This window comes from Hoplias malabaricus, chromosome 15, assembly GCF_029633855.1.
Source record: "Hoplias malabaricus isolate fHopMal1 chromosome 15, fHopMal1.hap1, whole genome shotgun sequence".
NCBI classification, from domain to species: domain Eukaryota; kingdom Metazoa; phylum Chordata; class Actinopteri; order Characiformes; family Erythrinidae; genus Hoplias; species Hoplias malabaricus.
In genome coordinates, this window is record NC_089814.1 from 36,805,148 (window position 1) to 37,088,624 (window position 283,477).

The 283,477-nt window shown below is 44.6% G+C and overlaps 1 protein-coding gene across 1 annotated transcript; it reads right to left on the minus strand.

Annotated features, from left to right (window-relative positions):
* Positions 1-89,405: 89,405 nt before the first annotated feature.
* On the minus strand, positions 89,406-241,997 carry LOC136668221 (gamma-aminobutyric acid receptor subunit alpha-3-like). The gene is made up of 10 exons (XM_066645592.1): positions 241,849-241,997; positions 211,826-211,932; positions 190,646-190,767; positions 185,670-185,737; positions 167,904-168,124; positions 135,686-135,768; positions 125,009-125,152; positions 117,636-117,788; positions 108,773-108,978; positions 89,406-90,771 (listed from the first exon to the last, which is right to left on the minus strand). Exons 2-10 carry the CDS (start codon positions 211,909-211,911, stop codon positions 90,421-90,423), a joined length of 1,434 nt encoding a protein of 477 aa, XP_066501689.1. The 5' UTR covers positions 211,912-211,932; positions 241,849-241,997; the 3' UTR covers positions 89,406-90,420.
* Between the last annotated feature and the right edge of the window lie 41,480 nt (positions 241,998-283,477).

Below are 283,477 nucleotides of genomic sequence, written 5' to 3' on the forward strand. Positions count from 1 at the left end.
AAATGCAGGGTCTTCCCTGAAAGAGATGACGTCTAGATGGGAGCATATGTTGTTCTAGAACCTGAACATAGTTCTCTGCATTAATGGTGTCTTATCAGACATGCAAGCTGCCCATGCCACAAGCACTCATGCAACCCCATACCATCAGTGATGCAGGCTTCTGAATGGAGCGTTGCTAACAACTCGGGTTATCCTTGTCCTCTCTGGTCCTCTCATGGATGACATGGCATCCCAGTGTTCCATAATGAACTTCAAATCGTGACTCATCTGACTACAGAACAGTCTTCCATTTTGCCACACTCCATTTTAAAAGACCCCTGGTCCAGTGCAAACGTTACAACATTTTTGGGATTTGTTGATTTGTGAATCAATGTATTTCTCCTTTAAAATGTTCCATTTACTCAGATTAAACTTTTGATCTGTCATCTATGTTCTATTACGAATAAAATATTGACATTTGCCATCTCCACATCATTGCATTCAGTTTTTATTTACAATTAGTTTAGTGTTCCAACTTTTTTGGAATCCGGTTTGTATTTGGAATTAAAACACTCAAGGATATCGTTCACATGGAATAACAAAATTAGATGATTCAAAGCACAGCTAAAATGAATCATTATGCATTTTTACCATTTCAGTTTTACCACTTCCTTGTTCTTATGGCCCCTCAGCCAGACAAGATCTCAATTGCTGCTGCCAGTAGGTTCTGAATCTTACTTGTCCTCTTTTAGAAAGCTGAACACTTTTTTTTTGTATTAGTTGAATGCAATCAAGGCAAATTTTAGCCCTCCTTGCTCTCTACAGAGACAGAGCACATTTGGTTTACCAAGCTAAGAAGGATCTTGATGAGTCTCCAAGCCATCACAACACCATAGCACCAAGCAAATGAAAAAAGGAGAGCAATATCTTTTGTGGCTGGTTTTACTAGACCATTTCATCAATTCATTTTTCTGGAGGATGCAGCCATGGAGGCTCTGAATCTTTCTGGACATTGACCTCCTTTCTTGGAGATTCCATGGAGAAAAGCCATGCTGTCTGGCTTTAGGGGTCTTGCATTCTCTACGGACCTTGTTTTTTGTTCGTGATGTGTTGGATAGCTCCATCTGAAACCACTGAACTGGACTAATCACATTATTAATGACTGCTTTATTCCTGTTTCCCCCCTCCTCTCTCCTGTGTCATTTTCACTGTCACGCTTAAGCTCTCGTTCATGAACGCAAGCATATTTACAGTTGTGGAACAAAGCTGTAGCTTGGGAAGCCAAAGGGAAAGAAAACGAAAGATATTATCCTTTTTATTTTTGTTCCTTTTTGCTATGAGTGCTTTTGCAAGGAATGGGTGTCCTGGGGAATTTAACAGAACTGGAAGTGACAAGGGAGAAGGATGGAGCATGTAGGTCACTGGGACGGGAACTTAGCAGTCTGGTTCTCTGTGTCGTTAGGACAAAACTCTTCCACTCCAAGTTCACAAGCATCTGTAGGACAGAGGGAGGAGGAGGAAGAGTAAAAATAGAAAACCTACACTTTGGCCTACATGTCTAAAAATCTTCGGGACTTCACTATGGACCTTGGTGTCTTTTGGTATTGTAAAAAAATTGCCATTTATTACGAGGTGGTCCACTTATTTCAGGCCCTGAATTATTATTACTAAAAGATGCAGCTATTTTGGAAGCAAAGCTTGTCTTATTTACAAAGCAAAGCATGGAATGAAGTGGGATCTTCTGGATTTGCTCCACAAGATCTTAATATCTACACAGACCTGAGATCGCCATGCACAATGGCAAACATCATCTAAAGAGACAAAGTCCCCAGGCTATGGGATGTGAAGCAGTGGAGCTGCATTCTTTGATGTTGTATATTCTAAACTCTAAAAAAAAGACATGTGCATGCTTAAAGTATTTATATCCGATTGATATAAAATTTGTTGCATATGGTTCCACATAAAACCTTCTCAGAACCAACCAAATTCTGTCATTTTTACAATGTCAAGCTTTTAAATGTAGAAGCATCCTTTTTGGTTCAACACAGAGCCAATACATCCTTGATGTATTAAATGTGTATCGTGGTAAACGTGACAGAAACTGATGAACATTCAAAACACATTCCATTTATTACTATTTGTTGTCTCTTTGTTTCTGTGTTTGGTGCCTTCGAGGGCAGCGAAAGTGGCCTCATAAAATTGAATATTAGAGCGTGCAGGCGGGAGGATTGTGTGGCAGGCTATTCTCAGGTTCAGTGGTTCATTTGATGGAGGTTTTACCAAGCAAATAAATAAAAGATGTTTTGCTGTATCAGGTGCTTGTGGACAAATTAAACGCAATACAGTGGAACGGACTTTTCCTCAGCAGCCCGTCTGCTCCTGTGGTGATGGGAAAGTGGATAAGCTGTGGCTTAGCGTTTAGAAGAAGGAATAAACCTGGCCAATGTGGTAATTTGTCCTAATAAAGTGTTAACCCAAGTTACAAGTGGCCTGCTAGCATTATGCTAATTGGCCCTGATTATATTTTGTGCTAATGTTAGCAGTTATAGGTGCACTGTGGCTTTAAGGAGGTCTCGGTCATTTATGCCTTGTTGTATTTTTGATGGGTGCATTTGCCCGGCTGTATAATTGGAGCACATTCTCAGCAATAGCTGTAATATATCAATAGTGGTGTCTGTAATATATCAGCTGCTGTAGCATGTTTATCGTACCTTCCATAGACCCCTGCATAAACTTGCTATTAACTCTGCCGCAGCCTCCGTTCTTACACGCTATTCTTTGTTAACCTCTTTGTACTCATTCGTTTGAGAAATTGCAGTGAGAAATGGTTTCATTTTTCAAGGTCGCTAGAACCTTTCAGGTTCATTAGGAGAGGAAGAAACATACCACTCTTCTTTTACATTTACTTGTATTACATTTTGTTTATTTCTGTCCTTTCTTTCAGTTTTCTTTCATTTATCACACATACAGGACACATCCTTTGCATTGGGTGAAACTTTCATGAAGAATGGAGCAATACATTAATTAATTCATTCATTCATTCGTTTATTCATTAATCTTCAAAGGTACCTAGGATAGAACAAAAATATCTATCTATCCCAATTTTCTCCCCAAATTTAGTCAGCTACAACCCCCCAATCACACAGTACCACCAACCTCTGGCTGAACACGCTTGGAGAAGTATGCTAATTATACACCTGCCATGCCTGCTAACAGACACTCGAGTTGGCTCACATGATGCTGAGTGATGGGGGAGAGATAGCCCTTTTCTATCATGAGCCAAAAGACATTATTAGCCTTTAACAAATTATTTCCAGCCATTCACATATGGAAACTTGTACAACAATGTATGTGACTTCATTTCACATAACCAGTGGACTTAAGTGAGGCTTCAACATCATCTTGTGGCCCATTAATTAAGCAAAAAAATCAGTTCTCTGTTATCTCAGGCCTGTACATTGCATTAATTTATGTGGAGTACATGAATATGAGGTGGTTTAATATTTTGGCTGATCAGGGTTTATTCACTGAAGCATGAACTCCTGAAAAAAGTTTAAGCTTACTATGAACAAAAAGTTGTTAGCGACTCACAGTAGCTCTTCTGAGGGATCAGACCAGATGGACTGGCCTTAGCCTTCCTCATACATCAGTGAGCCTTGGGTGCCCATGACACTGTCGCTGGTTCACCGATATTCCATTCATTGGACCATGTGCAGTTTGTTTTTTAGCGTGATGGGGCGTTTGTGCCAACTCTGAGTATCTCAGTCCAATCAGTGATAGGTTTTATTTTGTAGAGTCCCACCTTTTTTTTTGGGTGATTTCAACATGATGGAAAAATCACCTCAGACTCTTCTTATAGACACACGTTAAGACGTCTATAAAAAAAACAATTAGTTAAAAAATTACTAAATTGTATATGATTAATGATAAACTTTGCCTTTCTCTCTTCAAGATATTAGTTAGGGCAGGATTTATTATAATTTATTTGTTACTCATATGACCTTAGGTGATTGTTTAGTCACTGCAGAGGCAAAATAACTTTATTAAAGAAGACATTTATAAGGAAATACTGGATATATCTATCTGCAAATACTATACAGTATGTAGATGAAGAGAAAGCTTTATGTTGCCATCTAATGGTTACTAGTTGCTACATGAAGTTAAAAAAAAAAAACACTCTTCAGTGTCACATGACAGTGTCAGATTAGTTTCCCCAATGTGCCAATTGTCTAGTTAGCTATCTCTTAATTTACCCACTGAACAAGTGACCTTATGTAAATTATTGCAATGATTGTCTGCACTGAGAGGTTTGGCAGGAGTGCCCACCGCATTGGACCACTTTTGGCAGATGCTAACCATCTTTGTAGATGTTCTGATCTCACCAAAATATTGGGTCGCAGTTTTGTGTTTCCTCAAAATTTCCAGCCTTCTTCTGCTGGCAGAGGCAAAAGTTGAAAGGATTCACCAGGGACCCAGATCAGATGTTACCTTCTCACCCTCCCCCACTCCCCCACTCTCTCCCTGGGGTCCTGTGGCTGTCTGCTGAGCCCTTTTTTGTGTTTTTCTACACTTTTCCTCTCCCCCCACACCTCTCTCTCTCTCCACTCGTCTGCCAGCTGTTATCTATGTGCCCCAGTTTTAGGGGATCCTGTCCTTTGCACCAAAACACACACACTACTCCTCCATATCCCTCCATTCACCCACATCACCTCCATACAGTGATGGCAAACAACAGAGAGGTTTTTGCAATAGGTTGTAACTAGTTACATTTACCCAAGAATAGATATTCAGTATTGAATTGCTACATTCCGGAGTACATGTCACATTTGTGGATTATATGGGCTGCTTCCTGCTACCTTCAGCCTGCCCTTTCAGCATCTACGGGACCTTAGGCCATCAAATGAACTCAAGGCACACTTCCCAGTAGAAAGTGTCCCCACTCAATGGCCTTCTCTGACCCGTCTCAAAAACGCACCAAGGCTTTAGTGCAATGGTCAGGGACAGTAATCATTAATCTTCTCCACATTGGACGCTTCCTGTCCCCCCCATCCCATTCCATCAGGAGACTACAGTTGCGACATATTCAGACAGCAACAGAGAACATGTTGACTACAGCTCCTGAAAATACACAAACAGAGCAAATTCCTGTTTCTATTTCCTTGTCATTTTTTTATGGTTTCAAATCTGAAAGCAGAGACTGTGTCGTAACTCCTTAGCTCTTTCCTGAACCTTTCAGGCTTGACACACCTACGGACATCATCCCTGCTTGTACTGAAATACATATAGTTCTTGTGTTCCAGGTGGGAATGAATCATTTGGGTTCGGAAACCTATTTATGTTGGTGGAAATGTGCTGAACCATTTGAAAAAAGGTGTGAGAATGGGAATCAAACCAGTTCTATGTTGGTGGTAAAGAGCTAAGCACCCCCCACTGTTTTGTAAGTGCATTGTTGCTAGGTTGCATGCATGTCGCAGAGTAATATATCTTTGGTCAGAGTGCCATTTTTGTGCAATTTTAGCGTTCCTTAAACGGCTCTCAGCCAATCACGCTACCCAGTTAGAACTAACTGTGGTATAATATAGATGTGAATGCAAATTAAATATTATAAGGTGTGTCTGCAAATTTTGGATACAGAGTCACAGTACAGGAGCTTAAGCTTGTTCAGCACTAATACTAATATAAAAACATAATCTGATATAATCAAGAAGACTTTCCACTCACAAAACAATGCAGAGGCCATGACCAGCATCCTAAAACACAAACCCAAAATACAGAAGTTAAAGCAGTATGTATTTGAATTCAATAGGATGATATATTTACATGAGGTGTCATCAGATAGATTCTGACTTGGGGCAAATTTCTTGCAAAGCAAACTCCCTTCAGGCGAAGCCTCCAGCTGCTGTGCTGTGGAAAAAAACACGGTATGTTTATATGTTTCCATAATTCTATAACTCCGTATTCCACTGCCATACCCAATTGTTACATAAAAATAACTATAATAAATAATGTTCAGCTCCAGTGAGCACATTGGCACATATTGTAGTTCTATACTTTTAGACTGTAGCCCATTTGTTACTTTGCATACATTGATGGCCACATTTCCCCCTGTTCTTCAGCACACAGGACCCACACAGAGCAGGTGTGATGTGGTGTTGGATCATTTTCAGCGCTGCAGTGACACTGACGTGGTGGTGGTGTGTTAGTGTGTGTTGTGCTGGTGTAGAGTGGATCAGACACAGCAGTGCTGCTGGAGTTTTTAAACCCCTCAGTGTCTGGACTGGGAACAGTCCGCCGACCGAAAACATCCAGCCGACAGCGTCCTGTGTCACTGATGAAGGACTAGAGGACGGGCGACACACACTGTGCAGCGACAGATGAGCTACTGTCTCTGACTCCACATCTACAAGGTGGACCAATGAGGGAGGAGTGTCTCACAGAGTGGACAGAGAGCGGACACAGGGTTTAAAATTGTAGAATAATTGTAGAACTAGGATGTGCACCTATGTGGTAAGGGGAGCTAGTTAAATGGCCAGCCTGCCATGTGACAAGTAAGAGTATTTGTATTTGGATTCTAGTCTTTGTATTGGATTGGTACTGGATTGAAAAGTAAATCAACGGAATTGTCTAAACCCTGTTGTGCTGGGAAGACTGATCAGAGTCTGTTTCTCTCTACACTAGATCCTAGTGCTATTTGTTATCAGGGTGCTCATCCATGAGGAACCAAATATGTGTGTGTATTTGTGTGTGCGTGTGTGTGTGTGTGTTTGGGGATGGTGGCTCAGACTCACACCATTGCCTCCTTCATCTAGTGATTTAAGCAGCTCTAGTAACAGAGAGCAGCAAGTCAGAAGGGGTCATGCGGAGAGCTACATATATCTTACATCCACACACACACACACACAGACGTTTTCATGCATTGTATGTCCATTACATAGATTTTTCCATTTATTTTCTGGATCCACTCATACCAGCACAACCCACACTAACACACCACCACCTCAGTGTCACTGCAGGGAGAGAGAAAGAGAGAGAGAGAAAATATATATATATATATATTTACAGAAATACACAGAAATTATTTAGCTATGTCCATGGGCAAAACTGAAAGTTTCTCCCGAATGATAAATGAGTCTGGATTTTTTGTTCTGCTGGAAAATGCTGTTTTCAAAGAAGTGTATCCTTCAGTACTGAGGGATCAAGGTTAGACTGACCACTGCAGAAAAAAACTACTCTGATTGGACATTGCTGATATAGTAAATAAATACAGCAAACTTTCAGACTTTCCAAACCTCATCATGTTTGTACACTCTGCACTGTTAAACCAGTCACCGCGAGTCTTATGCACGTTGGACAGTTCTAATCACATCTAACTCTTTTTTTTTAAGAATAAAGGGAATTTGTCTCCCATTGTTGTCTGTTTTACTCCACTTAACCTTGTCTTTGCGCTCACACACAGGTCCAGCACTGTGATTGGACAGACTCAGATGAGGGGGCGGGGCAGTTCTAAAGTCTCTGCACTCACTGTAAGGTGCAGCATGGCTAACTTTACTGACTTAGGTAGCCCACTGTAAACTGACTGGGTGGTCTTATTTCACAGTTTGAGGAGTGTTCTATTTACCCTCCATGATTTTGCCTTGTGAGGTGTAAGTACACACTTAGAGCTGGAAAAATATTCCAATATTTGTAGGTCTTCAAACAACAGAGCATTGAGTCTCCAGGATATGGGACAACCACCAGAACATTGCTGTATTCTCAGCGGTATATTTTCACCATCTATGCCAAGTTTGCAGTGTCAAGCAGAATTCCCTGTTCCTCACAGTTGCCGGGGGCGATTGGGAAAAGAGCTGAGCAGTGAAAGAGATGGCAGCCTCTCCTGACATCTCACTGCTTAAACACTCACAGAGCTAACATTCTTCTCAATAATGGATAGTACCAGAAAGTATAAAGCTTGGCATGTTTATACAAATTTAAATTGCCTGCTTTCAGAAATGATGCTTAGTATTCATGGGTGGACATGTGACAAAGGGCTAGAAGGTCACATTAGCTGGGGTTTTCACTGATAACAACTAACCACTCAAGTAAGGCCAGTGGCAGTGGGATCTATATGTCACAGAGAAATTTAAATAAATAAATAAACAAATAAATATGACTTCCGTGGATGGACATATCTCTTCAGCTTTTTGTTGCCCTAGCCATAAGTAATGCTCTGCTTTGAGCCAGGCCCTAGGGGGAATGACAACTAGTGCAGTGACCCTTCCCCAGGAGGTCTAGACCCTTATGTCCAGTCAGTGCTAGCTCAGCAGGAGAGCAAAGTTTGACACATGCTAAGGCCATAGTTGACCTAGCCCTCAGGGTGCTAGAAATACAGCTGACTAGCATGAATTTTATCAAGGGAGGGAAACATAACCACAGCCATCTCTTTAGAAAAGCATGAAATCAAATGGGAAGTAGTGTCTAAGGTCAGCTAGAGGGTAAACAATGTGTTGTGGAGCAGGGGGTGGAGTTCTTTATCCATGGGTGGTAGGTGATGTTACTGTGTATAGTAGCTGCAATACAGGGGACCTACTCATCAACTATAAGCCTAATCAGAGGAATAATTTAGGCAGACAACTGCGATAAAACCATATCCTCCAAGAATCTGCTCCACTATCAGAGCGCAGGGACACGGGGATCAGATTATTTACCTGTAATCGGGAAAAAATATGAGACAAAAGAAGTGGCTTGTGTGTGTAGTTTCTTACACACTATGTGTATGAATAACTCACGTATAATTTAACCACAAGAGCAGATATTCCAAAAGTTTTGTAACAGTTTTCCATTAGTTCCTTTGACAAATATGCCAATATGGCTAACAGTGGATAACGGTCTGTTTCTCCTCATTTTGTAACACTGTAGCATCCTTTACCTCCAGATACAAAGGGGCAGTGGTCTTCTCTGCTTCTGAGTGCTGTGAGATTCTCTCCAGCTCAGGGAGAGGAGCTATGTATTAGATAATTTTATCCATCTTTCCCATTTGTGTACATTAGTGCCGTGCTTTCAAACCAGGCACTCAGTGTCCAATATGGCACCCACGCCAAAATGTATGTGACTGCAACCACATGTGACATGCCAGGAAGGCATTTGTGATCCAGAACTAATCCTCCAACTTTACCTGAAGACAGAGTTACTGCAGTAAAGGCAGGAACGATTTGTTAAGACCATTGGTTTCAAAAGAAATGTTGGCCGAGAAGACCACAGTAAGATCAGAGTAGAGTAAACAGAGTAAAACCGTACTCTAGGGATGACTTGGATAAGAACGGTAGGTATTTTGCTCTCAGAAGTGAACTACAGTAATGTAATTGCATATTGATTGGTAAACACCACAGATGTTTGCAAAAGGCCAGCGGATAATTTAACTGTCGACATTCTACGGTCTGCTAAGAGCGGACCTCCCTGAGAGATGAGGTCATCCTAGTGGATTCAAGGCATTCCAAAGCTTTATGTTGCAGACAGGGCTCGACTCATGGAACATGTTTATGCTCCTGGACAGAAAGTGGCACCCTTTCACATTACAAGGCTGAAGTAACACAAATCAGATTTTTTTCATGGCTGTGTGTAGATGCCAAAACCCATCTTTTCAAATCAGTTTTGAGTCATTTTGGCTGCATTCAAATTCCAATCTTCATTCATTAATTCCAGTTATTTGCTCAGAGTGTATTTGGCTACGTTTACAGTTCACAGTTATAAATGTAAGTGTCTTGCCTCTGTCTGTAATGTGAATGAATCTGTCTCTGAAATGTCCCCGAATGCTCTCACAATTTTTTTACACATCGCCTCCTTCCTCAACAACTAAATCATCATCTGTGAGATGATGTTTGTGGTAAAACTAAAAAAAGGATGTGTTAGTAGCTGTGTGTGCATTGCATTTTGCTCAGAAGGACAGCAAGCAGTACATTGCCTATACGTAATTAGGGCAAGAATGCTAAAATGCCAGCTGGCTTTTACTGCTGCACCAAAGATTAGACATATCCCAAATATCACTCTTAGTGCTATGTAGTGGTAAAGATTAGGGTATACAATAACAGATTCTGCACTCACATAGTGCATTGTATGTAGAAATATAAAACCATTTATATTCGGCTATAAACGTTACATCTTGCTGTCGAACTAGTGCCGAAATTTTAGTTTTATAATCTGTGATGTGCACTATGTAGCAAGTATGTCTCTATTTGGGACTCACACAAGCTTCTCCTTTATTGTTATTTTGCTGTGCTGTAGGTGTCATGCACACAGGCAAAAAGATGAAGTCCAGTCAGACCGTTCACATTCATGTTGCATGCCCATGAATCAGAAACATATTTGATCTAGGATCGCATACGAAAATGACTCAAATTTATCCATCCATTAATTATATGTAACCCTCATCCAGTTCAGGGCGGCGGTGGGTCCAGATCCTACCCAAAATCACTGGGTGATGCCGGGAACACACCCTGGAGGAGGCGCCAGTCCTTCACATGATGACACACACTTACACATACACCTACACACTCACACCTATGGGCACTTTTTGAGTAACCAATGCCAATGTGCATTTTTTGGAGCATGGGACGAAACCAGAGCACCCGGAGGAAACCCACGCAGACACAGGGAGAACACACCACACTCCTCACAGACAGTCACCCGGAGGAAACCCACGCAGACACAGGGAGAACACACCACACTCCTCACAGACAGTCACCCGGAGGAAACCCACGCAGACACAGGGAGAACACACCACACTCCTCACAGACAGTCACCCGGAGGAAACCCACGCAGACACAGAGAGAACACACCACACTCCTCACAGACAGTCACCCGGAGGAAACACACACAGACACTGGGAGAACACACCACACTCCTCACAGACAGTCACCCGGAGGAAACCCACGCAGACACAGAGAGAACACCCCACACTCCTCACAGACAGTCACCCGGCGGAAACACACACAGACACAGGGAGAACACACCACACTCCTCACAGACAGTCACCCGGCGGAAACACACACAGACACTGGGAGAACACACCACACTCCTCACAGACAGTCACCCGGAGGAAACCCACGCAGACACAGAGAGAACACACCACACTCCTCACAGACAGTCACCCGGAGGAAACCCACGCAGACACAGGCAGAACACACCACACTCCTCACAGTAACCTGGAGGAAACCCACACAGACAAGGGCAGAACACACCACACTCCTCACAGGCAGCCACCCGGAGTGGGACTCGAACCCACAACCTCCATGTCCCTGGAGCTGTGTGACAAAGACAGTACCCGCAGCAACACAGTGCCACCTAATCTGGTTTCAAAATTGGATTTGACATGTCCACACAGCCCTGAAAATATCTGATTTGTGTTACGTTAGGGCTGTGGTCATCAACCAGGACTGGCAGCAACATGCAGGCTGTGTCTCAAATGGCTCTGTGTTTCCTACAGTGTGCACTGTGTGGTTGATGAAACTATGGCTTCTGCACTAAAACTGAATGTTAGAAAAAGAGATGTGACGGCTAAATATAAACAGATTTGTGTTAGACATGTGTGCAGGAGCCAATATTTAAGGACGTTTGTTGTACACTACATAGGGCTTAGAGACCCATTTGGGACAGAGCAGCATACATGTATCAGTGTGCGCACATGTGGGCTGTTTCAGGAACAGATTTCTTCACATTGTGAACCGTGCTCTGAGGAAAAAAAAAATTATAAATGAGGTTTGTAATGTGAACATAGCCTTTAAACATGTTTTGTTTTTCTTTAGTTGTAGTTGATGTAGCATACTGGCTAACCCTGCTATCTTCTACACAGAAGACTAGGGCTCCAGTCCCAGCTCAGGCAATGCTACAGAAAAAAGGTCTTAAGGCAAAAGTCCTACATTTGTAACATGATTAAACATTGTAAATCAATGTGGACAGTTTTTGCCACATACCATAATGCTAATGCTAATGTTAGGACCCCGTCATCCATGCTTACACAACATCACATACACCCCAGGATACTGAACTGGATTTACTATGCTGTAAAATACAACCTAAGCAGCAGGAGTCACGTGCTTGTTGTCCAGGGATGTGCTAGGAATGCTAATGCTTAGTTATTAGCCTATATCGTCATATACACAGCAACATGTTCCAACAGCCAGCAGAGTACTACTACACCAAAGGCTCAGCAGCTAGCATGATTTGATTTATGATTGGCAGGAGCAAATTAGGATTTTTGGAATTTGCATAGGCCTTTAGGCCCTCGTTTCATGGCCGTGATTTGTGGCCTGTGGGTGCTTCACGATTGGCCAGAAGATGTTGCTATTGCTCTATGTGGCTTTTCTTTGCTCTGTGGAGGCCTTTCTCTCTTTTTCTCTTTATTTTCTTCTCCCCCCCATGATGAAATGAGGAAGAAAATGAAAGTAAGAGGCTGCGGTGCATCGAGAGTTTTTTCCCCCATTACTTTTCCCGGACGTTTGCTGACTGTTTGTTTTATTTGCCTGAATGGCAGGAATCGGAGATTGGAGAAATGCGAGAATCGGTGCTCGTAAGCTTCCCGGGAGATTCTACATCAAATCAGGTGGAGCAGATGTAATCTAGACAGAAGAGCTGACTACTTTTTCTCTAATATGGAGTAAAGAGAGCCATATCTTCCTTCACTGGGGGAATTCAGAGAGCTACGCCTTGAGCCTAGCATGTTAGCGTGGCTAGCATAAAGACACTGACAGGACAAATTGATTTACACCAGAGAAGGATGGGAGAGCACAGTATGATCAAGGCATGACTCTTTGCTGCAGAAGAAGGTATCAATTTCATCAAATGTTTGTGGACTTTTAGTGAATTTAGATATATTAAAGCAACTCTAGGCAGTAACATTACAATTTCAAAATAACTGTGTTGCTTTATTTGTCTGTAATAGGGGGAACAGAGCCTCTGTTTTCAATACTCAGCACTGCAGGAAACCACTTTTTGTAACTTTTGGAGGAGGGTAGGAAACCACCATCTACCCATATTTTACCTAGTGTTCCTTTAAGGTGCACTCATTATTGACACCAAAGGGATGCTCTGAAGCACCTGCACATGAGTCTACAGTCAAGTGTTGGCTGGATGGGGTATAAATTATAGAGCATTGGGCTGTGGAACAGTGGAACTGAATGGAAGGGAGTGATGGAGATAGGTCTAAAGAACATTGTGTTTATGTTAATAGCATTTTAAAGGAACACTAGTTTAGCTATTTTTTTTTGCTCCTGGGGCTCCCCCTAGTGTCATTCATATTTACAGCACTGTATATAATATTTTACAGCACCGTATATAATTACAGCCCGGAATATAAACGACATATTTTCTATTCTCCCTATTACAGCTCAGTCAGTATCAAGGTAAAAATATTACGTAGTGTTCTTTAAACATTCAAATAGTTTAAAAGTTATTTATCAAATTTAAGGTTGTTCCTAGAACCTCTGTGTTATGTGGAGGTCCTTTCTTCTTTAAAAATAGTCCATGCTCACACACCTACCAAGTTAGAATGGTAGAATCAACCGACATGTTCTTTAAAGAATACTTTAAATACTACATAAGATTAGATATTTTTGCTCCTGGGCTTCCTCTACAGTTGCAGAGTGTAATAGATTTTTACAGCACTGTCCTGAAATCAAGGGGAGTGGCTGCGGTGGTTACCTACCCTCCTCAAGAAGTTACATAGTGCAGTTTCTGCAGTGCTGAGCCCAGAGAAGCAACGATGGAGGCTCTAATCTCCGTTACAGCTCAGTGGATTAGCACAATGATTTTTAAGCTGTAATATTAAGGTAAAAACACTGCCTAGGGTTGCTTTAATAAACCAAACTGTTTCCTCTAAAAAAGGAAAAGAATAAAAGAAAGAAAAAAAACCCTTACATTTAAAAGGAACTATTATCACATACTGTGGTGCTTTAACTATGCGCATGTCCCTAAGGGAACAAACACTGATTTGTCTATGGCATGACATTTTTTGGCTGCTTTATTATTAAAAGTGTAGAGGACATGGACATAAAGGCTGTTCTTGTGCTTGAGGTCAAAACAAAGCAAGGTCAGGGTCCCTCTATTTAAGAAATCTTTTCCAGTGGTAAAGTGTACTACTCGTAAACAAGGGAAAGAATCTGTAATCATGTCTTGTAGTTATTTCAGGTAGCAATCTTTAGAAAATATCAAAAGGGCTTTAATGACATGGAGAGTGATGCATTAATTAAAGAGAGAAAATAGATCCGTGAATCTGTCCTGCTGAGTCTCTCTCTCTCTCTCTCTCTCTCTCTCTCTCTCTCTCTCTCTCTCTCACACGTCATCTTCAAAACCCGAGTCAAAAAAAGCTGTGAAGTACAAAAAGAGAACATTGCAGCCTATTCTTTTTAACACACGGATAAAGGGAAATGTCATCTGCTTACTTTTTTAAGGTCAAAATATTCCAGCAAATTAAACTAACTTCGCAGACACACGGGTGCTAAGCAGCAGCACTGATTTCAAAAGATTGGTGCACATTCGCTGGAGTCATTATATTTCCCCCCTCTCCAAAAAGTGCTTAGGCGTCATGTTCAGTGCCTCATGGGAGCCTTAACACATAAGTCATGTCACGTACGTCATGGTTCCTGACATCTTACTCGCTCCTTCAAGCTTCCTCTTTGTACATAGTGAGGTTACAGGAGTTGGGATTGGCTCAGTAGGGCGGTTGATGACAGGTATCGGGCTAACACACACACACAAACACACACAGTAGAAGAGAGCTTTCAACAGGAATACTGAGGGTCCGAAGGCGCTTGGCGGGTGTTTTTCAGAGCGGGAAGGGGGCTTGGAATCCTCAGCTGAGCATCAGTCATGCATGCGAAGCAGTCAGCGAGGAGAATGCGGCCCACTCATGCATGCAGCTCCTGAGGGAGTTGAGGAGCTGTGTGTGTGTGTGTATGTGTGGTGGGGGTCTGATGGGGAAGGGGTGCCACAAACAGAGATAAGCTGGAGGGACTCAGACTATTCCGACAATGCAATCTCTACCCAGGAGAGCGGTGTCATTAGGATCGTTCCTTTCCCTTGTGAGCCTCTCCGCCCAAGTGTAATCTGCATTTACCCAAAGCTCTGACAACGGCCTAATGATCCGATAAGAAATTAGTAATGAGTCCCGGCAGTTGTGACTTCTCTCTGTTTTGACGGCTGTGAGCCAGTCCACAGGAGCGCTCTGCCAGAATTCTGCTGAGAACTGCACTCGGTGCAAAGTTGTTTAAAAGTTAGTTGAACGGATCATACTTTTCTACATCAAATATGGGGCTCTCCTTATAAAGAGCTGTCCAGACGGAGTAAATTGCCAGTTATATTCGCTACACCTATAGTATGAGCTCAGGAGTGAGGAGCAGAAGCTCTGTTTTTTATCTGTTTTGACTTGGTTCTCTTCTTTCTCTTTACTTATTTTCTACATATTTAATAAGTATTGTTATTTGTCAATGCTCAATGTCCTTATTTTGCTCTGTTTAACCTCTTCTTTGTGCTCTCACATGAACGCCAGTCCAGTGCTGTGATTGGAGAGACTCAGACATAGGGGTGGGACAGTTCTAAAGAGGTTGCACTTTGTATAAGACGCATCACAGAATCAGAATGACTCGATCTTCCCCATGTTTTCAGTCTTAGACAGATTACAGGAAACTGACTGGGTGGTCTTGTTTCACAGTGTGTGAGTGGGTGGGGTCCAGATCCACAAATTATTGGGCATATGCACTGGACAAGTGATTTATTAGTAATATGTCCCCTTTAACAGAAAGTTACATAGAAGCATTAAGAACGAATTATTACAGACAAAATGGATTGGAAAAACCTGGGCTGTTTTTGGAGACTATTTTGTGACATGGAAGATTTAAACAAGACTATACTGGTAATATTTACATTGTGGCATGTCCCTGTGTAACTCTCTATAGTATTTAAGCAGGTCACTGATCACAGTATGAACACATTGGAACATATATATTGCATTACGGTACACAACTGTTGGTATCAAAAAGCCATTGCTGTGTTTCAGCTGTAGACTCCTCCCTCTTGTTCCATTTCCCCTCCTTGTCAAGGACATTGCACAGCTGTAGTAATTTGCTCCATGAGGGACTTGTGTCTTGTCCATGGGACATCAGAGGTTTCCGCTCCACAAATAATCCAAGGTTTACTGTCTCCTGACAGCCGTGCCATGGGAAAGACAAACGGCATGATCTTCCTGTTTTTTCCCTCTCTACCTCACCTGTAATGGTTCAGAACGTCAGCTTCCTCCATCGATCAAAGACGGGGAACGTCAAACCGTGCCAGAAATGGGGCGTCTCGACAGAGCACATCTTCACGCCAGCGCAGAGTGGACTTGCGGCACGTTCAGCACGGCCTTGTTCCATTTTAGAACCAATCTCCTTCCTCCTCGCGTCAAGCCCTGAAGATCGCATGAATATTAGGATGTGATAATTGCCCCAGAAAAGTTAGCACTTAAGATAAATGAAGAATGCTGCAGGAAAAGGAAAGTATGGCCATCCCTCCCAGATAACGACCTTCCAGAGATTACGCTTTAAGTCCCAGACTTCAAAATAATTGGGCAGAATGACCGCAAGAATGGCTGAGCAAATAAACAGCCACTTTGAGCTATTTGTCCACCACTTTGGCCAGTGGCCTTGGAAGACGTTCTCCAGGCCCTGGGGGACCAATCAGACATGTGGAAAGATACTATGCCAAAGCATAGGAAGTTAGAAACGGCACTTTTTAAAACTCCCCCACCCCCCATCCCCACTTTCCTGAAAGTGGAGAGAGAGAGAGAGAGAGAGAGAGAGAGAGAGAGAGAGAGAGCCCATCAGATTTGAATAAGGACCTTTTCTCATGCCTGTTAGCCACAGGCCACAGATAACATGTCCCTGGCTTGGCGTGGACGGGAGTCCACTTTTCATTTCGAATCAGGACTTCTACCCACTCCCCTCCACCCCGATTCTCCGAACACCGATCCACAGCGCTGTCTCTTAAAGCAGTCGTCACATTCCAAGGTCTGGGATCTCAAGCCCGCTTGACGACGGCACGATGGCTTTAATGCGATTCCCGGCGATAAATGTGAGCCGACAAATCCGGGTCACTGAGACTCTGCCTCTCGTGAGGGGACGGAGTCGACTGTTTCTCCTTTTTGGAGTTGGACGAAAGAGGGTGCTGCAGGGAAGTGAACGGAGCACAGGGAAATTCAGCGCAGCACAGAGCTTTAGGGAACGGAGCTCAGCTGCACTGCATTGCACACTGAGCAATGGTAGACTTGCGTGGCACTGCTTTAGAAGAACCACTTCCAGTTCCCTAAAGACCCTCTCAATGGATGATTTATTATAGGTAATGACCTGTGGGGGGTTAAGAATTTAAGAAACCTCCATGTAATATAAATGTCGTATTGCAGTTAAAGTCTATACTGTAGCATATGCCACTAAAATTTCAGCGTATTATTCTGAATTAAACTGAAATAGAACTCATTTTAAAGGTAGGTTTATCACAAAAAGGAATGAGATGTGATCAATGAGTGATTATCAATCACATACTTTAAGACTGGGATGGAATATGGCATGTTGAGTTTGTAGATGGTATTATCGTGAGTATATTTTATCGGCCTAGCAATGATATTAGGAAATGATAAGCTAGAAGTCTCTGGTGCTGGAGAAGCAGAATCCACAGTAATAGTGTGTGAGTGGAAATTAAATCTTTGAAATAAATGAGCATAATAAAAGTGCAGTTGACTAAGGATTCGGCTCGTCATATATTGTCATCTTTCATTTGGCCACCAGGCTGTGATTAATCTAGTAATGAATGGAGTGGCAAATGGCTCATAAGACACACTTAGCTTCGTCTGGGGCCTTCTTCTCTGATGCCGTTAGGAAAGAAACTGGAAGACTTTGATGTCTGAAACGTGACGCTGTAATGAAATGTGCAGCATGCAATAAACATGGCTTTTGGTGCAGGTGTGATTTCAGATTTTACGATAAAATACAGCCTAGAGTTGCTTTAATGTATCTAAATTCACAGTCCACAAACACCCTTGCTATAAGAGAAAAGCTGTCCCCATACCTTTATGCCATAGTTGCCTCCTTAGATTTAGGCTGAGGCTTTGCCCCTGGATCTAAGACAAGGCTAACTTCTTACTATTAGACCACAGCTGCCATCTGCCTTTATGCCATGGTTACCCCATATCTTTAGGCCGTGGTTACCCCTATACCTTTAAGCCAATTTCATGAAATGCAAACAATAATCTTTTGCCCTGGTGATTGACTATGGAATTGAGTGATCACCAATCACAAGCTTTAGTATGGTATTACAGAGCAGTGATTAATAAAAGCAATTGTTCCTATGATAAATACAACAGTAGATCATAATACCTGAGATAGCTGGTCAAAAATACCACACAAATCAAACACCACAGCACTGTCTAAAGAGCCCTGTTCCAATCCATCAGTTATTGTGCAATTAGTTTGCTTTAGTGACCCCTCATTGAATGATAGTGTTCTAAAATCCTTAGAAAGGTTCCTTAGGGAACCAAATGTGCTCTAGGACCACCTATGTTCTCATTAGTATCTGTATGACAATTCTCAACTCAAATATCTTCCCCATCTTATTTATTTCTGACACTTTTTTCCCATGTTACCCCACATTAGGAAAATGAAATTTGGCCTGTGTCACCTCCATCCAATTATTGACACATCGCTCTCATCCCCACACACACATGTGACAATGTAATTTCCTCAGAGAAACACTTCAATAATGTTGGTCGGAGCATTCCTCATGCAGAACAGCAATCAGTTAAAAGAGTTCCTCGCTGAGTATTTGACATATTTCCCATAACCGGGCCTTGGGAAACATCTGAGGTTGTCTTCAGAGTTTGGAGCGGGCAGTCAATCGGGATTTGAAGTTATCTACACTGTTGTATCTGCGGCCATCTTATTACTCTGAATGGATGGCTTGGTGGCTCATTAGCATAATTGATTTGCTTTAATGCTTTGGGTGAGCTTGCCGCAGATTGACAGGCTAATCAATTCAGGCTAGCTAGGGCGGGCTAAACGGAAGCTCGTGTCACACATCATCCCTAAAGAGGCGATATGATGTTAAATCGAAGCAAACCTGCGAAGCGCCACAACTACTCCTCCTTAATTGAATAGTAATGCAATAGTGCTGAAGTGACAAGTGTATTCTTGTTAACTTCAATGAGGAAAACATCTGCCACAAAACAGCTGGATCACAGAGGGTATCTAAATATATGTAATTAGTGAACTCAGATTCCTTAAAGGAACACTAGGTAAGATTTGGTGTTTTTAGCTCTTGGGCTCCCCCTATGGTTCAAGAGTGTAATATATTTCTTACAACACTGGCCTGAAATCAAGTAGGGAGAGATGGGGATAGGGGTGGTTGATTCCAATCCTCATCCAAAAGTTACATAGTGCCGTTTCTGCAGTGCTGGGTTGGGTTTAACGACAACAGAGACTATACGGGAGGTCCTCGGGTTACGTCAGTCCCGAGTTACGATGTTTCGTGGTTACGACACATCTCTCATTTACTGTATAAAGCCTTGTTTCGACTTAAGTGTCGTGTTTGGTGTGTGCGGCGGAAGAATACACAGTTACGCGGCTCGGGACCGAGGAGGATAGGTGTTAGGATAGAATAAGTGCTTACAGTATTTTATTTACATACAGTATGTACGTATGTTCCGACTTACACCGAAAAACGGTTTACGACGGTTTAAAACGGTAAGGACGGATCAACGTCGTAAGTCGAGGACCCCCTGAATTTTCACGATTACAAGTCAGTGAAGAATCACAATGACACTGAAACTGTAATTTTAAGCTGTGTTGCTTTAAGGCGGACTCACCTTGTATTTCATCTTGTTTAATCTCCATAGAAAAGCATGACATATGATGGGACTCTGTGGAGCAGCTGCACATGAGCCTGATCCACATGCTCAGTGGTAAGTGTTTGGTATAAAGCCCCCAACACAGAGTAGTGTTTTATTAATGTGGACATGATGCACATCTGTATCAACTAAACTGAGTGCATCACCTTTTTTGTCAAACAGACCACGGCATATTGTTCATACTCTCCTTTAAAAGCTGCCTGCTTCTTTTGGGTGGAGAGGATTTGAGTGTTTGTCATATATAATGCACTGGGTGCTCTCTAAAGGAAGCCTGCATGGTGCAGTTAAGTGTAAGGGAATTTTCTCATATATCACTTTGTTCACTGGAGCACATCCTGTGCAATTCCCATAAAGATAGAAGCAGAAGCAAGGGACAGTCCACAGGACCGGAAATATCTGGACCCTGTACACACTAACGCAGATAACACTAAGCATTTTGGAAGAAAATCATTGGAGAATACTTTTTTTGGCTTTGCTTCTGTGTGATAGGACGATGCTCCGACCTGCTGCTGGAGTAGAGCAGGAAAGATACAGCCCTTCCTCTACTTCACATTTGCACCTTGGTTATTGCAATCCAACTCAGCATCACTCACAGCCACATTGGCCTTCCCACTTCCCCCTGGCCTTTCCAGTCCAAATTCAGCCCAGAGATGGAGAGAGAGACAGAGAGAGAGCAGGGGTTAAATATGGGGCACTACTTAATTTGAGAGTCCCCCGTTTTCCCCAGTTTTTAGGCTTTCTTTTTTTTCCTTTGGAGGTATTAAAATAAGTGAACGCATCTGTTAAAAAATGTTTTATTAAGCAATTCCCATTTATCTGCTCAGTTTAACTTACAGGAAAACTAACCATTACTTTAGCACAGCTCATATTTTAAGATTTTTCCCTATAGTGCTCCCTAAAGCACAGTACACATAAGTTATAGCCAGACACTTTAATGATCAATGAACTGAACTGATTGTCAATATTAAGGCTAAGTTTAGGATCTGGGTGTTGGGTGTTGGGGGGGGGGGGGGGGGGGGGTTCCACAAAACAGGATTTCATAGATTAGCCTGACACTTATGCCTCAAGTCAAATTTGCCCAATAGGCAAAAACGCTAAAGGACATTCTTACAGAACTATCCTTTACTCAGGGCTTAAATTATCCGGCTGCTTAAGTTTTAATCCTGAAATGTGGAAAAAGCCCCTAGATTTTGGGGCTGAATTATGAGTTAGGTTTAGGGTTAGATTTGAAAGAATCTATTGAATTCAGCCTCGATGTAAGTAATGTTCATTTATTGATGTTTACTTAGGCCCCTTGTTTATTGATCATTTATTTATCGATGCCTTTTAGAGGGCGACAGTAAGAGATGTATGCTTTTTTTGATGTGTGTTAACAACAAATGTAGAGGTCAGTAGTGCATTAAGTTAATTTGGTCTTTATGGGGGCAGTGAGGAGTAATGTTTGTTTATTTGATGTTTGTTAACAATAATTTAGAGGGCAGTGGTGTGTACTGCTTGTTTATTTGGTCTTTAAGGGCAGTAGTGAGTCATTTTTGATGTTAGTTAATAATACCCTTAGAGGACAGTGATGAATAATGTGTGTTTATTGATAGCACCTTTAGAGGAAACAGTAAATCATACCAAATTATTTATTGAAGTTTTACATTTTGTTGTTTTACATATTCAACTAAAATATCATGGTCATAGCAGGTCTACTTACAGATACTGATTTCTATGCAGTGGTGGTGATAAGAACCTGGAATAAATTATTAACAACATAGGTATAGACATTTTTCTGGTTAGTCTGGTTCGAGAGGAGTGCTGTGGACTGAAAAGTTGTTGGTTCGATTCCCACGAGCGGCAGGAAAATTGGGGGCAGTGGGAGTGAAGGAACAGCACTGTCCTCCTCTTTTAGTCCATAGCTGAACCCACAACTGATGGCTGTTTATGTTTTACAGTGACAAATAATTTCATTTGTATTCTTTTAGCTCCCCTCCACCAAGAATGGATTTCAAGACTGTATCTGATAGTGTGACTGAAGGGAAAGCCCTTACACTTAAAGTGTATACAGAAAAGCACTTATGCTTGGCCTTTCTTGTCCAACGTTAGGCCAGAGATTTCCTGATAGAGAAGGATTTCAGACGTACACAAATGTTAAGCTTGAATATTTCAGTGAACTAGAAAACATTGTCAATTATGAAGGAGGCTTTCACCTGGGGACAAAAAAAGAAGTCCTAACATCACGTCCAGCATACTGTGTCTGGGCTGTATTCTCAAGGTTTTTATGTTTTAAATTGAGGTTAGGTTTAAGTTTTAGGTTTAGATTTAGTAGAATGTATAATATTTGCTATAAAATATAGCTACATTTCACAGATAATCCTCAGATGTGCACTGAATACCTGAACACACCACATCATCTTCACTTGGTGTTGTTCAGGATTAGGGTTAGGGTTAATAGGATGTTCACCCGTCTTTTGCTGCAGCACTTGTATCTGTTGAGGTTAAGCAAGTAAATATAATGTGTGCTGATATCTAGTCTTTCACAGACAAGCCTTCAGTGAGTCTGTGACCTGTTCTAAATGCTCATGCAGGGGCACATGGCACCACCCTGTAGCTTCCAGCACAACAAGTTAATGAGACTTAGAAAGCCTTCTGTCCAGCTCCTGAAGTCCTAACAAATAGGAGGGTGTTTTCAGCTGTGATGCCACAGTGGGGAAAATCCCTGATTGGATAATTTGATGTTGCTCATTTTAACATCTTAATCCTTATGTTTCCAAAAGACATTTCACTGAAGAAAATAACAGACATTTATTGTGAATTCCCAGAGCATATTTGGTCAAGGGTTAAATTGATCAATTCTCGTCCAGTTTTCTGAATAATTAGAGCTCTCCAACATATTCCAGCGTAAATATTTGAGCGAAGTAAACATTTTCAATCACGAAGACACCATTCACTGGATAGAAAACAAGATCTAGTGGGATGTCAGCCATCCTGACACGAGCCCTGTACGAGCGTTTAGAACAGGTGCCAGACTTCATTGGAGGCTTGTTAGCGAAGGCGTTTGCTGAACCTGGTGGCATTCCCCATCCCGTCATTTTGGAAGAGTGAATGGCAGCTCTATTTATAGCGTCTCCTGGCTTGCCGGCGAAGCTAGGTCCAGATGGCACCGCTGTCTTCATTTCCCAATCAAATTAGCAGATTTCATCAGCACACTGCTGAGACCCACACATTGTCTCCCAAGTCCATAAACAAAATCAATTATTCACATCGAGAAAAGCTCCATGAGTCTGACATTCAGCCCCGGGGCTATTTACAGCTTTTACAGGCCTCAACCTGCAGCACTACCAGTCAGGGCTGTGTCTGATTACGTGTACTATTTACATTTGGGCCTTAAATATACTGTATGTCCAAAACTTATGTACAGAATGCAGCCATTTTAAGTGTGGACACATGTGTTCATCTTCTATTAGCTCTATACAAATCCACATGGGATGCTCTGGAATAACTGCACATATGCCTAAGGTCACCATGCCCCATGCCAAGTGTTGGCGTTAAGATAATATTATTCATAACACTGAGCTGTGGAACTGTGGAGCAGTGGCACAGCATCCAACCCCTTAGGACGAGTGACCTTTGATCATCCAGGATGATCCACCCAGCTGCGGTGAGCTCTTACATCTCAAAGGATGAAGTTGTTCATAATGATTTACCTGACTTTATCTTAAATATTCAGTTATGGGCAGCACAGTGGAGCAGCAGGTAGTGTCTCTGTCACAGGTCCAGGGTCCTGGACGTTGTGGGTTCGAGTCCCGCTCCGGGTGACTGTCTGTGAGGAGTGTGGTGTGTTCTCCCTGTGTCTGCGTGGGTTTCCTTCGGGTGACTGTCTGTGAGGAGTGTGGTGTGTTCTCCCTGTGTCTGCGTGGGTTTCCTCCGGGTGACTGTCTGTGAGGAGTGTGGTGTGTTCTCCCTGTGTCTGCGTGGGTTTCCTCCGGGTGACTGTCTGTGAGGAGTGTGGTGTGTTCTCCCTGTGTCTGCGTGGGTTTCCTCCGGGTGACTGTCTGTGAGCAGTGTGGTGTGTTCTCCCTGTGTCTGCGTGGGTTTCCGCCGGGTGACTGTCTGTAAGGAGTGTGTTGTGTTCTCCCTGTGTCTGTGTGGGTTTCCTCCGGGTGACTGTCTGTGAGGAGTGTGGTGTGTTCTCCCCGTGTCTGTGTGGGTTTCCTCCGGGTGACTGTCTGTGAGGAGTGTGGTGTGTTCTCCCAGTGTCTGTGTGGGTTTCCTCCGGGTAACTGTCTGTGAGGAGTGTGCTGTGTTCTCCCCGTGTCTGTGTGGGTTTCCTCCGGGTGACTGTCTGTGAGGAGTGTAGTGTGTTCTCCCCGTGTCTGTGTGGGTTTCCTCCGGGTGACTGTCTGTGAGGAGTGTGGTGTGTTCTCCCTGTGTCTGCGTGGGTTTCCTCCGGGTGACTGTCTGTGAAGAGTGTGGTGTGTTCTCCCTTTGTCTGCGTGGGTTTCCTCCGGGTGACTGTCTGTGAAGAGTGTGGTGTGTTCTCCCTGTGTCTGCGTGGGTTTCCTCCGGGTGACTGTCTGTGAGGAGTGTAGTGTGTTCTCCCCGTGTCTGTGTGGGTTTCCTCCGGGTGACTGTCTGTGAGGAGTGTATGTGTGATTAAGGGTGTCCTACACAGGTAAAAAAGAGGGTTCCTTAGTGAAGTCTGTTCTTCAAGTTGATGGAGAATGATGGGGGTTCATGATCTCCCACTGTTATGATCATAGTTCCCTTCGGACAGACTACCAACATTTGTGAGAAACAGAAAGTAGCCCAGTATTGCTTAAAATACATGAACCTGCAGCTCTCAGGATGGTAGAGGAGGCAGTGGGGCAAATCACTGTGAAGCATACAAAGGGGTGAAAGCAATTCTTCAAAACATAAAAAGTATATAAAACTTGTATATAGTTATGTTTACAGTGATTATTAGGGGGACAAATCTCAGCTTTTCCCAGGAATGGGTGATTTCTACTGATTTCAGGATACAAATGGTTTTATTTAGGGTTAGGACTCATGGTCCTAAATAGGACCACTGCCTTTAGTAAAGAACCCTTCAAGAACCCGTTTTTAAGTGTGACCTTCGGTAAACATGATTTTTAACTTTTTTACTTACTGTTGTTTACTTGAACTTGTAGCCCATTGTTTGTCCAGACTGTTCTTCTAGTGACCCTTTAATAAGAATCATGACGAGCAGTGGAAGCAGTCCCGTTTTTTTTTGCGCCATGAATACATGCCCCTGCCTGATAAAGCAGTTGGGTGATAAAACAGTTGTTATCTGGGCTGAGGGGAATGGCGTGTGATTGTGGTGTTTGAGACACAGGGAAGTGGGACGCCTCTGTACTTTGGTAAACAGCAGCACTGGAGCTGTTATTTTTTATCTGTGGTCCAGATGGCCTTGCATTTGACAAAGTGTTTCAGTGCCTCTGCTGATAGTTGTCAGCTCGCCTGATGCTATCACTTAAGAAATAATCACAGCTGGAGAAAGAAGAGGGGCCGTCGCCATTCGGGACACCTCTCTGGCCCCCTAGAGTGGACAAGGCAACAGATACAGGCTCCTTATCCAGTGAGGCTCACACACAGTAGCCAATAACTGGCCAAGTACAAGCATCGGAGATCCAACTGAGACAAGTGGGGAAACCCTAACACTGCTGAGGGGGAAAGCAAAGCAATTAAAGAATACAAATCCAATCTTCTTCTAAAGGCAATGGTGGTATGGAGGGTCAGTTGAGGTCATCTTGAAGAAATGACTCCACTTCCAGAGCTGTGCTTCATCTATAGCCCTCAACTTATTCACTTGTTTAGATGGGAAAAAAACACGGTTACAGCATGGATGGAGTGATAGACTACAGTGATAACTGCTGGAATGAAACCACAGAGGCGTGATATGAAGATGTCTAAAGCCAAACCATACTCTCATTTTCTTGTGGACACCTGCGCACCCAACATTCCCTCTAAAATGAAGGATATTAAGGATATTAATAGCCTGTCTGTCCCCCTTTGCTGCAGTAACAGTCGCTTCTCTCCTGAGAGGAGTGTCCTTGGGTTGCAGGTGACTTCACTGTGTAGAGTAGCCGTCATATTGAGTGCTTACTCATTACTCAAACACACAACTCAAACAAATACTGTGATGTTTAAATAGATGTATTGTTCTTTCAACACTTTTACAAACCGGATTCCAAAAAAGTTGGGACACTAAACAAATTGTGAATAAAAACTGAATGCAATGATGTGGAGACGGCAAATTTCAATATTTTATTCGTAATAGAACATAGATGACAGATCAAAAGTTTAATCTGAGTAAATGTAACATTTTAAAGGAAAAATATGTTGATTCAAAATTTCACAGTGTCAACAAATCCCAAAAAAGTTGGGACAAGTAGCAATAAGTGGCTGGAAAAAGGAAATTGAGCATATAACGAACAGCTGGAAGACCAATTAATATTAATTAGGTCAATTGACAATATGATTGGGTATAAAAAGAGCTTCTCAGAGTGTCAGTGTCTCTCTGAAGCCAAGATGGTAAGAGGATCACCAATTCCACCATTGTTGTGCAGAAAGATAGTGCAGCGATACCAGAATGGTGTTACCCAGCGTAAAATAGCAAAGACTTTTAAGTTATCATCATCAACCGTGCATAACATCATCAAAAGATTCAGAGAATCTGGAACAATTGCTGTGCGTAAGGGTCAAGGTCGTAAAACTCTACTGGATGCTCGTGATCTCCGGGCCCTTAAACATCACTGCACCTCAAACAGGAACGCCACTGTCAAGGAAATAACAGAATGGACTCAGGAATACTTCCAGAAAGCATTGTCAGTGAACACAATCCACCATGCCATCCGCCGTCGCCAGCTGAAACTCTACAGTGCAAAGAGGAAGCTGTTTCTAAGCAAGCTCAACAAGCTCAGACGTTTGCACTGGGTCAGGGGTCTTTTAAAATGGAGTGTGGCAAAATGGAAGACTGTTCCGTGGTCAGATGAGTCACGATTTGAAGTTCTTTATGGAACACTGGGACGCCATGTCATCCGGACCAGAGAGGACAAGTATAACCCAAGTTGTTATCGACGCTCCGTTCAGAAGCCTGCATCACTGATGGTATGGGGTTGCATGAGTGCTTGTGGCATGGGCTGCTTGCATGTCTGGAAAGGCACCATTAATGCAGAGAACTATGTTCAGGTTCTAGAACAACATATGCTCCCATCTAGACGTCATCTCTTTCAGGGAAGACCCTGCATTTTTCAACAAGATAATGCCAGACCACATTCTGCAGCAATCACAACATCATGGCTACGTAGGAGAAGGATCCGGGGACTGAAATGGCAGCCTGCAGTCCAGATCTTTCACCTATAGAGAACATTTGGTGCATCATTAAGAGGAAGGCGCTACAAAGAAGGCCCAAGACGATTGAACAGTTAGAGGCCTGTATTAGACATGAATGGGAGAGCATTCCTATTTCTAAACTTGAGAAACTGGTCTCCTCTGTCCCCAGACGTCTGTTGAGTGTTGTAAGAAGAAGGGGGGTGCCACACAATGGTAAAAAATGACCTTGTCCCAACTTTTTGGGGATTTGTTGACGCCATGAAATTTTGAAACAATATATTTTTCCCTTAAAATGATACATTCTCTCAGTTTAAACTTTTGATCTGTGATTTGTTTCTATTCTGAATATAATATTAGATGTTGACACCTCCTCCACATCATTGCATTCAGTTTTTATTCACAATTTGTTCAGTGTCCCAACTTTTTTGGAATCCGGTTTGTAGTTCTCATTTAGACATTAAAATTAAACAAATATATGGTTCGATCCCAGACGATCTGTGTACCTTTCGTTATCTGGTTTTCCATATCTATTCCTGCAATAGGAAAAAATAGAGAATGATCTTTTTCCCAGTTTGTACCTTTTGTTATTTGGTTTTCTGGTTGTTTTCCTGAGATATAGAAACAAAGAATAAAGCGGACACAAAACCAGGCACAAAAAAAGACACAGATCTATCTGCCGCTATGTTGCATGATTACAGGAAAAAAAAGTGTGTTTTCCTTTTCATCAGTGTGAAGAGATTTGAGTCTGAAATGTTTTTTTATCTTAAAACAAAAAAAAACCTCTTTCTTCCTCACAGTCCTGTGACATGGAGCACAGATTACTGTGAAATATCCCAAATGATTTTCAGAGTATGGTTCCAAATCCATTGTGCTGTCCAACTTCTCTCTGCAGGCAAAATAAAGTCTAAAAGCATTCACTGATTAGAATCGATTCTTTGAGCGTGTAGGAGTCAGGAACTCTTGGCCAATGACTCAGTGAGTCAAAACTCTTGGAGTCAACTCAGTTTCAGTTTGTGCATCGCATTACAAACTTAAAACAAACAAAGCTCTGTATAATTTCTGAGTGAATCATACATCACTATGATCTGACCCTGCTGTAAACAGTGGATTAACTATGACTCTTCCTGACTTTACCCGTTTAACTCTGGCTCTGTCCTCTTCAAAGCACAGTAGCTCTGTGAACATAGGAAGCAAAGTGAATGTGATTTGAGCACAGACACAGAAAAGTCTGTGAACCTTTCCTTATATCTTCGTTATATTATTCTAAATAGGAAAATGGGTCATTCACCAGAAACAAGTCTTTCTCTTCAAGTTTTTCTACTGCAGGATTAGAAATGGAAAACCAAATAACAAAAAGTACACCGACCCCTGACCTATTTATTCGTGTCACATTTGCCATGTGTGTAATAAATAGCTCCATAATCCCTACATAGTGAACATCACAGCACCTAGACAGTCGTTAAACATTAATTTGGCAGGGAAACGCAAACCTTATAGCGGACTAAAGTTATTTTCCACATAAAACATAACAATAGTTATATTATGACGAAGACTGTGCCCTACAGAGGGTTTACAGATACATTTGGGATTCAGTATTAACTTCCCTGCAGTGTTGAAACATCTCTCACTGATCATCTCACACTTTCAGACAAGATGAACTACTTAATTAATCTTTAAAACAAATCAGAGGAATAATTTAGACAGTTATAATCTGTTCCACACTCAGAGTGAAGGGACAGCAGGATCGGATTGTTCGCTCTGTAAATGGGTATACACGGTGCTTGTGCATGTAGTCTCTTACACAATAAAACAAAACACAAGTGGAATAACATGATTACTAATACTTGTGTATGATCTGTGTATGAATAACACTGATTTAGTCCCAAGAGCAGAGAAATGCATTTCTATTAGATCCTATGATAAAAATGCTAATATGGCTAACAGCAGATAAGGGCTTTTTTATCCTCATTAAACAACATGGGTCTATTATCCCCTAACACAAAGTGGTGATGGGCTTCTGTGTTTCTGATTGTTGTAAGACTCTTAATTGTAAAATCCTGGCCTGGAACCTGGATCAAAAATCTTGATTTGGAGATGTGTTTCCTAAAAAATAGAAGAGATATAAGTTGACTATTCCTAGGTACAATGAGGGGAAAAAAATCCTTGTTTGATTGTTTTCCACTGAGCATTTTATGTCCTTAACTATTATGTTATCAGTGACTCAAAATAAGGATCACAAGACCACTGTGCCACCCCACTCAATGTCTTGTTCCCCATAATTTGAACATGTTTTATGTGTAAATGCTACATGCTTTAAAGGAAAGAGCCCACATTTGCTCCATTCATCAAAAATATATGAACTAGAAATGTATGCGGATTATTTTCACACATCCTGACTGGCTAATTCAAAAAATGAATAATTCCTAAGAACCACTAAACGATTCCAGATGGCCAATGTCCAAGAAAAAATGTGACCATGGCTATAGTGAGCTGAATTAATGGTGCACAGCCATCGGTATTATTCACCCTCTTCTCATTCTCCTCTTGGTTTCTAAGTGAGGCCACGCTTGTACACCATTGTTCTCTTTAGGCTGCCATTGGGGCATATTTTATAAGGGCTCGTTTGCTGTTTCAATCTTAAGAATATGTTCTCTTAAAATTTGATAGCCACTGGGTACACGGGAGCAGCAGGGACCCGGACTACTGCCAAGGCTTTTTTCTTTTAATACCAGAATGCTGGCTTCCAGCGTAAAGTTTATTAATGTCAATGTCTCAATAACATCCACTTCCTTGCCTCTGTTTGCTCTTCTCTAAGGGCAGTGGAGTGTATTTGGCTCTGACGTGCATCTGTCCACGCGATCCAGAATCCAAAAGACGTGCAGGTTTATGACCTGAGTGAATGTTTTATGAGAACACCTATATGCTCCGCTTTACATCTTTCACCTTCACCTGTGAAAGACATCCAGTTCTGAGAGATTTTTTTACGACTGAGAAGGCACTGTGCCAGCAGTATTTCAAGTAACTCTGGAAGGTGGGCAGCATGTAAACAAGCTTTGGGAACTGTAGGAGCATAAAAAAGCAAGTAGATATTCCATACATTCTTAGACTGTTGATCAATCTTCAAAACATCATAATCTGATGTATATTTCATGTTAAATGACTTCATGCAGTCAGAGATGTTAGAAATTAGTATGGACGGCTTGGAGGAGGAATGAAATGCATGTCTTACACCATAGTAAACTTATTCTATGTAAACTTAATCTCAGGGGATGCCAACAGACTAATACAGAGTAAAATGTGAAAACCTATGCTGTGTGACTCATCATCTGAAGAAGATTTTCAGCATTTTTACATACAAATTAAAGCAGGAGTAGTTTATATTAAACATTAAACATCATTGTTTGTTATATATTTTGAAATACTCTTTAAATCCCGATAGCAATTTTTAGAATCAAATTCTCAGGAAAAATAAAAATTCCCTTTCTGTATAGGACACAGGGCTGTATAAATGTTGACCAATCATTTCATCTGAAACGAATGCAACGATTGGATGGCTGTTTTATTTTTATTTTTGCCATTTTCAGGTGGTTCTCTTTCTTCTCCTTTTTTGTTTTCTACATTTTAACTTGTATTAGTCTGTGCTAATTTAACATTTTCTTGGCAATCTCACAAACGCAGGTCAAACCCTGTGATTGGAGAGACTCAGATGTGGAGGCGGGGCAATCCTATAGTTTCTGCACTCATTAATACGTTAATTTTATCCTGTATTCTGACTTAGCCTTAAAGAAATTGACTGCAAGGTCTTGTTTCACAGTATGTGGGTTGGTAGGCTCCAGATCCTGAAATAAATGTGCATATGCACAGAACAAGTGACTTTTTTCCTAGTATGTCCCTTTAAAACATTCCCTTGACTGTTCCCGTAAAGAATCTCAAGCTGTATAATGTAATGAATGTATTCTAGCACTGGGAGTATCTTAACCGCAAAAAGCCAAGAACCATTCCAAAAGCTGTTGTTATGAGTTCAGACTAACAACTGCACTCTCAATTTGATCTTTAGCATTCACGTCCTCTTCCACTGAGTCATGGTTCAATCTCATAGCCTAGCCTCTAGAGATGACCACTTAAGTTCAATTTCACTGTTTTTTTCACTCCCACCATGATTGGCTCTCATGATTCAGTTTTCCTGATTGGGAATGAACGTGCACTAATTCCATTTGGCCTCAGATGAGCCAGAAAGCAGAGTTGAGGCGCTGCAGCCAGACAATGGAGCGGCTACCTTATGAGCTTCTAATTAGCCCAGTTAGTCTCAGGCCCCTGGCAGATGTGACGTTCCTTCCACCAGCCAATGTTCTGTTTCTTTTTTTCTCCCTCCAGCTTCCTTCCTAGTAAATTGCAGCATAAATGTACATTCCAGATTGGCCCAGAATTCTTGTTAATATGCAAATGGTCGGCTGGTTAATACGTTGATGCGATCTCTTAGATACGGGTGCGGAAAAGGGGCCGGTGTGTAATCGGAATTCTGGCCTTTAATTAAAAATCCACTGCTGGAGTGCCTCTTAGAATAATCACCACGTCCGAAAACATGCTGACACTCTCCAGATCGTAGGAAATTGAGCGAATCAGGCAAGAAACACTCACCCTTTCTCCAAAAGATGTCCGGAGATGATTCTGAGAAATAACTCGCCAATCACCAAGAGTATGTTCCAAAAAATGTTCAACAATAGTCAGGTGAAGAGACTAATGAGGAGATGGATTCGGAGTGGAGGTCGGATTGGACACAATGTTTCAGTGCTTTTCCAGGTGCAGAGGCTTTTGTTTCGCTGCCTGTTGCGGCAATTTTTACAAAGCGTTCCAGACAGAGAAAAATAGATGCCGTGATTTATTTAGCATTAAGAGGCATCGGGGAAATATTTCAAAGTGGATGCTCCATTTCTCTGCACCTCTGAGGGCAAGGCAGCAATTAATAAGGCTTTTCCATGGCTCAGAATTGGTCTTGCCTGCCTCTGGGAGGGCACAAGTGGCAGAGTGTAGAAGGGGAGGCGGAGGGCATTGTCAGGGTCACTCACTCACCTGCCCTTGAATGGGTCTTGCGAAATAGGCCATCCTGAAAGTTTTGTCATGTATTAAAGTATGGGTCTGGCCTGAATAGGACAGTGTCTAAACAGCGATTCCAGGACAGCTAAATGGGTCCACTCCAGAGAGTACGGCTACGCTATGATGAACAGGGCAATGCCGAACTGTCAAATACCAGAGCCTGGAGACTACTGCAACAAGTGGGGCTTAGAAGGCTTCAAGAAATAGGCCTTTGCCCAACATCATTGCTTGCTGTGAATAGCTCTGTCCATTAGTCGATTCAAGTTACATACTGATGTACTAGACAGAAAGGCTGGTAAGTTACCTTGTGGAAAACAGATAATCCAGGATTCTAAGGCCAAAAATAGCAGCTGATTCTGATTTTCTTGAATTCTTTTCACATTTTCATCACGTTTTGATATAATACATTTGGGAAATTGTTTTCTAGAAATTTCCAGAACAAATTCTAGGACAATTGCAACGACTTATATCTTTAACACCTAAATCCCTATTCGGACAGGACTAGTTTTACCTGTGGATGTGGGGTAAAGTAATTATTACTGGAGTATCTCAGTAGTTTAGTCCTGTCTGAAAAGACCACTTCTTTTTCCAGTTTCAGGGAAGATTCCCGAGCCTTTTACCCACTGTAAAACTAGCAGTAAAAATAACCCCATGTTATTAATCTTATCCAAATTGACATGCAGTGGAATAGGTCAAAAGAGATTTTGTCAGGTTTTCTCAAGAGTGCAGGAGGAGCTGGAGGAGGTGTTTAGTGATGAAATATACAGTTTAAGTGAAAGCTCAGGGGCTGAATAAAGCACCACGATCAAATCCACAAAACGACCCGAAGAACCACCGAGTGAAGAGACGTCTCTGGCGGTTGTAGGGAGGTTTCCTGCGCATTAGTGTCCTCCGTACGTATTATTACCAACATATCCTACTCTTAAACTTACCATTAAACTGTGTATAATATCAGTTCTAATAACTGCGTGAAGGATCAGTGAAGGTTTGGCCGTCTTCTCGCCCGTTATCTGTTATTAACGACTAGAAGATAAGGTCTGGATATGTTTAGGCTGTTCTCAGAACAGTTGTGACAGTTTAAAATCTCAAGTAGCTCTGATGTGTCTGATTCACTGTGTGCTGGCAGTCTGTGAATTGAGTAGCCACTCCCATCTTTTTTTTTCACTGAGATTTCTTATCCACTGCAAATCCACCATAAACATTCCTGATATCTTGAGGAAACTTTACATTACCCCAGCGCCCCACAGAAAACTAATCTCGTCCGAACAGGTCTAAAGTCAGCAATAAAACCCCTGTCCTGCAGAGCCCTGGGTTTCATCCTCGGATCACTGTCTGTGAGGGGTTTGGTGTGTCCCTGTGTCTGCGTGGGTTTCCTCTCACAGTCCAAACACATGTTGGCTGTGTGAAATTGTCCACAGCTAAGAGTGTGTGAGTGACTGGGTGAGTGTGTGATGCCCTGGGATGGACTGTTGCAGTGTCCAGGGTGTGTTCCTGCCTTGCGCCCAGTGATTTCAGGTGCAGCCTGTCTGAGGTAATTGGACTTGCATTGCACCCATTTTACAGAGTTAGCTTTTGAATGCTTTTCTGATCTTAAGCCATTTCTTTTCTTCCAGACACCCACTGTCACCCCTGGAGCACTTCGCTGACAATTTATGACCCCCATTCCCCGAGTGGACTCCCTTTTCCCCCCTTGTTCAGTCTTTAATGCATTCCAACTGATCTCAGAGCTGGATGCCCCCGTATTCCCTAATGCATTTTTAAAGCTAGCAAGACAGTGTCAGTGGTCATTCCGAGCTGTTTCGAATTCAGACGAGGGCTCCTACCGAAGCCGAAGTGCCAGCCAGATGTGGTGATGCATCTGTCAGACCACTCATCTATTTCAGCACTGTCAGCAGTGAACAAATGCTAGACACACAAAGCCTTGCTGGAGAATTCTTTACAAAGGTTGTGTTCCTTTATTTGTCACTGTGTGTTTCAGATTTTTTGGTTTCTTGTAATGCTCTCAGTGTTAATATGCAAGAATACACTTGTTTATGTTTTAACGCTAATTAATCATTTTACCATATATGGCTATTACATCCTCCTAGAAGTCTCTCTTTACAGGGCCTAGTGATGTATTAGTGGCTTTACATGCTACTTATTACATTTTATAAAAGTTGTAATATGCATTAAATAGCGCTAAGCTCTGCGTCTTTTAAGGTGGAATTTGTGTCTGCAGTGTAAATTGTCTGTAAGTGTTTATTCACCGTTTGAATTCCCAAAGAAACTCATGTGTAACTCGAGCTGTTTAGTTTTGTAGCACTGTCGCTAATGCAGTTAGCTGTCTCCTGAGTTTGGAGACATTTCCACCTTAACAAATGTATTTTTTTTAATGCCTTTACAGACACTGGGGCTTCGTCAACAGATTAGAGCGGTTTCCAGCGCAAACCAACGGCAGAGCAGCACATGGGCAAATGGGGAGGATTTTCTGTATTTTATAAAAATCTTCGGTATTTTATAAAGTGTTTTTCAGTTACAATCATGAATTTTGCCAGTAAAGCTTCTGAGTCTGATGCTAAAGTGCTCCCTGAAATGTTTACTGAGCAACTTAAGAGATTCTAATAAAATCATCAAATCTACACCGAGAAAGAAGAAAAGAAAGTAAAAAGAATGGTTTTCTCCTTGTGATTATCTTTTGTAATTGATAGACACTGCTATATTGATGCTTTTATTTTACATTTAAATATCCTTTAGTAAAAGCTATAGTCTTAAGAAGGGTCAATTGTGTGATTAATTTTTTGTTTTTAATCGATCAACAGCCTTGTATTTTTTATTTTTTTTTTGCCAAGTGAAAACTTTGAAATGAATCTGTCTTTGGTCATTATTTTGAAGCACACACTAATTCATGCCATGCTTTTAGACATATCTTAGGGTTGACTTAAACTGATTGGCTGTTTTAACTGAAGTGAAATTAGAGCTGAGAGGTGGCTGTCATTGACAGTGTAGTCTGTAGCCCTCCGACACCACATTTAAAAACACACAGATCCCGTATTACACTGTCCCAGTAAAACAAATACAGAGAAGAAAGAAGTGTCGTCTCCAGCCAAATGAACCCTGTCAGCAGCTGTCACGTGGTGGTATGTAAGGGAGGTCAAGGAGCAATGAACAGGGAGGAGGTATTCGCAGGAGACTTAATACAAAAAGGGAACTAGACAAAGACTACTAAACAAAGCAAAGGGACTAATACTAAACAAGGCTAAAACAGAGAAACTAAACAAGAACAAAACATAATAGGCTAATCACTAAACAGAGATGAACACAAAACAGAGGCTAAACACAAAGGCTAGGACGTTAAACACAAGCTAAAGGCTAGGACGTTAAACATGAGCTAAACACTAAACATTGGGCTAAACACTAAATAAGAACAGATCTAAAGGGGCAAGACACTTAACCATAGGATAAACATTAAACAAGGCTAAACAAGAAGGCTAATCATGATGGCTAAACAGCAGAACACAGAAACTAAACAGAACACCAAAACTTTGCATCTGAGAATCTTAAGCACAGACCTGGACCACAAACATACATACAATCACAATGTCCAACAACCAGGAAACACTGACATGGACTATAAAAGGACTACACAAACAAGAAACACCTGGGACAGATAACGAGGGGCAGGAACACAAAGGAGGCACAAGAGGGAGGAGCAAAGGCGGAGACAAATGAGACAGACAGCAGTAACACACTAGACCGGGCTATACATGACAGCAGCAGGCAGCCAGAGAGCTCAGGTGATGCTACTGAAGGCCAGAATGGGGATGAGGTAAGGTCAGGGGGGCTGCAGGGGTCCTGTAGTCATTTAAATGAGCCCAGCTGAATGAGTTTCATCACTGAAAAGGTGTGTGAAATGATTTGCTACAAAAGCCAACAAAGGCTTAGCACATGGCCTTGAATGTCAAAGTTTACCTGTATTTATTTAACAGAGCACTGGATTTAAAATTGAAAAGATATTTTTATCTCCTGGGGAGTGAAGAGTTAAAATTGATCAGTGTGTAAAAAAAAAACAATTTTATCTTTTCACACACTGTGCTTTCATCAGCTTTCAACTCCTCCCTGAAATTGCCTCTGCAAGATATGTGCAATCATTAATATATTTGGTCTAAACATTAGAGGGAGCCTTGAAGACTGCGTTTTTAATGATGGGGGAGACATAAAACCAATGCGCTTCACACCATTCTTCAACTCCAGAGTTGCAGCTCAGCCGTAATTTACCAGTCCACCAGCCAGATCCCATTCCACGTCCAAGGCCTCAGCTTTTCATAAGCTCGGAGGGTTCTCGCTAACCCACGAGGGTGGTCTTTACCCATATTTTCCTCCTGGTTGATGGCAGGAGTTCTAAATTGGCCTCTGCAAGAAGCGGATGGAAAAGTCAGTCATCCAGCCCAAAGATGCAGCAGCACACATCACTAATGGCCAGATCAAAGACTCAGATCCAGAGCGAAAGTATTGACAACCACTTCGGATAATGAGCTGTAAGCATAGAACTCCCTTTTAGTACTCGCCTATCAAAATGTCAAGAAAAATGGAGCCCATTCTGTCTGCTTTAGTGAACATTTTTATTTCTTAAATTGGATTTATTTCACGCTATTGCTTTCACATTTATGTTGAGAACATACGAGCGAATGGGAAAGGGGACGGGTTCTACTTTGTTTCCTCAAGGGAACGCAGTCCTGGGCTCTTGTGTTGCTCAAAATACCACAAGGATCAAACACCACAGCAGTGGTCTTCCCTTGTTCAGAACGGCTCCACCTCTGCTCATGAATCCTCTCCACACTGGCTCATTTCTCCTCATGTTTTCTGACTGAGGCGGCCGACACTACTCTGACTGGGCGGGTTGGGGGTCTGCAATGAATAAGTGATTTTTTTTTATAATATGTTACCTTTAAAACTTGGAGCACAAGTACTGTTTATAGCTTGTTTTTAAAGGAACAGTAAGTCAGAGTTTACCTCCTAAACGCAGCTACCAATCATTATTAACGCCATTATTTATTATTGTTATTTTATTACTTTATTTATTGTTTTTATATTTGTTTTCTGCACCCTGAGTCAGTGTATGCTCTGGGGGAGGCCTTATGTTTCAAAAAGGTTTAGTGCAGAGTGTATCCAGGCCACTAGGTGTCAGTGTGAATGCTGTTTCACACACACTATAAGAATCACTGGAGAAAGTGACTGATCGTGTAGAAAATAAATTAATTATTGATTAGCATCACGCTCCTCCGCTGAGCTGATTTCCCTTTAATTTGAACTTCACAGGGTTTGCGTATGAAATAAATAAGTAAATTAAAAAACAAAACATAACAAACAAACAAAAATAACTGAGTTAATGTGTTGGGATTAGAACAAAGGGGAGTCACCGCTCTCTGAAACGTTCAAGGGGCTTTTTGTTTTGTAATTTACAGTAATTTACAGCCAATTGACTGGAATTTCAATGTCTGACAGTTCAAACGACAGGACACTTCCATTTTTTCAGAATTATAGGATTTGCACTGTTTGCACATCACTGTGTTCTGTTTTTATTTACATTTTGCACAGTTTCATCCCTGTTCTCGAGATGCAGTGGAATGTATTGTAGCCCGGGGGCATTTCTAAAACACCTGGGGCCTTGTAGAGTGTAGGCTCCATGAAGATTATTCTTTCTGGTTCTGACACCTGCAGGCACAGGTCTTGAGGATTCTGAGATCACCTTTAGGACCTGGTTCACTCCGGACCGAGTGTCTTTATTAATAGTTTACGTAATATTGATTAACCGTGTGGGGCTGAGGAAAAACGTATGGTAATTAGTATCTTCATCTGTGTTTTCAAATCTGCCTCTGACTCTCTTCTGTCCTTTACCTTCTTACTGGATTCTTTTGGGAAATAACAATAATAGATCCAACTTCTAAGTATGTCAAGGTGTGTGTGTGTGTGTGTGAGTGTGAGTGAGTGAGAGAGAGAGAGAGAAAGGCAAGCAACAAGGTGTCCTTCTTCCAGAATAAGTAAAGATAACCAACATTTCATTGCTGTCACATATCTCCTGGGTCTCTGGGTCCTGGTTTAGATTCTTGTCTCAGGTCACTGTCTGTGAGGAGCGTGGTGTGTTCTCCCTGTGTCTGTGTTGGTTTCTTCTGGAGGCTCCAGGTTCCTGCTACAGTCAAAATAAAAACATGTTGGTAAGTAAAGTGGCTGTTTGAAACTGTCAGCAGGTGTGTGAGTGACCGGGTGAGTGTGTGAAACTGTCAGCAGGTGTGTGAGTGACTGGGTGAGTGTGTGAAACTGTCAGCAGGTGTGTGAGTGACTGGGTGAGTGTGTGAAACTCTCAGCAGGTGTGTGAGTGACCGGGTGAGTGATTGAAACTGTCAGCAGGTGTGTGAGGGACTGGGTGAATGTGTGAAACTCTCAGCAGGTGTGTGAGTGACCGGGTGAGTGATTGAAACTCTCAGCAGGTGTGTGAGTGACCGAGTGAGTGTGTGAAACTCTTAGCAGGTGTGTGAGTGACCGTGTGAGTGTGTGAAACTCTCAGCAGGTGTGTGAGTGACCGTGTGAGTGTGTGAAACTGTCAGCAGGTGTGTGAGTGACCGGGTGAGTGTGTGAAACTGTAAGCAGGTGTGTGAGTGACCTGGTGAGTGTGTGAAACTCTCAGCGGGTGTGTCAGTGACCGGGTGAGTGTGTAAAACTCTCAGCAGGTGTGTGAGTGACCGGGTGAATGTGTGAAACTCTCAGCAGGTGTGTGAGTGACCGGGTGAGTGTGTGAAACTGTCAGCAGGTGTGTGAGTGACCGGGTGAGTGATTGAAACTCTCAGCGGGTGTGTGAGTGACCGGGTGAGTGTGTGAAACTGTCACCAGGTTTGTGAGTGACCGTGTGAATGTGTGAAACTCTCAGCGGGTGTGTGAGTGACCGGGTGAGTGATTGAAACTGTAAGCAGGTGTGTGAGTGACCTGGTGAGTGTGTGAAACTCTCAGCGGGTGTGTCAGTGACCGGGTGAGTGTGTAAAACTCTTAGCCGGTGTGTGAGTGACCGGGTGAGTGTGTGAAACTGTCAGCAGGTGTGTGAGTGACCGGGTGAGTGTGTGAAACTGTCAGCAGGTGTGTGAGTGACCTGGTGAGTGTGTGAAACTCTCAGCAGGTGTGTGAGTGACCGGGTGAGTGTGTGAAACTCTCAGCAGGTGTGTGAGTGACCGGGTGAGTGTGTGAAACTGTCAGCAGGTGTGTGAGTGACCGTGTGAGTGTGTGAAACTCTCAGCAGGTGTGTGAGTAACCGGGTGAATGTGTGAAACTCTCAGCGGGTGTGTGAGTGACCGAGTGAGTGTGTGAAACTCTCAGCAGGTGTGTGAGTGACCGGATGAGTGTGTGAAACTGTAAGCAGGTGTGTGAGTGACCTGGTGAGTGTGTGAAACTGTCAGCAGGTGTGTGAGTGACCGGGTGAGTGATTGAAACTCTCAGCGGGTGTATGAGTGACCGGGTGAGTGTGTGAAACTGTCAGCAGGTGTGTGAGTGACCGGGTGAATGATTGAAACTCTCAGCAGGTGTGTGAGTGACCGGGTGAATGTGTGAAACTCTCAGCGGGTGTGTGAGTGACCGGGTGAGTGATTGAAACTCTCAGCGGGTGTGTGAGTGACCGGGTGAGTGTGTGAAACTGTCACCAGGTGTGTGAGTGACCGGGTGAATGTGTGAAACTGTCAGCGGGTGTGTGAGTGACCAGGTGAATGTGTGAAACTGTCAGCAGGTGTGTGAGTGACTGGGTGAGTGTGTGAAACTGTCAGCAGGTGTGTGAGTGACCGGGTGAGTGTGTGAAACTGTCAGCAGGTGTGTGAGTGACCGGGTGAGTGTGTGAAATTGTCAGCAGATGTGTGAGTGACCGGGTGAGTGTGTGAAACTGTCAGCAGGTGTGTGAGTGACCGGGTGAGTGTGTGAAACTGTAAGCAGGTGTGCGAGTGACCGGGTGAGTGTGTGAAACTGTCAGCAGGTGTGTGAGTGACCGGGTGAGTGTGTGAAACTGTCAGCAGGTGTGTGATTGACCGGGTGAGTGTGTGAAACTGTCAGCAGGTGTGTGAGTGACCGGGTGAGTGTGTGAAACTGTCAGCAGATGTGTGAGTGACCGGGTGAGTGTGTGAAACTGTCAGCAGGTGTGTGAGGGACCGGGTGAGTGTGTGAAACTCTCAGCAGGTGTGTGAGTGACCGGGTGAATGATTGAAACTCTCAGCAGGTGTGTGAGTGACCGGGTGAATGTGTGAAACTCTCAGCGGGTGTGTGAGTGACCGGGTGAGTGATTGAAACTCTCAGCGGGTGTGTGAGTGACCGGGTGAGTGTGTGAAACTGTCACCAGGTGTGTGAGTGACCGGGTGAGTGTGTGAAACTGTCACCAGGTGTGTGAGGGACCGGGTGAGTGTGTGAAACTGTAAGCAGGTGTGCGAGTGACCGGGTGAGTGTGTGAAACTGTCAGCAGGTGTGTGAGTGACCGGGTGAGTGTGTGAAACTGTCAGCAGGTGTGTGATTGACCGGGTGAGTGTGTGAAACTGTCAGCAGGTGTGTGAGTGACCGGGTGAGTGTGTGAAACTGTCAGCAGATGTGTGAGTGACCGGGTGAGTGTGTGAAACTGTCAGCAGGTGTGTGAGGGACCGGGTGAGTGTGTGAAACTGTAAGCAGGTGTGCGAGTGACCGGGTGAGTGTGTGAAACTGTCAGCAGGTGTGTGAGTGACCGGGTGAGTGTGTGAAACTCTCAGCAGGTGTGATGGTCATTGTGATGCTTCACTGAACTATAATATGGAGCCTTTGTCCTTACTATTCCAGGCTCAGCACTAGAGAAACTGCACTATGTGACATTTGAAGGGGGGAACCCATTTGGAACTCAGCCTTGGCACCTAGGGAGCAGCTGGAGGTTAGGTGCCTTGCACATTTGAGGGAAGAGGAAGCACTGTTCCTTTACACCTCTGACCCAACTCTTCCTGCCTGTGCTGGGGATCAAACTGCCAACCCGTGGGTGCCGAGCCCACTTCTAGTAATGTCACTTCTTTGTTGTGTGTGAACTAATGCCTTAGAAACAACGGAGCAGCCCACTGCCCCATTACTGCAACACTCCCTTTAATCAAAAGAGCTGTGATTACCAAGTGGCTCCGCCAATATAAATGTAAATACCCTTGAAATTGAAGTGGACATTCTGCATATTAACCTCACAGCCACAGAGCTGGAGAAAAAGAACCGTCCAGTTCCTTTCTGAGCTCTCTGTAAACTTCCAGGCCACATTTAGAGAGTTTAAAACCGAGCGCGTTTGTCCTTAGCTTGGGCTCAGGAATGAATGCTTTTTAATAGCATATTTCCCAGCGTATTCATTAAATAAGCCCAGAATAGTGCTTGAAGGGTCAATAAATCTATGACTTGAGGCAGTTGGAAGCTGATATACTACAGCTATCGAGCGAAAGGGAGTGCACTTCTCCGTCACTGGGTCAATACCACGCTGTGTGTTGCTCGTGTAAAAGAGCATATGCATGTTTGCCTAACGAATCTCTATCGACCACACAGACGGTAAACACACCATTTATCACGTTAGCACGTCTTAATGAGGTCATTTTTATTGGGTGCTATGCACCGTAAGCATTTTCCACCTCATAAACAGGCGTAGAGTCCGGAATATTCCCCAAACTTTCCCCAAAACAAATCTGACGCAATGCAGCAAAACAAAGGCCGCAGTCCTGATGTTTCATATGTGTGTGTGTGTGTGTGTGTGTGTGTGTGTGGAGAGAGAGAGAGAGAGAGAGAAAAGCAAGGGAAAGGTGTGGGGAATGCATCCAAATACCCAGCCGCCTGTTCTGACTTTGATTAACAATGTGTGGACACACATGTCCATGCTCTGACCACTGCGATCCAGCTCTGAGACCTCTCTGATGGATGTTTCTTCTTTCCCAGCATAAAATTCAGGCTCCTTAGACCACCGTAGGCTACTCCAAACCCCCTCCACATGCTCATACAGCATCATTAGCTTGTATATGTTTGTCTACAGTGTTGGGACGGTGACTTTTAAAATGTATATAAAAAAGAATAAAAAAAAATACTTGCTTGAAAATGTCATTTCTAAACATTTTTGTTCTGAATGCTTCAACATTCTCTTACATTTTAAAATGGTGTGAATGCAGCAGTCTTCTTTCATTCATTCATTATCTGTAATCGCTTATCCAGTTTAGGGTCGCGGTGGGTCCAGAGCCTACCTGGAATCATTGGGCGCAAGGCGGGAATACACCCTGGAGGGGGCGCCAGTCCTTCACAGGGACACACAGACACACACACATTCACTCACACACTCACACCTACGGAAACTTTTGAGTCGCCAATCCACCTACCAACGTGTGTTTTTGGACTGTGGGAGGAAACCGGCGCACCTGGAGGAAACCCACGCAGACACAGAGAGAACACACCACACTCCTCACAGACAGTCACCCGGAGGAAACCCACGCGGACACGGAGAGAACACACCACACTCCTCACAGACAGTCACCCGGAGGAAACCCACGCAGACACAGGGGGAACACACCACACTCCTCACAGACAGTCACCCGGAGGAAACCCACGCGGACACGGAGAGAACACACCACACTCCTCACAGACAGTCACCCGGAGGAAACCTACGTGGACACGGAGAGAACACACCACACTCCTCACAGACAGTCACCCGGAGGAAACCCACGCAGACACAGGGAGAACACACCACACTCCTCACAGACAGTCACCCGGAGGAAACCCACGCGGACACGGAGAGAACACACCACACTCCTCACAGACAGTCACCCGGAGGAAACCTACGTGGACACGGAGAGAACACACCACACTCCTCACAGACAGTCACCCGGAGGAAACCCACGCAGACACAGGGAGAACACACCACACTCCTCACAGACTGTCACCCGGAGGAAACCCACGCAGACACAGGGAGAACACACCACACTCCTCACAGACTGTCACCCGGAGCGGGAATCGAACCCACAACCTCCAGGCCCCTGGAGCTGTGTAGCAGTCTTCTTACTTAAGAATATTCTGTTGTGTTCTAATACTGTAGCAACTAGCTGAATGTTCCCGAGTTTATTACAAGTTACAAGAAAAGTATAGGAAAAGTATATTACAAGTTACAAGAAAAGTTTAGTATTTGTTTAGTTTTTTTCAAAAATAAAGATTCTATAGAATTGACTGTTTCTACTCAAATATTGTTAGCACTTTTAGCATTTTACTTAAGTGCATTTTGTATTGCACCTAATCCTCTTAAAATACAAGCAGCACCAGGGAAATAAGTTCAGCATTTTCCTATATCCTTTCTTTACATTATTTCAACTAGCTTCAAGAGCGCCAACAACTGCGTTTGTATGTAAACAAGTTGGAAATTTAGAAAGTTCCGAGCACAGTTTAAGGAGAAAGGATCAGAAATTCGACAACATTTAAAGGAAAGAACACTCAAATACGCATTCTTTCCTGTATGAGGCGTCTTGTGTTGTGTGTTTACAAGAACTTACTTTCCACTTCTTCACTTTAACCAGACCAAAGAAACAACTTATTGCTGTTAGAATTTCCAAGACAATGAATGTTTGAATTTCAGACAAACTGATTTATCTCCTGACTGTGTCACACCAGCTCCATGACCTCGAGTGAGCAGGCAACTAGCGGAAATGCGAACATGATATATATATATATATATATGGATGGTGTGAATGGGACGAGCATCTGTTGGTGCATCATTAAGTAACTAGACATAACTGGGACAGACCTGAAAAAATGACTGAGTTTCATATGCTTCTAATGGGGTGCCCTCCCTGGGCTCTTCGAGGGTCTTCAGTGTCCACAAAGCATAAGGAATCCAGTTATTGATGGTGTTTCCAAATAGAGAGGTAAAGTGAAATGGATTAAAAAATACATTCTCTTCATTTTGGTGTTTGTCTTGATGTGTGTGTGTGTGTGTGTGTGTGTGTGTGGGAAACAGAAGGAAGCGGCAAATGACATTATGCCTTGTTCCCATTATAAGTAAAGTGCTCTCTAATTAAAAAATTCAGAGGCAATAAATTAAAGTGTATTAAACAAGCTGGATAGTTAGCCATTTACATCAACATACAGTGGCCTTTCTGGCTGCAAAACAACAACGAACAACACCAGACCCATGATGGAAGTGAGGCAGGCGGTGAGGAGAAATGGTGTGGGCCACTTTAAGGGTGTCTAATGCCCTCCAGACACAAATATGGAGAACAAATAATTAAAATAATTAATTAATTAATTAAATTATATATACACAGAGAGAGAGAGAGAGAGAGAGAGAGAGAGAGAGAGAGAGAGAGAGATTATTGGAAACTGTCCACAGGCGTCCAAATATGTCTGTGTGTGAAACCCTCTACAGGTGTGTGTGAGTCACTGGGTGAGTGTGTGAAAGCGTCCTGATGCAGAAGATGATGCAGATGCCGTACATATGTTTCTGAATTAATGCATAACATAATGAGTCATTTATGTAAATGATGCTGGACTATTCTTGGTGTTACTGAGAGACCCCTGTCCACAGCTCTGAGATCATGACTAAAACGTTGAGGAAAGCAGACCTTAGCTGTTGTTGCAGAGGTATTGCACCTGCACTTCCCAGAGGCATGCGGAGAAATAAATGAATATGCTGACGATATCGTTCGAGTAATTACACCGCCGTCATTAGCGATCGGGGCTAAACAGGGCGCGTGCAGAGGTGGACGCTGGGACTCTTTCTGGACAAGGCTGTTTGTCATCGGTGGCCGAACGGAGGAGGCTGATATTAAGGCAGTTGTCTTCCTGTCAAGACTGGAAGTACGGTAGGCAGAAGGCTGGATGTCAGGGCTTTGGATGATTCACGCAGGAAGCTGATGTAAGACTTTGAAGTCTTTGTTCACCACTTGTAAAAAAAGATGTTTCTGGTGTTGTTCTATAAATGTCAGCATTGCAAGCCCTAAGATGCACAATGACTATTTTAGGCAAGCCATCAGAGAAGAGGAATCAAGAAGCCATTCGCTCTTTGAGCCTAATTATGTGCACTAGGTAAACAGCTTTGAGTTTGCATTTAAATGACACTCATTTTCCTTGCTTTCCTTGACCAATTTTTGGTTTGTTGATCACTTTGTTGACAGTTCCACACACAGTACAACCGCACACCTCAGCTTGACCCTTTAATTTGCAGGCTTTTTATTCAGCAATTAATCTTAAGACTTATTATTCTGCCTATACCAAATTATTCAGTAATTGAACTTAGTTTGAATGCCACTCACATGCATAAATAGCTCCTCGCTGGTTAAATGACCCTTTTCTATGATATAGAGCCCAAGTAGCCTAGTAACAGTGGGCATGCCACCATGTCCAGTGCCAAGCATTGGTCAGAAAAGGGTAAAAAGCCCTCCAGCAGTGGGATGTTGAGCAGTGGAACTGCATTCTTTGGAGGGTTGTAGCTCAGGGTTAGAGTCAGAAATGTTGTTAGAGGTTTATGAATGGGGGTCTAAGGCGAGCTAAGCTTGCAGCAGCAATGGCAAGGGGAGTTGGCTGGTGATATTAGCCTGTTGAGCTAAATTTGAATTTATATGACATAATTTATCCTTTATGGACGTTTGCCTTGGTCTTTGGCAGTTCCGTATTTTAGGGGACAGCTTATTTGGGGGGTTGACTTTAGGGATCGGTTGATGTTTGTAGTACAGCCCCTCTAAAACATGTCTGATGATGGCAGTAGTTGTGCAGATCCAGAACTAAACCAACCAATTCCAACATCAGTTCCTTTCCTCATTAATACTCATGGGTAATTACCATCAGATCCTCACAGCAGTGTTCCACAACATCTAATCCCAAGCTTTCTTTAAAGAGTAGAGGCAGTTACTGCAGCAAAGGGAGGATTACCTCCCCTATTGATACCGAGGATTTCAGAAGAAAGCTGGGTGAATGTAATGTGTGCACAGTGTGGATCCAGGGCTTTGTACGAGAGACTAGTGATCTGGACCACACTTAAAAAAAATATCCCCCTCTTCCACGGTCCACTACTCATCTATACTCTCCTCTCCTCTTCTCTCGTTCCCTTTATCCTCCAGGAGCCTGCGTACAACCATCAACTTAATACGACAAAGGATGCCCTGTCACTTCTTTTCTTCATCCTTCCATCATCTACTCTGGCCCCGCGGATGGGATTTGGCTTCTGATCCTGATGTGTTCCATTTTTAATCACGCCTTGACAGATACCTGCCCATAGAAACAGACATCCCTCCATTTCCTGCTCTTCTTCTTCCTCAAACACAGTCTGGGAGTGATTTATGCTCAGCCTTGCAGTTCTTGCGAAATGTAGGAGCAGTTTTTCACTCCAATGCGACGAGCATCTTGATGTTTTTACACAGTGGCAGGTGTTCAGCTCAAGCCAAGCTCTCCACATCCCCCTGCGTAATGCTAAAGATATGCGTTTGTTATAGCTCATCAAAAAATAATAAAAAAAAGGGCTGCTAGCATATGTTTACCTGGATGCATTTATAAAAGCCATTCAGGAAGTCTTTAAAAGCAAAGTGCTTGTAAAATGCCCAGTATATTCCGTGCATTGTTTCACTGAAGTGACGTTTAGGCTGTAAAAGATGGACTCCTTTGAAGCCAGTGAATGATAGAGTGACATAAAATGGACCACTAGCTTTCTCTTCACTTTGCAAGGTTGTAATAACTCTGTGTTTCTGCACAAAGAACACCCCGAGATAGATCCACATTCTCTAGAACCAAACAAATTCTCTGTTTGTGAGGAGTGTTATTCGCAAGAGGATAGCACTGAAGACTTGTGCTGTGTTAATCTCACACTAATCTCACGTGTCAGGATTTCTGAGAGCCTCACACTTCGTGACTCCAACTTGATTTGGGAAGCACATTTCCAAGCAGCTCTGCAGATTTCACACCTCATCTTCTTTCTGAAACTATTTTTCTAAAAGCACGAATATGCACAGATGGGTTTGGTTTATGCTGGTGCTTGGGCCCCTACATTGCTACTGGATGCTATTGGCAATTTGGGCATCTGTTGGCTTGCATAACACAATTAGCTGTTAATGTTCTCCTCCAAGCGTGGTGAGCTGTGCAATCACGTGTTGACAGCAGGGTGTGATCCGGCCTTGCACTCTATGATTCTGGGCAGTGGTGGATTTAGGCATAAGCGACATTCTGCCGGAGGGCTGCACAGGGAATAGTGACACATCATGTATAGCACAGTCACTCAATGAGCTTTTTTGAAGCAGAAAAATAGGGATTGGGGAAGGGTCTGTGAAGTCGATCCCATGCCTAGTGTAGGAGGAGAAAGGGCAACTGCCAAATAGCTCACTTCAAACATTAAACTACTAGAACAATTAGTAAAACCACACAGTGAGACTACACCATGCTGCTACCAAATAATCTACAATTCACCAAGGACTCCCCAAGGACTGGGAGGTGAGATTTGGAACAACACTGGAGTGAGTGAAGACTGAGGTGTAAACTAATTATAAGGAGTGGGCTAACTGTTTATGCTCTTGTAAACACAAGTGTGGCTGTAGATATGTGCAGGTTTAGTCATTTTGTTTCAGTTAACAACAAACAAGCCATCTCAGGCAGAAAAGAATGCATTCTAGTCAGAATTACAAACTAGTCACCCAACCTTTGATTGTGTAGCTCTCAATTCAACATTAAATGATGCCTCACTCTATTCCACATTAAACAGTATTGTAATTACATTCAATTGCTTTCTTTACCCACACCTTAAATTGAGAATAACATTCAGAAACTCTTTCTACCTAAAACGGTGCTGGATATCATTCTGCCGCCAAACACTTGATTTTTGGAGTGTTTTTTCCTTGGTGCACTGGGTGCTGTTTGAAATAAGCATGACTCTTAAAAAGGAATGTCAGTTTTTCTGATGTTTTTATGTACAAAAACCTAAAAATAAAAGTATGGTTTATACAGTAATGATACTGATAACTAACGGAAAACTAATACAATGCTACCTTCTTAATCTATCATGATTTTACAGCTTTAAAGAATGCAAACAGAGAAACAAGACTGAGTTTATTGGTCATTTAGGTCTATTTTTATATAAACTCTATTTAAATGAGTATACATAGCGCTGCCAAATTATTGTTATTCAACATAAAACGTGGTGGAATAATTTAAGGGTGTGTATAAGTACGTTTTGAACACTTCAGACTTTTTTAACACAATCATTTTGGCCACAATAATAAATTTTCTGATCGTTTCACGTCTAGTTTCTGTTACTCGCTATCCTTACACAGACTGACTATATTCTATTTGCTTTTCAAGTACCTAGCTCACATAAATTTAGATATAATTTCACAATTTTTATCACTATGTGTTGCCTGTACAAGGTGCATATATGTTTACATTTGCAAATATTTTGGAATACTTTTGATTCTGGATAAAATAATAAAAAATACAACATACAGAGCAACCTCCACTACATTTTTTTAAATTAAGAATTAGCCATCTAGACTACACATTGGCACATGTGTACACATTGCACTGTACAAATTAATCAGTAACTTGACAGTGTCAACTAACATTGAAGAGTTTTATTTTTGTGGTCACCTCATGTAGAAATACCACCAGTATCCACTAGATTCATAAAGCTTTCTCTTTATCTCCACACTGTACAGTGTTTGTGGAGAGCTTTATCCAGGAGTTTATTATTAAGGTCTTCTTTAATAAAGTCACTTTGCCTCTACAGTTCATCAACAATCAACTGTGGTCATAAACAAGTAAACTGCCATTGAGCCACCCTCACAGATTTTCGATGCTCCAGGTATCCGTACAGGGTTGTGCTCAAAATTAATCAGTGCCCTATTCACTATATGCTTTACTACATAGTGAGCAATGTAGGGAATAAAGTATGGGGCCATTTTGAACATTCCTTACCTTCTATATGATGAAAGTACATTGGAGCGAGCCCCTTCCGGAATGCACTGAGAATGAACTGTAGGCTCTGCAGCTCGAAAAAGAGAGGAATCTGGGGCCATGTTCCACCATCTTGAAATTGCTGAAAAAAGAGGTGGGACTGTAAGGAGCAAAACCTAATGCTGATTGGACTGTGATACTTAGAGGCGGGACAAACCGTCCAGCAGAGCTTGGTTAATAAATGGGTTTTTACTGTTGTAGAATGAAAGAAAATAATTCCTCCCTTTGCCCTAATGAATGAACCGCCCCTGTACGTGGGTGGAGTGGGGTTCTGGGCACTAAAGAATGGATTAGTCCAGGGCATAAAAACTACCACTGATTCCAGGTAGGCTCTGGGTTGGGATGAAACAGTAAGAAGCAAAGAATTCCCACCCATAAACCACTACACAGCTGTCGCAGCCTAACATGACAGTCCCTTCTTACTCCTCTTGTGAAATATTTGGTTCGGTCTAAGCAACATATCCTCTGATTCCTGTTCTCTGTGCCATTGCCTCACATTATTGCAAGATCCCCATCCAAAAGAAAAACACAGGAAAGGAGCATGCCTCTCATCTGATCTGACTTGGCAAGGCCCTGGTGTTGGATTTCCCAGAACAATGGCACTAACACCTTCGCTGCTATTAATCAGCTGCCCACTGTGCCACTCAGCTGCTGTGGCCAAGGCTTGAGAGTCGTGTTCGGATATAACCCACCACACATCTTTCTCCTGCCTCTCAGAGATTTCTGCGGGGCTCTTGTCAATGTGTCATCTCCCTTCGCCAACAGCATTGATCGTGTTTCGCCGGGGCAGGAGGCTGGAGCTTATTGCAGATTGCCGAGTCGTTGCTTCATTCAAGGCCCCAGGAATTATGCTCTGAACATGATTTCAGCCCCCAGTAGGTGACCTTTATTATGTCCATCAGCATTTCCTCTCTTCAGTCGCTCCCCATTTTACAGATCTGTGTTCTCATTATGGACTATGGGAAGTGATGCATTTATCTTTTGTGCTGGGGTACGGTGAGAGAGGGTGTAACCTTAAAATACTTCCTATGAATCATATTCATAATGTTTAATAGAAGGGTTATATGGCATATATATTTACACACACTTATCAGTGGCTGTACTCACAAGTCTGATGTCACATTTATTCAGTCACTCATCTTCAGTAATTGCTTCATTCTGATCTGAGTTGTGGTGTGTCAGGAGTTTATCCAGAATCACTGGGCGCAAGGCAGTAACACATCCTGGACAGGGCACTAGGACATCACCGGATATCTCACACATACCAAGTCATTCACACCCACACCTATGGACAATTTCACACACTCACAGCCAGTCCACCTACCAACATGTGTGTTTACACGTTACACTTAATTTTATGAAGCATAACAGGGACAGGAATCTTAGGAAGAGTGACCGTAGCAGGCATGTGGACCCTAGTGAAGTGAAGATAAATCGGAGGAAAGGAAATTGGGGGCTGTGATGACAGATCTGGCAGCATTAGCGTCAGGAAGGAGATCCTTTATCAGGAGCAATAGACCCATCAGCTGCTCACCCTCCAGCTATTCACCTCGGGGCACATTACCGAGGGCCAGTGTAAATCACCTGCTCCTCATAATCATATTTTCTCTCTCCTTCTCTATCTTCTATCTATTCTCTCTGCTTTTTCTCTTTTAATTATTTTCAGCTCCCTATCCAGCTTGTCATTTAAAAAAGCCACAGCAAAATTAGACTCTAAAGTGTCACAGAGGAAACTGTAGCCTTTTCACCAGAAAGACAATCCACAGAGCTACACAAGTGGAAGAAGAAGAAGAAGAAGAAGAAGAAGAAGAAGAAGAAGAAGGAACTGGAGGAGGACAAGAAGACAACAACAAGAAAAACAAAATAATAAGATGATGAAATAGATGTAGAAAATGAAGATGATTATTAAGAAAAATGAAGAAGAGGACAAACAGCATGAAAAGAGGTAGAAGAAGGATTTGGAGGAGGACAAGGAGATGGAGAAGTAAAGAAAGAGAGGAAGGTAGAGTAGGACAATGAAAAGGAGAAACACAATAATAAGATGAAGAAAATGATGATAGAAAAAGATGACGATAAAGAAAAATGAAGAAGAGGACAAGGAGCAAGAAGAGAAGCAGGAGGAAAATGGATTTAAGTAGGAGGAATGGGAGGAGGACAAAGAGAAGGAGAGGTCCTCCTCTTGTACAGGACTCTTGTATAGCTTTAATCAGAACTTTGACGAGTCTGCCTGGTATCTAGCGCAGGCAGGTCTGTTTCCTCAATGAGGCCAGTGAGAGGATCTCAGAGGCTTATTCTGCACTTAAGGAGTCCTGCTGGGAAACGGAAAGGCAAAGTGTGGGTAGATGGTTATGCTAATAGTAGATGGTACTTAAGAAGTTCTGAAATGGACAGGTTAGACAGCAGCAAAGTGGTATCATTACACTGTCCCCGCATGTGACGGCAGGCGGAATCAAAGCCCCACTGAACGAGCTGGATGAGCTGCCTCTTGCTTAGCAGAGGGAGCAGTGGGAGGCTTTTATTTTGGATGGGCGACCCTGCTGCCTACATGCATTTCTGTGTTGCGGCAACGGCCCTGAAACACAAAGCTTCATCAGAGTCAGAGGGTCCAGGCATCTGGGCTTGAAAGGCAACAGAGTCGCCATTGATTTCTAACCACTGCCCCCTCCTGGGTGTTTCTCTTCAACTACTAGGCACTGTGATTCACCTTGAGCCGCTGGGAAAGATATGAGATATGGTACAAGAAGAGTCACGTCCCAAGCACAAAGTTTCACACAATCAAAAGAGTCCAGCCAATAAGACTTAATCAGATTCCGGAGCAGAATTCACAGGAGTTGTGTTTTCCGGGCATATGTGGCACGTCGAGTGTTGTCCTCCTCTGAGGACAACATTTGGAAGCAGGTGGTGATCTCATTGACTGTCTCACGTGACTGCAGCTGACAACACACTGCCATTTACTGGGTAATTACCTTCTACCAGGGAAACTTGAACACATTTGGTCTTTACTGCTGGGGCGGTGGAAGGCTTTAGTGAGACTCTGCTGATGATCGCCTCAAGCCTGCTCTGTATATAAGGGGTTTACTAGAGTGTTATGCAAATGTATGCACTGACAAGGGATGCCAGATTTCAGATGTGGAAAAACTGGTTGAGGATGAGATTGGGAATGGGATGGGGAAGACGTTAGGGTAGGGATTGAAAGGGATTGGTGTAGGGGCAGGATTAAGGATGTGGGAAAGGACTGGGGCTGGGAATGATGACACGATGAGGACTGGGCCTGGGGGTGGAATTGTGGCTGGGATTGGGAATGGGATTGAGGATGAGTAACCGGGGAAAGGACTGGGGTTGGGGATGGAATTGTGGATGAGTAACTGGGGAAGGCCCTGGGGCTGGGGGTGGAATTGTGGCTGGGATTGGGAATAGGATTGAGGATGAGTAACTGGAGAAGCTACTGGGGCTAGGAATGGGGAAAAGATTGAGAATGGGATTGGAGATGGGACTGAGAATATGTAACTGTGGAAGGGTCTTGGGCTGGGAATGGGGCTAGTATTAGGACTGGGACTAGGGGTGGAATTGGGGCTGGGATTGGGAATAGGATTGAGGATGAGTAACTGGAGAAGCTACTGGGGCTAGGAACAGGGAAAGGATTGAGAATGGGATTGGGGATGGGACTGAGAATATGTAACTGTGGTAGGGCCTTGGGCTGGGAATGGGGCTAGTATTAGGACTGGGACTAGGGGTGGAATTGGGGCTGGGATTGGGAATGGAATTGGGGATGAGCTTGAAAAAAGGATTGGGGCTGGATAATTGAGAATGAGATTGTGTACGGTAGTTTCATGTTCATAGCTCAGCCCATATTCCAACCATGGTGAAGTACTATATTGAACCCAGTAACAATATTTTTGTAAATGAAGACTGGCTTTCTCAGCTGGATAACGAAAGTCCAGTGAACTCTGGTTTATGAATAAAATATATTTACAAAGATATACACTCCATTAACTTTAGAAAAATGAATACACGCAAACAATACACAGCTGAGGGACCTCCTCCACAGGTGCAAACTGCAAATGTTACGGCTGTGAAAAAGAGGTTAAACCCAGACACGAATCTGTTGTCAGTTTTGCAAGACATACATCACTGACATTCAACAAGTTGGAAAAGACTCAGCTAATCCATGTCTATATTTCTTGGAAACACTTCTCTTCCCATTAGAAGTGAGCACTAACTGCTGTAAACAAACTGACCTTTTGCCTGTGGCCCCCAGTGCTGTGATTTTTGCGCAAAGAAAAGAAGTGGTGATATTTGGAATACGGAGGAAAGGTATAATGACCCCTGTGCCTTGACTTTTGCATGGACCAGCCTTGCATTATTTTATAGAGGAGGTGTTAGATGGAAGTGCACTATGCTAATGGAAGCTGGGCCAAAATTATCAGCTTGACTCAGAGAAAGAACCTCGCTCTCTTTTTTTCGGTTCAGAATGCTTCACCTCTGAGACTCACCGGCTCCCCCTGTAGCCACATTCCTGCCGAATGCAGATTAGAGCTGCAATAAGTGAAATCTTCAGACTTGGTTTGTTGCTTATAACTCTCTCACATACCGACTGACCTCTGTTTATGTGCGTGGTCATGTAATTTAAAAGGAACATTACCTTCCACTTGGGAACAAACTGTGAAATAGAAAAAGGATATGTATTTACACCCGAGACTTGCCTCAGGCATCCCTGTATGTCATTTGGTAATTATCTGTATTTATGTCCTTCCTAGCTATTGATTTCTCACTAAAAGCTAATGGAAAATGCAAGTAATTACTCCTTTAATAAACTGTTTCCTTTAAATAGAGGCATGGTCATGTACTTATTTGGGACTGTGAAATAATGTTGGTAGTGATTCTGTTTGATGTCATGTTGGAACATATATATTCTCATATGTACTAATGTGGAAATATTAAAACCATCCTTCTTTTATTCCATTCCCAGTAAAAAGGCCATTAAAGTCAAGCTGGTCTGAGTCCCGGTTATTCTTCATAAACATTAATCACAGTGTAGTGACTGAAAGCCCTATGACGTCTGATTACATGTGCACAACAATGTATATTAACCAATAACATTACATCATATGACCATACCCTGACCTCTACCCTGACCAATCAGTGAGGACACCAAACTAGCGCTCGCTCAATACAGTGATAAATGACTCAAGAGTCGAAACCTCATCACGACAAGGTCAAGGTGATTGTTGCGACTATGACCAAATGACAATGCTCGTGTCTAGGGTTAACAAGAATGCAACACAAAAAAAAGACAAATATATACAATTAAAAACAAGAAAAAAGGAAGAAAAAAGGAAAGAGCATCAAAGAAGTAATGCTTCAGGGTGGGCCTTGAGTTATTAAACACTGTGTCCACTCACTGTCCACTATCTCTACTTTCAACGACACGTCCTTTACCTTCGTGAACGAAGCAAGCCAGCAGCCTCTTTTCTGCGTCAGGAGCCATCAATCCTCCTCGTCTGCCGGGCGCGCTGCTTCCTGTAAGTGCTGCAAGCAGAGGAACATGCTAAATGAATAAAAACAAGATGGGGAATGAAGTTGAAATCATTTATTGAACCCATAGATGGGGGTTGGCATTGGGGGTGGGGGTGGGGGGCAGGGGGAGGTTGTTTTGGTGCTGGAGTTAAATGTGTACCTCTTGTGCCAATTTCTGCAAATTCTTTCTGACACGTACTCAGTTGAATAAAAATGAAGCTGCCGTGGTGGGTGGTGGTGGGGGCTGTGGAATCAATCACTGATGACAGGGACTATTAGATGGCAGCTGGTGACACAACATGATGTTTCCAGAGAGCATGAGCGGGCGACTGCTATTTCACCTCCACTGAGACAACACCCAGCCTATAAGATAACGAGCAGGAGCATACACGCAGTAAAACAGCACAGGCGTCCTGGGGATGATTCTGTAAACGTATGACTGATGATATCAATCTATACGTCATGTTGCTTATATACCATTATGCTGAATCATAGCGAAAGATACAGGCTGTCACCGACTGTGCGCTGATTTCTTTACCTTTCAAGGGCACATATTCTACTCCTTTCTACAAGTGAATGCAGCTCTGGGTCTTAAAGAAACATCTATGACCAGCTTTGGTGAAAATATCACAAGGATCATCAACCACAGCAGCATTATTAACAGCGCCTTTCAGTGTCTGTTCCTTAAAATGATTGTAACCAATGCCATAAGTTGTAATTTTAAGTCTGGCCACCAGGGACTGAGAGTGAGCTAAAGTGTCCAAATCTAGGGGCAAATAGAGTAAGAAAAAAAAACATTCAACACTCAGAATGGTCACATATTCTGGGTGTATTTCAGACCACAATAGACATTTTTATAGATTAATGTCACACTCACAGGCTCAAAAAGATGAATGGGCTTGTTACCTGATTAATATTTATGTGTGTTTGGTTAACAGCATACCGCTCCGGGTGACTGTCTGTGAGGAGTGTGGTGTGTTCTCCCTGTGTCTGCGTGGGTTTCCTCCGGGTGACTGTCTGTGAGGAGTGTGGTGTGTTCTCCCTGTGTCTGCGTGGGTTTCCTCCAGGTGACTGTCTGTGAGGAGTGTGGTGTGTTCTCCCTGTGTCTGCGTGGGTTTCCTCCAGGTGACTGTCTGTGAGGAGTGTGGTGTGTTCTCCCTGTGTCTGCGTGGGTTTCCTCCGGGTGACTGTCTGTGAGGAGTGTGGTGTGTTCTCCCTGTGTCTGCGTGGGTTTCCTCCAGGTGACTGTCTGTGAGGAGTGTGGTGTGTTCTCCCTGTGTCTGCGTGGATTTCCTCCAGGTGACTGTCTGTGAGGAGTGTGATGTGTTCTCCCTGTGTCTGCGTGACTTTCCTCCGGGTGACTGTCTCTGAGGAGTGTGATGTGTTCTCCCTGTGTCTACGTGGGTTTCTTCCGGGTGACTGTCTGTGAGGAGTGTGGTGTGTTCTCCCTGTGTCTGCGTGGGTTTCCTCCAGGTGACTGTCTGTGAGGAGTGTGGTGTGTTCTCCCTGTGTCTGTGTGGGTTTCCTCCGGGTGCTCCTGTTTCCTCCCACGCTTCAAAAACACACGTTGGTAGGTGGATTGGTGACTCAAAACTGTTCGTAGGTGTGAGTGAATGTGTGAGTGTGTTGCCCTGTGACGGACTGGCGCCCCCTCCAGAGTGTGTTCCCACCTTGCGCTCAACGATTCCATGTAGGCTCTGGACCCACCGCGACCCTGAACTGGATAAGGGTTACAGATAATGAATGAATGAATGGTTAACGGCATTGATCTGATTAACTAACCCTAGCTGAATATTAGAAAATAGGAGAACGGTATAACTGAATATGGAATTATATAAATTGAATAAGGGGAAAGTGTATCACTTTTAATGTGATATTTTCAATTTCTTTCTTTTTCTGATACATAAAAAATGTCACAAATTAAATTCCATAATGAAACTTTTCTATCACTGAATTCAAGTTCTTTAGTCAGCGAATACAGAACAACCCATGATACAAAATGTTCTTCCATGCATTTTGTGCAATTACATATTTCCATGAGAGATGGTATCAATTCTCCACACATGTAAAGCTCACATTATGTAATGTTTTAAGACAGAAACCTTCTGTAAGGACAACGAGGCTAATACATTATTCTTAATTACACAGAATGATGAGAATTAGAAGATTAAAAAAGGGTGTTCTGAGAAAATTATATTTCAGACAAAACTATGTAGTCAACTTTGCATCAAATTCAGATCATGAACATCTTGAGTCTGAGTAGAGATTTTAATCTTCTTTCAATTGCTTTTTGCTCAAATTATATTTTTCGTGTCACTAGTGACAACAGCAAACAGTTAAATCTTTTAAAGTTATGCTGAAAGTATGTTGAATTTATATCTTGAATTATATTTTTGAAGTGTCTCCTGAAAGATCATGGTTACCATGGATTTTGAGATGGTCTTTGAGGCAGGTACATTTTTTTTTTCTTTTTGTAGCTGACAGTAAATTGGAGCTTTTCAACCACCATCATTCATCTAAAGTGGCTGAAACTCAAGTTTCAACTGCATACACATTGCATCTTGCACACTGATTACAGATGCTATGTAGCGACCACTCTCTCTCTCTCTCTCTCTCTCTCTCTCTCTCTCTCTCTCTCTGCTATACCAAACCAGAAGACTGGCATTCCTATTCTATGCTAGCTTCAGAGTGATGTAATTCTGGATGTATTACAAGTCATAGCTGTTAATATGTGTGGCTTTAGTGGGCAATTTCCAAACTTGTAAATATCAAGAAACTAGGTCTAGACAAAGAAAAAAGCCACATAAATAAAGGAGCCAAACCAGAGCCAAACTAAAAAGATGTTGTTGGGAAAGGCACATTTCAGCCACCTCAAAATTAATTACATAGATAAATCTGTGCCTCCAGGTATGGTTTTAATAAGACGCAAGTTCATTCCAATAACAGCAGGAGTCTTCCACTGGGCCACGTTTATCAAACTTTCTCTGATGTAGGATCTGCTTCTCATGATATATTTTTAGAAAAATAATAAATGCAAAATTCAAACACTTCCTTTTGTAGACTCCTAAGTTCTAAGTACACTGTATGACAACTTTTCTAACTGTGGACACCAGTGTTCAGTTGTGCACACAGCTTTTATAACCTCTGTAGAGAACCGTGAAATGGACTGGGACACTGGACTGGTGTCTCCAAGCATGGGCTAGAGGGGTATGGCACCGCCAGCATTAGAATAGTGTTCTTGGGAGTGACTCTCCGTGTTCAATACTTCTGTGGGACTGTGGAGGAAGCTAGAATACCCAGCGGGAACCCACACAGACACAGGGAGAACACACCAAACTCTTCACAGACAGTGACCCGAGGTAGGGCTTGAACTCACAAACCCCAGAACCTTGGAGCTGTGTCAGTGAAGAGAGACTAATCTTCCGCAGCACTTCTACTTCAAGAGCAAGTTTCTGCAGTGTTTGTCACATGCAGAAATATTAGTGACATGTGTTTACAGCCGTGGAGCGTAGAGGAGTGCACCACTGCCAGATGACCTGCCCCAAGCTCTCCCACTCGGTCAAGGATCACTTCCACACTTAACAACAGGAAATCAATTTGGACAGAAGCGTCCCCTGTTTGTTTGGTGAGTGTTAAAATAATCCCTGCAATGGTTGTTACTGTAGATGCCCCTATTATCTGCTCTCCACACTCATGAAGTACCAGGTCTGCCACAGTGTAGATTCTTTTCTAAACACCGCATTACATTTGCATTTGAATTAATCTATAAAATGGAAAAAAAAAATAGGAAAAACAGCTGCATTGTTATAAAAAGATGGTTCTTCAAGGGTCCTGTAGTAAAGACAGGTTATATGTAGTGAATGATTTATGTGAAGGTTGTCTGCATCATGAACAGTTTCTTCAGCTTGATGGAAAACGTGCTGTACATGGTTTTATGTAAAATATTTTTCTATATAGAACCAAAAATATAGGCTTCTACTGTTACAAGCTTGACATCATAACAATAGCAGAACATATTTTGGTCCTATCCCCGAGTTGCAGGTGACATCACTGTGTATAGTATCTGCCATACTGAGTACTTACTCGTTACTCAAATATACAGCTAAAAAAATGTGATTTTTCAAATGTTTTATTGATTCTGATGACACTTTTAGTCCTCATTTAGACATTGAAATTAAAGAAATATTAGTATGCATCCATGACCCATTTATCCTCATCATTTTTGTAAACAGAGCTTGGTTCATCTGTGTCAGTCAGTAGAGGAGCTTGTGTTGTGTCCCAAGTAATACCATACGAACTACATAGTGCACATCACAGATGATACAATAATTGGACCCTAATTCAACAGAGAAACTTAATTCTTATAGCTTGCTAAAAAATCTTTTTTCACATGCAATGCACTAGGCAAGTGCAGAAAACCTTATATTACGACATATGTGACACTGTGCCATAAAGCTGGTGATGGGAGATATTTGGGATTTAGCCTTCGCTTCTCAGCCACATGGAAACATCACAGATCATCTCAGATTTTCAGACAAGTACTGTTTTATCAAACTTGAATATACATTAGATTAATAATTTAGGCAGACATTTGCGACATAAAAAAAATAAAATTCCTTCAAAAATCTTTTCCACTCTCAGAGAGCAGGGACAGCGCGATCATAGTATTTACCTGTAAATAGGGCAAAAAAAATTGTGGAACGTGTCTGTAGTTTCGGACACGCTAAAAAACAAAACAAAGTGAAATAACATGATAACTGAAGTGTGTGTGTGTGTAATCGGTGTATGAATAACTCCCACATATTCTGTCACAAAAGCAGAGAGCCTAACATGCTAACAGTTTTCCAGTAGATTCTATGATGGAAATGCTAATATGGCTAACAGCAGATAACAGATCTTTCTCCTCATTACACAATACTGTGTGTTCCCCTGGGTCCCTGTGCTTCTAAGTGTTGTGAGACTCTCTCCAGTGCAGGGAAAATGTTTACTTCTGTGAAGCTGCTTTCTAACATCAGTTGTTAAAAGCGCTATGAAAATAAATTTGATCTGACTGCAACCCATGGACATAGGGCTCTCAGTAGAATTCGTTCAACATGGAGATTTTTCTTTGAATGTTTATAATTCTATATTGAAACATTGACTTTACTAAAAAACACTCGAAGAACCATCATTAAGAGTGAGAAAGGAAACGAAGTCCAATAGACTAATAGTATGTTATTAACCACATTAAGTCTTCAGTAATCAGGACTTCAGGGGTCTGGTAAAGGTCACTGGAGCTGAGGACCTGTGGTTATATTTACAGGCTGTGAAACATCTCCCTTCTGCCTGTAGGGTTATAACAGGAGAAGGCTGTTCATCACTGAGGGAGACTGAGTGGAGTTTTGACACTGTTTGCTGTTATTGCATTACCTTCTCTAGTGCACTCCCTTGACTAGAGTGGCATGCTGTAATGGAATTTTAACTTCCCTGCTATAGATATATTTTCAGGAGAGACAGCTTGAAATTAGATCGAGTGGAGCATAAAAAAATCATTCGGTCGACATGGATTCCTTGACAGACAGACAGACAGACTCACTCTTTACATTTACAGTCAAGACACAAGCTTTACAAACCCATACTTCCCTTTTTTTTTATTTTTTGAAGGAATATTCAGGGTTTAACTCACTGAGCTCTGCTGGAGTGCAGCTGGCAGGGAAAGGGAGAGGAGAGAGAAAACATAGCCATACATGACCACCTCATCTCTACACTGACTACACAGGAGCACTTTTGTATTTCAACCATTACAGACTGTAGTCCATCTGTTGCTCTGCATACTTTGTTACCCCCCCAGTTCACCCTGTTCCTCAGCGCTCAGGACCCCCACAGAGCAGGTGTGATGTGGTGGTGGGTCATTCTCAGCGCTGCAGTGACACTGACGTGGTGGTGGTGTGTTAGTGTGTGTTGTGCTGGTGTAGAGTGGATCAGACACAGCAGTGCTGCTGGAGTTTTTAAACCTCTCAGTGTATGGACTGAGAACAGTCCACCGACCAAAAAACATCCAGCCACCAGTGTCTTCTAAGGATGTTCAACTACCCAAATCTTACCTGCTCTGTGGGGGTCCTGAACATTGAAATGGGGATCAGAAAGAATGCAGAGAAACAGGTGTATTAGTATTTATAATTGCTGAACTACAAAGTGCTCCTGTGTGGTCAGTGGAGCTTATAAAATGGACAATGTGTGTAGATTCAAGGTAGGTGTTCCTAATCCAGTGATCACATCAGCTACACGTGTGTGTGTGTGTGTGTGTGTGTGTGTGTGTGTGTGTTAAGACAGAAAGATACTTCATTGATCCCAGAGAAATTCAAGTCGTCCAGTAGCTGTTTCACGTAAAAAAAATATATATAGACAACAAAAATAGAAATATAGAACTGTATATGGAATATAAAATATGAATAACATTGCAAGTAGATGTAATATTTGCGGTGCTGAGATGTGTTGAACAGTCCAATGGCCTGAGTGATATTTTTTAAAACTGCAAGGGACTTCATAGGCTTGGGGAACTCAAGACAAATTTCCAAAAAGAACATCTCAAACCTTGACCACAGTCCTGCAACAACATTACACTTTCTACACAAAGTCAACGTAGTTTCGCTGTTGGGAAAATCCTGACTCTAAACATACCAATAAGAGCAGAGAGACTTGAGATCGTCCACAAGGCTGTGTAAGAAAAGAGACGAACAACAACGACGATGAAACTCAAGGCTGGATGTGGCTTTGCGGATATTGAGGACCTTTAACGCTGGCCTTAGATTCTTCTGAATCCAAGCAGACCATGGTCAGGGTGAAGAGAGTTGAACAAGCAGTGGTTGCTAAGAAACTACACGCGCTTGGCGGCACGCTCATGTGTCACACATTAAACGTTATGGCTCCAGCGATGGTGTCAGGCCGTTGACATCAGCACAGCAGAGAGACCTCCTCCACGCTCGGGCTCCTGGCTCCGACGCACATGATTTGTCCGTTCACGCTTCCGTGGCAACCGGCGGGGGCTAGTGACCGGCGCCAGGAAGATCCACCGGCAAGTTGTTTTTGTTTTTCTGCAATGCAAAACAACATCCCGGAAACCCTAGCATTATTCCATTTGAGCTTATCTGCCCACTCTGCCAAAACAAACAAGCCCTGTTTAATTTTCTGCATGAAGCTGAATTTGTTTATTTCTTACACGAGCGTACAGGTATTATTCACAGCCGACTGGCTTTCAGCATTCCACATTCTGTTAAAGGCCGGGAACGCATTCCCCCCGTCGCCCGTGAGCGAAATGTGACGTGCCAAGAGCTTGTCTCGCTATGCCGCAGTGCCACATGCATATGTTCACGTTAAAATAACAAAGCAGACAAATAGCTTATCGCCAACCGCCAGACTTCCAGCAACATGTGCTCTGATTATCACAGGGTTTTTATTTTACTGATTTTCCAATAAATAACCACTAACAACTGTCAAGTGAAAGGAAGTGTGTGCTTTGGTCCGTGTCTTTCCCCGTTTCCCTCAGGTCAAAGGTAGAGGGCAGCGGGCGTCGCTCTCATTAACTTTTCTCATTTTCCTCATTAAATTTTCCTGCTCTTGTACTACGCTAACGACAAATCAGAAGTAACTGTAAATGCCCATCACCTGTGCGTAGACATGGTGAAACATGGCAAAAAAAAACCCTTATGGTCAGTGATACTACTTCATTGTTAATCACCGTGGTTTAAAACCTCACTTCAACCAACGTTAGGAACAGTCTCCCACACATAGCTCTGCCGGCCCAGCACGTAACGTGGGGTTGTTTTGTGTCAGGGGAAACACTTGGCAGTTACAGAGCCATGCTGTGGTGCCCAAACTCAATTCTCTGCCCTGATGTCACTCCCCAAAGACCTTCGAAACCAAAAGAGGTTAAATCAGGAATAAGAGGTGAGACTGGGAACCACACCAGAGTGAGAGAAGACTGAGGAGTGAGCTAATGGGCTGCAACTGATGTTTATGCTGTTGTAAACACGTGTGGCTGTAGAAATGTACTGGTTTAATAACTGTGTTTAATTTCTAATGACAAACAAAACATCTCTTGCAACAACAACAACAACAAAAAAGCATTCTAACTGGAATTACAAACTCACTGCCCGCTCCACCTTAAATGGTATCAAGCTCTGATCCACCTTAAATAGATAGATAGATAGATAGATAGATAGATAGATAGATAGATAGATAGATACTTTATTGATCCCCAGGGGAAATTCAAGAATTGAATGGCTCTGTATTTAAATTTAAATGTTTTTTTTCCTCCACCTAAAATTAAGAATAATATTCAGAGACTCTTCTACCTTAAAGTGATGCTTGATAACATCCTGCCACCTGTTTGTAATAAACATGTCTCATAAAAATGGAGTTTCATCTCTGCAGCAAAGGCATTTGTATCAAAGCAATAAAATTGAGGTTTATACAGTTATAATATTGCTCAATAAATTTAACATGCTGATTATCATAATGAATATAACCATACAAATATTTCTCTTGTATTACATAAGGAAAACAGAAAAACAACATGTTTATTGTTAAGATTATTGTTTAATTAGATCTATTTGTTTAAACTTTATTTAAAAAAGTAAACCTACTTCTGCTTATTTATGTTAATCAGTATAAAATGTGTAATGTTTAAGTGTGTGTACTTTCGCACATTTGAACAATAACAATAACACTGATAACCATGATACCATAATTTTGATCAAGATTATTGTGGTATTAAAGTTTCATGCCATTTGATGTCTATTACCAAGTAGGTTAATGAATGATTCTGCACAAATAACGTACAAATGTATAGAATAAGTTTAACATATCCAGGCTCAGAAGTCTTCCTTTTCTGCCCTGCGATTTTTGATCATCATCTATTCTCTGTTTTAACCTTAAATGACTAGCTCAGACTCACAGGTCTGACAGTGCTGAAAGCCTTGGTCTCGGTGAAGCCACCTTTCATCATGATGTAGCTAACCTTCATCTTTTATTGGAGTGGGAACTTAACTCGGGGTAATTTGTACCCTAAATCCATGAAAGGCTACTCAGGCAGGCGGAACTAATTTGGCCAGAATCACTCTTACCTTCCTCGAGTAATTGTCCTGCCAAAAGAGGTGAGTGAACGATGTTCTTATTATTAGCAACGGCACAATTACGCTAAACCATGTGGTGGAAAAAATCTTGACAGACAAATCATTCCATATTTTCCACTTTCCCCAGGGTTCTTCTCCTCTTTTTTTTCCCAGGATAATCTGTGTGCTCCGACTCCCTGCTGGCTCTCAAACACCTTAGCTCTTGATGGAGAGGAATGTGCGAGTGTAGCGTGAAAGGTTACACCCGTGCTGACATTTCCCCACGCTGCTGTCTCAATTGTGGAAGCTTTTGAGAGGCATGCCTCTCTAGGCAGCTAACAAGTACCTCAACACATTCATCTTCTCGCTACAAGTCTTTGTCCCAAATCCTGAGCAGCCATAACAAACAGCCAGCTCCCAGGAGGCACAGTCAAAACAATCTGGCAATCTTCAACAGCAGGCAAAGCTGTAAATAAAGCTGGCCTCTAAACAAACGTAAGCACAGACAAAACAGCCAGTTTGCTTGGAAGATGTCTAAAGGAGGGCACTCAATTTTGTTTATTTATTGACACAAATACAGTGAGATGGAGAGAGGAAGAGGACAAGCGGCCATGAATGAATGCATGAGGAAAGTCGTGAGTGTGGTTAGGAGGCCTCTCATCCATTTTTATAGGGTTGCTGAGTGGGCGAGCCCTCTGAGTGGGCAAATGAATGGACAATAATGTCTTGGGCAAGCTGAATGAAGAAGCTGAGGGAGTGACTTGACACCCGAGTGGCTGATGACTAAGGATGCGAAGGAGAGAAGCTGAAGGCTGTATACAATTCCCCTCTAGGAAACAGATACCTTGCTGCATGAGCCTCACCTAAGGCTAGCCCTAGGGGCAAGCTTGTAGACCATTGCACAAATCTCCCAGCCCCAGGGAGCTGGATGTGTGTCTGAACAATCAACTTACCGTCAAGGTAATTGCACCAGCACTGCTTTTGGATGGCACACTGGCCCCAGGCGAAGATGCACACTTTGAGATGGAAACTGCAGAAAGCCATCTTGCTCGACTTGGAGCCTTCTGTGATTTTTCTTCTTCCTGTTTGTATTTTTTTATTTTTTATTTTTTTTTACTCAGTGTAGCCTACTGTTTTTCATCTTTGAAAGTTTCTCACCTCATAAAAAAACTGTCAGGGCTGCACAAATTCTCTCCTGCAAAACATATGTTTGGGCTGCCTGGCGCAGAAGGGCCCTGGGATTGGAGGGATGTGCCACAGATTGCCTGGCAAAATTGGACAGGATTGGCACGCTAAAAGATGACAGTTATTTGAGAGATGATGCTTCACCTCAGGAATCATTTGCAGCAGAGTGTTCCTAGGAAGGTTCCTGAGTTGCATTTGAAGCTGTGGACTAATACCTTCCTAGGGGACTATTACATTTCCAACCGCAGTTATGCCATTTTGCTTACGTCAGTTAGGATCATTTGTCTTTTCTTGTGAAAATGAAGAAGCATACTTAACTATTGTGGAAAAATGTATTCCCAAGACTTCCAAGTCCTCATCCATGGTTGTTGGAGCTTGTGTTGGAGACACGCTTCCGTCACTTAAATTCCCTCTGTGTGGAGGTGACAGTGTACATAGCACTACAACAACACTCCTGACAATCTGCCTGGGAAGAGTGGGAAGGGTGTACTTTTCCACAGAAGGATATAACAGGTCCAATGTGCATTAATCCTGACGATCTCCTCATGTCCTGATTGGACTTAGCAGTCGAGCAGTAATTAGGTGACAAGGTCTGTCCCCCTAGCTTTTCTCCCACTACTAGGGCTTTTTAAAGTTTGACATCCCATCAAGATATGGGAAGTGAAGCTGCGTGGGAACAACACAGTGAGCAAGTCCCAGTGACCTTTCCGCCACATCCCCGTAGGAAAGAGAAGCATGGTAGTGAAGAGACCGCTGAGAACAGAGACGAGGCAAAACAAGTGTTTTTCAGTAGACGCTGGGGGCCATGTTCTTGTCGACCACTTAATAATTTACAGGGCTGTAGTCCTCCCACTCCTCTTATAAAGAGACTCTGAAACTGGCTCCTGCAATGTCAGGCCTAGGTGAGCGTGCCGGGATGGACAATGGGTGTGCCCTCCACATTGAGGCTGTAATTTCCAAATGACAGCTCGAGTCCTTCTGACAGTCAAGGACGGAGCAGGAGCCGCAGTCATCAGCGTCTCTGTGGTGAGTCAGTTTCTCAGAGATACAGAACCCCAGATCAAAGCTATAAATGATGGAACAGAACCCCAGAACAGAGCTACAAACGGCAGCAATTTTATGACCCAGTTGTAATTCATTCATTCATTTATTGTCTGTAACCCTTATCCAGTTCAGGGCGGCGGTGGGTCCGGAGCCTACCCGGAATCACTGGTCACAAGGCAGGAACACACCCTGGAGGGGGCCCTAGTCCTTTGACTTTGCAGGCCACTGTATTGAGACTGCTGTGTAAAACAACCATTAAAAAGGATCCCAGGTTATGTTAATCCCTCCAGTAGCACTGATGTGTCTGATCCACACTTTGAAAAACATGCAGACAAGCATTTCTATGTACTGCTGAAAATGGTGTGAATTAAATAGCTGCTTCCATTTCTGTTTTCATTTCCAAGATTTCGTATCCAGCTTGAATCCATCTTAAACGTTACCGATGTACGTTGGTTAACACCATTACCCCAGCTCCCCACGTAAAACAAATCCTGTCCAAATTTCACTTTTCGCTCAGTGACGATCTCAGTGTTTCTCTTCTCTCTGGCATTTCCCCCATTCCCATGTTTACGTAGTGCTGGGACACGTAGAAGAATCACTGAAACCAAGCCACTTTTTACAGCCCCATCGACAATGCCATTACACACAATCGGACTATTCTGGGTAGCCCTGGATTAATGGTGCTGTTCATTGATAGATTAACACCACCAGCTCCCAAAAAGACATAAAAACAAATGATGCAATTCCTCTCCCGTTTTCCTTTGTCCATCTTCAGGAACTCCAGATTGATCTGGCTTTATTTTTTTCAGAGCCTTCCGCCACACGAAGAGGCCCATCATACATTTATTACCAGCTCGGAGAAGAACCTGGGAATGTTTACATATGAGTGAGGCCATTTTTCTCCACAAGAGCATCTGCAATCATGCCAATGGGGCGCCCATACCGTGGCCCTTAAATCAAGCCTGGTGTCAGGGGCCATCATGAATGCTTGGCTAGGCTGAAATTGCCAGGCCATAAAATGGTAATGCACTGAATATCAGAGCGCCAGAGAATACACACATTCAACTATCCACTAGAGAGTCTCCTAGAAATCATACACACACACACACACTCACACACACACACACCTCTATATACACTAACCTCCTGCTACCACACACTGGCCACTTTATTAGAAACACCTACGTCCTGCTACCACACACTGGCCACTTTATTAGAAACACCTATCTTCTGCTACCACACCCTGGCCACTTTATTAGAAACACCTACCTCCTGCTACCACACCCTGGCCACTTTATTAGAAACACCTACCTCCTGCTACCACACACTGGCCACTTTATTAGAAACACCCTTCTTCAGCTATCACACACTGGCCACTTTATTAGAAACACCTATCTTCTGCTACCACACACTGGCCACTTTATTAGAAACACCTACGTCCTGCTACCACAGCCTGGCCACTTTATTAGTAACACCTACCTCCTGCTACCACACACTGGCCACTTTATTAGAAACGCCTACCTCCTGCTACCACACACTGGCCACTTTATTAGAAACACCTACCTTCTGCTATCTCACATTGGCCACTTTATTAGAAACACCTACCTTCTGCTCTCTCACATTGGCCACTTTATTAGAAACGCCTACCTCCTGCTACCATACCCAGGCCAATTTATTAGAAACTTCCACCCACTCCAAGCTGAGTATGGAAAAAGATCTGGAGGTCATGTGTTTCCAGGAAAGATGTCATTTACTACAGTTGTTTATTGCTGCTGTGTCCACTCTGAGTGTTCAGTTATAGATTTACACACGACACGGCTGTTCCTGTTCTGCACTCTGATTTTGGGATGGAAATAGCTGTTGCTACAAAACAGCCATTAAGAGCAGGTGAGGAGAGGCTACGACTGACGGATTTGAGAAACAGCTGCTTGCTGATATGGAGTGGAGCTGGAAATGAGGCGGAGGGAGCAAATTCTCTGAAGCTTCTGAGCAGAGCTGAATTGTAAATTGTAAAAACTCTCTGGGTCCTGCAGGAGGTAAATAAATGCTACATTCTGAAGCATTTCGAAAGCAAGTGAGCGAGCAAGTTGTTTGTGTGTGTGTGTGTGTATGTGTGTATACATCCCTTGGCCCCACTACATCATTCTCATTCAGAGCTGGCTTCTACGGCTGAAGTAGGAACAGATCTTATTACATCTGAGTCAATGAAGCTCCAGCACCTTTAATACATCCCTCCCTCCTCAGCTGTTAATCCACTGCATCACAAACCCTCCCCCAGGGAGACACACACACACACACGCTCTATAATAGACTAGCCAGCATCCATCTTCCTCTCAAAACAGCAGCTTGCAGTGGTCTTTAAATTGTGCATATTGTAATGTTCATTTTTCCCCACAATTTACAATTAATAATTGCCCCCTTGCGCTCTCCCCCACCCTCCTCTTTCTCTTTTCTATTTCTTCATCTCCCTGTATCACTCTCTCTCTCTCTCGCCCCCTCACTTTTCTTTTTCTCTCTATCCCCATCCTCTCATCTATTCTGCCATCATCCCCATCTTTGTCTCTTTCTCACTTCCTTTCCCTCCCTTTATCCTTTTTTTCCCTCCCCTCTCTTCTTTTTTTTCTCTCTCTTTTTCTCTCCTTTCACTGACTCCTTCTCTATCCTTCTCTTACTATCATTTCCTGTGCAGCTCTATCTCCTCTGTGTCTTACTGTCGTTCTCTCTCCCCTCTCCCTCTCTCTCAGCTGCTGGAGGTATATCAGCTCCTATAGATTCCTGTCGGTCTCCGCAGCTCAGCCACTTAATCACGGCTGCGGTTAATTCACTGGACAACAGCACAGTGCTCGTGGTTCTGTTCTTTTCCTATGAACGAGTGTAGAACCGAGCCCTCGTTCACCTCTTCTCCACCAATCTTTCAGAGAGTGTTCACCCCAGGCCCAATAAACCATCCATATTTACTGTTCCACACCGAGAGGGAGCATTTACACTTTAAATCAGAGAGAGATATGGAGGGAAAGAGAGAGAGAGAGATACAGAGAGAATGAGAGAGAGGGGGGGAGAGACAGATACACAGAGAGATGGTGGGAAGGAGAGAGAAAGACACAGAGAGAGAGATGGTGGGAAGAAGAAAGAGAGAGAGAGAGAGAGAGAGAGAGAGAGAGATGGAGGGAGGGAGAGACAGAGAGACACACAAAGAGAGAGAGAGAGATGGAGGGAAGGAAATGCAGAGACACAGAGAGAGAGATGGAGGGAAGGTGAGACAGAGACAGAGAGAGAAAGAGAGATGGAGGGAAAGAGACAGAGACACAGAGAGAGAGAGATGGAGGGAAGGAGAGACACAGAGAGAGAGAGAGAGAAAAAAAGAGAGATGAAGGGAAGGAGAGACAGAGAGAGAGAAAGAGAGATGGAGGGAAAGAGACAGAGAGAGAGAGAGAGAGAGAGAGAGAGAAAGAGAGAGATGGAGGGAAGGAGAGACAGAGAGAGAGAAAGAGAGATGGAGGGAAAGAGACAGAGAGAGAGAGAAAGAGATGGAGTGAAAGAAACGGAGACACAGAGAGAGAGATGGAGAGAGAGAGAGATATAGAGGGAAGGAGAGACAGAGAGAGAGAAAGAGAGTTGGGGGAAAGAGACAAAGAGACACAGAGAGAGAGAGAGAGATGGAGGGAAAGAGACAGAGAGAGAGAGAGAGTGAGAGAGAGAGAGAGAGAGAGATGGAGGGAAGGAAATGCAGAGACACACAGAGAGAGACAGAGAGAGACGGAGGCTGTGTGGTCCCACTGGAGAGAGTGAAAGGCCACTGAAAGTTCAGATCCTTTGGCAGAGCGCTGACCCCGTCACTGATCTGTAGAACACAGAGACCACTCCCCGCACAAAGGGGGCAGTGTATCACACGTTCTCATTACACTCTCAGACCCAACATCTGCAGAGCAACCTTCACACCCCAGTCATTTTAGCTAAGAAAGAGTTCAGGTTAATGAAATGTGTACACGTGTAATAACAATGTAATTAAACATTAACAATACATGCAGCCCCAATGTTACGCTCCTGGTGATGCATTCCCTGTTACACATGGCTTACGGCAGTACAGCTCCTCTATCGGCACGTACCAACTCCCACTCCACACAAGCAGTTTCAGCACATTATTAATTGTAATTACACAGTAATAACTAGAGTTGATGCACAGTAATTAATCAGTAACAGTGTGGAGATTTGGATCATTTACACTTAAGGGAAAGACTCAAAGGCTGATGTGGTGTTTTAGACCAATCGTTTCAAACACAAGTAAGGGGGAGGTCTCATTTTGAAACAGGATGTGATTTGGACCAATCACAGTCAGGGGGTGGTCTCAGCACTGTTTTTTTTTTGTTTGTTTGTTTTAGGAGTGAACACACACTTGTTTTTTGTTGTGGTTTGAAGTGTGCTGCTGGCGGAGGGTTTTCAGCAGAGTGTGTGTTCAAAATGTGCAGAGTGTGTGTGTGAAATTCCCAGTTGTTTGACCTGCTGTGAATGTTTATATTATGCAGAGTTCCTCTGAGCTGTGCCAGTAGATTCTTCTCCAGTGTGTATGCCAACTGCCTGGGGGAGACACACACACACACACACACACACACACAGTCACATCAGTACACATACTCTACGTTCCTCTAAAAAAAGCTTCCAATTTACCACTCATAATATATATGCAGCAAGAGAGTATGGAGGCCTGGAGGGGGACAATATCAAAGAAACAATTGAGTTCTAAATGTGTGTGGGTATGATTCCTTAAGTGGTGTGTTCTCCCTGTGTCTGCGTGGGTTTCCTCCGGGTGACTGTCTGTGAGGAGTGTGGTGTGTTCTCCCTGTGTCTGTGTGGGTTTCCTCTGGGTGACTGTCTGTGAGGAGTGTGGTGTGTTCTCTCTGTGTCTGCGTGGGTTTCCTCCAGGTGACTGTCTGTGAGGAGTGTGGTGTGTTCTCCCTGTGTCTGTGTGGGTTTCCGCCGGGTGACTGTCTGTGAGGAGTGTGGTGTGTTCTCTCTGTGTCTGCGTGGGTTTCCTCCGGGTGACTGTCTGTGAGGAGTGTGGTGTGTTCTCTCTGTGTCTGCGTGGGTTTCCTCCGGGTGACTGTCTGTGAGGAGTGTGGTGTGTTCTCTCTGTGTCTGCATGGGTTTCCTCCAGGTGACTGTCTGTGAGGAGTGTGGTGTGTTCTCCCTGTGTCTGCGTGGGTTTCCTCCGGGTGACTGTCTGTGAGGAGTGTGGTGTGTTCTCTCTGTGTCTGCGTGGGTTTCCTCCAGGTGACTGTCTGTGAGGAGTGTGGTGTGTTCTCTCTGTGTCTGCGTGGGTTTCCTCCGGGTGACTGTCTGTGAGGAGTGTGGTGTGTTCTCCCTGTGTCTGCGTGGGTTTCCTCCAGGTGACTATCTGTGAGGAGTTTGGTGTGTTCTCCCTGTGTCTGTGTGGGTTTCCTCCGGGTGACTGTCTGTGAGGAGTGTGGTGTGTTCTCTCTGTGTCTGCGTGGGTTTCCTCCGGGTGACTGTCTGTGAGGAGTGTGGTGTGTTCTCTCTGTGTCTGCGTGGGTTTCCTCCGGGTGCCTGTCTGTGAGGAGTGTGTTGTGTTCTCTCTGTGTCTGCGTGGGTTTCCTCCGGGTGACTGTCTGTGAGGAGTGTGGTGTGTTCTCCCTGTGTCTGCGTGGGTTTCCCCCGAGTGACTGTCTGTGAGGAGTGTGGTGTGTTCTCTCTGTGTCTGTGTGGGTTTCCTCCGGGTGACTGTCTGTGAGGAGTGTGGTGTGTTCTCTCTGTGTCTGCGTGGGTTTCCTCCAGGTGACTGTCTGTGAGGAGTGTGGTGTGTTCTCCCTGTGTCTGCGTGGGTTTCCCCCGGGTGACTGTCTGTGAGGAGTGTGGTGTGTTCTCTCTGTGTCTGCGTGGGTTTCCTCCGGGTGACTGTCTGTGAGGAGTGTGGTGTGTTCTCTCTGTGTCTGCGTGGGTTTCCTCCAGGTGACTGTCTGTGAGGAGTGTGGTGTGTTCTCCCTGTGTCTGCGTGGGTTTCCCCCGGGTGACTGTCTGTGAGGAGTGTGGTGTGTTCTCTCTGTGTCTGCGTGGGTTTCCTCCGGGTGACTGTCTGTGAGGAGTGTGGTGTGTTCTCTCTGTGTCTGCGTGGGTTTCCTCCAGGTGACTGTCTGTGAGGAGTGTGGTGTGTTCTCTCTGTGTCTGCGTGGGTTTCCTCCGGGTGACTGTCTGTGAGGAGTGTGGTGTGTTCTCCCTGTGTCTGCGTGGGTTTCCTCCGGGTGACTATCTGTGAGGAGTTTGGTGTGTTCTCCCTGTGTCTGTGTGGGTTTCCTCCGGGTGACTGTCTGTGAGGAGTGTGGTGTGTTCTCTCTGTGTCTGCGTGGGTTTCCTCCGGGTGACTGTCTGTGAGGAGTGTGGTGTGTTCTCTCTGTGTCTGCGTGGGTTTCCTCCGGGTGCCTGTCTGTGAGGAGTGTGTTGTGTTCTCTCTGTGTCTGCGTGGGTTTCCTCCGGGTGACTGTCTGTGAGGAGTGTGGTGTGTTCTCCCTGTGTCTGCGTGGGTTTCCCCCGAGTGACTGTCTGTGAGGAGTGTGGTGTGTTCTCTCTGTGTCTGTGTGGGTTTCCTCCGGGTGACTGTCTGTGAGGAGTGTGGTGTGTTCTCCCTGTGTCTGCGTGGGTTTCCTCCAGGTGACTATCTGTGAGGAGTTTGGTGTGTTCTCCCTGTGTCTGTGTGGGTTTCCTCCGGGTGACTGTCTGTGAGGAGTGTGGTGTGTTCTCTCTGTGTCTGCGTGGGTTTCCTCCGGGTGACTGTCTGTGAGGAGTGTGGTGTGTTCTCTCTGTGTCTGCGTGGGTTTCCTCCGGGTGCCTGTCTGTGAGGAGTGTGGTGTGTTCTCTCTGTGTCTGCATGGGTTTCCTCCGGTGACTGTCTGTGAGGAATGTGGTGTGTTCTCTCTGTGTCTGCGTGGGTTTCCTCCGGGTGACTGTCTGTGAGGAGTGTGGTGTGTTCTCTCTGTGTCTGCGTGGGTTTCCTCCAGGTGACTGTCTGTGAGGAGTGTGGTGTGTTCTCCCTGTGTCTGCGTGGGTTTCCCCCGGGTGACTGTCTGTGAGGAGTGTGGTGTGTTCTCTCTGTGTCTGCGTGGGTTTCCTCCGGGTGACTGTCTGTGAGGAGTGTGGTGTGTTCTCTCTGTGTCTGCGTGGGTTTCCTCCAGGTGACTGTCTGTGAGGAGTGTGGTGTGTTCTCTCTGTGTCTGCGTGGGTTTCCTCCGGGTGACTGTCTGTGAGGAGTGTGGTGTGTTCTCCCTGTGTCTGCGTGGGTTTCCTCCAGGTGACTATCTGTGAGTAGTTTGGTGTGTTCTCCCTGTGTCTGTGTGGGTTTCCTCCGGGTGACTGTCTGTGAGGAGTGTGGTGTGTTCTCTCTGTGTCTGCGTGGGTTTCCTCCGGGTGACTGTCTGTGAGGAGTGTGGTGTGTTCTCTCTGTGTCTGCGTGGGTTTCCTCCGGGTGCCTGTCTGTGAGGAGTGTGTTGTGTTCTCTCTGTGTCTGCGTGGGTTTCCTCCGGGTGACTGTCTGTGAGGAGTGTGGTGTGTTCTCCCTGTGTCTGCGTGGGTTTCCCCCGAGTGACTGTCTGTGAGGAGTGTGGTGTGTTCTCTCTGTGTCTGTGTGGGTTTCCTCCGGGTGACTGTCTGTGAGGAGTGTGGTGTGTTCTCCCTGTGTCTGCGTGGGTTTCCTCCAGGTGACTATCTGTGAGGAGTTTGGTGTGTTCTCCCTGTGTCTGTGTGGGTTTCCTCCGGGTGACTGTCTGTGAGGAGTGTGGTGTGTTCTCTCTGTGTCTGCGTGGGTTTCCTCCGGGTGACTGTCTGTGAGGAGTGTGGTGTGTTCTCTCTGTGTCTGCGTGGGTTTCCTCCGGGTGCCTGTCTGTGAGGAGTGTGGTGTGTTCTCTCTGTGTCTGCATGGGTTTCCTCCGGTGACTGTCTGTGAGGAATGTGGTGTGTTCTCTCTGTGTCTGCGTGGGTTTCCTCCGGGTGCTCCGGTTTCCTCCCACAGTCCAAAAACACACTTTGGTAGGTGGATTGGAGACTCAAAAGTGTCCGCAGGTGTGAGTGTGTGAGTGAATGTGTGAGTGTGTGTAGCAACTGTGAAGGACTGGTGCCCCCTCCAGGGTGTGTTCCCACCTTGTGCCCAGTGATTCCGGGTAGACTCCGGACCCACCACCGCCCTGAACTGAGTAAGGGTTACAGACAATGAATGAATGAGTCATTTGGAGCCAAACTAAAAAGAAGCAGGAAAAACTGGCCTGTCCTCCCTGACCCTCTGAGGCTCCATGCGGTGGAGTTTGGGAAGTGAGCTGAAACAATGCTGTGGTTAGTTATTGATGTAAAGTTGTGGTGAACAGATGGAGGCAGGGTGTGTATGGGAGATGTGTATCATGCTGCATATTCCATATGTTGCATTATTCAGTGGCTCTAGATCTACTTTGCGACTAAAGCAGGAGAACGAGGCCAGTCTGAGATTCCACAGAGGTCTCGGCTACAGCTCCTCGTAATTACAGTCGTCAGTAGGGCACAGCTGCACGCACACGTTCACTGCCACAATGTTTACATTCCCACCGTATGTCTCTGTATGAATGCCGTGCTGCTAACTCTGGCACCTACTCCTATCTGTGCATTTATATATACTTTATACACACAAAATAGTTAAAATGAGGGAGGAGTGTCTCACAGAGTGGACAGAGAGTTGACACAGGGTTTAAAAACTCCAGCAGCACTGCTGTGTCTGATCCACTCTACACCAGCACAACACACACTAACACACCACCACCACGTCAGTGTCACTGCAGCGCTGAGAATGATCCACCACCACATCACACCTGCTCTGTGGGGGTCCTGAGCGCTGAAGAACAGGGGGGAAGAGGGGTAACAAAAATATGCAACAGAAGGACTTAAGTCTGTAATTTTAGAACTAATAATGTGCTGTAATATGGTTTTTAAAAATGGTTCTTGTTTACATCAATGGCTCCCACTGCAAGGCCACTGGGTTTAAGTGTATATTTAAGCACGGAGAGTGAGGAATGGAGGTGATTAAGAGGTTAACCTAACAGATTAGGTAGAGAACGCAACTAAGAATAGATAGAGCTACATAATCCATAGGCTGTGATTTAAGAAAAAAAATATGATTGCGGAGAGAGGGGGAGGACCTTCAAAAAATCCATTACCTAACGTTGTTCAGGGAGGTCCAGAGCATTGGAGCTGTCTAATCAAGTGAGAGAGTCTCTCCTGTTTGGCTGTGGGCAGCCTGTTGGTTTTTCCAACTTCAGCTCGTGCATCTGACCGCCAGCATTCTGGTAAATACTGCATCTCAGCCGGCCTCCTTTCATGTGCACCAACACTGCTTTGAAATAGAGGAGGGGGAGGGGGGCCGGAAGGGGCCGAAGCCCTGCTGAATGATGGATATGGCCCTGTGAAATTGCCCACAATCCTCCACTCCTGATTCCTCCCTGACAGCGTGCCTGCGCTCAAAAAGAATAGCACATCACAACTATCCATATTTCATAAACAGCTCCAGTTCCATCCTGAAGACTCTAGTGACTGAGGCAAGTGGACAGTGTGATGTCAATGCAGTGTAATGTGTAGTGTGTAATGTGTAGTGTGTAACATGTAGAGTGTAGTATGAAACTTGTAGAGTGTAATGTGTAGTGTAGTGTGTAGAATGTAGTGTAGAGTGTAGCTTGTTACTTGTAGTGTGTAGCATGTAGAATGTAATGTAGAATGTAGCATGTAACGTGTAGATTGTAGTGTGTAGTGTGTAATGTGTAGATTGTACTGTGTAGCATGTAATGTGTAGATTGTAGTGTGTAGAGTGTAGTGTAGAGTGTAGGGTGCAACATGTAGGTTGTAGTGTGTAGTGTGTAGAATGTAGTGTAGAGTGTAGCATGTTACTTGTAGTGTGTAGTGTGTAGAATGTAATGTAGAATGTAGCATGTAACGTGTAGATTGTAGTGTGTAGCGTGTAGAGTGTAGTGTAGGGTGTAGCATGTAACGTGTAGATTGTAGTGTGTAGTGTAGAGTGCAACATGTAGATTGTAGTGTGTAGCATGTAGTGTGTAATGTGTAGATTGTAGAGCGTAGTGTGTAGAGTGTAGTGTAGGGTGTAGCATGTAACGTGTAGATTGTAGTGTGTAGTGTAGAGTGTAACATGTAGATTGTAGTGTGTAGCGTGTAGTGTGTAATGTGTAGATTGTAGTGTGTAGCGTGTAGTGTGTGGAGTGTAGAGTAGGGTGTAGCATGTAACGTGTAGATTGTAGTGTGTAGTGTAGAGTGTAGCGTGTAACATGAAGATTGTAGTGTGTAGCATGTAACGTGTAGTGTATAGAATGTAGTATAGAGTGTAGCGTGTAACGTGTAGATTGTAGCATGTAGTGTGTAGAGTGTAGTGTAGGGTGTAGCATGTAACTTGTAGGTTGTAGTGTGTAGCGTGTAGTGTGTAATGTGTAGATTGTAGTGTGTAGCATGTAGAGTGTAGTGTAGAGTGTAGCATGTACTGTGTAGATTGTAGTGTGTAGCGTGTAACATGTAGATTGTAGTGTGTAGCCTGTAGTGTGTAGAATGTAGTATAGAGTGTAGCGTGTAACGTGTAGATTGTAGTGTGTAGCGTGTAACGTGTAGATTGTAGTGTGTAGCGTGTAACATGTAGATTGTAGTGTGTAGCATGTAACGTGTAGTGTAGTGTGTAGAATGTAGTATAGAGTGTAGCGTGTAACGTGTAGATTGTAGTGTGTAGAATGTAGTATAGAGTGTAGCATGTAACGTGCAGCGTGTAACTTGTAGATTGTACTGTGTAACATGTAGAGTGTAGCGTGTAGCGTGTAGAATGTACTATAGAGTGTAGCGTCTAACATGTAGATTGTAGTGTGTAGCGTGTAGTGTGTAATGTGTAGATTGTAGTGTGTAGCATGTAGAATGTAGTGTAGAGTGTAGCATGTAACATGTAGATTGTAGTGTGTAGCTTGTAACGTGTAGTGTAGTGTGTAGAATGTAGTATAGAGTGTAGCGTGTAACGTGCAGCGTGTAGTGTAGAGTGCAGCGTGTAATGTGTAGATTGTAGTGTGTAGCGTGTAGTGTGTAGAATGTAGTGTAGCGTGTAATGTGTAACGTGTAGATTGTAGTGTGTAGCACGTAGAATGTAGTGTAGAGCGTAGCATGTAACATGTAGATTGTAGTGTAGAGTGTAGCAGGTAACATGTAGATTGTAGTGTGTAGCGTGTAACGTGTAGTGTAGTGTGTAGAATGTAGTATAGAGTGTAGCGTGTAACGTGTAGATTGTAGTATAGAGTGTAGCGTGTAACGTGTAGATTGTAGTATAGAGTGTAGCGTGTAATGTGTAGATTGTAGTGTGTAGCGTGTAACGTGTAGTGTAGTGTGTAGAATGTAGCGTGTAACGTGTAGATTGTAGTGTGTAGCGTGTAACGTGTAGTGTAGTGTGTAGAATGTAGTATAGAGTGTAGCGTGTAACGTGTAGATTGTACTGTGTAGCGTGTAGTGTAGTGTGTACAATGTACCGTGTAACATGTAGATTGTAGTGTGTAGAATGTAGTATAGAGTGTAGAGTGTAACGTGTAGATTGTAGTGTGTAGTGTGTAGAATGTAGTATAGAGTGTAGCGTGTAACGTGTAGATTGTAGTTTGTAGCGTGTAACGTGTAGTGTAGTGTGTAGAATATAGTATAGAGTGTAGCGTGTAACGTGTAGATTGTAGTGTGTAGTGTGTAGAATGTAGTATAGAGTGTAGCGTGTAATGTGTAGATTGTAGTGTGTAGCGTGTAACGTGTAGTGTAGTGTGTAGAATGTAGTATAGAGTGTAGCGTGTAACGTGTAGATTGTAGTGTGTAGAATGTAGTATAGAGTGTAGCATGTAACGTGCAGCGTGTAACTTCTAGATTGTACTGTGTAACATGTAGAGTGTAGCGTGTAGTGTGTAGAATGTACTATAGAGTGTAGCGTCTAACATGTAGATTGTAGTGTGTAGCGTGTAGTGTGTAATGTGTAAATTGTAGTGTGTAGCATGTAGAATGTAGTGTAGAGTGTAGCATGTAACATGTAGATTGTAGTGTGTAGCTTGTAACGTGTAGTGTAGTGTGTAGAATGTAGTATAGAGTGTAGCGTGTAACGTGTAGATTGTACTGTGTAACATGTAGAGTGTAGCGTGTAGAGTGTAGTGTAGAGTGCAGCGTGTAATGTGTAGATTGTAGTGTGTAGCGTGTAGTGTGTAGAATGTAGTGTAGCGTGTAGTGTCTAACATGTAGATTGTAGTGTGTAGCGTGTAACGTTTAGATTGTAGTGTGTAGCACGTAGAATGTAGTGTAGAGCGTAGCATGTAACATGTAGATTGTAGTGTAGAGTGTAGCTTGTAACATGTGGATTGTAGTGTGTAGCGTGTAACGTGTAGTGTAGTGTGTTGAATGTAGTATAGATTGTAGCGTGTAACGTGTAGATTGTAGTATAGAGTGTAGCCTGTAACATGTAGATTGTAGTGTGTAGCGTGTAACGTGTAGTGTAGTGTGTAGAATGTAGTATAGAGTGTAGCGTGTAACGTGTAACGTGTAGTGTAGAGTGTAGAATGTAGCGTGTAACGTGTAGATTGTAGTGTGTAGTGTGTAGAATGTAGTATAGAGTGTAGCATGTAACGTGTAGATTGTAGTGTGTAGCGTGTAAAGTGTAGTGTAGTGTATAGAATGTAGTATAGAGTGTAGCGTGTAACGTGTAGGTTGTAGTGTGTAGAATGTAGTATAGAGTGTAGCGTGTAAAGTGTAGATTGTAGCGTGTAACGTGTAGATTGTAGTGTGTAGTGTGTAGAATGTAGTATAGAGTGTAGCGTGTAACGTGTAGTGTAAAGAATGTAGTATAGAGTGTAGCGTGTAACGTGTAGATTGTAGTGTGTAGTCTGTAGTGTGTAGAATGTAGTATAGAGTATAGCGTGTAACGTGTAGATTATACTGTGTAGTGTGTAACGTGTAGTGTAGTGTGTAGAATATAGTATAGAGTGTAGCGTGTAACGTGTAGATTGTAGTGTGTAGTGTGTAGAATGTAGTATAGAGTGTAGCGTGTAGCGTGTAGATTGTAGTGTGTAGTGTGTAGAATGTAGTATAGAGTGTAGCGTGTAACGTGTAGATTGTAGTGTGTAGTGTGTAGAATGTAGTATAGAGTGTAGCGTGTAACGTGTAGATTGTAGTGTGTAGTGTAAAGAATGTAGTATAGAGTGTAGCGTGTAACGTGTAGATTGTAGTGTGTAGTCTGTAGTGTGTAGAATGTAGTATAGAGTATAGCGTGTAACGTGTAGATTGTACTGTGTAGTGTGTAACGTGTAGTGTAGTGTGTAGAATGTAGTATAGAGTGTAGCGTGTAACGTGTAGATTGTAGTGTGTAGTGTGTAGAATGTAGTATAGAGTGTAGCGTGTAACGTGTAGATTGTAGTGTGTAGCGTGTAACGTGTAGTGTAGTGTGTAGAATGTAGTATAGAGTGTAGTTTGTAACGAGTAGATTGTAGTGTGTAGTGTGTAGAATGTAGTATAGAGTGTAGCGTGTAACGTGTAGATTGTAGTGTGTAGTATGTAGTATAGAGTGTAGCGTGTAACGTGTAGATTGTAGTGTGTAGCGTGTAGTGTAGTGTGTAGAATGTAGTATAGAGTGTAGCGTGTAACGTGTAGCGTGTAGTGTGTAGAATGTAGTATAGAGTGTAGCGTCTATCATGTAGATTGTAGTGTGTAGCGTGTAACATGTAGAGTGTAGCGTGTAGTGTGTAGAATGTAGTATAGAGTGTAGCGTCTAACATGTAGATTGTAGTGTGTAGCGTGTAATATGTAGAGTGTAGCGTGTAGTGTGTAGAATGTAGTATAGAGTGTAGCGTCTAACATGTAGATTGTAGTGTGTAGCGTGTAGAGTGTAGTGTAGAGTGCAGCAAGTAACGTGTAGATTGTAGTGTGTAGCGTGTAGTGTGTACAATTTAGTGTAGAGTGTAGTGTCTAACATGTAGATTGTAGTGTGTAGTCTGTTATGCGTAGTGCGTAGTGTGTAATGCAGTGTGTAGTGTGTTTACTTGTACATTGCTCGTGATTTTACAGTGAATGAATAAATGACGTGGTGTGAGGCACAGAAATAAAAATCTAAAACCTTCAGCACAAACAAGTTCACACTCAGAACTCAAAAGCGGCCCCTTTCAGTTTCTGACTCTTCCGTTTCTGACCTTGGGGCTGGCCTCGGCAGTGGAGGGGGGATATGAGCGCTGAGGTTTGTGGGGGGTAAAAGGGGCCGAACAGCTAAGAGGATCAGGCTCCGCTGACAACAGCAGGAGGTTGTGGGTTGAAGCATGGTGGGGGAGCACTGAGAGACCAGAGCAGTAACTGAACAAAAAGAAAACTGCTGAGTTGATGAATACAGTAGGCTACGGTCGCCCCGAAAACTAACAGTGAATAAAACATCACATTTTCATATTCACTTCTTCCCTTATCTCAGCATTTCTTCTTTTCTTTCTGAACAGGACAGTGTTGAAGTTAAGCTGCTGCTGTGGAAACGTCCCCCTCCTCCGGAAGAAACAGGACAAACGCTGAGCTCAGAGAAGAACGAAGAAAGTGCAACTTTCAGATTTATACTTTAATGAAAACATGAAGCGGTCTAATCACAACTAAACAAACCAGTCTGATTCTAATGATGTCACCAGCTTTAACCATTCACTCATTCCCCTTGTGTAACTGTTTCCTACATAGCGCCACATCCACTGCTCCTCTGTAGCAACGTGCTCCTGCTCTCTCTGTGTCTCTGGGTTCTTGAAAAGTCCAATATATCATCAGTGTATTATTAATTTTTTCAATGATTCTGTTCAAATGGCTGCCAATTCCCACTGAACTCTCACTGGATTAGGAACCTACTTTGTATCTCCACTCACTGTCCGTTATATCACCTCCACTGACAATCACAGACTGTAGTCCATCTGTTGCTCTGCACACTTTGTTACCCCCTCTTTCCCCCTGTTCCTCAGCACTCAGGACCCCCACAGAGCAGGTGTGATGTGGTGGTGGATCATTCTCAGCGCTGCAGTGACACTAACGTGGTGGTGGTGTGTTAGTGTGTGTTGTGCTGGTGTGAATAAATAAAATTAAATACCCAGGTTACTGCTTTAATTGGCGTTTCTTTTCTAAAAAACAGCAAATAAGTTGCTATTAGTTCTGAGGACATTGAACATGAGTTGCTCAAGAGAACTATTGGTCTGACAACAAAAGAAACTCCCCCCACCATTTGTGTTTATTCAGAGGCTCTGCATTTTTAAGGTGGAACGGTGTGTTTGAGTAAGAAGCTGACTGTCGCTGTTCGCAGTTGAGGGTTAACTTATCTACAGATACCCCTCGGGGGAATGTTACGAGCTGCTGCTGAGAGTCAGATGAAAACAAACGTAAAAGCTGCTGTAACTTCAGTGAGTTTGTGCTGTAGCTCTGCATTTAGTGGTGATTGACTGGTCTCTTTGGCCTCTGCAGGGTTTACACTTCACAGTTAGCCCCTCGCTGTCTCGCTTCGTACCAGGCGTGAGAAGGGACTGAAAAAGTACCAGCAGAAGCAGCAAAAGAGCCGGGTCCAGCCAAGTAGGGTCCATGCAGGGGAATGTCGCCATTAGTTTGTGTTTACATTCAGTGGTCTCCCAAATTTGATGTCAGTTTCTCCTTAAATAATGTAACAGTAACAGCAAGAATAAGCAAATATGACCCAGCTGTGAAGCAGGAATAGAGCAACATCCTGCTGACTGTCGGCCGTAGCTGGGCAGGCAATGGAGAGGAGCGCTCCTGAGCCAGTTAACACAGACACATTGGTTTGTTTCCCATTTGCGGAGTCAGGGCTATGTACAAATGCTGGACCTTTTTCCTGCTCGCAGACAGACTGAAGAGTGAACAAACGGTGAGGAAGCATTCTCTGATTTTTATAAACAGTGCCTCCAGGAATGCGCTACGGACGACTGGGATCATTGGAAGCAGGAAATGGAACCAACTTCTGTGACTGAACTGGGGAGTTGTGGAAAACATTTAAACTTCCAGTGGAAATGACATTCTGACTCCACCTAGGTGTCAGTGATTGTTGGCATCTGTTGAGGAAGAGTATAAACTTGGCATAACAGAAGTGGAATTGTAATCAGTTCTCTCTCTGGAGGGCTATTTTTATTTTTAATTTTTTGGTGTCTGTGTAATCTTTATAAGGCTCTGCTCGAGCTCCTCGCTCCAGACGCGTGCCAAACATGAGTGAGTAATAGTCTGTGAAGTCGATTCAATTTTCCATTCGCTCACTTTGAGAGGAGTTACAAAAAGAAATGTTAATGTATGCGCGATATTTGTTGAGTGGCCAGATGGAAGGTGTGTAAAGGAGAGGGCCAAGGTCGAAGAACAGTCTCTGTCTCACACACACACACTCTGACATTAATGTGAGAGCATAAGGGAGGGGAAAAAAAGTAAAATAAAAACCAAAAATACAAGAAAGGACACCGGCGTGACGAGGTGAGTGAAAGTACTGCATCTTTATTCAACGTAAAGAACAGCTACCTCAGACACATGAAGGGTTAAAACAACATCGGAATACTGTCATTAGTCCCACAAACAGATCACAACAGAAAGAAGAGCAAAACAAACACTTCAAACTCCAGTTTCTCTACAAAAAAAAAAAAATTAAATTAAAAGTGAAAAAAAAAGTAAATGAAAAAGCAACGTCGTTTCTCACTAATGCCATAAACTTGAGAAACACTTCTGATTTCTGAAACAGACCCAGTGGCCATCACCAGAGAACCTTCACCCCTCGACCCGGAATGACCTGCTGGTGACTGGTCAGTATCAGAACCTCCTGTGTTCATTCAGAACAGTCACAGCTCGTCCCATTCCTATTGGCCCACGGGATTGACCTTCAGAACTCACAGAACTCGCTTATGCTTATGTTCTGTTCAGCACAAGCCAAGACAAAGACATTGGGTCAGAACTGAGTAGAATAATTCATAATGGCCTCAGTGGTCCGAGGCTAGGAGTCATAGAGGGCACAAATGCCTGGCTAGGACAACCCCTTCTCTCCCCATCACAGCTAATGGTGCTATCTAACACTGATATGACAGATCTGGACAGTTTGCATTCACCTCCGACGCTCTGAACTGTTCCACGACAGCACATTGTGGTCATCCCTCCACATTCCCGCGGTTGGGAGCGTTGTGTGTGATAGGGGGAGATGCAATGTTGGCTAGAATTATGACTAATAACTGAGGAGGATATCGAAAAATAACAACAACTCTAGACACCCGGGGGTTAGGCAGGGATGATGCTAAAGTGTGTACTAAAATACCTATTACATTGTTATTCCATGAGTAGTCGGGTAAAGAGGGTCTTCCCTTGCTCTGTATTGCCTCACGACATGGAAATCACAACGATCCTTCCCACACGGACTCTGGAGATAGAAACGGTTTCCAGGGGAGCCTGAGTACCGTGCTCCGCTGCATGGAGACAAGAAGAGGCGGAGGGTCATGGAAGCAGCACAGGTGCTGAGCACAGCTGGAGGAAACACACTCCTCAAGCACAAGAACCGCTCATCGATTTATAATTAATAGCGCAAAGGCCTTTCAGAGCAGGCAAGAGTAACCAAGCTGCATTACCGGAACTAAAAAAGCTCCAGGAAGGCTCTGAAATATTCATGTGGACTTGGGGGCATATTATTCCTCCTTTTGTCCTTGTTACAGCTGGGGGAAGCAGAACATTGGGTCTGTCCCAAAACCTAGTGAGCTGCCCTCGTCTGTCCTCATACAGCAGGTTATTGGGACGCTCCAGTTATTGAGTGATTGCGTTATGGCTTGTTCCTGCCCACTGCACGCAACTGATGTTTTCTTACCTCAGCCAATAGCGTCGCCTCAGCGTGTCAGAGCGATGGATGGTGCTTGCATTGCACCATGGGATTGCTTTAATTGCTGAGGGACGCTTCAATGCTGCTTTAAAATTAGGGCAAATTAAGGTATCTCAGTAAGCAGCATATTTAAGGTGTAGACAGTTCACTAGGATTAGGGACGGTTTTCGACTGTGCCAAGCTTGGCCAGAGATGGCCAGCAAATTGTTGAGGCTAATGCAGTGGGATAGGTCAGTTCCTTGACGAGTGTGTGTGTGTGTGTGTGTGTGTGTGTGTGTGTGTGTTGGGGGGGGAATCACAAGCCGTGTAAATGGGTTCTCTGTTGCTAGCATTTTTCAAAGTAACTTGTCACAAACGCACTTGTGACATTTCAATGCAAACGCCATTGTAGCATGTGGCACACACACACACACACACACACAGACACACACACAATATCCATGGGCACATCAGCTCCCCCTGCACTTGTCTGGAAAGGTCATTTGGCACGGCAGATAATTTGGCAATAATCATGATGTATGACTGAGGCAGCAAGTCGTAAACACAACAGTTTGTTTTTGAGGCGGGCGTCTTTATCAAGTGCCTGTTGTTTATCCAGCACGCCGGTCCCAACACGAGATCTATCCTTTGTTCCATTTTCCTCAATACAATTACGGCGTCTGGATGTACGGCCGATGCATCTTCGTGACCACCTTTCAGACAAAGACCTCGCCCTTGTCTGCAAACTCTGACTAATACACAGAGGAGCGGACTGCATCTGCTGGCCCTCTGTACGCTCACTGTCCTTGCTCAAGGTGCAGCCTTAAAAAATCAAAGTGAGGGGGAAAGTGGAGCGGGAGCACAGACGCACCACTTCTTGGTCCCTAAAGATCCAATCGATGCCAGGCTGCAAGCGAGACCAGAAGTGGGCCCTCTACATCATTTCACTCCTTTTTATAGCTTCATTATGTCTTTTAAGAGAAATGCCTTACTTTAATTTGGTCACCAAACTCTTTTAACCGTGCCTTGACCATGTCATAACAGATGTTGTATGTTGTCTTGATTGACTATTAAAGACTTTGCTCAGTAGAGTGTAAACAAACTGACAGAACTGAAGACGCAGCGGTGGCTTTTGTCCAGTTATTTAGAGCTGAAATTAATGAACTCAAAATTAAGGTGGCCTTTCAATCAAAGGAATCAGCATCATATAAAATAACACTCTAATATGGCAGTTACATATAGGCAGAGTGATTTAAATCTATGACTAAAAGGAACATATGGTCCCTTTAAAAGATAACGAGCCGCTCGCTGTTCACCGGGACCCCGAGCGCACAGCAGTGAGGAGCGAGGAGAAGCTCTGTTTATTTCTTATTTCTCCGCGCTCGTTGTGCCTGTCTTGCTGTGTTTAACCTTGTCTTTGTGCTTTCGCATTAACACAGGTGCAGCGCTGTGATTGGACCGACTCAGTCGAGGGGGTGGGGCCATTCTAAAGTCTCTGCACTTGACATACGATGCAGAACAGCTCAGTTTAGCCCATGTCAGGAGTGTAACCAATCACAGAGCAGTTCATTAACAAACAGCATACAGTATCTGTGGTATGGTAATGACATGGTTATATCAGTCTTATAAACAGGGTTCAGGTAAAGTGTACTAGAATACGACTAGTAAATTATTCGCTCAAGGTTAGTGCAGATTTCACTCTCTTTTCCACATTAAGACGGCTCCTACTCCTTTCGCCTTGGTGTAGAATCACAGTGTAACACCACAGAATAAGTAAAGAAATTTAGAACGTAACTAAATAATGTTAAAAAACTAAAACTCGCATGCTCCAGAGCACAGCTCACACGACACGACTAACCACCAAGAGGCACGAGATTGATACTTCAACAAGCCAGCTTCTTTTTCTTCCCACCCCAAACCACACTGAACAACTCTGGTAGATGTTTGTCGCCCGGCAGGAGTAGCTCTGTGTTCTCCTACTATAGGCTCGAAAGCACTGAACACACAACGTTCTTGGCTTTCCCTTTGGTCGTCTATTTCACGTGGAGAATGGGACCTATTTGAATAGATCTAGCCCCAGCTTGAGAAAAGGAAACCAAGACCCTGACTGGCTAAGATCTACCAGAGTTCACTCGTCCAAAACAGAAGCTGTACCGAGGTTCTCTGACACTTTGGGACATGCAGTAAAATTGCAGTAAAGTTTTTTTTTTCCACTTTCATACAGTATGTACAGGAAGCCTTGCAGATGGAGCTTCTGCATCCTCACAGTAGAAATTAGAAGGAAAAGTGCACACAAAGGCAGTACAAGCGGTAGAGCCAGAGTCTGGCCAGCCATGTCAACCAGGAGCAAGGCTAACAAGCTGGAGCCAGAGCTATGAAAACACTCCGGGGAGGAAAATAAAAAACAGAACAAAACAAAAACAAAACAAAAGAAAAAAACAAAAACACCATGTGAGGCAAGAGAGCAATGCTAAGTTGAGAATGTACTGTAATACGGTTGGTCGGTTACCTCAGGTGAGTCCGCAGGCAGTTTTACACTAAGAGATCAGCAGCAACAAACTTGCGCTAATGTCTTTCAGAAGGCTTCGTTAATCATGGCTTGGTCAGAAACGGAATACTCTATGTATTACAGTAGGGGTTTTCAACCGTTCTGGGCATGCACCCCCACATTATGTCTACTTATATATCTTTAGTAAATGCCTTTGCTTGTTTTCTGTTTACAAAATAATATAAACACACTTAAAAAAAATTCTATTCCATTTTAAAAAACTCAAGCTTGCCCTGGATGAGCCTGGACCGTGCAGGAAAATAGCCACTGTTTCAGCTGTCACAGGTCACTAACCCACCGCCAAGACTGTTAGCCCTTTGCCAGCATTGTGGAACCCATACGGTTCCTGTTCACGAACCTAATTTGGGATTGATCGGCACGTTTTCACGCGCATAAATAGGTTCCTGAACCAGACAATTTGTTCACAGCTGGAACCAAAATTAGCAGGTCCCTCAGTGTGAAAACTGATGGTGTTGGCGGGCGTCGAGATAAAGAAGCTCCAGAAAGAGCACAGAGCCTTAAATAAAGCACCGTCACACATTGGAGTTTGTGTTATTTTAAAAACAAACAAAGAAACAACAGGTAACCAGACGGGTCTGTGTACATTTCGGTTTTGAAATGGGAATTAAAAACAAGAAAATGCTCTGGGAATGTTTTCAGCACTAAAGTTGGCTGCTGTTCACAGACTCAGTTTGTTTATTGTTTTCCACGGTAGCTACTCATCTTAACAGTTCTTTCAAATGAAGGCAGTAACTGTGCAGCTATTGGCCAGAGTCCAGTGGGCGACAAATTAATTACAGAGACACAGTATTATATTTATTTGTTGTGTTTGCACCCAACCAGACCGGTACTTGGGGTGCATCGCCCTCAGTTTGAAAACCCCTGTATTACAGTAAATATCGACAGAGCACGTCTCCCCTGCGTAGGTCAAAGTACTGTAAATATTCCCCAGCACTATGTGTGCATGTGTTAGACAGTAACATTATAGTGAGCTGTTAACAAGATTTCAACAGACTACAGTTTCCAAGGACCCTATTTAAACTGGATTCACAATATCTACAAAATATCACAACGTTTTTTATTTTCTTCTTGTTTTTCACTTGGCCTTAGATATTGGAATATAGCTTTAAGTTTAGTTGGTCTACGTTAGCTCTACCCATTGTCGATTTTGTACACTTTGCGCTGCTTCTATAGAGGCTATAATCTTATACTGTATAAAACATATATATATATATATATATATGACATTGTAGATGTAGTCAGCATAAATAGATGTTCATATTATCCTATATAAATATACTTATCGGGATATGGTTTCATGATTTTCTTTACACTATCGGTGTCAACGAACACTGAGATTATTTCAGACTAAGTCCGAACCCCTACCAGAGCTCACCTAGAGACAGCGGGGTACCTATAGACTCCAAATAAGGCTATTTGGAAGAGCACTATACAACATACTCAGACGCTAGGCCTCATACTAAGGTTATGACACTATAGCGCAACCGATGGTGATTAGACAGTAATGAGGAGATTGTCATGCATTAATCTACTATTAATACAGCGTGAGATGTGTGTATGGACAATCCTCAGAACTTTGATTCACATTCTAAACACTGAAAAACAAACACAAATCATCCAACAGAACTCTCTCGTGTCGATGACGATGTCGTGGGTTTAGACGCTATCTGTTAATAGCTATCGTGATGGCCCATGGCGACAATGAAATGATCAAGTTAATGTTTTTTTGCTTAATATAGCTTGCTGTCACATAAGTACATACGTTACGTAACTTTTTTTTGTGTGTGTTTTTTCAAATATTTTTCATCTAAAAAATGTCATTGTTTAAAATTCACATGTAAACCTGGCACTTTCTAAGAATTTAACGCAAAAGGTCATTAATGGTTTGGCACATTTTAGTAAATATCAACGTACGGAATGAGCTTAACGTTATCGTGTGGTGGAACACAGACACGGTCACAGTATTTGGCTGAAAGACTATGGACAAACAAACAAACAAAAGCCTATGTACGTCACGCTAAACTCTAAAAGGTTAAACTCCTAGTGGTGGTGCATTTTGGCCCTTTACGGTGACATGGCGGCACAGTAATTCACGTCTAGTTGCAAGACTTCTAGGTCGTGTCTAATGTTTCGCAAAGCAGGTACACACCGGTGTGATTTGTCGCTGCAAAAGTAAAACTGATCCACAAATACCTGGAATATATGTGATAACTAAGTAACTACATACGTAATACAAGGTGCATTCATGAAGATAAAGTAGCAGCGAAACAGAACCTAAACACAAATAAACCACTTAAAATCTCTAATAAACCTGTAATAAACCATACAAACTTCAGTGTGAAGTAATGGCATTCGTTTACTGGGTACCATTTTCCAATAAGACAAATATTTTAAATGAGTTCATTCGAAGATCAGGTGATAAACAGATTGGAAATCATTTATAATCAGTTATAACACAAGCTGAAATTCCCCTGTCAAATATCGTTATCCAGCGTTATTATAATGTCATTATCTTATTTACTAGACAGAATGCCTATAACATCTCATTTAAGATTTATAAGATTGTTATAACCAAGTTATAAGCATTATTAAAAGATTTGAATCTGTTAATGAGTGTAGTCTATTGCGGACTTAATTATATAATTATGTAAATTGGTTAGTAATAATTTATTATGTTTTTATGATCAAATTAATGACCAAATATAAAGCCTCATTGTGGAGTGACCGCACTCGGTGTAATTACTGTTCAACAACACGTGTATCATCATACTCACCTGATTTGTTTGCGATGTGTTATAATAGCTTATAAATGATTTATAAGGGTTAATAACCTAGTTAATAACAGTTCTTAAGTTAATCTTAAGCTCTTAATGTAGGTAGTCTTAATGTAATATGTTTAAAATGATTAATAAAGCCTTATTGTAGAGTGGTACCGCGTACTGTAATTTTTGGTACTGTTCCAAGCTTGAAACAAATCCTTAAACAAACAAAACAAACAAAACACACTGCAATTTACACACGAGCGCATCATGGCGTACTGCTATCATCTGCATGACGTGCCTTGTGTTTTTCTGACTTCAAACAGACGCCACAGGTGGTGTGTGTAAATGGGCATGTAAAGCAGGCTGGCCCAGTGCCTCGCCTGCATTAAATCAGCTCACATGGAAAGGCTCTCAGCAGAGTTCACGGCGAGCCACTGGGGTTCATTTCATGTGGACTGTTTTTTTTTCTTCCTTTCTTTTATTCTTTTACTAGGAAAAAGAAGAGGGTAAGCTTGAAGATGACGAGGATGGCTTGCGAGGACCGATTCATCTCAACAGGAGAAGGGATTGAGAAAGGCACACAGTTTCTTTACCTTTGAGCCTACTTGGGCTGTTAAAACAATAAGAGACATCAGACTGGAAGAAGAAATAAATAAGTTAAATCTATATACGCAGGGATGAGAAAAGCAATTCTGGATGATGTTGCTCTAGGTCAGCCGAGCCTCCAAGAGCAGACACTGGCGGTTATTAATGACACGCCTGCCGACGTTGCTGCTGAAGGCTATGGGCATTCGCCATGGCAACTGGTGACCAATGACGGCTTGGGTTTTTCTTGTCTGGCGACGTACGGTGTGGTGGTAAGAGCATGTAGCCTACTAGAGGAATGGGGTGGCATCTAGGAAACTGTTCAATGTTCTGCCATCGCTCTCAGCTGCTGAAGAAAAAGACAGATCTTACCATGCGACAGTCCTCTCCTACAACAAGAACAAAGAAACGAACGCAGGAAAACCTACAGTCGAGACCTACGTGAGGGTATAAAACCAGCCTAAGCCAATAAGTGATCACATGTATAATAAATAAACAAGAGCAAAAGAAAAGTGGCTACTCCACACTTGACCGGCGGTCCGTTTGCCTGGGGTTCATTTCTGGCCGTTGGACCTCGTCATGGACGGCTTCCTGTTGACGTAGGTGGCCCAGTAGGCCAGGTTGAAGATGAAGAAGAGCACGGGGAAGATGATGCGCGAGATCTTGTCCACTTTACTGACCCGGTTGTACGACTTCTTGCCGCCCTGCATGATGTACTCGCCGTCCATCCTGGAGAGGCGCACCTCTTTGACCGGCTGCGGGGCAGGAGGAGGGGCCTGGGTGGTGGTGGCGCTCTTGGAGATGGTGGTCAGCCCTGGGTCCTTCCCCGCGCTCATCGGGTATGTGGTGCCCACGATGTTGAAAGTGTTGTTGGCGTTCTTGGAGAAGGGCGTGGACTCACGCATCTGCGGAGGGGAGAATGGAAGGTCAATGGCAACAAATGAGCGAGAGCTTCGTAAACGATGAATAACACCACTCTCCACTAATCTACGGCACAGTTCTCCTACCTACTGGACAGAGAGTGTTTGACATGAACTTGAATGGAAGGAAATATTAACATTTAATATCTGCCTCTGTCTACATTTGTGAACGCACTAATAATAAGAAGTAATGATTTTGTTCTTTTGATCTTATGGCACTTGTTTAAAGGAGACAATCTGTGACCTGCTTTGGTCAAAATACCACAAGGATCAAACCCCACAGCAGCATTCTCCTCTGTCTAAACAGCCCTTATCAGAACGCACATGTTCCTTTAAATGATAATGAGCCGCTCGCTGTTCAACCCGACCCCTCGTGGTGTCTGTGTTGTTTCATTGAACCCCGTCTTTGTGCTTTCACATAAACGCGGGTCCAGCGCTGTGATTGGACAGACTCTGACGAGGGGGCGGGGCGATCCCAAATCAGCTCAAAATCAGACTGACTCCTTTTTAGCTTGTTTTCAAAGCTTACGCAGCCCATTAGAAGCTGACTGCGTGGTTTTATTTCAGAGTTTGTGGGGTTGCAGATGCCCAAATAAATGTGAAAATGCATGGAACGTATGATTTATAAATTTATTTGTATAATATCCCTGCTTTAAAACAGCAAACACCCATCAATAAGTGATAAAACCATCCAGCGTTTCCAAGACTAGGCTTCAGAAGTGAATAAATCCTCCAGAAACAATGGGGTCTCGGTCATCCATGCGAGACCTGAGAGACCACCAGGAGTGTAGGGCTTCGGTGTTTTTGACAGAAGGAGAAAATCTAACTCTTGCTTCAGATCTGAAAAATAAATAAATAAATGAATAACACCATCCCCAGTGTCTGAAGGAACACAACGAACGGCCTGTTTTCCTTTTCATTTTCTTTTGTCCGGGCTCCTTCTAGTATCTGTTCCTCACATGCAGCTCCGCTCGGAGCTAATCTCTCGTCGATGCTGCCATCCTCGCATTTTCAAAGGCGCTCTTACTGCGTATCTGTCTTCTATCTCACACTTAAGTCCCGTACGCAACAAACAGCTTGACACTCCAGTCAGGCCAATACCTGGGTACTGTCATGACTAGGGGCTGATAAGTCTGTCGTTGTTTTTTGTTGTTTTTTTACAGTACGCCCGTTGTCTGACTCATTGGCTGAGGCTCTGCTGAGAAAAACCTCCGAGCCAAGACAAAAGGCCAGGGTTTCTCCGTCTCCGCTCCAGTAAATGGCAAATCTCATCGAGCTTTTCTTCCCTCCCCTCCAACAAAATGTATATATATATCAAACGGAGCCAAACAGGTTCCTGAGGGCAATGTGGAGACTCATTACATACGAGCAGGTCAAGAGTTTACACTCAGTGAAAGAGAGAGAGAGAGGCTGGGGCTGTGGGGGGGATGTGGGGGGGGGGGGTGGGGGATGACCACCACAGGCTACAGAAAAGACTGCAGTTCACAGAGGGCTGAGGGCTTGTTATTTTCCAGTGCTGTGATACATCTGCTCGAGTCCTCAGTGGTGTGATGGGGCAGATGAGCCGGCTGGGAGTCAGGGGAGACGAGAGCGTGAGCCAGTGACTGAGCACGTCTACTGTCTGCACGTCTCGCCATGAGCAAAGGAGCCTGGGAACTGACATCTCACACATATACCAGCGGAGCAACCCCTAATTTGAGTTAAAGAGCAAACCCTACATCTACTGTTCTCCAAACTGGGTTCAAACTACATGTGAACAAGGTAGAAATGCTCCTGTTTTAGTGACATTCTCTGTGAAACTAACAGACTGTGGCTTACATCTAAAAAGCTGGTGTGGGTTAAAGTAACAGTAGGTCGAATTTTTACCTTAAAACTACAGCTTCAAAATCATTATGATGCACCACTGATGTGTAAAAGGGAGAATCGAACATATGTGTTTGCTTCCACAGGCTCAGCACTACAGAAACTGCACTAGGTAACATTTTGAGAAGGGTAGGACTCTCTCCGTCCCCACCCCTTGATTTATATATAGTCTCTATTTTGGTCTATATTTAGCTAACTACATCAGCTGTCCTTCACGTTGTTTACATTAGTGTGTGTTGTGCTGGTGTAGAGTGGATCAGACACAGCAGTGCTGCTGGAGTTTTTAAACCCTGTGTCCACTCTCTGTCCACTCTGTGAGACACTCCTCCCTCGTTGGTCCACCTTGTAGATGTAGAGTCAGAGACAGTAGCTCATCTGTCGCTGCACAGTGTGTGTCGCTCGTCCTCTAGTCCTTCATCAGTGACACAGGACGCTGTCGGCTGGATGTTTTTGGTCGGTGGACTGTTCTCAGTCCAGACACTGAGGGGTTTAAAAACTCCAGCAGCACTGCTGTGTCTGATCCACTCTACACCAGCACAACACACACTAACACACCACCACCACGTCAGTGGGTGCTTAGTAAGACATTAACATGACACTGTGTCTGAAATGGCTCTTTATTCACTATTCCTTATATCACTCAGTATACTGTGCTCTATAGGAACATTTGACACAGATGAATAAATGTATTGGATGTGTGTAGTGCACTGCAGAGGGAGGATGGAGTAACGCTTTGTGGTGTTTTGATGTCGCTCTTTAAGAGGTACTATGGCCCCCCACTGGACTGGTGGGATAATGCAGCTGTTTTCATACACATCTGGATAGGGACATTCTACAGAATAGTTCACCGTTTCCATGACTTCCCTTTAATAAAGTGCAGTTTTATTTAGTTTTACCTCCTGAGTGAAGGTATGTGTGTAACGAAAGAAGCTTCATAACTCCAGTGTCTAATCAAGTGTCCTCATGCCTGCATCCGTATGTCCACAGCGTTCGTATCTGTCCATTCTGTTTGAGGTGGAACCGGCCCAGCATCGCTGTCTAAAATGGCCGACGGCAGCTCTTGGCTTCACAGTGATGATCGGGCACTTCTTTAACTTCTCTGTAAGTTACGTTAATATCTTAAACATTAAACCTGACGCCATGCCCGACCTGAACAGAGAGGTGGGAGCAGTTTGGTGGAGTTTGGTGATGGATATTTGAAATATATTTGAGTGATAATTGAATCATAGCTACTGTTAGCATTTCACATCGTCAGCAGCGGCAGCCTTGTAGCCCCAGTTTGACACAGCTGATGCGTGATCACATAAAACATGTTAAGGCTGTTGGTTCAATCCCCGCTTCAGGCACTGGTCTTTCAAGGAGGGGAAGCTCAGTTTCAGCCTACATCATAAAATGTGTGGGTTTATTTATACGTAAATTCTACCCTCCGTTCCTTTTTAAGAAAATGGTCTGTGACCCTGTCGTACCAACAAGGCGTCTTTTCCAGGGACTTGACTAGTGTCCTCTCAATGACCAGCAGAGCTAGGCTTAAACGGCCTTGGCCCATGTGAAGTGTGTCCGCCTGTGAGTGCTTTGTGACGGTGGAGGGGCTCAGCAGCACCCGCTGGACAGAAACTGAGATAGAAGTCAGTCTCCAAACACAAGCAGCTACAATAAAACCCACCAGAAATAGAAGCTCGATTTGTTTGTTGTCGTTTTAACAAAGAAAATGCCGCTAAGAGGTTTAAGAAAGTCTCAGGTTCAACTCAGAACAGAATGAAAATTTAATGCTCCCACGGATCTTTACACCAAAGGATCGCTGATTTGCTCATTTCGCTGTCAATCAAAAAGGGATTCAGCCTCAGACAGATCATCCAATCATCATGCAGAAGCTGAGCGTCCGGGCCAGCCGAGGCCAGCCCACTGCCCCATAGACCCCCAGAGACGCTGAGCGTCCGATGGGCGGGGCAAAGCCCAGCATTTATCCAATGACTCGTCTCGTTTCGCTGCACTTCGCTGCTTCGCTATTGAACTCTGTGGACGCTCAGCGTTCTCACTGTTTAAAGCACTGTGAAGCTGCGGGAATGATTGAGAGGAAAGCCACGTCTTTACCAGTGATAAGAAGCTGATTCTGAACAAAAGTTGAGCGTGTTGTAGTGCATATTTATTCAATGACATGTACACAACAGTATATATTTGATCACTTATTTTTTTATATTTTAGGGGAAGCTGAGCTTCACTTGCAGTCTTAGAGCAATCGCCTCTGCTAAAAACTCATATCTCAGCACAGAGGAGATCAAAAGCCTATGAAACTGCAAACCCCACTGGAAATATTGAATTTGAATATTTGCACGATCGTGTTGAGGCCAAACTTGTCTGTATGAGTGGGAAAGTACATTGCCATTTTCGTTTTCATTTGGATATGACTATGATAGACTTGTTTCTGCATCACGGTGTAACGAGCCTCAGTGTATCATAACAACCACAGCATGTAGTCTGGCCCTACGTGAGAAGTATCCCACACCTGTCAAGTTGGCTATCCCCTGGCTGTGCAAAACATTTGCTGGGTGATATCAAGCGCCTGTCAACAGCAGAAGAAGCGCCTGCCTGGATGACAAGGCAGGAAGCAGCCCATTCCAGTAAATAAGCAGGGCTTCCTTACAACAAGGCAAGGGGGAACAAACACACATCAGCGGGAGCTATGATGGGCTGACAGCACCAGGGCAAGATGCCTAAAAGGCATCATAAGGCACCTGCGATAGGTAATGGACTCCATCCATCCACAGTGTGGGAGGTGAAAGAGGGGTCGAGGAGTTACTCTCCATCCATGAACCGAACAGGCGGAGGCATAATGGACAGTATGAAAAATAGATGCTGCGATATTTACTGCGATAGAGGGAGCGGGCGACATGATTTAATATGCAGAAGGGCTGTGAAGGTAGTAGCTCGCAAGGACCAAGTAAGGAACTAAATCTGGGTTTGTCATTTACACACACACACAAGGAAAAAAACAACATTAACATTGCTTTGCCTGCGTGCATGTGCACAACTGTTTGATCCCTGCATGTATTATCTGTAGTGAATGCTGACACCGAGCCCTGAAGAGATTCTTAGCTCCGCATTGTGTTCGTGACATTAAAAAAGCGAGCGGCTGACGAGGAAAAAACACATCCCAGAAACAATGCTGCGACGGCGCGGAACTCATCTGCGCAGACTGAAAGAAGCAGTAATGACTCCGGCACAAAAAAAGAAAAGAGCACTTGGAGAGAAAGTGCTGTGCTCATCGGTTTCCCTTAAATTCGAAAGGGGGTGGGAGGGGAGAGGGGTCGGCGGGAGGTGGGGGAGGTCATTCCAGTGCTTGGCCCCCTTATCTGACGCTGATATCTTTGGAGAAGGAGCTGACAGAGACGGTCGTGTGCTCCTCCCTTTTGTCCATCACGGGGCATCGATCCCTGCAGCACCAGTCTCTGTCAGCATTAGGGAGGGATCACTAGGAACAAGCGCCACGTGACCCGGCCCGTTTGGAGTGGGCTCCTTTTGAATCGAGTATTGGCAACATGAGCTCCCTAACCAGAGCCGGCTTGCGGGAATACTCTAGTAAGGATTTGTACTTGTCGGATCTAGCAAATGCCGGTGTTACACTTTCCGCTGCGGATTTTACCTCCTTTTTTTTTTAAACAATGCATAGGAAGTAGGCCAGGCTCGTGGAGTTAGATATAATCCAACTTCACTAGTGGAAAGCCTCAAAAATGCAAACAGAATTACATTAGAAAGTGATTGATTTGTACACAGTAGGCAGGGCTCCATTCAAAAATTAATATAAAACATTTAAAATAGCTTGGTGTTTGTAAAAGTTATTGTGGATGGGGTTTGTAATGTCAGTCAGTGCATTCATTGCGTAAAGCTCCGCCCTCCTTTATTCCCATGGCAACAGTAAACAGGGAACATGTACCACGCGCCTATTAAGAAGGATGTTTACGGTAGTGAGGAAACACTGTTCTCTCTGGTTGTTTACATTCAGAAGCCCCACGTCTATTAAAGTGGAACGGCTGTTGTTTGTAGGCGGCTGAAGTGTAACTCTAGTTTTGTAGCACTTTCCCTCTGCGTTTACTTTCATGAAGTTAGCGCTCTCCTGAATTTATAGTCAGTTCCACCTTAAGTAATGTAACTGTAACAGCAAAACTAAGTCAGTGTTACCCCCCTATGGAGCAGGAATAGAGCAACATCCTCATCTCGGTTGGTGCTTTTCAGCGTTTGGAGAGCTCTAGGTTGTCTAACCAACTCTAGATCCTTTTCTCTGCCGTTAGCAGAGAGAGAGAGAGAGAGTGAGAGAAAGCCTAGCATAATGGACCGAGACTCTTTTTTTTTCTGCCACTTTCCGACCCCAGGGCTTCTGTGCCTTCACCTGCGCAACTGCCCTACACCGCTATGAGTGTTTATGCTTGTGGTGGTGTGCATCGCTCTGAAATGACATCACCAACGCACTAAGGCTGAATCACAAATCACTCCCTCAACCCTATGTAGTACACAGTAGAGTGGTATAGAGGGGAGGGTGCTATTTGGAACAGAATGTAGTTTCAATGTGGTGCCAGGATGTCTTTTTTCTTTTTCCCCCAGAGCTGAACTGACCCCTCCTCACATTCACACTCACTACACTTCACACCTGCACCCTACCTGGTGTTTTCTTGCACACATTCTCATTATTATTTGCAGTGAAGCATTACATTTATGCCTCAGTAACTACTCAGTTCATGTTTGTTATACGTTACATATCTCTGCACATGTATCTTCCACTAGTATTTGTCGAAGTAGATGATGACAATTTCTGGAGTGTAGTGACTTGTTTTTGTTGCTTAACGTTGCACCATGGTCCTGGAGGAACCCTGCCTCGCTCCTCTGTGCTTGTACACGGCAGAAACGACAAAACCGCTCGGCTCGACTTGAGTGTACGTGTACGAACCGCGACATAAGTCTTCCTGCCACCCAGAGGCTATTTAATGAGCGCCCCAACCAGAGCCACTCTGCAGTGATACCAGTGTTACACCTTCAGCTGCAGATGATCTTCACTATGCAGAATAAATAGATCCTGGCGATCCAAGTTAGATGGCGCTGGCAGAAAGCCAACCCTGAGAATGAACAACACCAGAAGTTAGAGTAATATATGCGCAGAAACCAGAAAGTTTTGATAAGTGGACCCAACTCTCATAATAAATCTGCGCTTGACAATATTGGCTTCGACTTTTCCTGCTCCGCAGCGGCACGGGAAAGAGAAGCAATACCAAAGGGACTAAAGGAGTATTGAATGTGATTAGGTTCTGAAAACAATATTGCCTTGAAATACCAGTGAGCTCCTATTCTTGTTTTGACTTATTTAATCCCTACCACGACAAAGCGCAACCACTTCACATCTGACGGGCTGAGGATATAACCCTGTATAAATAATACTACAGTGTGTACACTTCGCAAAGGGACTTTCATTCATTCATTCATTCATTCATTTATTATCTGTAGCCCTTATCCAGTTCAGGGTCGCGGTGGGTCCAGAGCCTACCCAGAATCATTGGGCTCAAGGCGGGAATACACCCTGGAGGGGGCGCCAGTCCTTCACAGGGCAACACACACACATTCACTCACACACTCACACCTACGGACACTTTTGATTCGCCAATCCACCTACCAGCATGTGTTTTTGGACTGTGGGAGGAAACCGGAGCACCCAGAGGAAACCCACGCAGACACAGGGAGAACACACCACACTCCTCACAGACAGTCACCCGGAGGAAACCCACGCAGACACAGAGAGAACACACCACACTCCTCACAGACAGTCACCCGGAGGAAACCCACGCAGACACAGAGAGAACACACCACACTCCTCACAGATAGTCACCCGGAGAAAACCCACGCACACACAGAGAGAACACACCACACTCCTCACAGACAGTCACCCGGAGGAAACCCACGCAGACACAGAGAGAACACACCACACTCCTCACAGATAGTCACCCGGAGAAAACCCACGCACACACAGAGAGAACACACCACACTCCTCACAGACAGTCACCCGGAGGAAACCCACGCAGACACAGAGAGAACACACCACACTCCTCACAGATAGTCACCCGGAGAAAACCCACGCACACACAGAGAGAACACACCACACTCCTCACAGACAGTCACCCGGAGGAAACCCACGCAGACACAGAGAGAACACACCACACTCCTCACAGATAGTCACCCGGAGAAAACCCACGCACACACAGAGAGAACACACCACACTCCTCACAGACAGTCACCCGGAGGAAACCCACGCACACACAGAGAGAACACACCACACTCCTCACAGACAGTCACCCGGAGGAAACCCACGCAGACACAGGGAGAACACACCACACTCCTCACAGACAGTCACCCGGAGAAAACCCACGCACACACAGAGAGAACACACCACACTCCTCACAGACAGTCACCCGGAGGAAACCCACGCAGACACAGGGAGAACACACCACACTCCTCACAGACAGTCACCCGGAGGAAACCCACGCAGACACAGGGAGAACACACCACACTCCTCACAGACAGTCACCCGGAGGAAACCCACGCAGACACAGGGAGAACACACCACACTCCTCACAGACAGTCACCCGGAGGAAACCCACACAGACACAGGGAGAACACACCACACTCCTCACAGACAGTCACCCGGAGCGGGAATCGAACCCACAACAACCAGGCCCCTGGAGCTGTGTGACTGTGACACCTACCTGCTGCGCCACCGTGCCGCCCAAGGAACTTTCAAGTCTGCGTTTTTAATTATATCACAGTTAGCTCCGACCCTGCAGTGTGATTGGCTGGGGGATGTTCCAGGAGTGCTAACCTCGCATGATAAGCTCTTCTGGTATTACTCCGCAAAATTCACGTAACCTAGCAACAAAGCCAGCGCTAACAAGACAGCAGCAGGGTGCCTGAAGATTTCTCCTGCTTTCCCTCAGTCTGCGCTCTACAGGACTCCTCTCCTCACACTCCTCACTCTACTCTCAGCTGACTCCAGGTGGCGCTGCAGAGGTGTGGCTGGCGCTCGCGGCACAGTGTTTACATACTGCTCCTTTCACCTAAAACACAGCTGCCCACTGTGTGTATGTTACCACTGCAGCTCTTCATCCACATTTAGGGAATCACTACTGTAAAATGCAACTCTACGCAGCCTTCATTTCTTTAGTTTTCAAACACTGTATGGCTTCTGTATTTCAGAAAGGAGAGGAGGTGCTGGCAGTGCAGTACACACAGCTACTAAACCCTCGGTAATGGGCTACGGCAGCATTTGCCAAGAGGGTTGAAGTTTTAGCGTCGGGAAGTGCTCTGCCAACGTGTCGGGGAAAGCCAAGCTCATTAAAACCAAGTTCCAGCAGCTGAAATAGGTGTATTATGAGCTCGGTTAGAGGCTTAATTACATGTGCGATGGGCAGATTAACCACAGGTTGCAAAAGTGAAATGTGTGTTTGTTTACGAGTTCAATTTATATATAATGTATAAAAAAACAAAACAAAACAAAACAAAACGAGAACAAGGGAGGGGCCATCTTGGTTTACTTTGTATATATGTGTTTATTTTAACATAAATTTGGGAGTAGGCCCATCCCCAAACTCCTCCTCTCAGCCCTAAATATACCCTGTGAACTCATATCAGTGTCAGACAAACTCACTCCCACCTCCACCCTGTCTCCACCCCTTTGCTTGTTTTCACCTATCCACCAGGGGGCAGGCTTCAGGCCTCTACTCATCTCTGAACTTCTTCCCAAAAACATCGTTTCAGCCTTTACCACGGAAGCGGTCCGTACTAGCAGTCGTAGTAAAGTATTAGATGTCCCATATAATGCCTCATGAATACAGGAGTCACAGGATGTTTTACCAACAGAACGGTTCAGCAGCTCCAGGATGAAAGTTCTGGGTCCAGCTTTTAGTCCAAAGCGTTTACAGTAATGTACATTCAGCCTGAGGGAGTCAAACTCCCACCTTACATGGGTATTTAAACTGCTATGTTAGCCCCCCCAGTGTGTGTGTGTGTGTGTTATTCCACAGGGTACCGAGGGTATGCTGACAGCTACAGAGGATGTGTAATGCCACTGGGACTGAAATGCAGCGCTGCACCATTATGGCCCAGTGTGTGCAGCGCTAACTGTCAGGCAGCATGAATTAAACATGTTCTAAATCCCTCATCAAGGTAAACGCTGCCTCTCTCCGGCGCTAATGCTCCGCTCGGCTCCCCGACTGTCTCCCACACTATGACACACACAAGCACGGGCCCCGTCCGCCAAAAATAGGTTAAACATTAGCATAGACTCAAAAATGTAGATTACCATGCACCACACCACCACCACACACACACGCACACACACACACACACACACACACACACACACGATAACGTCTCTATTTCGTATTCCCCCAACAGTTCAACATCTCAAACACACGACTGGAAATCTTAGCTTTTTATTATTAATAACTTATTAATTAGTTCGGCTTCTGCTTCGCAAGGTTAATCATCAACTCGGGGACGTGGATAAAGCACCTAGTCCTGGGATGGGAACAACTAGAGAAGCCTGTCAAAAAAATAAATAAAAAATAATAAAAAATACAATTAATTAAAGCAACACTAAGTTGTATTTTGCACCTTAAAATTACAGCTTCAAAATAAATGTGACGCTTCACTGAGCTGTAATAAGGAGTACAGAGCCTCTGTTGTTGCGACTCCAAGCTCAGCACAGCAGAAACTGCGCTTTGTAACTATTGGATGAGGGTAGGAAACTTTTCAGCCATTTTATTTAGCAGTTTTCTTTCTTCTCCGTTCTCTTATTTCACAGTGTGTGGATCGGTAGTCTCCAACTTTCTTTCAAATTAATGTGGACATTCACCGAACAAGACACAGTCAAACTGACCCTGAAACCCAGGCGCTAGTGAAAGACCCTCTGCGTAACTCTCACATCATTAAGTAAGAGAAGCTGAGAGCAGGTCACATGGCGGCAGTGGTGTAAAAGTCAGAGTGCCCTGAGCTCTTTGCCCAAATAGACCCCGTAGGTTCTGGAAGGGACTAAGCACTGAAATGTAATTTGGTGGGTGAACTGTCAAGGACAGCAGCCTATAATCCACTGGAAAAATGAAGAAAACGTCCCTGATAACGCAAAGTCATCCTGAACGGCTCGGAGATGTCTCGCTGTGTTATGGATTTGCTGGTCCTTCTACAAAGTTATTTTTATTTATTTATTTATTTTATTGAGAAAAAGAGAGGAGGAGGAAAGCTTTCAAATACTGTTCATAACAAGTTGTTTATTGAGAACTGCAGTTCTGGAGTTTCCTGAGGAGTCTCAGCTGATTCTAAACAGATAAAAGTTCTGCAGGGAGCTGACAGTAGGGTGCCCTTGGATGGATTACTACTGTCTGGGTCTTAAATCTGAGACTAAACCTCACCTGACGTTTTTCTAAATATACGGGGTTCTAAGAATTATCATCTAATATCTACATAATCAGTTGATGCTGTAAAAGTCATATTTTATACACACACACACACACACACACATACACACACACACACACACACACACACACACACACAGATTAAGATTTAAAAAGCTATTTATCTGAGCTGTAAGTGTTTATTTGCTAAAAAAACAAACAACAAACAACACCCCCTCATTAGAATAAACCCAATCACATTCCTCCAGTGTGATCCTCTGTGTGTGAACGTGTTTAACTCTGTCCTCGTGGAGTGTGTATTATTTGAGGTGATGATCCAGGGCCTAGTTTTAGTGGTGAATTAATAATGATTTTAAATAAAGTGCTGTGGATTTAACAAATTCATGTAAATCAAGGAGAATCTGAACAAATCACTGTTCTTCAAACTCACTCTCACCCACTGCTTCATAGAGAAACATCGTCTTATATTTCTGATGTGTTTAATATTGTTATTAGTCTGTGTTTACTGTGATTATTCATTCATTCATTGTCTGTGACCCTTATCCAGTTCAGGGCGGCGGTGGGTCCGGAGCCTACCCAGAATCACTGAGCACCAGGCGGGAACACACCCCACACTTACACATACACGGCATATTAGGATTGTACCGCCCCCTCGTCTGAGTCCCTCCAATCAGGGCTCTGGCCCCATGTTTATGGGAGGGTCCAAAGACGAGGTTGAGAGGAACAAAATGGAGATAGCAGAGAAATAAACAGAGAAAAAGGAACAGGTGCTGAAAGGGGGTGTTCTGAACAGAGCTGTTTAGACGGGGGGTGAACACTGCTGTGGGGTCCTATATTCGCTAAATAAACAGTTATTTTGAAGTGCTCAGTAAAGTACATGTCATTCTGGTGCCCAAACATTTGCACATGACTTTATAAATCATGAAGTTTAAAATCAATCCAATATCTGCTCAGTCAAGGCCTAATGGTTAGAGATGCAGGCTTGGGACAGGAAGGTTGCCTGGAAAGAAAGTTAGGGGGAGGGAGATTGAAGAAAAAGCACTGTATCCTCCCTCAACATCCATGGTTGAAATCCCCTTGAGCAAGGCGCCTACATCAAAATTGTCATGATAGACACTTTCATGTTTCTGTGAGTAAAAGGAAACGTGCTTGATTTAAACAAAGATAAAATGTTAGTGAAAAGTATCTGATATTATACACTATATTGTCAAAACTATTCACTCACCTGTCCAAACCCGTTAATTCATGTGTTCCAATCACTTCCATAGCCACAGGTGAATAAAACAAAGCACCGCCGGCTGCTTCTACAAATAGTTGTGAAAGATAGGATCACCCTCATGTCTAGTTGTGAAATTTCCTCACTACTAAATATTCCAAAGTGAACTGTCAGCGGTGTTATAAAAGAGTGGAAGCAATTGGGAACCACAGCAACTCAGCCACAAAATGCTAGGTCATGTAAAATAACAGAGCAGGGTCAGAGAATAGTGCACAGAGGTCTAAAGACTCATGACTTGACACAGATTCCAGCCTAAAGACTTGTGATTTAGCTCAGACTTGTGTTTTGCAGTGACAAAAATTAGTAACACTGAGTTACACTTTAATTTTTTACAGCTTAAGTAAGAGTGGCTGAGACCAAGCCCCGATCTTTTAGGATCCGGTGTCTTCTGAGAGAACCACATTGATCCCAGTGTGTAAACGTTTCCTGTGTTCCTAACAGCCTAAAAGAATGCAGAGGAGAAGGCTAGGACTCATGGAGAAGGCTAGGACTGCAACAGGAGGTGAAGGGAGTAGCTGATCTCCAGGCTGCGAGTGATGTCCGCTGTCTAATGTTTGCTGTTAGCCATCAATCACACGCGAGACGAGGAGAAGATTCACTCAGTCGTCTTTTGACCCATGAGCCAAATGCAACACGGGCAAGAATCTATCAGATGAGGACGGACTTCTAGTATTTGTTAGTCATTAGAGAGATGGAAGCACCATCCTGCCTTTAGCTCTTCCCCTCCGAACACACTCTTATCCATCTTCTCGCCTGCCTCATCTGGTCTTTGTTGCCTCTCTTCTTTTTATTTCTATCTATAGACCGCAGTCTGATTCGGTTTTCAATTTAGTGCCCCCCACACAATCCCCACCTCTTTCGTCCAGCTCCATTTTCTCCTTTTAAATAGCCTTTCCATTCTTTTTCAATCTTGGAGTCTCAGATGGAGCTGTGAGTGGAGCACTCACCTGTGGCACCAGAGGCCCAGGCCCCATCATTGGAGCAGTGTAGTGATGCCTGCCTCACACGTCCAATTATCACTACATCTGCTTGCTCAGCAGAGCCTTAATGCATACAAGACGAACCCCGGCACCGGGGCACGGAGAAGAACTAGCGCTGAGCTTAAAAAGAGGCTGGTCTTGATGGACATTCAGCAGGAAACCCAAGTGAATGGGCGGGACTTGTCAGTTACACTCATGTAGATTCAGCTTTCATCTCAGCTAGCGTCTTATATATAAGCCACGGTGAGGTATAGTCAGTATCGCCAATCACTGTCACAGAACTCCAAAAACCTCTGCATGGAACTTCCAAGGATTCTGAGGTGTATTCGGAGGCATTTGCATTTCTCCGTGCTCCTCTTTTCCGGTATTATGTTAATGTGAAGTGCTCTGGTGAACGTGGAGATGCGGGGGGTGCCATGATGAGAGCAGATTGAAGGGTACGAGTGCTGAAACAAAGCTCAAGCTGCATCAAAGAAGAGCTTGGCATTCAAAAGCGTCTCGCATTTTTCTATTCTACTCTCGTGTGCTTTGCAAGAAAAACAAAAACTAACTACGATAACTCTGCATTTAAGCCAGAATTTCACTTACAGCCACTGTCCACTCACTTCTGAATTATGCTACTTACAAATCTGCCATGTTATGTTCAATAGATATATAAAAGGTACTGTAGTGAGAGAGTGGTCACGTTGCAGAATGATGGACAATGAAGCAAGGCTATTGCAACACTCTCAAACCCAACCTTGTATCATTTGAATATCTGGCAACCCTGAGTGAAAAAAGCAGCTGTAAAATATTCCCTATCCCTAAAGCTTATCCCAAACCTAACTCCAACTCTAAAAGTAATCTTAGAATAACCCTGTAGAGGCCATTAAGTTAGAAAAGCAGTGTTTTGTGTGTTTGTCTTTATCAGAAAACTCATGTTTTCATGGCTCTGTGGTCGTCAACCTTTTTACGTACAAGATCACAATAAGAATTCTGAACAAATTAAACATCTACCAGTTTACTTCATTAATGTAAAGCTGAGTGAATCAAATGTGAAAAAATAGTATACGTATTATATTACAAACTATTTATTATTACCTTATCTTTCCTGTCAAACTGGGATTTAGTCTTTGCATATCTCCTGCACATCAGGAGCACGCCTCGGCCGAACACCGGAGTACAGTTTGAGTCTCGCTCTGTTGTAATCTGTAAATTCTCCTGTTTTGAAACTGAAACCATCAGCACCACACTGTGTCGGCTCAGACAGGGCCGAGACGGAGCAGCAGCAACGGTCAGGGACGTGAATTCATGTGTCAGAATTTGCGGACACTATCCCAGTGTGACCGCGGTGTTATAAGTTCCTGATTAACCAGAGAACCACTGCGGATACGGAATGACACAGCTATAGTAACTTGATTTATTGCAATTGACTTGTAAGATCTTGGAGATCGACCTGTCATAGCTCTTCCTTGGGTGAATATCAGAGGCTATGAGTGTATGCAGTGAAGCAGCGCCACCAGTGGATGGGAGCTAACTTAGTGAACATACAATAACTACAAGTTATGATGATGATAAGTGTCCAGTAGTTTATTTAAATTTTAGACCAAGCTTCATGACTGTGGGTTAGAGGCTTAAATGCTGCTCGTGGGTGGGCTGCAGTTGTTTCAGGAAACTAAGCGTTACATCTTTAAACGCGGATGTTTGAGTTTTATCGCTACCTCTAATTGGTTCTGTGGCAGACCTGATGTCACATCAGCCAAACTTTATCCTGCCCATGAACATCAGTGGAAATGAACAGTCTTCAAAATAATAAAACATATCAGAAGAGAAAAGCCTGGGTCATTCTCTCTGTGACCTTTCAGTGCACATTTACCACTAAACGAATCTGAAAATGAGTGGACAGTAGCTTTAATCTCTATGAGGCGTTTTCTGGCTTGGTCTGGGTCCTTACATAAACAATGACCTTAATTACCCCTGTCCCGCTCTATCTGGACTATCTGATGTGCATCTAGAGCTTCGTGTATTTAGTTCATAAAGAGCTTGCACCTGTTTTTCCGCACTTTCTGCTGAGGCTGAAACTTGCGGCTGCTGAATAAATAAAGCACTCCTTAACAGATTACGCCAGGCTGAGTACAGGGACATGAGCCGGAATATTTATATCAACGTTTTGCAGGTACAATATCCCCTCGTCCTGAAAACAATGCGGCTTCTCGCTAAGCTTTTCTTCAGAGCATTTCCCAGCCATTAGCCCCGAGTGCTTCATTTTTCAGAGGTTATCAGGACTGGAACAGAAAGAGGCAATAAGCAGGAGCGAGGAAAAGGAGTAGCGGGACAATGAGGGGCGGCGTCGGACTCGTCGAGCGGGAGCAATCCTGCTGAAAAATGACAATGTTGACAAGGTTTTTACAAGGAAGCCCACACAGGCCGAAGGAGATTTGAGTGTTGTGGCAGTGCCATAGCCAGAGAGTCCTGAGGCTGTCAGAACTGCCCACCTACAGTCCTGTGCCTGGAAATATACTGTGTGCTCTCTGAGGGGCTAAACAATGAAATGCAATTCAGTGAGTGGACTGTCAAAGGCATAGGGTGGTGGGTGCAAACAAAAAAAAAGAAAACACACACACACACTCTCACAGATAACATAACACCATCTCGAATGACTTTGAGATTTCTCAGGGTTTTATGGATTTCTGGTCCATCTAAGGTTTTTATTTTATTTTATTTTTATTATGTTTTTTTTATGGAGACAATACACAGCAAAACATTCAGAAGGATGGCAGCTTTAAAATACTGTTCACAACCCTCTGTTTATTTAGAACCGCAGGCCTGTGTTTATTGGCTATTTTTTGAGTTTGTTCAAAAGATAAAAAGCCAGGGAGTATTTCAGGACACACTCAGAACCACTGGAGTGGTAGCAGTACCCGTAGCTAGGGATTGATTGGGATCATAATTTTACCATATTTCATTTTAATCTGAACTGACTTCATACAACCCATTTTAGCACCTACCTTTATACACTATATTTCGTTCACTCCAGAGAACACGTCTCCGCTGCTCTAGAGTCCAGTGGCTGCATTGTGCTTGGTGATGCAAGGCATGGATGCAGCTGCTTGGCTGTGGAAACCCATTCTATGAAGCTCTCTATGCACGGTTCTTGAGCTAACCTGAAGGCCACGTGACGTTTGGAGGTCTGTAGCATCCTGTTGTGTCTGCAGAAAGTTGGCGATGAAAGTTCGCCTCGCCACTTTGTGGCTGATTTGCTGTGGTTCCCAATCACCCAATCCACTTTGTTATAACACCACTGACAGTTGACTGTGGAGTATTTAGTAGCGAGGAAATTACCACTCTGGAATTCACTGAGCTCCCGAGAGCACCCGATTCTTTCCCAAACGATTGTAGAAGCAGTCAGCACGCCTAGGTGCTGGGTTTTATACACCTGTGGCCATGGGAATGATTGGAACACCTGAAATTCAGTGGTCAAATTCAATGGGTGGAAATTCAATGGGTGAATGCATACTTTTGGCAATATAATGTAACTTGTTTTTTTTTTTTAAGTAAAATGGTTAATTATAAAATGTTCAATAAGCCACAGTTTATAGAGAATCTGGTGGACATTTTCAGCACAGAACTGAAACTTAAGACCTCAGAATTAGTGCTGGGTGATAAAATCTCAATCTAAATATGTGCTTAATAACAATGGTGAGCTTTGGGCAAGAAAGTTCAATAAACACTTGTTTCTATTCCCCTTTAGCACCTCCAACGGAAGCCGCCAGATCATTCAGCACACTATCAGGCACATTTACTCATGCTATTACAGTCATATGAGACCGTATGAATGTGTGAACAGGTTTATTATTATATATATATATTATAACAAGTGACTCTGTATTTGGGGAATGTTTTGGTGGCACCACGCTCATTTACAGCCTGATGGTGTGCTTCTCTTAGCAACAAGCAATTTAGATATTTATTGCAACAAGCGTTTTAGTTTTCCCACTGTTAGGGACCTTCTAATGGGTTAGTGGTTGGAGTGATTGTTTTATATCTCCTAACTTCTCTCATTACTCTTTCCACTTCTTTAAATGCTTGAGGCCCTACGAATGTTTTCATGACACAAGACACATAACAGACTACTGTTGAGTTTTTCATTATCTAAGGGGGGTCATGTAAAGGATTTATGTGGTTCCAGTGAAACCTTTCCTTGTGGTGTTGAGCAATAATGAGCATGTCAATTATGCTCTGATGATAAAATTGTAAACAGTGTATAGTAACGAACATCTGGTGTGTTCTGTGTACATTTTTATTAGAAGGATGTAATTATTTTAATTTCATGATAAATATTGAGATTGCTTTAAAACACCAGCGGGTGCCAGTGGGTGGGGCGCAAAGAAATGACTCGAGACTGTTTAGGAAAAGAAAGGCATGATGACCCTGCTCACCCGGCCGTCCTGGAAATCCTTCTGGCCGTCCCAGGCCCAGCTGCGCTTGGTGAAGTAGTTGACGGTGGCGAACTCGATGAGCGCCGAGAAGACGAAGGCGTAGCACACCGCCATGAACCAGTCCATAGCCGTGGCGTAGGCCACCTTGGGCAGAGAATTCCTGGCACTGATGCTCAGCGTGGTCATGGTCAGAACAGTGGTGACACCTGGAAAAGAGGGGTCACACTTGGTGTGAAACTGAATAATACAGAATAATATCGTTTTAGATACGACGAGTGCAAAGATGGAAAAAACAATGTTCAACACGTCCAAAGCTTGTACCGTGACAGCAAGGGCAGGGCCAGCTTTGTTTACTTTGTCTTGGAACTTCCAGTGAGACGAGTATGTGGTCTGCACCCCGGAGAACACATGGGCATCAGCCAATCAAAAGACTGAAGCACCTGTCTGTATTATTGTGCGTCAACCAATGGTTTTAATACGTCACTTAGACTCTGTTAAAAGAGCGACATATGGAGGAAGTTTTGACTAAACTTTGTAAAATGATAAAATATAATTGACAAAAAATGAAGTGATAATTCCCATGTTAATCCTGACAATTAAGGATGTTCAAAGTAGCCATATTTAACTCTGAGTCCACTCAACAACAGCAACACACTCAGCCAGCTCCCCACCGACCTCCTTGTGTGGACCAAGGGCCAGTAAATGTGTGTTAGTGTGGCATGTTGATGCAGATATTAATGACATTGGATTGGATCAGGACACTGCATCTTCCTCAGATGACCTCCAGATCATCGCTCGGTGTCCTTGGGTCCTCTGGAACAGACCGATGCCCACTGACTAAGACCACGGACCCCGTATGCTCTGACTCAGCAATTCTGGACTTATTTCAGATGACACATCATGTGCGAGCCAGCTTTGGCAGCGGAGCGTACCCTCAGGAGTCTTGGCCGTTATGCCGCTATTTGTTCTGTTGCCATTTTGAGCTTTGCGTGGACCACTGGACCGCTTCTGTCCTCTTCCTTTCCACCCATATGGGAACTTGAGGAGGTAATACGTGATAATCCGAGTATTGATAAAGTGCGGGTGCTGCCTCGATGCATTCTGGTCCCTCGCCATCTGTCAGGACAACTGTGATGACGGTATAGAAACGAAGGGGCTTTGGGGAGGAGCTGTGTGACTGCAGATATGTAACAGAAGTGTTGCATAACTCTGTAAGGCACGGAGAGAGGGATCATGGGGGGTGGGTTAAGTCCAGTTCAGTGCCACTGTAGATGAATGGAACCACTGCAGAAATGTGGCTGATGAACTGCTTCTTTAAAGGATGTCAGTGTTTTGAAACCATGATAAAACCATTAAAAAAAAAGCAAAAAAGGTCTGATCCACTCTACACCAGCACAACACACACTAACACACCACCACCACGTCAGTGTCACTGCAGCGCTGAGAATGATCCACCAGGTTGCAGGCTTGATGTCCATGACTGACAGGGAAGCTGGGGGCAGTGGGAGTGAAGAATCCTCCCCTCAATCCATGGCTGAGCTGCCCTTGAGTAAGGCACCCATCCTCCAACTGCTCTAATAATAAAATAGCAATGACACAATGTGTCCCAAGGCCACAATGTTGTGGTTTCCTATAGTCCTGTTTTAAAGAACCGGGGGGGAAATGACACCCCACATTCCTGTTTTGGAGGCACACAGCTCTCTCTTCATGACTAAGTGTTCGGTTTGGCTTTTGTCATGGGCTTGTTGACTGTGCTGCACTCTTAAAACCCTGCGACTCATCACAACAGTGCAATTAGAATGTGTTCCTGTACGCAGTTTGTGATTAGCTACAGCCGTAGCAAATTAAATGCTAATTTCAGGCGCCTCGTGAGTGAATATTTTGCACTGTGCCTTCTCAGAAAACGTACATCTGTCTCTGAGAGCTCTGAAGACTCTTATTCAGCACTGGAGTCTCAAAGTGGGCACTGCTTTGTGACGTGCTATTAAACAGGAAGGTGATGCACTTGAGCAACTTGCTCCACTGCTCTCAAGTAAAAAAAAAAAAACCTCTCCACTTTTCTTATGGGGTCCTGGCGACAAGCTAGATTTGAATTCCAATAAAAGGAGGAGGAGATAAACCAATTGCGGTGTGAAATCGAAATTTTTCATAGGTCATTGTGCTGTGGCCTGACGCGTTCCATTGTGAGAATGTCCACTGCTTCAGGAGCGAAGCGAGAGAACGGTATGGAATAGGTGCCCATTAAAGCAGATATAAGCAATCATTCCACTTGGTCTGCCACCACCTGCCTCGTTGGCACACGACTAAACCGCGGAAAGGATTGCGCTGCCTTGCCAGGGAGCTGGCTCCATCCCCTCGCGCTGTCTCTGAAGTAAGACGTCTGAATTAATGTGGCGAGATCTGTCTGTTTCATGTTCATGGGCTCATGAGATCAAACACATACGGAACAATGAGTGAATAAATAAAATCGGTGGGGGAAAACACTGCGGCGAATATCAGGAAGGACGTTCGTTATGCCTTGTCTGTTACCATAAAATCCAGCTGTAAACAATTACACTTCAGTTTACGAGCGACAAAAGAGGCGGAATACGAAGCGAGGATCGGCCTCTCATTAAACTTTTCATCCAGTCTTATCTCCATCAGGCAACGGAGGAGAAAACCCGAGGACGGTAGCGAGGGACGTCGCTCGAGATGCCACTGTGTCAGTGGGCTATTGTTTGGAAGGTGCCCAAATGATAAATCGCACATTACACTTGGGCTGCTGAGAAAATTATAAAACAGGATTATCCACATGAAACGTGGGGTCAAGCTTGTCAGAGGGGGATTCAAGAAGCTGGCAGCCATCCAGAGCATGAGTGATTAATTAAATATCAACGTCCAAGTGGTGTTAGGGGGCTGCGGCACGGGCTTGTGAGTGTGAGCACGAGACTTAGCTTTTTATTGCCTCTGGAGTGGAGCAAATGAGGATTTTTTTCATCCCATCAATATTTTGACAATTTCAAGGAGGACCGGCGCTGAAGGGGAGGCAGTAAGAAAATGAGAGGTGGACATATTTCCCCTGGGAGGGACTGATCCCAGCTGTCGTGTGGCTACTCCGCAGACAGACGCCTGGGAATCCATGGTGTAAAGTAGCCGGCGTACTGAGTGCCTGCTCTTCAAATAAAAACTGTTTAATTATTTATTTCATGACTTGTAGTCCTTATTCAGATGTTACAAATAAAGAAGTATGGATCCCTGACCCATTTACTCGCATCACACCTGTAAACAGAGCTCTGTTCGCCTGCATCAGTTGGTAGAGGAATGTGTGCCACGTCCCAAATAGAGCCATACACCCTACATAGTGTACATAACAGATAATAAAACTAGTAATGAGAAAGACTGAAAATTATTTTTATTATACATATATACACTACGCTAGTGTAGAAACATTCATTTTATTACCTACACTGTGCCCTACGTGGGGTGTAGAGAGACATTTGGGACTCTTGCTTTGATCTTGGGAGTCTTGGCTTTGATGCAGTGTGAAAACATCATTCACAGATCATTTAAAATGTTCAGATAAAGAGAACAACTTTATTAAACTTTAAACCAAATCAGGGCAATGTTTTAGGATGATTTTGTCCTGTTCCAATCTCAGAGCACAGGGACAGTAGGATCAGATTATTTACCCTGTAAACATGTGGAAAAGACTGAGACAAAAGAACACATTGTGTTTGTCTGCTGTCTCTCACAGCTTGTGTATGATATGAGTCTGAAAAACTCACACAGATTCTGTCACAAGAGCAAAGAAATGCATTGGAGCCTGACATGCTAACAGTTTTCCTATGATGAAAATGCTAATAGCGCATAACAGTATTTTTCTCCTCATTGTACAACACTATGTTATTGTTTAACCCCCCTGACAAATACGTGGCAGTGGGTGTCTGTGCTTCTGACTGCTGTGAGACTCTCTCCAGGGCAGGTAGAGGAGCTGTGTATGAAGTAAACGTATCCATCTTTCCCATCTGTTTACATTAGTGCTGCACTCCGAAACCAGAAAATCAATCTCAAATATGGCACACACGACTCCAACCCATGGATAGGAGGAAGAAAAGAGGGAAAAACCATTTCAGAAACAGAAGTTAGCACACATTTGAGCCAGGTTTGTGGAACTTACATGTGATGCACATGACCGGCAGGCAGCTGAAAGAGCACTGTTTAACAGCCCCTCCGTCAATGGCCGGCCATTCTATTACCCACATTGGGCAGCCTGCGGCTTGCATGAGGCGCGCTGCTTCATCACGTCCACAGACATCGGCGGCGGGAGCCCTGCGGAATACTAATAAGCTTTCGCTCTGCACCTCATTAGGACCTCCAGATTGGAGCCTAGCAGCCCATCTATACTGGCTGAGGCACATCTGAAGACCTGGGGATACGCGATGATGGACTTTGCCTGCTCATGTTTTGATTAACATTTGGGCTGAAAGGATGGATTTAGGCAGGAGCTTCAAACAGCCTTAGCACTGCTTGGCACTGCTTCACATACATAATATAATATACATGTTTGTTACGCAGCCTTACTTCCCAGAAATGAATTATCACTCCTCTGTTGGCCAGAGTATGGAATACATGAGCAGTTCCTTAAGGCATCCCTGCCTGGGACTTGTTATTGGGAATTTAAGAACTAAATAAATGCTAATTTCCCATTATTAATAAAGCTCATAAAACTCTTAAGTCAATGTATTATTCATCACCTGTGAGCAAGCTGTTAGCAGCTCACTGCGATTATGCCCTTGAAGTACATCAAGGTCTCTGGAGTAACATAACTGCTGTTATAAGGCTGGATTCTAGCTCACCTTCGTGCGAATGCTCCCTCAACCAAGTCCCCTCGCCTGGCCTCCACGGCTTTGAGCAGTTTCTGATAGCGAACTTTAGCTTCAGAGTAGTTACCTGGCTATCACGGTATATAAAAACACCAATTCATGGATTGCAGTCACGTGATGTTTTTTATTTGGTGTGAGCACCACACTGGGAACCAACTCTCTGGTTTCAGAACGCAGCACTAATATAAAACAGATGGGAAAAATTGTTTAAATTACCTCACACGCAGCTCCTCTCCTTGCACTGGAGAGAGTCTCACAGCATTTAGAAGCACAGAAGCCCATCACCTCTTTGCATCATGGGAGTAAAGGATCCCACAGTGTTACATAATCAGCTGTTAGCCATATTAGCATTTCCGTCATAGGATCTAACAAGAAACTGTTAGATTAGATTACAACACATTAGATTACAATGCAATTTTTCTGCATGTGTGATTCACACACAGATTAAATACAAGCTTTAGCAATCGTGTTATTTCACTAGTGCTTTGTTTAAGCTTGACTAACCACCTAAATTACTTCTCTGATTTGGCTTACAACTTAATAAAGTAGTCCTCTTTTATCATAAAGCACTTCCGTTTTAAATGTGTTCAAAAAATTAAATTGACTGACTGCCTGTGTTGTGCACTATGCAGGGAGTAAGGCACTATTTGGGATGCAGCCTGAGCTCCTGTACTAAATGACACGGACGAACCAAACTCTGTTTACAAACCTGACATAGATAAACGTATTTAAACATCGCCGTTTTTCTTTGAGTTGTGAGTTTGAGTAGTGAGTAAGTGCTCAATATGGTGGCTACTCTACACAGTGAGGTCACCTGTAACCCATGGATACAGTACGGAGTATAGGGGAGCGGGGGCACTCCTGTGGCCTGTTTCTTCTCTGCGTAAGCTGTCTGTAAGACAGGAGAGAGATGGGCATTTCCACAGGCAAAAACGTGAATGTGGCGTCCTGCCACACTTCATATCCGCCTGAGCGTTAATAAGGCCCCGCAAGCCATGTGTTTGCACTTTACACAATGCTAGGATCTGAAACACTGATTAGATTGTACACACACACACACACACCTATCATGAAGCACTTGGGTTGCCATGACATACTCTCAAGTGCTGCTTCTCAGGCAAAGGGCAACAGGAGCAAATAAAAAGCACACACAAAGAGAGAGAGAGAGAGAGAGAGAGAGAGAGAGTGTGTATCAAACACAGACAGAAAAGATGACCGAGCTGTTTGGGGATGGGGGGAGGGAGTGAAGAGCCTCCTTTGTAAGGCTGCTACACAAGAAACCCAGGGGCCAGCTAATGATGAAATTCGTACCCAGTGCAATCTCATGATTAGTCACATTTGGGACATCAGAGGCCAGATCTGAGTAATGTGAGTGCTATATATATATGTGTGTGTGTGTGTGTGTGTGTATGTGTCACCCTACGAAGGACTGGCGGGTGTGTTCCCGTCTTGCACCCACTGATTCCGGGTTGGCTCCGGACCCACCGTGACCCTGAACTGGACAAGGGTCTGGACAGGATGGTATTATAAACAGTTTTACGGTAACTGCAGCATGTTATACGTTGTGGCCATATTTTACACTGAAATTCTGGCATTTTTTTTACACTGTACAGCATTAAGTCTGTTTACTGTAGGCTGCTGGTTCCATATAAACACAGTGTGTCCTGAGTTACTGTCCGTGTCGCCTCGTTATGAATTATTCACATTTCTTCACACATTTCTCTTCTGTAACCAACGCAGACTTAGCCTGACATTTTAAAGATGCTTTCTGATCTGTGGGATGAGAAAATAAAGATGTAATGATGCTATTCTGATACTCCACTCAGACAGAGAGAGAGAGAGAGAGAGAGAGAGAGAGGGAGAGAGGGAGGAAGACGAAGCTTAAAATAACTCGTCTGGAGCGTAGGCCGTCTGGACTGGTGACAGGGTCAGCTTTAGCCGAGCCACAGGTCAAAGGGAGACTACGGGAACTTTTTGTTTGCGCTGTAGATTCCTTCTGACTTTCAGTTGGCACGTAAAGCTCCAGACTCTCTTAACTCATCAAGGGAGAGAAAAATAAATAAATAAAACGCTGGCTTTCACGATGCTTTTAAAACATCCAACAGCAAATTAGAAACTTTTTTGATCTTGGACCACAATGGCTCCTTTCAGCTTGAGTTGGCAGGCTCCGCTTCGTCAATAGCAATTGGCAAGTGTATAGATTCCCTCCTCCTTTCTTTCTTTTCTTTTTTCTGTAACCGTCTGCAGAAAGTTGCTCACTGCTCCCTGCAGAGGGAACGGAAGACTCCGCGGCGGAGCTGGCGGGATGACCTCCGCTTTGCACCTGATGCTCCTTCCAGACGAAGAAGGAGACGAAAAGTGTTGACAAAAGCAAACACCTTGCCAAAGTTAGCTCAAGCTCAATAAGCAATAATCTCTCAACTCCAGACGGCTTAAACACCCTGCCGACCAGCACCAACACGCCGCCGCTTTCAGGTTTTATCTTCTGCACTCTGTAACCCCCTCCCTCGCTCCAACTTCATCTCACACCTAGGTTTGGGTCCAGCTAATCTGTAATTAATTAGGTGCCTCTGTGGCGGTTGCAGTAATTACAGGTCAGTCCACTGATCCCTGCACACTTTCAAATCCGAATCCATCACTGTCCGGGCGTCCGCGTGCCGGCCGCTCAGCGATTTCCCGGCCACGCGCTTCAGTAAGCTCAAAACTTCTCTTCCGCTCCCAGCCCAACTTTTTAATACCATCCCTGGTGCGTTCGTTTGTCTGAGACGTCCTGCAGCAGCACCTCCCAAATGTGCTGAATGAAGCTTTGTTTGATCTACTTTCATAATTCTGACAGTGGATCAGCAGCCAGCGCTGTGGAGGTTGTTAGTGAGTTTGGGGAAGAGAGAGTTGACACCAGCGTATGCCTCTGGTTTTAGACCGCTTTACTTCATTAAAACCTTGACCTTCAATAATCAGTGTGTTGAATAATATCAGCACATGCCTAAGGCCCTCGTCGCTTTTTTTTTTTGTTTTAATTTTGCTTTTCTTTTTTGGTTGAATTCTTTTTGCCTCGTGGTACGGAGGCAGCTGAGAGCAGGGCCAGAGTCAGTGCCGTAAACTGTCCTCCATTTTGGTTCCACAGTTTCATATCTGAAGAGTGCTGCAGAGTTCTCAGAGAAATTTAGTTCACAGAGTTTTTTTAGCATCACTTTGTTACTATAACTTTGTATTTTGCATTCCGCACCGAAGAGTTATATTCCATCTCCAGTTTTGAAAGCGCAGCAGTCAGCACTGCCTCCATGTTGGCTCAGCAGCAGCGGCATTGGTCGGAGACGCACATTTGTGTGTCAAAGATGTGAAACTTTGCAGGTGAAAAGTATTCACCCAGGAATTCACTACTAGGGGGTGCTTGGTTCCAACACGGCCGTGGCTGAATTCAGCACCAGAGCCAGAGATAAACAAATAGAGTCAGGATAGAGTCATGGTTAATCCACTGTTTACAGCGGATTCAGATTCCTAGTGATATATGACATGCGTGGAAATGAGTGGAAATTAATTCTGAGACATCCTGCTCAATTGTGAACAGTGCAGAAAAGTAGACAATAAAAAACACAAATGGAGCACTTTCCTGTTTTATTCTCTTTTCTTTATGTATATAACACACTGTGAATGACCCTATCCAGCTCTACTATGTGATTACGCTGTATTTGAAGCTCAGAGCTCTTTCTGGAGCTTCTTCATCTCGACACAGTCACTTTTCACACTGAATAACCTACTATTGTTTGGTTCCAGCTTGGTCCGTGTGGTTTCCCTGTGGTAGAAAACGTCTAAGAAAGTGCTGCTGATTGATTCGCTTCCCCCAGAGGAAAGACCTGTCATGTCATGCGTAATTATTCCTCTGTTACTGTATTCAGATGAGGATGTAGAGGAATAATCATATGCACAGAAGACAAAGCTACAACATTCTGATAAAACCGAGTGATTATCACAGGTGGAGAATTTTATTTGGCAACACTCACCGAAAACGGTGCGGGCTGGCACGGACTCACGGTTGAGCCAGAAAGACACCTGCGACAGGATGACCGTCATTATGCAGGGCAAGTACGTCTGGATCACAAAATAGCCGATCTTCCTCTTCAGATGGAAGTATGTTGTCATCACTACATATTCTCCTGTGGGGGGGGGGGGGGGGGGGCACAAGGAGAAAGGGAGGAAAAGGGGAAACAGAGACAAACGAGAGAGAGGGGGGTGGGATATGCATTATTAATGAGGCTCATGTCATGCCCAGACAACACAGGCACCCTGCTGAAATATTCAGAACTTTATTTATGAAAGTTAATATGGAGAGAATGGAGAATAAGATGCTGTAGGGATCCGCAGGGAGGATGAGCTGGGAGGTTCACTGATTGCTTGTAGAGCTTGGAGCTGACTTGTTACGAACCCAGTTTGTTTCAGCGGCACCGCTGGACCACATTAGATGCTCTTAAACCAGCAGCAACACCACGGATTGCTGACAGACGGTGGCTCTAGGCCCCCTCCCTCCTCAGCTCTTTGTAAACCTCAGGTGAAACTTGCTGAGCAGGGGCAACCTCATTAAATCATAATGTGGTGTTTTGATAGGCGCGTTTGGAAATCAGCTGAGTGATGCAGCGCTCCGGAGCCCACAGCGTGATCTATGGTTTTCATTTAGTTATGCTGTGGGTAAGTGTAGACAGGTAGACAGCACCCACCATGTAAAAAAAATAGCTGCTTGCTTATTAATCACAACATGCAAAATATAAAGTGTGGATACACACATTTCTGCACAAAAAACACGAGCAAGATAAACAACTCACCTCGCTTCAGTTTCTCCAAAAACGCTTCAGCTACTCCCTTTAATAACTATATCTCAGCTCTTTTAGCTTCCAACATGACCAGAGGTGGCAATTTAGAGCTCTATCAGTGAGAGTGTGTTCTCTCACCCTGCCCCACCAGAAGGCAACAGACAATTAAGTGATGGGGGGGAAAAGAAGCAGGGAACAAACAGACGCTCCAGGTTTTAACAACAAAGAGAGGAGCTTTTATTCCTTTCAGAATGTAACAGAAGCGAGGCGGCCATTTTGTCCAGAGGCGAGTCCATCCACAGCACTGCCGTCACGTTTTACACGAGCCCCAGAAATCATGGCCTCCTGGTCACGTCTTAGCCTGTGTCCCATTTGTGTAACACTAAACTAGGGTGACCAGACGTCCTCTTTTACCCGGACATGTCCTCTTTTTTAGACAATGTCCGGGCGGAATTTCACAAACGTCCGGGATGTTGTTTTTCTAGAGCTTACATAGAACTTCAAGAAGCGTTTCGTTCACAAACTAGTCCCGCCCTCCCCTACTTCGATTGGTTCGCTTGAGTGAGAAGGGGGCGTGGTGAAGTAGCCTAAAATCTTCTGATTGGACGGTCTGACTGTAGAGCTACCGTTATTGGTCGATAACCTTCTCTGTAAACATTTAATTGGTCAGTCTGCACGTCAGTAGTCCTTGTTTACGTCAGACAAAGCTCAGGTACCCACCCTCATCTCGAGCAGCTATGACCAAACGTAAATGTAAATCTCGGATAAATTAAAAAAGAAATTCCCATGCTTTGTGTAGCAAATAAAGGTGTAAAGGACCTAAAAGCACATATGGGTTCAGCTAAGAATACAACGGCAGCGAGGGGCAAGAGCTCATCACACCCCCCACCCCCTCGAGATGTGTCCTCTTTTTCACCCTCTCAGATCTGGTCACCCTAACTAAACACTAATCATTAAAGTATAAGCTGGACAGGCTAGTATACAAATATCTACATACTACACTGTTTCTTACTAACAGGAAATAATTAACTGTTGCTATGACAACACACCTTGCAGCTGCAACAGTGTTTCACCAGTTTTTTCAGAGGCTAAAACTCAAGTATTATTATTATTATTATTATCGTTACACTTATATAGCGCCTTTCTAGACACCCAAGGACGCTTTACAATCTACACTGCTCAGAACGCTCAATTCACACACACTGGTGAGAAGCGGCAGCCAAACGCGCACAGCGTACTCTCGACCAGGAACGACCGTCCACCTGGAGGACTGCATCGGGCACTAGGACTTCACCCAGGACAGAGCGCCAATCCATATCTGGGCACACACACATTCACTCACAAACCAGGACAGTTATTACAGAAGCCAATTCACCTACCCTCCATGTTTTTTGGACTGTGGGAGGAAACCGGAGACCCCGGAGGAAACCCACGCAGACACGGGGAGAACATGGAAACTCCACCCAGATGGGACTTGAACCCAAGATCCCAGCGCTGGGAGGCGAACGTGCTAACCACCAAGCCACCGTGCCGCCCAAGTATCTCCTCCCACACAACGTAGTGCACAGTGTAGGTCATAAATAACGGTTTCTGCATTAAATATTGCATTATGTCCGATACTAAAAGCATTAATATTCAACATAAGCGCCACATCCCTCTGTCTAACATTTAGTGCACTACCTGTGTGTAGGTTAATAACACACCGTGAAGTGCACTATGTAGAGAGTAGGGTACTACTTGAGGGCCAGAATGTTCCAGACATGAGAAGCTCCTCCTTTTCCATTTCCCATTGGATTGTGTGAAAATAGTGTCCGTCACTACCATACTCAGAAATTGACTGGTTTATAAAAGTTATGTTACATTAAAAAAACATGGTATACAAAATTATGGAAGAAATATGCACAGAGTTTAAATACATTCTGCATTTATTTGTAAGTGTGCTGCAGCAGGGTCTCCTCCCGCAATATCCACATTGGAGGCCACTGCGACTTCTTGAAATGCTCAATACACTTGGAGGAGAATGCTCATTAGCCAGCGTTATACCAGCTAATACATGAACTTACTGGCTGTGACAGAAATGGCTCCCTAATCCCTCATTATTTAGATCGCTAAGTAGTGCTAAGAAACACAAGTGAATTCGGACACTGCCCTTGCCCGTTGCTTAGTAACAAAGAAATTCACAAATGCATCATGGTCTACATTCGGCCCATATAGTGAACAACTTGCATTGTGGGAGATTGTAATGGCCTCAAACTCATGCTCAAGCCATTTTGTTCACAGCCAGTATTTAGCCTTAGCCTAGCCTTAGCGAGGCTGATTTTTCTTGTTGTCAAAATGTGACGAGGCCAAAAACACCAGGTAAAATCACAGACTTTCTGTTCAAAACTACAAAAGCAAACCTTATGTTAAACATCACCCCTTCCTACTGTAATTCTGTCCAATCTAGAATAGACCAAACAACAGCAGGACTCACAGGAAGTGTAAGAGAAAGAACTGGAGGAGTACTGGGGGTCTGTAAGAAAACGGTTTAGAAGCCTCCACCGCAATCAGCATTGAACATCACATCATTGACTGATGGACCGTGCTGGCCACAAGAAAAGCTCTGTAATTTGTTGCCAATTCAAATGAACCCTAGGCCTGGTTTCAATCAGTGGAGTGATGGACTCCCCCTCTTCTGTCCACTTCCAAGGGTTCTTATCTGTACACAAGCGGAGAGCATTTCCATATAAGACCGCCAGAAAGTTGGGAGATTTTTCGCCTTGTGCTTTAAAATTTCATGCGCGGCTCAATCTTAACTCACAGTGTGCACTCTCAGATAAAAACGGCAGTGGGTAGCTGCTGCTGTTGAGGGTCTGAGGGGATATTTTCCACCCTGTCCTTTGCTTAACCCTCAAACGGGTGTTTTCTCCAGCGTTAATACACACTCCAAATACACTCTAGTGAACTCAGGGTCTTTAAGATGCACCCACTGCGGACACCCCAAAGAGGAAATGTAACCGGACGCCCTGGATCAGCGGCAGATCTAGTGATCTACTAGATCTCAGATGGTTGTTGAGAGGGAGCTATTGTTTTATAGTTTAGCTTAATTATGAGGGAGCTCATTGATTTGGTTTCTTCCTTTTAGGCAAATCTTATTATTATCCTACGCCTTAAATTTCACTTAATGAATTAATATTTTGACTGGAAATTAAAGCACCTACATAAGCTGAAGCTGAAGTAACATTACGTCATTTTTTTACTTCACAATAACAGCTTCAAAATCATGGTGATGATGCACTGACCTGTAAGGCAAAGAATAGAGACTCTGTCGTTGCTATTCTAAGCTCAGCACTGCGGAAGCTGCACTATGTAACTTCTGGAGGAGGGTAGGAAACCACTCCATCCATCTCCATCCCTGCTGTTTTCTGTAAAGTGTAAAAATGAATTACAACAGCCCAGGAGCACCATGGATGAGCATTTCTGCTTTAAAACAGCAGTGTCCTCTTTGGGGCAGATTTGGACAGCCAGGGTTTCTTATGTCACAAAGCTATCAACTTCCAGGGAAGGGCTTTCAAGCTGTGGTAATGTGGTAGAGGCAGTGACTAACTGCATGGTCAGAGATCTGAGTGTGCTGAATGAAGGCAAAGATATAGGGATGGTTTCACAAAGAGGGATTAAGCCTAGTCCAGGACTGCACAGCAGTTTGAATTGGGATTTTCCTTTGAATGGGGGACACAGTCCAAGACTAAGCTTAATCTCTGTCTGGGAAACAGCTCATAGAGTTCTATCTAAGCCACTTAGATGATTTAAAGCATCACTAGGTAAGATTAATTATTTATTTATTTTTAGCTCCCAGGCTCCCCCATGTTTAATTTATTTTTCATCACTCTACTGAAATCACTGCAAAAGGAGAGGGGGCGGTGGTTACCTACCCTCCCCCAAAAGTTACACAGTGCAGTTTCTGCAGTGCTGAACCCAAAGTACCAGGGACCGAGGCTCTAATCTCCCTGTTACAGCTCAGTGCAGCGTCACAATTATTTTGACGCTGCAATTTTACTGTAAAAATATTACATAGTGTTCCTTTAAGGACTGTCTCAGGTTAAGTTGCAGATCCAGGAACAGTTTGCATTCATAAACACTGGGCTCTATAGGTAAACAGGCGTCTTGGGAAGCAATCTTACTTCAGCGTTTAATTTTGTACACAGCCGCCCTGTGGAGCAAGTGGTTTAGAGGTGGTCACACTATACACTGTTCCTGCACAAAAATGTCCACACACACACACACACACACAATCAACAAGCTCTTCCCTCAGCACCAGGGCTGCAGTGGCCCCAATAACTGCAGCAGAAAGCAATCGATGAGCCCTGCGCTTGCAAAGCAGGCCAGATAAATTACTTTACAAACGGAATTTGTAAGCGTATGCCCGGCCCATGCCGACTGAAAGAAATGAGAAAAAAAAAGGAAAGGGAGGGGAGGGGAAAATGAATTCATCCAGGTTGTCTGCCTGCTCCTGAAAAATAATAAAAAAAGTGAAGCTTTGCTAAAAGTAAATTCTAATAGGGCCGTGGAAAGGCTGCGCGGGTCGGCGAGATCGATGCAGGTTAATGGATACACCTAAAGGTCAAGATCTATGTCAAGGGAAGGTCAAGCAACCCCCAACTGGAGACAAATGACTGTAGGACTGTGTTATCGCCTCATTTCAGGGTTTCAAAGTCTAAGAAGTTTGAAAGTTTTAAGTGGTCTCCTGGGGAGGGAACAGAATACGTTTACAGCACATTTACTGTACACCGAGAGGACGGACGGCCCTGTCGCCGTCACCAGCCCACAGCATCCTTCACACACATTACAGCTGCAGATACACACTCTCAAGTTCAACTAAAGAAGCTTGAGGAAGTATAGGATGCAGCACTGTGCAAAAATTAGATATCGATTTTTGGATTAGCGAGTTTCCACATGAAATTAAAACACACAGAAAACAGGAGTCGTAACATCCGTCCAAGACCAGCTCTCAGGAGGAAAGTCAAGCCCTATCTACTCAGTACTATGGGTCTGAAAGGATGTGTGTCAAGAACTCCACTCACCCTTCAGGAGCCCTTTTACAATTGCAGACAGTAGTCTAACTGTTGCTCTGCATACTTTGTTACCCCCCCTCTCCCCCTGTTCTTCAGCGCTCAGGACCCCCACAGAGCAGGTGTGATGTGGTGGTGGATCATTCTCAGCGCTGCAGTGACACTGACGTGGTGGTGGTGTGTTAGTGTGTGTTGTGCTGGTGTAGAGTGGATCAGACACAGCAGTGCTGCTGGAGTTTTTAAACCTTGTGTCCATTCTCTGTCCACTCTGTGAGACACTCCTCCCTCGTTGGTCCACCTTGTAGATGTAGAGTCAGAGACAGTAGCTCATCTGTCGCTGCACAGTGTGTGTCGCTCGTCCTCTAGTCCTTCATCAGTGACACAGGACGCTGTCAGCTGGATGTTTTTGGTCGGTGGACTGTTCTCAGTCCAGACACTGAGGGGTTAAAAACTCCAGCAGTGTTTAAACGTAAATTGCTCTGAAGAAGGAGGAGGACACACGGCTACACATTTAGCTTGTGATCTGTTTATGCAGGCCTGGCCTTTTACTGCTGGTGTTGTTTGTTTTTGTTTGTGCTGTTGCTATTGCTACCTCGACTAAATTGCGTGGTCGCTTTCTTGCTATTTCTGTCCCTACCTGTGTACATGACAACAGAGATATGGTTTTAAAATCTGTTGAGGCATAAGAGATGGCCTGGCCTCTCTCTGGCTGGTTTTCTTTCTGCTCGAGGAAAAAGACGTTACATCAGCATGAACATGCCCAGGCCATGACTGCAGAGCGTTACGGAGTACATAGTAAATATCCGTTGTGTCTTATTCTTACAGTAAGCCACGGGGAAGGCTGTATTTTTACAGGGAAGCGAAGTGAATTCAACATAAAACATGACCAAATACAATATTTTTCAATCCAAGTATATATTTACATAAAAATATTTACCAGAAAAAAACATCCTCAATAAGCTACTACTCCACCGCACAAAGTAGTCCATTAACGGTGTACTCTTACTGGGCACAATTATTAATGTACAGTAGGCATTCCATGAAACTAAATATGTTCATGGGTTCAAGAGTAGACAAGCACTGATTTTTGTCCTCTTTCTGAAGAGACTCTTGTTCTAAAAGAGAAGTTGGGTTCATCTAGGGCTGTGTTTTTAGCCTTAAGCTCAAGAAGCTGAGTAGTATTAAGTTATCCCAGCAATCTGTCGCATTGTATTTCTGTCCCTATATCACGCTGTCCTGGGCACTGACGCCGTTAGGGGGCCTATAGCCCAATCCCGATGGTATTACTGCAGGCCCAGCCCCACCCTCCACTCAGAAATCTATACCAAAAGTCCCTGTGTTAGACAGATTTTAATTAAAAAAACTGCTGCATTAATATGGAATTCAGATATTGTGAGGCATATATTGTGTATTTTCGGTGGTAGGACACAGCGGAGCCAATCAGAATATAGGACTGGACTGATATTTAACACTTTCCACCACTACAATGGAGACCAGTGTGTACCTGCAGCGGATGAATACCTGTGCTGGAGCTGATGGTCTCTTTTCCGATGACGTGACCCAGCAGGTCATACTGGTTGAGACGAGAGCCGTCTGGAGCCACAGATACGGACTTCTCATCCTCTGCCGTCCAGATGTAGACCACCTCGTTGTTCGTGTAGGCGTCTGAGGGGAGACAGAGCACTGTTTTTTACGGTAACTTGGACACCAGACGATATCTGGTACAAATATGATTTCAAAATAAAAACTGAGCACTGGAAACAAATGAGCACTAGACACTGTTGAATGGGATAAAATGACTGCATCTGTCTGACCCCCTCGTCTGAGTCTCTCCAATCACAGCACTTGACCTGTGTTAACGTGAGAGCGCTAAGACAAGGTTAAATGGAGCAAAAAGAGGTAGAACGACTGCGGAGGAATAAGAGCACTGAGTACAATCTGAGAAAACGAGAACAGAGAAGAAAGAAAACCAAGCGAAAAACGGCTACAAACCAGATGTAACCTGAGCTGTACATTTAGGGTCGGGGGGAACAGCGAGCGGCTCGGAAGTGGACGTCCTGAACAGGGCTGTTTCGACAGGGGGAGAACGCTGCTGTGGGGTTTAATCCTTGTGGTATTTTGATCTCAAGCGTGTCACAGAGGTTTCATTAAGACCCCAGAAGTGTGTTCACTTGAGGAAAAAGGGAGGATATACTTCTTTATGAAGCTGATACAAATGAACAAAGTTCTCCCAGGGGCTTCCACATTGGGTAACAGTGTTTGTGTCATTCACATGGCTAGTTGATAAGAGAGTAAAAAGATTTCTTTGTGTTCCGCCTTGTTTGCACAGCTCGCAGTGACACCTCATTTGCACAGAATCTGCTTATAGAGAAAGAAGCCCCCCTCCAGGGTATGAAGCCCTCCCTTCACTTTATTTTCTCTAATTCTCTAATTAAATTTCAGTCGTTAGGGGCTACTTCATTTTGAAATTTCATCAGGATCGTTGTATTCCTGGGATTCATTCAATAAAAGGGACGGGTGCAAAATATACAAAAATATATATAAATATAGATATATGATCATATACACGTTTATTAACTGATACAGAGTGACTCATTTTTATCCCATGTTTCTGAATTAGGCAGATCACAGGAAACTGACTGGGTGGTCTTGTTTCACAGTGTGTGTGTTGGAAGGCTCCAGATCCCCAAATGAATGTGTAAAAGCTAGGTAAAGCGGTGTTATCCACATTTTTCATACCGTCATACTGTCTCAAAAACTATTAACATAGTATACAGTATTGGGGGTGGGGTGCACTGTTGGGCTGCGTAAGCGTCATCTGTGAGTATGGGTCGAGGGAAGGGTTTTCGGCGCTGTGCTGTTCAGCTCAGTGCATAGCGACACGTTTCTGAGAGAAAGTCAGCACCTGATGCTGGAGGAAGAGTAAAGTTATAAAATCAGTGAAATAAGGCGGTTCTACACTCTTTAGAAGCACAGCTGGCGCTAACAGACACTTGTGGTTTAACACACACCACAACCGTTTTGTATGTTTTCAGCACAATTTCTGTCTTTTAACCCAAACTCAGGGCGGGTTAAACTGGGCGACTGGGCTTATGTTTTATCCGCCACCCGTTTTCAGAGTGTGACCAGTCAGTGAGCTTCCACAGCGCCCCCTCCCTGTGGCTCTCTTAAATGCACATTAATTAACTTTATCATAAATACCACCCTCGTTTTGAGATACCGTTGACATATTTAAATATCGTGGTATTACCGATGTACCGCCCAACGGTAATACAAACAGTAAACAAGTGTTTTTTTTTTTTTTCCATACTATGTCCCCTTTAAGAACAAATACAATGTACAAATATGATGCTTATTTCCCTCAGACAAATGTAGCCAAACCTTTACAGTGTATTGTGAACTGAAGAGTACTAGAAATTACTGAAATTCTGACTAATGGCCTTTCTGTCCACTTCAGCGCCATGCATTTGAAAATTATACCCAGTCGCTGGAGAGAACCAAGTGTTTTTTAGTGTTCTGAGAGAGAGAGAGAGTATCATCTATTGTTATTAATCTGTAACAGTGGCAGAAAATCAACAGGGCCTTTGTATAGCAACAAAAAACAATGCTAGAACAAACAAACACAAAAAGACTAATACATAAATAAATAGAAAACAATATATGAATGCAATCTGAATTAGTCTTTAATACGGTCTGCTTTTGGGCGGATCATCTTTTGTTTTTTTCTGATTAAATTATGTTTGTGCTACTCTATATCCCAGGTATCTAATCAGAAACACACAGACTCACACTCGCACACACACACACAAGCACCAGGCTGTGGTTAGTTAATTAAATTTTGATGGCCAGAGAGAAAAGTTATTGTTTTATTCTGTTGGAAGGCCATTAATCAAAGGCTGAACGCATCAACTTTAATGCCAGTTCATCTATAATGGATTGTAATTGGTCGCGAAGTGCATTATTCAGATTTCAAATGCATAGTTGGCGCCGGGCAGCTGCCGCCAGTGTTTGTACAGAGGCTTATTTACAGCCGGCGCGCTGACGGGCAACTACCGAGAGGGAGAAGGTCAACAGTGTCACCACCTTTCAACAAACCACACGAGCCCTTAAAGTTAGTGACTGAGCTAAAACTCAATTAATACACCAACCATGAGACAGAGAGAGAGAGAGGGGGGAGAGAGAGAGAGAGAGAGGAGGGGGGGGGGGGCAGAGAGAGGGGGGAGAGAGACAGAGAGGGGAGACAGAGATAGAGGGAGAGAGAGAGAGAGAGGGGGGAGAAAGAGAGAGAGGAGGGGGGAGAAAGAGGGAGAGAGAGAGAGAGGGGGAGAGAGAGGGAGAGAGAGGGGGGGCAGAGAGAGAGGGACAGAGAGAGAGATAGATAGAGAGAGAGAGAGAGACAGAGAGAGAGAAAGAGAGACAGAGACAGAGAGAGAGTATGAATGAATAAAAGAGCGCAGATTCCAGTTTAAAGGGCTACCACTAACGAAGAAAAGGGGGAAGAGATAGAAAAATGTGAGTTGTTCATGTTCTCCTCTCATCAGTGTACTGTAAAAACACACACTGCTGTCTGACTCTGAAATGAAGAGCAGGACAGAGGCACCTGAGGCCACAGCATCTCAGAAGAAAACAACAGAAGATATTAATTCACTGACAACTTCAGAAGAGTATGTACTGTACACACACACACACACACACACTGCTCTACACCCCCTCCCTCAATGACTTTTCATCAGCTCCACTGAGCCTACCTGGAATCACTGGGTGCAAGGCAGGAACACACGCCCGGAGGAAACCCACACAAACACAGGGAGAACACACCACACTCCTCACAGACAGTCACCCGGAGGAAACCCACGCAGACACAGGGAGAACACACCACACTCCTCACAGACAGTCACCCGGAGGAAACCCACGCAGACGCAGGGAGAACACACCACACTCCTCACAGACAGTCACCCGGAGGAAACCCACGCAGACGCAGAGAGAACACACCACACTCCTCACAGACAGTCACCCGGAGGAAACCCACGCAGACGCAGAGAGAACACACCACACTCCTCACAGACAGTCACCCGGAGGAAACCCACACAGACACAGGAACAACACTTAATCTTTTCACAGCACTAGCTCACAGCTGTGGTTTCTGACCCCTCCATAGCGTAACTCACAATGACCTGGTTGTTTTACGTCAGTGTGAGGCTGAGGGCTTGTAACTGCTGTGAGAATGGTTACACCATTAAAGAGCCAGTACACTGCCTGCCTCTGTGTTCTCTTTGAACACATTTAAGTAGAAAAACATGCTGCAACTGTTACAGCTTCCCTCTGATCAGAACTTCAGTCTTCCTCGGTATGACTCCAGCTGATCACGTCCAGTTAAAATTACCTCTGTGTTTCCAGCGCGTCTCGTGAGGTCTGATGTGTTCTGATGTGTAATGAAAGGCCAGTGTGAGGAATAAAATGTCTATTGGTTTTATATACCTTCAATATTTTTTGTGTTGTCTTTCATGTCTATGGTCTACATTTTTTGAACCTCAGAAGAAGAAAGGAACGCTAATCCCCCGAGGACTGGTTTCTCCTGCCACAAAAAAACACAACACATTCACGACCAGCTTCGGGACGAGCGCTGCTGTTTTTCCTCCCACTTTCTTCAAGAACCCATTACATTCAAAGCACTTTTTTCCCCTCCATCATGGCTTTTTAATTCCCCGACATTTGTTCTGCACACTTCTGCTGCTGCAGCAAGTCTCTGGCATGTGGCGGCATGTTGATGTATGGGACGTATATTAGGTGGAGATTCAGCACTGCCTTGGACATTTCATCACGTCGTGCTTCAGGAGGAGGGATTGGGGACTAACCGTCCTCTTAATGCCACAGAGCAAAAGCAGATCTGTCTAAAGTCACTTACGCAGGGAATGTGTTATGGAAAGACCAGTTAATGCGTAAATGGTAGTCACGTTTAATAGGGAAATTATGGCAGGGACATTGACGCAGGGGACGCTTGATTTCCACAGCACTGTATGGGAGAGTCGCAGGCTCGATGTCCAGGACTGGGAAGAAATAAACAAGTGCCGTCTCCTCCCTCAACATCCACGATTGAAGTGACCTTAAAGATGACGTTCACAATTTCAGTCAAAAAACACTTCTGAGTGTGTCTCCTCTGGTGTGTGTGCTGCTCTGGAAACCGCTCTAATGTGTTTACGAAGCCCCAGTGTCTGTAAATGGGTAAAAAAGGGTAAAAAAACAAAGTGGTCCGGTGCTAGGCTTTCTCTCTCTCTCTGCTCACGGCAGAGAAACGCCATCTGGTTTTTAGACAACGGAGACACTCCAAACGCTGAAAAGCACCAACCGAGATGAGAATGTTGCTCTATTCCTGTTCCATAGGGGGGTAACACTGACTTATTTTTGCTATTTCTTATCATTTAAGGTGGAACTGTCTCCAAACTCAGGAGACGGCTAACTGCATGAAAGTAAACACAGAGCGTGTTTCAAGTTACAAATGAATTTCTGTGAGAATTCAAAACGTTATAAAAACTTACAGACAATTTACACTTGAGACACGTACTTCAAGACGTGAAGCTTCTGAACATAAACAAACCAGAAAACAGAGTACCCCCACATTCAAAGGAATAGCATCCATTTTGAAAAGCATCCATTTTGAAAATCAATCATGTTGATAGCAACACGTCTAACACTCGAAGCACAAAGCGAGTGGTGAAGCAGCTTTCTGTTTTTTTTATGAACAGGCTTCACCTGTTACCACTTTTAAAAATGCAGCTGAAAATATTTTTATTCAGCAACTCTTTCTTTCAGATGTATCTTATTTATTGAATTTTAAAGCTATATATGTTTTTTTTCAGTTTTATTTGTCAATAAAGTTTTTTTAAATACACTTTTTAAAACTCTTCTTAATACACTTTCATTTCTACCTCTACTTACTTGTTTAACAAGTTTCTGTTGATACATTTATTGTGAAGCACTTTGAGCTGCATTCTGTTGTATGAAAGGTGCTACATGAATGTAGTTTATTAATATTACGTATCATTCATACTCCATCACGGTGCATCCAACAATAAAGGCAGCGTTATTTGATGCGGTGGGTACAAACACAGCACAGAAAGCGTCAAAGCCACGTGCTGCTACATTCTACACATGTACATGTTTACTCTCTGCGTGGGAGAATTTAATGAGCTCTAAACGTATCGCTGATGTGTTCAGTAAAACACAGTTATAAAAACGCGTGAAACTGCAGCACTGCGATCGAAAAGCTCTGCATTTTTCTGCCATTCTTCTTCGCTCAGCTGGACAGTTACAAAAGAAAAAAAAATCACACAACGGACAAAAGGAGCAGCTCTGTGTAGAGCATGTTTTTCTCTCTCTGAAGTTCCCTGATACAAAGAAAAATAAAAGAAACCCTTGACTGAGGCCCTGTGTGAGAGAAATGAAAAGCATCGTCACAGATATTCAGTCGAAACGAGTTTATCAGTTTGTGCCGCTGATATTCGGGAGTTGGGAGTAGTATTAGAAAATGGCACTGAGTGATTGCGTGTTTTCAGCACTACTTTGACGGGCGAGAGAGTGGCTGCAGAAACGGAATAGAGAGTGATTAGGAGAGTGGGGGTGAGTGGGGGAGGGGTAAGTGCTCATCACGGCAGCGTTAAACAAAAGCTGCTAATTACTCGCCGACCGCACGGCCGCCCGTGTTAAGAGCTGATTGTCAGCCGTGGTTTTCGGGCCGTTTTTCCCAGCGATGGGATAAGATCAGGGCTGAAGGAGTGGTGTGGGGGGGGGGGGGGGAGTGGGGGAGTGGGGGGGTTGGGATGGAGGTAAGGGCAGTGGAACCGCTTTTGTTTAATTCATGCCGGTGTCTCTGCGATGTCTGTGAAGTCTGTGGATGTGGCACTACTCTAAACTCGTCTGTTTCAGAGAGGAGACTTTGTGCTGTGTGTATGTTCCACTCAGGCTGCTTTTACGATCTGGGGCTCAGAGGTTTCACTCTTAAAGTAACCGGCGCGCACAGAACTCACTCACGTCTGCTGTGATGTGCCCCGACTACAGCCCATTCATCTGGTGCAATTATTATGCATTATTGCCATAAAATATCAGTTTTTTTTCTTTGTGGTGTTAAAGCCTTTCTTATTGTCCACAGGTGTGTGTGTGTGTGTGTGTGTGTGTGTGTGTGTGTGTGTGTGTGAGTGAGAGAGAGAGAGAGAGAGAGAGAGATGTGTGTAAAATAAAGAGAGAGAGAGAATGAGGGGGGAGTGAGAGAGAGAGAGAGAGAGAGAGAGAAGTGTGTAAAATAAAGAGAGAGAGAGAAAGAGGGGGGAGTGAGAGAGAGGAAAAAGAGAGAAAGAAAAGAGAGAGAGAGAGAGAGAGAGAAGTGTGTAAAATAAAGAGAGAGAGAGAAAGAGGGGGGAGTGAGAGAGAGAAAGAGAGAGGAAAGAGAGAAAGAAAAGAGAGAGAGAGAGAGAGAGAGAGAGAGAGTAAGAGGTAGGTAAAATAAAGAGAGAGAGAGGGAGGTAAAATAAAGAGAGAGAGAGAGAGAGGGGGGAATGAGAGAGAGAGAGAAAGAGAGAGGAAAGAGAGAGAGAGAGAGAGAGCGTGAGAGGTAGGTAAAATAAAGAGAGAGAGAGAGGGAGAGAGAGAGTGAGAGGTAGGTAAAATAAAGAGAGAGAGAGAGGGAGGTAAAATAAAGAGAGAGAGAGGGAGAGACAGAGTGAGAGGTAGGTAAAGAGAGAGAGAGGGAGGAGAGAGAGAGCGTGAGAGGTAGGTAAATTAGAGAGAGAGAGAGAGAGAGAGAGAGAGAGAGGTAAAATAAAGAGAGAGAAAGAGTGGGAGGAGAGAGAGAGAGAGAGAGAGAGGAGAGAAAGAGAGGGAGGAGAGAGAGAGAGGGAGGAGAGAGAGAGAGAGAGACTCCGAATGACTCCAGCCTAAACCCTGGCTGCTCTAGAGCGTCCCTCTGATCTCTGTACGTGTGGTGCCTACACCCCGCTCTGAAACAGCCTTAAGAGCAGTGTTTAAGGCTTGTCCAGTGTTATCAGGGCTGCTCAGGCCCGGCTCATGGTCAGGAGGCCTGGACGTCTCCCAGAATCTGATCTGCTGTGACATTTCCGCCCGCTCTAAAGGTTTCCCCAAGACACTGCGTCATTTAGATCTGCGAGCGGAGATGAAAGCAGGGCTGTGTTATCAGCGCGTGTGATCTGAAGCGTCATGCTAACCTTTTTGTATCATTAATCCAGCTCGGTCTGAAGAGACGGAATACGACGCCAAACGCAGCTGAGCGGCTGTGGAGGCCATAACTGAGTACATCATCGAGACGAGGTTCTATCTCTCGCATCGGCACACAGCGGAGTCTCAGCCAAGCCTTTGATTAAAGCTATGACGATTAAAAGCCTGAGATGGTAACATGGAAAAATGCAGACGAGGGTCACAGCTGCAGGAAGAACCTATAAAGAACACATTCATTCATTCATCTCCTGTAACTTCCTGTTACATTCTGTACACGGCCGTGGTGTGTCCAGAGTCTACCAGGAACCACCGACCGCAATTCAGGGACACACCTAGGAGAGAGAGCAAGTCCATCACAGGACATCACACACACACTCCCCCACTCATTCACACACTCACACACTCACCCAGTCATTCACTCACACACTCACCCAGTCATTCACTCACACACTCACCCAGTCACTCACTCACACACTCGCCCAGTCACTGACTCACACTCACCCAGTCATTCACTCACACACTCAGCCAGTCATTCACTCACACATTCACCCAGTCACACACACACACTCACCCAGTCATTCACTCACACATTCACCCAGTCACACACACACTCACCCAGTCACTGACTCACACACTCACCCGGTCACTCACTCACACACTCACCCGGTCACTCACTCACACACTCACCCGGTCACTCACTCACACACTCACCCGGTCATTCACTCACACACTCACCCGGTCACTCACTCACACACTCGCCCGGTCACTCACTCACATACTCACCCAGTCATTCACTCACACACTCCCCCACTCATTCACACACTCACCCAGTCACTCACTCACACACTCACCCAGTCATTCACTCACACACTCACCCAGTCACTCACTCACACACTCACCCAGTCACTCACTCACACACTCACCCAGTCACTCACTCACACACTCACCCAGTCACACACACACACTCACCCAGTCATTCACTCACACATTCACCCAGTCACTGACTCACACACTCACCCAGTCACTGACTCACACACTCACCCAGTCATTCACTCACACACTCACCCAGTCATTCACTCACACACTCACCCAGTCACTCACTCACACACTCACCCAGTCACTGACTCACACACTCACCCAGTCACTGACTCACACACTCACCCAGTCATTCACTCACACACTCACCCAGTCACTCACTCACACACTCACCCAGTCACTCACTCACACACTCACCCAGTCACTCACTCACACACTCAAACAGTCACTCACTCACACACTCACCCAGTCACTCACTCACACACTCACCCAGTCATTCACTCACACACTCACCCGGTCACTCACTCACACACTCACCCGGTCACTCACTCACACATTCACCCAGTCACACACACACACTCACCCAGTCATTCACTCACACATTCACCCAGTCACTGACTCACACACTCACCCAGTCATTCACTCACACACTCACTCATTCACTCACACATTCACCCAGTCACTGACTCACACACTCACCCGGTCATTGACTCACACACTCACCCGGTCACTCACTCACACACTCACCCAGTCACTCACTCACACACTCACCCAGTCACTCACTCACACACTCACCCAGTCACATACACACTCACCCAGTCACTCACACACTCGCCCAGTCATTCACTCACACAGTCACTCACTCACACATTAACCCAGTCACACACACACTCACCCAGTCATTCACTCACACGCTCACCCAGTCACTCACACACTCACCCAGTCACTCACTCACACACTTACCAGTCACTCACTCACACAATCACCCAGTCACTCACTCAGTCACACATTCACTCACACACTCACCCAGTCACACATTCACTCAGTCACTCACATCTGTGGGCAGTTTCACACTCACCCATTCACTCACTCACTCACTCACCCAGTCACTCACATACACACTCACCCAGTCACTCACTCACACACTCGCCCAGTCATTCACTCACACAGTCACTCACTCACACATTAACCCAGTCACACACACACTCACCCAGTCATTCACTCAAACGCTCACCCAGTCACTCACACACTTACCAGTCACTCACTCACATAATCACCAAGTCACTCACTCACCCAGTCATTCACTCACAAACTCACCCAGTCACACATTCACTCAGTCACTCACATCTGTGGACAGTTTCACACTCACCCATTCACTCACTCACTCACTCACTCACCCAGTCACACTCACACCTGTGGACATTCTTGCATGGGCAATCACCCATTGCACCAGTGTGTGTGTGTGTATGTTTGGACTGTGGGAGGAAACCCAGAGCATCCAGAAGAAACCCACACAGACACAGGGAGAACAGACTCATTTTATCCCTTGTTATCTGAGCGAGGCCCATAAACAAACAAACAAACAAACAAATGAAATAAAAATAGATAACCTGTCTGACTGGTCTCGTGTCTGGTCTCGTGTCTGGTCTCGGTTCTGGTCTTGTGTCTGGTCTCGGTTCTGGTCTTGTGTCTGGTCTCGGTTCTGGTCTTGTGTCTGGCCTCGTGTCTGGTCTCGGTTCTGGTCTCGGTTTTGGTCTCGGTTCTGGTCTCGTGTCTGGCCTCGTGTCTGGCCTCGGGTCTGGCCTCGTGTCGGGTCTCGTGTCAGAGTTTGTGGGTAGCACAGGGTTCCATTTCAGAGTCACCCAGTTACCCCTGTACCATTAGTAATCTGTGTTTAAACAGTGTGTAACTGACTGTGAGCTCATGTAAGAGCTGAGAGTCATGAGAGTGAGCCTCTATAGGAGCTCTTGCAGTTTATACAGACGGTATACAGCTGTATAGACAACGCAAACGTGTTTACGTCCTTTAAAGTGCACCGTGGAGCCTCAAACCAGCTGCAGCAGAGTAACTCCAAGCCTGTGTGGAGGGAAAGAGAGAGAGAGAGAGAGAGAGAGAGAGAGAGGGAGAGGGGACAGAGTGTAAACTCAAAACACTTACAGCTTCCGAACTTAAGTGGGCAAGCATGAGCATCCATGGGAAAATCTTCCAGATGCATGGGGCACTCGGCATGAATGGTTAATCTGAAAGAGAGAGAGAGAGAGAGACAGACAGTGAGATAGCATATCTGTGTAATGGGACAGTCCAAAAAAGCGGATTACGCTCTGAGGAGGCACTGCGAAACTGAACGCACTCGTCGTTTATTTTTGTTGAAATCACGTGAGTATCTGGGGCAGCTGAGGCTGCGATACAAAGAGAGACTTAAAACAGTGCAACTCTTCACAAAGTCTTTATGCGGTGGTCCAAGAAAAATGTCAGCCAGGCCCATCCCGAAGGGGTATTTGTTTTTTAAGGTGGAACCGTGTGTTTGAGGAGAAAAATGACTTGTTTGTTGGTGTCTGAAGTGTAGAAACTCATGTGTAACTCGAGCTGTTTAGTTTTGTAGCACTTTCACTCTGCGTTTACTTTCATGCAGTTAGCGCTCTCCTGAATTGCAAAAATAAGTTCGGGACGGAGCAGAAACAGAGCAATATCCTCATCTCTGTTCATACTTTCCAACATTTGTCTAATGCCCTCCAAAATTCCGTGATCAGAGAGAAGCTTACACACCTTGTTTTACAGACGCTGGGGCTTCGTAAACACCTCAGTTTCAAGCGCAAAATGGTGAAGGAATGTCCTCAAAATTTTATAAAAAGTGTTTTTTATTTTTTTTATTAAAATCGTGTATGCCACCTTTAATCACTATAAATAGCAGCATTTCAAGGGCAGACAGCGTCTGACTCGTCTCAAACGGCACAGTATAGCTCCTGAGAAACAGCTGAGTCACAGCTGGCCAGCTCACACCTCAGAGCAGCGCCGGACTCCGCAGAGTAAAGTAACTATAAATAGAGCTGTTAATTAGCCAATATCGGCCTTCGATTCTCAGAGGTGACTCAAAGCCTCGTCGCTGCTTTATGACTGGAGGCTTACGCCGGCTTGTTTCTCATTTCCTGGCGGACTACAGGTGGTAACTCGCATCGCTTTTTTTTTTTTCTTCCCTGGAATGACGCCGCTCGGCTGGAATGTGCCCTGGCTGTCCTTGGCTCCCTCCAGGACCTCCGCAGCTCGCCCGGTGCCTCGGATAATTCTCTGTGGCTTTAGTAGATTACCTGACATTTGAGCAAGCGATCTGACATTTGTGTAAGCAAGATGATTACCGCTACTTTATTTGTACGTTCTGTGGCACACCATCACTGGGCTGTGGGGAGACTTGGGGGGGGGGGGGGGGGTGTAGGGGGGGGCTGGATGAAATCAAGGGCATGTGCAGTACCAATGATCCCAAAAAGAAAACAAACAAAGAAAAAGAGAAATAAGACGATTTGGTTTGAAAGCGAAAAGCACCAGAGCCATAAATAAACAGATCAGAGTCAGGACAGAGTCATGGTTAATCCACTGTTTACAGCGAGTCCAGATAATAGTGATATGTGAGTTTTATCTGTTGAACTTTAAAGCGAGTATTTTGGGGTACGGCTCCGGAGCTGTGTTTGCGGAGCTTGTGAATGAGAGCTAAGAAAATTAAATCATTTAAAGGGGGCGCTCTGAACGCTGCTGTGGACTACAGCAGGTCACAGACATTTCTTTAAGAAACCCCCGAACATTAATTCACATCACGTCTCCGTTAAAACACTCCCGCGCTGCAGAATGCTAAGGTATAGGTTCCAAATACTGAACGTGGACGTGAATATCAAATAAATACTAAAGTGTTCCAACTAACGAAGCTCAGCCATGGGGTTCTCCCTGAGACACAGTGCTGCTGCTTTGCTGTATGAAATATTAGGATCCAATATGAACCCTCTTTGAGCATGTTTACAGATCATTAATGATATTTTAGGTTTAAAGGAGGGGTCCATAACCAGTTTGAAGGATGTTAGAGCCACGTTTTACTTGCTGTGGCACAAATGAATGAAAGAAGCACTTTGTTATGATGAGTGCAAGCAAGCCACTGTGTAGGCATTTTCTATAGTGGCTCTGAGTATATAGGTATGTGTGTGTATGTGTGTGTGTGTGTGTGTGAGAGAGAGTGAGTGTGTCTGGAGCACAGGAGTCAAGGCAATGAAGTGGAATTAATTTATCTTCTGTAAACTGGTGTGGGTGGATTGTTTGTTCCGAGTGTCTGGCAGTGTGTTAGACACACACACACACACACACACACACACACACACACACACAGTAACCTCCAGTTTATTAACTCACTGCGGCTGTGCGCACACATGTGGCTGTACTGCTGGCCCCTGCACTGCGCATGTCCACTGCTGTGGTGGGGTTGCTAGTCATTTGTCAGCTTCACGGTCAGTGAGCTCACCTCTCCCTCTCTGGGGGTGGGGAGTTCTCCCTCAGGCCCCTCCCTCACAGGACAAGGCTCTGTCTCTGGAGCTCTGCCCTCCTATCATCCGCCTGATTGCTTGTTGACCCAATCAACCTTATCGTGACACACGTTCATAGACTCAACAAATCACAAATCACATTCTTACTGTACAGCGCTCCCACGCTCTGTAGTGTTCACATCCAGTGCAATTAGAGTCGTAATTAGAGCTGGACAACGCCTCAAACTACATTCATAATGACACTGAACTGAAAGCACACCTTGGTTTATTAAGCAGCGTCAATCTAGCGTTACAATCTCATTTCTGGACACAACAAATCCTTCCATTTTGCCAAACAAATTATTAATAATGTTTGAAAAAAAAGCCTAAATAAATAAAATAACACCTTCCGTGTTTTCAAATCTTTGAGTGGTGTTGTTTAGTTCAAACACTACCATATGTTAGCATTTAGCATTTTAAACTGCAGAAATTAGGAAATGGTACTTTAGCTTTCAACTACATTTAACACTAGTACACACACAATCTTGTATGTATTAATTTTGGGGACATAAACTAGACTTCCATTCGTTTTGTGGAGATTTACCATTAACATTTCCATAAGTACTACCAGCTTAACCCTAACCCCAACTTTAAAACATGTCTTCACCTTAAAATGCAATGATTTACATTGTGTTTCCCATGAGGAAGTGGTGTTACCCATGAGGAAGTGGTGTTTCCCATGAGCAAGTGGTGTTTCCCATGAGCAAGTGGTGTTTCCCATGAGCAAGTGGTGTTACCCATGAGAAAGTGGTGTTTCCCATGAGCAAGTGGTGTTTCCCATGAGCAAGTGGTGTTTCCCATGAGGAAGTGGTGTTTCCCATGAGGAAGTGGTGTTACCCATGAGCAAGTGGTTTTACCCATGAGCAAGTGGTGTTACCCATGAGCAAGTGGTGTTACCCATGAGCAAGTGGTGTTACCCATGAGCAAGTGGTGTTACCCATGAGGAAGTGGTGTTACCCATGAGCAAGTGGTTTTACCCATGAGCAAGTGGTGTTACCCATGAGGAAGTGGTGTTACCCATGAGCAAGTGGTGTTACCCATGAGGAAGTGGTGTTACCCATGAGCAAGTGGTGTTACCCATGAGGAAGTGGTGTTTCCCATGAGCAAGTGGTGTTTCCCATGAGCAAGTGGTGTTACCCATGAGGAAGTGGTGTTTCCCATGAGCAAGTGGTGTTTCCCATGAGCAAGTGGTGTTTCCCATGAGCAAGTGGTGTTTCCCATGAGGAAGTGGTGTTTCCCATGAGGAAGTGGTGTTACCCATGAGCAAGTGGTTTTACCCATGAGCAAGTGGTGTTACCCATGAGCAAGTGGTGTTACCCATGAGCAAGTGGTGTTACCCATGAGCAAGTGGTGTTACCCATGAGGAAGTGGTGTTACCCATGAGCAAGTGGTTTTACCCATGAGCAAGTGGTGTTACCCATGAGGAAGTGGTGTTACCCATGAGCAAGTGGTTTTACCCATGAGCAAGTGGTGTTACCCATGAGCAAGTGGTGTTTCCCATGAGGAAGTGGTGTTTCCCATGAGGAAGTGGTGTTTCCCATGAGGAAGAATCTCACAATGTGAGTGTGTAAACACACACACACTCCTAAATGCAGATGTTGAAGCATTGTGATTTGTATCACATCTGTAATATAAAACTATTCACGAATTGCACAGCACTGAAAATTATTTCCACCTCCAAAGGTGAACAGCACATATAATGGAGAGGGAATTACTCTTTAGATTCATATCTTTGGAGAAACACGTTCACCTTCAGCTACTTTAGTCTGAGATAACCGTCTCACTCTCACTTGAGCGCGGGTGGTTTGATCCCTGCATGAGGCTCGAGAAATTTGACATCAATGCACCATTATTCCGCACAAAATCTCATTAGCGAAAAAAACAAACAAAACAAACAGAAAAACCTGCCGGAGTATTTTTTTTCCTCCAACACTGGTGCAGTTTTTTATAAAACACTACGACCCTCTACTCCTCCCATCTGCTTTATTCTAGTGGTGGATGGTGGTCTCCTAGTTCCACGCGGCAGCTGTCCCTTCTCCGCTAGGCTGGGCCAGGTGAGAGGCCTCAGCATCCTGAATGGACGAGTGAAGCCATCTGTCCAACCCACACCTCCATCTAACTGCCCTCCGGGGGCAGAGGAGTGAGTTATAAAACTCCTCTGGCAAGCCGAAACCTGCTGAGCTGGATGGTGTGGAAAATATCTGGAGCTGTCGAGCCGCAGAGGCTCGCGTCAAACTTGCTGGGCTGATAGAGAGGCTTAGCAGCAGAAAACACTCCCTCACAAAGTCTTGGAAAGGAAAAGGGAGAAAAAACAGAAACCAGAACAATACAGAGACACGGCATCAAAGCTAAGCAGGCTCCCGGTGGCTGCGTGTACCAGGGCGCGTGTGATATAAAATGTTCAGCTCTGCCTACACCAGCAAAGACTACACTTTTATGGAGGTAATGGTTTCAAAACCTTGAAGTAATTACAACACCATTTCTGGCAAAGTGGGGACGCTGAGCGAAATGTAATCATTTGAAGTCTACATTTCCCTGATGATTAAAACACAAACAATATTTTAGAATAAATAAATATAAAAATAATAATTAATTGGCAAAAAGATCAATGACATGAATGGGTTTAAAAAGAGCGTCTCAGAGAGACTTACAGAAATAAAGATGTGAGAACACTGAAGTTATTCAAGAATACTGTTTCTCAACTTAAAACAGTAAAGAACTTGGGGATTTCATCATGTATGTCACAGAATATAATTAAGGTTTAGGAGAATCCAGAGAAATCTCTTCCTGCAAGAGACAAGGTCTAAACCTAGTATTAGATGGTTGTGGTCTTCAGGTTTTAAGACAGCTCTGAATTCATTCTGTAGTGGAAATCACTGCATGAGAAAGCCATGGTCTGTGAACACAGTTAGACGCTGCATCCACAAATACATGTTATAACTCATAAATGCAAAGAAAAAAACATATATAATAATATAACCAGGATCCACTTTCTTTGGGCCTGAACCCATTGAAGATGGGTGAATTGAAGTGCCTGTGGTATTGACAAATCAAAATTCCTAATTTCGATTTCGAGAGGGTGGATGCTACACCCTCTGGGCTAAAGAGCAGAAGGCCCATTCATCTTGTTATAAGTGCACAGTTCAAAAGCCTGCATCTGTGATGGCATTAGTGCACATGGCATGGGTGACTTGCACATCTGTGAAGGCACCGTTAATGCTGAAGGATATATACAGGGTGTGGAGCAACATGCTGTCATCTAAGCAACCACTTTTTTGGGGTAGGTCTTGTTTATTTCAGTAAGATGAGGCCAATCCACATCTGCGTGGATTATATCATCATGGCTAATTAGGAAAAGTCCAGGAGCTAAACTAGTCCAGACCTGCACCCACTGAAAAACATCTGGTGCTTTATGAAACAATTTTTTTTAATGGAGACCCCCAGCTGAAATGCTATAATGAGAAAGAATCAGAAAACAGTTTTCCAAACTACAGCAACTGGTTTCCTCAGTTCCCAAATGCTTACAGAGTGTTGTTATAAAAAGTAAATATGTCTCTGTACAAAGTTTTTTTTTTTGTTTGTTTTGTTTTTGTTTTGTTTTTTTAAGAATGTGTTGTTGGCATCAAATTGGAAATGGGCGATATATTATAACTAAAATATATATAAATGTCAGGTTTCGAAGTTTAAAATATTCTTGACAACATGAAACGAGGTTGTGGTTCCATGTGCCATAGAAGTGTACAAATGACTCTAAATATAATGTAAAACTATGCTATGCCTGGAAGTTACAGAGCATTGAAATTCAGAGTAGAAGACTTCTTGGAAGGAAAAAAAAAGACCCCCAAAGCAATGCACTCCAGGAGAACTCCCCACAGGCACTTCAGTGCATAAGCTACACCCTCTGCAGCAAAGGGCTGACCAGACCTAGAGTCTGCATTTTTTCCTTCCGCTCCCGTTTCTTTCTTAAAACTCCCCCGCTGCACCGTCCCAGCACCTTTAAGTGCTTAATGAGATAAAGCTAGGTGCCTCCTGGGTAATCTGCTGACATAATGGCGATGATGTTCTTGGCCTTGCAAATTAACTGTGCTCGCAGGGAGTGGAGCACTTTTGAGGCACTGACATTAATTAATGAGCATCCTGCAGGTTCCTGAAGCCTCCCCATAGCCCCCTGCCCCTATGGTGTGGCATCAACCGAGGAGCCATTGTGCTAAGGAGTGTCCCCTGGGAGCAACATTGTTGCACTCTCCCTTGACGAACAGATCCAGAGACTCGATACTCCTTGGGACTGAGCGCTCTGCCAAAATCCAAGCTTGTAAAGTAAGAATATAAATTTCTCACTCACACAAGGAAGTTTAAGCTCTGAATTCTATTTAAAATTCAATTCCATTTCCATTTGCAATTTCATAGACTTTATTTTATTTACACTGAGGTTTGAGTGCTTTATAAATGTTTTCATTTGAATAAAAGTATACTCCCCAATTTTCATGCAACAAAGGTTTCAAAATTATAATTAAAACATGTAAAATGCCAAAATTATACTTAAAAATAATTCACCTAATATGCATTTGCACTAGAAAGCTGTATTTGTGATAGAAAGGCGGCAACATTCAAATGTTTAAGAGGAATCAATGCCTCTCCAATTTGCATTTACATTATCGTCCCCACTGCATTTTCACAATATTCATAATAATTATGGGTAGTACCCCTTTGCCCTCTCCATCAGGGTCATGGGTGGCTGCGGGGCGTGTGTCGGTTGGGTGTTGGATCGCTCTCGATGCTGTATTGTGGGGGCATGTTCCAGGTGGATCAGCCACAGCAGTGCAGCTGGAGCTTTTGGATATTTTGTCCTCATGCTGGGTACTTAGTTTACTCTCCTAGATATGACAACTTTGGTGCTCTTCCTGATTGTGGGGTCATCTGTTGCTGCGTAGACTGTGCTGGTCGCCCACTGGTCCTCTGCGGCTGCAGGGCATTGCCTACGGGATGTGGCCGGCTAGGTATTTTTAATTCTTTTTTAGCATTATATTGGTTGGTGGGTGGTTCTCGATCATGCAGTTGTGACGCTGGCATTGTGCCACTGCTGCATCAGTGTGCCTGCTTAGCTGGGGATGGTCCGTCACCCAGGTGGCACCTGCTCTCGGGTGGTCCTTCTGGGTCCTGGCCGTTTGGTGGATGGGCGGTGGGGCGCTAGAAGGATTGCCCCAAGAAAATATGCAAACTTTCCCAACAAATCTTGAAATCTTTGTTTGTGTCCTGTCTACATTTTTCTAAATGCCCTTTACATCTATCCAATTATATTGTTGTATTTAGTTTGTCTGACAGCTTGTCTGTCTCCCTGTCTTGTTTGTCTGTCCGTCTCATTATCTTTACCGTTTCTGTTTCCGTATTAAGGTGGGTGTGGATAAACAATAAAAATTAAGTTGGAAAATTAAGAAGAAAAAAAAAGAGTATGCAGTCTGCATCATTTTCCATGTAGACTGTGGCCTGAGTGCAGGCTTCAAAGTCATTCGGCAAGTCCACTAGGATGAATCAGCTGGTGGGCGCCCCCCGACTGCTTCCACTGAAACTCAATTCCCCTTTATCAGTCGGGCTGATCTGAAGGGTACCATCTCTCACTGTCTGCCTTTGAGGCTACCTGAGCACCAGTCAATCCATCAGCGAGATGGCTGTCGCCAGAGGTCCGCTCCTCCAAATATACTCTTCATCAACGCTGACCTGTGGCCTCGCCTCCCAGAGCCCTGCACCATCGACACCATTGAGGCGCCGAGTGCTCTTGACGTCTGAAAAATCTAGAACCAGGCCTGAGACAGGCGGTGGTCATCACACTTCTTATCAGGGGGACCTGGAGGATGATCAATGAGAGCTGGAGAGAGCTGAGAATGAGGATTCCCACCGTGCCGAGCCGCTGTGCCGTAATGATGACAGTTCCTGGAAATGGTGCACTGACTTTGCTGCTCGCCGGCCGGGGCTCACAGGAGACTGTTACCCGGGAGGAGGAGGACAAGTGACAAACAGAGGATGGAAAAGTGAGGTTCATTAGACAGGCTTCACAAGCAACACCGAGGATAGAGGTGGAGGAGCATCTGTAGGGGCTGGAGTTTGGGTTCTTCTTGGGGTTTGTCGACACACACCTTCTAATTCAAGCAGCTTAATTTATACCAAACTGAGCAAAGGTCAGAGACCACGCTTCCTTCATTTGTTCAATTTCCACTCAAGACAGCCAGGTACTATTTTTTTTTATTTGGTGGGAGAGTAGACACAAAATAATTCACTTGCACAAAGAACCGAAGTCTACAGATAAGGCCACTCCTGTAGAACACCAAACCTCTCACCATCAGATAAGCAGCACTAAATGCATTGAGAAAGAGGATAAAAGGAACTTCTACTCATGTTTAAGAAATATTTTAGAAGGGAAAAAAGAACCCTGAAATTGCGTTCACGTTACCAGGCTAAAGTGATTTCAAATCGGATTTGAGGCGCTGTCATACGTGGATCTAGATTTGATACATATCTCATTCATCAGCGTTGGAAAGTGGGAAATACAAGCTTTTTCCCCACTTCTAAATTGCATCTGCACAGCTGCTAGAGTCGTATTTATCACGGGGTGAACTCGTAGCTACAAGTTAACCCCGTGATGAGATGTCGAATGTGGTCATCAGCCACAAATGCTCCTAGTGCACTGCATGGGTGATGAATCTACGGCTTCTGCATCACAACAGTGTGTGATTTCAGGGACAGCACTGAACCTACATAGGAGCAAGAAAGTGAGAAAAAGTGCCCATCTTGGTCAGACTCCTAACCAGTTCCATGAAGTACATCACATCTAAAAACAATGTACCGACGTTTCTGTCCATCCTTCTACTGTGAGGAGAACGCTCAACACTTAGTTGAGTAGCTGTCAAGAAGCCGTTACAGAGAAGAGGAAACAAGAGGAAGAAGAAAAGCCTGCCACTCAAACCAAGAAGCAGCTGGTGTTCCTGTGGACTAACAGACACAGGCCCCAGACTTCAGCGTCTAGGAATGAGTTCGGATGCTTGGATCATGAGCAGCAAGAAATGCAACCGATGTCTAAAGCTGAACTTCGAAGTTGTGAAAGACAATCTCTTCAGATTCCTCATTCCTGACACTGAAATAATATCCTTATCCTGCATGTCTATACTGTTTTTAAAGATGTCAGCCTGTAATGACTTAAACCGGAGATATTCTACCTTGTTTCCACGAGTGAACACACTGACGTGCCTTGGTTAGACCATGAGAATCAAGCCCCACAGCAGTGTTCTCCCCCTGTGTAAACAGCCCCTGTTCAGAACGATCGCTTTCAGCACCTGTTCCTTTAAATGATAACGAGCCGCTCGCTGTTCACCCCGACCCCGAGCGCACAGCAGTGAGGAGCGAGGAGCAGAAGCTCTGGTTTTTAGCCGTTTTCACTCTGTTCTCTTCCTTCTCCGTTTTTACTCAGTGCTCTTATTTCTAACTGTGGTATAAAACCTGTGGTACCCCTTCACTCATCAACAAAGAAAAAACAAGCTCCTTCTCATCTAGACAGGACTTCAGCAAACCTCGCTCCACTGCAGTCCACCCACTGACTTTTTGATCCGAGTCACCTCAGGTATGTCAAAACGCCACGCCGAGTCCCCTGTGTTTAATGAGAAGGCACCACACACACTTTTAATGAATGTCCCTGGGGTGTGTTATGTCCTCTTCTGTCCTAATCACGGTGTCAAAGATGAGAACCTCGAAGCTTTATTTAGATTCAACAGAACTTCTCCTTCTCTAAAAGTGCAACTCCTCAAGTGGCACAACCATGGAGAAGTCAAGTGCCTTCTAAGGCCCGATCCTGACGCTTGGGCCAAGGGCGAGCTTAGGAAAGCAGCCCCATGCAGTTGCAACGCAGCATGGCAATTAGCATCAGCCCGTCTCTGTAATTATCCTTATTAGAAGTGACTCATGTACAGGCTTCTGAATCGAGTCGCCAGGTTGCGCATCACACAGTAAAATTACTGCTGCGTTTGGGAGGGTGACCATGATTTGGTTTTTAAAATAGTGGACACTTGGGGCAGGACGGGGGCATGGGTCAGACAAACACTTGCACCCAGGTGTGGGGGTGGGGCTTTAACATAAACAGATACTCATTAACAACAACTAACAAGTGCCTTTAAGCAGAAATGCATTTCTATATAAAGGTCTGATTGATAAATTGGTGCCCTATGAATTGTAGCCTAATTCATAGCCGTGTTGATATCGAATAACCCCTCGCTCCCTGGTGTTCTGTCTGTTTTTATCTAGAGATTTCACCAGTTTCGTGTACTGTTCAAGTTAAGAAATAAGCTGCACCGCTGTAAATTACTCGTCAGAATGTCAGCAATGATCAGTTGTGTCCAAATATCAGCAGGGAACAAAGGGCTCGTGGGTCACAGAAATGCCTCCAAGAACGAAGAAGAGATTACAATAAATGACCTTAACATTCAACACATTTCTGTTTGAGACTCCAGTAAAACACTGAGCTGTTCACGCGGCACGAGCCTGTCCCAGTTCTGTTCTCAGCTTCCCGACCCCTTGAACACTTCAACCCTCGTGCCTTTTTTCTCACCTTTCAACAATGTCAACAAAGTGCGCATATTAAACATAACCTCAGGGGTTTACGGGAAGAATTGGGACCGGGGAACGACTACAGCGAGAAAAGCTGTATCCCAGATATTTTTGGGCAATTTAGAAATCCAGGCTGGATGCAGTTTTTAGGTCCCTAAAAGAGGACTTGTTCAGGGAAAAGAGGACGTACGGTCACCATACATCGCCATAGAGGAGGCGCTGGTAAAGGACGGGATATTGGCTTGGCTCTGTTTGCTTATTAAAGGTGTAAGAAGAGAGGGGAGCGAGCACTGTACGGGCAAAAGGGTACAGAAATGTCGTCAACATTGTGGTAATCTGCGTCAGGAGCCTGTTGCTTGGAAACCCAGTGCTGGAGCTGTATTTTTAGTCCATGGGGAAATCAGGAACGCTTCGCAAAAGGGTTCTATTGCAAATTAATATATATTTTTGGGGAAAAAACATCTTCTCAATAGAGAAAAATGAATGCATCTCCACCCTACAGCCTTCCAAAGGTTGACTGCCTTATTATAGCGCCCCTGACAGAGAGCTGCTCAAGAGAAAGAGCTGAAGGACAACAATTACACGCCTAGACTGACAGAACCTGCTCATTGTCCTTCTCAAAGGTGCAAGCGCATACAATATTGTCATTGTAATAACCCTGCTAGTTAATACGGTAGATTCCTTTGTGAGAGACGTGCGAGAGAGACGGAGGGAAACGCAGGGCAGAAAACGCTGGGGAAGCATCCCTCTGCTGAGCAAATCTGGGAGCTGGCAAAAAGCCACTGCAGAGGCTGCAGTAAAACCCCTTACTGGGTGCTGTAAGCTGGCTTCTGGGGTTATGCAGTGACTTTGTAGACAGATCCTATGTGTGTTTGCAGAAGACATTGGCCAGGCTCTCCAAAATCATGTCGGTTCTCATGGCACCGAGGGTGTGATCTAGTACTGTGAATTTCTAACAGGTCAAAAGCAAGAGAGAGAACATAGTACAAAACAAAAACATCTTTTGATTGGATCCATGAGGCTTTATGATTTTTGCTGCATCTTATATAGAGTTCAAACACTTGAGCAAAACAAATCACAAGCACTGAGTAAAAACCGAGAAAACTAGAAAGGAGAAGGAAGAGAACAGAGTAAAAGCGAGTAAAATCCAGAGCTTCTGCTCCTCGCTTTCGAACTCAAACCCTGAATGTGAGACGTGACTTATTCTCATTTAAAGGAACAGGCGCTGAAAATGTGGTAGTGTATGTTGACTTTAGGGAAAGCTGGATTTCAGAGAGTGTCCGAGCTCGTTAAAAAGAATATAAACGTGTTTTTTTTTTATCCAGTTCCAAGTGAGACAGCTATGACTTAATCACTTTTGTAGCTGCACAACCTTGTTATTGAACTAATGTGTGACTGAGCTTGTGGGATTATTAGAGCTTGTTAATCAGCTTCCCAAAAGGACTGTTTATATGATCTGTCATAGAGAGTTTTCTTGATCTACGATGTTGCGAGGGATCATCTACGGCGAGGAGCCGTGCACGTTCCCATCACTGCTAACAATCAAAGGGGAGAATGAGGTTATTGCCTGCAGTGAGATACATTCTGGATTCCATGCTTAATGCTGCCTTAATCTTCCCAAACCCTTTCTTTCTGTGGAAATAACCTCTGCGTTCCACTTGGGATGGGATGTGAGATCAGGGAAACTTGAGAAACTTGGCCTTGGACTATTTTTATGTTTTATTTTCATTTTCCCCCCAGTGTGTCTGGTGCATTGAGGCCTAATAGTCTGCAACCTTCATTAAAGGCTGTTTGGGTTTGTAACGCTGCATAGTAATTAGGCTTGGTGTGATAATGTACATTTAGACAAAAAGATTATAGTCTCCAGAGTTCCGGCGATAATCGATAACACCATCTTAACACACACAAGCGTTACAGAGCCTTTCAAACCTCTACAGCAGATACAGCAGCAAACCTCACACTTCATAGTCTCAATCGCAGATGCCCCGCCCACAAGCCGTCAGAGTGTCTGATTCTTTCAGGGGGTTAATCTGGTCTCACTGTTAGGATTCTGCCAGCTGCGTTCTGATTGGCTCTCTACCTCCTTCTACATGATTTGCCAAAACAGACTTGCGATTGATCCTCACGCGTCAGTTATATTTCATTGCCCGCAGTAGTAGGCGGCTCGTAGCTACCAGACTCTCCCTAGTGAGACTACCACAGCCATGAAACTTGAAAATACACCGTTTTGGGCATTCAATCAGTTCCTGTGCAGAATCAGTACAGATTTTTAGGCGAATCCTGCAGAATGTATCATCGAGGCCATTAAACATCCTGTGTTTTCTAAAAGAAAAACACTCCCGTGCCTAAAAAGCATGAGGATTCATTCAATTTAAAAGTCTTCTGTTTAATTCCTGTGTTTCCAGGAGGATTCCTCTTTTTGTGGATTGTGTATTGAAGTGTTTTATAAAACTTCAGAATCCATTTCTATATCCATGCCATAAAGGCACAAGGTTGTTAATCTGTTGACATTTGTGTGCACAGATGGACCCACTGTGAACTGGATACGCAGTTGACCAGCGGGCATCGAGTGATGGACTGATGCTGGATGGCCGCCATAGATTTGAATGTACATAGTCAATGGAAAAAGGCAATGATATTTTCTTTTAAAAAGTAAATGGGTAAAGGTAATGGTGTTTGATCATTTATTTTATATCGTGACTGATTGAAATGATCACAATATTCAATAATATCTTTTATCGGACCAAGGCCAACAGCAATGTGTTGTTCCACCACGTGTCAATGATTCACTCGACCAATGAGGTGGAATCTCAGAGTTCCCCCACACACTATGACTTCTCATAGGTCTCATTAACTCAGAGAAGACACCTAAGAGGAAGCCAACCAGGAGACTTTGGCTTTGTGCTGGAAAAGACTGAATGCTAGGCAGAACATAGCTGGAGCGGATATAATAATGCACTGTGTCCACCGTCTCTGACTCTCATTCTCTGTCCCCAAGCATTAAAATGGCTGACCTGGGATGACTCTGTTACCTGCTAAACATACTTGGCATGCCAGCGAGTCTAAGATAGTAAGACACACTTGCTCGTATTCAGCAACTGTGGGTTTGTTAATTGCGGTTAGGAAATGTGATTTGAATGCCATGGCCGTTCAGCTGAGAGTATACAAACATCATTATAACGAAGCCCAGGGCTCTCATTAGACTCTGGGAGAGTGGCAGGAGATTGCTGGACACGGAAAGCAGGGTTCAGCTCTGGAGCTTACAGCTTGTTTTTCCTTTCGGAGACCCGAAGAAGATCCCAGTGCGATCAATGATACAATGTCTTAATCTGGAACTATTTTCATGCAGATTGAAACACAGCCCTTCTGAACAAAATGGATGTCAAAGGATTGGATTTTAACCATTCCGTGTTTTATTATTAGCCCTGAGCCAGCATCGGCTGCATTCCTGATGACACGTCTCCGCTACAATAGCGCAGTTCTGGCATGCCATGAAGTCCCACTCTGTCAAACAGCACATTAAACATCCATTAAATGGCCTGTATCTCTAGGGATTCTTTACAGCAGCAGTGTAAATTGCAAGGTTAGAATGCTGACTTTGTTCAAACTAAGGGCTGATGGCAGTTCACCCCATTTTAATCGCTAGCTAAGCGCTAGATCTCAACGATTGTATTGGCAAATACAGCTCAACACGCTTAAAGGAGAACACTGACTGCCCCATTCTTTGAGGTCAGCTAATACACACACCCCTGCATTGGCTAATATCACAGTCACAGACTGAGAGTGAGGACTGTCATGCTTGGCCATGGATGAGGTAGAATGTGTCTTGACGACGGAGTCAACACTCGGGAGCTCGGTGTGTCAGATCTGACATTCTGCTGAAACTATGACATCAGCTCAGAGACAGAGGCTGTCATTTTCAGCGATAAAGAATATTGACTTCTGACTTACCATAGTGACACCTTAGCAACAGCCTCAGAGGAAGTGGGAACAATTTGGAGATTCCGTTCTGGAAATGCAGGCCTATAGTTATAATCATGCAGCACTGAGAACCACCGTGGTCCTCATTCATGAAAGTTTCTTAAAAAATGAGCTCAGGCACTTCTCCACATGTGATTTGAGAAACTGATGATCTGCGCACTAGGGCCTTATTTATACATTATTTAGTGCTGACATCATTCACTCAGCTAATTAAGAGATGCAAATTCAAAAAAATCATCAAAGCTACACTGAGATATTAGAATAAAGTAAAAAGAACTGTTTTCTTGTCAGTTTCATGCACATCTCACTACACCGATCTCACTACAGTAGGAGAGTATTAGCATTTTACATTCGTTTTTATGTTTACATTTTTAATCAATAACACTAGTAAAAGGAATAATACAACTGTGTTGATCTTACATTGATTCTTTATTTTACATTCAAATGTCCATTATTAAAAGCTTCTCTCTTAAGGGACAATGCGATTTATCACAGTGTGCAGTTAATTAATTGTACGAATTAATCGTCTGAAAGCTCCGTTGTGAATTCAGCAGCTCATGAGCCAATGGTTGTCCTAACAGGTCAAAGCAGAAAACGCACTGCCCCTCCTTGTTTAATAACCACTGTAGTCTTGTTTTTTTTGGGGGGGTATGTTTTGAAATTACAGGAATATTTATGTGTAAAGAGCTCCTGATATTATTAGAATCTTCAGTAGAAATTTGAAAGGGACTGAAAGCCCTTAGAAAATCTGATGCTGACCCTGTCTGTGGCCACTTACCGCTTAATAAATCAAGGGAGGAATATGGACAAACTGCATGTCCTCTACTAGACCCAATACTCCACAACAAAGCAGGAAAACATACATCAATGTGCAACAGTAACTCAATGCTGGCAATTAATAATGGCCTACAGGGTTTAGAGCTTACTGCAACTCTTTTCCGCCCTCAGGTTGTCCGTTCCTCTCCCCGACTGCCTCCTCCCTCTCCCCCACAGCAGAACGTGTCCTCTTGGCCAACGGAGTTTAGACTTCAGTTAGTATTGGCTTTGCTATGGCACTTTGCCAATAATCTCCAAAGAGAGCTCCTGTTATAGTTCTGTGTGCACAATTAAATCCTAACCTGAGCAGCCTAGTATCGAATGCTGAGCTGGGGCCAGTGTGTGAGGAGGGGGCTGGGCCAGTGACGGAGAGCCAGCTAATCCCAGGCTAACAAACTGTTGCGGCTAGCTGCCCAGACAGGACATGAATATCGCAGAGAGGTCAGGGGAACTTAACATAGCCAAAGGGAGGCAAGGGCCATCTTCTTCTGCTTTGGCACCAAGTCAAACATAACAGAATTTGCCTAGCGCCGTGTTTTCTTGGGTTTCTCAAACAGAGCTGTGCTGGAGATCTATATCTGGTCAATTTAATTGAGCCCACCAGGGGTCCTCGCTTCCTGAGTCTAAATATAGAGTCATATGCAAATCTTTGGTGATATTACACATTTTATTTTTTTTTAATTCAGAAAGGACTTGTATATAATAGATATGTTGTAAATCTCCATGCACAGAAACTCCTCATAAAATGATGTCACCCCAAAAGGAATAGAGTAATTAACCACCCAGTCAATTGTCTGTGATTTGCCCAAGTCTGAGAACATGGGGGAGTGTGTGCAGTGCCTGTCCAATCAGGTGCTGGAGGAGCATGAAGATGAGGTTAAACTGAACAAAGCAGACAAACCAACTGCTGAGAAATAAAAGCAAAGAACAAAAAGTAAACGAGAACAGAGAAGAAAGAAAACTGAGCAAAAACATAAACCAGGGCTCCTGCTCTTGGATCCTGTGCACTCGTGGTGGGGGTGAACAGCGAGCGGCTCTTTGTCGTTTAGACACACAGCTGCTGTGGTGTTTAATCCTTGTGCTATTTTGACCACAGCAGGTCTCAGAAGTTTCATTAAGACGTCACCTTAACCCTTCAGAATCATCTCTTCTCTAAAGTAAGTGTACTTCACACTTTCAAAACCAACAGCGCATGTAATTTACTGCCCAAACGTGTGCACATGCTCATATTTAGTATGTAATGAAAGTGACTAGCTATTTGTATGATGCAATTACACCAGGAAAGTGAGAAATACTTGACTGCAGCCTGAAAAGGCTATAAGCAGTTATTTTCATCTGGAATTATTGGAGCGGAGACCCAGCAGCCGTCTTAAAACATAAAAATAAAATAAAACCACACACGTACGCTGTTGGTGAACCCTTCGTCAGCATTGCTCTAATTTACTCAACATCAAAAAGGCCTTTTAAGCCGGGTCCAGTGCAGAATTTGGTTGCGGAGCGTGTCCAGACACTTCAGACGTGTCCTTAATTTGCTAAGCTCGGGCGAACCTTCAGCTACAAGTTCATTTGCCTCGTTCTCTGCTTATTACTGTCCATTTGTCTCCTAAACGGAAGAGGCTTGACGTAGGAGTGGTGTTGACGCACTTCTCTCCTCATTAAATTTCCTCCTCCGGAGCTCGGACGAGACGGGCACTCTCGGTCCGGACTCGGAAAGAAGAGCGCTCCTTAAAAACAGGGCGCCTCAATTAAATCGTACCTCATCCGGCGAGGAGGCGCGACAGGACAGATGTGTTGCCGAGCTGACACGAGAGGGGGCTGAGACGGCACCCGCCTGTGTTTCCCCCACGCTGTCGGTTTACCATGGAGCTCCCTGAAGCACGTCGTAAAGGCCCCTGGTAAATCTGCTATACTGTGTTCTTTAGGACGTGATTCACAGGAGTGCAGTATCAGTGGCAGAAGTTCTAACGGTTCACCTTTTTGGTTCTTAATGACCTGCAGTTGTGTCTCTAAAAAGGGGCAGATTGAAAGTATCCACCGGTCAATACGAGACTGCGCCTGATAAACCGAACTGTTAAGACTATACAGCCAACAGAACGGAAGGAACAAGGGTACTGAGAAGGATTTTCCTTAATGTTGCTGCAGTAGCAGCTTTTGGTATGGTGTGATGTGGTGGTGGATCATTCTCAGCGCTGCAGTGACACTGACGTGGTGGTGGTGTGTTAGTGTGTGTTGTGCTGGTGTAGAGTGGATCAGACACAGCAGTGCTGCTGGAGTTTTTAAACCCTGTGTCCACTCTCTGTCCACTCTGTGAGACACTCCTCCCTCGTTGGTCCACCTTGTAGATGTAGAGTCAGAGACAGTAGCTCATCTGTCGCTGCACAGTGTGTGTCGCTCGTCCTCTAGTCCTTCATCAGTGACACAGGACGCTGTCGGCTGGATGTTTTTGGTTGGAGGACTGTTCTCGGTCCAGACACTGAGGGGTTTAAAAACTCCAGCAGCACTGCTGTGTCTGATCCACTCTACACCAGCACAACACACACTAACACACCACCACCACGTCAGTGTCACTGATAACGATCCTCCACACAAATCATACCTGCCCTGTGGTGGTCCTGGAGGGTGGTATAAACCTCTAGCCAATGCCTGTTAATTCATATCCAGCTCGTTTTGTAATGAACGCACCTTAAAATCCGTAATCAGACACGAATGATGTTTACTAGTGCTATATATAAATGGCCTCTGCTTCACTTGGGCAACAGTCTTTCTTTGTTTACTCTTCTGTGACCTGATGTTGTGTCCTGAAAATGTGCGATTGCAGGAATCCAATGCTGACTGAAAAAGGGGTCTGGACATGAATAAAACAAAAACAAGTTTAACAGTAGCCTTGAGTATATGATTACAGCAGCTTACACTGAGCTACGAGGAAATTAAACTGCAGAGTCCATGAACATTCAAAACACGAGGATCTTTAGCCTCCTGTGTAACTCCACTGATTTACGTTTTGGCATTCCCTGGCTGTTTTCCTCCTCCTGCACGTCCCACGGTACAAGCACTCCTGTACGTAGAGATAAGCCACGCTGTGCAACGTGAGACAGTTTCGCTGTCTCTTTTTGTTTCTCTGCTTTTGTACAGTGCTCCCTGTTTATTGCAACCTCAAGAGTTCCCTCGTCTCCAGCCAATGACTAGCCATGCACAGCCAATCAAGGCCAAACGATGTTCGATGGCACGTAGGAGGTCTGCGGCTTATCAGCTGAGGGACTCTGATGAGATTGCAGCACAATGTCTGTTTCAGAAAACAAAACCCCAATCAGCGCCTTGCTAACTCTTCCTCATCTGTGTCTCGGCGTATTGATCCTTTTCTTCTTAGATGTTACTTTCCCCGATAGAGTAGAAGTGTTTACGGCTGTAGTTTTCCACCTGAGACAATTACCTTGGCTTGACTTTCTATTAAGATGTTATGCTTATTATGTAGATTGCAATATCATTCATGTGTTTTAGAGCTTTGGACTTGGGACTGGGTTTAAGGCCATTTTCTAAGCGTTGGGTGCATGTAGTTACAGTGTTTCTGCGATATATTCATTCATGCTTCCACCACTGCTTTTTTAGTATTTTTTGGTTTGAAATGTAATGAAATCCCAATTAAAAACACTGGCAGAGGTCTTTTGATTTGAAATCATGGAAGCAATGAGACGAGAGAAGAGGGAAAGGTAGATTAAAGTACCTTTAGTAACGTTATTTTTGCAGTTTTGCAAAGTTTATTTACATCATGTGACTGCAAATTTACACAGAGGATGACAGCTTACGAAGTTAATTTTGCGTCAAAATGTAACAATATATTAAAGGTCTATTTTTGTCTTTCAGTTTTACAGTCAGTGAAACGTTTGACAAAACAATTTACAAAAAAGAAGGCTAATTTACCTTAGCTAATGTTACTATCTCAGCTCTGTAAAGCTCGTATATTTCTGTTTACTAATTGCCAATTTGCGAAGAGGTAGGAAACTGATACCAAGATTGATAAGTGATGCAGGATGCTGAATTTAATTTAATTTATGTGAACAGAGTGTACAAATGTTGGACCGGCTGAATGAAATGTGTTGGGGGGGTGGAGGGAGAATGCTGCTGCTACTGCTGAATAATCCTGGAGGAAAGTTAGATGACACTGACTTTCCTTATGACATTTTTATTCATATCTGTTGCCTTTAGAGTGGTTGAGCACATTTCAGACACCTTTGGGATGAGTTGGAGTTGTGATTGTGTGCTGGAACTACGCCTCCAAGATTAGTGCCAGACCTCAGTGCTATCAAATGAATTGCCGTTCCAACGTCTAGTGTACAACTCTCCTAAAAGAATAGAGGCTGGAAAATGAGTACAAACACTATTATTACACTTGCATTCAGGAAAAAAAAATAAAGAGAAATAAATTGAATGAGGCCTGCAGACTTCTGACCATATAGTGTAAGAACACACCCTCTACGGGGAACACTAACAGTAATTGCAGGGCAGAATTATTGTGTATTTGCTGAGCATACTGGCACACAAAGGGATAATGCAGGCTGTGCAACATGAAGCAAATGTTAAATCATTTTAATCTAAAAAAAATAATTCATTTAAAACAATAATAATAATAAAAAAAAGGGATTGCTCAGGCCACCGAACGACTGTACGTGAAAATACAGCTCATTTGACCCCTTAAGAACTCAACGAGGTGATGAAAGGAGTACATCCTGTGTTTTAAAAGCGTTTAACGTTTTAAAATCTCATCAATTTAATTCTCATTCACCATGCATGGCTGTGTTTCATAATCACTGAAGCTGGAGTGTCGCTCAGGGGTAAAAGAGCCGTGAATCTCTCATGTTTCAATTAACAGCTCGTGTGTGGAGTGACGAGATTAAAGTCTACCGCTTGGATTCCACCGCGCCGCGATCCAAACAAACACACACCATTCCTCTAGAATACACTCTCTTACACTCTCAGGGTGTGGAATCTCTATGGTACTATTGTACTCCACGAGTATGGGGTAGAACTGCTGCCAAGTTGTACGGCACAAGCCGTGTGTGTAGAACGACAGGAGTCTGGAACGTGCCTGGCACCACTCTGCGTCCACACTCCGCTTACGGATGTTAGCATCACGGCACAGTAGATACACTACACTATAGCGAAACCCTTAGGCAAAAGTCTATCCAATCAGCAGCTGGCTTGGGAATGTCCCTGAATCGGTATTGTATCTCACACCACACCAGGCTCCTCTGAGGGAGCTGTAAACCACAAAATAGCTGCTACCACAACATTACAAATACATATTTGAATTCACTGGTGAAGGCCGTGCTGAGGTCTGTGTTTGAGGGGGGTGTGGTCTACACCTTTTTCCAAAAGTGAACAGTTCTGGGTCTTAATGAAACATCTGTGACCTGCTTTGTTCGAAATAACACAAGGATCAAACCTCTCAGCAGTGTCTAAACAGCCCTGGTCAGAATGGCCTGTTCATGAGCCACACGCTGTTTACACAGACCCTGAGCGCACAGCAGTGAGGAACTTGTTCATAGCTGTTTTTGCTCTCTGCTCGTTTTCTCAATACTCGTGTTTTTGTTTTGCTTCATTTAACAGCGCTCTGATTGGACAGACTCAGACAAGGAGGCGGGACATTGCTGTAATCTCTGTAGAACACAAAAGAAGCAGCATTATGTCAGAACGTCTCATTCCGTCCCTTGTTTTCAGACTTAGGGCCTGTTCCCACCAAGTCTGACTTTTTACAATAAAAATAAAAATGGATGTGATTTTTAACATAGTGGAACCTTCATTCCATGTCGGACCTGTCAATGTTTTTTTTTTTTTTGTCAATGTCTAAACACCCTGGAATCATGGGAAGACCCTGGATTCCTTGATTTGCAGCAGCAGCAATGAGGAATTTGTCATTTTAAGATCTGCAACTATACGCCACACACACTAATTCACCCCATTCTACAGAAAAGACGACAACACGGGGGGTTCAGCACCTCGTTCAGGATATAGAGTTGTTTCTGGGGTATTACTGTAAGTCAGTGAGGTCGTTTGAGGCTCTGCTTCTGCGTGATGTTCCTCTCATTAAAAAGATTTCATTATATTTTCTTTAACCTCTGCATTTTTATCGTCAGCATGTTGCTGATTCTATAAGCTCTGGGGTTCTGCTATGAACTGGAGTAGCTGTTCTGCTACAGTCTTGATGCTTATTAGTTTGGTCTGCAGCCATGACAAAGGAGCGCTGATTGCTTGGTGGGATTTTAACACATCAGTTTTTGGCAGTGCTTTAGCATGTTCTAAGCAAGTTTATTATCACTAAAGTTACAGAAGTCTTAGCCGAGTAGACATTTGCAGCACTCTTCCCTACTCATGCCCACTGATCTCACACTCAGATTGTACAGTAATCAAAACACTGACTCCTTATGGTGTCAGTTCAAGTGCTTCCCTGTCCATCAGACTTAGGTAGACCTCCGTCAAGTGCTAAACAATCATTAGCGCAATTTTAGTCTAGACTGAGCCTGTCAGGACGGATTATAACCGCAACCACAATTCCTCCGGTGTCTGTCAGCTTCATTTAGGAATGCCGTTGGAATTAGCTTCCATTGTTTAATACATGGAAATGGGCTTGGGGTTCCTGGATATAGCACTAGTGTCTTCTTGATGACATGGTCCTTTCCACCTGGGCTGGACTGAAAGGACAGACTCTGAGACAAAATAAGAAAAGTTCATCGGTTGAAAATAAACACTGTAGAGCAATGGCCAAATATATCTTTGGCATCCGTCCCATTTTCTGCCGGCCGACCATAGACAAACTCCTCTTTAATTCATGAAAACATGCTGTAGAGTGTGTTAAAAGGTGGCTGGAAATCGCCCAGCACTCGTAATGATGTCAGCACTGCCCTCAAAGAGCTGGTCTTGGTCAGACACTTGGTTTGGAGCAGGCTGTAAACCGGGATCAATTATTTAGCTTCTCCTGCCCTTTCTCTCACACAACACTGCTACACAAAGACATAAACGGAGCTCTGAAATACAAAACGATGAGGACCAAGGGTTGATGCACCTAAGAGGCAATAGAAAAGCTGTTGCTGCTTTTTTGGAATGGAACAAAGGCAGGGTCGTGTGGATGTGTTGTCGTGGATACGATGATGTGATGTTGCGACAGCGTGAGTTTGGAGGTCATGTTCACGCCCTGGTCCTTGTCACATGGTTGCGAGGCTGAGAGTTTGGAATAATTGGATGATCACAAGCCTGTCGTTTTGGGAAACCGTTCAATTCTATTGAAATGAAGGGTATGAATAGGGCGTTTGCTGCGGTAACACCCTCTGCTCTTCTGGAAGCCTTTACAGCTGCTGGAACAAGGCTGTGATCATCTCATGACAGTCTCTGGTGAGATTGGTTGCTGATGTTTCACGATCAGTTTAGGATCACAAGCATCACTAATATAGTAATCATTTTAATGGCAATGAAAACAATGATGGAACATCCTCAGCGCTGCAGTGACACTGACGTGGTGGTGGTGATGAGTTTTTAAGCCTCCAGTATCACTACTGGACTGAGAATAGTACACCAACAAAAATGTCTAACGTCCTGTGGGTGGTCTCTTGTGCCCACTGAAGGACTAGAGGACGATCAACACAAACTGTACCACATCGGATGAGCTACTGTCTCTGACTTTACATCTATGACAAATAACACAATGTGTGTGTAATATAGTGCCCGTTTACATTTGGCATTAGGAGCTGGATATATTTTAAGAAGATTCTGTCTACACTTGTCATGATAATGTGTCCCTGGCCTGACCAGACGAGATCTAATTTCACTTTCCCGCATGAAAAGCACTCGAAACATTTCCTTTCTTCTTACAGCCTGTAAATATATCTCACCTGCTACTTCCTGTGTATAGCCCCTTTCACACATGCACAGCAACACAGACATTTTCCAGAGTTTACCTGGACGTTTGCCCCAGAATTTATGCAGACTTTTTCCTGCTAGCACTGTAGTAAAGTCAGGGAGCCTATGTGTGAACAGACCCGCTAATATCCCAGAGTATCTCCTGCATGAGCTCGGCAGGTGCCTCCTGCTTAAAGCAAGGAACATTTTGTTCCGTGAGAACGCACCTGACATAGAACATCTCTAGCTCTGCATTACATGTGTGAAATGACCACTCCAGATTTGATACTCAAGAGTTACTCTGGAGTTTCTGGAGTTCATGTGTAAAAGGGACTTATTATACGCTTTCCAAATTCAGGAATAACTTAAATTTAAAACAGGCAGTGCATCATCTGAGAAAGAGACACTGATTTCTGCATCAGTCAGCGCAGAAATACATCTACTGATCGCAGGTTCTCTGAGCCAACCACTTTTTAACCGCCCGAAGCTACAAAACAGACATCCTACTCCATCTATCCCATTCTTCCATGACAGCGAATCAAGGCGGCCTGTGAGCAGCTCAAGTACACTATGTGCGAGGAGTTGGCACATACATCATGGACTTAAACAATACAATCATGTCACAGCACATAACCGTCCTCGAACATCACCCGCCCCCACCCCCGGTGTGCACCAGCGCCCGTCTGCTGGGCCTCACGGAGACACGCGATCTCGGCTGGTGAGAACGAGGGAAGAGTGACAAGCTTTCATTAAAGTGTCCAAATCCAAATGTTATTCTCAGCCTCAGGGAGTAGCGGAGCCACGTCAACTCATAAAGCTGGAGGAGAACGGAGTTCCATCACCCAAACGGTGCTGCTAATCCTAATATTCCCCAAATCTGCAGTTACAAATGAACTGAGCCGAGTGCTACCTTCATTACCAGCCAAGTCCCTGTAGACACACAGCATTAGAGAACACACAGCTCCGCGTTGAGTCGCAGTGTTGATTAAGGACTATAAATCATGGGGTAAAAGCACAGTGCTGGAGACGCTGTATATGTCCAAGAGTGTGGAGACGCCTTTGACACCGCTCATAATTACACGGATCTGTTTACTTTTCAGAAATGAGTGTTTCCTCCCTCTGGTTTTGGGAATACACCTGTCCAGACATCTATGAATATGGCTGCATTAACAGGCCTGTCCAGTAGGGGGCTATAGTTCCTCTTTAGAGGAGACATCAAAACACCGCGACACATGAGAGAAACTCACTGGTTTAATCCCAAATCACTCCATCCTCCCTCTGTAGTGCACTACGCGGGTCATAAAAAGACTTTTAGATCTTAACAGTGCAGTACATATTTCTAACAGACATCATTTCTATTTATTCATCTGTGTGAATCTGAACTCTAGTGCAGTCTGTGTGTGTACAGTGTAGTTTATGACTGATGTAGTTCACTGTAGAGGGAGAGAGGAGCTGTGTGTGTACAGTGTAGTTTATGACTGATGTAGTTCACTGTAGAGGGAGTGAGGAGCTGTGTGTGTACAGTGTAGTTTATGACTGATGTAGTTCACTGTAGAGGGAGTGAGGAGCTGTGTGTGTACAGTGTAGTTTATGACTGATGTAGTTCACTGTAGAGGGAGTGAGGAGCTGTGTGTGTACAGTGTAGTTTATGACTGATGTAGTTAACTGTAGAGGGAGCGAGGAGCTGTGTGTGTACAGTGTAGTTTGTGACTGATGTAGTTCACTGTAGAGGGAGAGAGGAGCTGTGTGTGTACAGTGGAAGTTTTTGACTGATGTAGTTCACTGTAGAGGGAGTGAGGAGCTGTGTGTGTACAGTGGAAGTTTTTGACTGATGTAGTTCACTGTAGAGGGAGAGAGGAGCTGTGTGTGTACAGTGTAATTTATGACTGATGTACTTCACTGTAGAGGGAGAGAGGAGCTGTGTGTGTACAGTGTAGTTTGTGACTGATGTAGTTCACTGTAGAGGGAGCGAGGAGCTGTGTGTGTACAGTGTAGTTTGTGACTGATGTAGTTCACTGTAGAGGGAGCGAAGAGCTGTGTGTGTACAGTGTAGTTTTTGACTGATGTAGTTCACTGTAGAGGGAGTGAGGAGCTGTGTGTGTACAGTGTAGTTTTTGACTGATGTAGTTCACTGTAGAGGGAGCGAGGAGCTGTGTGTGTACAGTGTAGTTTGTGACTGATGTAGTTCACTGTAGAGGGAGCGAAGAGCTGTGTGTGTACAGTGTAGTTTTTGACTGATGTAGTTAACTGTAGAGGGAGCGAGGAGCTGTGTGTGTACAGTGTAGTTTGTGACTGATGTAGTTCACTGTAGAGGGAGCGAAGAGCTGTGTGTGTACAGTGTAGTTTTTGACTGATGTAGTTCACTGTAGAGGGAGTGAGGAGCTGTGTGTGTACAGTGTAGTTTTTGACTGATGTAGTTCAGTGTAGAGGGAGTGAGGAGCTGTGTGTGTACAGTGTAGTTTTTGACTGATGTAGTTAACTGTAGAGGGAGCGAGGAGCTGTGTGTGTACAGTGTAGTTTGTGACTGATGTAGTTCACTGTAGAGGGAGCGAGGAGCTGTGTGTGTACAGTGTAGTTTGTGACTGATGTAGTTCACTGTAGAGGGAGCGAAGAGCTGTGTGTGTACAGTGTAGTTTTTGACTGATGTAGTTCACTGTAGAGGGAGTGAGGAGCTGTGTGTGTACAGTGTAGTTTTTGACTGATGTAGTTCACTGTAGAGGGAGTGAGGAGCTGTGTGTGTACAGTGTAGTTTTTGACTGATGTAGTTCACTGTAGAGGGAGTGAGGAGCTGTGTGTGTACAGTGTAGTTTTTGACTGATGTAGTTCACTGTAGAGGGAGAGAGGAGCTGTGTGTGTACAGTGTAGTTTTTGACTGATGTAGTTCACTGTAGAGGGAGAGAGGAGCTGTGTGTGTACAGTGTAGTTTGTGACTGATGTAGTTCACTGTAGAGGGAGAGAGGAGCTGTGTGTGTACAGTGTAGTTTATGACTGATGTAGTTCACTGTAGAGGGAGAGAGGAGCTGTGTGTGTACAGTGTAGTTTATGACTGATGTAGTTCACTGTAGAGGGAGCGAGGAGCTGTGTGTGTACAGTGTAGTTTGTGACTGATGTAGTTCACTGTAGAGGGAGTGAGGAGCTGTGTGTGTACAGTGTAGTTTATGACTGATGTAGTTCACCGTAGAGGGAGTGAGGAGCTGTGTGTGTACAGTGTAGTTTATGACTGATGTAGTTCACTGTAGAGGGAGCGAGGAGCTGTGTGTGTACAGTGTAGTTTATGACTGACGTAGTTCACTGTAGAGGGAGCGAGGAGCTGTGTGTGTACAGTGTAGTTTATGACTGATGTAGTTCACTGTAGAGGGAGCGAGGAGCTGTGTGTGTACAGTGTAGTTTGTGACTGATGTAGTTCACTGTAGAGGGAGTGAGGAGCTGTGTGTGTACAGTGTAGTTTATGACTGATGTAGTTCACCGTAGAGGGAGTGAGGAGCTGTGTGTGTACAGTGTAGTTTATGACTGATGTAGTTCACTGTAGAGGGAGCGAGGAGCTGTGTGTGTACAGTGTAGTTTATGACTGACGTAGTTCACTGTAGAGGGAGCGAGGAGCTGTGTGTGTACAGTGTAGTTTATGACTGATGTAGTTCACTGTAGAGGGAGAGAGGAGCTGTGTGTGTACAGTGTAGTTTATGACTGATGTAGTTCACTGTAGAGGGAGTGAGGCGCTGTGTGTGTACAGTGTAGTTTATGACTGATGTAGTTCACTGTAGAGGGAGTGAGGAGCTGTGTGTGTACAGTGTAGTTTATGACTGATGTAGTTCACTGTAGAGGGAGTGAGGAGCTGTGTGTGTACAGTGTAGTTTATGACTGATGTAGTTCACTGTAGGGGGAGTGAGGAGCTGTGTGTGTACAGTGTAGTTTGTGACTGATGTAGTTCACTGTAGAGGGAGCGAGGAGCTGTGTGTGTACAGTGTAGTTTATGACTGATGTAGTTCACTGTAGAGGGAGTGAGGAGCTGTGTGTGTACAGTGTAGTTTGTGACTGATGTAGTTCAATGTAGAGGGAGCGAGGAGCTGTGTGTGTACAGTGTAGTTTATGACTGATGTAGTTCACTGTAGAGGGAGCGAGGAGCTGTGTGTGTACAGTGTAATTTGTGACTGATGTAGTTCACTGTAGAGGGAGTGAGGAGCTGTGTGTGTACAGTGTAGTTTATGACTGATGTAGTTCACTGTAGAGGGAGTGAGGAGCTGTGTGTGTACAGTGTAGTTTATGACTGATGTAGTTCACTGTAGGGGGAGCGAGGAGCTGTGTGTGTACAGCGTAGTTTGTGACTGATGTAGTTCACTGTAGAGGGAGCGAGGAGCTGTGTGTGTACAGTGTAGTTTATGACTGATGTAGTTCACTGTAGAGGGAGTGAGGAGCTGTGTGTGTACAGTGTAGTTTGTGACTGATGTAGTTCACTGTAGAGGGAGCGAGGAGCTGTGTGTGTACAGTGTAGTTTATGACTGATGTAGTTCACTGTAGAGGGAGCGAGGAGCTGTGTGTGTACAGTGTAGTTTATGACTGATGTAGTTCACTGTAGAGGGAGCGAGGAGCTGTGTGTGTACAGTGTAGTTTATGACTGACGTAGTTCACTGTAGAGGGAGTGAGGAGCTCATGTTCATCTATCACAGTCTCCTTAGAAAAGCTTGAATGACGGGTAATGCACTGTACAACATGCCCTACACTGAACATCAGCTAGACATGTATGAAGACCCCCTGGGGTTGGCGCTGTGGAACTGTATTTTCCAGGGAGATATAAGTCCAATCAATACATTTGGGGCATGTTGGACTAAGGTTTGTGATCCAGAACTAATCCCCCATCATTGGTCTCTGATCTCACTTATAATCTCATGTATAAATGCCTTCAAATCCTCACAGCAAATGGCTCAACACATTTTCTAGGAAAGCGTTCCCAGAAGTGTAGACCGGATTAAAATCTAAAAGAAAGAAATCTGAAAAAAGCAGGTGATGAAAAACATGTGGCCATTTCCATAGCTCCCTCCAGCTGAATAAGGGCTTTAATCAAATAATACAGTTTAGGCTTTAATTACTCAGAATTAAATAATCTAATTTTAATGGGTCATATTCTCCCCTTTCCTGCAAGTGAACACAGTTCTGGGTGTTAACGAAATGTCTGTGGTCAAAATACCACAAGGATCAAACCACAGCAGTGTTCTCCCCCTGTTCACCCCGATCCCGAGCGCACAGCAGTGAGGAGCGAGGAGCAGAAGCTCTGGTGTTGACCTGCTTTTCTCTTTATTCTCGCCTTCTCCCCGTTTAACCTTGACTTTACACTTTCACATAAACACAGGTCCAGGGCTGTGATTGGAGAGACTCAGAAGAGGGGGCGGGGCAATTCTAAAGTCTATGCACTCTACGTAAGATTCAGCACCAAGTCAGAATGGCTCATTTTATCATATGGTGTCAGACTTGGGAAGCTCCCTAATAAATTACTGGGTGGTCTTGTTTCACAGTGTGTGGGTTGGTAGGCTCAAGTTCCCCATATTAATGTGCACATGCACTGAACGAGTGATTTATTTATTTATATGTTTATTTTTGTCATTATATGTCTCATAAGTGAGAAATTATGGAGTAATGGACATATTTTCCTCACAGTATCTTGTTCTTTATCTAGCACAGTCTTGTACATACATCCAGAGGTCCTGATAATGAGTAGGCTATGTTTGTAATGCACAGGATGGACTCTATATTACCATTAGATGTAGATCTCTGCAGACTCAGCACTGACACTCCCCCTTTACACAATAAAACAAACCCAGGAACAGACCATTTTGATTTATTTTTAATTATTTTTTTAAAAGTATATTTCAAGCATGCAAAGACCTGTCTAAATCTCTTTGCTACTAAAACACACACCACACATAATAAGGTTCCACTGGTCTAAAATCCAAACCACTCACCGCTAAAGGAAAAACACAGTAAAGCATGATGTATTCCGCCTTGAAGGTCACTCACTAAATCCAGAATATAATGAAATTTCAGGAGAGATGAATCCCTTCCTCACTCAGGAGGTCCGGATTGCCCTTTCTCACAGCCATGTTTGAGCAGCCCAGGGGCTATGCTAAAATGGCTGGCGGACTTGGCCTGCTCCGTCTCTGGCAGCTGGACACATTGCTCTGGACAGCTCCAGGCCAAGCTAGTCACAATTCAATTCCCCAATTCATTCATCAAGCACTTAGGGTCAGCACACAGGCTGGGCCAGGGGCTTCCCGCTCCCCCCCGAGTCCTACTTAACCTCTGTCATTAAAAAAGCATTACTCTGTAACTTGACCAGCTTCTGTCACAAGGTTCTGGCTCTGTCTGTACACTTTACTTTTTGGGTTTTGGGGCGGGGGACATCACATTTTTGTAGTCTGATGCTAAACTGTCGACCAGAGGTGGCTGAAAGTGTCTAATGTGGAGCGGGAAAAACAATAGATCCAGTAAACACTGATGCACCTAGGGCTGGACGATACGGGCAAAATTCACATCACGATATAGTTCTTATTTTTGATCGATACAATAATCATTCCAATATTGATATGAACAATAGCAAAGAGAAAAACAGCCAAGAACAAACAAGAAACATGACACCACCATCACACAGAAACCTCTTGGCTTCGTCAATATTATTACGTTTAATTAAATAAAAAAATGAGTTCAATGAAAAGATGGCAGCACCCTGTAATGAACAGTCAGTGACAGATGGTGTAAATAATGTATTTTGAAATGTTGAAAATGTGTTTAAAAAAATCATATAATTGTTATCGAAACATTTCCACATTCCTTATAGTGATTATATATTGATATTTAATTATTGTCCAGCCCTAGACACACAGGGTACACACAGCCAAGAGACTGAACAGGCTGGAGCAGCTGTAAATTAGCCTAAACTATAAAAGACATAGCACTGTCCTCTGGAGTTGTTTGAGAAGATTTATCATGGAGTCTGGGATCCAAAACCAACCATCCAACAAGTACCTGACCGTACTGTTCTCATCACAGACAGTCCACACCTGCCACAGTGAAGGTATGCTATGACAAAAATCTTTTCAAGGTCCTCCCACAAAGGCGCTCTTTCATAGCAGTGGCCACAGGGTTTGTCCAGTTTTACAGAACACTGGTTACAACCTACGGAACCTCGCGAGATACTGTAACAACGAGGTGCTGGCCCTATGAGCAGGTTTGAAGCTAGGTGATGGGGCATTTCAGGACTACTTTTTGTACTGGGGCAGAACAGCATTTACAGGGGCACAGCGGTACGCCTCGGCTCCCCGGAATGTACAGGTACCACACTGCTGCGTACCCTACTCCACGTCCTACACTGTAGCTACAGTGGGATGAACACGGATCCTGTCGAGGAGATTAGCCGCGGAAGTCCAGAAACATGACTTCTCCTCTACACTACAGAGACGGACTGCCAGATGGTGGCAAACCCATGGTGAGAGATTTCCTCAGGCATAGGTTTGGACATCACAGGATGAATAGAGATGTGGAATCTTCAAAAATAATAATAAATTGTGGCAGGAAAAAAGGGCCAGTGTTCTATGTTTTTTTTTTCCTAGCCCAGCTTTCAAAGTACACTCTGTCCCAAATAGCAACCCCCACTCTACAAAGAGCATCTCAGTGATTAGAAATCTAACACTACTTCACCTAGACAGCGCGGGAAATGTTAGAAAGGAAGAGCTGAAGCTTATCATCTGACATACGATGCAGTGTTTGAGTGCAGAATTAGTTTATGACCTCCATTGTGCACTACATAGGGTGGAGGAAGATACACGCGAAGTAGCCCTAGTGTTTTGCCGTTTGTAACTGCAGTGTGACTCAGACACACCAGGTTACGGTGTATACTCTGCACTGATTTGAAGCAGAAGCAGTGTGGTGGGGTGGTTTAGTGTGGAGAGGAAGCAGATGTGCACCTCCATCTTCCTGAGGCTGGTGGAAATGTATGTGATCAGAGGGAAAGGAAACAAAACCAAATCTTGGGAATTGGAAATCTCAACGACAAATAGGCACTGTTAAATATGAGCTTGATTACAGACCGACGGAAAAACAACACCTGCTCCATCCTAACGGTGACCTTTCTCAGGCTCGCCAAAGAAATGTGTTTGGAAATTATTTCTGAACTCGAGGTGGGTGAGCTACAGTTTAACGTTAGAGTGAATGGGAGTTTTAGTCAAGTGTCTGTTTTAGTCAAAAGTCAGGACGACTTTTCAGGGCGATGTAAAATGTAAATATCCCACGTATAAATGTCTTTAAACTCCCCTTACATTGTTTACTCTGACTACTTTAAGATAAACCATCTCCTCATTGCCCAAGGGATATAAAGCCATGCGGCACTGGGCTGTAGAGCATCGGAGTGGCCATCAGTACCTGAACATACTACTGTTACTGCTATGAAACGTTCCACAATCTAGAGCAAAGCCTCTAGACATCATCCGGTTGGACATTTTGGACGAGCACAATGTTTTAAACATGCAGTGTGTATATACACGAGAGGCCATCCTCACCTCATGGTATAAAGCAGCGTGCCGTTATCCACCAGTCGCAGGAGCTTGTTGGGCGTGGTCATGTTGTGGGCCACCGACTTCTTTCCGTTGTGGAAGAAGGTATCTGGGGTCCAGATTTTGCTGGCCAGTAGGTTGTTGAGTGGGAGAACCTGCATAGGCCCGTCAAACTTCAGCCTCTCGTCGCGCCAGCTCTGCCGAAAGAAAACATCGATGGTGTACTCCTGGAAAAGAGAGACAGAGAGAATGAGTCAGAGTTCCTCTGCGAGCCCATTAAAGGAGAAACAACAACAGAAAACTTAACTTCACCTCACACTTCCCCCTGTTCCTCTGATCTAATGCCCTCTAAGTGAGACCGCCCGCAGCGGCGAAAAACTAGGGTCCAATCTTAGCACATGAGTCAGAAGCGCCGCTCTGTCCTCACTGCCGTGAAGATGCCTCCTTGATCGTCGACTTCAATCATTCTTTGTGTTTGTTTGCCACTTGAAGCTGAGGCGCCGTGTGGGGTGGGGGTCCTCAACACTAGAACGACTAAAGCTATGATTTTTGTTATAAGGTAAAGTCCCCACAACATCTTCCGCACTCCTGCTGTGAAGCAATTAGCGGCTATTGTCTTTAACAGCAGGGATGCTAACGGGGGGTGACGACAGCTGAAGAGCGCTGCTCGTGAGGGAGGGAGTCACACCAGAGGGGTTTGGTCATACACGTGGAGAGCAGTGGTGTGTCTCCATGACTGTGAGCACAAGCCAGCGCTCTGATTGGATGACAGAGAAGTGCTCACGAGCCTTTAATTCAGCTGTTATTTCTCATTGACGTTACTCAAAACACACTAAGTTCACTGTATATTTGAGCTGGGACTTTGCATCTGAGTGAAGGTGGTGAAGTGTCCCATTGCATCAAACCATATATTCACCTTTAATTTAATTCCAACTCTGATTTCTGGATCCCTCAGTGTTCATATTGTAGATATGAGCAGGCTTTGTCGTAGATAACCTTTCCTACGTGCAGAGGATTTCTCTGACAAGCAAAGCAGCCCTTATTTTTCCCCCCAGTGAGGAGCATCCCTCCAATTTGAAGACGTCTCGCTGCAACACGGAGTCTGACATGATTCTCCACAGCTTTTAGAAGCTGATTATGAACAAAAAAATAAATAAAAAACAGCCTGAAAAAGCTCATCAGCTTAAATTCCACGTTTAATTCTATTCCGTGCGTTTTTAGACGTGAAAACAGACACTGGGGTTAGCGTGAGTGCTTATCTGTTTAAATATCCATGCGCTGCTTTGCGGTGTATGTTCAGAGCCGCATTAATCCCAGAGAAAGCTATGCATTGCAGCCTTCATAGTATGGGCTCGCAAACTGAAACTCTAGGCATTTTCTCCTTCCGCCCCCACCCCCCAGAGTGTACCAGTTGAGTGTTATGAGGCTTTTGTCACGCTTCAAAAGGTTCAATTTGCTGGAAAGATACTTGGGAAGCCACAGAAGGAAATCTGCGCTGCCCAGTCGATCAGAAATGCCAAGAAGTTCTGACGCTGTGGCAGAAAACAAGCAAGAAGGGGGAAAAAAGACAGCAAATTCATTACAAATGACTTGCAGTCTTTCTTGACAAAAACGGGGGCTGGGAAACACGGGCTAAAAGCTGGAAATAGAAAGAAACTCATCGTTTCTTTTGTGCTTTTCTTAAACGAACGACAGATTCGGAGTTGGACCGCAGCAGCCGACTCTGCTTTTTGGGTTCACGGAATGCGCTGCATATTTCAGACCTCCTGACACCAAAGTTGAAGCTGATTTCACATTGAAATTCCACAGCCCTCCAATGGCTGGATGAAGCATGCCCCGCATGAAAACAGATGAAGAGAGAGAGAGCCGATGCGTCAAGCGATGTTATCAATATCAAAAAGCAAAGAGAGAGCTCAAGACCCACTTTCTACGCTACTGTATCAGCAGCAAAGAAATAAGGCCCTAGTTCTGTAGCGCAAAGAGAACACACACACACACACGCTCAGATCGTACAGATCAATTTCACATTCGTAAACACTCTCAGAAATCTTTCTGCATTTCTCCCAGCGCTCACCGCTCGATAAGCCGACCAGGGCATGTCCTAAAGCCTACAAATGGGTCTTTGGTCAAGCATTTTCTGTGTGTTCTCCTTCAGCAGCAAACACAAACTAACCCAGGAGCCCACACTGACGCTGACCCATTTAGAAAGCCGAACGGAGTCCTTTCATTCCGAGCAGGAGTCTCAGAAATGCACAGATTACATACTGTACACGCGATTGTTCTGCCTTGGGTTTGAGGCTCTTCTGGCCTCCAGTGAAGCTTAACTTCAGGCAGGCCACTCTCCCCTGGAGGGCTTCCTTCATGCGGCCCCAAAGGCAGCAGGACGATGAGGGCTTTATCACGGCTTTACTTTGGGGGGAGGGTTGGGGTAATCAGGAGGGTTTGGCCAAAAGAAAGAAACTCCATGTCACAAAACCATGCAAGAACCCATCTTACATTGGGTTCCTTCAATCTATCCCTGTAAAATCTGCACCAAGAAACATAAGCTGAGGGCTGCCCAAGCATGTTGTCCATGGAGTCTCAGATCTCACAATGAAGTACAAACAAAGACGAAAAGTCCTGACGTTTGACTTACAGCTGAAACAACCTGTACTTTCCTTCCATGTAGAATTGTGTCTTCTAGCTCTGAAAGCCTTAAAGGCTTCTCCATTTAATAAGTGGTGTTATGGGGTCTCTCTTCTTCATCACCACTCCTGAGCCCCTGAAGATACTGTTACTTTAAGTGTTAATTATCACACAGCTTCACTCACAGCTAACCCCTTGTGAAAGAAAACACGGTCCAAAGCCTCAGTCAAGTCCTCTGAGCTAATCAAAGTCCTGGGAGTCCTTCCGTCCACAAACAGACTGTGGTAAAGCACTGCAGAAAGCACTGTTTCTCCCTTCTGTTGGATGTCTCTCGTGTCTGAATCTCCTTATTCTTTTCCTCACTTTCAAACACTTTGAAACACCAAATAAAGAGAAGAAAAACCTAGATAATGTAAACATATGGGAGCATGCTACTGCGGAAGGGGCCGTCTTTGTTCTAATGTGAATGTTCCAGTCGTTTCTCGGGTAATTGTAAAATTTTAAAGCCTGGTGTTCCGGGGGGTTTCCAGCACCCTCCCCCACCACCACCACCACCATTTTAATTGCACTTCTCTTCTTACTGTTCCATCTATTCCCACTGCTCTACACTTTTAAGAATTTAGCTGATCCCTTTTAAGTCATTCATCTCAGTTAATTATAGTGCATGGAAAGTGTTAATTATGAAGTGGAAGGCTCAGTGGAAACAGCAAAAGTGCTGCTGAGAAAAATGTCAGTGTGTGTAACTGTGGCAGTGGACAGAGCAGATGTTTGTCAGGACTTGCAGGACCGTGGAGGACACATGAAAACATCCCCCGGGCAATTAAAGTAGTACTCGGTATCATATTTTTAAAAAAGGGCCTCTACATTGAAGCAAAATATTATTTTTTCACCTACGATATATTCTGTGTCCCGATCACATCTGTCCTCGGGCAGGCGCTTCCATCAGTGAATCAATTCCAGAATAAATGGATAAAGAACAGTGTCCCTGAGCCCCTGCCTGGGCCGAGGATTTCTGGTCTTTGAACAGGAAAGCGCACCAGCTACGGCTCATTAAGCACAAGCTGGTAAACGAGTACAGCCGCCAAAGTGGGACTCATTCAAAGATCAAAACCAAGGCACAGAAGCTTGGCGGATGCTTGCGTGACTGAGCCGAATGGGCAGTGATCAGGAAAAGCTAGTGCAAAGCTGGAACACTGGGCAGCGAATGGTTAATCCAAGATGGCCACTCCCATGCTCCTGAAGATACTGCTGCTAAAACCAATGTTTCCATTCGATTTCATTTGTCTGTGGGGTTTAGATCAGGGGTTTGCAACTAAAATTCAGTGAGGTCCAGTCGCTAAAATTTTCTCCAGCATGAGTCAGAGACTTAGGATCTGTGCTTGGACTCACATTGCTGCTTTTGATCAATGCCATGCTTTCAGAACGTATAAGGCCCACAGGTTTAGAACCAGCTGCAGAAAGAATTGAACTTCTCTGTCAGTTCATCTTAAAGAGTTTGGGATCTGTATCAGCTTTCCTTATTCTGGAGCGGGGCACGCTGTCCTCACTCTCAGGTGCCTCTTGCTGTCTCTAGTGAAGTTTGACTGGATCAGTTCATGGGGCTGGGGTTTTGCTACACAAGTTTTAGCCCAGTTTTAACCCTGATTTCCAGTTAGTCCGAGTCTTGTTGGCTGCAGACTGGTGCAGTCGCAGTTTTCAGTTGGAGGGAAAGTCGTGTATTGTGCAAAGGGCTTTGCGGATTAAATGGTAAAAACAAGCCATTTCATAGTAAAAAATATCCCCAAAATACTAGTATTACATGTAAGAGAAACAGAACAGTGGACCACAGAACAGATGGTCGCAGCCTTTATTCCTTTATGTGGAGCTCACTAATGCCGCTAAGGTTTCTAAACATTTAAGGTATAACATCTAGTATTTGGTATTCTACTTATCTCCAGCTCCCTCTGCTGTGTGTAGAGACCGTGCTGACATTTTTGTCCCATCCAAGACCCAAAGACATTTTAGACAAATTAGCAGCGCAAACAATAACCACAGTGAGTTGTAGGTCCATGTTTATCTGTGTCTCCAAGGCAACGCGAGTCGTGTGTTTAGTTCGGGAGTTTGGGGTCGTGTAGTGGGTAATCCCCAGTCGTGTAGTGCGTGCCTGACATTTACACTCTGCATAAAAATCAGTAAAAATAGTCATGTAGTGTGAGATAGAGTCTGTTTATAATCTGCTGCGACTTTAAAAGTCATGTGGTGTCTCCAAGGTCTTTTTTTCAGTTCTTAAAAATGTTCCTGGTCTCTCTGCCCTTATTGGCATGCATATACAGATTAGTAAAGTGCCATCAACCATTCAGTCTGTTTCTCCCATCAATACTTTCTTTTTATCCTGGTGATTCAATGGTACATCGCTGATTTTGAAAGAAATGGTGATTGAAAGAGAACTACATCTTGATGCACTATAGATGATCACTTCTGAAAACAGCAGGAGGAGTAAAAGCCCTGACACCGCCACACCGGCATGTGTTTGGGTTGTAGTTCTGATGCCAGAACACAGTCCTCATGATGCGATAACGCAGGATCCAGCATACGTCCTTCCAGGTGTGCATGTGCCACTGTGCAAATCCCACGGAAATGAATAGATACTGATGCTAATGACTCTCTCCAGGTCCTATATTACCTCCCTTATTCAATCACCCCTCTCGCTGTGTTAATTATCACATGCAGCTTTGTGTGGCTTTGCTCAAAGCTAACCCCGTGTGAGACGGAAGAACGCAAACCACAACCGTGAGGAATCATGCAAGTGTGCCCGGGGCTTCCCCCGCTCTCTGCCCTCATGGAGCGCTGGGTTTTGACCTAGTTCCACATGCAGCGTGGTCACAGCGTTGGTGCATTGCGTCAAGGCCAAGTTCCATCCCATCCAGGATGATGATGACTACAGTCAAAGATAAGAATTTGAATGTAAAGAGAGCATTGACGAATCTGTGGAAGTGCTGTTTTCTAGTTTGTTTATGTTCAGAAGCCCCAAGTCTTTTAAGGCGGAACAGTATGTTTGATGAAAGTAAACAACTGTTGTTTGTACGGGGCTGAACGTTAACTTGTAACTCAAGTCTGAAGAGTTTTGTAGCCCTTGTCCGTCTGTGTTTTCTTTAGTAGTTAGCGGTCTCTCAAATTTAGAATCAGTTCCACCTTAAGAGCAAAACGAAGATCATTAGAACAACAGTAATACCAACGTATGGAACAGGGATAGAGCAGAATCCTCGTGTTTTTTCATGCATTTTTGTTCTGAGAGAAAGAAAGCCTAGCATACGTTTACTCACACTTGGGCTTCGTAAACACAATAGACAGGTTTCCAGTGCAAACAAACCCGAGAGCAACAAATGGTAAGGAAAATCCTCTTAAAAAAACAGTGGGTTTTATTTATTTATTATTATTTTTTTTATTGTGAACATAACCTGTAATAACTGGAGTAATTCCTTTTTCAAACAGAGCCATAGTAACAGTGTATTGCATTGCAGTATGTGGATGTATATAGTGTATCCTCTCTATAGATTATCTGTGAAAGTAAGCAGTGCAGCAAGAAGTTGACTCACAAGATGTCAACACGTTTAACCGATGAAAAAACCCAGGCTTATTCATAAAAAAATCATTTCAAGAGAGTCCTGCTGTCACATTTTTCCTGTGGTTAAGTTAGGGGTGGGCGATATGGACCTTATAAATAACATGACGATATTTCAGGGTATATTTTGACGATATTCTCTGCAATATGAAAAAACACTGAAAATATATTTCATTCATTTTAAGAAAACACTTTTGCAACACAATAAATATTAACGTTTATAATGAATGGAAAAAAATAACATTTGGTTATTTTGTAAACAACTGTAACTTACGAAGATTCAGATTTTATATAAAATAAATAAGGTAAATAATGTGCTTTAATATAAACAGCAAACGTAAACTCATTCCATGTTCTCCCTGTGTCCCTGTGGGTTTCCTCCGGTTTCATCACCCAGTCCAACAACATGGCGGTTAGGTGAACTGACTTGGACGGTCGCTCGTTGAGAGGACATTGTGTGTATTTCCCTGCCACTTCCCACCAGTGTGTGTTTGTTGACTGAGTGTTGAATGGTATTTTGTGTAGTGTTTGTTGTAAAGTGTCCTCAGGTTATTTGGAATTGCGGCTGTAGAGATATGACTGTTTTTAGGAAGTGCTGTTTTAATGTAACCACCTCAACACTGCGGTCCATCTAAGCAGGTCATTAACAGCAGAAAATACTGCAGGGATACCGCAGGAGCACGAATGGAGAGGGGAAAAAAAACCCAGGCATATGGTCATGGCATGATATTCTTGAGCAAATGATATGGGGCAAAGTCAGGGGATTTGTTTCCCACTCTGTGAACAGGGGTCGATAGCGCTAAGCCACATCAAGCCAGGTTGAGGGCTAAGCAAGAACGGGGATTCAGCTCGTGTCTCCGCCGAAGCCTGCTGTGCAGAGAGGTAAATGTGGTCACTTGAGTTCATCTTTAAAAGGAGCTAAAGGCGGAGAGACACACGGAGGAGGTCCGGAAGGATTTTAAAGACTCAATCAATGTCGGAGCGTTTGGACGTCAAAGCCTGATTTGAATGTTTAATTTCATGCGAGTATTTTGATGGTTGCACATGCTCAGAGCTTCCGCCCAAATGGGTTTTGCTGTCAGAGGATGAAGACCAGATTTCCTGTGCTGTGCGGAAGAACAACGACAATGAATTATACAGCGTACTCTCCGTTACGGGGAACACAATGGAATCTCTGAATGTGTGCGTTTTGTACTTCATTTCTTCCTTCATAAAACGCAGAGGTCTCCGTTTCTTAATTGTGTCTACTAGGAATTCAAGCTTCCAGAACCTTCCACTAACAAATTAATAAAGAATTCCCCCAGGTGTTGACGTGGTCTGCCGTAACTGAAGTCTAGTCCACTGTAGCATTACGCAATTAATTAAAAAGCAGCATCGTCGTCCTACCATTTAATTTGCTTGGCCGAGGCGTCTGATTAATGTGCTGCGGATGGTGTTTTTCAAAGGAGTCGCCCACAAAAGGCGGCCTAACTGACTGACCGCCCCTGCTGATTGCTTTATCTCAGAGTTGTGACCGATGGAAAGTGCAGCCCGGCACATCTGAGCACAAAGACGGCGTCAGTTGAGCGTGGTCACTTTTGCATTCACGTCTAATTGAAAGGGTTTTGAATCTTCTTGGGTCTTCGGCGACAGAGAGGATGAACCCGGTGCTCTGAGCTCGCCAGCCCGTTCCTCGGAGCTGTGAAGTCAGCCACATCACAGCGCTTATCTGCCGGGCACAGGCTGTACAAGGCTGTCTGACACAAGCCGGGTGCAACGGCTACAAATAGGATGCAAACTGCTGCGCAAATTGTGCTGGAAAGAAGTGCCTCACCTAAAATGCACTTAGATGTTCACAAGGCGTGTTGCGTGCACACACACACACACACACAGTTGCTCTGAAACAGGCGAGCAGCCGAGTGTTTGGAGCCTTTTTTCCTGAGAGTGGTACAGTGGCCGACGAAGCGATCGATCTAATGATCTGTTTAATTTACCTCTGCTTTGAGAGCCTCGGAAGACAGACTGTAAACTGAGATGCTACAAGAGTGAACAAGAACTCCAAACGGTGGGAGACAAGGACTTTGTTCAACTACGAAAACCATGCACAGTTGGTCAACAGACTTCATTCTGCTACGCTTCGTCTGATTCTGTGTGTGCAGTGCTCTGTGCAAACGTTTGTACTCGTATTGATAAATGACACTAATTCTTTCACTACTTTTTAAACTGTCACTGTGGAGCTACATAGTGTGTTCCTTTATTAGGGAACCCATTTGTGGGTTTAGGGAACCCACTGTGTTGATTTCATGAGACCCATTTAATCACCAGGACTTTATTTTACACAGTTCTTTAATGAAAGATTACATCTATCCCCCTCTTCTTCTGGAGAAAAGAACGTAATGTACCTTTAGGGGACACAACTGGGCTTTAACACCACTGCTGTACCTTTAAAAGTACATTACACTGTTTATAGTGACCAATAATGTACCTGCAGCCAACCTTTTGACTCTGAGAGTCTACTATGAGTAAAACAACGGTGGGTCCAGAGCCTACCTGGAATCACTGGGCACAAGGCGGGAATACACCCTGGAGGGGGCACCAGTTCTTCACAGGGCAACACAGACACACACACACATTCACACCTACGGACACTTTTAAGTCGCCAATCCACCTACCAACATGTGTTTTTGGACTGTGGGAGGATACCGGAGCACCCGGAGGAAACCCACACAGACACAGGGAGAACACACCACACTCCTCACAGACAGTCACCCGGAGGAAACCCACGCAGACACAGAGAGAACACACCACACTCCTCACAGACAGTCACCCGGAGGAAACCCACGCAGACACAGAGAGAACACACCACACTCCTCACAGACAGTCACCCGGCGGAAACCCACGCAGACACAGAGAGAACACACCATACTCCTCACAGACAGTCACCCGGAGGAAACTCATGCAGACACAGAGAGAACACACCACACTCCTCACAGACAGTCACCTGGAGCGGGAATCAAACCCACAACCTCCAGGCCCCTGGAGCTGTGTGACTGTGACACTACCTGCTGCACCACCGTGCCACCCTTCATATCGTCATAAAGTCTCAAAATATTAACACGGTGTATGGTATTGGGGTGCACCGTTGGGCTGTATATATCTGTGTATGTGGTCGAGTGAAGGGTTTTTGGCGCTGTGCAGTTCTAGAGATAAATTTAGAGATAAAGCCTCATAGCTGTGAGCACGTGAGTCGAGTGAAGGGTCTTCTGAGTGTTTCTCAGTTTTCAGCTTCATTCCTCTCTCTTTTAACACACTCTGAGTTCACACAGCGCCCCCTCCCTGTGGCCCTCTTAAACGCACATGAATTAACTCTTTGGCCTTTGTTCTTAAAGACACAGAGCATAAATTTGACACACCACACACACCTCATTTTGAGATTCCGTCCACATTTTTTAAAACCGTTTTACCCTCATCCCACACAACCCTAGTATGAAAGGTGTGGAAAGTTGCATTCTTGTCTCAAAGAGTCAAAGTAGAAAACTGGTCCCACAGTCCTTACCTCCTCTTTGATTTGGAAGGCACTAAAGTGAATAACGACTAGTCGTCTCTGTGAGAAGAATGTGGTTTGTGGCTGTGGTTTGGCGGCAAGAGGCAAGCGTCATGGTGAATAATCGACTTGAGATTTTCGACCCAGAGATGCAACAAAACAATTTGTGCTTTTCCACTGCGCGGTCGCTACTCTACTCAGGTTCCTTGCTTTCCCCTTAACCCTCTAATCCAGGGGCAGCACTGAATCAAGGAGACGGACAGATTTGAGTGGGTTTTTGCTTTGATCAGAATTGTGTTTTTTTTGTATTCATATCAAAACACACTCATTTATATAGAACTTCATCATCATATGATATTTTAATATTTTTCACCAATCTTTTGTTGATATTTGTGTTATTTTTGGGTCTTTTCCATTCAGGTTTTTAATGCATAATACACAAACATCATAAAGAACTCAGTGGAAATCCCACTATTGATTAGAACAGTGGTCTAAGCCACATAAGAAAAACCTGACACCGTCTTTTGTCTCATCCGTCTGCACAGCTGAGCTTCCCATCTGCACCAGGGTTTGATTTATCTGAGCAGGCAGGATAATGGGGGCAGTTAGGAAGAAACAACGGGGATTCAAACGAGGGAGCCTCATCACCCTGATTACTGATTATATCCCGATTACCTGCCTCTGTTACTGGAGGACGAGTGAACATCAGCTGCCGCACCGGCCATGATCACACGCCATAACAAAGAGAATTAGCAGAGTGAAAGGCATCAGGATTCTCTAATCTCTCTATTCAGAGACGAACGAGGCGAGCGCAGCACTGTAACGTGAACAAATCAGGTCTGCTGTTTCTCCACGGCCTCCTCTGTCGTCCTGGTCTTCCCCCTCCTTTTCTCCCTCTATCCTTATCTTTCTTTCTCGGTCCTCTTCACACTTCTGTCAACCTTTTTCTCGTCTTCGGCGGCAGTGCGACCTGTCAATGTGTGATCTGCTGTCAGTCATAGCTTGCTGTCACTGTACTTACGCCTCTCAGGATCTAGGCTTCCAGGCAAAAGCACGTTTGGCAAGAGGTTTATTCCGGGCCAACACTTCCGAAGGCATTTCCAGAAATCTATATTTAAATGCAACACTTAAGTAAGGGACATACTCTTTTATTATATTCCAACTGTGCTCACGAGGGGTTGGCTCCTGGACCAAAGTTTCTTAGATAAAACGGCATTGTGTTTGAATATAACCTACAAAAAACGTGCCCTGTATATTTTTTAGATTACATAAATGATCTCATATACAATGTTAATGCTGTAGAGACTTAATACTGCACAGAAACAAAGGGCACACAAACAAGACACAAGCGCTGGAGAGAGACTGAGGACGTGTGAAGCAGTTTTGGAAATTTCTGGACTTCACCTCCTCAAATATATTTGATCTGAGGTTGGTTGGTTGAATGTGTGTGTGACCCGTAAAAACAGCCCTGTTCCGAACATCCTGATCCCTTTAAAGGTAAAGAGCTGCAAGTACAAGGTCAAACTGATCCAGGGTCCAGCGCTGCGACTGGAGAGACTCAGAAGAGCAGTGGGGCATCTCTGAAGTGTCTAAACCCTACGGAAGAATTTTATCCCATATTTTCTGATCCCAAGAAACTGAATGAATGGTTTTGATTCTGTGTGTGTTCATGTACTTTTTTAAAACCACGCTGTAGTCACATGGCTCTGCCCCTTCCAATCTGACACCTGGAAGCATCACGTAGGAGAACCTAAACAAGGAGGCGGAGTGAGCGAATCGAGCAGATTCGAAAATTGGAGATGTTTCCCAATTCAGAAGAGCGCTAACTGCATGAAAGTAAACACAAACTGAAAGTGCTACAAAACTAATCAGCAAACTAATCATTGTAACAGCGAGTTACAAATGACTTTCTGTGGTGATTCAAACAGTGAATACAAAAAACTAACAGACGAGTTACATTTCAGTTCATTCGGTTCCAAAAATAATCAAACCATGAGGCAAGGATGGCCCCACATTTGTAGACCTTTCCTTTAATACTTCAGCGCATTCACAGTACAAGCCTTGAACTACGAGGGCAACAAACAAAAACAAATGTATCTTTTATTAATCGTAATCGAGGTAAAATGTTCAATTAATCGTGATATTGATTTGTGGTCATATCGCCCAGCGCCTGTTCACAGTTTGTGGGTTGGTAGGTTCCAGTTAATGGGAAAACACACTGAACAAGTCATTTTTTTTCTTAATATGACTCCTTTTAAAAGATTATTTGACTGATCACTCGTGCGGTCGGATCCATACCGGAGCAGGCGCCACATCTGCAAAGCCAACGTTGCATCATTACCTTTTATTGAGTCAAACGTTTCAGTTTAGTTGCTGATCGATCAAGACAGAGACCCTCCTTGGGATCAATGGTGTTATTTGATTAGGAGAAATAATGGGCATTATAGGTAACGTTTTAAACAGAACCGCAGGTGGACATTTGTCTCTGCGGTGGACGCAGCACCCGCTGAGTGACGGCTGCTAACTGGGTTTGCTTTGCGTGAGGCAAACAGCTTGGATTACAATGTCAAAATGACACAAGGGGCCCATAAGAAGAGATGTTATGTCCACAGATAGGCGCAGTGTGTCTTGTGTACTTAGGCAGGCCGTGAAAAAAAAATTAAACATTTAAAAATAAATAAATAAAATATTCTTATCTCACAGCGCTTGCATTAAATAACTACGATTTCAGCAGGAACCTACCCTCCTCTGCAGGCTCCGCCGCTTCTGTAAGCCTTCGTCTTTTCCTTGCTTATGATTAATATTGATTATGTGACATGTCAAATTTAGTCCTTTGAGCCCACCGCATGGCTTGGATCCGTAGCCGACTCCTCTCGTTTAGCAGATGATAAGGTATGCACCCCACAGTTTATGATGTCTCCCCTGCCTCCGAAGGAAATGACAAAGCCTCGTGCTTCACCCCGGAGCAGATACTTACTGCTTTTTAAAGCTTTAGAAGCATAACATATGCAATACCTCATGGTGCACTCGTAATTAAAAATTGTGTAACTCATCTGTCCCGACTCAAATTAAAGATCATTAGAGATAGAAGGCTGGCTAACGGAGGTAAACAAGTGTGAAGAGATAAAACAACGGCACGAGGGACGTCTGGGAAGCCAGAGTCTTAAGATGCCATGCAATTACACAGCATGGGTTTGTAGGAGAAGGCAAGCTAACAAACTTGTAGCTATGGTAACTCCATGCCACCTCTCTTGGATGCCACCTATTAAGGATGCAAATTGCCTCAGACTAGACTTTAGCCCATTTAGCTTTTAACACTTACGCTAGCTCCCTGAATGTAGGTTTGTCATAATATGACATGAAAAAAGAAATTCTAACCGGCACGCTGAATAAGAACAAGCGCTGTAGTGAGGGAGAATTACAGATCCGGAGCTCCCTGGGCATGCAACGTCTGAAGGACACAGTTCTGGAAGAGCCTTGGCAACGATGGCTGTAATTCTCAGGTTGACCTCACTCCCACCCTTCCTTACATTTCGCTGTGGGACCAGTAATTTGGCTTTCGCGTCCCCTTGAGCAAGGACACCGGGGAAAGGATGTGGATGGCCAACCACACGGAATATAACGAAGAAAACAGCCACAACAACGTGTCCTTCCTTTAGGGGTGAAGACATCCTAAAGCGTCCTAACACATGCTTTGCCTGTGTGTGATCACATGGTGGAATCCAATCGGAGCGGACCCCTGAAAAAGAGATCAGCAGGAAGTCAACGCAAAAGGAGGTGAACCACAAATAAATAATAAAAAAATAATCCCTTAAAAATGGACGTTTAAAGAAACACTACGTGATATTTTTAACTTAAGCTTCACAACCGTTGCTCCACTGACCTGTAACAGCGAGGGTAGACGTTATCGTGAATGATACGATACGGCACAGCCCTACCACAGACCAAAGTTACCTGATGGAAAAGCAAAAAAGCTGAGAAGAGCCAAGCCGAGTCGAGTAGGTACCACGCAGTGGAAAATCAGCATAAGACATAGCCTTCCCCCAGTCCTCATGTGTGAATCAAGCTACAAGCCACTTCACAAAGGGTTCCAACACCTAGCTTGGGAACTCCTGATGTACACCATACGTAAAGCTCAGGGAAGAGAGAAAGGGGTGGAAACCGGAGCCTTCATTTCTATAAAGACTTTAAAAAAGACAAGCTCTGGCCCAGCACATATTGGAGCTCCTGATGCCAGCGGTATCTTTGCACTACAGTGCATTTTTTTAAATGAGCAGAGAACTTCCCCGGCTTTTTTTGGGGCGAGCCCCTGACTGGCGCTGCCATCCTCAGCATGCACGAGGCTCAGCACAACACCTGGGGCAGATTAGACTGGCCTCAATTTCAACACGCCCGGCTCGGCACACAAAGCCCACGAGGGGGGCGCGTTCCAGTGGGTTGTGTGTGTGTTCGTATTGTGCGTTTGTCCCCAGTTTGGAGGGAGGCGGGGTGGATTTGGTCAGTGGTAGCACAGAGAAAGGGATAAAATGGCACCATTTTTCAAGACCAAGGAAAACAGGAGGGGAAGCAAATGTGTGAAACATTGGAGGAGGAAGGACAAGGCCAGGAACGGAAGAGAGAAAAATAGAAAGGAAAATACTGGCGCAGGGAAAATAAAAGAGAAAAAGAGACAAGGCCGGACGCACAGGGCCATTTTTGTGGTTGTTTTCAGATAAACTAAACACTCTTAGGACACATTTTCCCTCGCAAAGCTGGATAACGCTTAAACAATGGTACGGAGAAGAACTCCAAGTGTGCTTTGATGATTTGACGATCTCAGAGAGGACATCACTGAGAGAAGGAAGTTCAGGTTTTGAATTTATCAACTCGTCAGTGTCCATGACCTTGCATTTTCTCTTTTCTCCTCAGCGTGCTGACAGCTCCTCCTTCAGTGTGCCTCGTAAAGCATGTGCCTCTGAAGCAGCATGTAATTAGTAGGCCGTCCTATGATTACCTACTGCGATGGTAAATTGAGCATTCATTAGACGCACTACAAGTGAATACTGGGGTTGAAACGGGTTCAATAACCCGACACGCATTCCTGCTGCCCATTATTATTAAATAAATAAATATACGTCACGTTGCCTGCTTCACGTTGTTTTCACATTTCAAGCAAAAAAATATATAAAAAACTACATGTGCGTATTAAGGGAATACCTCTTATTTTGTGCAGCTCTTTACATCAAGTACAAACACTTGAAAGTGGTCCCGCCCCCTCGTCTGAGACCGTCCAATCACAGTGCTGGCCCTGCCTCTTTATGTGAGAGCGCAAAAAAAAAAAAAAGGGTTAAACTGAGCAGGACAATCAAACGAACACAGAGAAAAAAGTAAAACAGCTGTGTGCTCAGGGTCGGGGTGAACAGCGAGCGGCTCATTAACATTTAAAGGCGTTGAACAGAGCTGTTTAGACAGCGGGAGAATGCTGCTGTTGGGTTTGATCTTTTTGGTATTTTGATGTATCATTAAGACCCAGCACTGTGTTCACTCGGGGAAAAGACATTAAGCAAATACTAACAAATAGGAAGTCATCTCTATAAGCCTTAGCTGTTACTGGCCCATATCTACAGTATAAAGCCTTAGGAGGGATCATGAGGGAGATGCTGAGAGGAAGGAGGCAGAGGAACAATGGAGATGGACGTCATCAGTGGCAGAACTGAACAAGTTTAAAGACTCAAAGACATTAGGCTACGAGACCAACAGAAGTGAGGACGCAGTGGACCATAAAGAAGGGCGCTGTGCCTAGTGCGGCAGAATAACGAACGACCAGTGGCTGCACTGATGGCCTCGTAAAAGGAGAAATATCCCTCTCCTCGAGAACGGAAATGTCTGAGGTAATCAGCAGCAGAGCTCATCACTCGAATCTCCAGCACGTCTGACCTTGTTCTACTTAAAGTCTTTCCCCTCTTTCGTTTATTCCAAACACAGAGCAGTATAGCAGAGCGCCAAACACTGAAAGATCACAGTCGACTGGATCAGGAACACCTACCTCGTATCTACACTCACTGTCCGTTTTATCAGCTCCACTGACCACACAGGAGCACTTTGTAGTCCATCTGTTTCTCCGCATACTTTCTTGTCCCCATTTCACCATGGCCTTCAATGGTCAGGACCCCCACAGGGAGATTCTGAGGTAGTCACCGGAACACCGGGGGTAATCGATGCCTTTAAAGCCGCCTGTCCTCACAGCAAACAAAACTGTAATGCTATGCTAATAGCTTCCTTTCTCAGATTTAATTATAGCCCTGCTATTTTCTTCTTCATTTCGGGTGTTTCTTTGCTTTTGATATTTATTTTATATCTGAAAACTTCCTCCACAAAATCCCAGATCATCCCAAACCCATAGGATGGTTATGTTAATGTTAACAGAGCTAATTATCGCTTAGTAATTCAAGTATCATTTTACGCTCCATATAATGCGACAGACTGCGCTGTTTTCTTCTCACCATTAGGAAATTATGTCTTATACCCAATACAAAGTGCTACCACATGGCTACGGTGATTCATCTTGCGTGCCAGAGCCAATTGTGTGTATGATTAAGACGCATGCATTTCTTCCATGCCGCCCTCGCTACCAATTACCTTCTCCCTTAAATGAGCCTATAACCAGGCGCCGCACTCGGGAGCTCACTGGGAAAGACAGGAGAAAAAGAACGCAGCACTGCATCTTCCTCTGCATTTGACAAGTGAATCTGCACGGCTTCGATTCAAGGCCAGTGGAAACGGCTCGGTTTTCTCACGTTCAACTCGCTCAGCTGTTTCCAATGCGGTGAAACAAAGACACGCCTCGAACGAATCTGGTGTGAAATGCAGAACAACATCTTGCCAACAGTAAAACAGCAGGACAAAAGCCTAAACCTGCGACCTGCGACAGGAGACAAAGTCCAGGATTACTTTAAATTAAATCCTCTGCCTTACATCACAGGTTTCTTTCTCCTTGAAGTATTAGCATTAGGGAGATACAAGGTTATCTTACACGAGTGACAAAAGCCCTTTGAAAAAGATTGTTTGCCATAAAATAAATTCAAATTGGAGGCACAGTTGTAGGGTGTGGTTTTAGGTCGTTTACGCCTTTATTTGCTACACAAAACATTGGAATTTCTTTTTTTAATTAATCTGAGAATTTTTACGTTTGGTCATAGCTGCTCGAGATGAGGGTGGGTACATGAGCTTTGCCTGACGTAAACAAGGACTACTGACGTGCAGACTGACCAATTAAATGTTTACAGAGAAGGTTATCGACCAATAACGGTAGCTCTACAGTCAGACCCTCCAATCAGAAGATTTTAGGCTACTTCACCACGCCCCCTTCTCACTCAAGCGAACCAATTGGAGTAGGGGAGGGTTTGTGAACGAAATGCTTCTCGAAGTTCTACGTAAGCTCTAGAAAAACAACATCCCGGACGTTTGTGAAATTCCGCCTGAACATTTTTTTAAGTCTAAAAAGGAGGACATGTCTGGGTAAAAATTGCTGTCACACTAACAATTTGAAACAGGAAAACAGTAGTTTAATGCATTTCTGCAACTACTTAATTTAAATGAATTTTGCTCTAGCGTGTAAATGCTATTCACATGAACATATTTATATTTATATATTAGTGATTTAGATCAATAAAAAATAAGTGCATCAGGTTAAAGCTTGTAATAATGGATATTTACATGTAAAATTAAGAAACAATCAATGTAAGATCAACACAACAGAATTATATTTATATTAGTAGTGTTTATCAATTAAAAACACGTAATCACAAAAATAAAGTTAAAATGCCTGTGCTGACTTGTGTTATTTGGACAGTGGAGGGGAAACTGTTCTCTTTTGACTCTATTATAATACCTCAGATCAGTTTTGGTGATTTTTGAATTCGAATCTCTTAATTTGCTCAGTAAAAGTGTCAGGGGGAGTTCTAGCATCGGACACAGAAGATTTAATGGAGACAATTAACGCCACTCTTCCAGAGAATGACCTTCAGATAGGAAAGAGACTTACCATGTCTGTGTCGGACACTGGTCCAAAACTGGTGACGTAGATGTTGGTTCGCACTTCCGTCACGCTCTCTGATTGGACAGAAAGAGAAAGGAAAGTGAAGATAAGAGAGCCAAACTTAACACAGATGATAACAGAATTGTAACAGGCTCAGAAACACACTTTATGCTGCAAACCAGACCTGTGTAGACTGCCCGGCCACTGCTGTTTTCACTTTAAGAGTGAGTCCCATTTCTTACTTTTAACCCTACCCCGTGTTTTTGAGTGTCTTACACAGTGTAACGGATTAAAACAGAACAACACTTCAAGAACACAAATAAAACAAAGCAGTACAGAGCACCTCTGGACTTAAAGCATCATACGTCTTCAGAAGTGTTCAACAATATCACCCACACCTAGCTGTTCTGTGATATGAAACTGAATTCAGCTATTTTTTAAACTTCCAGTTCCACCTTAAATGTTGCAGTAACTTCAGGCACTAGAATGGGTACTGATTCATTATTTAAGGTGGAACTGGAAATTAACTACCTACCTACCGAGACATTATTGCTTGTTATGGAGAAAAAAGGGTCATACTACTTTAAAATTACATCAAACTACAATAATATAATGGTTATCATAGTTTTTAAAGGAGAAAATCTCCAAAAAATACATTATCTCAACAAAAACCTGTCAGCAAAATGGAGAAATGGGATTCAGCATAATTCTGAATATTTTTAATAGTAGTGTAGAGAAATATCAATTTATAATGGAGTAAACGTTGAGTTTGTGTTGCGATATAAGTCTGTGGTGAAAAAATGTTTAAAAAAAAAAAAGTTTGAAAACCCTGACATAGATCATATAATCATCATTCGCTATAAACCACAAATGAAACAAAGACAAAGTAAAGGTCACGTCTCTAATGACTGGACCGCCATCACAGCAGCAGAGAACTCAACAGCTGATCAAATACGGTACGAATACAGTCTTAAGCCTTCAGCATGCCTCATCTGGCACGATCATTACCATCAAGTGCTTCACAGCCAGTGCTTACGAGAGCATTGGAGATAAACAAATCTGAAAGATCCCACTTCTCACAACTGCCCTCGGTCAGAACAGAGTTTCAGGACACGGCATCAGTGGCGATAAAAAAGCTGAAGACACGATTCTGTACTTGGGAAACATGATGAACCATCTGACATTTGAGGAGCAGCTTTAATCCTCTGGAGGACGAATGTGGATCAGAAAAAGAAAAGGAAGGAAAAAAAGGACTTAAGGTACAAGGTTTCAAATTAGCAACTCAAGGTCTAACTTTGATTTAATGGCTAGTGGGAAGCAGGCAGCAGCGTAGGACAGAGTGGAAAGGGAATCATTCAGAGGAGGAGGAGGAGGAGCAGAGTGGATCGTGTGGGCGGCTGGAAGGCTGACTTGTAGAACAGATAGAAGCCTTCCAGTGCGTTGTAAGAGCGCGGTGCACTTTTTAAAAGAAAGAAAAAAAAATCAGGTCATTGCTGGGGTAAGCACAATTAGACGACACCTAGGACCTAGAATGTCTCTCTAGAGAAGACATCCACAAAAAGAGAGACGGTAGTCTCCCCGGGCAAGACATGATCTCATAACCTGAAAGTCTAGAGAAAATTGCAGGAAAGTTCAGGCTAAATGTGAGCAGGAACATAGATTTAAGGCGGAGGGAGGGTTGGGCGGTATAATGGTAATCCCACGGTATTTAAAAACGTGAACGGCATTTCAAAATGAGGATGGTATTTCCAAATTATGTCATGTCTGGTGTCACATCACAGTTCTGTGTCTGACTAATGCTAACCATCAGGAACGTGTAAGGTAGGGATGCCGAGTGTTACATGCATTGGTAGATATACTTCGCCATGTTTATTGGTTATTTACAATGTCCATGTCACCATTTGCACCAGCAAAGACTAAAGACTTAGTGATAATATTAAACACAGTTGATTTTATCTGAGCGCCAAGACAAGAAAAAGACAGAGCTCGCGTGACCCAACCCTGACCTAAACGACCGAGACGACGGAAGCCAGATGCAACTCTGAAAATTTGTCTGCGACAGTGAAACTGCCTGAAAAGTCACTTGGTGTAAGGCCGGCATACGTTAAGTAAAAGGTGATACGAGGTACTTCATATGCATTTTAGAGAACAACAGTTTGGGGGCGCTGTGGGAGCACACTGACTGGTGGTGATGTCACAAGCCCAGTAGCCCACCGCAGTTGTGAGTTCGGCTTAGAGAAGACGTAAAGCTGAAAACAGGCCAAAAACTCAGAAGACCCTTCAGTCGACTTTGTGCTCACAGATATTCGGCGTTTCCCTCTAAACCTGTGTGATTTGAGCCTCATTTTGATGGAACACGGTCTGCGTGTGGTGATTAGCCCTTTTAGCTCGCTCATGCTATTTTAGCCTTATGCTGACTAGGTCAGCTATGCTTCTAAACTGTGCAGTCTCTCTCTTATCACTTTTACTTTTCGGTTATTAATATTTAATTAATATTATATTACAATATAACCTAACATTACTAATAATATATAACCATCATGATATATTGAGACTTTGATGGTATTAAAAAATTAGATCCCTTTTAGAGTGGGCACAAGAGGGTGTGAAATTTCTAAAGTAATCCAATGCCTTAAGAAAGGTGAAATCTAAATGTAATAGACAATGATGCAGTTATCAACATTATCCAATGTAACTTAAGCCAATCAGATGCAAGGACAAGAGTATCTCGTATCTTGTCATATTGTGAGGAAGTTTTGGTGGTCCTCACAGCTTGATGCACTGTTATGGACTCTTGCCCTGCCCTTCCTGCCTTTTCCCCAATGATTGCGTGTAGGCTCTGGACCCACCACTATACACACTTCCCCACTGTGAGACCACCAGCTTGATCTCAGACCTGATCTGGCAGGGGGAGTTGAGAATATAGCGATTAAAAAGAGGCAGGAACTAGTTTCATAATTCTTGTAGGATGCATACGCTTCCTTTACCCTCCCAGGTTGGTGGCACTGTGTTTGATTAGAGGGGGTCCTAGCTAATGGTTGGAAGAGATGACGACTAATGATTGGTGAGAAAACTGGGAGATATTAAAAAAACAAGAAAAAAAAGAAAGAAACTTATGACTAAGACTTCTGTCTAAGGAAACCTACATTAAAAACACTTCAATACCCGGTAATCACTTCCAATTCTCAGACAGCAGGTACCTAAATGAAGTCAGCATCTCAGGCAATCAGACGGCCCGATCAACTCCTTTGTGCCTGTTCAAGGACTCCGCAAGGGTGACTTATCACCACAACAGACGCGGCCAAGATCCTCTCCATCTTTATCAGAGAGATGTAATGCTGCAGTCTTCAGGGGCTCCTTAGGCTTTAGGAGATGTAAGTGATCCCAAGACACCGCCACTCTGTAGAACTTGGTCGCCCCCCCAGTATTGATAAACATCTCTGCGCTGCCAGAAGATGAGTAAATTCACTGTTCCAAAGAGCAATCTGTTATGGATCTGAGAGGAAGTGTGTGTGTGAATCAGACCTTGTAATGAAAGATGGGACTAGGCTTGGAAAACTCAGTGGGGGTCATAAAAGGCCAGGGATCCGGTCAACAGTCCAATCATTGTCCAAATACATCACTGTATCACTGTGCGGCCAGTGACGACAGCTTGGAACCTACTCTACAGGACTCTACTCGGCTCTACTTGCATTTTCGTCCCTGGTTCCTGGGTGGTTTCCAATATAAGCCTTCACTGAAACTGTATCCAGGGACATCAAGAAAACACCGTCTCTAATGAGGAAGCATGGGCTTTGGAAACCATAACAACTGTGGTGGTAAAGTTGAGCGTTGTATACCCAACTAATATTCGCATTCGCACAGATCAGTGTACGTTTTCTGTTCTTAGCTGCATCCTTCAACTCTCGCTGGAGTCTTTCATCAGCCACTAATCCAAGGAGCATTTGAATCTGACTTGGTGTGATGTCTTGGAGATTCTTACACATGCCTCGTTTGTGCTGGATGTCTGCATTTCTTAATGATTGACAGCTCTCTGGCCAATCAGCACTACGCAACATTTAAAAGGTCATGGTTTAGTCCTTACAGACATGAAACGGTATGAAAATTCAATATTACACCACGGTATTGTTATAATGTTCACTTAAGTGTTTATTTAAATAAATGTTAAAGAAAACTAGCCCTAAATGAACTATAAATTCTACAGTCTTTTTTCCTGTTTTCCTGTGAAAGTCATGTGAGGTCAAGGTAGTTATCATTGTATTCGTTTTGTTTAGAGGACAGGTATCATAACTGTATATACTGTACCTTTAGTGGAAATATGTTTGCTATGGAAAAGATATTGATTTAAGGTGGAAATTTATGTTTTTGAGGTAAAAAGAGTCTCACAAATATATTCTCAGTTTAAGATTGGGAGGAGGCGAGAAGCACTCAAATATAATTATAGCACCATTTAAGGTGGAACGCAAGAATGCATTCTTTTCTGTGTGGGACGTCTTGTTTGTCATTAAAAATGAAGCAAAATGACATAACATTTTTTTTATTATTAGTTACAGCTCATTAGTCCTGAGACTCCACTGTGGTTCCCAATCTCACCTCCTATTCCTGATATAATCTCCCCTGGTTTTGAAAGTCCTTGGGGAACGAAATCAGGATGGGGAGATGAGATTGGGCACCACACCATGGCTCTGTCACAGCAGCATGTTTCCCCTGACACAACACAAACACACTATGTGCTGGGCCGGCAGAGAACCTGGGAGACTGTTCCTAACTTTCATTGCCACTGTCAACCATTTCATGTCTAGCCTCTACTCAGCTCGCTCGGAACCATGCGTAAGCAGGTACTAAAATAGTACCAGTTCCCAATGGAAAAGCGAAAAAGCAGAGTACAGCCGAGTCAAGTAGGTACCATGCAGTGGAAAAACACCACAAGGGGACACCAATGAGGCCATTATAAGAAAGCAGAACCCAAATCCGTGGCTCACCTCCGAGACCAGGGCGCAGCCTGTTGTCATAGCCGTCCAGCAAGCGGTCCAGAATCCGAGTGAAGATGGTGATGTTGTCTTTGCTGTCGTCAGGAAGAGGTTCTCGGTGTCCAGCGACAGCCCTGTCGAGAGGGAGAGAGAGAGAAAGTAAAGGTTAGAGGCTGAGAGGAGTTAAGGGTGTCAGAAAGGACCCGAGGGAAGGTAAGTCTAGATGAAGCAATATGAGGGGAATGGAAGCGGAAGACAAATGGATCGGGAACAACGAATGAGGTGAGAGGGACTGACACTTTGATTTCTGTCAGCGTCTTTGATCTATGCTTTGAAATTTTTACTGCCATGGTCGCTCCTCAGGTGGGAGTTGCAGTCATCACACATCACTTCCAATAAACTCTGTGAGAAAAATAATATAAGGAAAAGAGCTGACCACATCCAACACGAGGCACACAAACAGTGAAACCGATTTAGACCCACTAGGACACCCCCTTATACCCCACGTCTCCATGTCAGTCAGTGGACTACTTGCTTGTACGCTACTTGATTTCCGTAGCAACTGAAAAGGGGGAAATTGCGCCCTTCACCTGCCCTCTACGATCCGGACCTGGACCTGGACCTGTAACTGATTACCGTTACGGTTCAGATTTAGCGCTCCATGAAACTCACAGACTAATCACATGTGTTTCTGCATGTATGAGGCTCCTCAGCCAATCAGATCTGTGCATTATGATGAGCGCTGTGACTCCAGTGAGTGACACACACAGGGCAGGGTCCAGACGCTGCTCTGGAAAAGCTCTTTTGTGAAACTTTTGGGACGACAGTGTTCTGTGAGATAAAACCAGAAACTTTAATGAGAAGTGAATGATCACGGGTTGAAATTCTCATAACGATGAACATGGATTCTGTTTACGGGTAAAGTCCCAACCTCTAGCAATAACAGCCAATCAGATCACTTGTTATGGAAGAGCAGTAAAGTCAACTAAAAATGTATTTAAAAAATTCTGCAACTCTCTGACTGGACCTAATGGAATGTTTTATTTTGTATCTTTAAGTATAAATGCATTGGGTAGTGTCGCAGTCAACCACTTCCAGGGTCCTGGAGGTTGTGGGTTCGAGTCTCGCTCCGGGTGACTGTCTGTGAGGAGCGTGGTGTGTTCTCCCTGTGTCTGCGTGGGTTTCCTCCGGGTGACTGTCTGTGAGGAGTGTGGTGTGTTCTCTCTGTGTCTGCGTGGGTTTCCTCCGGGTGACTGTCTGTGAGGAGTGTGGTGTGTTCTCCCTGTGTCTGCGTGGGTTTCCTCCGGGTGACTGTCTGTGAGGAGTGTGGTGTGTTCTCTCTGTGTCTGCGTGGGTTTCCTCCGGGTGACTGTCTGTGAGGAGTGTGGTGTGTTCTCCCTGTGTCTGCGTGGGTTTCCGTCTGTGAGGAGTGTGGTGTGTTCTCCCTGTGTCTGCGTGGGTTTCCTCCGGGTGACTGTCTGTGAGGAGTGTGGTGTGTTCTCCCTGTGTCTGCGTGGGTTTCCTCCGGGTGACTGTCTGTGAGGAGTGTGGTGTGTTCTCTCTGTGTCTGCGTGGGTTTCCTCCGGGTGACTGTCTGTGAGGAGTGTGGTGTGTTCTCCCTGTGTCTGCGTGGGTTTCCGTCTGTGAGGAGTGTGGTGTGTTCTCCCTGTGTCTGCGTGGGTTTCCTCCGGGTGACTGTCTGTGAGGAGTGTGGTGTGTTCTCCCTGTGTCTGCGTGGGTTTCCTCCGGGTGACTGTCTGTGAGGAGTGTGGTGTGTTCTCCCTGTGTCTGCGTGGGTTTCCTCCGGGTGACTGTCTGTGAGGAGTGTGGTGTGTTCTCTGTGTCTGTGTGGGTTTCCTCCGGGTGACTGTCTGTGAGGAGTGTGGTGTGTTCTCTCTGTGTCTGTGTGGGTTTCCTCCGGGTGACTGTCTGTGAGGAGTGTGGTGTGTTCTCCCTGTGTCTGCGTGGGTTTCCTCCGGGTGACTGTTTGTGAGGAGTGTGGTGTATTCTCTCTGTGTCTGCGTGGGTTTCCTCCGGGTGCTCCGGTTTCCTCCCACGCTCCAAAATCACACGTTGGTAGGTGGATTGGAGACTCAAAAGTGTCTGTAGATGTGAGTGTGTGAGTGAATGTGTGAGTGTGTGTCGCCCCGTGAAGGACTGGCACCCCCTCCAGGGCGTGTTCCCACCTTACACCCAGTGAGTTAGAGTAGGTTCTGGACCCACCGCCACCCTGAACTGGATAAGTGTTACAGAAAATTGGGTCAAATTTTTGACTTAAATATCAGTATAAGGATTTAGTCGTGATGCTCTTAGCAAAACTTGTATTTAGCTAGTGATAAATATATAAAATATTCATAGTGAAGATAATCTAAACTGCTGATAGTATGGTGTTATATAAATACCAAAATAAATGTAATAGTGATGTTAAAAAAAGTGTCAGGATGGTTCTGAAGAATGTTAGTCTGGAGCCCTGCTACCGATATCCTGACCTCAACAAAAAGCGGGCAGTGTGAAGTTCTGATTGGTTAATTGAAGCCTCTTCTAATTCACGCTCCACAGAGCTGGGTCCGGCCGCGATTGAGACACCAGCATGTCGGGGTTTAATTTGAAGTGCGGTCCAGAAACACAAAAGTCCACGGGTGTAGCAGAGTGAGAGGGGTGATCCAACTAATGAAAGTCCGAGCAGATTAGTGAGCCCTGTCGCTTTGCTCAACGCACCTCACTACGGGATTTTTCTGCATAATATCCGACGAGTTGGAAATGGGGTCTTGGGTATGCAGTCAACCTCACGCTCCTTAATTACCTTAAATATGCAGCGCAATTATCTCTGACTGGGGCCGCCATTCCCCAGTGAACAATGTGCCGGTGCAGCGGAGGGCGGGAATGACACAGAGCTGATGACATAACGAGCATCTTCCTCGATCACATCATCAGCGTGGCAAGGATTGACCTTGCACCGATTGGAGGTTGACCTTTCGGTGTCTGAGCTTCCGGTAACATGGTTAAATACTGATGAGCTTTCTGTTCTAGTTATGTATGAAGACTTTTTCTCAGGGCCTTTTGCTGTTCAAACATGGCCATGGAAACAGGTAGGAGGTGTTAGTTTGAACCCGGCTACGTAACCAGGAGCAGAAAAGACAGAGTCTGCTGAGCTACATCTTTAAAACAGAAGCGAGAACCTTCTGCAGCGCCACCAGCCGGGGCAGTCTGTGAAAAGCTAGTCCACCTATTCTTTTGTGTTTGTTTGGACTGTGGGAGGAATGCAAACACACAGAGGAAACCCACATTGACACAGGGAAAACACGCAACGCTCCTGACGGACAGTGACCTGTACTTAAGCGTCATAAAATAAAAATTACAACTGCATTGTCTGGAAAATCATGGTCGTTGTGTGTTCTTATGTCTTAGGGCTACGTTCCCATAGCGGGGAAATGTGGCCCAAATCAAAGACCCCCTAAACTGACTGATCTGTGGGACTGACGTAAAAGCTGCATGAATTCCAATGTGGTTGCTCAGACAAGGGTCACGCAGCCGGCAATTGGATGTGGATCGGATTTCAGAAAGTGACTCAAATCTAGTGTCAGATTCAGTGTGAATCACAAGCGCCTCCTCATCCAACCATCATCTGTTCTCAGGGTTAAACCAACTCCTCTTAGCCTCCCGGCCCTAACCCTGCTTCTGCCTAGTAATAATTACACTGGTCCCCACATTGACAGCCAGGTTCCTTCTCTCCTTGTGTGCACTGCTGCAAAACCTTGCTGAAGGAACCTTCCATCCCAGTGGAGTGAGTGATGCGGAGGCTTAGCGAAAGGCTTGGGCCCTGATCGACCGATAAGGACGCTGATATCTCCTCTGCAGCTTGAGTGACCCCCCCTGCAGACGCCGGACTGGAGATTTGTGTGTGTCATTTGGACAGGGGAAGGCTGGCGGAGGTGGCATGGGAGGAATAAGCCAGGCCAGCCCACGCTGCTCTGAGAGATGACATTTCGAAAGCTGCTGATTTCCCAGGCGTGTCATAGTTACCGGGCGCTGTTAATTTATTTATTACAGAGAAGGGACAATTAAACACAAGATGAGAACTGTCTCTCAAGCGAAGGCAGAGGCCACCCTGATCGATACACTCTTAATTAGCCAGCAATTTGTTGTTCCGCTACACAAATTGCATGCAGACGTGCCATTAGCAACTCTCCGATTCACGAACCAGCCGTCACTCAGTGCTGCCACTCTGCAAAGGGGCGCATTGATATTAATAAACACTCTCCCCCTGACAGGAACGTAGCTGCTGGTATTCCACAGTTCACACTATGACGGATTTCTTTTGTCTCCCTCTCTTTAGCCACTCGTGTGGTTGTCTGTGTGCGGTGGAGATAACACAACCAGGGGCAGGGAAGAACAGAACAGGTGCGACAGTGGGAGTTAACGTCGCTCCGCCTGACTAGCTTGGCAGACGCTGTCCCGTTCCTCGACGTACAGCGACATTTCCTCGTGTCATGTTTATTTCCTTTATCGACTTCAAACTAATGAGTACCCAGCTCTTGTTGGAGGCTCTTGTCTTCTGAAGTGGGCAGCACTGCGAACCCACACGAGGCGGTTATTAGCCAGGACTCCTGAGAGTCACCGGGCTCTACCCCAAGATTGTGCAACGCCGCCACGCTGAATCGAAATGGCGAAAAGGAACTCAAAGCCTACTAAAGCAGCCCAGGGAGGATTGGAGTGTGAAAAGAAGAAAGGGCAGAAGTGAGGCACGAATGCGTTTGTTGGGGTGGAGGAAGAGAAAGGAGTAAAGAAGGATAAGAAGAAGGTGCTGCATCTGTGCTTCCACCCCCTCACCTCCGCAGTGCAGTCCTGGAAGGATAGAAAACAGTTCATCTTTGAGCGGTAGCCGGCGGTGAAGCACATGGTGGAGAATTCAAAGCCGTTTCATACATCAGTTAAGGACAGTTCAGCTTTGTATTAAAAAGCAGAGCAGGAACAACAGGATATAAACTTGTCTCAATCTCTGGACATCCTTTCAGCTACATGTTTCTCTCAGACTGATTTCCTAGATCATCGTATGCACTTGAGATCTACACTGTCTGCCCAGTTCATCCATATGGGTCATGTGACCAGCGTACAGGTAGTAAGAATAGCAAAAGCCAAAAGCCACAGGTTGCAGTCAAATTATTATTAGGCGTGAGTGCCATATTGGGGACAGTTTTCTGGTTTAATCATGGTGCTCTAATGCAGTGGAGAGAGTCTCACAGCACTCAGAAGCACAGATGCCCACTGCCTCTCTGCGTCAGGGGAGCAGGGGGTAGAGGATCCCACAGTGTTGCCCAAAGAAGAAAAAAAACTGTAATCCTCTGTTAGCCATATTTGCAATTTCATCATAATTGGACAGTGATGATATACCAGCTTCAGTGTTATTTCACTTGTGCTTTGTTTTAGCATATAAAGATCCTACAGACACAGGCCATGTATTATTTTGTCTCAGTCTTTTCCCTGTTGCGCTAAGAACGATCCACCACCCAAGTCCTACCTGCTTCGTGGGGGTCCTGACCGGTGAAGACCAGGGTGAAATGGGGATAAGAGATTATCCAGAGAAAACAAATGGACTACAATATGTAATTTTAAAACTACATAGTGCTCCCGTGCGGTCAGGAGAGATCCTCTTGGGTGTTCCTAATCCAGTGAACCTTAAAAACACATACACGCTGAACTCCCACTGACATTGTACTAGGGACCCTAGTTCTAGTTTTAAAAGAAACCAGCCAGTGGGTGTATGGATCACGATCAGAAGACAAGTATGAAAATGAGCGAATGCAGTTCCTCGTTCTCAATGTGCTTTCGATTATCAAACGTTATGAAATATTAGACGTCAGATCTGGGGAAACCTAGTTTTAAGAGGTGATATATGTGGGTCCCCACTGTCTTACATCGCAGTACATCACCGGGAACAGAAATGGGTAAAGCGCTGCAATCAATATTTAGGCCACTTTAGTGCTGACCTGTTGGACGCCCGCGGGGGATACAGTTGGAAGCGGAATACTGCAGGGAACATATAACGGCTGCGCACCGCCAGACATGAGACATATGTGTCCCCATCTGGTCTCATGTGAGGTGTGTCAGGGCACAGGTTTCTCCCTGAGATTCGTGCATCGTGGGACCGTGGGCCCTGGCGGCAGCTGTTTCATCCCTCTTCATTACCGCCACATCACCCCTGCAAATAAAAAATTGACTTTCTCCCTCCACTGCACGCTCTCCACACCTCCCCTCACTCTCCCTCTAATGATATCCTTGAAGCTCTCTCTCTCGTCTTTTTTTCCTCATCTCCGCTCCCTTCCTTTTTTCTTCATCTCTGTGTCGATGACTTGCAGGAAAAAGATGTATTCAGGAGCAAGGGGGAATAATGCAGGAAATGTGATTCATTTTTCAGATTCCCCTGCTTCTTATGTATACATACACATGTATACACACACACACACACACACACACACACACAGATAAAGAGTGTAACAAAGATAGACAGAGCAAAAACTACAGACAAAGAGAATGAGAACAAGATTAAGAGCCATTTTCATCCAAAAATGACATTATTATGTAAATACAGATGTCATTTCTGCTGAACGCCTCCATCACAAAACAAAACAACGCAAACTTTCTGAAATCTTTCGCCAATAATTGTATTCATCAAATGGATGTTTTAAACAGATCAAACTGTCTTTGAAAACAAGCGAGTATTTCCACACAAAGATAATACTAATTAATGAAAACAAAGCAGTTCAAAGCAGTGTTGCGCAAAAAATAAACTATAAAAATCAATGCAAATCAGTCGTTCACTGTTTAAATCACGCTGTACGTCTGTGGATATTCCCATAACTCCTGAACTGATCTGTATTAAGGTCCAGTGATGGACTGGCGCCGTGTCCTGGGTGTGTTCCTGCCTCCACCCAGTGATTTAAGGTGAATCTACAGCAAACCTGTGTTAATTTCGGCAGCTGATTTCAGTTACGTTTCAGTGCCATGTTTGAAATGTTTTCTAACAATAAACAACAATCTAGTTTTAGTATATTCAATGAAAACACATTTTAGAGGTATTATTATTATTACTAAATTCCGTAAACAGTAGCTTAAATGTTATTTTATATTTAAAAACCATAACATCCAAAATCTATGAAAAGGTTATGTCCACTTTATTTATTCAAACACATTTTGGATTGATTTCATTTTAACGTTTCAAGTTAAAAAACAAAACAAAAAACACAAGACTGAGTCATTGGCAAGAGATTCAACTCTATGAATCACTGTCTGGCATTTGATACGAGTGACTCCCAGACGCTCAATAGCCGTCCTCGTGTTTGTGCTTGTGTTCTCGTGGTTCTTGGGAAACATCCTCAGCCCAAGTACTGTTTGGTTTAAAAGTCCACATCTAGCCAAGTACAGTTCAAATCCCTGGATGTGACTTGAGAGAGTCAGATATCCCAGAATGCATTTCACACCAACCTCAGCGCTATTCATTTTTTCGCACCATGGAGACAGTGACTCGTTCCAGTTCCAGTTCGACCGCAGCGTCCTCGGGAGTTTGTACGAGTACAAGGACGGCAGTTCAAACTTTACATACTTTGTATTCAGAAACAGCCAAGGAAACGATTCTTTAAGGAGTCGACACCTGTTCACTATTGCCCCGGCTGCTCTCGTTGCCCTGGCAACAGCAAACACATTTTCCTAAATATTTCCTTGTGGTCTTCTGTTTTCTTTCTGTATCTTTCACATATTCATTTACTTTTTATTTGTTTACAAAATGTAGTTCTAGTCTTCAACTGAATATTTTTATTTTGTTCTTGTCTAGATTTGGTTTGAATGTTTCTTCATAGATTCATTAACTAAATTATCACTGAAGCGCTCAATTTGAAAATAATAATAAAACAAATGTGGTTCATATGCAGCTACAGAAATCAAGATGTCCAAGGCCAAATGTTATTTAGAGGGGTATAAATCCTCCAGCTGTGTGGATAAATTCCCCATTCACTCGTATAGGATGTTTGTGTAACATGGACACAGTGTCGTCCAAAGTTCAGCTCACAATCAGTCGGCCATTTCAGGGCGTTTATGTAATTAGCACATCAGCCAAACCCTAACTAAGCCCACTGCCCTCTGCTGTGTTGTGTTGTGCGTTCAGCACCGTTCTCAAATCCCAACCTGATCCCTTAGCTCCTGTATATTGGTGTTGGGCCCAGCTCTATCAGGCCCATCAGCGCTGGAGCATCTGCCTGCGTCTGCCGAGTACACAACTGCCAGGCCAAAGCCTCGAAATGCAGCGGCCTAGGGATTTTAGCTCACGCTGTCAGAGTCCCTTCTGACACTGCTCTAACACGATAGTGGTTCTGATAATGCTCGCGATACAAGGCTGTCCACAGCTGCTGAATTTATTGGCTTCAGTGCAGCTGCACACTCGAGTTTTCGGTGTTATCCTGGAAAAAAAAAACCCTAAAACAATGGAAATTGTTATTTACTCACTGCAATACACCCCTAAGTATCTCATTATTAGGAAATACACAGATATGGGAATTGTGGGCCAAAGCTGTTATCTAATTTTTTCATGTTCATTTCCGGAAGCCTTATTGACCTCATTAAAATTCTGAGATGATCAACACAAAAAGAAAATATTTATTTCAGATTTTACAAAATGTTTAAAAAGTTATAACAAGCAAAATTACAGAAAGAAACATTTGTGAAGCTGAGGAGCTTATTTATTTATTTATTTATTTATTTTTATGCTTCTATCTTTGGGTAGCAGCTGAGAACAGTGTATAGCAGCAGCCATATTGGGGGCCTACTCATTTCTCAAACACAAATATAAACTGTGATGTTTAAATACATTTTTGTGTTGTTTCTGTCAACACTTTTAGTATTCGTTTAAACATTAAAATGATAAAAATACACATATGAATCTCTGTGTGGCATCACATCAATGTCAGATTTTGAGGGCGAAAAAACACCTGGTAAAACATCTAAACCTGCAAGTTTGAACAATTTGTGTGTAAATAGCCCTCTTGCAAGCGCAAATGTGACACTTGTGAGCAAAAGTGAGCAAATCATCTCTTTTCCCGTTTTGAAATAGGACTGATTTAGACAGTTTGGGGTCAGGGTCCAGGTTGGTTCTGCCATGTCTCCTGGTTCTGTGACTGCCCACCTTTACAGAAAATAAATGAATGAAAAAAAATTTTGTGTCTTTTCACAAGCATTAGATAATCACTGTTTAACTACAAACTGGCAGCTGACAGCATCCAAAATACGCTCTTTTTCTGTTTGTTTCAAATGTATTTCACAGGTTTTGGATGACAAAATCCTTCAATCATGCTATGCAAGCTCCCTTCAGAAAATAAGCTAGGCAGTCACTCCAAGTATCTCTAAACTTATTGACAGTGTATCTGTATACAAGAGTAAAGGGTGTCCCATTCCGGTGTCCACTTTTATGTCTGTAATTAAATGTACTTATTTTAAACATGAAAAAAATATACACTTTGGGGTCAAATATGAGCAAATGATCATTAACCACGGTTAACTTCACAGTGATCAGATAAATCATGATCAATCTTCCCTTCTTGTAAACACACTATATGATTATTGATGATAAGCTCTGAACTCTAAACTCTCCGACTCATCCCGAGGTACCGGGTGGTGCTGCGTCATTCCGGAACTCATCCTCCAATGCTCTTTACCCTAAAGCTAAGGGGCTTTATGCCTCTCTAACTGAAGCTTGACACTGGGCATGTTTAGTTGCTCCAGACTGCTTCATTACACTTCAGGATTTTCAATGGAGATTATACAAGTTCTATATGAACAACTTAACATCTGTAGCTTTAAAAACTGTATGAATATTTAATTCAAAAGTCTGCAGATACTGATATGATCCCAAACTCATGGCGGATCCCTGCGAATACAAGCGGAAGCCACCGAATTAGAACGTCACCCTCAGGAAACATCAGTGGCCGTCTTGCACGAGGAAGACAGAAGCATTTGGACATCTGCTGTAAGTGAATTCATTTATCTAAATCCGAGCAGAGATGGAGGTCAGGAATGTTTAACCAGTGCCACTGGCGTTTTTACAGTAATTCAGCAATCACATATCCATCCTCAAATGTCTTTTAAACCATCCACCTAACTCCAATGCCCTTCATGATATTCTCAATGCGCAATGAAATCCCCACCTATGGAGCTTTATTCGGTTAGACATGAGCGCTCAGGTCTGGGCTAGAAATTGGTTTTCTGATAGTGTGCAGACAATATTTAGAAGCCTTTAGGCAAACACTTTTTTTAAGCTGCACAGACCTGTTTTCTGTTTTCAGGTGTTCTGCCACGACTTTGGTGTCCCCTTTGGGGCTATTTCAGCAAAGCCATCACTAAACACAGTGTTTACTAATGCAGCTGCAAGCCATCTACGAGTCTAACACACTAAAGCCCACACCCTGAACTTGAAATTTTATATACAGCCTGCTTCTAAGACTAGCATGATTCTACAAGAGGGGTATCCAAACTATGTTTCCTCTGGGTGCAATGGGGGCTTGGGAGAGCTTTTAAAAACCCCATACGGCTAAAATACTGTACACCAGAGGCGATTGCTCTAAGACTGCAAGGGAAGCTCAGCTTCCCCTAAAATGTCAAAAAATAAGTGATCAAATATATACTGTTGTGTGTACATGTCATTGAATAAATATTCACTACAACGCGCTCAACTTTTGTTCAGAATCAGCTTCTTATCACTGGTAAAGACGCGACTTTCCTCTCAATCATTCCCGCAGCTTCACAGTGCTTTAAACAGTGAGGACGCTGAGCGTCCACAGAGTTCAATAGAGAAGCAGCGAAGAGCAGCGAAACGAGACGAGTCATTGGATAAATGCTGGGCTTTGTCCCGCCCATCGGACGCTCAGCGTCTCTGGGGGTATATGGGGCAGTGGGCTGGCCTCGGCTGGCCCGGACGCTCAGCTTCTGCATGATGATTGGATGATCTGTTTGAGGCTGAATCCCTTGTTGATTGACAGCGAAATGAGCAAATCGGCGATCCTTTGGTGTAAAGATCCGTGGGAGCATTACATTTTCATTTTGTTTGCTTAGCGGCATTTTCTTTGTTAAAAACGACTAGTGACAAATCGAGCTTCTATTTCTGGTGGGTTTTTTGTAGCTGCTTGTGTTTGGAGACTGACTTCTATCACTCTTTCTGACTTCTATCGCAGTTTCTGTCCAGCGGGTGCCGCTGAGCCCCTCCACCGTCACAAAGCACTCACAGGCGGATACACTTCACATGGGCCAAGGCCGTTTAAGCCTAGCTCTGCTGGCCATTGAGAGGACACTAGTCCAGTCCCTGGAAAAGACGCCTTGTTGGTACGACAGATCATTTTCTTAAAAAGGAACGGAGGGTAGAATTTACGTATAAATAAACCGATACATTTTATGATGTCGGCCGAAATTGAGCTTCCCCTCCTTGAAAGACCAGCATCCGCCACTGCTATGGACACTCCTATGGAATGAATTCATTTGTGTATAAAAACAGTGTGTATAATCTCCTTAGAAAAGCACTGACCAATAGAATGGGACCTTGGGCTTAACATCAGCTGGAGGGTTATACATTCACTGGCCCCAGAATAAGAAGAGGCACATTACTCTCATTCCCTTCATGTCATACATTAAAAAGAGAAATAAAATGGACGTGCAGGTGTTTGTAAACTTTTGGCCACACGGTGTATGATTTAAAAATAGTTTTCAGTTCAGCAACGTTAAAAACATACTGTGTCTTTGTTAGGCACGAGCGAGTTATAAATCCACCAGATGACTTAACGTAACACGAGTTTGCGCTTTGTGTCGTTTTAATGAGCAGCCCTAGTCTTTCACTATGTACAAATGTGACTCCCAGGGGCCTTTGTGTGTATTAGTTTCTCAGCTTACAGCTGCATAATTATGGCGCAGCACATTTGTGGCGCCGCAACTGAGCATCGATTTTCTGCCTCGCTTCTAACGGGTCAAACCGACACCTTATTGAAGTCCAAAATACAAATTATTTACTCAGCCTCCTCCTCATGTCTTTGGTCATTTTGTTCTGAGATTTTTCACAGTTGCGTCTCTGCGCCGATGATGCAAGAATAACTTGAAATGGCTTCAGAGCGGTGCTGCTGTTTAAATGTTTAGTACATGATTACCATCAGACAAGCCACATTAGTCAGGAAGGAGGCATAAATAACACCCTGGAAAAAGATCAAAAAAAAGAAAAAGATCAAAGCTTAACCAAGAGTTGTGTTTTGTCTGAGGATTAGAGCAGGATTTTTGAGAATTGTGAATGATCATGAGAAGTGTTTTTCAAAAATATCAATAGTCTATTTGCATACCTGACATTCAAAGGAGCTTTCATCTAAACACAGACACAAAGGGGATATATTCTTCCTCTTTTCAAAAAGTGAACACAATCCTGGGATCTTAATGTAACTTTTTGACCTGCTTTGGTCAAAATACCACAAGGATCAAACCCCAGCAGTGTTCTCTGACTGTCAAACCAGCCCCGTTCCTTTAAATGATATTGAGCCGCATGATTCACCCCTGACCTGAGAGCACAGCAGTGAGGAGCAGAAGCTATTTATTAGCCGTTTTTGCTCAGTTCTCTTATTTGCCTGCACTCATTACATATGTTCTGCTCACTTTAACCTGGTCATTGTGCTCTCACATAAACACGGATCCAGCGTTGTGATTGGACAGACTCAGACAAGGGGGCGGGGCAATAATCTAAAGTGCACTCTCCGTATCGGTACAAAATCAGAATGGCCCATTTTATTCATTGTTTTCTGATGTAGGAAGCCCATAGAAACCGTGTGGATCAGACACAGCAGTGCTGTTCAAGTTTTTAAATACAGTGTCCACTCTATGAGACACTCCTCCTTCTTTGGTCCACTGAGGGTTGACACACAGGGGTTTAAAAACTCCAGCAGCACTGCTGTGTCTGATCCACCCTACACCAGCACAACACACACTAACACACCACCACCACGTCAGTGTCACTGCAGCGCTGAGAATGATCCACCACCACATCACACCTGCTCTGTGGGGGTCCTGAGCGCTGGAAAATGTCTTCCAATAATCATCACCACCAGCATCTGCTTAAACACGTTATCAAAAGGTATCACTGAACCACACCAATTCAAAATTGCGCTTTCCGAAAAGGGTGAAGCACTTTTCCGCAAGGTCTCGGGAGGTTGATGGCTCTTTCTCGGCTCCCGTATAAGCTCTCTGTGCCGCGTGGTGCCTCCGACACACAGTCGCAGGCAATTACAATGATTAGGGGCCAGATAAGTGAGCCTCTCGCGCCCGCTCACTCAAAGCCTGCTCGCCTGAACTGATAATACAGAGTGACTCTTATCAGCATGACTCGACAGCCCGGGCGGCAGCAGCGTCCAGGCCCAGAGTCCTCCGCTGCACGTTATGAGAAATCCCTCTGGCATTTGGAGCAGACACAAACAATAGGTCTCCACTAGCTAAAGCTTCAGGCCCAATCAGGCCCATGACCATGAAGAGCTGTTGCAGTTAAATCAGTTAGGCAGGGTGCAAAGTGGGGTGAATAAGCGAATAGGCAGGGCTTGGCAATGTGCTCGGCTCAGTGGGGTGAGCGTTAAATCAGTGGAGAGACATGGGGAAGAAGGCCAAGGTTTATGAAACAGGGAACGTTCAGTGCCGCTGATAATGAAAACAGACTAAATGAGAGTTAAACAGGTGAGATGTCACTTCCTGAAAAAAGGACATGGTATATCTCTTTTCGGGAAGGGAACAGTGACTTGCTTTGGTCAAAATAACATTAGCAGTGTTCTCCCCCTGTGTAAACAGCCCTGTTCAGAACGCCCGCTTTCAGCACCTGTTCCTTTAAATGATAATGAGCCGCTCGCTGTTCACCCCGACCCCGAGCGCACAGCAGTGAGGAGCGAGGAGCAGAAGCTCTGGCTTTTAGCCGTTTTCACTCTGTTCTCTTTCTTCTCCAGTTCTCATTTTCTCAGTTTTTACACCTCATTGTGTGTGTACTTTTTTTTTACCATTTACTTTGTGTTTGTGCTCTCATATAAACATGGGTCCAACTCTGCGATTGGAGGAATAAAATCATTCATTCATTGTCTGTAACCCTTATCCAGTTCAGGGTCACGGTGGGTGACCAACAACCTCCGGGTCCCTGGAGCTGTGTGACTGAGACACTACCTGCTGCGCCACCGTGCCGCCCAGAAACAAAATCAGAAAAACTCATTTAATCACAACTTCCGTAGTCCACAGACAAATTGAGTGGTCTTGCTTCACAGTGTGTGTGTTGGTAGGCTCCAGACCTGTGAATATTAATCATTAAAATGTCTTAAAATGTCTTCAACCCCTCAGCAACAAATTCATATCGGTCCAAGCCACGACCAAGCGGTTCCGTTCCGAGATGCTCCAGCCAACACAATACAACATGGCTTTTCTCACAAAGCACACTGACAAACCGTGGGTGGGATGGTAGAGGGTTGGGGTGGCGGAGATGGTTAGAGTTGACAGGAGAAGTAAGACACGACTAGAATGGAAATGCGCTCTGTGGAAACGCGATGTATTAAAACCTGTGATTTTCCCTCAACGCAATTAAGAAGCAAATCAGCAGGGAGGATTAAAACATCCAATCTTGACAGGCCTTCCCCGACTACACTGAACATTAACAAAGTCCTGCCGAGCACCCGGGAGAAAACTCAGGATGAATCAAACACTCTCTTAATAATGTGCTTGAAAAATGGGGGGAAAAACCCCTCCTGACACACAAAACGGGCCACGTGTGATATAAATACACCCCGAGTCATTGACAGAATTAGATTATGTAGAAACTTTCAGTCCCTTTTTCCTACTCGTGTACAGCTTAAGGAGCCGTCACGTCCCGTTCATCCTCAAAGCAACCGCAGTGGGATCAGCAACAGCGCGCCCATCGATTTCCCAAATTTAGCCCACAGTCCTGAAGAAACGCCCCCTGCAGGGACAAGGAAGAGCAGCATCGGATCCCCCACCCTGCTGCCAGCTGGAGCGATTAGTGAATTAGAGGCTCTGAAGCGGACAGTGCGATTACTCAATTTATCAGCTGGTGGACACAGTGCTGCTGAGGGTCCCGTCACAAAAACACAGGATAATTAACACGGGAATCTCAGCTGAGGGAGCGTACATCACAACGCTAACGTAGTTAGCACATGGAGGGGGAACTAATTGTATTCCGAATCCCTGCTACGTAATAACAAGGTGTCCCTGTGAAGGTGGAGGAACAAAACCGGTTTGGGACCTGCAGGAAGGTAGATGTTTAATTAATGGTTACACTCATAAAACCCAGGTATTCCATCCACCATTTTGCGATGCTCAGCTGGGAATCGCTAAGAAGCTTCCACAACTGCTCTTTCCCTACAGCACCGTTACACATTAACCTTGACAGTATGACAGCGACCGTCAAGAGAAGGGTATTTGTCGACTGGGTCACCTCTCGGTGTGCCACTCACTCCCTGACGCCTGTGAATAATGCAGGTGAAAAGAGCTAGAGGGGGTACGGCTAAGAAAAAACAAACAAACAAACAAACAAACCCTTCTATCCAATATACAATCTATACCCAGGTCGGCAGGAGTGGAAGGTGGCACTCTCCCCTTTGTAGCCATTGATTTTGTGTCACTTTGGCCGATGGCGTTGAAACTGATCCCAAACAAAACAGACAACAAAAGAGGCTCAGGCTGTCTGCGCTCATTAATCTGAGATCGCACTGCAGAGGGTGGGGATAGTGGAGGTGTGTGTGTTTAAAAGAAAAAAAATAGTTGCACCCAGAAGGAATCAATCAAAATGGAAGAGACTTGGTGGGTAGATTTGACATAAAGAGGCATGTCAATCCTTCACGTTTCATTTGACATGAACAAGGACAGTCCTCACCCCTGCACCTGACCGACAACATGAGGATGTGTGCCTTCCATTTTGGCGTTTGGTGTAGTGTTGGTATCATCTTTGCAAGCAAAGTGTGCCTCAGAAAAGAGTTTGAAAGCAATTCAAGCAGTTGGAAGGGTTTGAGAAGTGTTGCATCGTAGGGCTCAAGGGAGCAGGATTATGTTATCGACACTGTGTGCTACTCTGGTCGTGAGCTGTGGACAGATGAAGACACACACCAGTGACTTGAAGGATCTGGGAGATCTACAGGAGAAGGGACAGACTGTCCAACAGCAATGAGCAGGATTACTCTCCGCGAGTCCGCTCTGTTACTGCCAGCACCATTAGCAGATAGCTGCAGGATGCAGGCCTTCACGACGACTACCATTAACACAATGTCAAAGTCGCCCAAGACTGTCATGGCGTCACTCAGAACGGCGACGGGTCTCTTCTGTGAGGGAGTCCCGCTTTTGTCTTGGTGGAGACGACCAACGAATCCGTGTGTGGAGGTCAGGCCTCGTGTTTCCAAGTTCGGACAAATCCAGATCCCCTTTGGTCTTCATCACAGACAGTAATGTGTATGTTAATGAGGTCCTAAAGCCAGTGGCCCTACCTTTTGTGAACTCATATTCAGGTGTGCTATTCCAACAGGACAATGCTCACTAAATATTAATTAAATAATTCATAATATATAAATATCAGCAGGTGGTGTCTATGTTACAGCTCCAGGGTCCTGGAGGTTGTGGGTTCAAGTCCCGCTCCGGGTGACTGTCTGTGAGGAGTGTGGTGTGTTCTCTCTGTGTCTGTGTGGGTTTCCTCCGGGTGACTGTCTGTGAGGAGTGTGGTGTGTTCTCTCTGTGTCTGCGTGGGTTTCCTCCGGGTGACTGTCTGTGAGGAGTGTGGTGTGTTCTCCCTGTGTCTGCGTGGGTTTCCTCCGGGTGACTGTCTGTGAGGAGTGTGGTGTGTTCTCCCTGTGTCTGCGTGGGTTTCCTCCGGGTGTCTGTCTGTGAGGAATGTGGTGTGTTCTCCCTGTGTCCGTGTGGGTTTCCTCCGGGTGTCTGTCTGTGAGGAATGTGGTGTGTTCTCCCTGTGTCTGCGTGGGTTTCCTCCGGGTGACTGTCTGTGAGGAGTGTGGTGTGTTCTCCCTGTGTCTGCGTGGGTTTCCTCCGGGTGACTGTCTGTGAGGAGTGTGGTGTGTTCTCCCTGTGTCTGCGTGGGTTTCCTCCGGGTGACTGTATGTGAGGAGTGTGGTGTGTTCTCCCAGTGTCTGCGTGGGTTTCCTCCGGGTGACTGTCTGTGAGGAGTGTGGTGTGTTCTCCCTGTGTCTGCGTGGGTTTCCTCCCGGTGACTGTCTGTGAGGAGTGTGGTGTGTTCTCTCTGTGTCTGGGTGGGTTTCCTCCAGGTGACTGTCTGTGAAGAGTGTGGTGTGTTCTCTCTGTGTCAGCGTGGGTTTCCTCCCGGTGACTGTCTGTGAAGAGTGTGGTGTGTTCTCCCTGTGTCTGCGTGGGTTTCCTCCGGGTGACTGTCTGTGAGGAGTGTGGTGTGTTCTCCCTGTGTCAGCGTGGGTTTCCTCCCGGTGACTGTCTGTGAAGAGTGTGGTGTGTTCTCCCTGTGTCTGCGTCGGTTTCCTCCGGGTGACTGTCTGTGAAGAGTGTGGTGTGTTCTCCCTGTGTCTGCGTGGGTTTCCTCCGGGTGTCTGTCTGTGAGGAGTGTGGTGTGTTCTCCCTGTGTCCGTGTGGGTTTCCTCCGGGTGACTGTCTGTGAGGAGTGTGGTGTGTTCTCTCTGTGTCTGTGTGGGTTTCCTCCGGGTGTTCCGGTTTCCTCCCACACTCCAAAAACACACGTTGGTAGGTGAACTGGATAAACGTTACAGACAATAAATGAATGAATATCAAATATTGCACATTAGTTCCTGGTAACTTTAATCTTCCTTCCGAATATCAATGCAATCCAACACTTCCTGGATGCAACTGTTTTTTTGAACGTGTGTGTGTGTGTGTGTGTGTGTGTGTGTGTGTATAAAAGCCACACTCCAGAACTTGGTGAAACCACCGGCTGTGCATTCACACATTAAGGACTGATTGTTGTGAATAATAGTTTAATCAAGCCTTGCCTATTGGCGCATGCATGTTCGGGATTGCGGTGACGCAGAGTGACAGAAGCTAATACAGGGGATTTGTCTGTGACAACTTTATCCATTAGCAAAGTCTCCTGTCTGCACTGTAGCAAAGCCGATTTGGAGCCGAGCGATTCTATCAGTGGGCATCAGGGAACAGGCAGGACTTTGGGAGCGACAGCTTTGCTGATGTGGAAAGATACTCCTGAGGTGTAAGCACTCGAGTGCTCTGAAGTGTAAAGGGATTATTCCCAAACTTGGTCACGGCACTTACGGACGTGCTCTTCCGCCGGGTTCAGGACGCAAACGCACTCTTCACATGAAGTGTCTCCAGATGAAGCATTTGCAAGCTCAGTGATGCTCGGTGGTCTCGAGAAGCACGACGCACACGTATCAGCTTGCCTTCAGTGATTGAGGTCGCCTTGTTAGCATTCGCGACGAGCCGCCTGCGGTTTGATCTTCCCCGAGAAAAGATTAATCCCGAGGCCCAACAGTCAACGTGGCAGCGTCGGTGGTCGTTCAGACACATTATGACGACGTGTTTGCAGCAGAGAGAGGTTCCTGAGGCATTAATGGCAGTGCCTTTGAATCCCAGGTTGGCAAAAACATGAGGAAAAAAGGTTGAAGTGGGGAGTGAGGGTTGTTATTACCTCGTCTCTCGCAAGCATCTCTGAAATGTCAGCCGGTGCCGTTGGTGGGGAGCGGGTGAGGGCAAGATGTTGAGGAGAGCTGGCACTCATGCTCTGTTATGGTTATTAATATCTGGAAACATATGATCCAATTTTTAGAGAAAAACAGAATAATGTTAAGCACATCTAATCTCCTCTAAGACATGGTGGAACGTGTTTTTTTTTTTTTCCTGCCCCCACCAACAAAGCAAGGCTAACCTTAATTCCAGCGCTCTACGGCTGCCTTGTAGCTTGCGTTCGCTCCCTCATTTTCAGGATATGTTTCCACATAACCGCATTAAGAGAAAATAATAAACACTGGGGTTTATTTGTACTAGCCCTGGGAGGATGAAATTAAACTTGCTTCGAAAGGGGCAGAGTGACAAAAGACCCTGGGACGCGAAGGGAAGCTCATCAAAGCCCTGGTACTGTATTTCTCATCGACCCAAAGAGCCCCTTTTGATAGTCATAGTCGCAGAAACGGGTCAGCTGAACAAACGGCACTATCCCAGTCCGGTGCTAAAGTCACGGATATGTATTCAGGACGACAAAGTGAGCAGCGCCGCACCAAGCTTCCAATTTGTCAACTTAATCACTTTGTTTATTCGGTTTGCTCTGTTAAATTCGTATAAATTATTTACAAGTACATAATCAGCCCGTGTTTAAATGGCAGGAAGGCGTTTAAGGACATGCGAGGTCCTTGGTTCGAGCACATGCTCGTCTTCACAGGGCATATTATCGGAGCGTTTTCCTTAAGACGGGGCAAACACGAGAACTGAGTGAAAACAGGAACGCCGAGTCTATTACCACAGTCGCTGCTTTGATTAAAAGCTTCCAGCATCTTTCCCCATTTCAAAACCTCACCTGGAACACGCTGATGCAATTAGGGTAAGAGACGTGTTGAAAGGTGGACAAGGAAAGAAAAGCCAAGTGTGCTGGGAGACTGTTATGTCACGCTGAATCGAACTCCATGTGTCGTTCCGTCTCTCTGCTGACACGGTGGAAAATGAATCGCAGTTCCCAAAGCGTGGGCGCTCTTTAAACAACCTTTTGAATATTATGTGTGCGGAGCGCTGAATAGAACGACTCCCGATTCCGTCATTGCTCCTCTGCTCTAACCCTTTTGCATGCTCCCTTCCTCTCATCCACACTCTCTCTCTCTCTCTCTCTTATCCTGCTGGCAGATTGAATAGGGAGATTCCAATCAATGTGTTTCTTTGACGGATTACTCCAATGGAACTCTTGAGGTCTCCTTGAAGAGACTTGCTGCCTATGCTGTGTGCACACCAAGCTACAGGAGCAGCACTTATTCCTGGCACATCCTCATAGCCGGAGGAAAAAAATAAGACTCGTTCAACCTACGGCCAAGTCGTTGACTTATCCGAGCTGCCTGAGCTGAGATGACAGTTTGTGGAGGATAGGGCTGGGCGATATGACTGCAAATCAATATCATGATTATTGGAACAGTTTACCTCGGTTAGGATTAATGAAGGATTGTAGTTCACATAGTTCAAGTATTAAAGCTGGGATGTGTTTATAAGGTTGCTGGGAGCTTGTCTGTCTCTGTGTTTGAGCCTTACACTGTTCTGCTTCAAGTGTGAAACTGACTGAAGGGATTAACTTTGGTCTCTGAAAGGTTCAGTGTCGTCTTCACTAAACCACAGACACAGCATTTTTCTTTGAGACGCTCGGTTCACCTCTGTGTTTAGTGTCTCCTACATGTTGCTTCCCTGTGGCAGAATCACATGACTACAGTATTGTAATGTAGTTTTAACTGGACAACACCCTGTGGGGGACATATTGACATAATAAAATAAAGGATGAACAGAATTAAAATGCTAAACAAGTTAATATCCACAAGATTATTGTTTATCCGTTGATTTTGATTAATTGCCCAGCCCTAGTTTACGACAAAACCTGAGGCACTGGGAAGTCACTATGATTGAGGTCAGGAGGTCAAAGTGTGAGCAGAGTGGGGGATGGGGGCCTCATACAACAGCATGTTCTTTACGATTCCTTAAGCCCCTAAGCTTGACCATGCTACTTGGCCTATTTTACCTCTTTTTCCAGTTACTGGCCCTAATGTACCAATACAATTCTGATGGGCAAGTGGGTTAATAGGCTGTAAAAGCTGGCTGGCACCGTCGCGAGGTGATCCGGGTTAAGTCCTCGTCTCGCCATCCCTCAGGTTACCCCTGTCTCTCTCTCTCTCTCCCTCTCCAAGTTTATTGAGTCACACTTGTAACGGTGCCTGCTACGCTGCCGAAAATCCAATTCGGCGGTGGCTTGCACGAGCAATTTGCGCCCAACCGTGGTCGTAAAGCCCCTGCCACAGTAATAGAAACTTATTAATGAAGGCATTAGTTGCAACACATCCCTGGAGCCGGCAACATGATGTGTGTGTGTGTGTGGGGGGGGGGGGGTGGTGGTGGTGCGGGAGGATGGGGAAAGGGGAAGAGGGAAGGAAGGAGGGAGGGTTTGATGAATCATCTTACCCGTTTTGAGTGCTGGGGTCGAGGAGCATCGCGAGTATCCACGCGCAGGGGAGAAGAGCAGCAAGCTTGTCGGGAGTGCCAGCCATATCACTCCGAGCCCAGAAAGCCTGCAGAGTGAAGAGAGGAGGGTGAGAACAAGCAAATTAGTGAAGCGCTAGACGCCATTTCATGATTAATTGGCGACCGCTTTGTTGACAACCGCCCCACACACTGCGAGCGGCACATTAGCATTTGCGAAACACATGCTCTCAACAGCCCTGCGAGAAGCAACGCCCCCCCCCCACATGGAGAAAAACTGGCAAAGGTACCCAGGCCCAGGCAAATCGGCCCTGTAGATAGCATCCAAATGGATATACCATGTCTGATAGAGGCTGCTGAACATATTGACGTACTACAGTCCGAGAGGAGGGGGCCAACCCACCAATCACATCTGTTTGATAGAAATCGCTATGCAGTGCCTCACCACAGAGGATCTGATCAGGACGGCCAGAGATCTGAAGACTGTTACTGCACCACTCCTGTACCAACGCTAAATCTACCCTACTCCAACATGGATCTGGAGCTACAGCTGGTACTAGGCGACATACCTCACAGAGCCAGCTCCAAGGAGTTTCTCTCCTGCAGGGTACACTGTAATATATGGAAAGCAAAGTTAATGTGAGCGTTTCTATGTGTTCCCTTTAGATCTACATCAAACCTTCACTGGATTAGAAACACCTACCTAGCGTTTCTTCACTCCACCACATCACACCTGCTCTGTGGGGGTCCTGAGCGCTGAGGAACAGGGAACAGGGGGAAAGGGGGGGGGGGTAATAAAGTATGCAGAGCAACAGATGGACTACAGTGGGCAGTGAGTGTAGATGCATGGTAGGTGGTGCTAATCCACTGATCGTTCAGGGTACTGCGGAACAACAAGTGGGCTTCAGTTCTATTGCAAGCACACGCAGAAAAAAAGCATTCCCATCTAAGCTGCAGAAAAACAAGATTGTAAACATGTAGCAATTATTATTATAATATTTCCTTAAACCAAAAGCCAAGCTGCTGGCAGTTACTTCTGGAAGGAGCCTATTTTTTTTTTCTCCCACTTCTTTAAAAATCCTTTATTTCCTGCCTTCCCTGCAACAAATACCTATGGTTATCTTTCGAATAATATATCCGCCAGGAATTAATAAAAATTCAGTCAACAGCTTAAAGGAAGAGGTCTGACTCTGTATGAATGAGGCGCCTCTGAAAGCCAAACACAAAGTAAGATATTGCCCACGCCAGCAGCCTACGTCTGTGTGCCTCTGTGGCTTAGCTTAATTTAAAAGGTGAAAAGACATTATGCTCCTTGGAGTCTGAGAGCTGTGCCGCAGAAGCTTGCTCTATTTTACAGTCTGCTACGAAATGTACCGTGTGATTTTAGAGGCAGGGGAAGCATGGTAAATAAGTCCTTCATCTCTCCTATTGATCTGGGATTTTAATTCCTTCCCTCTTAAGGGTTTGGCACCATTACAAATCATGGCCCTTCCGCAGGACATGGAAAGCACATTGTGCACCATGAAGGTTAAACTCAGTGAAATGATGTCTGTGTTTCTTCGGTGTAGCCACAGACAGAAAAGTCATCCCTCCTCCAAGTTGTAGGTGTGCCTTGGGTCTGTGCTTTAAACCAACACGTCTCTCTCCACACTGGAGAGTCTCATAAGTCAGAATCAGAGAGGTCCAGAGCATCTTCGCAGCAGGAGAGTAACAGGGTTGCGTAATGTGTTACCCTCTATTAGCCATATTAGCATTTTCCTCATGAGATCTAATGGAAAACTGCATGTTAGACAACTGCACATTCTGTGCTATAGTGAAGTTCAGGTCGAATCCGAAATGTCTCCTTACACCCTCTGTAGGGCACAGCGTAGGTCGTAAAATAACAGCTTCTGTGTTGTATGTGGAAATCCATTTTTATTCACTTCTTTTTGTCGTATTAGTGTAGCGTCTGGGAGGCGATATTTTTAGTTCTCTTCCTGTGATGTGCCCTATGTAGGGGGTATGCCACCATTTGGAATGCACGCTTCCTCCCTAGCTTCTTTACTGACTGACACAGAAGAACAGAGCTTTGTTTATAAACATGACTTGCCCCTAATAGACTAATATATATTAAAAATACTATTTAAACTTGAGTTGTGTGTATGAGTAATGTGCCAGTACTGATGGTGGCTACACGGTGACATCACCTTGTATACTTTCATAGGTTTCCCATAAACTAAATGTAATGTAATGCATATGAACTGTTATGGTCCCCGCTGCCACAACTAGAAGGGGCTTTCTTTTTGGTTTATGTGGTGTGTCTTAGCATGAGTGAAAACAGTAATACTGAAAAGAGCTGGGGGCTCACCGTTGGGGCCTGTCAAACCATCAATCTGAAAGGTCAAAGACCTCAGCAGACTTTATCTCTACAGCAGAGTATGTCAATAGTGTAGTGCTGCAGGGCGGGCTGTCCATCACTGTCCTACACATACAGGCAATGGGTAGGAAGACCAATGGACACCTGGTTAATTGAACCCCATTAAATTCACATGGCCTCCGGAGAAAAATCACCAGAGCAGCAGAGATTTAAAAATTGAAAGGCAGTTCTGGCTGGTGCTGCTCTTAAATGATAATCGACGCGGCAGCATTTACGTAAGGCCCCTGATTACTCTGCCTCTGGGAGAGCTATCCCAAGAAAAACAGTGATGCTTATCATGATTATGATTTAAAGTCCCAATCAGTAGCTGTCGGGACAATAACACTGTCCCCGGACGTGCAGCACCAAGGAGAACCAGAGGCGGAAATACAGTGGTTCTTGATTGCATTCGGTTCATTTATTCGTTTTCTGTAACTGCTTTATTGTCTTCAGGGTTCATCACAGGGCATCACACTTTCATAACCAGGATAACCAGATAACCTGGAGGATACCCACACAGACACAGGGAGTACCACTCCCCACAGACAGATCACCTGAGGGTGGGTTAGAACCCAGGACCCTGAGATCTGCGTCACCATGCCGCCGTACACTGGCTGTAAACCTCAGCTGCCAAAGGCCAGCAGCTCGAACACAGACCTCAACATCAGAGGCCTTCTTTTAAATCTTAGGGAATAAACTGGTCGTTAAAACTGCGTTTGGGTTCTAGCCTCGTCATTCCAGACATACACTGCAGTGGTTAAAGCCTTGCAATCTCGAGAACATCAGGCCAATCCACAATAAGCTTAATTTGGTCCCGGTAGGTCTTCTAGCTGATCAGTGGACTGTGACGCTAATGCAGTGTAGCAGCTGTGTCCTGGGAGAGCGCAGTGAAGAGATTTCTCCCAGAGTTCTGGCATCAAGCAGAGTCTCTTTAAGGGATTCAATATTCTCCATTATAAGGAACCAAGCGATGGAAGCGATGATGAACCCTCCGCAGAGAGGGCACAGAGAGAGCTCACAATAAAAAAAAATAAAAAGCAAAGCACAAATGTACGCTCCATCCTCGCTGCCGTAATAAACGCATAAGCCAGTATTTTCCAGTTAAGCTTCAAATGACTTCTGCATAATCGCTGGCTCTTCCTGTTGTATTAATGACGCTACATTAAAAGTAATTCCGGATCGTTAGGCATTAATGATTTTATGTGGCCAGTAAAAGCTGTCCAATGCCTGCTTCTCTTTCAGTTTGCTCTGCAATGGCACACTGAACATGACAGTGGCTTCCACAGGCACAGTTGACTGTCCAGCTATCAAAGAGGTCGTTGTTTCACTAACAGCACGTAAAGCAGGTATACATTAGGCAAAGAAAGACAAAGGGTGAATCATATATCACACCTTAGCTGATAACACTTAGCCCTATCCCTCTGTTTTGCCTACACTCTTAAAAATAAAGGTGCTACACAAGGTCCTTTGAGCAAAGCCATAGAAGAACTACTTTTTGTTCCATAAAAAAACGTTATTGTTTAAGAAATGCGTGTGAAAAATGTTTTAAAACGTTTTTTTACCAGTTAAAACATCAACAGAAATCATTCTTTACGGAACCTAAAGTAGTTCTTTTATGGCATCGCTCAAACAGAACCTTTTGTAGGGGTAAAGTTAAATACCATTTGAAACCAAGATTTTTCAAGGGTACAACACAGGGAGAACACACCACACTCCTCACAGACAGTCACCTGGAGGAAACCCACGCAGACACAGGGAGAACACACCACACTCCTCACAGACAGTCACCTGGAGGAAACCCATGCAGACACATGGAGAACACACCACACTCCTCACAGACAGTCACCCGGAGGAAACCCACGCAGACACATGGAGAACACACCACACTCCTCACAGACAGTCACCCGGAGGAAACCCACGCAGACACAGAGAGAACACACCACACTCCTCACAGACAGTCACCCGGAGGAAACCCACGCAGACACAGAGAGAACACACCACACTCCTCACAGACAGTCACCCGGAGGAAACCCACGCAGACACAGAGAGAACACACCACACTCCTCACATACAGTCACCCGGAGGAAACCCACGCAGACACAGAGAGAACACACCACACTCCTCACAAACAGTCACCCGGAGGAAACCCACGCAGACACAAGGAGAACACACCACACTTCTCACAGACAGTCACCCGGAGGAAACCCACACAGACACAGGGAGAACACACCACACTTGTGAAGGAATATGAAGTCCATTAGCACTTATCTGATATCACTGCAGACTGAAGTGCTGTCACAACAATTACATTATCAATTTATCATACAATGGATATTACCTCAATTTTGGCTGACCTTTTATGTGTTATTTATTTAGAGTATTGTATACATTTTTTTATATATTCAGAATCCAATCTCAGAATATGCTTAAGTTTTGGTTAAAATTTCAATTCTATTTAAATTGATGTAACCGCATTATAACACTATTATATTAATCACTATATCAGTGGAATAAAATGGTCCTAAAACAACAATAATATCATTTATCACAATTATTTCTGGGGCAATATATCGACCACATAAAATGGCTGTATTGACAAGTCTGCTCAAAGTGTTGTCCCATTTTGTAGAGGAAGATCGTAACCTCTACACCTTGTAACTCCATTCCAAGGGGCAAGATGACAAGTGGGTAGGGGGGTAGCATCCTTTGTCCACTACATGAGTCGCACTGAACCAGTTCAATAAGGAATAACAACGTGGATGAGTCACAACAGCTTCACGTATCCTAGGATATTCCGGGCTGTGGTGGCCATTTCCCGAACCAGCAACACTAGTCATTACTCTCTTACTCTCAAGGCCAAGAGGACGTAGTCCAGATGATGGAAAAACAGGTCTTAATGTCTTGAAATGTAGTTGCCATGGAGTTGAAAACAGCACTTAAGAATCCAGTCAGGTAGACCCTGACATCCTGCACACAAAGGTCAAACTGGTGGATGAAGCGTGTTTAAATAACCTTGCTTTAATTTCCTAACATTTTAGCTTTGGTTCCTGGGGGAACTGCATAAAGCAAAGTAGTATGCAGTTGAAATATACAGCCAGTTGTTACATCATCACCTTCAGTCATCATCAGGAGTGGAATAAGCTGAACGTTAGCCTACAATCGAGAGTCTACCATTGAACACTGTGATATCATCAGCTAGTGATTATATTAAATAAATCGTGTACCATTGCTGCGTGCCCTTTTATAAATAAATGTTTCCTTTATTTAACCATTGATTACAATCATTTTCATCTATGAGAAGCAATATTAAAACTTAAGATCGCTGCACACTGGTCGACTGAACTCAGTTTAAAGGATGTGAATCATCGCTGTCCCACGGGAAAAAGATTAAGTCAAAAATATCAGTTCACACTCACTGACGAAGACTTTGGCAACTATGGTTTGGATCTGCACTCTAAAAAGAAAACAGTTGATCCAAATTAATTGAATTGCTTCAATTGGTAACAAGTAATTCAATTAAGTTTATCTTAAAAAAACTTAAACAATTAAGTTGGATAAACTTAATTCAATTACTTTGTACCAATTGAAGCAATTTTCTTTTTACAGTGTGTTTTAGCTCATTGCCTTTATATATCGCCACTGTCCAATTAAAAACACGTATCTCCATTTTTAGAGGCTTTCACTTTGTTTCCACGTGTTAAATGTGGGCATTAACCTCTGTCTGTTCATAGCAGCTAATATCAGACTGACCAATGAAAGGCTGAACAATCATTTTCTTTAACTAGTATCTTATTGGCTGCTAGATCTGTCCATCAAAAAAAAAAAAAACAATTGGAATCCCTTCATGCCTCCAATGGTGAAGGCTATTAAATTCTTGCTCTGAGGAACATGTGGCTGCATTGCTTCTTTATTCGAATTGCAGTGTATGAAGCATCAATGGACAGCTCAACACACTTGGAGGAGAATGTAAACTGCCCAACTTTTATGCTAGATAACAGACACCTGAGTTTTCTAGCATCACAATGAGTGATTGTAGGGGGGAGGGCCATTTCTTTCCACCCAGAGTTCATCTCTAAACTTTAAGGTTTGTGAATCTGGCCATCGACTCTTCACCCAAGTCCAGTGTAAGTACACTGTATAATGCTCTATAAATGAATGTCCCTGAATAATGTCCCAGCTAGTCCACCGCACTTGCAACATTAAATTCAGATCCCTAACGAGGATCCTGTGGAGCAAAACTAAAAAGGTAATTCCTCATTTCCTTTCAACAGTGAAGGGATTCTGCCTCCGTAACTGGCAGTGGCTCAGCGGCTGCAGCACTAGCTCAGCACCGGTGACATTCCTGAACCGTGACAGCTTCGCCGAGGTGTCCATTCCCATTCACACCCACAGGTTTAGGGTCAGGCAAAGAACCTGCCACCATCTGCCTGACATTTCTAATGGAGATGAACAGCAAAGGACAGAGACAAAGGACTGGAAACACGAAGGAGAGGCTACAGACGTTTGGGCACACCAGGTATAAACGCTTCATAACAAATTACCCAAAGAGTCTTGTTTATTGCTGACGTCAAACACGATTTCCACATTTTAACACATAATTTTCCCAAACAAATTCCAGAGGTTAAGATTTAGATATTGGCTCAGGTAACAGATTCTGCTCTTCATGATTTGGCACCAAGTCTTTGAGGATTTGATTGCATTCAGCCATTATTTAGTGCACAACATGATCCGACCCTGTCAGAATTAGCTCAACAAGACATTCCATCACAGCATCCAAGTGTCTGTCCGCAGGGAAAACCATTCCAAACTACCTGTTATGGTTGACATCTCTTCCCTTCCTGTTTCCCTTCCTGTTTCTGGGTCCCTAGACATGCCCCCTTCTCCGTGTGACACTCCTTGCCACGCCCCTTCCTCAGTGACTGCTCCTGTGTCTTAGTGTTCTCATCTAAGTGTTCAGGTTGAGACTGTTTATTCTGCTTTTCTTTGTCCATGTTCTGTTTCCTGTTTCTCTTTCTGTAATCCTATGGTGTTTTCCTTCAGCCCCATTCCGAATAGATTCATTTTTCAGGGGGACATCTGTAATAAAAAAGTTTACATGCTTCCTCTGTGTTAAAACTCTCATCTGGACGGCAACCAGATGAACAACGAACAAAATCTCTCTAATTCCCGAATTATATTGCGTTGTCACATGATCACAAGCGAGGTTCTAGTTCTAGAATGATGTTGTATGAATATAACAGTGATGATATATACCTGCAGCTGCCATTATAATCATTCCTTTTATCAGCCTCTGTGGTCTACCATTTCTCATTTGTTTTATTTGACTATGAGACCTTGAACTTTAGACACCTACCAAGCAACTGCTTCAGTAACTCTTCCATTTAGGCACTGTTTCACTGCTCTGAAGATATTTTCTGGGAGTATCTATGCGAACTCAGAGGCTAAATACGGTGCACAGCAGGGTCCAAGCTCCTGTTTAATCCAACACAAGGTGAGATCTGACTTTTAAGACACAGGGATTTAAATGATCAGACCACTGCTGAGTTTAGGGAACCACAGTAGGTAATTCAGCCTGTAATTTTCTCTGGGGATGTAAAAGAAAAACAGATTGGTTGATTTGGATAGAAATAAAACTACTTTTCTCATGGAAATTAAATCTCATTAGGACTGGGCTTTAGTTCGGGTTTGATCTTTCTTTCGTTCCTGCCTCCATTTTGTATTGCGCCTTTAGTGGTTACCTGTGTTTATCTCTGTATTCTTCTCTGTCCAATCTTAGGTTAGTCCTGCTACGTTCCCGCTGTCAGTTCTCGGTTAATATTTTCTTGCCTTAGCTTTAGATCTAGGTTTAGATATAGTTTTATAGTGTCTGCCATTTTTTGTTAACGTTTTCTCTCTTGCTAGCTTTGTCTGAGTTATGGTTTGTTCCGTTTCGGTTCACTACAATTGCACTGTCGCTTTTCTATCCTCTTCCTTTGCTTCCTTGTACCACACCCTGACACTTCCATACTACCATTTCACCCATTACATCCCAATCCCAAGGGCCAAAGTGTGACATCCCTGAACGATGGCTAACCTGCTTAGTCAAACAGTCAGATAGCCGAATTAATCCTTAGAGCCACTGTCAATCAATCTTTTGAGGTGCTTAAAGGCATTATGTATCATACATCAAACGTCACCCTGTGCTCATGCGCTCATTTGGGATTGATAATAATAATAAAAACCTGAAAGCTCCATTACTTTGAGCTGTATTTGATTTTTTTTCCCCATGGATGAAACTACAGGGTGGTTTAAGTAGAAATATTCCATAACAATGAAACAGAGATTCTATTAATCATAATTGGCGAAGTGTCTGACAAAAATCAGCCATGCACAGAGCACCCAGCTCTCTGAAATCTGGAGACATCCTGCCAAAGCTCTGGACTGCTTTCATATACAGAAACAGTGGAAAGATTTCTCAAAAAGATAGCACTAATTAGTGGTGATGTACACACGATTAGTCCAAACCGGGTGTGCGATAAAACAAACGACATACACCACCCTCGATTCATTCAGAGGCTTAGACATTTACTGGAGATAAATATTAATATTTTAAACATTATTTACTGGAGATAAATCGCACAATGTACAGCGGATCTGGCAGAGGCTCAGCCGATAAACCTCCTGAGAAACGTGCTTGTGCAGAACATGGCTTCTTGTGTTTGGATACGATGCTAACTGCAGCTTCCCGAAGCTAAGACGTCCTTCCTCGCACTTATCACATTACTGGCATAAGCACTGCGATGGAGATGAAAGATAACACTCTTTAAGAGATTAATTATGCAAATGCGTGCGGCTGTATGACTAGCATAGCCAGGGACCTGCAGGATGCCGCTGCGGCTGGTTACCCTTACACGATAACGGCGCTAAATTAAATACAAGCAGTGGCCACCTGAATGTGAACCAGATGCCTGCGCAGTGGCAACACGCCTCATGGGTGAAACCTGTCCGAGCACATTAGGGCCGGGCGCTGAAGATAAAACGCCACGCTACGCCGCCAACACCTGGGCTTAATGTTTGGCACCTCTTATGTCATGTTATGCTCTATTACATCACATTTGTCACTTCCTCACACATAATCTGTGTTGGGGGGGCTTTGTGGCGAAACAAACTAGGCAGCCTGATGAATGTAGACAACTCATTTCTGGTGCTCATCATGGTGGTCAATCATGTGGCTAAGGTATCTGTATCAAGGTCACAATCAGTGGGACTAATGGCGCTTTTCCACTGCATGGTACCTACCAGGGGCGGTTCGTTCATTAGGGCAATGGGGCGACACTGCCAAAAGAGAAAGGGAGGATTTTTTTTCTTTCATTCTACAACAGTAAAAACACATGGCTCTTTATTAACCAAGCTCTGCCGGATGGTTTTTCCCACCTCTAAGTATCACAGTCCAATCAGCGTTAGGTTTTGCTCCTTACAGTCCCGCCTCTTTTTTCAGCAATTTCAAGATGGTGGAACATGGCCCCAGACTCCTCTATTTTTCGAGCTGCAGAGCCTTCAGTTCATTCTCAGTGGGTTCCAGGAGGGCTTGCCCCAATGTACTTTCATCATATAGAAGGTAAGGCATGTTCAAAATGGCCCCCTACTTTATTCCCTACATTGCTCACTATGTAGTAAAGCATATAGTGAATAGGGCACTGATTAATTTTGGGCACAACCCTGTATGGATACCTGGAGCATCCAATATCTGTGAGCGTGGCTCAATGGCAGTTTACTTGTTTATGACCACAGTTGATTAACTGTAGAGGCAAAGTGACTTTATTAAAGAAGACCTTAGTAATAAACTCCTGGATAAATTTCTCCAGAAACACTGTACAGTGTGGAGATACAGAGAAAGTTTTATGAATCTAGTGGATACTGATGGCATTTCTACATGAGGTGACCACAAAAATAAAACTCTTCAACATTAGATGACACTGTCATGTTAGATTCCTGATTCATTTGTACAGTGCAATATGCCCATTGTCTAGATGGTTAGCTGTTAACTTACAAGCTGAACAAGCCATCATTGTAACCATTGTAAAAAATGCTTAACGTTTCCACCATTGTTTTTGTGGATTCCAAAGCCTTTTCAGCGCCACTAGCTACACTTCTGAATTTCAGACAAGGTTTTAAAGGATCACTAGGTATTATTTTTACTGTACAATTACAGTGTGTAATTGATCCACTGACCTGTAATAGAATAATAGAGGCACTGTCTTTGTTACTCCAGGTTCAGCACTGCAGAAACGGCACTATGTAAATTTGAGGAGGAGTTTTGGCAGTAAAAGAGGGACAAACTCAAACTGTAAATCCTGATTTCAGAAGAAACATTTGAAAACACTGTTTGATTGTAGCTAGAAGCTGAAAATGAAAAGGTCCTGGAGCAAACCTTCACGACATGTTCCACTCATGGAGACAAATAATAACAATACTGTTCCAACATGTACTGTACTTTTACGAAAAAAGGCTGTTGATGTTTGGGAAATGTTCCCCTTGAGAAAAGGTGTCCAGGGGGTTAAAAGCTGAAAGGAAATAGACAGATGAATGGAGTCTACATCGGCTCCAACGTTCCAAGTTCACTGTGCAATCTTCTGAGCTCTGGAGGAAAAAGCATTTTTTGGTAGTGTTTTGCTCTGGAGTGGGGGTGGGGGTGTGGGGGGGGGTGACTAGAGATTGAAATAACAAAAAAAAAAGGCCTGCAGGAGTGAATCATAAAACAGAAGTCTTTTTTTATCTTCAGAAAAGCAAGAAGAGGAAAGATCTGTCAAGAGTTTAGCGCTTTGGTTCAAAATGAATCTCCCTTCATCATCCCCTCCGTTCGCCTCATTCTTCTCTCGTGACACTTTCTCCACAAGCTCATGCAAATGCTGCTGAGTCGGAGCACTTCTCGTAGACGGGGCTATGAGTAATAAGGTTGGTAAATTCACAATGCATATTTGTATTTTCACTGCTTAGGAAAACAGATGCAGGGTTGGTCCATTATCACAGATCAGAGAGGAAATCAAGACTGACATCGTGTCCCTACTGGTTTACGGAGAAGCCTCTTTCTGATGATTAAATCAGAGAGGATTCTAATAGCTGACTGAACACTACATCTTAGATCATGAATGCATTAATAACATTAATTCACTCATCTATTAATCTTCTGTAACCACGTCACCTCCTTCAGTGCTGCAGTGGGTCTGGAATCTACCTGGAATCACTGGCCTCTTTTACACTGCAGGGTCGAACGGTTCTTAAAGGAGCACTATGTAGCGTTGTCTCACAGCTCCTAAGGATCCTCCTCTAAAAAAACTTGGCCACGCAACTTCTGAATCAAGGGCGACGGACTCTCGTGAGAAATGCGTAATGCTTTACAGCACATAGCTCACAGGTGTTTATCTCGCTACAAGAAGGATTTAGGTCAGTTTTCCCGGTACGGACATTATGGCAGAGAGAGCAAGGAGGACAGGGAGATAGAGAGCGGTGGTTCAAGATTTAATACTGAGCTCACTTTTACTCTTGTGGAACCCAAGCTTTGTTGAGGACAGTGTTATATTCAGGTTTTTGAGAGTTACTGATGATTGAGGGCCAGTGTTGGCCCCTGCTACCTTTAGCCATATTAGCTCACTTAATTAGCGTTGGACATCGGTTCCTATACCAAGTGCTTTTCCCTCGGTTTGTGTGTGGTTATAACGGCTAGAGTACCCCTGAACGTACACTTTATGGTTGTAATAACATGGTCTGATGTGCATTATTAGCGATATATGGGTTTTATCATGTAGTCAACATCATTTTATTCGATTACACACATTCCCAGGGCTCAACACTGAGGTAGTGCATGTGGGTGTGTATCACTAAAAGCCCAGAGAGCTGTTTGTGCCCAGTGTGAATATTCCTCGGCTCAGAAGGCCTCCGTCTGTGTGAGTGACTTGTTTTCATGACAGTACTGTAAACGTGAAGTACACTCAGCAGCCAGTAGGGGGAGCTCGGGAGACAAAGAAGCCATTTCTTACATAGTATTCCTTTAAGGCTATTCCATACCATTCCGTGCTGTTTGGAACCCATTGGCCCAGTTATGATTTCTTTTTCCATTGTGAAATCAGGAGCAGGAAGTGCATGGCGTCTCATGATAATTATGTCATTATTTTTTTAATTTACTCCCTGCATAAGGCAAAAGAAGTTGACAAAATGGTAAGTAGGTGCTTACCTGTGGACTCTTGTAGCTTCTAACACATCATATTATTCATTTTTTAAATATAGCAAGAGGAAGCACTTTTTTAAAATCAACTGTCATCCGAGCCCTGCCACTGAACGGCTCTGTGGCCCTGAGTACAGTTAGCTAATGCGCTGAGAAAAGCAGACTTCCTTTGTAAGTATTCCTGTGCAAATGCTACCGGAGCGGATATCATCCGTGTTCAGAACCGTTCAGCCCTGCAGTGAAAGAAAAAAAAAAAAGAAGCCAGTGGGCAGTCATTAACATGCAAACCATCTTCGAACATTTGTGTTCAAACTGTGGGAGGAAACTGGAGCCCCCGGAGCACTCCTCACAGACAGTCACACGAAGGAAACCCACGCAGACACAGGGAGAACACACCACGCTCCTCACAGACAGTCACACGGAGGAAACCCACGCAGACACAGGAAGAACACACCACACTCCTCAAAGACAGTCACCCGGAGGAAACCCATGCAGGCACAGGGAGAACACACCACACTCCTCACAGACAGTCACCCAGAGGAAACCCACGCAGACACAGGGAGAACACACCACACTCCTCACAGACAGTCACCCGGAGGAAACCCACGCAGACACAGAGAGAACACACCACACTCCTCACAGACAGTCACCCGGAGGAAACCCACGCAGACACAGGGAGAACACACCACACTCCTCATAGACAGTCACCCAGAGGAAACCCACGCAGACACAGGGAGAACACACCACGATCCTCAGAGACAATACCCTAAGATGGGCACTGAAACTATAACACAAGGGTCAGCGATGCCACCCCCCAGCACCACCGTGCAGAACCTGTATTAATAAAAATGTAATCCAGTGAAAAGCATGAAATATCTTTGCGTGCGATACCTGAATTAAACGCTTTATTCCGTTTGCTTTATTAAACACAAATTCTCAGATATTTTAGCCTCTTTGCATGTCACCGTATTTTTTTTTTGTTCATCAAAATGAATGATGAACCTACGTCAGCGTGATTTTTTATCTCACGTGATGAAGCACGGGGCCTACACTTCATTAATAATTCTTGATACAGACAAATGATTCTCCTACCAGTGTCATTACATGTATCACAACTTAATAAAAACATCAGGCCCATGCGTCATGCCAAAGCCTGGAGCTCTGCTTCATGACGGTGGGGGGAGGGGGGGGGGTCTGAAATGAGTTATTACCTTGGAAGAGATTGGAATTTTACATGCACATTAACTCATTAAATATGATTAATTATGGCACAGTATCAGTGTAAAGGCGTTGCGATATTTTGCATAATCACGGAAAGTGATGAGTCTGGCTTCATTTACAGACTGAAAATTTTCAAAAACACCTCAGTCTCCAATGTGCTGTGTGTATTTCATAATTACAGTTATAATAAATAGGAGAGTTTGCCGAGAGAAACGTTCAACTTTGTCCAACATGCAATTTAAGTAATTGCCAATTGTTGAGATTTCTACATGATGTTTTTTCTCGCAGGCTCCGAACATTTCACTCCCTCAGCACCGTCTGAAACAACTGTCAGTGGTGGAACCCTCAGGGTACATAGAGTATACATTTAGTCAGGGAACATAATGGCGCTAGATTCACAAACGATTGGAAATTTATTGTTTTGACTTTTGAAGGATGGTAGGACGCCACCTCCACTTCCTACAGAAGTTACATAGTGCAGTTTCTGCTTAGTAGTTCTAATTAGTGTTCAGTTAAATATCAGACGCCAGTTTCGCTGGGTGGCACCGGATCAGATCGTTCGGCTGTGTACTACGCAACATATTCACACAAGAACTACTCGCTGGAATCAGCGTTGATGGAAGATGGAGGAGAAATATTCAAAATGTCTGACGTACTGTAAAAGCCGTGCTGAGAATAACAAACATTGCGCTATGTTCTAAAAATACAACAAATGTGTTTTTTACTCAGTAACTCGCGCCTGGGGACGAGCCCAGACCTATGTACAGTACACACACACACTGCCGAGATTCTATGTTGTTGCAGTCGTGAGTCCTCTTTGCTTATTGTTTGCTTGCATTTTATATGACTCAGTAGTTTCAGTAATTGAATGTCAAGGTCTTAAAAGCGCACACACACACAAACACACCACATCCACTGCACTGGAGGGCAAAGACAGTCCAATGAGCACAAGTGCTGAGGCTGGCTGCAAGCAGAAGGAAAAGCAATCCCATTATGAAGGGTGCGGAAAAAAAGAGGAAGTGGGGGAGAAAAACAACAACAGAGGCAAAAGGTCTCCGAGGGGCAACGTTTTAATTCGGAAACAGAAGCTCGCGCACGCTGTAGAGATTGAGACGTTTCAACCCCGTGGAAAGTGTCTGCGTTAGACGACCTGCCAAACACTGCCGCATCAGCACAGCTCTGAGCTCGGGAGCCTGCGAGAGATGACAGGCCGACGGATTGAGGGCGGATGGGGGTTTAGGGCTCGGCGTCTCAAATGTCAAAAATCACATTTATGAAACGCTCACTCCATCATGGCCCTCTCCCAGGAACTCGGCCGTGCAGTACAGCGGCGTTCGGACAAGGCTGGGCTGGTGGAAGTCCAGCTGGTGGTTTGGCTGGAACGTCTAGCACAGGCTAGCTCTTTCCCCCCCACACCGTTCACAAGTGAAATCACCCGGCGACTGAGTTAATCGGATGGAGCTTAGGCTCTGGATCCTTTGAATAAAATAAGGGCCACACTGTGTGTCTGTCTTCTCTGCATGAAGCAGTGCCCAGTTACTGATGAAGCGGCTTTGACGGCAAACAACGAGCCCTTGCCTCACTTTATAGGTGAGGTCAACATGTGGAAAGACTGCACAGTATTGTTGCCGGACCATCGAGAAGAGGCACATTCCCTTACTGACTGACTCCTAAATGTTGAACCTTGGCTTCGCCCGAGGTCGAAGTTCAGTAACTCCAGAAAGAGCCTCACACACAGCGTCATCGCCCAGTGGAGCGGGACGGGGTCATTTACAAAGTTTCATATGAATAAATAACATAAAATAAAACAGACTCTTCGTGGTGTGGGCTCAACAAGAAGCAAAAAAGATAGCATTGCTTAGATACTGGCCATGAACAGCAAATGCCTTTCTGAACAGCACTGTTGTTCAATCTCGCCCATCAAACCAGGCCCAAGGACTCACTGCTCACTGAAGGTTTCGTGTGCTTTTCTGTACAATCTGTTGACTGCTGTGCATTAACACGAATCCCAGGAGATCAGCAGTTAAACCACAGCAGGCATCCCAAGTTGCAAAAGCTCATTTCCGGGAGTTACCCCCGGACCCGGACCTCGACACCCCTATAATACAAGAAAAAACCCTCTCGCACACACTAAAGGATGCAGGTGATAACAAGTTTGCTTTTTAATATAGGACTTTACTCTCTCACTGAACCGCCCACACTACAAACTGATTGGCTGGTTGATAGCCTATTTGCAGAGAACAGGCCAACCAGAACCCTCTCTGTTTTGCATGCACACGAGGGGAGCATGTTACCACAAGGCAGGCTACCACAGCAAGTACGGCATTTCTCTCCTCTCCCTCTTTCCCTCACGATTGAAAAAAAAAAGGTCTGTGTCGTTTGTGTGCGCTCTTGATTCTTGATGTCGCACGTTCTAGATCCCGGGAGATTTTATCTGACTCAGGGACCCGTAGTCAAACATCAATGACCACATGGTCCAAGTAGATCAGAACAATACCCGCATTGGGATGTTTAACGTGAACATTAACTGAGGCTCCTGACCCATGTCTGAACAGGTGGCACATCATTCTGAGACTTAGGAGTAGTGCCATTAGCATTAAAGTGGCCAGTGAATATTCTTGACATCTACTCATCCCAAACATATCACTGGAAAGGACTTAATATTTAATTAGAAAGTGATTTTTTATTGTAAGGTCACCATTAACTGGTTAAACAGGCAGAAGTGGTCAAGAGTTGAATTCTGCAGTAACCCTAACCATCTTTCTGTGATGAAAAAAGGTGGACAATGATTTCTAACCGTGTTATAAATGGCATTTTCACACGTGAGTGTGTGTCGCCCTGTGAAGGCATGGCGCCCCCTCCAGGAAGGCTCTGAACCCTTCACCACCCTGAACTGAATAAGAGTTACAGACAATGAAAGAATTAATAAACATTATTAACCCAGAATCACTGGGCACAAGGCGAGAACACACCCTGGAGGGGGCGCCACACCTTCACAGGGCGACACACACTCACACATTCGAATGAAATGATATCATAAATATAATAAAACAAACATTCTCCCGCTCATGTGTCACTCTATAGTAACTGCTGTAAGAGTTAAAAAACACAAATGTCATTTTATTCAACAACTATAACCCACATTCTTAAAAAATAAAGGTGTCATAATAGATCCACTTTCGGTTCCATAAAGAACCATCACTCGATCTTAAGGTTTAAACATATCAGAAGAAAACAATTCTTAATGGAACTATAAGTGGTTCATATATGGCTTCGCTCAAAGAACCCTTTGTAGCACCTTGTCTTTTAAACAGTGCATATATTAAGTAGTTTGAAAAGTGCAAAGAATTCATTGGTCACTGCATTCGTTGTAAGTTTCATGAAGGAAAACTGACTGCAAAAGCAGGTGCATCAATTTCTTCTGTTCTTGGGATGAGATACGTGTTATTTTTCCATTTCCATACATGGTATTATTCCATACTTTGCAATTACACGTTCAATACTTTTGCACCGATATGCAGAACAGATAGGCGGTTAGCAAAAAAGCTAAACATCATTCTCAAGCTTCAGAGGATATCAGATCTATTTCACTGGAATCGAACGTGACATAAAATCCGCAGACCAGAACTCCTTTCTGATGAAAGCCTGTAGCTTGTAGCCGGTAGAGTGCTTCTGAAGATTCCCATCAGGGGTCATATCAGTGGGATGCAGGTGTGCAGAGTGTACGCTTGTTGATGTGGAGCGTAAAGTCCATATGGAACTCTTGGCTCTGAGCATGCATTAAGGGGCTAGGTATGGCCTTAGTCACCAGGGGGCCGAGCTGGAGTTACGGTGAAGAGGTTAGTTAGCCTTCTGGAAGTGTCGTGGACTTAATTCAGTGAAACATACTCAGGGAAGTGTCTATGTGATGACCCCTGTGAGGCACTGGGGGTAGAATATGTGGGCCCTGAGTGTTACCCTGGGAAAAAGGGGGAGATAAACTGTTGCCACACCTCAAATTTAAAACCCAACTCCAATCCTCACTCCACAACTGAAGCAGCCGTAATGTATAAAGAGTGGGAGTGTGATGCTGGAGCCGGCAACTCCAAAAGGCATGCACTCTGCCTAATGCCGGGATCACATCGCTTGAATTTAACCCGATTTTGGTGCGACTGTGTCGTATCGGACATATTTAAAGCCTCTGAAACAAATACGAGCGTCGGAGACGAGGAGCCCTGCTGCAGCTGTCAGTGGAAGGAAAACTGAGGAAAGGCTCTGGACGTGTAACACATTAGCACAGGTTCTCTTTGTAGGACACAGTCTGGAACACCCAGGAACCGCCCACTATCTCTTTTTCTTCTTCCTTTCAGATGCCAAGACCTGCCTCTCAATGACATCCCTCTCTCCCGACCAAGACACGGCACGAACTGATAGCGCTAATCTGACATAGTGAACATCATGAAAGATAAAAACATAGTGTAGTCTGATCCCAGCTTAAGAAGCAGCACAGAACAATTTTATCCCGTCCCAGACAGCAATGAATGTTGGGCCCAATTGTGGCAGAACTGCAGTTCCTGTATGGCCCATATTTGGATGGTGCAGTTGACTCAGGGTGAACTAAGCAGTGGTTCCAATTAGGTGTGTTGTGGAACGAATGTCAACTCGTGACATTTAGCCCATGTTCTGCCCAAACAGCACTCGCTAGTGCAATAACTGGGCTGTAAGGGCTAAATATGACAGAGATCAAGCCAATTTCCGACAAATCACAAAAAAACACTTACTGGTCGGCAGGCTCCAGATCAGCAGATTACTGTGCACGTTCACTGAGCAAGTTATTTATATATTTTTTAATAAAATACGCTCTTAAAAGAACCATGCCGGTCCTCGCATGCTGCAACTGTACACAATCACTAACAATCTAGAATGTGTCGCTAAATGTGTCGTTCAAAGCCATTTCTTCTTTTATGCTTTGAGATTGATCTATTCCAGGCATTTTGCCAAGGAACAAATACATCAAACATTGATCTTCCACGGTGGAAGTGAAAATTTATCTTCCCAACCCGGTGCATCCTCGCAGGCAAATTGAAGAGCGTTTTCATATGCATACACTTACCTAAAATAGACTTGCTTATAAATGGCTTTCATAGTTGACTTTCTTTAATATGTAAAGACACACTGCCCTCACCGTACAGTCATACAGGAACCGAGGGACTGAAAAGTTTGCCCCTCTCCACCTTGTTTTTAGAGACTTTAGTGTTCCATCTTGTAAATCCTCTCTGAGAAAGAACACTTAGTTGAATCTGTCAGGTATGACAGCCAGGGAGGGAAAGAGCAAGGCTTCTTCCGTTCTTACATATCACCTCATGGATGACTGTCACCAAAAAGGGTAAACAAAAATACATCAAGGCGCTAGGACTCCAGCGGGACTCCTGGCTTATCAATACCATCAATCAAGGGTGGGGGGGATCAGCGTGCCTTGCGGCTGGTGCCGAGGCACAGGCGTGACGGGTAGTTTCCAGCCCTCTGCCCTCAGCCCTGTGCCCTGATGTCTTTCCACCAGCTGTAAATGATCTGCTAGCTGACGAAGCTGCGACACCCACATCAATTCCGAAGGCCTCCGTTTGATAATCTGCCGTCCCTTAATCGACCAACCCTTGCCTGCGCAATTCTTTCACAAATGATCAATAACTAATGCAATTTATGCCCCTATTTCTTAGCCTGATTAACGGCAATTGAAATCATAAGATCATTATCCCCCTCAATCTGGCTCCCCTCCAATCACAACTGACTCTAATTAAAATTATGAGTATGGAGATGATTAATAGAGCAGAAACATGAGGTTGAAATTCGACTTGGCTCACAAGCTCTCCCTGATGGTAGACCAAGTGATATGGAAAAACCAAGGCTGACGAGACATGGTGCACCGACGGGAATTGGCCATCATACGCTGTACCTTAAACATGGCATGGATTGTGGCAGGAAGGCAAAAGAGACCATGATGGTTCATTAAAAGGTAACGTAGACAATTCCAGAGAACTACTGTTCAAACAGCAAAACACCACCCCTCCCCTTTCGTGTTCATTCTGCAGCTTTTAAGGTGGAATGGTATTTTTGAGTAAGAAGCTGATTGTAGCTATTTTCACGGTTGAAGTCAGTCGCTGTGTAGCCACTAGCGGAAAAGTGTGACGCTATGGCCTCCATTTACCTGCCCTTCAATTAAAGTCAGTCTCGTTTGTGACTCATAACTGTTTCTGTTTTCCCCACTGCGTGTCCGTTTAGCCACTTACCCAATAAGACCTTCAGCAGCTGTTGAGCTACAGCGGTGAACATCAATGAATAAACAAGTTCAGCAGCAGTCTTCTTGGGAAAGATTTTATTCACTGTCGCATAGAAAGTTCGGCTCAAGGCTGAAATAAAGCAACACAGTAAGAAAACATCCCTCTTGAAGCCTCTTTGTGCTCAACATTAGCTGCACGCTACAATGAGTTTACGTGCCAAATGTGGCTCTTGTAAATTCTAATGTTCGAGAAGCAAAGTCTAATCCATTGCTATGAAACTGCTAAAAAGACCGTGTTCTTTGGTTTCGTGCTGCTGCATTTGAAAGAAGAGCAACACGTCAGTCTTTAGAGGCTGGTCACGGGCCCATGGTGCAGTCTGTTTTGGAGTCATAAGTGCCTGAGGCTTCGTCCCCTCCCTCCTGCATATCCCTGTCCTTCCGCTGCTTGTACCTGTGAGTGATAAGCACCTGACTTACTTCAACTGAAGCTTGTTGGCATTAAAAAAAGGCTCGCCTGCTTCACCTCCTGTCCGACCGGCTTATTGTCCTCGCATGCTAATTGTCCCTGTGTGTTACGCTCATTTAGACAACAACCACTGAATTTCACCTCACCTCCGACTCTGGGGCTGCCTTGAAGATGTGTGGATGACAGCTATCTGGCGTATGCTAATGGCTGTGGTTACAAGTCGTCTCTGCTCCGAGTTCAAAGGATGAAAGCCGGGGAATGGTTGCGTACGATAATGGAGAAGTGTGAAACAATAAAGGAACACTTGTCAAAACAAGTACGGGAAGCCTTTCATAAGGCCTCTACAAGATTATAAAAGCGTCTTTCTTTGTCTCCTGCTGTAATAACATTTATATATTTAGTAACATTTCTGAGCCTGGTACGACCCGGTCAATGTGTAAACACTGCCCTGCGCTGACCACCGAGGATGTGACAACTATGGTTATTTTGTGGTATAAAAACTGCAGAGTCGTCTGGGGATACTTTTCTTTTTGTACAAGCATCGGGGAGACACCACCAGCGCTCCAGACGAACCGAACGACCCGGAACCTTCCCAACAGTGGCTTTCAGATGTCCTGCCTAAAACCGCCCAACGTATACTACCACAACAACCCCAGCTCATCTAGCCCATGAGTAACTAGTTAAGTACCAGCATTGGTAAAAGCATCATAACTACAATTAAAGTTTATTTTCATGCAATGGGTTTATACTTAAAGATTTACAACAAAACAAGTCAGAGAGTCGTTTGTGAGTAGTATACTCTGGAAAGAACAACTGCCCTCTGTCAACTCCTAAACAAACTGAGCTATGACAGTGTTTTACAGCCACTTAGAAAATTAATTAAATAAATACATTGATTATTTTATAAAGGGTTCCAGAATAAGGTTGTAATATTTTGAAATTCAAGAAGTAATTATTTCAACATTAAAGACACAAATCGCAACACAAATGCCCGTTATTCTCTGAGGATCAGGAACCGTCTTCTTTAGGGCTACAATCAGATTTCTGTGTTTAGTAACAATGTTTCTAAACCAGTTTATTTTTGTGACTAAACTTAGTGACTATTTTTTTTTGGAGTCAGTAGGTGGCTTAGATTTAATTAGTGGCATTTAGCGAGAGGCACGTTCCTGCACCTCTCACACACTCCACTGTAAGGCGCTATGTAGTCAAGCAGGCAGAGTGAAACGCCATTGGTTAATCCTGAGACTTTGCATTCTGTAAATATTGTGACTTTGGTCTCAAAATGCATTCATTCATTCATTATCTCTAACCCTTATCCAATTCAGGGTCGCGGTGGGTCCAGAGACTACCTGGAAACATTGGTTGCAAGGCGGGAACACACACTGGAGGGGGCGCCAGTCCTTCACAGGGAAACACACGCACTCACACACTCACACCTACAGACACTTTTGAGGCGCCAATCCACTTACCAACGTGTGTTTTTGGACTGTGGGAGGAAACCAGAGCACCTGGAGGAAACCCACGCAGACACAGGGAGAACACACCACACTCCTCACAGACAGTCACCCGGAGGAAACCCACGCAGACACATGGAGAACAACTGTTGTAGTTAACGAGTGATAGTGCACTTTCCTGGTTTACCGTGGCCATGGCAATTAAGGAGGGCAGAGCACTCAGCAAGTAGCCCATTTACTGACATGGCAATGCCCCATCCACAATAATGACTTCTGCAGACACCACGTTTTACCACTCAACACCGTTGTCCCGAAAGCGTCCCAAAAGAGCTTATGACTCATCCCGGGTGCAAATCACCTGCGCTGAGATGACGGGACGGCGATAGTCTGGAGCCCTGACCACCCATCCCTCCCCTCCCCTTAAAATATCCTAGCTTTCCTTGGCTTGTCACAGCTAGACATGAAAATCTGAATTTTTCACCTCTGTCCACAACCCTCGACAACTGTGAAAAAGGCTCTGGCCTCCTTGAGCGTAAAGACGCGGCAACATGTGGAGAGTCCATTTAGGTACAGTCACAGCGAAGGAGTCATCCTGTTAGGAGCTCTGTGCAATATAACGGACCAGAACCGCACTTACAAGAGCAAAAATTGACCCAAAAACGGCCTCAGTACCTCACTGAGGTACACAAATGATTAATGAGTTGAATTTCAAGTTGTTCCAAAGCCACAACCATTACGTTCTATCACTCCAGTCCTTCATTTGACCTTTTAGCATAGTGCTTTAGAGCATTTCGCTTGCTGTAGCCATGAAAGGCTTTAATGCTTCTCACTGAAAACTGGATAAGCAACGCTATGCCCTCTTTGTTCAAGCAAACAAATCTTAGATTTAAGATTCTTCAGTCTGGAGAACACCACAGCCAGTGGCTTGAGGAGGGTTAATATCCGCACATGATAGCTCTGCAACAATGGCAAAGCATGGAAACAAAAGACCAATTAATCTATCTGTAGCAAACGCCCCCCAAAAAAATGGAAGGGAAAAAAAAAACTGGCAAAAACCAACGAGAAAAAGTGACGCTTCTTCTCCTTAGAGATTACTGAGAGAACTAAGCGGATTTAAGGAGGACGCTAAATTGGCTGCGTTTATACTGCGCAAGTAAATCACCAGGAACCAGCCTCCTATAAAAGACGGCATTAATCAAATACAATGTGTGCATTTTAACTCGAGCACAAAAGTTTCTATAAGCCGTGATTTAAGTTCTCACTTTACAACAAGACTGTAACAATGGAATGATTCTCTAAACTGGAAAACTTTTAAGTTTTAATGGTTTTATTTTATTCTGGAAATATCTGAAATATAATTCTAGAAATGTGATCCAACACTAGAAATCAGAGCTGGATCCGATATCAGCGGAACAACCGAGATGGTCTAATCCTGTAAGAAATCCGCTACGAGGGGTTCACATTTACATTGTGGCAAAAGCGACCTAGTATTATACACAAACACACACCCTTACATCAATTCATTGTGAGGCAGGCACTTATACGCTCTGAACCCACCTCAGCCCTGATCGGGATAGAGCTGGATGCATATGTAGATGGGTAATGTGAAAAGAAAATGGCATAAAACGTCACCTCTTATGTTTCTTGCAACATTTCATATGACCTGCCTAATAAAGGACACAAGACTCTTCTTCAGAGACTGAGAACATTAACAGTCAGCCATTTGCTCACGTTCCAACGACAAAAGCCTTGACAAAAATCTGAGCTTAAGAAGTGTTATTGTTCCAATGAACAGGAAAAAGATACAATAATTTGAAGAGGTGAGTCATGATTTTTTTTTTGTTGTACTATCCTAACCTGTGAATCAGTGATTGAACTATATATTCAATATAGGCAACATGTGTGATGTAATAAAAATTTAAATATCATTGTGCATGGTGCTGACGGTATCTGTGTCCAAAAGTGTACCCTATTCACTATATAGTGCACTGTTTTAGGGTTCTGCCATAAAATCCAGTGGCCAATTTACAGCAAATGGATTGTGCACTATATAGTGAGTAATGTAGGGAATATAGGGAGATATTTCTGCCACAGTTAGTGTTTCTAAAAACAAAGAATATCAGATTGTATCTGAATTGTCATCAAGGTGATGCTCCACATCTCACTGTTGAGATAGGTTTCACCAAAAGGAGCAGGCAGTAATCAACAGAATTCCATGGAATAAGAACAGGCAGTGATAACGAATGCGAGTGCAAACAGCAGCCTCAGAGTCGTGCACCTTATGCATTCTGGCACTGTCCAAAAACAGACAATTGTAGGGTCTGCGCTAGCTGTGTTTCCCACTCTCACACTGTACTGCTGCTGACTCCTAGCACACTTCTGGAGGCGCGAAAACCCAGGGAGGGTTTATTTGTAACACTTTAACACGGGCCTGAGTGGAGCCGGCTGGCTGAAAATGGCTCCCCTGAGGGAGGAGCCCTCTCGTAGCCTACAGACCTCCAACTTCCAGCACTTAACCTGGCCCATTCCTCACCTGCCACTGCTTCCATTTCCTCAGCCGTGACTGGAGATCTGAGAGATCTGGGCTACTGTTCCTTCCAATCTTTAACGTTCGCAATCTGTTCCACTCCATTTCCCGTGTGTGCGTGTCCCCCCTCCCTCGCTCCCTCCCTCCCCCCGGCACGCTTCTTATATTCAGGTTAGTCTCCATGTTCAGAGAAATCTTCGGGACGAGGCCTGACACAACGTCCTCTCCTTTCTGAGCTCAACGATTGCCTTCAGTGAGTTTTTAATATATATTCAAGGTCCTCTGCAATGCCTTTGGGGCTGAGAGAGATCATCCTTTGAATAAGGGCGGTCACAGTGTTAATGGTGAAGCCCTGAAAGGAATGACGTTTCATCTCAAAGTACATTCAGAGACGCTTGGTAGATCAATTGGTATCTGCTCTTTAAAAAAAATAACAGCCAGAAAGTGTTCTTTGCACAGCGCCAGTGATTAATCTTTCTGGTTCCCTAAAGAATGGTTCAATAACGGTTCTTTAGGGAATCGTTCTTTTCAATGAGAAATGTGTGTGAAGAACCTCTGTACAGTTCAAAGAACATAATGTAATCACATGACGTACCAGCTTCAGGGGAGGCTCTGTAAACTGGCAATTTCTGTAGATGTTCTTTAAAAGGCGACATGTTCCAAAAGACTCCTTTTTCCAAAAGAGAACAGTTCCAGGGTCTTTAATGGAACGTCTGTAACATGCTGGTTTGTGTTGTCAAACTACCACAAGGATCAAACAACACAGCACTGTTTCAGTGGATGTTCTGAGTGGTCCGCTGTTTGCCTTGACCCCCGGCGCACAGCCAGCGATTTTCTTTTTTTTTTTGCACTTGATCAGAGACTAAATTTCAATTTCAAAAAAAAAAAAAAAAAGCATACACAAGTGTTTGAGAGTCACTTGTTAAAAACACAAGACATATCTTTTAACTCATGTGATTTCAAGATAAATGTATAGTAATTATTGTAAGATTGTAATATTTCAGGCATGATGTCACTGGAAACGAGACTCCAGATTCCTACAGTAAAAGTCACATGCCCATATTCCCTGTGTTCTCTAAATAAACTGTTTTTCTATCCTTTACAGTATGTATAACGTTTTGATTCAACAGGCCAGAGTTGTTTGTGTGAATACACTTCAGTAAATTATGTGTAATTTAGCTTTAGAATCCAGTTCGTTTGGAGTGTGGAGCTGTCTGGAAATACAGTGACTTTATTTTCTCTAAATATTAATTAACTATTCCCTTATTCTTGTATTTTATATTTAACGACTGGCCCTAAAACCATCATACATTTATCACTCTCGATATATTACAGTATTTATTCATTCATTCATTCATTGTCTGTAACACTTATCCAATTCAGGGTCGCGGTGGGTCCAGAGCCTACCTGGAATCATTGGGTACAAGGCAGGAATACACCCTGGAGGGGACAACACAGACACACACACCTTCACTCACACACACAGACACTTTTGAGTCGCCAATCACCTACCAATGTGTGTTTTTGGAATATGGGAGGAAACTGGAGCACCCGGAGGAAACCCACGCAGACACAGGAAGAACACACCACACTCCTCACAGACAGTCACCCGGAGGAAACCCACACAGACACAGAGAGAACACACCACACTCCTCACAGACAGTCACCCGGAGGAAACCCACACAGACACAGAGAGAACACACCACACTCCTCACAGACAGTCACCCGGAGGAAACCCACTCAGACACAGGGAGAACACACCACACTCCTCACAGACAGTCACCCAGAGGAAACCCACCCAGACACAGAGAGAACACACCACACTCCTCACAGACAGTCACCCGTAGGAAACCCACGCAGACACAGAGAGAACACACCACACTCCTCACAGACAGTCACCCGGAGGAAACCCACGCAGACACAGAGAGAACACACCACACTCCTCACAGACAGTCACCCGGAGGAAACCCACACAGACACAGAGAAAACACACCACACTCCTCACAGTCACCTGGAGGAAGCCCACACAGACACAGAGAGAACACACCACACTCCTCACAGACAGTCACCCGGAGGAAACCCATGCAGACACAGGAAGAACACACCACACTCCTCACAGACAGTCACCCGGAGGAAACCCACGCAGACAAAGGGAGAACACACCACACTCCTCACAGACAGTCACCCGGAGGAAACCCACACAGACACAGAGAGAACACACCAACTCCTCACAGACAGTCACCCGGAGCGGGAATCGAACCCACAACCTCCAGGTCCTCCCTGGAGCTGGTCCTACCTGCTGCGCCACCGGTATTTATTGTTTTTTTTATTATTTCAACAGTGCCCTATTCCCCATGTAGTGCTCCATTTCTTGGTTCTGCCATTTCCTAGTACTTCACTTTGGTGAGCACCTCCCACCACTAACACACTCTAAAAGGTAGTGGACGATCATAATTTACTGCCTCCTTTGGTATTTAAGATTCACCCATTCGTCTAAAGAGGGCGCCAGAGAGCAGAAATGTCAACATCTCCACAGACCTCTTACAAATAAAGTAAATTTGTAGATTAATTGATTCACAACAAGACTTGGTGTCTTTTATTCTATGGTCACATTATGTGAGATGAGGTAGTGTCCAAAATCATTCACTAGTTGAATCCCCACATCAGTGCACTATATAGTGTGTACTCTAGGGAATAGTGAACACGGAGGCAGTGCGAACCCAGCTGTTGTCTTTGCTCTCTCACATTAACACAGGTCCCCGCTGTGATTGGAGAGACTCAGACCAGGAGGCGGGACTATTCTAAAGTGTCTGTAGGTCAGGCGTAGCTCACAATAAATAAGTAAATAAACAAACAAAGAACATATAACCCTGACTGGGTTGTTTTATTCCACACTGTGTGGGTTATTACGAGCTCCAAATCCCCAAATTACTCGCTAATGCAATGAACCAGTGATTGATTTTCCATAATATGTCCCCCTTCAAGGATTTAAAAGGTTCTTCACATTCACAAACCACTGTCAAATACGATCCTGGAGGGAAATTATTTTTCAAAGGATTAGCTCTGGGAACCCACTGTGGCAATATGATATTATTTATGATTATTGTGATCATCAGTTATTTCTCTACATGCGTCAGACAGTGGATAACAGTGTCGATCGCCAGTAGACCATGCCCTGGATGTTCCATCTTAAAGCGAGAGAATGTAAGGTCTGTATCATTTGATCTGGCGCAGAACTCTACGTCAAAACCACCGCTTTGATTGGCTCCGATAGCAGCACCACGGGTTCTTCTCCCATCCGTGTATCCGAGTTACCCAGCCTCAGGATGTGTGATGCGTACTGGATATTGAGCGCATGTTGATAATGTAGGTCTGCTGTAACGTCCAGGGATAATAACAGAAAAACAGCAACAGATATCTGGAAGCATGTTGAGCATAAGCTCAAGATTCTTCACCCTCTCTCTCTCTCTCTTTTTTTCTCTCATCCCTCTCTCTCTCATATCCTTCTCTCTCTCTCTCTCTCTCTCTCTCTCTCTCTTTCAATTTCTACAGCCATGTAATACCCTTACACCCCACTGCCACCATTCTCTCTCTCTCTCTTTCTCTCTCTCATATCCCTCTCTCTCTCTCTCTCTCTCATATCCCTCACTCTCTCTCTCTTTCTCTCTCTCTCTCTCTCTCATATCTCTCTCCTTTTCTCTCATCCCTCTCTCTCTCATATCCTTCTCTCTCTCTCATATCCTTCTCTCTCTCTCTCTCTCATATCCCTCTCTCTCTCTCTCTCTCCCTCTCTCTCATATCCCTCTCTCTCTCTTTTCTCTCATCCCTCTCTCTCTCTCTCATATCCTTCTCTCTCTCTCTTTCTCTTTCATATCCCTCTCTCTCTCTCATATCCCTCTCTCTCTCATATCTCTCTCTTTTTCTCTCATCCCTCTCTCTCTATGTCTCTCATATCCCTCCCTCTCTCTCTCTCTCTCTCTCTCTCTCTCATTTCTCTCTCTCTCATTTCTCTCTCTCTCTCTCTCTCTCATTTCTCTCTCTCTCTCTCTCTCTCTCATTTCTCTCTCTCTCATTTCTCTCTCTCTCTCATTTCTCTCTCTCTCTCTCTCTCTCTTTCTCTCTCTCTCTCTCATTTCTCTCTCTCATTTCTCTCTCTCTCTCTCTCTCATTTCTCTCTCTCTCTCTCATTTCTCTCTCTCTCTCTCTCTCATTTCTCTCTCTCTCATTTCTCTCTCTCTCTCTCTCTCTCTCTCTCTCTCTCTCTCTCATTTCTCTCTCTCTCTCTCTCTCTCTTTCTCTCTCATAGCCATCATTTAACACAGAACACATAAATAGCCTTAGTTCCTAGGAGTCGTCCACTCCATTTGCAACTGAGAGCAGGTGCAAACAAAAGTAAAGACACAGGCTACAACCTTCTGTCTTTCTGTCAGAGGAACAGGAGTCAGCCTTGAATGGAGCACGATCTGAACCGACACACCATCATAATCTGTATGTACAACCGTAGGTGGGAGAGAGAGAGAGAGAGAGAGAGAGAGAGACTAAAGCTACACAAAGCCAAACATGACCGAGTATTATTCACACAAACACACGAGTAAACCCACAGAAGTAGCCCTTGTTAAAGACGTCTAAAGGAGCCCAAGTTTCTCAAGGTTACCGTTTCGATGTGTCACACCTGCTTTTGCCTTCGGTTTCCCTCGATTTTCTTCGTCTGTTCGTTAAAACGACGGTTAAAACTTCCACAAAACGCTGTGAATACGCACTTCCGAGATCCCCACACGGTAGCGAGCGTTTGACGTGTGAGCGGACACCGGGCGGTAGCGTTAAACGGCCGTGCTGCTTTTAAAGAGAAGAAACACACTGAAAACGACAGAAATGAAGAAGTAGTGTCTCCCGCTGGAATGCCGTGTCTTTTACTTGGACAATAAGAGAAGAAAAACTGACAAAACCCCGAGATAACTCGCTGTGTGGAGTAATAACAGTAGGAACAGTCACCTCTCGAGACCGTTAGCACCTTGCAGCGATCCCTCAGTGAGAGACCTGTTAAACCTTCCAACTACACTCACATACATACATTCGTAGTTTGTTTTCATGCTTCCTGGGGCTGTCACATAGACTCCCGTCCATTCTGTGGAGACTTAACTTTACCTCATACATTAATACTAACACCGCAGACCTGAGCCTAACCGTCGAACACGACACCTCATAACGGAACGGCTGACACTGTGGGGACCAGCCTGAGGGAGGACAGACCGGGTCCCCACAATGTTTGGGTTTGGGTCCCCACAGCCTGATATACCGGTACAAACACAAACACAAACCAAGGCTATATACGTGCCACTCAGTTCCCCGTGAATGAAACACTGCGGTATTTGCCGTCCACGTCCCTTTCACGACGTTTCCAGACGTTTTCTGAAAACATGTTCTGACAACACAACACAACACAACACACACGTAGAAGAAAAGCGAACACAGCTTCTGTAGCTACCTTTCACCACACGCTGAACGCTGCTCCTTTTTTTTCCCTTTTTCTTCTTTCCCTCCTTCACTTTTCCTCTCGACTTCTTTCGCCTTTTTTTTCACCCCACCTTCGTAGACTACCTTCCCTCCTCCTTACGTCCGGTCAGTGCTGGTTTAAGAAGTGGTTGGTTGGTTTAAAAAAGCGGCGCAGAGTGCGCTGAGGGGAGAGAGATAAGCTTGAACGTGGAGAAATCCTGCCCCTCTTCAACAAACTAACCTTCCCGCCCCCTCCCGCCTGCACGCGCACATCGGCGATGGTTGGCGGCAAACAACTGCCTCCTTCCCCTTCACGTGAGGAAAATTGGCGGAGGGAGGAGGAGGAGGAGGGGGGTGGTTTAAAAGCCTCCAAACTGAAAGCAAAACAGCTCATTTCATCTTAATACACACAATTCTCCGTCTTTCTGCTCGTGTGTTGGGTTATTTCCTTCCCTGAGGTCCACCGAGACCATGTTTTATTGGGTTTATGTACGAGATATTTCTTTCCCATATGTCGCACACTTGTCTACGGCTTTCTGCTTTCAAGAGAAACAGGTTGTTGTTCATTAGGGTTACTTTTGAAGAGGGTTGTGAGGAAAATGAATGGTTAACATGCACTTAGCGTCATTTAGAGTGGTGACCTATAAATTATAGAGTCTCGGTGGTGATAGGAAATAGTGGGCACTGTGGACTAATGGTTCGAGAAGAGGGCTGTGGACTGAAATGTTGTTGGTTCGATTCCCACAAGCGGCAGGAAGACTGGGGGCGGTGGGAGTGAAGGAACAGCACTGTTCTCCTCTTCATTCCATGGCTGAGGTGCCCTTGAGCAAGACACCCAACACACATCTGCTCCCCGGGATCCCCTGGGTGTGTGTTCACAGCCCCTAGTGCACTAGTGTGTGTGTTCACTACCACAGATGGGTTCAATGCGGAAGATGCATTTCGTTGTACAATGACAAATAATTGCACATCATCACATTAACCAGACAGACAGAAGTGTAATGGCTAGGCTACATCACAGAAAGCTATTCCTACTCAAAATTGCTACAGGTAAACCACGCAGTGGTTGGTACAGTGTGTGATAGAGTTTATTTTTAGAATCCATTTATGGCAGAGGGGCAGATTTATTGACCGTCAGAAACACAGGCCTACTGTTTTCATATTTCACCATTTATTTCACTGGTAATTTGAGTTAGTAAATAACGCCTAGGGGTGGCACAGCAGGAGGCTGTGGGTTCGAGTCCCGCTCCGGGTGACTGTCTGTGACGAGTGTGGTGTGTTCTCCCTGTGTCTGCGTGGGTTTCCTCCGGGTGACTGTCTGTGAGGGGTGTGGTGTGTTCTCCCTGTGTCTGCGTGGGTTTCCTCCGGGTGACTGTCTGTGAGGGGTGTGGTGTGTTCTCCCTGTGTCTGCGTGGGTTTCCTCCGGGTGACTGTCTGTGAGGGGTGTGGTGTGTTCTCCCTGTGTCTGCGTGGGTTTCCTCCGTGTGACTGTCTGTGAGGGGTGTGGTGTGTTCTCCCTGTGTCTGCGTGGGTTTCCTCCGGGTGACTGTCTGTGAGGGGTGTGGTGTGTTCTCCCTGTGTCTGCGTGGGTTTCCTCCGGGTGACTGTCTGTGAGGGGTGTGGTGTGTTCTCCCTGTGTCTGCGTGGGTTTCCTCCGGGTGACTGTCTGTGAGGGGTGTGGTGTGTTCTCACTGTGTCTGCGTGGGTTTCCTCCGGGTGACTGTCTGTGAGGGGTGTGGTGTGTTCTCCCTGTGTCTGCGTGGGTTTCCTCCGGGTGACTGTCTGTGAGGGGTGTGGTGTGTTCTCCCTGTGTCTGCGTGGGTTTCCTCCGGGTGACTGTCTGTGAGGTGTGTGGTGTGTTCTCACTGTGTCTGCGTGGGTTTCCTCCGGGTGACTGTCTGTGAGGGGTGTGGTGTGTTCTCCCTGTGTCTGCGTGGGTTTCCTCCGGGTGACTGTCTGTGAGGGGTGTGGTGTGTTCTCCCTGTGTCTGCGTGGGTTTCCTCCGGGTGACTGTCTGTGAGGGGTGTGGTGTGTTCTCCCTGTGTCTGCGTGGGTTTCCTCCGGGTGACTGTCTGTGAGGGGTGTGGTGTGTTCTCCCTGTGTCTGCGTGGGTTTCCTCCGGGTGACTGTCTGTGAGGGGTGTGGTGTGTTCTCCCTGTGTCTGCGTGGGTTTCCTCCGGGTGACTGTCTGTGAGGGGTGTGGTGTGTTCTCCCTGTGTCTGCGTGGGTTTCCTCCGGGTGACTGTCTGTGAGGGGTGTGGTGTGTTCTCACTGTGTCTGCGTGGGTTTCCTCCGGGTGACTGTCTGTGAGGGGTGTGGTGTGTTCTCCCTGTGTCTGCGTGGGTTTCCTCCGGGTGACTGTCTGTGAGGGGTGTGGTGTGTTCTCCCTGTGTCTGCGTGGGTTTCCTCCGGGTGACTGTCTGTGAGGGGTGTGGTGTGTTCTCCCTGTGTCTGCGTGGGTTTCCTCCGGGTGACTGTCTGTGAGGGGTGTGGTGTGTTCTCCCTGTGTCTGCGTGGGTTTCCTCCGGGTGACTGTCTGTGAGGGGTGTGGTGTGTTCTCACTGTGTCTGCGTGGGTTTCCTCCGGGTGACTGTCTGTGAGGGGTGTGGTGTGTTCTCCCTGTGTCTGCGTGGGTTTCCTCCGGGTGACTGTCTGTGAGGGGTGTGGTGTGTTCTCCCTGTGTCTGCGTGGGTTTCCTCCGGGTGACTGTCTGTGAGGAGTGTGGTGTGTTCTCACTGTGTCTGCGTGGGTTTCCTCCGGGTGACTGTCTGTGAGGGGTGTGGTGTGTTCTCCCTGTGTCTGCGTGGGTTTCCTCCGGGTGACTGTCTGTGAGGGGTGTGGTGTGTTCTCCCTGTGTCTGCGTGGGTTTCCTCCGGGTGACTGTCTGTGAGGGGTGTGGTGTGTTCTCCCTGTGTCTGCGTGGGTTTCCTCCGGGTGACTGTCTGTGAGGGGTGTGGTGTGTTCTCACTGTGTCTGCGTGGGTTTCCTCCGGGTGACTGTCTGTGAGGGGTGTGGTGTGTTCTCCCTGTGTCTGCGTGGGTTTCCTCCGGGTGACTGTCTGTGAGGGGTGTGGTGTGTTCTCCCTGTGTCTGCGTGGGTTTCCTCCGGGTGACTGTCTGTGAGGGGTGTGGTGTGTTCTCCCTGTGTCTGCGTGGGTTTCCTCCGGGTGACTGTCTGTGAGGGGTGTGGTGTGTTCTCCCTGTGTCTGCGTGGGTTTCCTCCAGGTGACTGTCTGTGAGGAGTGTGGTGTGTTCTCTCTGTGTCTGCGTGGGTTTCCTCCGGGTGACTGTCTGTGAGGGGTGTGGTGTGTTCTCCCTGTGTCTGCGTGGGTTTCCTCCGTGTGACTGTCTGTGAGGGGTGTGGTGTGTTCTCCCTGTGTCTGCGTGGGTTTCCTCCGGGTGACTGTCTGTGAGGGGTGTGGTGTGTTCTCCCTGTGTCTGCGTGGGTTTCCTCCGGGTGACTGTCTGTGAGGGGTGTGGTGTGTTCTCCCTGTGTCTGCGTGGGTTTCCTCCGGGTGACTGTCTGTGAGGGGTGTGGTGTGTTCTCCCTGTGTCTGCGTGGGTTTCCTCCGGGTGACTGTCTGTGAGGGGTGTGGTGTGTTCTCCCTGTGTCTGCGTGGGATTCCTCCGGGTGACTGTCTGTGAGGGGTGTGGTGTGTTCTCCCTGTGTCTGCGTGGGTTTCCTCCGGGTGACTGTCTGCGAGGAGTGTGGTGTGTTCTCCCTGTGTCTGCGTGGGTTTCCTCCGGGTGACTGTGAGGAGTGTGGTGTGATCTCCCTGTGTCTGCGTGGGATTCCTCTGGGTGACTGTCTGTGAGGAGTGTGGTGTGTTCTCTTTGTGTCTGTGTGGGTTTCCTCCGGGTGACTGTCTGTGAGGAGGGTGGTGTGTTCTCCCTGTGTCTGCGTGGGTTTCCTCCGGGTGACTGTCTGTGAGGAGTGTGGTGTGTTCTCCCTGTGTCTGCGTGGGTTTCCTCCGGGTGACTGTCTGTGAGGAGTGTGGTGTGTACTCCCTGTGTCTGCGTAGGTTTTCTCCGGTTTCCTTCCGTGCTCCAAAAACACACGTTGGTAGGTGGATTGGCGACTCAAAAGTGTCCGTATGTGTGATTGTGTGAGTGAATGAGTGTGTGTCATCTTGTGAAGTCCTGGTGCCCCCTCCAAGGTGTGTTCCTACCTTGCGCCCAGTGATTCCTGGTAGACTCAGGACCCACCGCCACCCTGAACTGGATAAGGGTCACAGACAATGAATACATTTATTCATGATGGTGTAGAAGAACCACTTTTTTTTCCATAAAGAAATATATTTGTTTAGGAAATGAGTGTGTCATCACTCGACATTTCTTTACCAGTTTAAACATATCAGCAAAAATGGTTTTCTATGGAACCAAAAGTGGTTCTTCTATGGCATTGCTCAAAGAACCTTTTGTAGCACCTTTATTTTTAAGAGTGTAATTGGTATTCTATAAAATTACTGACAGGAAATACTTCAGTGAAATATATAGAGGTTGGACAATGAAAGTGAAACTACAGGTTTTAGACCACAGTAATGTATCAGTGTGGTGTAGTGCCTCCTTTTGCGGCCGATACAGCGTCAGTTGGTCTTGGGAATGACATACACAAGTCCTGCACAGTGGTCAGAGGGATTTGAAGCCATTCTTCTTGCAGGATAGTGGCCAGGTCTCTACGTGATGCTGGTGGAGGAAAACGTTTCCTGACTCGCTCCTCCAAAACACCCCAAAGTGTCTCAATAATATTTAGATCTGGTGACTGTGCAGGCCATGGGAGATGTTCAACTTCACTTTCATGTTCATCAAACCAGTCTTTCACCAGTCTCGCTGTGTGTATTGGTGCGTTGTCGTCCTGATACACGGCACCGCCTTCAGGACACAGTGTTTGAACCATTGGATGCACATGGTCTTACTGGTGCAGTGTGGAGTTAATGAAGATTGTCCACCAGGCTCTGCTACAATGACAGGTGTGTTTCACTTTCACTGTCCAACCCCTGTACAGTAGACATTGGAATGTATAGAGTCTACAACAGGTCCCACACTAACACTCCTTACCACAGAGCACCACAGTAAATAGTAGTTTTATGCCAGAGGTAGTACCTCCCCATTTATTTGTGGACAAGGTAAGTGTAGAATGCTAGGATGTGGTTTTGGACACTGGCATTGGCAATTCCAACCTGATATACCCGTCCCAATTCTTCCACACTAATAAATCCGATCCAGACTTCCAAGGACTTCTGAAGGTGTTCATTAGCTGCAGCAGGTGTGGCAGATTGTGGTTGGAAATAGACTCTGCAGGAAAGTACTTTTCCAGGATCAGGGCTGATGGTGGTGGAGCAAAACCTTCCCTTTTCAAAAAAGTTACATTTTAAAGGAAAGTAGGAGCCAAAACATGGTTCATTTCAAAGATTTAAGCAGGGATACCTTATTTGGACGAGGGACAATATCACCTCTCTATAAAAACAAGTAAAACATTTACGAGAAAGTAAAGATTCTCAACGGAATGGGGTTCAAATCCATGCCTTAAAAAAGGCTCTTTATATATTTGGTCCAACGCCATTATTATAATAAACTCTGTTTAATTCCAGGAAGAGTGACATTGATTTCACAGTGTATCGTTTAATCTCCAGTCACAGGGGGGTCTGGTAATTGTAATTTTACAGGAGGAAAAAACACCATTCATTTTGTATTGAAGCAAATGGAGAAAGAATGAATAGATTTTGGACCATTTCCATTGGTCGAATCGTTAAAGAATATTGGCATGGATGTTGCCGAACTAAAAAATGAACAGTGCTTATGACATCTGCAGTTGCTTACTCCAGAAAGGCAGGGAAAGGGAATTAAGTCTGAGTGCTACTTTATTGCTCCCAGGCTTTCCTGATATAGCCGGGGTGTTCTCCTCTGACCCATATTTCTCCCCTGTGCTCCCGGTCAGCTCGTGTATGGACAGGGTGCAGAAGAAAGCCATCTTCAGAGAGACTGACGAACGGCATGCCCTTGACTCGCCCTCGGCTCAAAAGGCAGAGTGAGCTATGACTGGTGAAGGGTGCATATGTGTGCTATATGTTCATGACATATTAGCTCCATCCGGCGGTTTGGTGTGGGCTCATTTGTCTGCCGAGACGCCGTTAACTCACCAGCTCGCCTTCCCGGGGAGCTCATACGACGTGGCATTTGCCTGAGCCCTGTTTGTGCAACAGATGATAAGGAAACGTCCTTAGCGGACATGAAGGCATCATCTTTCACTTTCGCTCTCATCACAGAGTGCATAGGTGCCCATCGCCTGTCAGCTGTTGAATAATAGAACATGTGCTCACAGGAGAAAAGAATGCAAGCACGAGGAAAGGAGTGGGCCCTCTTATGGTTTCAGCTCATCTCATTGCTCCTTAAAAGATAAGGTTAATTGGAAAATCATATTTACACAGTTTTCCATTTACCCCAGAGCTAGGAGATCTTCTGAGGTATGATTATTCATTCATTCATTCATTGTCTGTAACCCTTATCCAATTCAGGGTCGCGGTGGGTCCAGAGCCTACCTGGAATCATTGGGCGCAAGGCGGGAATACACCCTGGAGGGGGCGCCAGTCCTTCACAGGGGAACACAGACACACACACGTTCATTCACACACTCACACCTACGGACACGTTTGAGTCGCCAATCCACCTACCAACATGTGTTTTTGGACTGTGGGAGGAACCCGGAGCACCCGGAGGAAACCCACGCAGACACAGGGAGAACACACCACACTCCTCATAGACAGTCACCCGGAGGAAACCCACGCAGACACAGGGAGAACACACCACACTCCTCACAGACAGTCACCCGGAGGAAACCCACGCAGACACAGGGAGAACACACCACACTCCTCACAGACAGTCACCCGGAGGAAACCCACTCAGACACAGGGAGAACACACCACACTCCTCACAGACAGTCACCCGGAGGAAACCCACGCAGACACAGAGAGAACACACCACACTCCTCACAGACAGTCACCCGGAGGAAACCCACGCAGACACACTGTGTAGTCAAGCTACCACCATGATTTTGAACTGTGGGAGTAAACTAATACAGACGTGAGGAGAACACACACTGATCCAAGGTGACGGCCGAAGCTGGTTCATTCCCACCCCCCTCTAAAAGTTACATAGTACAGTTTCTACAGTGCTGAGCCCAGAGCAGCAAAGACGTCCTGCTCGCCCTATTGAAGCTGTAATGTTAAAGTAAAAATACTGCATAGTGTTCCTTTAAAAGATCTTTACCATGCAACTTTCCGCCTGACGTTTTGTTTCATTTGTGTCATTTTTTTAATGATAGTAATTTTGTGTTTCTGCTGTTGATTGGTGCTTCTTTTTCGGGGGCTGCTTAAGAAAATAGCTGGGTTGGTGTTTACTCTCACACTCAGACTTTTGACAACAGCCTGGGAGAGTGGCTTTTCTGATTTCCCAAGCACTGCCCCCCCCCACAATGCAGGGAGAAAAAGTGTGTGATTGGGGACAGTGGGGCATCAGAGGGGGGTTAAAATGATGCTGTAAATAAGCCGTAGTGTGACTTAGAAAAGGCAGCGATAACGGCTTAAAGCGACACAACGGCATGTGCCTCAGAAAGCGCGAAACTAACAGAGAAATGAAACGACTGAGTGGCTGCTTGGCTGAAGATGAGGCTGGGCTTGCCAAACCGGTCAAACCCAAGCTGGACTTGGTGCTACAGCTGGTAAATAATGAGGAGATGTTGGTGAAAAAGAACCAGACTCCGAATTCATCCAGAAGTGTAATTGAAGTAGCGTTGGCTGGTTGCGGTTGATTGCAGAAGGTGGGAACTTGATGGTATGAGCCAAATTGACTTCCAGATGCCAGACAAATGCTTTTGTTTTTAACAGATGCCGTGCTTCACAGACAGCGTCTTGTACGAGCACAGAACCAGCGATAATATCTGATGAGCAAAAACAAAAAAAACATTAAAGGTGCTGTGTACAACATGTTACACTTTAATACATCAACCAGAGAGAGGTTTGTGAAGATTATTAAAGTGTCCTCAGCAAACGACAACGTCACGAAACCTTTGTGTGTTGTTCCTACCCTCGTTTAAAAGTTACATAGTGCAGTTTTTGCGTGACTGCTCTCAGAGTAACCATGACACAGACTCTATTCTCCCTGTTACAGCTCAGTGAACCATCACAGTGAATTTGAATCTTGAATTTTAAGGTAAAAGTTCTACCTAGCGTTGCTTTAAACTCTCGAATAAATAGAAATTCTGAAATTTGCCAAAGAATGTGTGACACAAACAAAATATATAGAGTTTGAAGCTGAAAGTGATGTATTTATGACACGATTTCAACGTGAAAATCAACAATTCAAATGAAACATGGTGGAATTCGACCTTCAGAGATACCCCCTCAGTGACAGTGCTCTGTGCTAATGTTTTGGCTCATCTGTGTATTAATAGCACATCATATTTATGCACCGAAATGCTCAAATCTCTGAAGCCACATGCTCTATATGTTGATAATGTTTTCTGCTTGGGTCACTGGAAGGTGCCCTTTCATCAAAGCTATAATCAGTGGGGCACAAATCTTCGTGTTCATTAGCCCAAGGTTAAGAGGCTGCGAAGCATAAAGTAATCAGCGTAATTGTTCAGAACAAGTGGGATTTGTCATTGGGTCTGAACATGAAGAATGGCCTCGTCCTGTGCCCAGTCTTACCTGGAACGCCATCTTCATCCAGGCATCTGCTGTTGTTTTTGCCTGTGAGAGGAAGCCTTCAAAGCTCAGTGGACAAAACACTGTCGCTGCAAACGCGTCCCGTCTGCATGTATTTCCCTGCCAGAGTCTGCCTATTAATCCCAGCCTCAGAGGAGAAGGAGAAGAGAGGAGTCCGCCGTCCGATATCAGAGCGACTCTGGCAGGAGACAGACATCACACTCAGGCTCCTCTGGCGGACTTTTCTGGGACTCGGATGATGTGGCCACAAGGACACGGCGCTTTTGGCACTCCACTCGTCTGGCACTCTCCCAGTTTCAACAAAACAACATGACTTTGCTGATGTGGACACTCCTCAACACTAAGGCTAGGGGTCACATGCAAAAGTTTGGGTATCCCTGGTGTTGCTGATTTGATGGTTACACCACAGCACTTTTCTAATCTTTGCAACATCAGGGAGTCACCTCATCCACCGCCAACATACAGCTGCATCAGCGGTGGTAGATTTAGACCGGGCATTGGGGTAACACCCCTGCAGGCATTTCCGTGGGAAATTTCAGAATGCAATTTCAATTTATTTGCAGGTTTAAAGCAAAGCTTTGTAGTTTCAAAATCATGGTGATGCTTTACTGACCTGTAATAGGGAGCACAGAGCCTCTGTCCTCGCTACTCCAGGCTCAACGCATTCATTCATTGTCTGTAACCCTTATCCAGTTCAGGGTCGCTGTGGGTCCAGAGCCTACCTGGAATCATTGGGCGCAAGGTGGGAATACACCCTGGAGGGGGCGCCAGTCCTTCACAGGACAACACAGACACACACATGGACACTTTTGAGTCGCCAATCCACCTACCAACGTGTGTTTTTTTTTTTTTTTTTGCACTGTGGGAGGAAACCGGAGCACCTGGAGGAAACCCACCCAGACACAGAGAAAACACACCACACTCCTCACAGACAGTCACCCGGAGGAAACACACCCAGACCCAGAGAAAACACACCACACTCCTCACAGACAGTCACCCGGAGGAAACCCACGCAGACACAGAGAGAACACACCACACTCCTCACAGACAGTCACCCGGAGGAAACCCACGCAGACACAGAGAGAACACACCACACTCCTCACAGACATTCACCCGGAGGAAACCCACGCAGACACAGGGAGAACACACCACACTCCTCACAGACAGTCGCCCGGAGGAAACCCACGCAGACACAGGGAGAACACACCACACTCCTCACAGACAGTCGCCCGGAGGAAACCCACGCAGACACAGAGAGAACACACCACACTCCTCACAGACAGTCACCTGGAGGAAACCCACGCAGACACAGGGAGAACACACCACACTCCTCACAGACATTCACCCGGAGGAAACCCACACAGACACAGAGAGAACACACCACACTCCTCACAGACAGTCACCCGGAGGAAACCCACGCAGACACAGAGAGAACACACCACACTCCTCACAGACAGTCACCCGGAGGAAACCCACGCAGACACAGGGAGAACACACCACACTCCTCACAGACAGTCACCCGGAGGAAACCCACACAGACACAGGGAGAACACACCACACTCCTCACAGACAGTCACCCGGAGGAAACCCACACAGACACAGGGAGAACACACCACACTCCTCACAGACAGTCACCCGGAGCAGGAATCGAACCCACAACCTCCAGGCCCCTGCAGCTGTGTGACTGCGACACCTACCTGCTGCATATTCATTTCAGGATCAGGAGACCACCAACACACACACACTGTGAAACAATACCAGACAGTCAGTGTTGTGTGGTCTGCCTAAGTCAGAAAACATGGGATAAAACAGGTTGTTCAGATTTTGTACTGTTGACTATGTATGGTGTAGAGCTTTAAGATTTGTCCCGCCCCCTCGTCTGAGTCTGTCCAATCACAGCGCTTGTTTATGTGACAGCGCAAAGACAAGGTTAAACGCAGCAAAACAGACACAACGAGCGCGGAGAAATAAGAGCACTGAGTAAAAACGGAGAAGAAAGAGAACAGAGTGAAAACGGCTAAAAGCCAGAGCTTCTGCTCCTCGCTCCTCACTGCTGTGCGCTCGGGGTCGGGGTGATCAGAGAGCGGCTCATTATCATTTAAAGGAACAGGTGCTGAAAGCGGGCGTTCTGAACAGGACTGTTTACACAGGGGGAGAACACTGCTGTGAGGTTTGATCCCTGTGGCTTTTTGACGTGAGTTCGACGAGGACGATGTGCTCCACAGTTCCTGTTTAATTTTCCCCTCATTAAATGAACCACAGAAATGTGAAGAAATGTAATTAAACGTGTCATAATAATATGGGTGTGCCTACGTTTGCCCTCATCTGTATGAAAACACAGCACCACATTCTTCAGCAAAGGCAGGGTCAGCGTTAGCTGCCAAAAGCAACAGACACACACTTCTCTCAGAAGAGCAGACGGAGGGTTGTGATAATGCAGTGTCCCATGAGCAGCGGTGGTAACCCCAGGGCCACAATTTGAGGACGGCTGGATGGCTTGCTGTAGGGAACCGGAAGACTATAATCAGCCCAGCACACACACACACACTGCCCAGAGGTCATCCCTCTCCAGTCTCCAGTCCAGTTGGCTGTGTTCTCTTTTGGCTCACGGCTGGCCCTCGCACCTCCAGGCTCAGTACTGTAGATCTGTGCTGACCACACTGCCCTCAGCTTCGGAAAGACTGCAGTGTTCCACCATCGCTGACCAGCCGAGGGGCGGGCCGGGTTGAATTACCACGCGCTCGGTGACCATATTGTAAGCGATGTGAATGTATGTCTTAAAATACGGGCGAAACAAACAAACAGCTTCGTCTGAAAAGGCCAAGAAATCTTGTTGATTTAAAAGGGACATGTTCTCCCCATTACCACAAGCTCAAAACATATGTGGCCGGCTTTGGTCAAAATACCACAAGGATCGAACATCACATGTTTTCATTCACTGATACGTTCTTTCGTTCATCTTCTGTAGCCGCTTTATCCACTTCATCCACAGTCACTCACACTCATCCAGTCACTCAGACACACACTCACCCAGTCACTCAGACACACACTCGCTCAGTCACTCACACTCACTCAGTCACTCAGACACACACTCACCCAGTCACTCACACTCATCCAGTCACTCAGACACACACTCACCCAGTCACTCACACTCACCCAGTCACACTCACCCAGTCACTCACGCACTCATACCTGTGGACAGTTTCACACACTCACCCAGTCACTCACCCTGTCACACTCATACACTCACCCAGTCACACTCACACACTCATCCAGTCACTCACCCAGTCACACTCACACACTCATCCAGTCACTCACCCAGTCACTCAGACACACACACTCACTCAGTCACTCACACTCACCCAGTCACACTCACACCTGTGGACAGTTTCACACACTCACCCAGTCACTCACCCTGTCACACTCATACACTCACCCAGTCACACTCACACACTCACTCAGACACACACACTCACTCAGTCACTCACACAGTCACTCACGCACTCACACCTGTGGACAGTTTCACACACTCACCCAGTCACTCACCCTGTCACACTCATACACTCACCCAGTCACTCACCCAGTCACACTCACACATTCACTCAGACACACACACTCACTCAGTCACTCACACTCACCCAGTCACACTCACCCAGTCACTCACACACTCACACCTGTGGACAGTTTCACACACTCACCCAGTCACTCACCCTGTCACACTCATACACTCACCCAGTCACACTCACACACTCACTCAGACACACACACTCACTCAGTCACTCACACTCACCCAGTCACACTCACACACTCACTCAGACACACACACTCACTCAGTCACTCACACTCACCCAGTCACACTCACCCAGTTACTCACGCACTCACACCTGTGGACAGTTTCACACACTCACCCTGTCACTCACCCTGTCACACTCATACACTCACCCAGTCACTCACCCAGTCACACTCACACAATCAATCAGACACACACACTCACTCAGTCACTCACACTCACCCAGTCACACTCACCCAGTCACTCACGCACTCATACCTGTGGACAGTTTCACACACCCAGTCACACTCACCCAGTCACTCACCCAGTCACACTCATACACTCACCCAGTCACTCACCCAGTCACACTCACACACTCACTCAGTCACACTCACCCAGTCACTCAGACACACACACTCACTCAGGCACTCACACTCACCCAGTCACACTCACCCAGTCACTCACGCACTCACACCTGTGGACAGTTTCACACACTCACCCAGTCACTCACCCTGTCACACTCATACATTCACCCAGTCACTCACCCAGTCACACTCACACTCACCCAGTCACTCACGCACTCATACCTGTGGACAGTTTCACACACTCACCCAGTCACACTCACACACTCACTCAGTCACACTCACCCAGTCACTCAGACACACACACTCACTCAGGCACTCACACTCACCCAGTCACACTCACCCAGTCACTCACGCACTCACACCTGTGGACAGTTTCACACACTCACCCAGTCACTCACCCTGTCACACTCATACATTCACCCAGTCACTCACCCAGTCACACTCACACTCACCCAGTCACTCACGCACTCATACCTGTGGACAGTTTCACACACTCACCCAGTCACACTCACACACTCACCCAGTCACACTCATCCAGTCACTCATCCAGTCACTCACCCAGTCACACTCACTCAGACACACACACACACTCACTCAGTCACTCACACTCACCCAGTCACTCACATCTGTGGACAGTTTCACACACACATACCCAGTCACTCATTCATATCCCCTCCTCCATGTTAAATACTAATTTTGCACTTTCCAAGTTTGTTAAGTTTGGGGATGTGGCGACCTCTCTGGTGGAAACATATTATTGCACACAGTGTATGGAGGAACACTTCGTAACACGGGCTGTGATTTGATCTGCTCTACAGTGCTCTACAGGCATTAGAAGGCATTACAGAAACTGTCTTTACAGCTTCATATACTCATGCTTTACACAGTGCAATGGCTTCAAAACTAATACTAGCCTGTGACATGATATAATATTATAAGGTAATACGCGTGCCCTATAATGCATTAAAAATGATTAATAAAGTCTAGTTAATGAACACAGAGTCCACAGCAATTGTTCCTCCGCTTTCTTGGACCTGTCTTATCATGGATTCCCACTCTGTCTTTCAGCACAAGCATAAATCTCAGCCAAAGTTTGGTAATTGTTATTTGGACTAAATTTATCTGTGATTGACAGGCCGTTCTTACGGAGGCGGTTGACAGAGAGCCAGCGAATGGCCGCAGGTTAGCCACTAATCACGCCTTGGCAAGAGCAGACGAAAGTTGAGATTCACGCCGCAGAATCGCTCGCCGTGATTAATGGATCGTCCTAGAGGATAGTGTTGAGATGCAATTATGAGAAAAAAAAAGAAGACAAAGCCAGAAGGTGGGACTCACACTTCTGTGTGGCCCAGAAATGAGCGGCTGATTGAGTTTGAGCGAGGACTCAGCCGCAGAGAAAAGTACTCAGGGTCAGCTTGTCCTGCACTCAAGGGTTTGGATTCTGTTATGTTTCTGAACCCAGAGGTTGTATAACCTCAGGAGAAAAATCAGATGTGTCGAACGGGGCACTGGAGCAGCGGCACATGAGCTTAAGATCAACGACTTCGTTGGGTTCATTGGGTGTGGGTTTGGAAGAAAGTGGAGGTTGACTACTTCAATTGACGCCAACTGTATTTTTAGCGCCGACTACTGGGGAGCTGTAAAAAAAACCCTACAATGGGCGTGTCCTACAGTGGTGTGGGCGGAGCATTCGGTTTTACAGGGTTAAAGGGAGCGTCTGCGGTTGTGGATAATGCGGTTCTCTCTAGCTGGTTTACGTTCAGATGCTCCATGTCTTTTAAGGTGGAATGGTGTGTTTGAGAGGAAATAATGGCTGTTGTTTGTACGCAGCTGAAGAGTAAATAGTCTGTAAGTGTTTATTCACCGTTTGAATTCCCACAGAAGCTCATCTGTAACTCGAGCTGTTTAGTTTTGTAGCACTTTCCCTCTATGTTTACTTTCATGCAGCTAGCGCTCTCGGATTTAGAGTCAGTTCCACCTTAAGTAATCAGAGACAGCAGTGTGAGCTTTGATCAGCCCCCAATGAAACCAAATGTGAGTCAGCGCTAACCATTCACTGTTAGCACCAGAGCACACCATTCTGTCAGAAAGCTATCCAATCCTCACAGCAATGTTCCAGTGTCTACTGTAAGTGTTTTAAGTTGGCGTACCCTCAATAGCAGCTAGCGGATACTCCCTGGTTTTCATTATTTATGCCGTGGAGGTTGTGGATGTGCTCCCGCTGATCTGCAGTGTGTACTGCTGGGGTCTATCAGCGCAGCATATCGCTAGCTTTCAGAGCGGAAGAGAGGCGCTTTAGCCGCGCTGGTGGAAAAGAGGAAATAAAAGGGGGAATCTCTCCATTCTATCGCTACATTCTCATTTTTTCATAAAGCCTAAGCACTGCGTATGATACCACAGTGATATCGGGGGCTGTCAGAGATGTCGGGCGAGTTTAATCTCTCCCAAAGTTTCTTGATTTAGCATCGGGCCATGGGTTAGGTTTGAATAACTCTCTCTCTCTCTCTCGCTCTCTGTCTCTCTCTCTCTCTCTCTCTCTTTCTCGCTCTCTGTCTCTCTCTCTGTCTCTCTCTCTCTTTCTCTCTCTATCTCCCTCTCTCTCACTCTCTGTCTCTCTCTCTCTCTCTCTCTCTCTCTCTCTCTCCCTCTCTCTCTCTCTCGCTCTCTGTCTCTAGACGCCTCCTCTTCTTGCCTGGCAGGGCATTTCCTGAGATATGAATAATGCTGCGGCTCTTGTTTCCAGATGACTTGGAATACATTTTGAGCAGCTATTTGACACCGGGTCAGAACTGAGCCAGCCCATTCCACACCTTCTTTAATAGACTCAGATGGTTAGGGCTCGAGACTAAGATCGATGAGCCTCATAAACACAGGAAACACTATCATCTTAATTCCACTGGGGAGGTGTGTGGGGGGGGTGGTAGCGGGGGATAATGGGCTTCTTTACAGCGTACAGTAGCTGGAGACCTCAGGTAGAGGCTTGGACTCATACGAGGTCAGACACATGCAACGATTTTTTATTTGTTCTTTGCTCACCTTTCCACCTCCGTGGCAGCGGCACACGCCAGATGCTCAAACAGAGCAGAGGGCACACGTGATTTCTCTGGAATATGAACACTGACCTACGTGGAGGTCACTCAGCTGGGTCCAGGGGGTGGATATGGGGCTTAGTCAAGGATCACAAGTTAAACTCACTAACTCTTTTCTATCTGAGCTGGTTTGCTTTGAGTCATTCATTTATGTCACTCACGCACTCACCCAGTCACTCACACTCACACACTCACCCAGTCACTCACACTCACACACTCACCCACTCACCCAGTCACTCACACTCACACACTCACCCACTCACACACTCACCCACTCACCCAGTCACTCACACTCACACACTCACCCAGTCACTCACACACTCACCCAGTCACACTCAAACACTCACCCAGTCACTCACACACTCACTCAGTCACTCACACTCACACACTCACCCAGTCACACTCACCCAGTCACTCACACTAATCCAGTCATTCACACTCACCCAGTCACTCACGAACTCACCCAGTCACTCACACACTCACCCAGTCACTCACACTCAAACACTCACCCAGTCACTCACACACTCACCCAGTCACACTCACCCAGTCACTCAAACTAATCCAGTCATTCACACTCACCCAGTCACTCACGCACTCACCCAGTCACTCACACACTCACCCAGTCACTCACACACTCACCCAGTCACTCACACTCAAACACTCACCCAGTCACTCACACACTCACCCAGTCACTCACACTCAAACACTCACCCAGTCACTCACACTCAAACACTCACCCAGTCAATCACACACTCACCCAGTTACTTAGACACACACCCTCACCCAGTCACTCACACTCACCCAGTCACTTTTACACCTGTGGACAATTTCACACACTCACTCAGTCACTCACACTCAAACACTCACCCAGTCACTCACACACTCACCCAGTCACTCACACTCACACACTCACCCAGTCACTCACACTAATCCAGTCACTCACACTCACCCAGTCACTTAGACACACACCCTCACCCAGTCACTCACACTCACCCAGTCACACTTACACCTGTGGACAATTTCACACACTCACCCAATCACTCACACTCAAACACTCACCCAGTCACTCACACTCACACACTCACCCAGTCACACTCACCCAGTCACTCACACTAATCCAGTCACTCACACTCACCCAGTCACACTTACACCTGTGGACAATTTCACACACTCACCCAGTCACTCACACTCAAACACTCACCCAGTCACTCACACACTCACCCAGTCACTCACACATTCACCCAGTCACTCACACACTCTCCCAGTCACTCACACTCACACACTCACCCAGTCACACTCACCCAGTTATTCACACTAATCCAGTCACTCACACTCACCCAGTCACTTAGACACACACCCTTACCCAGTCACTCACACTCACCCAGTCACACTTACACCTGTGGACAATTTCACACACTCACCCAGTCACTCACACACTCACCCAGTCACTCACACTCACCCAGTCACTCACACTCACCCAGTCACTTAGACACACACCCTCACCCAGTCACTCACACTCACCCAGTCACACTTACACCTGTGGACAATTTCACACACTCACCCAGTCACTCACACTCACATACTCACCCACTCACACTCACTCAGACACTCACCCAGTCACTCACACTCACCCAGTCACTTAGACACACACCCTCACCCAGTCACTCACACTCACCCAGTCACACTTACACTTGTGGACAATTTCACACACTCACCCAGTCACTCACACACTCACCCACTCACACTCACTCACACACTCACCCAGTCACTCATACTCACACACTCACCCAGTCACTCACTCACCCAGTCACACTCACCCAGTCACTCACACTAATCTAGTCATTCACACTCACTCAGTCACTCACACACTCACCCAGTCACACTCACCCGTCACTCACACTAATCCAGTCATTCACACACACCCAGTCACTCACACACTTACACCTGTGGACAGTGTCATACACTCACCCAGTCACTCCCATACTCACCTAGTCACTCACACACTCACCTAGTCACACTCACACATTCACCCAGTCACTCACAACTTTGTTCTGCGTCTGTTAATTTAATGCGGAGGCACCGAAGACCTGGATCTGGATCTGGATCTGCTTTGTTTCCAGCACAATCTCAGCTCCTCCATGTATCCGGAAGCTCCATATGGTCCAACGCATTGCAAATCACTGGCAAATCTGCAGCACATTCCCTGCTGCCCTTCCTTCGCAATGGGGACAGACGAGCCCTGCCATGGTTCTCTCTCTCTCTCTCTCTCTCTCTCTCTCTCTCTCTCTGTGAGAACACTACTGTTCTGTGAAGCAGAGGAGCCTGGAGCCAGAGACAGCACCTGGCACAGCAGAGATACCAACCCCATCAATGGTGCCCACCTCTGCGGTGTCAGCAGCGGCATTGTCAAGGAATCCAACCCCTCGCACATTCTCCACGATGTACGTGGTTTATAATGATGTCAGCGTCCATTATGTTTGCAATGGCTGGTGACATTATTGCTCAGTCGTGGCTCTTGTGTGTGTGTGTGTGTGTGTGTGTGTGTTAGTGGGGGGTACAGTTTGGTGGGGGTGACAAGCGAAAACATAACAATGCAAGCAGTGTAGCAATGAACAGGCTCCCCATTTTGCAGTACACCAGCACCGTGGGTGGTGGAGGAGTGGGAATGGTGTGATTCCTCTTTCTTCTAGCCTCGGGTCTTTACTCTCTCCAGCTGCTCTCTCTCACTCTCTCTCGCTCAAACACACACACAAACACACACACATCTGCTGAGCATAACGAATGTACAAGCTCTGCTTCCTCTGGCATCTCGGAAAACCAAGCCAACCGCAACACTTGGCTTGGAGACACATTCGCTGTCCACCTGCCAGGCCCCTTGCGTTTACGCTACCTCGCATCTACACTAACTTTAATCATGCTAATAAGAGGCCCCAGCGTCAGGGCAGCTGCCTTCCCCCGACCAGGGGCCGGACAGAAGAGGATGACGAGGTCATCTCCGAGGTGCTAACAGGGCAGGCGCGCTCGCGGGGAAGCACTCAAATTAGTGCTGGCTCCAGGACAGCCCAAGATGTTGGTAGCTGGCCATCGAGGCAATAAGGCCCCAGTCAACACCTGCAGGGTTTTTAGCATGTGAGCAGAGAGGGAGAGAGATGCGGAGGCAGGAGGCTAACAGCACGACAGCATTGTACTGCGATTTTCCCATGCCTCACTGGCCATTAAGGGAGTGTCCAGGAGGAGTTCGGCACTGCTGCCCACGAAAGGCTGACTACCAGCAGAGGCCATGATTACAGCTCTGCAGGCGCGGAGACAAAGAAGAACTCTGACACACTCTGAGCTTTACGTAGGTTGTCTAAAAACTAGCCCTCATAGCGTAGCGCCATTAGAGGGAAACATGAAATATTAAACACAATTGCATAGCACAGGTTTAGCACCAGGCTAACGGTAGTTACCATAACAACTGACAGAGTATGACTCCAGCACATGGAGGTAAAGAGCTCTCCAGTCACCTCCATCATCACCATTTCTGTGCAGCCTTCCACCCTTCATTTACAGAAACTCACTCATTCTCCATTTTATAAGCTCTTTGTTGTTATAAAGTTTCGTACTGGTCCTCAATGGTCGGGACCCCCACAGAGCAGGTGTGATTTGGGTGGTGGATTGTTCTCAGCGCTGCAGTGTGTGTTGCTCTGGTATGAGTGGATCAGACACAGCAATGATGCTGGAGTCTTTTTCATGTAGACAAGTAAAGGAGTGTTATCATCTGTTATCCATATTAGCATTTTCCTCATTAGATCTAATAGAAAACTGTTAGCATGTTACACTTCAGTGCATTTCTCTGCTCACGTGAACGAATCTTTGAGAGTTATTCACACACAGATCATAGAGTAGCTGTAATGTCTAAAGCATAGCTTCAGTACTCGTGTTATTTCACATGGTTTTTTAAGCGTGTATAAGACTACAAGCTCAGCCATTTTCTCATATTGCCCCATCCATTATCTGTAACCGCTTATCCAATTCAGGGTCGTGGTGGGTCCAGAGCCTACCTGGAATCATTGGGCGCAAGTCGGGAATACACCCTGGAGGGGGCGCCAGTCCTTCACGGGACGACACACACTCACCGGACACTTTTGAGTCTCCGATCCACCTACCAACGTGTGTTTTTGAACTGTGGGAGGACACCGGAGTACATTCATGTTTACAGATCCGGTCATGGGCCACAAAGACACACAGTTCCATCTCATCTGGACATACTCTTCCTTCACAAACATGCCTTCGACTTAGCGCTCTATTCACTCGCCTCCCACTCGCCTTAGTCGCACTGTCCAGAGGTCTAAGAAGGCAGTTGTATGATCCGATTATTCCAGAGGATCTTCCTTTCCCTCATTGTTGCTTTTCCAGAGAACAGCGAGGGCTTCTTCGCACACATGAACCCCACTGGCTTCCTTTTCATTTCAGCCAGAAAACAACCCACTGTCCTTTTGTCTTAAAATACAAGCTACTTTCCAAAATTTAGAAATTCTTACAAACTACGCACTGACGCTAGAGCTACAGCTACTGGGTGAAGATGAGATCACGGTTCTTGAGACCAATTGGTTCGAAAGAACAGTGTTTATTTTATTGGCATAACAACTAATGATTAGAAAACTAGAAGGTTACTAATAAAAAAGTAGGATTTAATCTGCACAATCTCTTCACACCATTCACCCGCTGTTAACCCACCGGATATGGAATTCAGATGTTGTGAGACGGTCATAGCTGTACAACAGCTTCAAAAGTGCCTCAGCCAATCAGCTTTTAGAACTGGAGCTATCTGTTTTATAAAGTGAGTTCGAACATATATGCTGCTATTTTCAAGCACTACAATTCATGCAATTTCTATTGTGGCACGGTGGCTTAGTGGTGAGCACGTTCGCCTCTCAGCGCTGGGATATTGGGTTCAAGTCCCATCTGGGTAGAGTTTCCGTGTTCTCCCTGTATCTGCGTGGGTTTCCTCCGGGGGCTCTGGTTTACTCCCACAGTCCAAAAACATGGAGGGTATGTGAATTGTCTTCTCTAATAACTGTCCTGGTGAATGAGTGTGTATGTGAATGAATATGTGAAGGTGTGTGAGCCCAGATATGGATTGGCGCTCTGTCCTGGGTGAAATCCTAGTGCCCGATGCAGTCCTCCAAGTGGACGGTGGTTCCTGGTTGAGAGTACGCTGTGTGCGTTTGGCTGCCGCTTCTCACCAGTGTGTGTGGATTGAGTGTTCTGAGCAGTGTGTGGATTGTAAAGCGTCCTTGGGTGTCTAGAAAGGTGCTTTATAAGTGTAACGATAGATAGACTTGAGTTTGGCAGTTGCTTGGCCAGGAAAACTAACTATGTTACAGCTAACGGCTGCTAACATGATTTACAGTCAAATAGCCTACGTGCCATATAAGTTAGCACTGGTTTTACAATGAAAATGGCCAAAACATTCCCCTGGATGTACTTTGTTTACATGCCATCATACATTCTCCTTCACACTCTTAAGGGAGTTAGGAAGACTAGGAAAAGGTCTGGGTAAACAGTCACCCCACCTCGTCTCCCTCTGGGTGGTAGCTATAGTTACTCTATTCATTCTGGAGCAAAAACTTTCTCCTATCTCTCTATTTCTTACTAAGAGAGTAATGGGTCTGACAATTTCTCTCACTGACCCCATGCTTTCTGTTTTTATTGCCCCTTTGTCGTCTTGTCTCTTAATCCACCAAGGGACTGCTCACTTCAAAACAGCTACTTGTCTTTGCTGATGTGTTGTCACAAGTCACCGTGCTGTAGGTGGGGTTTCTTAATGTGCTTCTGGCCCCCACTGATAGATATTACATTGTTCATATCCTATTCTGTACATTGATAAATACCCCATAGATCCACCTGGCTGTCTCCAGAGTCTCACAGCACAAACAAACATTCATTCATTTATTGTCTATAACCCTCATCCAGTTCAGGGTGGCGGTGTGTCCGGAGCCTACCCGGAATCACGGGCAAGGCAGGAACACACCCTGGATGGGGCACCAGTCCTTCACAGGGTGACACACACTCACACATTCACTCACACACTCACACCTAGGAACACTTTTGAGTCACAAATACACCTACCAACGTGCGTTTTTGGAGCGTGGAAAGAAACCAGAACACCTGGAGGAAACCCACCCAGACACAGAGAGAATACACCACACTCCTCACAGACAGTCACCCGGAGGAAACCCACACACACACAGGGAGAACACATCAACTCCTCACAGACAGTCACCCAGAGGAAACCCACGCAGACACAGGGAGAACACACCACACTCCTCACAGACAGTCACACGGAGGAAACCCACGCAGACACAGGGAGAATACACCACACTCCTCACAGACAGTCACCCGGAGGAAACCCACGCAGACACAGGGAGAACACACCACACTCCTCACAGACAGTCACCCGGAGTGGGACTCGAACCCACAACCTCCAGGACCCTGGAGCTGTGTAAAATTTTTAATATTGCTGTGAAATTTTTGGGAAAATATAGTTTTGATGTTTCTTTGTTTACTGCTGTTCATATTCTTCCTTTTCTCCATCAGCTCATCCCCGGCATCTGTTTTGGTTTGTTCACAAAACACAGGCAGAAGGCTCGCACAATATGAGCTTGATTACATCACAGGAGAGAGGACAGTCTTGCTTTGAAGTCTTGAAAGATTATGCAAATTAGTTTTGAATGTGCAGTTATTTACAATCTACTTTGTTATTGGGTTTGTGCTCGTGTGCACGTGGCCTATTGGCCTATACCCTGCAGCTCTAGAGGGCAGTGGGAAATGCTGTAGTCTTATCTACAGCCTGCAGTTAAATGCTGTGTGTGTGTGTGTGGGGGGGGGGGGGGGGGGGGGGGGGGGGTGTATATATGTATGTATAAATAAAGAGAGCAAGCTTATAGTTTACTTTTTATGAGGGCACCGCCTCCAGGGTCTTGTGTGTCTTGGACTGAATCCTCACCTTGTGTCACTCACCTTGGTGTGTTCTCTCTGTGTCTGCATGGGTTTCCTCCCACAATCCAGAACACATGTTGGTATGGGGATTTGCTGTTTGAATCTGTCCACAGGTGTGAATGAGTGAATGTCTGGGTGAGAGTGTGAATGACTGTGTGAATGAGTGAATGACTGAGTGAGAGTGTGAATGACTGTGTGAATGGGTGAGTGTGTGAATGACTGGGTGAGTGTAAATATGACTGGGTGGGTATGTGAATGACTGGGTGAGTGTAAGAATGACTGGGTGAAAGTGTAAATGACTGGGTGAGTGTGAGAATGACTGGGTGAGTGTGTGAATGACTGGGTGAATGGGTGAGTGTGTGAATGACTGGGTGAGTGTGAGAATGACTGGGTGAGTGTGAATGACTGGGTGAAAGTGTGAATGACTGGGTGAGTGTGAATATGACTGGGTGGGTGTGTGAATGACTGGGTGAGTGTGTGAATGACTGGGTGAGTGTAAGAATGACTCTGTGAAAGTGTGAATGACTGGGTGAGTGTGAGAATGACTGGGTGAGTGTGAGAATGACTGGGTGAGTGTGAATATGACAGGGTGGGTGTGTGAATTACTGGGTGAGTGTGTGAATGACTGGGTGAAAGTGTGAATAACTGGGTGAGTGTGAGAATGACTGGGTGAGAGTGTGAATGATTGGGTGAGTGTGAATATGACTGGATGAGTGTGAATATGACTGGGTGAGTGTGAGAATGAATGGGTTAGTGTGAGAATGAATGGGTGAGTGTGTGAATGACTGGGTGAGTGTGAGAATGACTGTGTGAAAGTGTGAATGACTGTGTGAGTGTGTGATGCATTAAATAAACTGACATCCTGTCCAGTGTGTGTCCTGTATTAAAGCCAGTGATGATGGATGCACCAGTACCCTGACCATGATGAAGCAGTTACAAATGAATGAATGAATGAATGTCACGTTGCCCAGTCGACGTCGTGTGCCTGGTCTTGGTGAGAGTGAGGGTCTGCAGTAATGCAGTAATATAATAACAATAACCTTTTATTTAAAAAGTGCATTTCAAGACACCAATGACACTGTACAATAAATAGTAAAAGAGGTCAACACAATAAAATATTAAAGATGGTGCTTAGCTTAAAAGCTTGGGACCTGAAGCAACTGGAGAGGCTGACTGAAGTAGACTGCCTAGATACGAAGGGGCAAGGTCATGCAAGGATTTGAACAGTACCAGTTTTTATTGCGTGTGTGTGTGTGTGCCTCTCCCACTCTAATGATCAGAGTGTGTAGAAGTGTCAGTGTTCTGACCCAGACACATCAGTGGACCAAGACATTCCTTACTCTAAGCAATTCTGACAAAGGCAGACAAGTCTACACTTTGGGGAACGTTTTCCCCAGTGTTCTTCCCAAGATTGATGTCCAGGACGGTGGGTTTAATGAACCCATTAATGTTGGTGTACGTTAAGAGGGAGGGATATCAAAATAATGTACCGGCCTGAGATAAAAGAGAGGTCTGTTTTAGCTTAATTAAGGGGACACAGGACGATGCTAAAGCCTCACTGTTTTTATGAAATCAAGTCACATACATTCTTGAATAAGTTTCCAATTTGTTAAAGGCTAGTAATGTCCTTTGGCTCATGATAGAAAAGAGCTATCTCTTCCCCCATCACTCGAGTGTCTGTTAGCGGGCATGGCAGGTGTATAATTAGCATTCTCCCCCAAGCGTGTTGAGCCAGAGGTTGGTGGTAATGTGAGACTGGGGGGGGGGGTTGTAGCTGGCGAAAATTGAGGAGAAAATGGGGATAGAGAAATAGTTAGTTTTGTTCTATCCCAGGTACCTTTGAAGATGAAGTAAATCCATAAAACAATAAAAAGAATTTGATGTTATGCAAATTATTATTATTTTTTTTTTGTTTAAATGTCTGACACACCATTTTTTTCCAGGGGTGCCTCCTCTAATACTGACCACGTAATTAGCCGTTGCTGTCCATAATTACTGGAATAAAACCATGTTTGTCATTATTTTTCCTGAAAAAGAAACTTGTTCTTTGTACTTTGTGGAGAAAAAGGTATTGGGGTCAGCCCTCGCGGTAAATCCTGTCATTATCTGAGACGTGTTCTAAATGACTTTGAAAGCTGTAATTAAAGTGCCAACGTCTTCAACACAGTTTAAACGTTGTTAAAGGGGACTGTTGTTAATTAGGGCCACGTTTAGCTAAGTCCTTAAGAGTGATTCATTACGATTTACACAAATTAAGGGGATTCTTTTATTTTTTTATTATTCCCTGTAATCCTCGGACACCATTAGCGGTGAGCTTGAAAAATAGAAGTCTTACATTCACTGCCTTTTATTTATTTATTTGGGTTATTATTGCATGCTAGAGTGATTTATCTTCTCGCTTAGGGGTGAAAATGAGTTTTATTTTTATCAGCGTGGTTTCAAGTGCAGTTCGGAGGCAGCGTATGTGCAAAAGTTTGAGCACACCTGGTCACATGACTGTTGGTTTCTAAATGAATATATGTTCTCAGTGTAATTTTACAAGTACCAGACCAGGAATGGGAAAACCCTTTGTTCAACTGTATGTGGCCTGCCAGGGTCCAGAGGTTTGTATTTTCTACATTCCAAAGTCTCAAAAATGGTATGAACTGAGTTTCTTTTTATACCTGTGACAAAGGGAATTCCCACTGAAAATATTCTCCCTACTGTTCCCTGCATGACCTTACTGTGGTGTTAAACATGACCTTGGGAGACCTTTCATACGTTTCGCTAATGTATCATACTGAGTTATGTACCACTTAAAGAGCTGGAGAGAAGACCCAGGAGATTTAGCTATGCTCCCCCTGAAACACGTGCTATCTTAGGCCATTAATGATCTTCCGCCACCTACTGACCAAAGTTCAAGGTTAAAGCAGGCCCCGGTTTAGAGAGAAGCTGAAAACCTTAAGAATGGGACAAGTCAAGGCTCATTGCTTTAAAGCAAACCCTGCATTAACCAGTGTTCAAAATGCATGGCCACGTCATTCCGTTTCTGAGCTTTCTTCTTCGAGTGGAACCTGTAATACTCCATCACTTGGGCAACCTACTAATCTTCCCTTTCCAAACTTGGGGGTGTTGGTTGTGATAGATACAGTGTTTACCAGACAGAAGATCCAAAAGATATCAGGGTATTACCTGCACAGGGAATATGTTTTAAAAGCACTACATCCATATGTCTTTATTAAAGGAAGTGTCAACTGAGCGAAACAGTAAGTGATTTATTAGCCATTTGCTACAACATATTCAATCATGAAATGCAAGTCCTGCAAGCTTTTTTTTTTCTGTGGCCTAGCCCTTGATCAGTTGTGGAAATATGTACGCCTGGCCCTTAAACTCTAGAGGAAACATTAGAGCAATTGGTCTTTCCTTGGAGGAAGCCCCACTAGACCAAAAATGGGACAAAGCTCAGTAGCTGAACAGTGTGGTCATGCACTTTCATTACCAGTAAATGCAGGGTTTTCTCTAAAATGCCCGACTTTTCCCTGGGGCTCAATGAGGGAGTTGATATTGCACATTCTCCATGGTCCCCTTATTTGTTTTTAGAGCAGACGAGTCACTGTTCTGTGATCAGGTGACCATGTCACCAGTGGCAAAATACAAAGATGTACTTAATCTACAGGCACTGAACTCAGCAGTTTATTGTCATGCCCTTGGGTATACACAATGCCACAGGCGTATTTCAGCGGCGCGGTCAGCAATTCTGTCTAGTGTTTTTGTAAACTATTCTGCTTCACATGCTGGATGTTCATAATACTCTGGTTGTGCCCATAAGAGACCATTAAATTCGTCAAGCTTTTTACAAAAGAGGTACCCATTTTAAAGAGGACCTATAAGCTACAGAAGATTTGGAAAATAATACTTCGTGACCTGAGGCAGTTGATCATTTTTTCCTAGACTGGACTCTTTGAAATATAAGAGTTTCCAGTGTTTTACCACCCATTTTAAGAAAGTATGACCAAAGGGGAGTGTCTCTTGGAATATTTAACACCAAGAGGTATTGGCTGCTTAAAAGGAAACCCTAGGTCACGTACCAGCGAACCTTGATATTTTTTTTTCAGTTTGTGGATGGCAGCAACTATGGAGTTGGAGCAGTCCCAAGAGAGTCCAGATGGAGAGAAAGTGGTAGCACACTTCAATGTAACAAGGGAGTTACTGGCCATGGTAGAAACAATCATCAGACTCCTATTCCTGTTGTACTATTAGTGTGGCTTTCACATTCTCCCATGGGCCATGCACTGGGAATACTCACATGATTGTGAAGTTGAATAATTCCAGGAATTTTAGTTATAGGGCTGAATTTCCCCAGTCCTAGTTTCAGCAATGATGGTTATTTTTTGAAAACATGAAAACAAGGAGGTGACATAGCACTGTCATGGTCTTTTATTGATGGAGAATTGAAGAGGGCATGTGTCAATTATGTCACTGGAGGCTGCCCCAGTCTTGAACCAGATTCAGTCGAGGCTTTATTGGAACTCATTTTCACAATGTCAAGAAAAGCTTTACTAGCTGTGATGCCTTTGTATTTCATATTGGATAAGCCCACCAGTCAAGGGTACCTTTATAGCAATTTAACATTCATTCATTCATGTTCTGTCAACCTTTCATGCTATTCACGGTCACATGGGTACCGAGCCTGCTGGCAATCACTGGGTGCAAGGCAGGAACATACAGTTGTAAGTGGGGTACAAATGAAAAATGTATGTGTAGAGATACAGATTCATGCTTCCACATTTCATGGACTTGACAAACGAAAAAGTCATCCTCCAAGAAGAAAGAGAATACCTGGGCAAAAGCTACCAAAACACCAGTCACTACAATTTCCCCAAAAATATACATTCTAGAAGCATATATTCCTTCTGTGGACAAAAGTACAACCCTTTTGAAATTCTAGCCATCCATCTAGCGTCCATCTTTATGTCAAAAAAAACATGAAGAAAAATAGATTGCTTCACAAAATAACCCAACGGGAACAAGCCCAGAATGCAGTTAATTCATGCATTAAACCTGCAAATATCCAAACATATGCCATGCTTTCCCCAACTCAAGAGTTAATACAACAAATTGAGTCTATTAAAAACTGCTTATATTCATTCTTATTGCCAAGTAATTATGGTATTTCATCTTTGAACCTTATGGTGACAAAGAAGAGCTTCGCAACATCTAGCATGGAACAGCTGCAAGATTAAGGAATGCAGCAATTAACTGAGAGAATGACAGTAATTTTTTGGAAAAATCATAGTTGGAAAGCAATTTGCAGAAAGCGGTTGGCTTAAACATTTCATGTTGTCAGAAACCACATTGGAAACATTGCCTGCTTTATTTTCACATCATTTTTTTGTAGAATATATAAGAAGTCTCATGGCCAAAAGTGTTCAATACAGTGCAAACAATGATTCTTAATATAATATTTACTAAAGAGGTAGTGTTTCATATTACAGTCTTTCTAAACCCATAGGATTGTTAAAAAAAACATGTATAATTAGATGACCTTATGATTTAATAACTGTAACTGAATAGTCACCGTCAATTACTTAAAAACATAATTTTTGAAATCATATATGTTTTAAAAAGAGTCAAAACCAAGGCTGACACAAATCTTATTGGAGTCTGAGACTGAGACACATTTTCAAGACCATATCCAGGAAAATTAATCCTAACCAAGACAAATTTAAGATTTTTTTTTCAGAGTATGAAAATAAGAAACAAAAATTTAAAACCTTTGAACTTGTAACTCATTTTACATTTATTACACATTTATTCATTCATTATCTGTAACCCTTATCCAGTTCAGGGTCACGGTGGGTCCAGAGCCTACCTGGAATCATTGGGCACAAGGCGGGGAATACACCCTGGAGGGGGTCCCAGTCCTTCACAGGGCAACACAGACACACACACACAATCACTCACACACTCACACCTACACCTACGGACACTTTTGAGTCGCCAATCCACCTACCAACGTGTGTTTTTGGACTGTGGGAGGAAACCGGAGCACCCGGAGGAAACCCACGCAGACACAGGGAGAACACACCACACTCCTCACAGACAGTCACCCGGAGTGGGAATCGAACCCACAACCTCCAGGTCCCTGGAGCTGTGTGACTGTGACACCTATCTGCTGCTTCACCGTGCCGCCCATTTATTACACATGACAAACACAAATAAATAATATTATAATTAAGAATATATTGTGAAAATAACATTATAAAGTCTAAAAAAGACTTTCCAGATGTGTGGAAAATATTGACTCGGTTCCCAATGTCTCTGTTATTGAAATGTGGCAGAACTGACACAAAGATGAATGGTTTTAATTTAGAGGAGTTCTGGAGATATGTTCCTGGTGGTTAACAAGAACAGATTTTACAGACATGGTAATGTAAAAAAAACACGACTCTGTCAGTGGTGGAAAATATATGTTCTAATTATTGTTAAGCTATTAAAAAGAAAATTCATAGAGTGCATACTGAACTAGATGAGCAGTGGCTTATTTATCTCTGTCAGCCAATCAGAGTGCAGAATAAATTAAAACATTTATAAAACTGCTTGATTGTTTTGTTTGAATTTGTTGATCTTCCATGAGGATATGTAAAACGTCCTGGTTACTGTGTGCTCTAACTGCTTGTAATTACACCAGTCCCTAAAAAGCAGATCTCCTGCCTTTTGGCCTAACATCAAAACCACAACTATTGGCCTTTTGTGGTTTGTATATAAAGCAAACAGCTTGGTATATGTTGCCATTATTCTGACGCTGCATTACAGTCTGCAACACAGACAATCCTAACACAGTACATCGAGCCAGGTGGTGACATTTGGACCCTCTCTGCCTCTGTGTTGGTGCTCTTCAGAGCTGGATGTTCTCTGCCTTGCTCTAATTTATTTATATCAATGACTTTATTTTGTTTATTCACGACTAAACTTAAGGTTGCAGATGACACCACTGTGGTTGGCCTTATCACAGACAGTGACGAAGAGGTACGGTGTCTGGTGTTGTAGTGTGGATTTAAGAACCTGAAGCTGCCTACACAAAACGCAGTGAAGATGACCAGTTATTTCAGATTAAATCCAGCCCACTGCCTCCCCTGGAAATGCTGTCAGCCACATACAGTGTGGCTCCACAGTCAGCAAAGCAAAGTCTTACAAATACTTAGACACCACTATTTTTGTGACCTCAGTTATGAAGAAGATTTCCTCTGACAGCTAACAATTTTTGTGATGCCTCAACTTCTACTGGTCCAGATTTACGCCAAAATCCTCCATTGCAGCCTCCATCTCAGACCAGTTTACTCTGCATCTGAAAACACAAAGCATGAGCTACAGCGCGCAAAATAAATCATCATCTGCCGACCTGTAATCATCAAGGATGAAGGAGAGGGTGGGGAAAGTCCTGGCTGACCTTGCACACTCTGGTCACTCTCTTGTCCAGTTTCCTTTTCAGCACAGACCCAAGAGAGAGAGCATTAAAGACACCTCTGCAGCTGGTATTTCTGTCCCCAGGCCACAATTATTTTAAATAAGGACTTTCGCTCCTCACTCATTTCTGAAATGTTTCAAATGGCAGTTATTTCACAGTGAGTGGGTGAGCGAGAAACTAGTGCTGTGCTCTTAAACACGAGTGTGTAGCCAACCGCCTCTAATGACTGATGCCTCAACACGAAGATGTATATCATTTCCACCTTAAAATGTATTGCATCCGCACAGGTACTGCTTAAAGTAAACACGCAAAAAGACAGATTTGTGTTGACGTTGTGTATCCCATTCATGTGGAGATGATATGCACACTGGAATCCAGAGCATCACTACTTGTTCCTCCAACTCCGAGGCTGGTTCTAATGAGCCAGTTCAGCAGACTTGCTCAGGTGTTGCTCCACACGGTCTCAGCACAGAGCCACTGACAAATGGCTGTGTTCTCCTCATCTAAACGAAGCGAAAAGCACTGGGAGAGGTAGCAGCAATTTCATAGAAATGAGCCCCTAGGGCCTTAGCATGACTTCCCATCGTCTCAGTTAGTGGGCCACATAAAAAGAGCAATCATTTCCTAGGAAACTATTGTTTCCGAGTTAAGAGATTTGGGGGGAGGGGTGGGGGTGGGGGCACAGAAGAAAAAGGGAGATAGAGCGTGCGTTAGGAGTGAGAAGAGGGCGTCTCTTGGCAGAGGCGAAATGGTAAACATATAAAAAGGACTCCATAAACTTCTGCCTCGCTCGCCTCAGATGAAAGGGGGACTTATGCAAATCGCTTCATACTGCAGTCCTTCAAGATAGCTGGGTTTTGGCTTTCTTCCTGTCGGGATTTGCTGCCGGCTTGTTGCGCCGCGCTACTTCTCGGCGCACAAACAAAAGACTTCCCTTCCCGCGTGCACAGATAGCGTGCGACACGTACTCTCCAAAGTGCATGGAAAATATTGACATTGATGGCACCCACACAGGCTAAGACACTCAGACCTTCTGGGTTACAGCAAATAACAGCACCCACATAGGTTTGAAAATATGCAAGAGCAAAGACATGGTTCTTTGGATGCTACTTAAAATGACAATGCTAAGATAAAAACAATTATCTCCCGTTGTCTCTGCTGTTTAAGACCTTCCCCGAACCAATCTTCTGAAATCAAGGGTACACTTCTAGGAACATTTTACTCCAAGTGCTTGGAGAAAATTGAGAGCACCATTAGTCCAAGAGACACAGTTCCTCAGCTCTGTGTTGGATGGTTTATACCCCTCTAGCTGACACTTGGTATTGAGCATGCTAAGTCTCCTATTTCAATTGAAGGAGGTGAAATTTACAAGTATTTCCACAAACAAAACACATTCCCACACCCTTCTGTTCACTAAAGACTCATCAAACCCAGTAACACAGGCTATAAACTGAGCTCTTTCTTCTCCTACGTCTTCTCCCAAATCCTTTTTTCCGCATGGATTATGGCCAGGACCCATTCGGACCCGCCCCACGATTAGCGGAAACCACAGAAAAGGTCACAAAGGACGAGGCAATCTTCCATTATTTTTGGCCTTCATTGGATTTCTTCTGTTATTCAGGGCTTTCTTTCCTCCCTCTGCCCTAATCGTACTCCTGGCTCTAATGTTGAGGATTAGCCTTGGCCTATTTCTTTCCCTTATGCCGAAGTGTGCAGAACCCCAGAGCCTCTCCCACTTCGCCTCACCTCGCCTGGGCTTGGCCCACAACATTCTATAATCATCTGAACAAACGCAAGCAGAATACTAAACATGGCTGTGGACCAACAAGGAGATGTGGACTACTGCAGAAAGCCTGGACTGCTGTGTTGGGTTTGTTTTTATATCATTGTAAGGACTGGCAGTGTAGGAGAACCACAGAACAATGTCTTGATGAAGTGCTTTTCTTTCGTCTCTTAAGCTATATTCAGTTCTAAAATTAATTGCCCCCCTGAAAGTGGTAATGAACAAATGTCTTAGTGGTTCATTAACTCAGCCTCGCACTTAAGGGGTGAAAATGTGTGAAAAATCTAACCATGATCTGAAGTAAATTTAGATGAAAAACATCTAAAAAGTATAACAAGAAACTCAAGACATTTTTAAGAACAAATCATAACTGAAACAAGTTCTCCTGATCATTTAAAAGTCATTAAATAGTCATTTACCCTTTGTTTCACTGGGGTGTAAATATGAGGTGACAGAGAGGACTTAGAAGACATTAAAACTCATAGAATAGACATTAGGTAAAAGGGCATTAAACTTCAAGTCAGGCAACTGATGCTAAACATGACCATGATTTAATAAATGAATGTAATCAATTTTACAAGCTTGCGATTGGGTAATTTTCAAATTAAGAGTCTTTTTGCACCTATGACCGGATTTAAGTACCTAGTTTTATAAGTGCCTTTTTTATCCAATGGGGAAATCCAAGCAACTCACCCAAGAACTCAGTGTGGAACTCCAAAATCTGGCTCTTCCTCAGGAGCGATTTCCAAACAAGTTAATGTTCACTGAACACATGTAGAAAAATTGTATATATAATAGCAAAGAAACTGGTGAAGGAGCAGCAGGCATTGAGTACCAAAGTGGTATATCCACCATCCACCAAGAGAGTGCTACATTGGCACTCCAACACCAGCATGAACAGCCCAGACTGTAACTGCAGGACAACGGTGTCACGGCTGTGCAGGGAGGACGAGGAGACTGACGTAAACGCAAGGAGTTTTATTTACACAAGGACAGAATCAAAATAAACACAAGGCTAAACTATGAACTTAACCAAAGACAGACAGGAGACAGCCATGAACCGGGGCAGACACATGTACACAGAAGGAATGAGAAACATACCTCTACGGACACAACAGCAGACAAAGGAGCGCTCAAACTACAGGGGTATATCAGGACAAGACAAACGAGGAACACCTGGAGACAATAACGGGACTGAGGTGGGGCTAGGGCGGAGACAGGGACAACAACAAACAGGGCCATGTGCTACATGAGCACACGGTGGGGAAAACAGACAGGACTGGGCCAGGATGTGACAAAAGGCTATTAAAGACTGCTCTTAACTCAGATGAAACCAAAAGTGGTCAGCGCTATGTACAAAGAGAAAAGGCAGAGGCTTTTAATCCTAAAGAACAAGGTGTGAAGCATGGGGACGGCAACATTATCCTCTGCTTTTCTCCAAACCTATGACCAAATGGGTTAATGACAAGGTCAGGATGAATGTGTTGGAGAGGGCTGTGTGTGTCCTGACTAGAATCCCATACAGCGTTTCTTTCCTAGCTGCGTCAGTCACGCCAGCTCCGTGACCCAGAGTGAACAGACAACTAACAGAACTGTAAACATGTCGAGCGTTTGATTACAGGATTTTAAAAAGATTTCCTGAAAAAAGTCTATTTACACTGTAACTGTATCTGAACTGTATAACCATATACTCCATTTCCCCCATCACTGTGTGTGTGTGTGTGCTACTATGGTGCAGTTTTTGTTGACTGAACTAGCGCTCCTAGCAGGCCCTGTCAAACTAACTCTGGACAGACTCTTCAGAGGCAGCTCTTTCAGTCAAAGGTACACTCATTAGAGGGAGGGGTGGCATTAATTATTCATCCTCAGGTTCGCCTCGAGCCTGAACTGTAGAGAAAAAGCACAGCCTCATGACTAACGCTGTGCTACTGTACGCGAGGAGTGGAATTTTCCAGCTCGTTTCAAGCAGCCTCTCTATCTGAATTGGGATGTATAGGTCTGGGCTTTTGAAGTCTTCCTCAGAACGGTGGAGAATCGCCTTAGAGGAAAAAGGCATGCACATTAGTTTTGGGCTATATCCTGGGTGTCAATCTTCTGGATGCTTTGCAGTTCAGCCATGGCTTTGTTTTTGGGTTTGTTTAAGTTATCAATCCCTGCAAACAGTCCTTAAGCTCATGCATTACCATATGCCACAGATATACAGCAGATACATTGCTTTTTTTTGATACTTGTCCAGTTGCTTTCTTGTTAGGTCACTCCATGTCACACACGGCTACAAAGCTGCGAGGGTGAAGGCTTATAGATACACCTTGTGATACATGTGAAGCACCACTGGAGCTAGGAGAAGACTCACTGTTGGAGAAGTCGAGGATCAGTACGTACGCTACTTAAAGGTGCTTTTAGATATAAACATTCACCACATTTCTGTTGTTATCAGAGAAGTCACTAGAGATTTATGACTTGATTTGTACGTTCCACTGCATCAGAAATGGGACTGTCTGTGAGGAGTGTGGTGTGTTCTCCCTGTGTCTGCGTGGGTTTCCTCCGGGTGACTGTCTGTGAGAAGTGTGGTGTGTTCTCTCGGTGTCTGTGTGGGTTTCCTCCGGGTGACTGTCTGTGAGGAGTGTGGTGTGTTCTCCCTGTGTCTGCGTGGGTTTCCTCCAGGTGACTGTCTGTGAGAAGTGTGGTGTGTTCTCTCGGTGTCTGCGTGGGTTTCCTCCGGGTGACTGTCTGTGAGGAGTGTGGTGTGTTCTCCCTGTGTCTGCGTGGGTTTCCTCCGGGTGACTGTCTGTGAGGAGTGTGGTGTGTTCTCTCGGTGTCTGCGTGGGTTTCCTCCGGGTGACTGTCTGTGAGGAGTGTGGTGTGTTCTCTCGGTGTCTGCGTGGGTTTCCTCCGGGTGACTGTCTGTGAGGAGTGTGGTGTGTTCTCCCTGTGTCTGCGTGGGTTTCCTCCGGGTGACTGTCTGTGAGGAGTGTGGTGTGTTCTCTCTGTGTCTGCGTGGGTTTCCTCCGGGTGACTGTGTGTGAGGAGTGTGGTGTGTTCTCCCTGTGTCTGCGTGGGTTTCCTCCGGGTGACTGTCTGTGAAGAGTGTGGTGTGTTCTCCCTGTGTCTGCGTGGGTTTCCTCCGGGTGACTGTCTGTGAGGAGTGTGGTGTGTTCTCTCTGTGTCTGCGTGGGTTTCCTCCGGGTGACTGTCTGTGAGGAGTGTGGTGTGTTCTCTCTGTGTCTGCATGGGTTTCCTCCGGGTGTTCCGGTTTCCTCCCACAGTCCAAAAACATACATTGGTAGGTGGATTGATGACTCAAAAGTGTCCGTAAGTGTGAGTGTGTGAGTGAATGTGTGTGTGTGTGTTGCCCTGTGAAGGACTGGCGCCCCCTCCAGGGTGTATTCCCACCTTGCGCCCAATGATTCCAGGTAGGCTCTGGACCCACTGTGACCCTGAACTGGATAAGGGTTACAGATAATGAATGAATGAGCTCCCATTCACTGCTGATGGTGAAATAGTGTTGTAAACTGTTGCAGGAGAACTTTCTGATGCTTCACATGTTTTGAAGCTTACACTTAGGGTTAGGCTCAGGGTTATGAGTAGGTTTAAGACTACATTTTTATCTTAGGTAGCCGACATAAATTCACATGCACGTCCACAAACTGTGAACTATATTTTGTACACATTGTAGGAATCCTGGCAGTGGTCCTTTAGTCTAGTACGTAAGAACTGAGACCACACTAAACAGATGCCACTGACTAGCCGTGTGCTGAGTGAGGAGGAAAATGGGGTCATCTTCAGGGATCAAATTTCGATAGGGCGAATGTTTTTTTTTTCCATATAAGTGCCTTCTAGTGCTGTCAAATGGAGTTACAGAGAAATTCCATTCGTTTTAACTTTCCTTCTCCCTCAACATCCTCAAAAGCCGAGAACATCTACGAAGGATCTTCATCTTCAGAGACGTTCCCCACTGTTCCTTTGAAGTTTCCTCATCTTTGAACAGGCTTTGAAAGCGGACCAGGCATTTGGAGTGGACGAGATGGAAATGAGAACGTGTCAATCATCTGGCTGCTTCTGGATTCTTTGCGGTCCTTCTGGGCTCTTCTGGATCCCACCACAGCTTTGTTTTGGAGTTCCCTGAAGTGGAAGTTGCTTGGTAAGTGTGGATTAAAGTCGTCAAACTCTGTAAACACTCCTCAAAGCTGCTGTGTTGACATTCAGCAGGGATACCAGATGTTAGCTGCGTGAAACTGACGTCCATCGCTGTTGGTCAAATGGAATTAAAGAGACATTTCAGATGTTTTTTTTTTACGTTTCGCACTTGCTTAAGTTCCTGAAATGGCTGAGATGGATCCTCAGCTTCAGAGACTCTCCCAGCCTTTCTTTGAAGTGTACACTCATCTTTGAACAGGCTTTGAAAGAGGACAAGGTATTCAGAGAGTGGACGCGATGGAAAAGTAAGAGGTTGTGAAGAAGGGCCTGGTCAGTCTGCAACGAGATACTCTTTCTCTGATCAAACGTCCCAGAAGTGGCTGGATGAGCGGCCCAAATACCTAGCGGCGGGGAAAAACCGAGGCCTTTATTCCCTGACAAAAAGAGTCTGTCAAAGACACAAAGTAAACTCTGCAACCCGCTCTAAACTCCACAAAGAAGTGTGTCGTAACCTAGATGTGTCAGAGTGTGCCATGCGTGAGTGTGGCGAGAGTGCAGTTGTCCCAGCTCTCTCGGTGTTGTAAGGAAAAGTCGAGGATGTCTTGGGACGACGCTGGAGTCAGATGTTGGAGGAGCAATTAAGGAGTGGAAGGCTGAAATGCCAGGAATGGGTAGCCTCAATACCCACATTCAGAAAAATGTACTGTATAAAATACACGGCCTATAGACTTCAGCCCCTGACCTGCCCCTTTCTTCGTCTGTTTGGTCTTTGTGCTCTGGCCTTATCCCATTGTTCAGAACATGGCAGGTCCCCAGCTATGACTGTGTGAATGACTGGGTGAGTGTGTGAAATTGTCTACAGGTGTGTGTGTGTGTGTGTGTGTGTGTGTGTGTGTGTGTGTGTGTGTGAGTGAAAGGGTGACTGGGTGAGTATGTGAAACTGTTTACAGGTGAGTGTGTGTGTGTGTGAGAGAGTGAAAGGGTGACTGGGTGAGTATGTGAAACTGTTTACAGGTGTGTGTGTGTGTGTGTGTGAGTGAAAGGGTGACTGTGAGTGTGTGAAATTGTTTACAGGTGTGTGTGAGTGTGTGTGAGTGTGTGTGTGTGTGTGAGTGAAAGGGTGACTGAGTGTGTGAAATTGTTTACAGGTGTGTGTGTGTGTGTGTGTGTGTGTGAGTGTGTGTGTGAGTGAAAGGGTGACTGGCAGAGTGTGTGAAATTGTCCGCAGCTGTGTGTGTGTGAGTGAGTGCAATATAAATGTGTGAGAGTGTGAATGAATGAGTGGGTGAGTGAGTGATACTGTCCAGGTGCTCCCCTCTTGTGGTCAGTGATTCTGGATTTGCTCTGGACCAGTCGAGACTCTTAACAGAATGAAGCAGTTTTAGAAAATGTATGAATGAATGAATGAACGAACGAATGAAAACATGAATATAATATGCTTATTTGGTTTAACATTCATTATCATTGCATCTTCAAAGCCAGTGGACCACCAAGAACCTGCTTTTTCCACACGTGTGGTCAGCTGATTGAATGTTAGAGGTCACTAGTGTTTAGGCGACTGAACAGTGGCTTGATTAACTCTGCAGAGGGGGGCGGGGTGGACTGTATACAGCCACTGGGCACAATTAGATTAGATTAGAAGCTGAGTGGTGCAGATGTGGTCCTCTGTGATGGATGTGATTGGTGAATGCAGTTCGTCGTTGACTGATTGGGACCAATCAATGCCCACGTCCCTGTCCTGAGGACATTAGTGAAACATCTACGGAAGATTCAGATGGCTTCAAATGACCTGACAATTGTGAGAAAATCAAGATTTGTAATGAGTTTAGCAGGACTTTTAACCTCTAACTGGTGTGGTACCATCCAATTACTCACATTTAGAGCCACTTCGGGCCTACAGCCCTAATGGTCATATCCATTATCCCCTGGTGGGCTTTCCCCACCACTGAGGGAGGATCACACTGGAAAGGATAGCTATAGAATACAAAACACATCGCCTAATTAAATACATCTCTGAGGCCTGCCTGTTTGTCCAGTGAGAAGAGAACAAGAAACCAGGGGACGTTTGGATTTGCTTTGTTGGGACAGTTTGGCTCATAGGATGTGACAGCTTTGCGGCCAGAGGCGCTTCCGTCCGACGTTTCTAAACGTGGCCGAATCAGAGCGTTACTCAACGAAGAGCCAGTGTTCACTGTAAGCGACCCCATTCCCAGCCCTGACCCAGAGTGGACGCGGGAGCTAATTAGGTGGAATGTGTAGGGTCAGTCAGCAGCTGTGATGTGGCCCACTTTTATCCCTCTGAGAGAAGCATGTCCACTACCATCTCTCCAAACAGCTGAGGTCGGGATTCGTAAACTGTGAATTTATCAATGAATGCATCAGCAAGGATTCCCCCGGCATGCCCTCATAGACGTTCGAAACTTGCAAATGAAGGTGGTTGCATGCAAGGCCACGCGTCCCCAAACTTCACACTCGCACTCCAGCACCGGAGAAGTCTGTTATCTGTCATTTCGTCTCTCTTCCAAGTGAGGAGCAGAATTTCGATGAATCTTCAATGACGGAGACAGACCTAAGCGCCCGACCTCATCAGGATTTGTGAGTAAACTCATTCTTCACTGGATCTCACTCCAAAGAACTCCAGATTTTCTTTGGAGCAGAGGCCACAGACATTTGGTTCCATAAAGAACCTTGCGGTGAATGGTTGCTTAAAGCCATGGTTGTCAAATTGGTCTACAGCATTAAGGTCCAGTTAGAGGACATTTTCCCAAGCCAAGGTCCGGAACATAATGTATAATCTGCAAATGATCAGTGCCACGTCCTGTACATTACAATAGGCTCATAGTTATAGCTTCATTAATTACATTTCAATTTATTTGAAAGTCCCTAATGACTTCTGTAGTTGCAGTTGACGTTACTGCTTTTCCATAACCAGCGATCTGATTGGCTCTTATTGCTGGAGGGTGGGACTTTATCCGTAAACAGATCCATGTTCATCATTATGAGAATTTCAACCCGTAATTGTTCCCTTCTCATTAAAGTTTCTGGTTTTATCTCACACAACACTGTCGTCCCGGAAGTGTCCCAAAAGAGCTTTTATCTCGTCCCTCGGGCTATTTTTACTGGCCCCAGGACAGCGGCATCTGGAGTCACAGCACTCATCATAATGCACAGGTCTGATTGGTTGAGGAGCCTCACGTGACATGCAGAAACACATGATTAGTCTGCTAAACCTGCACCGTAACGACTAGAAGAGTTACTCCAACAAACACTCTGTTCAGAATTAAACAGCTCTGAATAGTTTATCAGTTACAGGTCCAGGTCCGGATCAGACAGCGTCTGGGTCCGGACCGGGACTGCGCTCTGTCTGTTCCGGAACCCTGGTCGACAGGGATGTGCAGACAATCTGAAGATGTAGCTATGAGTGTGAGGAAGATTTATAAAGTTTGAAGAGCATGTACATATTGAGATGGTTCCAGTTTCATGCTTTTGAACGAGGCCTTTGGTGTAGATCATAAAAGTCCAAACTTGGCATAGATCTGCCAAGACCTAGAGTGATTTTCTGTTTTTGACACATTTGCTTTCACCCACTGTAAAATTGGCTTGATTGATTGTCAGTTACTAGTCATGTACGTTTCAAATGGCCTGACAGGTTAGGCCTTCGGTTCACCTCCTGAAGTCCTGATTAGTGGGAGAGCTTGCTTGACTATATCCACATCACTCCATTGGACATTACTTTCCCACCCTACTTTACTGTATGTTCACACAAGCAGCAACAAGTCGTTCACAATGCCCCACGTCTGCCTCTCCTAACTTGTTGTAAGTTGCCGGCTTGTTTCAAGAGCAGGACCTTGGATACGTCTCTGTGATTGGTCTGAGGCATTGTGGGGACTCTTTACATTCCACTGTTGACAGATCGCATGTAATCTCACTGGAAATGACTGATCATGTGTTGGAGCTTATAACAGAGTTACTTAATATTTGCAGAGGGCAGCTCAGTGCCACCACAGTGATGTAACAGCTGCACAGCTGCCGATCCTAGAGGTCGAGGTTTGGCCCTCGCTTCAGGTCACTATACCAGATGCACACCTGGTATAGGCAGACCCCAAGCCAAGGGCATTCAGCATAAATCCTGTGCCAAGTTGTCTGTGTGGATCGGTAGTTCTGCTGTGGTTACCTTTACAGGGGAGCAAGTGTATACATATCATCTAGTGTGTCCAGTGTGGGTACGTCTTTATCTGTCTTTGCCGAAAGTCCAATCAGCCAAGAGTGACTACTCTCAATTGCTTCCAATTCTCTTCTTGGGTCAGTACACTCTTAATCTGGGGAGTTCTTGCTCTGTGCTTAAGTGCTGGTGCAGACTTATAATTTGAAATGCAGTTCTATGGGAAGTGGGAGTGAGGGATTTGAATGGATCTCTATAGAATTTCCGCCTTAAACAAGACAATCAAGTGTGAAAGAAGACGTGATGCATAACAAGCACAGAGGGGCAGATCTGGTCAGCATCTGATGGACGTGAAATGCTCGTCTAGTGCAGGCATCGATTAATCATTGATCTGTTCCCTCCAGACAGATGAGAAGGAAAGCCTTTCTGTGTGAAGTGGCCTTCATTCACCACAGCCATGTGGCCCGAGGGAAAGTGGCTAGTATTGTATGTTGGCCTGAATGTTTGATTGCCCTGAACGGAGCAGGGAAGCGAGGTCCTGGTAGGATTGGTTGACTTCAAAAGTGCTGATCTGAGCTCTGAAAGCTCTGGCGAAATGAAACTTTTATTAGCCTCCTGGACGGGACTTACACAATACTCTCGACTCTCAGGAATGAAGTCGTCACCTCGGGCCGAGCCGATAGTAGACTACAACGTGATTGATCGGCCGATGCGATCAATGCCGGCAATCTTTATACAAGGTGTACTAGACCGGGTGACATTTCAGTTGTTAATCTTGTTCAGTCTCTTCAGTCACTGTCTAACTCAGCCTTCTAGGCCAATATCTTACAAACCTAACGATTGCCTTAAGGCAGAAAATTTACCTGTAATCATCAACACGTATTGTCCATTTTATGAGCCTCCACTGACCATATGTGGGCACTTAGTAGTTGTACAATTATAAAATATAGTCCATTAACTGTTCTGCATACTTTTAAAGCACTATTCATGCTGTTCTACATTAATCAGGATCCCCACAGGACCACTCCCCAAATGAGACTTTAAAATAAATTAAAAAGTTATGTGTTGGTCTTGTGAGGGTTTGGATGAAAGAAAAACTGGGTGAAAGGAGGGTAAGAAAGTATGCGGAGCAACAGGTGCACTACAGTCTGCACCTCTATGGT

Bases quoted from the DNA above. Each gene is read 5' to 3' on its own strand.
- LOC136668221 (XM_066645592.1), bottom strand. From the start codon at position 211,911: ATGGCTGGCACTCCCGACAAGCTTGCTGCTCTTCTCCCCTGCGCGTGG. The intron at 168,125-185,669 runs GTAAGTCTCTTT...TCTCTTTTCCAG, and splicing joins CAGTGTCCGACACAGACATG to GAGTACACCATCGATGTTTT. The intron at 135,769-167,903 runs GTGAGGATGGCC...TCTCTCTTTCAG, and splicing joins ACGCTGCTTTATACCATGAG to ATTAACCATTCATGCCGAGT.